The sequence below is a fragment of the Barbatula barbatula genome (assembly GCF_947034865.1).
Source record: "Barbatula barbatula genome assembly, chromosome: 2".
NCBI lineage: Eukaryota > Metazoa > Chordata > Actinopteri > Cypriniformes > Nemacheilidae > Barbatula > Barbatula barbatula.
This window is the reverse complement of record NC_136767.1, coordinates 25,454,449-25,679,533: the sequence shown is the minus strand read 5'-3', so window position 1 is coordinate 25,679,533 and position 225,085 is coordinate 25,454,449. Positions and strand designations below refer to the sequence as shown.

Below are 225,085 nucleotides of genomic sequence, written 5' to 3'. Positions count from 1 at the left end.
ACCTCCACACATACAAAAACACACAGAGGGGAAATGGCTTGCACATGGGGCCTTTGTTTGTGCATCCATTCTTCGTCTGGTAGTCATTTTATCTGATAAGCTGTACAGTAACAGAAAACATCAGAGCCTTTTTTTCTTTTTAAGTCTTTAGCAGATGTTTTGTGGAGGTCTGCATATATTTCAAATGCATGTTTGTTTGCATATTTCCTCCTTTGTCATATCTGTTCAATGAAATGCTGTGGAAACTATGGTCATCTCGCAAGCAAATGTTGGTGTGTCCTGAAGGAACTCATTTGCATTGTAAATTCTCTCTCGCTCTCTTGCTTTCTCTCTCTAAAATCATTCCTTGTTTTCATGATTAAAAATGGCAACAGTGACAATTTATTGAAAACAAAGCAGACACGACCAGCATTAGAAACATGCATATTTATTTTTTCGCACTCGGAACACATTAAATAAAAACTACAAAGGTACTTATTCAAAAGATAGAATATATCCCATTTTACATCTAAAATAACAATAATTTATGGTATAAATAAAAATTCTCACTATTTTATTTACAATTCCATGAAAACAACATCTTTTTATTATCCCTGGAAGTATTCTCACCCCATAACTGTATTGGTTTCACTGCAGGAAAGACGTTCTGATAAACCACAAATAGATTTGACACTTTTTTTCCACTGCAAAAAGTGCTCAAGCATTCAGGTCTTCCTATATTTAAGGATGCCTGGATTCTGTATTATTCACCAGTCTTTCCAGACATAGATGACCTTGTTAGATTTATCATGTCACTTTAGGTTTGTCTCTCTGCTTTGACAGCCTCTCTCTCTCTCTCTCTCCCACCCACTGTGAATGGTGACATTATTATGCATGGGCAGCTCTGGGCGCTGCAGAACTTTGGTTATGAAGTATGTATGCAGTAATTAACACAGAGTGCATATGAGAACACAACCCAAATACAGCATCAGATCAGCCAAACGCACTTGGATTGAGGAAGAACAGGACATGTTGGGTGTGCGCAGCTGAGGTCTTATTACAGGTTTTTGTTATACAGTATTTCACAATTTCGTTTTTTTAAAAGATGCAAGTGGGATATGCTGAAATATAATCTTTGTACAAACTTAAAAAAAGCTTTTGGTTGCTCATAAAACATTACACAAGATAAGTACTTCAGTGATAAATTAAAGTGCATAATGTGGTGATTCTGTAATTTTTGATTCACTCAAGAATGAAAAAATGATGTGTTCACTTTTTATGGAAATAATAATTTTTGGACTGAGGACATACAGACTATTAAGGGTTAACAGCATACGTGCTTGAAACAACATTTTCATTTTGGGTGCACTGTCCCTTTAACTTGTTTAGTTGGAAAGTGCAGTTATTATGGCATACCCACAAACAATTTTTATTGTCGATCGCCCATTTTCTGTCTGTTTAGTTACAGAACGTACCCAACCGGACATTAAAATAAAGGGCTTTCACAACATCTCTAAAAGCACATTGAGTAAATACTGCCGAAACAGTTCTTTTGTAAGAAGCCCCAATGTCACCCACATCTTGACCCGTGACTGATGCCCGCGCAGGTGCTTTTACTGCCACCCGCACCTTGTAGGAACGGCCTCACACTGGCACTGAAGCGATCCGCTTGACTTTGGCCGACTGGAAAAGTGCTTTAAAACTAAACGGGAAGAAAGAGCAAATTGTTTTGGAAGAATTTTAGCGCCGTCTTTGTTGGAGAGGAAAATGAAATGACGTTTGATCGTTCCCTCACAGAATTACACAACGTTCGTCACAATGCGTCTCTTGCTCAACCCGACAGGAATAATCTGGTCCAATGGCACCCACAGGACAACATTTATCTATAGATAGTGACAATCCCCAGTGCTCATTCTCATTTGCAATTCGAAACTCTGAGGGATCAATGCTTGTTTACATCATCCAGACATTATGACAGCGTAGAAGAGACTCAAAAAAGGTTTTTTCTCAGTCCGCAAGGCACTTAAAGGCAGAAAGATCAAAACCCGATACACAGCATAAATACCAAAAGACAGTAGGAGAGGTCCATCAGGATTTCTTAACTGCAGCTCTTTTTGAGCGATCGCAGGCTTTGGTGCTGAGACGTCCGTCTACGCTACCTCTCTCTGGACCTTTTTTCAACTCTCAAAGATCAAAATCACTTTGTCCTAAACATGTTTGTGACACCAATCCTCTGCTGGTACCGGCAGCTTTTACCCTGGTAAAAGGAGTTCTGTCCTCCTCAACAAGAGATGACCTACATTAGAGGTTAAATTGTGTCTGTAAGGGGATCGAATCTCTCCTCCGGAGGGGCTGGTTGGGCACAGTGGCATTTTATTAGCTATGGAAGTGGTTTTGTCTTTCAGTGTGGTCCGAGGGGAGTCTCAGCCTTTATTTGAGAAGCTTATCAGGGGTCTGTGAAACGCTGCGAAACACCCGAAAGTTACGAGTTGGTTGTTGATTCGTTGCTCTACAATGGCAACGGAAACCAAACATCTTCCTTTGCTAATCAATTCACTGTCACGCAATGCGCGATTGGCTGAGATGCAAATTGAGAGTCAACACATCGGTATCAAGCTCAGTCTGAGAAGTCCGATTTGGCCATGTTTCGGGCCAGTTCCTTACGAACAATCCATCAACCTTTTGACCGGGCATTGCGGTGGTTATTTTAGGTTAGTCAGGGACCGTAAGCTCCCGTAGACCAGCATTTCGTACAGTGTGTGCATTCATCACATGGGGCTGGTACGTAGCAGCCGTTATGGTTATTGAGGTTAGTTTCCCACGAGAGGGCTGAGGTCTCCGTGGTGGTTCTTGAGTTTCTTCTTAAACAGAGAGATGGTTGAAGGCCTGTAGAAGATGATCCAAGGTTCAGATGTGGTGCTCTGCGCGCACGAATCCGAACTGCTGATTGACGGGATGGACGGAGATCTGAGATTTGAAGAAAAATAGGCGGAGGGGAAGGATAAAAACAAGGAAAGGTTAAATCAAGTAAATTCAAATACAACTTTTATGCACGCTACAAACCAAATCGTATGCAAATGTAAATGAACATCCCTTAACATTTAAATGGGGGCAATAAATCCATCCACACGCGGATAAAAGCGCAAATCGTGTAGAATCCGTCGTACTGTTCATGTGCTATTACGTTATTCTTTTTCAAAGTGAGATAAGCTAGCATTAGCAGCTGCACATTTGCTTTTTATCCCCAAATCGAATCTAAATGTATAAACTTCCACAAATAAATGTGATGTTTTGTAATTTGTGTACTTACTTTACGGTAAGATGCAGTAGCAGTTTAGCTATCATGGCTATGACTGTTAGCGTTAGCAGGGCAGCTAATGCATAGATGCTCCACACTGTAAAACAAAAAGTTTATCACTGGCAGTCAAACTAATACAGAATCGTTGACAATTTACCGTACATGCGTTCTATGTTGTGTGTGACATTAGAACAAAAACTAACAATGAAGATAAATCTCTCTTAGGCTATTTTATATTATAGAAATATTACTAATATAAAATAATATAATATTAACAGAGTGTTTGATCATTTTTTGCTGTCACGCCATAGCACACATTAACGGTTTATCTGTCAACTACACACATACAGACACATAAGGTTTATAAACAGACAGTAAACTTGCAGTGTGCTAAAAAGTGTTTAGTTATTGAATTGCATATTTATGGTTATCATAGTTTTACAACAATTCCTGCAGTTTCTACACTAGTAACATGCTAGACATGCTGTTACCGTTTTTCTTTCTTATACTAAACATTTCTACTCGTGAAATTGTGTTTCTCAGATTATCCGAATATTCTAATAGTATAGTAAGTATAAGTAAGCTTACTAAGTACTAAATACCATTGAACATATAGTTAGGCCTTTTAGTAGTTTACTGGTTCAATACTTATGGTATTGTATACTTATATGAAAGTACAGTTTGGCTTAGACTCTCAGCAAATTACAGTCTAAAATATACATACCCCAAAACTGATTTGTTAATATATTATATTAACTTGAATACATCATGAAATGTTAATGTTTATCAAATGATTGAGTACATGTACAGACCAAATATACTTTTCTGAGAAGTGCATAAAATGTAGACTGAAAGTATAAAATGTTTTGTTAAAAAAATAAGTATACTAATAGCACACTTGAATAAACTGCTATTTTAGTCAGGGAAGTATGAATTCCAATATGCGCAAACCAATATATTTTGAGAAACAAATATCTAATATCATCAAAATGCTGAGAAATATTGAGAAATATATTTTACTTTGAAACTACAGTATATGATCACTTCTGTAAAATTGTGTTGACTGAGTATGCAGCAAATCACAGGCCGGGTCTGACCCGTATAAGTAATAAGCGAAGACGAAAAGTAAGCTGGGGTGGGTGAGGCGTAATGGAAAGAACTGGACACATACTGGTGCTGTGGCCCGTGGTCCGACTCGATCCATGCCACTGACCTGGCATGTTTGCAGGACTTGATGTGATGACGTAGTAGAGGAGGGAGGATTTTTCGCTCTGACTGGTATTGGATTTCGCCGTGGTGTTTCCTATATGTGGCCTCACTGTGCTGATGTGCCCTTCATCACCATCGTCATCCTCTTGGTTTCTGAAAGCTGTTTAGAGGAAAGTTAATAATGACTTGCTGTGCATTGTTGGGTGAATGTGATGCGTGTTACTGTTGTGTACCTCTGTAAAATTTGTCAATACATCATAAATGTACCTAGAAAACTGCATACAATTCCTTGCCAATTCTGAGGTTTAATACTTTATACTATTTAAAACACATACAGTTTTTATTCCAACCATCGTCTGTGCTTATGCACCTCTGAACATCTCAGGGGAAGATTTTAACCTCTTTCGAAATAACATCACCTCTGTGATTCAGAAACGCAGACAGATTTAACGGCAGTATGTGGCGTTTGAATCAAACTCCGCCTGCGGGGGAAAAGCCAATTTGTTTCGCTGACCTTTTCTTTCAGCAATTTTTTTTCCATTTCATACTTTTCATTCTGCTTTATTCCTCCCTGATTGTGGTTTGCGAACTCTGCCTCCCAAAGCCACAAAACAGAACGTGACAGCGTGTCTTACAATCGTATAGATCTGACAAAACGGTTCAGAGCGTGCCAAGTGCGATAAAACAGCCAGAAGCCTATTTAGCATATCCATATTTGCCCATATTTACTTCTGACTATTTAAATCTGAATAAATATGAATGCGCTACATTTTGATGCATTTCGATATATTCTGATTATAAAGACTACGAAAAGGAATTGCTTACTGACAGGGACCAAAGCCGCGGCAATAATCAAATTTATCTTTAGAATTGTAACAAAACAGCATTTTTCCAAACAAATGTAATTGATGGAAAGTATATACACTTACAACTAAAACTACTTTTCTCAGGTAAACAGTATTCTTTTATCTCATTCTCGCTCCGTTCCTCTTTTTTTGCCCACAGGTACATTTTCTTTACATTACCCATAAGTCACTGGGGATGCAGGTGCCAAAGATGACATGAAGTCAAAGCATCAGGTTGCACCTGCAGATGTAAACCACTTTCACCGCATGCTGCATCTCATTATAAAGGGCTTCTAGTTTCATTACCCGAAAAACAACATCAGGACACTTGATTTGCATACATTTGAGTGTTTCGCATAAATTCATAGATGAGGTCAATCCCTTTTATCTTAGCCTCGTGTTAGACTTTAGAAGTCCCAAAGTTCTATTTTGAAATTTACCAGATAATTTAATTAGCTAATTATATTAACTTTATATAATAACATAACTTTATATTTGAGAATAATAAAATAACATGTATTATAGAATTTCTTTGTATTTTGGCATGCCCCTCTTTTGCTTTTATAACAGCATGTGCCTGCACTGGCATAAACACTCGTTTGTCCAAAACCTGATGATCCATGTTATTAAATAATTAGACCTGAGAACGTTCCAAAGAACATGTTGAATCCCAGCATTTCAATGTGGTTTCAGCCTTTTAGACCCCAGTGCATATTCATATTTCACTGTGCAATAAATTATGATCTGGTAGGCATTATATAACGTTTCAAAGTTAATGCCTTATTAATGAAAGTTATCAGTGTTGCCAATAAAAAAAGTGCACATCCTGTGAACAGCCAAAAGTTACAAAGTTAAAGTATGCGCGTATATCCTCACCATGATAAAGAACAGAAAAGCCTTGTGCTTCGTTCGTCCTGTCTGAGTAAAAGTACAAAACGACGAAGTCTGCAGTGACGTTCACGACGTCCCTTGGTGGATTACGCCCGTCGAATCGCGCCATCACTTGATTGGAGTATCCATCCAGCAGTTCCACCATATCGGTCTGATCCACGATATTGAAGAAGGTGAAATTGAACAGAATGACGGAAGCACCTGGAACCTGGGAGAACACAATGACCAAGATATGAGTGCATGGCTGCATGCCACAAAATGTATTTCTGCTCTCGCTTCGGTTTGGCTCGGCAGGTCTTTCCCCATTAAGATATGAAGGCATTGAATATACCTGAACGGTCCAGTAGCAGACCCTGCCAGCTTGGTATTTGTCTGGGAAGTCGGGGGAGTAGATCACTCCAGAGGACGCAGAGTAATTTCCTCCACAGGCTCCTACTTTTGCTGCAAGAAAAGAGTGATGGGTTCAGCTCTCGGTTGAATAATAAAATCAACTTGCAAGTCAATGTTTTTTAATTGTTCTGTGACTTTTACATGACCGTTCGATCGTTTGTGACCGCTGGATAAGGATTATCAAAACTATTCCTATTAAATACAAATTTTGTCATCATTAATTCATCCTGATGTCCTTCAAAACCTGTACACGAGTCCTTCTTCAGTGGAACACAAAAGAAGATATTTTGAGATATGTCTCGTTGGCTTTGTGTCCGTACAATGTACGTCAATGGGGGCCGATGTTGTTCAGTTATCAACATTCTTCATTCTTATATTGTAATTTGTGTTCTTCAGAAGTCATACACGTTTGGAAAGACAAGAAGATGAATAAATGATGGAATATTTTTGTTTGTGGGTGAACTGTCCCTTTAAGACGATTTACTCATTAACCATTTAGAGTGAAGGGTTTCAATTCTGCCTTCATTCCAAACTTTATTTAAACAGCTAATGCAACCATTGAAGGACATTGGATCTCAATGAGTAGCGTCAACAACCCATGATGGATTTGTGAATTGATTCAAAAGAATGATTTGCCTATAAATCAGACATTCAAACACTAAATCTTTAAAACTTCCTGATATACCTGATTTCCATAACTGTGGGATCTCTGAAAACCATAAAATACAAATATGACACTTCATTTATAAAATCACACAAGCAATGATCTCATTCATGAAACTGAGATCAACAATTCAAAGCAGTGAACGAACATTCAATGCAATGCAACAATTTACATAAGAATGGATTTATGAAGGATTTACATAAAACCTGGCTCTGCTCGTGTTTCATGCATGAGGCCCGGTGTAAGGCAATGCATCGAGTGTGGTATGCAAATGCAGAAAAAAAAATCTTGACCTCCAAATCATCGTTTTAAAAGACATCCTGCTCAAATATCAAAGGTGCTTTTCTGAGCCGACTCTAGATCAGGTCATTCAATTCAGTGCCCATGTGTTTACAATTAAGTAGCTTAAAGTACCATGGTTAGTATTGTCTCAGCTTATAAAATACAATTTGACGGTCATCCTTTCGTTTGTGAATCAACGACCTGTGCGAAGGCAAAGAAAGATGCTGCCAAAACTTACTGTCAAAGACTATGACACGACCATCTCCACCACAGGGCTGGGTGTGGTCTCCGAAACACACATGGTTACACTCTGTGCTCGGGGCATCACCGTGACGATGATAATCAAGGTCGTTACCACAGAAACAAGCGTAGCCCGATTCCATCCCGGCGAGCTGAGGAAAAAAACACAAGAATCCACAAATGGTCAGGAACCTCATTATTCTCTAATGCCAGGTCAGAAAAGCAAGAAAAACGTAATACAGACGATATTGATTCTTTCATCCACGAGCAGATGCAGCCGATTACATCCCCAACAACTATAGATTTTAGGGTTAAGTTAAATAAAAAACTAAAAGAACGTGCAAGGACGACATCTCAGTTCCAAAGAAAAGAATAACTGGCATCTCAGAAAGCCCTGAAGTTTCATACCTTGTATCTTTGGTTGCGACAGAAGCTGATGCAGTTTTGAATAGTAAGTTTGTTGGAGGTCTGGTAGCTGCCAGATAAAGGTGTTGGATCGCCACTGTCCTTAAAACAGCCTAGATTACCCGGCACTGAGAGAAAAAGACAGAGAAAAAACATCAAGTTCATCATCCGTGCTCAAAATATCAACAACAGTGTTTTCTTTCAAATAGTTGCAAAACAGGAATATTGAGGCATTTCGCTCAAGCCCAGGGATAGAAACATCAGTCCCTTATAAATCTGCTAACACAGACGCACTTGCAAATCGTTAACTTCCATATGCCGGTAAATCGTCTGGAAACATGTTTTATGAACTACGATTAAAACAGGACACATACGCACCGCAGCGAGTGTGAGAACACAGAGCGCTGTATGACACTAAACCTCATCGTACGGGAATGCACAGATGCGTGCTGGGGGTTTGTTAATTATTGCGAAATGAATGAGGTCTCCGGGTGAGAGAACAGGGAGGTCAGAAAGAGAGAAAGAGGAGATGGTGATGTAATCTAAAAAATGTCAGTCCATGTCACTTTGTTCTACGTGTGAAATTGTCTTAATGATAGACACAATCTGCTCCGGGATGTCCAGAGATGTCCGGTCCTCTTGGTAAACTATTAGCATCCATATAATTAATGCTTCTATTTAGGTTAAGAAACAACTTTTTTAATTTGGGAGAAATGTTACCACTAGTTCACAGAATGAAGCAAAATCACCAATTTTACTTAGATCCTCCAAAAAAACGACACTGGAGCTTTATTGACAGAAATGCAATATAATATACATAACTATCCTGTATACTGTATGTCCGAGGTGTATAAAGACCTTTTTATACCTTAGAATGAGCTATTTCTATCTACATACACCGCAGGTCCCCTTTTTTTCTACGGTAGCCCTAAACGGACAAACTGCTTGATGGAGCGTGTTTCGTAAATACGTTATACTTCGGCAAAGAAGTGAAAACATGACGACATCTTAGTCATGTGTCAGCCACCGTAGTGCTTCGGAAGGGAGGGGTGAGTGGTGGACGGTGAAGATGGTTGCAATTCGCAACCTCACCACTAGATGCCGCTAAACTTCATACACGGCTCTTTTAAACATACCTAGAAATAGTGGCTTCAGGAATACTGGAAATCATTTTGGAGTGGTCTCTCTCTCTTTTTTACAGCTGTATGGACCATAATATAATAAACAGGGGCCACTCATTTTCTATAGACAATAGAAAAGTATTTATTTTATTGTTTGCCAAAAAAGTAAACAAATAAAATAAAGTAAATAAACTGGGGATTTGGGTTTGTGTGAATGTGCTTGTGTCCGCATGAAACAGTTTTAATGACGGTGAATGTTAAATAAGAAAGAGAAAGGTTTGATTGCAGACTGGTGATAAGGATTAAAACGCAGCCTCTTAGACATCTACTCCAGAATACTCCAAGAATCCATCTCAACACAAGTTAGTACTTGTCAGGCCTTGTTCCGCTCTCTGGATACAAAGAAAAGTTTTGTTTTCAAAGAGATACTCACTAGGGCTGACTCGGGCCACACACACGCACACACATTCTGTTTCTCTGTAATGATGTCAATTCCAGCCCAACAGCTTCTTTACAGAAATCCTCGATGTTGCAACATTTGCAAAACGTTTGATGGACAGCGAAATTACAGCAGTAGAGAAGTGTATACAGTCAGTCAAAACACAAGCGCTGTGAAGTTGATCTCCATATGAACTGATCCCAAGCGGATTTGTTCAAAACAAAACTTACAGAAAGTGTGTGTTAAAGGGACAGCTCTCCCCAATATCAGAAACCTTCATGTATTCACCCTCACGCTGTTCCATACCCACATGGCTTTTTGTCAACGGTGGAACACAACAGGAGATGTTAGGCAAAATAAAAGCCTCAGTCACCATTCACTTTCACAGTATGTCAAAGAGCAAGCCTTAACAGTCCTCAAATTTCTCATGTTCCGTGATGGAAAAAAAGTCATACGGGTTTGGAATGATTGACATGTGGTTGAAAAAATTGTGACCTTTTTTGCTAACCCTTTTATGATCGTGTTAAATGAAAGTAAACTAGGAGGAAAGGCCCCTTTATTTGAATTTATCAAAACAGCAATAACATAAAGCACCTTTTACCACTTCATGGCAACATTACACAATGAAGAAGGTGTTAGAGTATGTTTACAAAGTACATAAAACATATTTTTAACACGAAAATCATGGTTTTATTATGCCGTAAGGTTGCTTTAAATAAATTCATCAAGACTGCAATAACATAAATGTATGGCAACTCGGGGTTAGGGTTCAACATGCAAAACTTTTAGTCTAAAATCCTTTCTTAGTCTAAAAACAGACAATTTGCACAATATAATCCACAATCTGTTCCTCTCATTAATCAAAAGTACAAAAACACACTACAGTTGGCACTGGAGTGTGTTCCTCCCCTCTCATAAATCTAGAACAATGTCTACAAGAGTGCGTTAAGTCAAACACAGGCCTGTTCGAGTGGACTTCGACTGAAAAGCGAGACATTTCTGTCAGGAAATTAAATGGAACACTGAGTGCAATTATAACGGACAAAAGCCCAAATAACACTGATTTACTCTTTAAGTAAACAGAAAGTCATTTTTTACTCTCAGCCGCCTACAACGGAAAAAGGCGAAAGAAACGTTCTGGACCGCTCCTTCACCACTTCAATGACGGAGGCGTTGATGTTAAAAGGGGAACGTTTTGCTCTCCTCCGGGGGCTCACAGCAGATTAAAGACTGCGACAGAGCGATCGTACCTCACCACCAATTTATCTCTGTTTAACCTCTCATCACGCTGGGTTTCCCTACCGTTGAACAAAAAGCGCTCATCCCTCCCAGCAATACAGCTGGTGTGACTATGCCATGTTTTTCGAGTTAACGAAAACTTCAAAAGTCTTATCGAGAACGTACTTCTCGCAGTAAAGATATACCGAACAAGGGCCATAACTGCAAATATCCTCGCTTTAAAGGGAAAACAACTGACTTCAAAGTCTAAGGTGTAATGCGAAGATTTTATAACAAGCATGGCTGGCGAGCATGACCGCGTTACGTGTGGTAATGTGCCTCGCTCAGACTGGCCTCAGTCCAGAAATGTTCACAATGGAAAGATGCAACACGTACACACATGCAAAAAGGTAACGCAAAAGGTTTTTATGGGCCCTCTCGGCATGGTTTTGGGTCTAAAATTAAACCCAGTTGGGAATGTGGGGGTGTACACTAAACTAAATGAATGAAATGATGAAAAAACATACAAAAACTAAACATGTTATCTACTTTCATGAAGGCATATGATCCCAAGATTTACAAATCATGGCTCTGGTGGGAAAAATTTTTTTTATTTAACATTACAGAAACAAACATAGTTTTTTCAATGGATTGACGTGCGCTTATAAATCATAAATAAGACTGTGAATGTGCATTGGGACAGTAAAACAAATAATATTTTAGGTATTTACAGGATTTTATTGGATAGGACAATGGAGAGATGACAGGATATCATTCTGGGGAGGGTGACCATACGTGGCACTTTTTGTATGTGTGTGTGTGTGTACGTGTGTTCTTGGCCTTTGTTTAGGAAAATATCCTCACTAATAAAGTGAAACATTTAAAGAATAACACGGACATTTAGACGCAATCATTTCCTTACCTTGAAATGTAACCGTTGCTTTCCTGAAATAATAAACCGCGAGGACGTATGCTCCCAACAAATGCAACCTAAAGAGGATGCAGCCAGTTCGAAATCATGGCCAGGACGTGTCAGGGGAAAAAGGCGTGTATCGTCACCCTAACACTGGGTGAGGTGGATAAGAACATGGGTTTGGAAAGGACCACGAAGCAAAACTCAATCTTGGGTTGCCCAAAACACTATTGCGTAATACATCGACACATGACTAATGGTGTTGACGAAGCAAAACGTTTCATTTGGACTCATGAACATGGAAGTGAATGAAAAGTACTGTTCTGTTGGTAACCATGGGTAGTCTGTATTTCTAGCAACCTTTCAAAAACTATACAGTGACAGCAAATGGCTTCGAATTCTCTTAAGGCCGAGTGCTAGAATATTGTTCAGAGCAATGACGCGGGTCCCTGGCCTTATATTGCCCATCATCACAGCTACAGTGACTCATCTTTGCTTTTCTAAATCCAGACTTTCATTATTGCAGGGCCTGATGGGGTGACGCAAGTGTGATAGACATGTCTTAAGTCCGGAGAAGCAGAGATGCAGACATAATAGCATTGAAAAGTAGAGAGAGAGAGGGAGGGAGAGGATGAAGGAAAGAAACACCCAGATAACAAACAAAACAACATCAAACGCCTCAGTTCTTGACAAACACACTTGGCAGGAACTGAGGATAAGCGTGTCTGAAGGCCTCTCTCTCTCTCTTTCATTCTCTCTGTGTGTTATTAAAATAAGGTAATTACAGGCATAAATTCAAATGACATCTGGGGTATGCCTTTTTCTTCTCTTCCTTTCTTGCAGAGGATTGTGGGTGTTTCTTTTTTCTCCAAAATACATTCATAAGTTTTTTTCTGCGCCACACCCGGCAGACGCTGCCAGAAACACTTTTAGCCGAGATGGATCTGACGGAGATTAAATATTAAAGATTGTTAGTGCTAATAGGTCAGTGCGCTTATAAATTTGTTCTCTCTGACCTCAATAATGTCAAGATTAAAATATACAAATGCTATAATACACCCTTTTTCCCCTTTGTATGTGTGTGTGTTCTTGGCCTTTGTTTAGGAAAATGTCCTTACAAATAAAGTGAAACACTGTTTACTTTTTATACAGTCTGTAAAATGTTGAATATCTAATGATCTTGACATGTTTATGTGAGGGTTTGGTTTAATGGCTAGACAACAACAGTCCGACCTGATGAACTTACGCAAAACAACACACACCATGATACCTCACAACATGTGATTCATACAGCAGACCCGTTCCTCTTAATGCTGCGACGTAAATTCTTTAACATGTTTATGATTGTGTCGACATATTGCACTCCCGTAATGCTCTAGATTTCCCCTCAGGGGGTTCACACATGTTGACTTGATGAAGATTTTTGCCTAGTCATTGTATTGTTGGTCATAAGAGGTTCCTTTTTCAGTTGTTTAACACTGCACAAACGTTTGAACAAAACGTTCATTGGGAATCTATATAAGATTTAGAAAATCAAATACAAAATAAAACCGAAAGAGTTTATTTTTCAGAATGTGAAAACCCACAAACCTTTGCGCTGCTTATTAAAAATGAACAGCTGAACTTAAATAACAGAATTTTACGTATAAATAATAAGAAACGAAATCTTATATACATTCGTTCAACATTTAAAACATTTACACGATATTTACTCCAACAAAAAGTTCAGTCAGCCCAGAATATGGTTTTGAAACACCAGCGGTTACCTAGTTTAAGACTACAAGTTTTACACTATACATCTATAAATGGTTTGGTCATTGTTGGTAAATTATTCGAAAACATCCCTTTTCCTGCTTGTCTGTCAATAATTCAGATAAATATCATTCCTGATTTGGCTGCCACCCCCATCACAGACATACTTTAGCCCTCTGTACATGTGTTTCGGTTTTCCATTTTTTCTTACAGTTATGACAGCTGGATCGGACCGAAATGTATTTGTTGATGTCGCGGATCATTTCATAAAAAGCTATTACTACAATTTTTCTGCTAGGGAAATTTGTGTATGAATGAGGCGATTCGAACTTGGTTGTGTTTTCCTGCACTTTGCTCATGACCCGTGGATCTATCGTACATTTAGCAGCTGGGATTCACACAGTGAGAGAGGAGAATCAAAGTCAGCAAACATCTTGAACATTGTGAGTTGGAATACGCCACGCAAAGAACAAACAAGAGACACATGAGCCCTGCTGCGCAAGTTCGGGGACGGCACACTTCACCACCTCATGCCTGAGGGCGCGTTACAACACAAGTCCAAGATCAATACTTTCATCGCCACAACCTTCAGGGAGCAAGCACAGGCTTAATTGAAGATGGAGGGAGGTGTTCGGAGCAGAAACAGTATAATTAAAGTGCAGACGACAGCGCGAATGAAGAATGACAGGAGCGCTACAGATCTCGTCTCTCAACTCTGCCCAGGGTCATGCAAAAATAGCATGTGGCTTTGATCACCCAAAACATTAGATGGTCTATTAGCATCTGCTGAGTTGGGAAAGGAGGAGGGATTTGGCTTTCTGTCCTTTGATATGTCAGATGTCACATTAGTGACACTGGTGATTTAGTGGTGGTTTGTACATAGCTGATTAGTGTGAATGCCACTTTTTTGCCACAATTCCTCAATAGATTTTTTGAAGGATAAAAAAGTATGATGTCTCATGCCATATATACGAATACAGTATACACGCCCCAGTTCAAAAGTTCAGGGTCACTTCCTCATATATATATTTTTTAATAATAGTCAACACATCAAACCTATAGAATACCACAAATGCAATTATGGGATTTGTATTGTGACTAAAACACCCTCTGCCTATAATTTGTAAATATTTACTCTTCAGCTTCACGAGATCTCGCCCTGACCGTAATCCATTTATTCTGTGGTCTTACTGGCTGCTTTTACTTCATTATTTGGTTTAGTATGTGTGATAGAAGTATATTTTTCCATAATTTTCACGTTTAGTAATTAAAGAAACGTATATATTATATATAAATATATAGACCACTTCGAAAGACGTGAACAACGCTGGTCCAGAAGAACATCCTGTTTTACTTTTTTAACACTACATAAACGTGTCAACAAAATACAATGATATAATATACGTAAAAATCGAATATCTAAAATACACAAATATCTAAAGATTTCATTATATATGTGCGATTTAAAAGATAAATAAACAAAAGGACTGAAACAGGAAGTGCTTCTGGACCCGTGTTTACATCTTGCAAAGTGGTCTATACAGTGTACAATCTAAACATAACCGCGATCCACATTCAAACACATCTGTGACTGAGAACTGAGCATGATCCTTGACAAAACAGTAAATATACACCTTTAACAGGTGCTGTTGTTCACGTCACAAAAACAAATGGTGAGGAATGCAGCCGGATCTCTAAGAGACAGGTGAGTAGAAATGAGTCTCTGTAAACAACAGATTCTTTGAAGTGTCTGTCTGAGATAGAGAGTGAGAGAGAGAGAGAGAGAGAGAGAGAGAGAGAGCAACTGTATCTTTCTGGGTCACCTGTCTGTTATAACCAGATGAATAATTTGGTTTTAAATATCCACAGGTATGCTGTAAGACAGGTATCTACAGTACCTCAAAGCCCTGCCTAAAACATTTTGAAAAGTAAACTATGCACGTTGTGTTATTTGAGCAGTATCCAATGAACGTATTAAGGCATTGAGCCCCTCCATTACAGACAGAAAGCCTTCTTTTAGCTTTTCTGAGTCAGTGACATCACTTGATCTAAAGGGTACGGTAACAGCCACCTGCTTAATGACTACAGTAATTCTATATGTAATGACCTATGCAGGCGGAAACATCGTACACAAATCAAATCATAAGCTACGAATAAAGCTGTCATCATCCGTGTATAGCAAAATAAAATAATTATACAAAAAAATGCATACTAAACAAAGATAGCTGTTGGCAAATATTGTGCATCATTTTAGAAAATGATTGTCTAATGTTGAAATGATAATAGCAAAAGATATGGCAATACAAATGATAAAATACTGTAAAGTATATGCAGTACAGCCCATACAGAGAAGGATGGGTACACCTGCAGGAAACAATCATGATTTGGCCACCACACCACATCTTAAAAAAACGAATACAATCTAAAACATACCAAAGAAAGGTCACTGCCCTTAAGCACAAAATAAACAAAACTAAAAACAAGGAATTAAATCTCTCTAGCAAGTGCCTGCTGGAGTTTGGGGCACGTTCTGTTCTCTTATTCGCCGATCATTTCACACAATGTAACAAATAGAAAAAACAGCCTCGGGTGTGCGTACGCGTGTCAATTGTGATGCTACAATGGCCCCCGCTGCTTTTTGATTTTACATTGTCACAGCTTCCCTGGATCTAAAAGGTCCAACAAATCGGCCTGCTTTCAATGCCAACATTGTGGGCATCTTGTTTAGGGACTCCACACTGCCACCCAAGAGCCATTCCACGATATCCAGGCCGAAATAGTAGGTTGTACTTGATACAGGCGATGCCCCGAGAACTTACGGGAATCTAGGACGCGCTACAACCGGATGGGTTGCAAACCAAAGCACATGGCGCACACTTACGGTAAACCAGACTGGAATCAAAGGGCACACAGAGAAGGCAGCTAGCTGTGACAAAAGCTGTCCTGAATTTGAGAGCAATCTCTGCCTAGAAGGGCATTTGTTAGACAGGCTTTCAGGCACAGAAATAAGGGGTATCCATAAAGATGAACGTGTGTATGTGTGCGCATGGCACTTTTGTGAAATAGGTGAGCGAACGCAATTGTGTAACTCAGGTATCATCATTGATGTTTTAAATCATGATGACTTATTGGCCCAAAAGAGCGATATGCTAAAATTTAGCTTCTTAGATACAGATCAAGACAAAAATCACAAAACACTCGTAAAACTAAATTAGTAAAGCACATTTCGGCTCAAAATAATGGATGATTTAGCATGTAGCATAAACAATGCGGAAAAAATATATAACAAAAAATTGTGTAATGGCAAATATGGGTTGGGAAAATTTGGACCAAACCAAGGAGGAGTAAAAATAAGCCAGCATAGACCACATCGCAAGTTATTAACACTGGTCCAGAGGCTCTTCTGTTTTAATTTTCATTTGCTTTATTTTTAAATCTTACATAACATAATTGAATTGTATAATTGCATATGTTTGTTTAACATTTAGATTCAGTTATAAATGTTCTGTTGCTTGTATTATGATCAAATGTTTGTGTAGTGTACAGGACCATTGAAGCACCTTTATTTCCGGCATCGAAAGTGGTCTTTAAGACACTGAAAAATGACATTTCTGTCATAATTGACTCACCCTTATGTCATGTCAAACCTGTATGACTTTCTTTCTTCCGTAGAACCTTGGTAACCAAACAACAATGTACCCCATTGACTTCCATTATATGGACACAAAACCACTAAAACAACAGAAAAAGTCATATTGGTTTTAAACAACACAAGGGTGAATAAATGAAGGGTCAATGTACATTTTTGGGAGAACTATCCCTTTGAGACAATACAATGTCTTGTACTGGCTCTGCACTTCACAGAAATGGTTTTGATTTAATGGTTCTCAATATGTTCATGGGATACTTTAGAAACCGATGTTATGAAGGTGAACTACTCTGATTGTTTCCTGGTGCATAATACAGCTGTTATTTTATGTTAAGGCCCAGCCTGTGTATAGGGTGTGATAAGTGAGATGAAACCAAACAACCTATCCGTTTATGCACACACATTCTCTCTCTTTCTTTGCCAGTACAGTAGAAAAAACATTCTTAGTGGGATTATACAAATATGATTGACAGGAAAATGAGTTTGCACTCGTATAGACATGCACGCACACATGCCCTCAAGCCAAGCGCAGAAAAACATATTCATTAATACGAAAGAAAGAAAGAAAGAAAGAAAGAAAGAAAGAAAGAAAGAAAGACATTAGCCCTAGACAAAATGTACTTTCATGGACAGTAAACGGCCTGGGAGAAAATCTCCTGCCGGATGCAAAGGAGGATCTTTGAAATGACACTGAATGGAAGTTAACTCATATGAATAACCGTCTAATCACTTTCTTTTAGGTGAATGCATACCGGTTCACACACTCGCAAACACTTGTATGTTCTCTGGGTGGAGAATACAAAACCATCAAGTGATGACAGACATCACAAAAGCATCTATGCATGCCAGGACACTGCGATCTCTGATGGAGCAATTACAGTTATTTTCCTTTCCAAAATAGTTCAGATTAATGCCGTTTTGTATATTACATCTATAATGAACTTAATGGGAACATGTCTAGTTCCTTCTTTAATTTGTGCGTTTCATTCATTGTGTTTTTACTGAAACACTCACTCTGACAGCTGGGAATATCGCAGTATTTCCAGTAGATTCCATCCTCAAGATCTGCGACGTAACACCAGGGCCGAACATCTCCATCTGGGTTCCTGCGGAAGACAGAGAGAGAGAGTTTAAACCAGATTCGGCATAGCTGTGATACTAGAAAAAGTCTTGTCAGTCAGGAAGAAACACCCCCTACAGCAGGAACCTATGTGCTTTATCAAGTCTCCTCTCCCCCTGCCCTGTCTATCCAAGCATGTCCACCTCCAGGCTGGCGTCTACGAGGAATGGCTTTTGTTTCCTTCCAGACAGTGACCTGCAGAGTTTCTCTGTCTTTGTCTGCTACCTCTTTAAGCTCTCTGGTGTGTACTTTAAAACTTCCCCTAAACCCCAAGAAGCCTCCAAACGTGGTATGGCTTACAATCGCGCCGCAAGACGAGACCGTGATCGGAGGATTTCTTCACCATCATAACTCAACGGGTTCCTGCGTCGTCAGAGATGGCGATAATTGCGAGGAAAGCTATTCTTCTTGTCTTTGAGGAGTCACAATGCAACATTTCGAGCTCGGCCCTCAGGCGACAGCTATCTGATTTCAGCTATTGTGAGGCGGAATCAAAAGGGCGTGCTACGGTCTTTTCTTCCCCTATCAAAAACACTTTCTAGCTTCTCTTCACAACAGGAAAGTGTATTGAGTGAAGCGTCTTTTCATGTGCTGCTTTTTGTGTTCGGGGAAACTTAACCTCGGGTCGGAGTCGGCCCATTTTCTTTTCTGAAAGTGAGATGTGTCCTGATAACCAACCTGTTTTTTTTTAGAGCAAAATGGTGTATCATGAACACCGTGTACTGAACCGATAGGGCTGCACGATAAATGGGAAAAAACTGCACACGATTTGGCGGTCGTCTATGATTTTTTTTGCACAGCTTATCAGTCAAGTATGGTTAAATGCTGAAATCTAGAGGGTGCTCTCCCGCAGAAACTCAAAATAAAGTCAAAATCGCCGTCCTTTAAGCCTCCTCTGGTATTTTCATGACAGTCAAGTATAGTTAGAATGATAATGTTGGACGGGTGTTGCTTTTTCAAATGGGCGTTATAAACTTGCACTGCTTTTAGATCGAGCAGCATTCCCTACCGATCACAGAGCTGTGCTTTACTGACAAACTGTGCATGAAACACAATCGCAGACTTTGCGCTATCATATTCGATCGGTGTGCACAATATTTAGTATTAATCGCAGGTCTTCTTGAGGGCAATTGAGATGGAATAGAAAAGACAGGATTATACGTTATAAAAGGACCCTACGCACACCACACAAAGCACCTCCTCTCTTGTTCATGTGCGCACATAAACACAATTCAACTTCGTGCCAAGTTCCTATATGACTTCATTTGATACAGGCTGCCTCTGGGGTTGTGCAGCGATCACTTTAATTCATCTTGCTGTTTAAAACCTGTAATCACTGCCCTCCTTCCCCGAAGGGTGAGAGAAAAGTAATGCCATGCAGAAGACCGAGGTGCACTCCCAGACCAGATATAATAGGTCGCTTTGATCACCAAAGCACAGCCCAGTCCGCCCTCGGGGTATCCTTGAGATGTCGGACGTGTGCGTGCATATATGCGTGTGTGTGTTTTTTTATGATGATAAGTGTGTGTATGTCCAGATAAGCCTGCGGGGTCGAGTCCCTCCTGAGAGGGAATAAAGAATCCCAGCACCTTTCATGTGTTACCACAACTACGGAGACATCATCTGTCCCGGCTGGTTAATGGGATGGGGAATTACCCCTGCCTTTAAGAAGTGGGGTTTATGATACTCAAAGGGTTTACAACTGCCCGTAAATAAGAAAAGATCGGTTTTGTCTGACGACTTCGACAATGTAAATTGCCAGATAATGTATATGCTTGTTTATGATGTCTACTTGTTTCACTTTTGTCTATTTATTGTCACATTTATTGTTACTTAACAATGCAAATGTCTGCTTAATGACTCAATATACCGTGTACTTTGTGTAACTTTTGTGTATAATGTTTTCCTTCGTCTCAAATATTTCTTATGAATTTCTTCCGAGACCAAACTACGCCTATAGCTTTATGTTTAACACAAATCTATTGTTTTTGCATTTTATTCCCTGTACATTTACGCATTTGACAGATGTATTTGTACAGTGAATTCAAGCTATGTATTATTTTGTCCATTTGTGTATTCCCGGGGATCTGAAAAACTTTTCTGAAAGTTTATCATTAAATGAAACATAGTTTCACCACAAAATGCAAATTCCGTCATCATTTCCTCACCATTTTGACATTTCAAACCTGTATGACTCTTTAGTCTGCAAAACACTAAAGAAGATATTTTGAAACTTCTTGGTGAAAGAAATCCGTTGGTCCCCATTGGTTTTGTCTCCATACAATAGAGGTCAATGGGGACTTACATTTTTCTTTTACAAAGAGTTTTCAAAATATCTTCTTTTGCGTTTTGCAGAATAAAGATAGTCATGGAGGTTTGAAATGACAACAGGGGGATTAAACGATGACAGAATTTTTTATTTTTCAGTGTCTTAAAGACCACTTTAAGTCTCCTTCGCTCCTAAGACCACATCTTCTGAGCAAAAACATGTGAAAATAAATTGGTGAGATAAGCAAATCTGTGTTGACCACAAAGATCATTGTCACACTAGATCTGTGAATAAATTAGTGTGTAAGAACATGCTGAGCAGTTATGTTTATTGCAACATCAACGGTACACATTCTGTGCTCTCTCACATTTTCTTTTACGCTTTTTCTCTCTCTAATTTGTTTCAGCATTATTGGCCATCTGAACAGAGAGAGAACCAGCTGTTCTTGTCTGGACTGCTTTCAAAAGCTTTTCTTTAATAACCGCTTTCCGTGCACCACAATCACAAAATTTATGATAAACGTAAAAAGTTCTGGCACGGAGCACAGATTTTTTTTTTTTACAAAATCTATAGTAGGGAAAAGCTGAAAATAACTTTTTTCCTCAACATCAAATCCCTGCCACACTTTTAGCCTGCTGCAGGGAACGAGCATCCAAAACAAACAAGAGGGAACTTTGCATAATAGAATCTTTGCTTGGTCAACACGGCAAAAATACACTATTAAGACCCACGAATAATACCATATATTAAGCTGCTCAAGAGGGACAAAGCGATATCAAATACTTTTTGCTGGTGAATACACCTATAAAAGTTCCTATGAAATAATTTGAAATGCTCACCCAGTGAGTTCGAGTTCGACTGTCGCTGTCTATTGTGTCTCTATTACATACAAACACACCGGCGGTATTACGAGCACATACAAGCACAACATCACCTCAATGAACTCGCGTCTGAAAGCTGCTAATGACACATTCGATTTCACAGCCAAGCAAACAGTGTAAACAATAACTGAGAGAATCAGAGCAAAAGCCCAAACGGTTGTCTGCACCCACGCTGACATCCAATTGAAAATGTAGTCAACATAAAACATTAAAGGCTCTCTGAGAGAGACAACAAAAATACAAGAAAACATAAAGTGACTTAAATAAGAAAATTTCCTTGAACTTGAAAGTGATGTGAACTGACCATTAGTTTTGGGGTTTTGCTGGTTAATAAATAAATGTGCATTTTTAAACCACTATATAAAAAGACATAGATAAGATATAATATGCACAAAGTAGGGTTTAAGACCAAAATAAGAATAACTGTACTGAAAAACAATACTTTGGTATGTTCTGACCAATGAATAACATAAACTTATGTTTTATACAAAGATTTTAAGTGACTTCTCAGAGAGTTTGTCTGGCTGTAAGATCTAGAATCGGGATGTGGGTGGCTTCAAGTCTCAGAGAACTCAATGGTGCTGCTGACCTTCCTCTCTGATTCTCTGATACTCATAGCTGCTTTATTATTTACAATTAATAAGACGTTTCCTCTAAGCCCAATCTCTCAATGTTTTCATAGCTGTTTTACAGCGTACAATAAAGAAGAAATGTGAGGGCTGTTAGGACTTGGCACCGCCATCTCTCTCTCTCTCTCTCTCTCTCAACATGCCAAGATTGAAATTCTTCTTTCAAGTCAAATGGCGTGTGGACAAGCCAACAAAGAGATGCAAACACACTTTATGACATCATTAAAGAAACACACACACTTGCAGATTTCCTAAACCATTCCTCTCGTTCACATAATTGGGAAAACAAAGCAACCACTACACAAATAATAACTGTCAAGCTTCTTTAAAAACACACACCTGTCTCCTAAAAAAAGAAAGCCTTTTGATCGGGGATGAAGCAACGACTTCTAATAAATGGATGGACAAACAGACAGACAGACGACATGTAAGATCTATAAAAAAGGAATCCATTAAGAGTACAGAAAGACAGATTTAAATAGATAGCATATAAGATTTATATGCGAATAATCCTTTATGAGTATAGAAAGACGAACAGAAAGACAGACAGACAGACAGACAGACAGATGAAAGAGTACAGACAGACAGATAAATATAAATAGATAGCATATGATATTTATAATCAGGTAATCCTTTATGAGAATGGACAGAAAGACAGACAGATGAAAGAGTACTAACAGACAGACAGACTGACACACACACACACACAAATATACTGTATATAGATAGCATATGGGAATTATAATCGATTAATACTTAATGACTACAGACATACAGATATAAATTTAAGATCTACAGTATACGAATTTCATCCTATAAAAATTAAGAGTACAAACAGAGAGACAGATAGATAGACAGACAGCGTGAAATATTCATAAGCAATTAATCATTGATGAGTATATATAGACAGGCAGACAGACAAACCGATGGACAGACGACATTTAAGATCAATAAGAAATTCATCCTTATAGAAATTAACATTACAAACAGAAAGACAGACAGCTTGTAAGATTTATAAGCAATTCATCTTTTAAGTGTATAGGCAGACAGACGGATGGGACGTAAGGGTTTTTAAGGGTACACAGATAGATGCTGATTTGCCAGTCTTGCTGGATGTTCTGGAGCCAAATTCTTGAGTATGTTATGACACAGCAAGACATTCCTCCATACACACCCAGCGACATAACACCTCACAATCGTGAACCTAAAATCAACATTGGTGTTCCCGACGAAGAGCTCTCCCTCTTTACCTAATCTCTGTCTGCCCCTCTGAGTCTGGCTTTCACTTTCCATATCATACAGTCTGCTGGACCTGGACACACACGTATTCTCAGAGTCACTTTCACACACAAGAACTATAAAGTATCATCTATACAACCTTGTTGCATTAAAAGTGGATGGAAAGGCAATAAAACAAAGTGTGTATTTTGCACTAGATTCCAAAAATATGATTCCATTGGTTTGACCAGTGAGATTATGATTATGCCGTGGTGGTCATGTGCATTTAAAAGTCATCTTTCATCTCTTTCATTGTGCTGTGATTATGTTTTTGAGTCTGAGAAGTGTCATAACAGCTGAAACGACTACAGCATGAGAAACTCTAAACAGGCTACACAGTGTGACACTGTTACACAGCCAAAGAAAGAGACATTTTTCTCAAACAGACAAACTTCGTAAACATTGAGAGGCTGGGATGTTACGACACATATGTGAATGAACCAAACACTTCTCAGTATTGTAATCTAACTGTGATTAAACATCGGTTAGATGACCAACTTGTTTATTACTGAAACAGGCATGTGACGCTAATGTTTTGTTTGGTTCTACATGAGTCATACCATTGAATCATCTAGAAATCCACTAGGGCTATGGATTTTATACACCAAACTCACTATTTGAAGTGTCTGTCTGTCTTGCTGAATGGAGTAGACTGTCGGTCATCCACACTGTCGCTCAACTATGTATTTTTGTACAGAGGGATTTGTGGCGACTTTGCAGAAGTAAACTTTTCAAGCCCTCCTGAGTCTACATAATAGCGGGAAACAAAAAATAAACTGCAGAGCTACTGCTTTACAACGTGCTTTAAAAATGTATTCAGACGTAAAACTTGGTGATAAAATTCTTACATTACTGAACACACGGTCCTTTATGACACCCCTTCTTGGGCATTTTCTTTCTGGACATTTAAAGGGGCGGCACACCCTTAATCCTTTTGGGTCAAACAAGGACTGTCCCTTACAAACATTCTTCCAAATTATCAGAACAAAGAAATGTAGGCTATACAGATTTATACTTCAGAGTGAGTAAATGATGACGGGATTTTTATTTTAACAGCCCCTTCAGTTTGCTCAAAAATCACAAAGCAATGATAACATTTTTCTTCATGGTACCATAATTCAGCTGTTATCACCATATAATGAAAAGATATGAAAAAGAAACCAGTGTCTAGCCATAATAATGGGCAGACACTGAAAAGCGTGACCGCTTCAGGAGGGAGGGTCGTGTCCAAACTGTTTAAAAAATAGAGACAGAATGCCCAAACTATTTAAAGTTTTAAAGCAAAAATTTTCATAAAAAAGAATTGAACAAACAATGAAAAACTACTGGGGATTCTATAAAACATAACTATTATTGCCTAACCTGCAGAAGTTGTGTGGCCCAAGACCTCCTTCTCCATTGGGATATTTGTTGGTGTTGTAGGGATGTTGGTAAGTCTCGTTCCAGAAGAGACAAGGTCTCCCTCCTTGCAGACTGGTCTGGTTCTGCTGACCTCTGTAGTCCTCTCCATTTGCTGTATAACACTCTGAAAAACACAAGAGAGAATATTCTTAGAATCAAACTCTTCACCACTGAAGGGCAATGTGCGGGCATGTACTACTGAAATCTCCAAAATCTCTGCAAGCATGTGAGGTTTATGGTTCAGACATGACTTTTCCGAATTACGAAGGATCTGCAAGCCTCATAACTTAATTCCATAAATGCGAAAGTCAGACGAAATGAGAATTGTCTCTAAAACCCCTAGTGAAATATAAACCCTGTTTTCAAAGATGGTAACCATCTAGAAGATAAAAGAACTTCACTTGAACAAAAAAAGAAAAACATAGAACATATGCACAATCAAAATAAACAAAAGGATAACTATTGCATCAAAGAGTATCTGTTGGTATTTCTATGGCAGACTTCAAAGCGTTTCATTTGGACGGACTTCTGGTTCGAATGAGGAATCTGGTGTGTGGTGAGAGGTGGGATTTAGACACTGATTTTCATATGTGGGCTCTCTTAAAACCTGCCAGTGGCTTCTGATCCCATCTGCATATTGATCTAAGTCTCTCGATTGTATTCAAGATATGATGGTCCCTCTTTTGATGTAAATCTCTGATTTCAAGGCACTTGAATGAAATGTTTCTCTTGATCTTGCAAACTTCTATTGATCTGAAAGTGGATACTTAACTGTCTTAGTTTTGCAGACAAAGCCGTATGAGCAAACACTTTCACTACAAAAATCCCATTTTATCGAATATTTTTAAATGGATGACCGATTACATAAAGAAAAAGAGGCAAATAAGCCATCTTAGATTGGAACTGTTAATAACAGGTTTTGATGTATTTTGTCCACAACATCATTTCCAGAGTTTGACGACTTTGCTATTTTAGATTGTAGTAAAAGCGATCAAGTGCCTCTAAACTTTTAACAGACCTGTCAACACTTTGGCAGATTCTGTGATGATTAAGATTACTTTCCAGGTAAAATTACCCAAATGTGCATCAAGCCCTTTCTTCGGGAATGAACAGACTATCACACAGCACGTCAAATAAAGATAAAACCACACCATGTCCCTAAACAAATTTGCTGTAATTTGGCAATTATCAAATGCAATTAACATTCCTTTGCTTCACTGATAATCTTTTTGATTTATGTGAGGATCCTTTGCCCACATAAAAGGGCGAATGCATTTCAGTGGATTGCTCTGAAAAAGCGGGTTTAACGGAGGCCAGCCATTGAATAGCCGTGCAGTGTGTAAACCTCACTCCCCGACCTCAAGAGGTGCTCTAGGGATAGATGTTAGAGGCTGCGGTTTTAAGCCTCCTGTTTAGAATGCCCGACTCCCATGCCCATTTGAGGCCCGCTTGGAGCGGGCGAGTAGAGCCAGATACACTAGAACTGGTATGAAAAAGAAACAACGCCAAAGGGACATTTCCAGTTGTATCAGATCCGAATACAAGGGGCTAAAAACCACAGAATACTTGGAAAGTGACCAGACAACAATGTGGAAGTCCTGCTTGCTAGAACCAAGGAGGTAAACCAGGCCTTATTTAATCGTGAAATTACAGGCTTTTCTTTTTGGCTGTCATGTGGGTTTTAATTAAACTCACGCAGGTGGACGGACTCAAAGCCGGCCCCTGCTGTCAAAGGAATTCTGCTGGGTTTGTAGAATAATGAAGACCATGTTTTTAATGTTTGAATATGAATTATTAATCCTAATTAAAATATGAATACTAATAAAATATATATGAAAAATAATTGTATTTTTAAACCATAAGTATTAATATATACTGTTAATATTGGAGTTTGCCCAGACCCTTTTTACTTTAATTATGTATATAAGAATGGCCCTATATCCTTAGAAAAAATACATTTTGTGCAGCACGAAGGAGTGACAGCCACATCGGTTTGGAGCAACATGGGGATGAGTAAATGATAAGCCATTACTTTAATACTTCATCATTTTAAAACAGCACTCAGGGTTCATCTTGAAAAATCCACTTACAGTGACACATTTAGACTGTGGATTGACTTTCATAAAGGATGCCAATATGTAATGCGTGGCTGGAAGATGTTGTTATCCGTTAGGGGTCGGTCGATAGCTTCTGTCGCCGTGCTGAGCCCGGGGACTTTACAGCACATTGGTGAGTCAAACGTCTCCCAAAGCAATCATGATTTCTCCTTTGTAATTTTGAGCCAAGCTAATGCCAGCCAAACCATGCATTACTAATGGTACAGATGCCCTTCATACCCACTATCCTCATAGCACTAGACTCATTACCTCTCTTTAATGTTTCTTAATGCACACCGGCGCAAAACAGCATCAAGACAAAAGTCACTTTAAGAGCAACTTCTCCACCCCAGGCTGGTAGACATCTTGCTGCTGTGGCTAACCTCGGCAAAAAAGGTTTCCAGACAGGGCGGCCGAAATAAGAAAGGGCCCCGGGAAGGGTAGTAATTAGCAGCAACTTAACTTGATGTGGTCGGGAGGCATCATTATGCTGCGGCGGTGTAGGGAAGCAGCGAATAGACGAGGAAGAACCAGATAAGAAGGCTCATCATGGAGATGAATGGGTAGTCAAAACCCAATGTGGCTTGCTGAGCCGGCATTCAAGGAAACACCAAATTTGGAAAAAGCATGACGTTTTGTGCTCGTACGTTCGTGAGGATGAGCTTTCCCCGTAATAACAGAATCTCTGACTGTTCCCCACTGTGCCGCTAAGTTTCCCCAGTATCGCCATGCCTTTGTTGTGGTCGGAGCACATGCCTTGATGAGAAACAGAGTCTCGGCCGCATGAAAGGGCGTGCGGAAAATAAACGATAAAACGCAAGCACACTGACAGAAAAAGAAGCACGGATCTGGAGGAAAAAGGAACCGCCCGCACCGGATCAGAAACAAGAGGGTCTTAAAAACGGACAGAAATGGATTATTTGCAAAAGAGTTACTAGCCCTGTTATTATATACGTAAGGATTCGCTCCTAATTGCTTCCAGATTTAGTTTGCGGATCTTTAAAAAGGACAGACTTTGTAGTCGTGACCAGCACAAATGAAAACAAACAAAGGGCAGACACGCATTCACTTGAATTCACAAATTTTGATGAAGGCTTTGTGATGACTAGGGCACGAGGAAAGGTGTAAAATAAGGAAACAGGATGACGTGCTTCCTTTGGGTCTCATTCTGTGTCACGTTAAATGGACTGAGACGACAATGGCAGAGGCTAAAACAATTTCCCACTCCAACTAGTTTGTTGAGTCCTGGGCACAGCTGAGAAACGTGACGGGACTACGGGACAAGAAGGGAAAATGGTTATGTATGAAAGTGACAGCGGAAAACCATCTGCAATTCCAACGCATCATATGAAACAGCCTGTCTGTCTGCCTTAGGTGGTATAAAACCAACTGGAAAACTGCTGGAAAAACTTCAAGTACAAATAACCACTTTAGGTTTGTAAACAGAAGCCTTGTAGATTTATTTTGGGAGAGAAACTATTATCAGATGCCCATTCCCAGTGAAAAGACTTGAAGGGATAGTTCACCCCAAAATGATTTTTTTCCATAATTTACAAACCTTCATGTCATTTTATAGAATCTATCTATAGAACACAAAAGAAGATGAAGATTTGAAGAATGTTGATAACTAAACAACCTTGATCTCCATTGACTTCCAATATATGAACACAAAACCACTAAAACATCTCAAAATATCTTCTTTCGTGTTCCACTGAAGAAATAGTCATAAACAGGTTTTAAATGACAGAGTGTGAATAAATGATGCCAGAATTTTGTCTTTCATTTTGTAGAAGCCAGACATATTAGACAGATACTAATATAGACAGGTTGCGTGACATTTCCTCATCCTTGAATCCATGAGTAAAAAAGTCTAAATTAAAGACAGGTTTACATGCAGAAAGGATGAACTGGAAGTACCAACCACAAATAGTTTTAGGCGGTGAATTACTGGAACATAAATCACCAAGAGAGACTTCAATCATAAATTTTCCTATTGACCCTGTCATTCCAATACTTCTGCATTGTGTTATGTCTTCATTGCAATAATAATAATAATAACATTTGACTTTAAGAACAATGTGGTTTAATTTTGTATGACAAAGCATTTTGAAATTATGTTGGGCCATTTCTTTTTACTGGAGACAATACAACCTGAACTCAGTTTAAAGGGATAGTTCATCCAAAAATGATTTTCTTGTGCACTTTAGAACACAAAAGAGGATTTATACAAATATTTTACAACAGTACCATTCACTTCTATTGTATGGTCAATGGTTACCGCCATTGTTCGGTTACCAACATTCTTTAAAATATCTTCTTTGCGTTCAGCAGAAGAAAGAAAGTCATATTGAGTAAATGATTAGAGAGTTTTTATTTTTAGGTGAACTATCACTTTAAGAACAGCATCACAGACAACCAAATCTGACAGAGATCCGGAGTCGTTCTTACTACCACAGAAACTACAAACTCATAGAACTTCATAGGGTCAACCTAATTGAACCTTCTCTAACCTCTTCATGGCTTCCTAATACACCATGAATTATTTAATTCTGTTTCCTGTGTCGTGTGTGTGGCCATGCACTGCCTTTGAGGAGTAAAAATAGAAGATGGCTTGGGCAGCCAACAGGCAGTTTTACTTGTTGCGACGTTCCTTGCAGGTAACAATTAATGTAAAATATCTTTATAAGAAGTGGGAAGAGTATTTTGGTGTTCATCAACCACACCAGATGTTTCTCAGGAAGAAAAGACGCAGCTGAATGGATTTATTTGAGTGGGCTCAGGCCGATGAAATATCAAGGTCTTGAATGAGCGGTCACAGAGGTTTAGCTGGTGTGCTGGCCAACAAACACAAGTGCCTGACACTGTGAAATTGTTATTTCATGCATAGGCATCCCTTCTTTTTATGTGGGGAACCTCTAAAGATACATCTGAGCCCGCATCATCCAGTTTTCTTTAAAGAAAACTGTCACAGAATCCACAAGGATTTGCTACCATCTTTCATTTTCGCATTCCACACAGGAACAAAAGCTTCACTGGCTGCAATGTGAACGTCAACCAGAAGAGGTTAAATAAATAGGGCTGGGAACGGCGGACTAACTTAGCACACGCCACTAACAACACCCCAAACCGATCCTGACAGGAAACTAACCATCAGGGGGAATAATGCAGAGAGGAATGCCAAAGTGCCTTACAAACAAAATACTGTGGTGGTACCATGGTACAGTCAATGAAAGATATTTGGAAGAATACTTGTAACCAAAAAGTTATCGGCCACCATTGACTACCATAGTAGGAACATTTTCAATGTAGTTCAACAGTACTATCTATCATATATAACATGTACTGTATATTTAAATTGAATTTATAAATCTATAGATATTGATATTAATAGATTCGAGGGTGAGTAAATTGATGACAGAATCTTAAAAGGGTAAACTGGCCCTTTAAGTCACAATTAGAATGTTGTTTAACATTATGTAACAAAATATCAAACATCGTTTATTTTGAAGAAACAATTCAAACGCACAAAAAAATGTGCACAAAACCCAAATAAACAGTATGTAAACAAAACGTTATATAACAATAGATACACTGTTGGAAAGAGTATAATAGGATTGGGACGCGTTCTATCAATCAATAATAAAACATGTCCATAGATTGACAAATGACAACTGTGGTCATTTAAATTTCGTATCTAATGCATTCATCGATCACATTTAGACTTTTGTAAGTTACATTGTATATAACATAAAAATGAATGAGATTCGATTCTGCACTTCTGTTTATACCACGGTATGGCCAAGATACTTTCGGTGGGCAGAACTTGCACAAGACTGAAATGCACAAATACAGTGCATGACATGAAAGTTAAATGCAGATAGAACTGTTTTAAAATCTTGTTTGCTGTTCACAAGTAACATGGATATAACAGATGCTCCATTTTGAGTCATTTGTTTTTGACTTGTCATTCATTTTCATTCACGTTTTTACGTTTTGGCGAAACACAGGAAGAAGAGAATTTCACCAAACAAGATAAAAAGTGCTTTATACCTTTAAAGTATTTCATCACTGGATAAGGCTTATACTGTAGGGAGAAAAGGCGTACCACTTGGTTTTTAATATAATATAACAACATATTCTGAATGTTTTGAAAAACTATACTCAGCATATTTCTGTAGTGGTAAAATGTGTAAAGTCAGACCTTAATCTGAAAACACAGAGACACAGTCCTTGGGAGAGATACTGCAGAAATGATAAACATAAAAACATACGCCAAGAAAAGAGAAACTAAACAAACGAATGCAAAAGCAATTTTCTTTTCACTTCACGTGCCCTTATATTCCATCCAAACTGAGATACGCCTATGAGGTAACAGCCGGTTTAATTTACATGTCCTTTTGTTCTGGAAGGGATCACGAAGCCAACACTTGTAAAATTAACAGTGAAACAAAGAGATAACACGCACACTAGGGTCATGTTCCCTTTCCGAAACTCCTTGAGTCACCCTTTGATGTGCAAGCGGAACGGCCAAATGAGAGCATATAAACACATGGGAATCTAAGACATGTGTAGCGTGTGTGTGCAATGTACTAATGTACACTGGAGTGCTGAAATATGCCGTATGACTTGTCAGCATCATCAAAGGGTGTAGATACGGTAGGGTCCTGTTCTGACACCGGTTTTGCGGTCCCCGGTTTCGAGTTCCTGCGCATAGTAGGTCAGTATCTGCATACATCAACATGGACATGATGATAAACCCAACGGCTCGCTCTACCTAATGGCAAAGCGCGTGGCGCACGTGGGTGTATTCTTATTGTATAAAAGCATATTTTCGTAAAACAACTCCTACGGCATACAGATACAAACAATGCGGCAAACATGCATGAATTAGCTTCTTCCCACAGCATTCCTCTCTTTTCAGCATAGTCTTTATTCCCATTCATTTACCGGAGCGGAATAAAGGGAGCGGTTTTAAGCTGCAGACCGCCGTCACGTCGTAGGATTTGTCAGGACACTGGAGCTCATTGTTCCCACAGGACCTCATCATGTTAGTGTCATTTGCACCCGCTCCCTTACATCAAGACCTCTCGGCGGATATCCGCCCACAGAGCCCTGATTATTTTAAGCGCTACCCAGAAAACCCCTTAGCTTTTCTGGGATTTTTAGAAACTATACTCTTTTAACTTTCCAGTCCAGTGATTCTGGACGAGTTTTCGTAAGAGGTCACATTATACATTTTTAGGTCCACAATGTCAGCCAAGGTTTCTTACGCTAAACACTGTCATAATTTAGTTTTCGTACTCTCCCTCTGACCCTTAGAATTAAATGGGATGTTGCAAATGTGCCTCAAAGTCTTCCATGTAAACACGCTCTTCGGATCCAATCGCAGAGCTGTCCTTGGATAAAAGCCTCCTTGCAAATCAGCCTGAAACTTTTTCCCTGATTTTGGGATGACATGACCCCTTTGCCTTATGCTTGTCTGTTATGCTTTTCAGCCAATGTTCCATAGAAAATGAAATCGTTGACTTAGAAAAGATTGTGTTACTATCTCTTTTACCTAACAGGTTCCAAAAGTCCTGACCTTAAATCCACACAAGCTCCCCCTCGGCCAGAACTGAGCAAAGCTAGATCAAAGTTTGGCCGAAACACCTCCCAGGGTACGCTGTGTATCATCACACGTGCACACACTAACTCACACCTGTTTTGGATCGCCCTGTTTTTGCTCAGGTTTATTGGTATGGCAAGAATGTTAATTATATGTGGTTTAAGGCAAGCAGACATGTGTGTGCAACGTTAGCCTTTCTGATACTGAGTAACAGTGATTACAGACCACAAAACAGCACCGTTTCTGTCTCGCGTTACCTTATAGCAAACAACTGTCTAATTCACAACAGTGATCTACTACAAGGCATCTACTCTTTAAATCGTCCACCAACCGTCTCCAATGGATATGTTTCCTTTGGAAAGAACAAATACGTATGATCAATGGTTAAATCAATCAAGGGTACAATATAGACACACAGACTAGATTCACAAGGGTAACATTGAATGAAATCATGAAATTAAGACGTTATTAGCATCTACAAAGGCATTAATGCAATTGGCAGACACTTTTATACAAGGTGACTTCCAGTGCATTTGGGATAAATATTTGATCAGTCCATACTTTCTCTGAAAAGGATAGTTTTTAAACATATAAATGAGATGTCAATGCAACCAACAGAGTTAAAATGATAACCATAAAAAATATGTCAACAGATAAAGGAAGTTTATGGGCCTATTTCTTTTGCTATTCTAGTCATGATCACTTAGTGAGTTTTATTATCTTCTTAAAGTGAAACAGAAATTCTGTCATCATTTACTCGCCCTCTTGTCGTTTCAAATCTGTATGACTTTCTTTCATCTGTAGAACACGAAAGAAGATATTTCGAAGAATGCTGGTAAACAAACAGCGGCGGGACCCATTGACTTGCAATTGGTTTTGTGTCCATACAAAAGAAGCGAATTGGTACCGCTGTCGTTCGATTTTCAACATCATTTAAAAGATCTTATTTTGCATTATCAGAAGAAAAGAGTCATACAGGTTTGAAATGACAAGAGAGAGTAAACGATGAAATCATTTTTTGAAGGTTTTTCACCTATCTGAGCCTTTATTTATCGTGACTCAACAGTTTAGAACCACCGACTGACACAATAAAGCCATCTGAGAATTATGGTTTTGGACTCGGCACATGTTCTATGAACTTCCTAACATGTTTTTACAATATGAGAACACAAAAGGAGACCATAAGTGTTCTTTTTCTAACATTAAACAGAATGAAAGTGATCGAATATGGTGATCTCAATACTGGCAGCAATAAACCTAAAGCAAACGTCAAATCTCCGGAGCGTTTAACTTAGTGAAGCTTCGATCAAACATGGCACTAGAAGGTTTGGGGGAATTACTTAACTTCATTCGGTTTTAATTTTCCAACATGTCGCTGCGAGCCATGTGTTATGATTAAAACTAGATGTAGTATGGGACCCATTCGTACAGACATTACCCCAAAAAAGTCAATAATCTTACGCCTTTGGCCTCAGGAGGGACTCAGTGCATGCATGCGTGTTGCACAAACATCCAGCATCTGCACCATCTGTGTCCAATGTCTCACGCAGGCTGTAAAACACGAGGCTGTCTTTAAGTGCCGCTCTGAGAACAGATATGAGCTTCATCGGATGCAGCTCCTCGTTTAGCAGATGTTTTATTGCGAAAAGTTTAGAATGGAGCAATAAATAAATTAAACTAGATATTTTTTAAACTTTTTGTAAAAAACATGTTGAGTTTGCCCATGCATAACTACTTGTCACAGTTTTAGGGTGTTGCTAGGGTGTTGGACTTGGTTGCCATGGACGCTAAGCGGTTGCAAGTATATTTTAGGTGTTTGCTTATTGCCACACTGCAACCTAAACAATATAAATAAGGTATTAATACTATTTAAGCTAAGAGACAACTAGACAAAAGTAAACTGGAATTAGGTTTTTGTCCAAAAAAAAATTTAAGCTATACATTTTTCTGTAAAATATAATAATACATATTTACATAAAGTGCAATAAAGGGCCGTTACGAACATCTTTTTCTCATTCTTTGCACCACATATCTGATTGTACTTTCTAAGCTATTGCGGACAAGTCAATATTGTTCTTTGCTATTGTTGTTTTTCATTTCACCACTTTGTTCTCTTCTTTCTTTTTGTTGGGCAGATGTACTCCTGATACTGCTATCATTCTCTATGACTCCGAACAGGTCCACTTACAGCAGCCCACAACACCATATGAAACGTGTATCAGCCTTCCGTAAAGAGAAGCCAACAATCTGAAACAAACAAAAGCCTCCACACGAGACACCCAATCACCAGCATCTCTTTCCTTTCTCCCTCTGTCCACGGTAAAACCTGCTCCGGTTCAGATACTGGGAAGTATAAAAGAGTGGAGAAACAGATGGAAAGACAGAGAGAGAGCCAGTGAGAGATGGCGAGAGAAGGCGTGAGAAAGAAAGTCCAGGGCATCCTTGTGTCCTCCATGAGAACGGGATCGGTTTCAGGAATCTATTGAGAAGCTGGAGATATAGTTACATGGCACTATGAGTGACCTGCTTGAATTGGACCTGAGAAAGGCCTCTTATGGGTGCTCTGTTGAATAGACCTCATTCATCCCTAATACACAGAGAAAAAGACTACGCCAGCACTCCAGATAAGATAACCAGCCATTGAACCTCGCTCATTTCAATATTCCCTAGCAAACAATAACTGAAACCCACAGGATTGCCTTGGTACATTTACCCCCAAATTAACATTTTGGGATCATTTGCATGTTTTTTTTCTAGTGAGAACCGTAAAAGGAGATGTCAGCTTTTTCCATGCACTGATTTATAATACAAATCTCCAAATAAGGTTGTTCGGTTATGTTAAAAAGAGCTGCTCGGACATCCTTTTGTGGTACACAGAAGAAAAAAATGAACAATACAAGTAACACAGAATAGAAATTCTCAAATAAGAAATGGTCATATTGAAACTGAATTGAAAACGAAAGACTCCCGGCTTCCTTTTAAGTCAAATGAAACTGACAAAATGAAACACTGTTGAAAGTGTCCGAGTCGTATAAAACTGTGTCAATTTCATTTAATTGCGAGTTAGCTCCATCTACAAAACACAAAGTTATTTCACCCGAGCCACAAGCATCTGACCCTCCACAATGATCTTCCTGTTGTTCCATGTCACACTTTCCCTCTGAAAGAAAAGAGAAGGTGACAATTTGCTCCTCGGCCGCAGAAGTCTTTCTGGGCACTCGAGCGAGTGGATTCGGGGAAAACCCGAAGGTTTTATTTTTTGCCTTTTCTTCCTCTTCTGTTCTTCCTTTAGAACAGGCTGGTCAGCTGTGAGAACCAAAGACAACGTTTGCTTAGTTCACAGGACAGGTCAAATGCCTCTCTGTGGCAATTCAATATCCTACTATGATGTTATTGGTTATGGCTTCTAAAATCATAGCTGTACAAAACACCACATAAGTACAAGTTTACTTTTTTGAAGAGATTTAGATTTGGTCTGCAGAAATGTAGGAATGTTAGAAGACTTCCTACGGACTAGGGACTTTACAGGAACACCACACCAAATGCTCAATTTATACAATATAACTGGCAACCCATTTATCTAATGAACTTGTTTTAAATAAGAGTACAAAAAACTGCCTATAATACTGATATGTAATTAAATTAGTCGAGATAGATTTCTTGTGCAATGCCACGAATGTTAAAGAAAACAACTTTTCCTGCAACCTGCAATTTTATGTTGCAAACAGAGATGGCGATAGAGAGGCAAATGTTATGGCATTGCAGCTTGAAATGCATTACATATTCATGTTTTGAAATGTTTAAATAAAATATAAACATAGGCAATTTTGCCGTTTCTAACTAAATATTATTGACTATTTAACAGTTAAACCTAATTTAATATTATTCGTTATAGTTTTTATCAAATATCATCAAAAAGCTAATAATTCCCATAAGAAAGAATAATCTCTTTCTTTAAATGGATCAAATATTTATCCTAGACATCAATGTGAATAAATGAAAAGATGCAGACTCATATGTCTCCATAGCTTCCTAGGAGATCACAAGAAGATTACATCTTTAAAGTGTGCAATCAAAAAATCAATGTGATTGAAGATCTTATTATGAACTCAAACATTTCTCATCGCATTTATTAAAGTCCAGATAATTGATTTTACATTTACATCACATTTATGCATTTGGCAGACGCTTTCATCCAAAGCGATTTCCATTGCATTGTATTATACATTTGATTCTGTCTATGTGCACTCCCCTGGGATCGAACCCATGACCTAGCGCCATGCTCTAACCACTGAGCCACAAAAATCTTGCAATAAAAGAGCAACCTATGATCAATCGAAATTTTCTATGAATTAATGAGATGTTATTCTTTACACCGAGTCCTAGCAGTCTTGAACACCTATTACTTTCATATTAAGGGCCCTACTAACTAGAACTATGGTTCTACAGCATACTTGATTCCATTACGTGTCCAGACAAAGAATAAGAAAGCCCCTTGAAGACTTTCAAAGAATCGTCTACAATTCTTTAATCTTATTCTGTCCCTGAAGTGCACTGGAATAAGCCATAAAGCGCTGTTGCATATAAAAGAGCATTTGTTGGAAACAGAGGTGTAGATGACTACACTCACAGCCTTCAGCGTACAGACAGATGTTTGCATGCTGGTGGCAGTTTTACTTATTTTCCCCGAACAGCCTTTTATTTTTAAGCACTGCGGCAATGCGAGATATGGATTCTAATTTAGCCTAAACAAATCCATATTTGTTTAGAAAACAGTCATTATCTCCAACAGTTTTCGTGTGCTGCTTTTGCATTTTTCCTAGAGGGCTTGTCTGGCGTTCTCTATGCAAAAGGACCCGGCTACAATTTCCTTCATGAATTGTATTGTTTGCAACCCGATAATAATCCGCTGCTGTCTGCCTGCAAGATTTTTACGCAGTAAATTAAGTTTAAGAAAAATGTTAAATATGCTAAAATTCCAATTGAATGTGACACGCTCTCAGAAGGAAGCAGAGAGGCTTGTGAATATCGCACAGGCGTAACTGTCTGCGGATGAAAACAGCAGCCATCCATGGAGGGTGGCATACATAGTGAAGGACGGATGAGAAATAAACGAGAGGGACAGGCGGGATACCGTGATGGGAAACAATGAAGGGAAATAGTCCTGAAGCACATCTTTAAAAGATCACTGCATTAACACACTAAAGACTCTTAAAGATCGCAATCTTTGTTTAGGTTCATTTTCCATTAGCGTCGGTTAAAGCCCTCACGTTGTTTAGAGATCAGCTTCATGCCATTTTTCTGAAATATGTGTGAAAGTAGAACCTGCAAGCAAGGATTTTACCACGGAGGTGAAATGTAGCATCACCTTCACAGAAAAAACTTTAATGTAATTTTCATGTAAACTGTTATAAGGAAAGTTCTCCCAAAACTCTCTTTATATTTTTCTCTTCTACAGAGCACCAAAGAAGGTATTTCGAAGAACGTTGGTAACCGAACCTATTGACTTGCATTGGTTTTGTGTCTATACAATAGAAGTGAATGGGTAGTGACGTTGTTCGGTTACCAACATCCTTCAAAATATCTTCTTTTGTGTTCGGGCGGGAGAAAGAAAGTGAAACAGGTTTGAAATGACAAGAGGGTGAGTAAATAATGACAGAATCTTCATTGATGGGAGAGCGAAACCTTTAAAGGAATTGGTTTGCTTATGCTATCCATGCCTGGTGGTGTTATCAACTCACCGTGACAGGATCTGCTCACTTCAGCACCCCGACAGCTGGGACCCAGACAGGTGATGAGTGATGATATTGATTAAACAACTGTATGCCGTTCAAATTCTCCGGGGTACATGACACTTAACAAAGAAAAACAATCGGAGCTGTAATCGGAAACATATGTTATGTGTGTGCGCGCACACGGATGTAAAATAATCATAGGCAGATCGGTGCTGTTCTTCTGAAACCTTGTATCTCCCTATTTCACGATTTCTATTTTTGAGCTTATTCCTTATTATAGAGTTTTTAGAGGGTTTCTCAGCAGCTAAAGTTGTCATAGTTGGGTAAACTTCTATAGCGATGAATGGGAGACTACAACAAATATATTCTTGAATTCAAAAGTAAAACCCAATGATAGTGTTGTCACGATTATCAATAAAATGGAAAAAATAGAGAGTCTGATTATTTACTTGTCAAATTTACCATGACTTTCATAGACGCTGTACAAGAAACACTGTTGCATTATAACAATTGTTTTGTAAATTGATGCAAAGGTAATATAATACAAAGTATAGTGTTATAAACGTACATACATTTAAAAAAAACATCTTAATATAAAAAACTTTGTATGATTTACGATGCTGATGACCGTTGAACACGTCTTCACAGGCTTGTGAAAAAGGTCCATGTTTGGACACAAAAAGATGTGCACAAACCAACTAGGCTTGATATTATAGATTTCCCAAAATATTCAGTTGGGCTTCTTATACATGATGATAAACGTGTTGATAAATAATTCAATTTAATTTGTGAGTGAATTACTTAAATTTTAGTCTGTTTACAAACAAAGTGACTCTGAATATATGCCAAATATCATATGGATTATACATCTGTAATATCCTTTCATGCCTTAAGGTTTAACAGATGAATACTATCTATTCTCCATACCTGCTTGTCCTCTACAGGATTTCTCCATGTTTTGGGCTGCCGGCATTCAAAATTTAAATACAGAAAAAAGTTGTATTTTGTTTGGCATAAGATACATATACAGAAAGGGTTTAAGCATGCTGACTATCAAACAATTACTCATTCAGTTAGCCCACTAAAGCACAACATGAAGTGACCTTGCCTTTACGTTGCTGAAAATAAAATCTTAATAGATAAGGAATCAACTAGTCAGTTGTTTGACAGCTGGTCAACCATCCTGACCCACCCCTGCCAGACAGGAGGTTGTAGGCGACCCTTTGACCTGTACAGACTCCACAGGACACCAACCAGAGGTCAACAGGAAGTCGAGGAGAGGATGGCATGTCGGCTGATACATACTGAGCCAGACAAAACTGCCACTGCTAAAAACCCACAGAATGGGAGGAGATTGAGGTATCGGTCTCTTGCCAACTTTCTAAAAGTACATTCCAAATATTTATAAATATGTATATTTTTCAAAACCGGTGATCTGACATAGCACATCGGATGCTGTGATGGTGGTTAAGAGGCAGATCTCATTCTCTCTCCCACTGTCTCTCTCCCCTCTCACTGACCTTCGCATACTTCTGAGAAAATAACAGTGTCGGATGTAGCTTTAACAAAACACAAGAATTGCTTTGCAGTGTGCGACGGAAAATGGGGGGAAAAGCTGATCTGAGACCAGTTTTGCATGTGTCCTACTTGCAGATGGGTGCCCTGATGTTTTAAAGTCGTGAAATATGTGGCAGTAAGAACAAGATTATAATTGTAATGTATGTTTTTTTAAACTGTTCAAATCCCTATAACCACAATAGTAATACTGATGGTGTCTTAACAAGCACCGCTAATAAAAGATCAAATATAGTTTTGCGCAGTAAAGGGGAAAGGTTTGAAGTTTGCCGGGAGGTAAACTGGTTTGAGCGGGTCTGAGCAGGCAGCAGGTACAGAACACGATCACCTAACTATACTTGACCTTTGACCCAGGGCGTAACATCAAAGGATGCAAAAAGAGGAGCACAGATGACGCCATAAATCTCTGGTGTACACACACATTCCGTTTGAAATCGAATGCATTACGTTATTTCTACACGTCTACTCGTGACACAACATATCTGTTATTAACCATTTCGACGATCACAAAGTCATTTTTTTATACTAAAATAATAGTATTTTCTTTACCCAACATCACACGGAGACCTGATGACAGTATCAGATTTATGGTAAAACATTAAGTCATGACTACATTTGATGACATTTTCAAACTCTTAAGTTTGGCCAAATTTGAACAAAACACAAATAAAGAAAAACAGCTTGTATATTCCTATCTGGTTTGCGGCGAAGAGGTGGTTAGCCCAGAGTTCTTCTTCTAATTTGGCGACAAAAATACCCACATCAGAGCGTGTCGTTTCAGAGGGCACAGGCATTCCTTTGGTCCCTACATTTCCCAGAAATCCTTCCACCCATTTCCTGCCAGCATATCCTCACATTTACACACAACAGGCTGTAATTACCGACCCAGCTGATCCGATCCAGAACCAACCACCGAGAAACATGGAACACAAAGATGCCTCTGTAACCAAGGGTGACACAGAATACTGGAATACTGACCAGGCTGCTCCTCTATGTGTGGAAAGACACTGCGCCTGTGGTTGGCCCTGTCAATCTCTAGAGGAAGATTTTAGACTATATTAAGTCAACTACACATCACGCGTTAATGACAATACAGAGGAAAAAGTACAATCGAAAAGTTTTAAACTCTTAAATCATCCCGCGAGTCTCAGTTGTTTCTCCTAGACAGATATAGGGACTTCTGCGTATATTATTTCACTTGCTGCTTCTCAGATTTTTCTCCTTGAGTTTCAGAGGGGATCTCAACAATGTCTCAAAATGAGTATATCCAATAGGAATAATAGTCTTAACTATGTCTTTTTATTGATTTAGGCAAAACAAATGAGGCTGACTGACATTTTCCAAAGGTATTTATCAACTATTGAACTTTTTGAGAACAGTACAGTACATACATTTTAAAAATTGTCTTTCTTGAACATCATACATAAACATGCAAAGACAAGCAAGTTTCGCAAGAAAAACAAGTTGACGTCTCAAAACGCTCAACGGCATTTATGTAGACGAACAAAGGCAAACAAAAGCAAAACAAAACTGTAAAAAACATAATCCGGTGGTAATTATAGTCGTTGAACTCCGTGAATTAAACGCGGCACTTTGTCAACAAGTATACATAAAGAGAATGAGAAAAAAAGAGGAAGTGGTGGAGGGGACAAAGAAAAATACTAAAGTGCTTTTCTTACCCACGCTTCCGACCACCTGGCTACTGTTTCCCTCCCAACCCATGCTTCCCTGTCAAAACTGGTGTGAAACAGCGCAGGCGCTGCTTTTCAAAAAGCACTGGCTAGTAAAGACAAGGATGAAAAAAGACAATGTAGATGAAGAATGGAGATGGAAGAGAGGAGCAGTCAGCAATTGCTTGGGGTGGGGGCTGACGAAGGATCTGTCAAACAGAAGATCTGGCAAAAAAACTTCAGGCACCGGATATACACCCCCAATATCTTTTAATACATGTTGTGGTGAGAGGCACATGCTGCTGTGTGGTTCTACATCCCATTTATCCATTATCTGACTGGTAGTGATGTGATTTCCTGAAAGTCGGATAAAGAATGCTACATTTTTGCCCACGCTGTGAAAATAGTGTTGTCAGGTCACATAAACAATGTGTGTCATGTGACAACAATATCTACATTAACTGCTTTATTAGATTTCAAAATATAATTTAAAATGACTGAATCAACTACATTAGTAATTTTTATTGAACACATAAGCTTTGTAAAGGGCAAAAATAATTCTGTCATCTTCTACTCACTCATGTCATTTCAAACCTGTTCGACTTTATTTCCTCCTCAAAAGAATATATTTTGAAGACTGTCGAAAACTGAGCAACGGCGGTACCCATTCACTTCTATTGTATGGACACAAAACCATGTCAATGGGAACCGCCGTTGTTCGGTTACCAACATTCTTTAAAATATATCTTTTTTTGTGTTCTGCAGAAGAGACAAAGTCATACAGGTTTGAAACGACAAGAGGGTGAGCAGACCTAAAAGATATCCTTTTTATATTTGGGTGAACTATCCCTTTAACTGCATTCGCAGTTTACAATGCACAAGCAGCCAAATCGAAGAAATTAGGAAATATCTGAATTATTACGCTTCGTAATACCCAGCCAAGTATGCAAAAGAGAATTATTTAACAAACACAAAAGAGTGTCGGCAGATTAAACGCTGATGTAAGCTATTACTCACACTCCTGAACAAAAATAACTTTAAACATTAGGTGCTGATCTCATTTCAGATAACTTCTACCATAGAAAAGGCATGACACAGATTTAATGAGTTGAGCAAAACAACGCTTTGAAGTCTTTTGTTTGCCCTTTAGCCAGAATCATTCCAATCATTTTCGCAATCTGCACATTCTGTTTTCACAGAAAGGCACAGCAAAACAAGTATCATCAAGTGCAACCTAAAATGCAAAAACATGTGGGAAAATAAAAACACATCTGTCTTTGACAGAAATAAAAATGACATCATAATCATGCAAACCACCTGCCAACCACTTGCAAATGATATGAGCTCCTGTATGAACTATATTTTCTATTTTGGCTAGGAATACAGTGATGTGATCTGACCTCTGGCCTGGTCATGGTGCTGGTACAGCTAATTTAAAGGTAGGTTTTAAAGACAGCAACTGTGCATTTATCTTAGATAAGGAAAAATCAAAGATGCCAGACATCTTTTCTCTCAAACATCCGGCAAGTTTCATCATGCACACATTTCAATTCCCAGATCTCATCAGACAGACACGAGCAACAGGTGCTCATCAGATATCAATAACCAATTTGCAGAAAGAGAAAACAGACACAGAGTTTTAAATTTTTTGAAAAGTGGTTGTGTGTATGATATATACACTCACAACTATTTCTATTATTATATTTTCCGAATTGTACTGTATGTTATAGTAAAGTCATCAAACGACAAATAAGAACAAATGAAACTATGGGAATTATGTAGTGACCACAAAATGTGAAACAAATCTAATCTTATATTTTAGGTACTTCAAAGCAGCCGCCCTTTGCCTAGATTACAGCTCTGCACCCTCCGGGCATTCTCTCAACCAATTTCACGAGGTCCCGTCTGTAATTTTTAAAACTATTGTAGGAGTTCCCATGTGTTGTATGCTGGCCACTTGATGACTGCTTTCCTTCACTACCTGGTCCAACTTATCCATAAAACATCTATAAAAATTGTGCTTTGGTGAAGAAATGCATATGTCTGGAGAACAAATTTCAAGCATTATGCACGTGCCTTTAGATCAAACGTTTTTTAGGATGCCAAGAAACTGGTGAGAAAATGGACGCAAGTGTGTTCAAACTTTTGACTCATGGCCTGTTTGGGACTCGATATAGATTTGCCTGTGCACAGGGAACTCCAATGAGCCATCTACTGTGGTCATTTCCCTAAATGAGATTTTTCCACTCGTAACCTATTTAAATCGTCTGCCCTCACATGACTTTTAAAACCATTACACCTGTCACAATTACTCACTATTACAGTGTGTCAAATGGAAATGCAATGTTCTGGAAAGCTATTGTGAATACATATCGCAGACGGACAAAAACATAAAACATCCCAGAAATCCGAGTGAATTTAAAAGTAATGTTTTAATGGAAACTATAATGTTCTATGTGGGGTCTTTACTGGAGGTGGTAACCGGTAAAACGCCATACAATCTTTCTGGAATAAAACTCAAAACAAACTACATCATATAGGTTTTGTAATGGTGGAGTGCTCATGGTTCATAATAAAACTGAATATAGGCCTTTTTTGTTTGTTTTAGCGGGGATAGGTGCAGATGGCAGCGTTTACGCATCACGCAGATATCCAAACCCCTCTTTTAAATCAAAAGCTATTATCACGACACGAAAAAGTCAAAAGAGAGCTTCTGACAAAGAGAGCTTCTTGAAATAAAACACAAAAGACAGCACACGCTAGCGTCTCGACTCGAGGCGATAAACGCGGGTGACGCGCGCTTTGCTCGGGCAGGTTATTTGATATAACGCGTTCAAGAGAAGTCGCGTCACGTCAGTTCTTTGAAATAAAGACGCTTAATTGGTTGACTGGATGCAGACGTCAGAGTCGCGTTCCCTGCAAGGTATATGGAGTTTTTGATCGGAATAGAAACATTTTAGTGCGCACTATGCGGTGTTAATCGTACTGATAATGTAAGGGGTACTTGAGGTCTTGTAGGAGGCACGAAGAAGGATAGTATCTACGTTGGAGGATTTCAAGTTCACCGCGTGGACGGAGGTACTGCAAACGCGGCACGTAAAATGTTGACAGACTTGTAGTTTCTGCACGAACATATTGTTTGCATTTGAAATGCAGTCCATATCAGGTTAAGTTGCAATAAAGAACGAGAGGTTTATGCTGCCTGAGCTAAAAGACGCAGTATTGCGCATCACCGTAAGGAGACGTAAATGTGTCAGTGAGAGAAGACTCAAAGTAAACGCAAAGTTCAAGAAAATATGTAATAACTACATATTCATTACACACACGCACGACGTATGCAAAAATAAGGACCATTGAGGTTGATGTTATTCAGACAGTGATAACATGTTATTAGCCAAAAGCCTCGTTTGATGGAAGACTGTGTTTTGGTGAAAACATATTTCGTTTTATTGAGAGGTATGAATACCTGTCCTGTCAGAAACGGCGGGGTGGTTATTAATATAACGCATCTTCAAACCATCAATGTTTAGCCAGTTATTCAGAGTAAAATGGATTGTGGGGTTCGTGTAGTTAACCAGACTGTACAAGAAAAGTGACAGAAACCGCTGAAGTCGATGCTCATCTCGAGACATGAGTGTTGCGCGGGGAACGCAACGCGCTACAATGTAACACTGCTAGTCAGCGCAATGCAACAATGTAACGGTCAAATCACAAACGCGTTACGGCCATCCTATTTGAACACATCCAAAGTTTGAGAGACTCACCCGTCTCCAACTGTTGAGAAGCGGACGCGGTGAAGCAGGCGGCGAGGAGCAAAGCAGCGATTCTCCAAGGATCCATCTCTCTCTATTCTGTAGTTTTTAAGAGATCTCTACTCTTGTCGTCTGTTGTCGCAGGTGAACTGTTTGCAGTGCAGTCGGGTCGGTCAGTCGAGCTGGACCAGTTGAATGTAATGAAATCTTGGCGAGCGCCGCGTTAAGAGCGTCTGAACTTCTATAGGCAGATCAGCGCTGCCCCCAGACACACAGAAGATAGCAGAAAAAAGCAGGGATCCTATTTCAAATCATGTGACAGGAAATCGGGGCAATAGATTCAACCTGCCTCGCGCATGGGGTATGCAGCCTACCTGTTGCGCGCTGTAGGCTGGTCGGAAATATTATATCTGTGCGTAAGAAAACTTACCAAACTCACGGGATTTCCATGGTTAGATAGACGACAGACGGGGTGGATAATGGAATAATTACTTTAGATCGTTTTATACGTCACCAACATTGGCACACTACGTATCCATATTAAATGAATATTATAATTGTCAATCTTTTTATTGAAGGATTTTGCTCAATGCTCACTGGACCATTTCAGTGTCTTACGAATGAAATGAGCAACATCAGTTGTGCAGAATGTCTCTCTCTAGTGGGAGATCATATGAACGGTGGATCCATTACATCAGTGTTTCAGTCGGGGAACAGCAGGCATGACAGAATTGTTCAGTGACTTCATTGACCGCTGAAATTAAAACGAACTCACCCAAAACCCCAAATAGCTCGGTAAAAATAACACTGGCTAACTGCTGCCTTTTTTAACGTTTGAAATGATTTGCTTGGGTATGAAAGCGAACATAAGCGGGTGAATCATCGAGAGGATGGTCAAAAGGCTCTCTTGAAGATGTGAGGGTCTTAAGGGGGATTAATCTGTCTCCAGGCTAGAACCATTAAATATACAAAATGAACCTTTAATGGTTCAGTCTTTCAAACTCAAATGATTAGAGAAGGGTCTCCTTTGGAGACTTAACACTTTTCTGGGCATGTTACTTACATTTTACTATCATTAGACCAATCATATTAAATGCACACACTTATGCAACCTGGTCTCATGGGAAATACGTACCTCTGTACACTTTTTGCAGCATACCCCACAAAATACGTACCATCAGTTACATATTGCTGCAGTTTTGATACACAAAAACACACTAGGGGCGCTAAAAAGAAGAACTGTCCGCTAGAGAATGCGTGTTAGGGCCATTGCACATTGAGTCCAAAATTTGCGTCGAAATTTTCGCAAGTTAAAAAAATACAACTTCACGTTGTGTCTATCACATTTACACACTGCCTCTGATATTATCGTCCGCCATAGAAAGATTCCGACTAGATTAGATTTCCTGCGTTTTTCGCATCCGTAGCAAGCATTTGAAGATGCGTTTTGACAATTCAGAGACACCGTACAATCGAACGCCAAATACGAAAAATACATACGAAGATTTCGGATTGTATGTGCAAAGACCTTTAGTGTCACGATTTGCCTCTGATTTTATAAATACTTATTATTTGTACTTGAAGTAGATATTTTAGAGCACCTACCCTAACACCGTGTCTACCGGACGCAAACGGCGCAATGCAACATAATAAACGACATTAGAAGCACATTAGAACCCATTATAATAAAAACATTTGTCCACACTGGACGCATCCACACTGGACGTTTGTCACGTGGCAAGACGCGACAAATTTGAGACACCTAAAACTAACCACTTCCCAACCACATAAACACGCAACGGGTCTGTTCTTTGGCCTCGGACGCTTGGAATAATTGTACTTTTTGAATAAACAGCAAATGTAGCCGTACCTTTCTGTTACGTGATGTGTTTTATATTGTATAATATAAAAACTGTTAGGTTTAGGGGCGGGTTACATGCTCGAATACATGTAAATTGTATATAGGAAATAATAAACATCCAATTACTGAGACAGATATTTTGAAATATCTAGAAATTTTGTATCCATTCAATGGAAGTCAATGGGGGCTGTTGTTTGGTCACCAACGTTCTTCAAAATATCTTATGTGTTTTGCACAAGTAAGCCATATAGGTTTTTAATGATGTAAGTAAATGAATAAATGATTCAAGAGTTTTCATTTTTGTCTGATCTGTCCCTTTAATTTGTGTACCGTAAATGTATGAGATCATGACTTTGTTTTCATCTGTGTAATCGGGCAATTTAGTGAATAGATTCTCTAAACATTACACGACTCACAGGGATCAAATACTTAAACCAGATGCATTTAATTCAATTCAATACAACATTAGAAAAATGTATGTAATTAAAGAGTAGAAAGAAATACCGGATGACTATCAGGCCTGTGAAGTTTCGGTTATGGTGAGAACAGGGAGAATTGTATCTGGGCTGGTTACTTACAGACCTTAAGTGGTCAATTACAGAGTATTTCTGCGTGTACACACTAGGTGTGTCATCAGAAACCTGAAGTCTGTGTTTTGTTTTTCTTACGAAGAGACTATTTATAATTTCTAATTATATTTCTGTAAAAGATATAAGAGTCAAAAACTCTGATATTCTTACAACTTACATGCTCTACAGCTTTGTCATACGTTGCAACCTCAAAAGGCCTTCTTGTCTTGTTATAACTTGTTAAAAGCAGGTTATTGGTTGACTGGAAAGTCCTATCCACTTATACTGTAGCATCACGCTTGCCTTTTACAGCTTGTTTGATGTATACTAACCTTTTTTATAACCCATTTTCAACTATTATTTTCAGGTGTACACCGTTAAAGATGCTTCAGGAACATATTGAAACCGAGGAAGCAAGTCAAAACATTATTGGCTTTGTCTCACTTTAATTTCAGCTCTTGTCTTTTTTATCACTGTCAATGCATTGATTCTCACCTCAGTGTGCTTGTATTAATTTGATTTGAAGCTAAATACATGCGAACACAACTCCGTATAAACCAGGTTAAATTCACAAAATATGCCCAGCAGGTCATAATTTAACTCCTTATTTTAAAAAATACCAAACAAATTAAAGCATGTTTGTATAAAAGACTTTTCCAAAACATTTTCAAATAATATCAAACTGCAGTTCGATTGTATTGATTAAGTAATGATCATTTAAAAAATACAACGCACACAATAAAAACATTACAACAAAAGTTTTTGCAAATTAACTCTTCATGTGTATATGATTTATGCATAATTTCACCATTACGGTGTGTGCGCCCTCCATAAAAGTAGCATACACTGACATTAACTAGTTTGATGATCAGAGACTGCGCAAACATATAAGAACTCTTCTTTTTCCCAGTTAATCTGAAGCTACGTCTTTTTTTTCCCAGAAACAAACATATACATTGGTATGTGATCTTTGCCCTTGGGATTCTAAAACGTTAGCATTCTCGAAGGAAAGATGAAAGTGGTGTTCCATTCAGCCCACAAAACACTCACACACACTCACACACACACACACACACACACACACACACACACACACACACACACACACACACACACACACACACACACACTCATCCATCTCCCTGTGTTGCTTTAAGTTTTTTAATTAAAGCACAATGTCACACAGAGGAACGCTTCGTGATTATTACCTCTCATCTTTAAGACCTTTGAGCTGCAGCCCAGCACAAGCAGAACACCCACAGAAACTATTCACACCTGCTGGGATGCTTCTCACCGTGCTCTCTGATCTCCTCCCCGGTTTACCTGGAGGAAAATGAACACCTTTTCACCTGCGGCACAGAAACTGAACTCTCCACTCGGGCCCGGTCCCATCTAAAGCACGTCGACTTGCTGGAACAGCACCTTTTTTTATCCGTTTTATCATTTCAACCTCTGCTGGCTGTAGTGCTTCGGTGATGAAGCCGTGAAAGTTAATGTCACCTTCGTTTCATAACAAACATGTATGGGGTCTTCCTTCTGAAAAACACAAAAGAAGAAATTTTGAAGACCAAACAGCATTAAACCCAATCGCAGAGACGTTTCTTAAATACCTTCTTTTGTGTTCAACCAATGCAGTATATGTGGGTTTTGAACAACATGTGGATAAATCAGATTTGGGCTTAACTTTCCCTTTAAGTAGTTTTGTTTAACTGTCAATTGTTACCTATGTGCTTGAACTTCTCAATAAACTTTGTGTTAATGTTGATTTATTCATTTGGGGTGATGCTTCAAACTAGTTGAGCTTCTGATCCCATCTGGATATCATCTTTCTCAAGAAAGTTGCCCTGAGAATTGTTAAAACTTGCGATAGACAAAGAAGTTCAGGTTTCATATTAAAGGGAAAGGAAACTACTTAGTGAGTCTGTTTAACACCGGCTGTTTGGTTTTGAAAGTGAATTAAATAATAATATTGTTATTAATTCTAACAGATATTTCGTGTAACTTGAGGTAAAAGAAACACATTTCTGGTGGGGTGTTGATGAAGGGATACAGTATTGGAGATGAGACATGAAACAATAGAAAAAACAGCAGAGACACAAAACAGCACTTGTGTCAAAAGTTGATAAAAACAATACGAACACTCTCATCTCTAACAACTGACCTCTGAGGAAAAAGCAAGTGTGATAATGAACACAAATTAATGAAATACCAGAGGCCTCAATAAAAAAGTGCTTCCAATATCAGATGATGACTGTGATAATACCGGATCTTGAATTTCAAAGATATTTTGCATTTTAAAAACCCACTTTCATTTGTCTGTCAAATACCTGGACATTCAAAGCAGCTGTGTTGAAGTGCAGAAAATAGGACATTTTAGCATCCTTTATGAAAGACAGGAGTAAGCATCTGGAATCTTTCTGGAACTTTTCAGAATGAGAAAGATGAGAGTTTTCAGCTGTAAAGTGGCATGAGGTTATTCAATGTGACATTCTCCATTCTCCAAAACAATGGAAAGTCTTTCTCTAAAGAATATCCAAATGCTCATATGGTACTGAGAGGAGAAAAAAAGTGTGAAATTAAACAGTAATTGTTAATATAACATATAATAACTTATATATGAAATGTACTAATATATATATATATATGAATATTAATAATTTCATTTCTAAAATGAATTGTGAAGTATGGATTTAATCAGTATATGCATTTGCAGGTAATCAAAAGCTTGGATGGACATTTTGTATAATAAACATTTGTGTGTTGGGTTTTATAATGTAAAATCCGTTAAAGATCCAGTGTATGAAATCTTTGCGCCATCTAGCAGTAAGGTTGGGAATTGCAGCCAATGGCTCACTTCACCCCTCCTTTTCGAAACATTATGGTGGCTGAAACAGAACTAAGATGTTGACACGTTTTTTTTTGCCAAAGGAGATAACACATTTACTAAACCGGCTCTGTAGAGCAGTTTGTCCGTTTAAGGCTATTGCAAAAAAACATATTCTTTGAAAGGGGACCTGAGGTTTATGTATAGAAATAGCTCATTCTAACGTAATAAAAACACAACGCTTTATTATGTAAGGTCTTTATACATTTCTGAAGACACCGTTATGTTTATTTGTGTCAATAGATCCTCCCAAAAAATCGGAAATATTTTATCGAATATTTTATCGACTTTAATCGAAAAGGTCAATACCAGTCAACATTATAGAAGTAAATAGAAAACAAGCTCAACTGGTAGAGCACGATGCTAGCAACACTGAACATATGTGTTAAATGCTTATCTGAACAAATAAACACTGATACACACCTTAAATTTGTCCTCTTTACCCTACGCAAAAAATACATACATGAAGTCAAAAGATTGTTACAATGTAAATCTATCCTGTAGAATATATGATAACCACTGATGACTGTAAACCATCTAGAGTACACGTCACCTTTCCGATCATAAATCATAATAACCAAGTAATGAGAAGGCACTTGAGAGAGAAGACCTCTGTCATAATGAGTCATGCAGAGATGACAAAGATAACACGAACAAAGAAGAGACAAGATAGGTTCAGAAGATAAGGAAAAACTGAGAGAAAGAGATAAGAGCCGTGTGCAGGTAGTGATTAACATGCATTCACATATGACCTTACTTAGCAATGCGGTCACGTTACTATGGCAATGCTTACACCTTATTTAGCAGCAGGAAGTTAACTCATTATATAGTTTGTCCTTTGTTACTGACTATTATGAATCTGATCATCAATATTGCTAAAATTATTGTTGGATTTTATTATTTATTATTTAAAAAAAACATTCTTATGTCTACAATGTGTTTTCTGTTAAGCTGCTTTGCAAGAATGCAAAACTGGAAAGTGCTATAGAAATGTATTCAAATGTATTTATCAAACCGCAAATTATTTAATCATACAGTCGCAGAAAAAGCAGTGTGAAAGCCTGGTTGCATGACAAGACACCTGAAAACGGTGATAAAAGTCACGGTTAAAAGAGCAATTGTGGGACTTTTCCTAAATGCATGGCATGTACAAATATCACTGTTGTATTGCTTAAGAGTCAATATCAACTTGTTTTCAGTATTTTAGGTCTGAAAAGTACAAAGCATCTTTTCAATGATTTTGACCTGTTTCTCCAGTTTTCATTTTCTACAAATAAATAGAAATAGAAACCATATTTTTACTTGAAATTTGGTAGACATATTGTTAGTTGTTCACAGAATGAAATTTGAAAATCAGATTTGTTTTCAAATTTTAAAAATGTGTCTGTGGCTGTATTATTAGGACGATACAATAATGTGTTGCCTAAGAAAATACTGAACATGTACTGATGCATATTGTAAATAATATAAGCGTTAAATACACTTACAAATGTAGAGAAACAAGTCAACAGCTTTTGAGGACATGTCAGGGATAAAATGTATATACATAAAACAAACGAAGATGTTCTCACTAATACATCAAGACCAATCTGTATGTGTGTGTACTTTGATTTATCATTCAGAGGACGCCATCTGTCCACTTAAAGTTGACAATAAGAAATAACACCCTTCAAAACAAGCTAAAAGCTTTTCCTTTTCTGATGTCCAAACAACATGCCGTTTTTCCTCTACACTTGAGAGAAAGTCATATTTCATTTAATGAGACATGTGTTTGATTAATGGCCGAGATGGAGAAGGGGAAACCCGGTTTGTGCTCTTTCTTTTAACTTGCTTTTGGCAGATCAACCCTATTCAAGTAGACCATTACACTTAATCATCCGTGCTGGGTCAAAGTCATTATCTGTAATGGCAGGGACAAAGCTCTCCCAGATTTGGGGGATTCTGGGCTGGATTTAGATCGCCTTTAAAGAGAGAGCCGCTGTAGCCACATCAGTGGAGTAAATCAACTTTCATGTGCAAACGTCTGTGCGTCGCTGCTCATCTGAGTCAGATTTACTGGGTTTGAGAAACGCGTCCTATGCTTCATCTTTAATGTTTTCGAATAAATCCATGGTAACTATCAGCAAGAGAGAAGAACGATTTCGTGTCTGTTCGTCTAAGCATGCCTGAGATTAAAGTGCAACCTGTAAGACCTGAACTGAGACAGAACAATCTAAAAGGTTTTCGAAAAAACAAAGCTGTTTGAGTTGGCACGGGGGCGCAACTGGAGAGCTCCGTGTTCATGGTGGTAAGAGAGGGATGGAAGAAACTTGATAGGCCTTAATTGAATTAAGAGACCGAGATTACATGCTGTCTTCAAGCTTGGATGGCAAAGAGAAATGAAGAGGGAAAGAAATGAGAGATAAAAAGAACAGACTTTAGTTAGTGAACATTTTCATGCCCTGAAACTATGAATAAAAAAAGTGGAATATGAACTTTTAAAACATTGACAGAGAGTCCTAAGGAATCAATTTAGGAATATGAAACAAGAACATAAACCTGATCTAACAAATCTCTGGACTGTGCAGATGGAAGAAGGATGAAGTCCACGCAAAGTTTTCTACATGAGGTCCCACGTCTTTAAAATCCGGTATTTCTCAAGCAGATTAACCCCATTTCTTTTTATAAACACACAAGTTTCCAAATTTTGACAAGCATTGGTGAGCTATTGGTGTACGTCTTTGCGGCTTCCGTAGTGCTCTTGAATTCCTATTCTTGGAGCTTTACCTCACAACGGTGGCAGATTGATGGGCGCTCTAATGGTTTCTGTTGTACAGGAACGGGGGAATACATCTGCATGGGAGGAGTGAGCATGTTTTTTTTCTGTTTCCCGCCTCCTGCGGTGTAGTAAAGTCTTTTCCTGTGGCCGCCACAGAATGACGTTGGACGTTAAAAACAGAAGTGACTAAGGACATGATGAAAGATCACATCTTCTGCTCGCTGCTGACGTTCTGGAAAGTTCTAGTGAGGAAGGAGATTCAGAGAAAGTCAGCGAGTCGAGCTTAGTGACAATGTTGAAAGTCTATGGTGACTAACAAGAATTAGGAAACAATAAACCAATGTAATAGGGACAGATGATACAAGAAGTGCCAAGTTTTTACAATGCTGAAACACCTGTCGAGAGAAAAGATTTAGTTACATTTGAATAAATAAATTAGGGCTGTGAAACGATTAATGGCATCCAGAATAAAAGTTTGTGTTATACTATTTATGTGTCTGTTTACTGTGCATATTAATTTGGTAAAAACATACATCAATTCATATATTTCAGGAAAATTACAAAGTAATAAAACTTTAAATATGAAAATCTACCAATTCATATATAATATATAAAATATTAACAATTTGCATAATATAAATAAATGCATGTAAATATTTCCTAAATATTTCCAAAATGAGGTCACACTTAGGAAAGGGGGCAATTCACATAGGGGCAATTCTCGCTATCAACATTGAGGACTTTTTCCTCTATAAACTCTTCATTTTTTGCTTATTAATAGTTTGTAAGGTAGGATTTAGGTTAAGGTATTGGGTAGGATTAAGGATGTAGAGTATGGTAAGTACTAATAAACAGCAAATATGCCAATAGGCATGTTAATAACAACTAGTTAATAGTGATAATTGCCCCCCAGTAAACAGACATATATTACTTTTATTCTGGATGCAATTAATCATCTGAGAGCCCTAAAATAAATAGATCAGTTCAGGAAAAAACAAAGATTTATGTTTTGTCTTGTTGTAATATTGTGTGCGACCAATACAAGAACACCAATTGTTTTATTGAAGTTCATTTTACCTATTAAAAAGCCCTATATGAATACTAAAATGCAGTTTTCACTTTTAAAGAATGGAATAGTACACACAAAAATGAGATTATTTTATCATTTACTAATCCTCAAGTCATTCCAAACCTGTGTGACTTTCTTTCTTCAGCAGAACACAAAAGCAGATATTTTGAAGAATGTTGGTAACCAAACAACATTGGCCTCCATTGACTTTCATTGTGTGGATCCAAAATCATGTATCTTCTTCTCAAAATAACAAATGTTCTGTTCTGCATAGAAAAGAGTCATATGCAGGTTTTGAATGAAATAGGGTGAATAAATGAGGACGGGATTTTTGAGTGAACTATCCCTTTAGGTATGCTAAAAAAGTACCTCAAATGACTACATAAATAGACGATCTGATCAAATATGACACCTTTGCAGAGCTAAGCAGAAGCCAAAGCTTGGAGTGTTGAACGATCGTTCTTTGATCAATCTGGTGGAAAAAACACATCTGGTCCAAAAAAAGCAGCATTAGGAAGTGTGCTTCATAGTTTTAGTTAATAGAATCTAGAAGGACCTTCGGGAGCTTTCCAATATGCAGTGGGGTCAAAAGCTTAAGAATGAAAACATTTCAGATTTTAATTTAACATAAAAGTCATTAAAATGTAAAAGAAGGATACTTTAAAGGAATCCTTCCCCCTTTAGGTGTTCCAAACCTGTATAAGCCTTTTTCTTCTGTTAAACACAAAAGAAGATATTTTAAATACATTTGTCTTTATTGTACAGTCGTAGTGCACTAGCACTGTTTGGTTACAAACATTCTTCCCAATATCTTTCTTTGTGTCCAGAAGAACAATGAAATGTATGCGTTTTTGGAATAACCTGAGGGTGAATAATTGATGACAGAATTTCCATTTTTGGGTCAACGATCCGTTCAAGTAAAATGTTTACAGGAAAAATTTGCATTGATTTCTGAATATTTCAGTATTTGGTAAGTCACACTTTAACTTTAATGACAGCATGCACCTGAACCGCCATCAGTTCCAAGTGGTGAAGGTTTCAAAGTTATCTTTGGAACAACAGATTTTTAATGCGGTCTCCGTATTTGGACCTCACTTTGAAATTGTAGAATTCACGTCCATGTTTAACAACTCTGAAAACCTTTTTCAAAATTCCATTTGTCTTCAGTCACATCACTCCGTTCCCAAACAAGCCGAAACTGGGAATTCCAGCTGTGTTAAGTTGGCTGGCTTTCTGCTGGCCCGAGGAAGCAGCTGACGGATTCTAAGTATGACTCCGAGGAAAACTGCCGTGAGCTGTACGATCATTTCGACATAGATTGACTGACAAGACAGGCAAAACTCTAAGCTATGCTTAATCCCACGGTTCAACGGCATTAAATGGTAATGTAATGAGAAATTTCCCTTTGAAGGTAAACAGGTCCGAACAAATCAGAGATTTACCTGCATTCGACTTCAGTCAAGACTAATTAGGCTTAATAAACGTGAGGACGCTTTCACAAAGAACTTATTCACGTTGGTATGACCAACCCTCAATCTCCTCCTAGCACATGAAAAGATTCCAAATAGGCACAATGTATGATTAAGTAACTTCGATCCTTATCTGAAAAGACCACCATGATGTTGAGCACCACAGCGGTTGTTTTACATTTACATTTATAGCACTTACAAGCATCCCGGGTGTACATCATATCAGTTTGGCGCTCATGCGATTTTAATGTAACCATAGCAACTTCATTTTTGGCAAAGTTTGTTGAACATCTGCAAGTTAGAAACTTTTAACTGATGGTTTGAATCATACTACTCTGTCCAGATTACTGGTGAGCACGGGCCACACATACAGTACTGATGGCCATCTATCGCTCAGAGTCATCAGGGCAGAGTCCATACGTACGCCCCGTTTCATGTTCCCTTCCACGTGTTTGTTTTCCGAAGGAAAAGTTACTCCAGAGTGAGTGTCGCATGGGGACTTGTGGCTAGCTGTGAACAGAACATGGATAGGTTTTCAGTGGATGTTTGCCTTTGTACACTGATCTAGCGCCAACTTCCTCTACACCAATGTTTTGGTGGTGCGCTTCTTTGAAAGGTAAAATAAGACAATGAATACGGTTCTTTATTTAGCCATTTAAATTATTTTATTAGATAGAATGATACAACAGAAATTTTATACAAAATGTCAGTAGTATTGGAATATAAAGAACGAAAATATTTGCTCAAACCTTGATGCGCTGCCATGCATTCTGCTGCTGTTTAAATAGGCAGCGACATTCTAAGGGAACAAGCATCTTAAGCAGACCGAGACAACATCTGCAGAACGGATTTACATGTTTTGAAAAGAACACAGTGTACTACATGCTTGCTGGTAGCAGAACCAAAATAATCCCAAATGTTTCATTTGAACAAACAAACAAGTGATGAAGACCATGGTGAGCATTTCTCTTAGCTCAGTCTGCCATCTTGGATCATTTTAAAACGCCTTAAAATGATGTCAAGTTAAAGAATTTCACTATATTAACCCCTATTGTTTTACAAGGCACAATGTGTGATTTTTGCCACCAGAAGTCACAAAGATGTAGCTTTGTGATGCTGTGAAGAAATATGGAATGATGGGATTTGTTGTCTCCACCTCCACTGGTGATGGGTCCATCCGACGGCACTCACAAATTATGTTCACAGATGAAAAAGTGTCATAACGTATGCCAACAGACGATACAAGTACTATTACAGTATGTATTTTTCATGAGACTCACTGTATTGAACTTTTTTGAACTGCGCAAATGGACTGTCCTATTACATCAAAGTATCGCAAGAGTACTGTATTCAAATCGCTCTCGTGATACTGTGATGTAATATAATGATCAATCTCCTCAAACAACTATTGTTTCTAGGGTAGCGAAAACAACATGATGACATCAACGTGTGATGAAATAAGGCATGTTACACTGGTAAAAAAAGAAACTTAACATGGTTGGAAACATAATTTTCGGATCATGCAAGTACACAAGTGAACAAATCATTACACTGTGCTAGCGGTTTTTAATGCGAAAATCTTGCATAAAGCCCTTACGTTTTAGAAGGGTAGTAAAATCTCCCATGTGTTGCAAGCCCACAGGTTGTGTTTAGTGTTTAGCATGTAGAATAAAGCTGAACTTTTGTAAAATATGCATTCGTAAATTAAATAAATACATCTAAAACTAGAGATTTTACCATTCTAACCTGACTGATAAAACATCTGTACAAAATATTCGAAAGATGAACATCCAATGCGTTTCGTAAAGATCACAGGTTTGATGCGTAATAGGTCACATTTTTGTCCTGTCGTCTCTTTGCTTCTCTGAAACGAGAAATAAAAACAAATCATTACTAATATGCAGAAACATAAGTGCGGCTGTATTATTAGAAACAGATGAGAAATTTCTAAACAGACTTTTAATTTTTTTAATTGCAGGTCTTTATGAGCATGCACGTTTGCACGCTACGGCACACAATGGTCTCCTCCCATTGGCTGCACACAGGTGTACAGAAACAGAATGTCTTGTCTCTTAGGAACTGTCCACACCATTATTTACAGAAACATCCCCAAGGCTTTTACTATATGCCATTCCAAGAGCTCATTAGAGACTATCATCTTATTCATGCCCATGTAAATCACCGCCCAGCGGTCCGGCCTGTGAGAACCGTTCTGAAGCAGGAACCGTTCTAATGCACAAAAGGCTGGTCCACGCACGTTTTCTCCTCTCCAAAAGACCATGTAGCAACTTAAAGGTCCAGTGTGTAACATTTTCAGGATCTTTTGACAGAAATGCAATATCCAGTGTATTAACACCTTACATAATGAAGCGTTCTGTTTTTTTTATTACCTTAGAATGAGCTATTTCTATCTACATACACCACGGGTCTACTTACATGGAAAAACAGTTCTTACATTTTACCTGGACTTAAACCGAGCAAATATAAGTTTACTCAAACGTATTCCCTTAAACGTCATAAATCTATAAGCCTTTATAATTATACCGTACAGAAAAGTGTTTACTGATAAGCATCTCTCCTGTGCGGGCCCCTGCTTTGACTTTGATGTGTGATATGGCCAGAATGAGAAACCATAACAACATGTATGTGTGCGTCAGTGTTAATGACTTTGCAGCGGGAGGGTGAGAGACCTGCTGAAACTTGCTGGGAAACCCAATCGCTGGAAAGTACCAGGTTGTCTGAGGCAGGTAAGTATGTAAGACACACTGACACACACCAACATGCAGATGAAATGAAAATGAAAGAATGAAAGAAACACACTGATGCCGACAAAGATACACATGTGGCAATATGAAAACGTATAGACCCAAATCACACAAATACACCCACAATTACAGTATATACCCGTATGAACTTAGAGCAAAGATTTCACAATTTATTCAACTAAGACCAAACCATATGGCTGGAAGACAAACATTTCCAATATGTCCAAAGAATATAAAAATGACTGACGATGGACTGAATGTGTGCATTGAATAAAAGCATAGAGTTTTTAGAATGCATAGAGTTTTAGTATGCATGTTCTCTGCCAAAAGAAAAACAGCAGTCATGTTCAGAAAGATCATAGGCCTACTTAGAGGCATCGTCGGATGTTTTAAAAGACGGGTATAAAAATATTAGTGCACTCCACATTTACATTTATGCATATACTATACATTGTATCTGAGTATGTGTTATCCCCTGATATCGAACCCATGACCTTAGCATTGCTAGAGCCATGCTCTAATCACTGAGCTAAAGGAAAGTGTCTAGAAAATTCTAAAAATTTGTGTTGGGTCAAAAGGTGCTGAACCAAGCTGTTGAGTTGTACAATGCCCTGAGCAGGGTTATTTTAACCCAAAATGCAGGGTTGTTTTAACCCTTGGTTGGGTCCAATGTAATCCATTTTCAGGTTTTAACCAAACGCTTGGTTTAGTCTGTTTTTGACACTACACAGGATTGAAAATATCCCAACACTTTGGTTGTTCTGTTGAACGCAAAAGAAGATCTTTTGAAGAATTTAGGAAAGTAATGAGTTCTGGGGCACTTTTGACTACCATTTACATTTTTCCCACTATTGTAGTCAATGATGTCCCGGAACTGAAAATGACTAACATTCTTCCAAAAATCTTTATTTTGTGTTCGGCAGAACAAAGAAATGTATACAGATTTGGAACAATTTGAGGGTGAGTAATTCCTGGTAGAATTAATTTTTGGGTGAACTATCCCTTTAAAAGTGATTCATTGACCCCTAAAAAATAGACTGATTTCTTTCATTATTAAAAAAATTTAACGGATACAAGGCGATACAACTGTTATCGCCGAAAATCGTGTAGTAAAAAAGTTGATAGTGACAGCCCTATTGTATGACCAGGCCTTAACTTGCTACGTATTAAAATCGAGCTAGTGTGCATCTTAGGTGAAGAATTAAAAGCATTAAAAAGCTTGACTGAAATGTACCAACATGAAGACAGATAAACAAGCATTAGTCACAGACCTGTAGCATTAACACCCGGAGGTACAGAGAGACAGACAGCGTGAGATTGAATCTGCTTTGCTACTTGCCTTCATGACCACAAATATAAGGGTCTATGACTGCACAGCCTCACACCTTTCAGTTTTATCAACGCATTTGTAACGCTACATCCCCATGCGCTTCTGCCTTTCTCTCTCTCACTACAGGTGTGCACCTTTGACTCACATTACCTTCCCCCACAGGATAAAAGTGGGATGCTTTTATGAGGGGCAGGTGAGACAAATTACCCCCCATGGGTGAAACTCTAGACGTGATCTAACTGAATGCTAGAGGCTAGACCGGGGAAACCGGGGGAAAGAGAGTGATGGGGGAAGTGACGGTTGACATTTCTTTCATAAGTATGGAAACATCTTTATATTCTTGACTAACATTACTTTGTTTAAGCTGACCTGTATGACAAAATATTGTTTGAAAAACTAAGAAAAAATATAAGTAAAAGCTAAGGAAATAAGATGAAAATGTTATACTTTTGATTTTTAATATCTACTGTAAATCTCTGATGTGTCTGTGACGGGTTCTGGCATGAAGATGTACAACCGCTTCCTGCACAGGTGAGTTTTACGACTCAACCTTCAACATATCGAGACTAGGCCTTTATATGAGATGGGTAGACATCTCAGTAGTAAGGTTTAGACAAATTACGACATGAAATATTTGCCTGATGCTGTACTATAAATTACTATAAAGAGACTCCACAAAACTCACATATGAAGGAATGTATTTAACGTCATGCATTTTCTTCAAAAACTGTTGTTTACAAACCCACGGGATAATAAAACTAACATAATAAATATTTAAACTATTTCTCAAACAATTATTGAACGATTAGGATCCCTTCATAAAACTAGGCAGGAGTGGATTGACCAGTAGGACATTCTGTCAAAGTCCAGAGAGGGCGTCCCACCGACGGCCTACAGCCATGACCAGGGACCAGGGGACTGCTGTACGTGTTATAAACGCAAATGCACACAACGCACAAGTTACATACAACACCCCATCCCCAATTGCAATAATAAAGGGCTGATGTTGTCCGAATAGTCCAGGGCCGAATTTGCTTCTCAGTCCGCCCCCGGACTAGGTGTTATAACCCCACTATTTCAGCACATTTGAATTGCCCAACAGAACATTTCCCACACCTTATGAATGCACGACTATGGAAATGAGGTCGTCCGGAAGGCATCCTCTGTGTTTGGGAGATAAATTATTATAGAAATACATAGCACGCCTACCTTACCTTGCTATTATCAGAGAGATATCTCATGAGTTGTGTGTTCCACTTTCATCACATCCATTATCCCTAAAAGGATGCCTTTTGGTGATGTGCTGCTGATAATGCCCTTTCTATAGTTCCCATCGATGTGCCCCATTGTCAGTTGTGCACCTCAGCATTATTGGGTGTTTCGGCCCTTTATCGCAAGACACCCTAGGCCAAGGGAGGCCCACCGCAGGATGATCAGAACTGGATGTGTGACGCATTGTTGCAAGGTCTTCTGGCAGCCCATGTTGTGCCCATCCGGGTCAATCAATCGAACCGGCCGCCTTCTGGTCACGAGTCCAACTCTCTAGCCATTAGGCTACGACTGCCTACACGGAAATGCATGCGCAGTCCCCCTGGTCCCGTATACCACAACGTTACAACACAGCACCAAAATCAACACAACCATACGCGCCAACCCGCTGGCTAAGGCTGTTATAGCCCCACTGGCACCGTTAATGCATGCTCAGTGCACCCCGGTCTCGTATGGCATAACATTACAACACCATTTTATTCGGTGGTCATTTTGTCATGATTCCGCTATCATGTCATGTTTATTCTTGGTCTTGCAGCGGAGTCATGGCATAGCCTTAGGTTTTGTGTGAGAAAGCCATGTGCTTTCTCGTGTCTCGTCAGTGTTTCCCGCCATCTCGTTTCCTCGTTAACCTTCCCTGAGTGTTTCAGTACCCGCACCTGACCCTTGTTTATTATCCTTTGTCTGTCTCCCTTTAAAACATCCTCGTGTTCATTGTCCTGTGCTCGTTCGTTGCATCTAGTGTACTGGTATGCTTTGCTACTTCATGCTATGCCATGTCTTTGAGTCTCGTCTAGTCAGTGTGAGTGTTTTGTTAGTCTAGGTGTTTTTGTAGTTGTCATTCTTGTCAAGTGTTTAGTCTGTAGTTAGTTCAGTTTAGTGTGTACCCTGTTGTCACCCCCTCGTGGGTTTTTGTTTTGTTTCTGTTTCCTTTACATATTAAAGTCCTTGTTAACCCCTTCATCCCCGTTTCGCTGCCTGCAATTGGGTTCTCTGTCACAGTTCTTGACAGAACGAACGAGCCAGAACTGAACCCAGTAGGCAGCAGCAGCATGGACACTAACCGTTCCAGCTTGGCCCGTCAACTCTGCAGTCTTCGCCAAGGAAGTGAGACTGTGGACGAGTATGTGGAGAGATTCCTGGACATCGCTGAACAGGGCGTCTTCGGGGAGAGGGAGCTGGCGGTGCTGTTCAACACCGGTCTCAGAGAGCCACTCTCTCGCTCGGAGATGAGGGCGATGAGGCCGTTGGACTTCGACGCCGTGTGGCTAACTGCTGCAGCGCGTTCGGAGGCAGCGACCTCATCGAACCCGTCTTACTCATCTCCGCTGGTTGCGATACCCGAGAGTGGTCCTCTGCAGATCGGGGTTGTGGGCATCGCCACGCACCACTCTCCAACCTCTGCAGTCTCTCCACAACCGCCCAGTCTCACTGGCAAGCGGGGGAGACGGGAATCTTGGGGGTCCTCGTCCGAGGCCTCCAATCCTGAGCCGCCCGTCCCATTCACATCATTCCTGCAGCCGACCACCAGGCGGGTGGCTCGGCTGAAGAAGAAGAGGCAACGGAGGGCGGCTCGGAGTCCGGTGGTCCCGGTGGTCCCGTCAAGTCCGGTGGTCCCGTCAAGTCCGGTGGTCCCGTCAAGTCCGGTGGTCCCGTCAAGTCCGGTGGTCCCGTCAAGTCCGGTGGTCCCGTCAAGTCCGGTGGTCCCGTCAAGTCCGGTGGTCCCGTCAAGTCCGGTGGTCCCGTCAAGTCCGGTGGTCCCGTCAAGTCCGGTGGTCCCGTCAAGTCCGGTGGTCCCGTCAAGTCCGGTGGTCCCGTCAAGTCCGGTGGTCCCGTCAAGTCCGGTGGTCCCGTCAAGTCCGGTGGTCCCAAGTCCACCCACCCCAAGGTCAAGTCCTGCCCTGCCGGCCTTCCTGCCGGCGTCAAGTCCTGCCCTGCCGGCCTTCCTGCCGGCGTCAAGTCCTGCCCTGCCGGCCTTCCTGCCGGCGTCAAGTCCTGCCCTGCCGGCCTTCCTGCCGGCGTCAAGTCCTGCCCTGCCGGCCTTCCTGCCGGCGTCAAGTCCTGCCCTGCCGGCCTTCCTGCCGGCGTCAAGTCCTGCCCTGCCGGCCTTCCTGCCGGCGTCAAGTCCTGCCCTGCCGGCCTTCCTGCCGGCGTCAAGTCCTGCCCTGCCGGCCTTCCTGCCGGCGTCAAGTCCTGCCCTGCCGGCCTTCCTGCCGGCGTCAAGTCCTGCCCTGCCGGCCTTCCTGCCGGCGTCAAGTCCTGCCCTGCCGGCCTTCCTGCCGGCGTCAAGTCCTGCCCTGCCGGCCTTCCTGCCGGCGTCAAGTCCTGCCCTGCCGGCCTTCCTGCCGGCGTCAAGTCCTGCCCTGCCGGCCTTCCTGCCGGCGTCAAGTCCTGCCCTGCCGGCCTTCCTGCCGGCGTCAAGTCCTGCCCTGCCGGCCTTCCTGCCGGCGACTTTGCGCTCTCGAGCGCCGCCCCCCAGGGTGTCCCCTAAGTCCCCTGGGACTCCGCGCTTCCGAGCGCCAGGGACAAGAACTGTTCCCCCATGTCCCACTCCCTTTGGACTTCCCCCCATAAACTCAGGTGTTCCCCCCATGGACTCTAGTCAACCCCCCATGAACTTTGTTGTTCCCCCTCCCCCCCCTCCCTTGTTTGTTATTTTTATTATGTCACCCCAACCCTTTTGTTATATACTCTTGTCTGCCCCTAATCTTGTTTACAATGTTTTGCTTTGTCTTGTCGTTGTCCCAGTCTGCCCTGTCTTGTCAGTCTACCCCTTGATGAACACCTGGAGGTGTTCATTTAAGGGGGGGCTTATGTCATGATTCCGCTATCATGTCATGTTTATTCTTGGTCTTGCAGCGGAGTCATGGCATAGCCTTAGGTTTTGTGTGAGAAAGCCATGTGCTTTCTCGTGTCTCGTCAGTGTTTCCCGCCATCTCGTTTCCTCGTTAACCTTCCCTGAGTGTTTCAGTACCCGCACCTGACCCTTGTTTATTATCCTTTGTCTGTCTCCCTTTAAAACATCCTCGTGTTCATTGTCCTGTGCTCGTTCGTTGCATCTAGTGTACTGGTATGCTTTGCTACTTCATGCTATGCCATGTCTTTGAGTCTCGTCTAGTCAGTGTGAGTGTTTTGTTAGTCTAGGTGTTTTTGTAGTTGTCATTCTTGTCAAGTGTTTAGTCTGTAGTTAGTTCAGTTTAGTGTGTACCCTGTTGTCACCCCCTCGTGGGTTTTTGTTTTGTTTCTGTTTCCTTTACATATTAAAGTCCTTGTTAACCCCTTCATCCCCGTTTCGCTGCCTGCAATTGGGTTCTCTGTCACAGTTCTTGACACATTTGGCAGCCCATATTCTGTCCTTTCGTTTCAACCACAGCCAATGGCTCCTTCTCTCAGCAACAGTGTCAAGTTCTTTGACTACCATCTATTGGGCCTGTCCTCCGATCCCCACTTCCTTAAGCAGCCTTGTATTAGAATTGGAAACAAAGCCCATGCAGCCCACTGCCTCTGGGAACACTTTCGCTGTCAATACCAGATCTTCAGCCTCCACTGCCAAGTTGGCAAACTGAAGATTCTTTCTTTCAAATGGCCTCTTCCCAAGGTACAGTCAACTCAACTATGAGGACTGTCCTACTGGAGCTGGACCACAGAAACATGTCTGACCGCAGGTTGGTCGCTGCGATTTCTAATGGGAAAGTAAGTCTGTTGTTAAAATTATCTCACATTTCCCAATCCCTGGCTATACCCAGCAGACTTGAATCTGGAGTTAAGAGCTTGGCCCCCTTTTTCTGCCCCTCCCGAATAAAGGGTTGCCTTTTTAGCGAGTTAGCCTGGGCGTTTTGGGGGATGGCATTTGCAGCCACTCTCTTGGTCTCTACATCTGCAGGCAAGCAATTTAGTACTTGATTGTGGCGCCATGTGTATCTACCCTGTGTCAAGCTCTTCTTACAACCCACAAGAATATGTTTAAGGTTTGCTGGAGCTGCACATAATTGGCAGGCTGGATCCTGTCCATACCAAAAATGCAGATTTGTTTGTGAGGGCAGCACATCATATGTAGCTCTTATGATAAAACGTAGTCTGTTTGTTTCCATACTCCACAGCTTCCTCCAAGTGATTTTGCGTCGTTCCATATCTTCCCATCTCTTCCAACATCATTGCTGGGCTTGAGAGACTGCTCTGGCACATCTACCTGCTTCCTCTTGATGCCGAACCTCCTCCACTAGGTGACGCTTTTCCTTTGGTGTCGCTTTATGCCATGTGGGTGTGGTTGATGCTAAACCAAGTCCCCCTCTGCCATGTTGAACTTGTCCCACGATGTAATTTTGTCCGGTGGCTGCATTTGCATCTCCTACTGCTGTTGTTGGGTTCCATTTCCTACCTGTCGCTACTATTGGAGCAGCATCTCTTACACAGGATCTCTATGCATTTATTTGGTGCATTTATAATCCTCCACAAGGCTTGACATGGGAAGAGAGAGTGCTCAATTCCTGTACAACCCTATGTTGCTAAGGCATCTTGGTAGCCCAAGTCATTTCCTCACTTGTGTACTCCCCAACCTCTCCAGGTTCTTGGCGTGAGACATCGTGAGCTCATGCATTGAAATTGGCCACATCAGGCATGGCATCAAGCCAAATTGGAAGCACCAGAGTTTCAGCTTCCCAGGAAAAGGCTGTCTCTTGCCTGAGTTGTTCCTCTTTAAGGTCTGCGGTGTACCACCAAGGAATTTGATGGGATTTTCTGGGACCGTTGGTATGAGCTCACCCTTTATACAGAACCTGTCGTTGGTTACCCGCTTTGTACATGCTTTGGTTGTTGTGATGGTTGTCATGTCATCCATGTATTCCCTGATTGGAGGTACCCATTTTCCAAACGCTATCCTTCAACCACCCAACGCTATGCCTGGATTATTATTTCCATCTCCATTGTGAAAGCCAGTGGTGAAATTGTGCAACCTGCCATTATGCCAACCTCCAGCTGTTGCCACATGGTGGTACTATCCTGTGTGGTACAGAATTGGAGATCCTGAAAATGTGCCCTAATCAGTTTTGTTACCTGAATTGGAACGTGAAAGCCCCCTTTGCCTGCCTTCTGCACTGAAGTGTCAATGAAGAGGATAATTTGGCAAAACCGGTCAAAAGTTGGAGTTTTTCTCCTTGGGGATCAGTATGCCCCCTGCCCTTCTCCAGACCTTTCGTATAACCTGCTTTTTCTAAGCCACAACCATTAATCTTCAAAGGTACCTCAACACCCCAGAGGCTTTCTTGTAGAGCCTGTTGGGTTGCCATTTGGTTCAGGAGCCGAAGCTGATCTTGCCCATTTTACTGCACTCTCAACTTCGCTCCATTTTGGGGGCTTAATGTCCATCTGGTGTTCTGGTAGCTGAATTGGTGGCATGTCCTCTGGAATGGAATTGGCTCATGCCTCTTATTGTCAGAATAGTTTTTCCATAAGTGTTCCTCAAGATCTGTTATAGGTACTTTAAGGGTCCCAGTTTTCTCCTTGCTAAAGATGCTACCGACAAACTTGTAAGGATCTTTATAGAAAGTGGTACTGGTTCGCTCCTATTTCTTATGATCTTTTCTGTTTCCTCAGGCTGCTACTTTAAGTAATGGATGTTATATAAACGGTGGATATAACGCTGGTTTGGGAGATCGTTTAAAACTGATAGATGGTGCAGTCCCAGTGCTAAAAGATGCCGGACATGAACTACACGTGGTAGTCAAACTTAGTCATATGTCTGTGTTTTGTTGGCGCGTATGTGCATAATGTAAACAACACGAAGTGATAATGCTGTATTCTGTGCAATACTACTGTATAGGTACTTAAGATTTATATGAGATTGGCAGAAACTGCCTGTGATATCTCATCTTTAATATAACAACGATTATGCTCAATTAATTGTGGGAAGCACAAAATCGTTATCACGAATAAAACACAATTTATTTGTGGAGCCCTATTCAAACTGTACAGTTTAAATGTAGTTTATGAACAAATATACATTTTCAAAAGAAACACATTTAGACTCACCTCTTTTGTTGCTTTGTGTAAACAACGATTGCTATCACCATTATAACCACCGCCAACACCGCACCAACACTGCCCAACACAATGGACAGAGTATTATCTGTAAATAAAAGCAAATACAGCTGTTAATATAACTAATAATGAAATATTGTAGAATATAAATGTGAATTAGCGAAAGATGTAAGTTAATTGAAAACGGTACCAAAACGGAAAATTTTCATCACAAATTTTAGTACAAGGTACCATGGTAATTTTTTAATTAAGTGAATAACCTTGGAGACCGTGGAATTGATACATGAATATTTTAATTTTGGGGGGATTAAACTGATCTCAATGAATGTGAACAAGGTAATTGTTACACACACAGAGAACAAAGGAAAACATCAAATTGTTCATATCATGACAACAATGCTGCTAAGAAAATTGTCTGTTCATTGTGCCCCAAGCTGAAATAAAATATACGCCCCATGCACTTTCAGTTTAAGAAATTACACATTATTTGCCTTTTTGACATTTACATTTAGTTTACAGTCATCATTTTAGCTCAAGCCTTTATCCAAAGTGACTTACAAATTCATCCCTAAAGGCTTTGACCCTCAGAATGCAGCCAACAAGCCTGCTTTGCATTGCATCCAGGCAAGCCTATTTTCTGTTGATAAACACTCAGTTACATAATCAACGGAAACTTCAATGCAAATAAGTATTCTCTATTTCAACCACAAGCCTCTTTTTGGCCATTAAGACCAAAAGGCCAAGTCAGAAAAGCAGCACGACCAACGCTCGTGTATTTGCAAATATTTCATCCAGGTGCAATTCATTTAATGTTCCATCAGCGAAGATTAAAATCATGCAGAAAGATACACACGGTTTTCGGAGAATGAAATACACATTACGTACAGCACAATATCTAAAGCATCACAATGGATTAAGGGTTTCTGATGTCGCAGTGCATCACTTGTTTAAACTTGTACTTGTTGTGCTTTTCTAGCCAAGCAAGAGTGTTGCAGGCGACCTCTGACTGATCCTGATGACACGTTGCCTTGGGAACAGAAAAAAGAGCAGGACAGCAGCTAAACTCGCACCATCAGTTTCACTCTTTGTCACACTCTCCCCCTCACGGCCGCTGCGCTCGACTGTCACGTCGCATTTTCACCATCGCCCGTTTCTGTCATTTCTTTTTCCCTCTCGCCGCATCATCCCGAGTCTGTGAATGTCTCATTGGGATGCTCATATCTTAGTAACCCCATGAACATCTTTTTCATTTCTGATTCCAACCTTTCAAATGGATTTCTCAGACTGGTGTCTGAATAAATTAGCCAGTTGATCAGCCCGAAACATCTCAATGTGAACAAATCATTCTGAAATACTAAAATTATTAGTAGTCATGTGAGTAGCTTAGATTAGTTTACTTTTATTTTATAACACAACATTTTGATCGCCACGACAGACAGTGATGTTATCTCTCCAGACCACATGATTTTCCTCCTTGTGACCCGCACCTTTCTCTGCCCTTTCCTTCATTTCACCCTCACTTTCCTGGCTTTTCCTCCTTTGGATGTGAACTGTGCCGGAATGCATGCAAATAACTAACCGTTGATGTTTATTTGCTGGGGGTTCAGAGCGCCATAATGGGAAGTCAATTACAGGCCCGAGCAGCCCTTTGATCTCACTGTCGCTGACACGCTTGACGGGGATGTGGGCTAGAATGTCAACCTTTATCAGCCAGTAACCAAAACAAAAGAAAAGAGGAGGAGAGAGAGACAGAAACAGAGAGGGCGAGAAAGAGAGAGAGGGAAAGTAGAGAAACAGATAAGAGGGAGACAGGTCATTGAGACATTATCTTGGCACATGGCAGTAAACAAGGTTTAGAGGGACTATCGCATGAAGTAAAGGTGGAGCCCGAGGCTCCGTTCTCATAAAGACTAGATGAGAGCTCTGAAGATCAGGCAGGCTGAGAAAGGCCAACCTTCAAAACAAAGATAATGTCTAAAGACACGCTCAAGTGTCACGTCACAAGAGTAAAAGATAACACTTTACCACACAGTAAGAACAAATTAGATGTATGTGTGCTTAGATTGTCCTTCAACCTGAACTACAGCAGATCTGTCTGACTGAAATGTACTGTAGAATTCTCAAATTGAGAGTGAGATAAGTGGGGGGAGAGAGACAGGTAAGAGGGAGAGAAAGACAGCATGAGGAGAGAAAGATCATAGGAAAGAAAAGTGGGGGGGACAGACAGGTGTGGGAGAGAGACAGGTAGGAACAAGAAAAAAGAAATATGTAGAGAGAGAGAGAGAGAGAGAGAGAGAGAGAGAGACGGCCAGGTGTATTGGAAAGACTGATGCAGGGAAGAGGAGAGACTGTAGAAGAGAAAGAGAAATAAATAGAAGAAGACAGACATGTTACAAAGTCAGAGATACAGACAAGGAGTAGAAGAACTGTATTCCTCTAACACATTTACTGATATCAGACTAGCCTATAAAGTCCTACTCCTTGGTAGAAAATGCTGTTCGGTGTTTCAAAACATCAACAATCTGTACATGCACCGCCAAAGAGACAAAAACTACTTTAAATAACGAAAGTTTACTAAACCTCCGGGCTGGTGCACTACCCACCCACACCACAGTATTGTGAGAAGTGGTGTGTGTGGGAGTGCCCATATATATATATATATTTTTTTTTTTAATGGTAAAAATTTTCTATTTACTGTAGCCATGCAAGATGCTGGACAGTGAACAATGGGCAAGACTAATGCTTCAGTAATAGAAAAATGACTCCCAGAGAGCCAATGGTAAACAAGGTACACACACAAACCTGTAACTGTGTGCGAGTGCAAAACCTGTCTTTATAAATATGATGATCAAGTCCTGTTCATAAATGCTGTGATACAAACGTATTAATCCAAACACATTGGTATTTGTGCATAAAACCTTGTGATGTGGGTTATATAAATATTTTAGAAATGTACAAGTTGCCCTATAATGTTTTAATTATTTCAGAGTAACAACAATAATGTGTTGATCCGGGAAAGTTCTGCTTATAAATAAAACCCATAGAATTGATCTTAAATCAATATTGAATATATAATATAATATATAATATATATATAAATATTGAAATCCTTTGTTTTTATTTTGTGACTATTCTGTGCATTTAAGCAGCATAAGGATACACTGTATGCTTGCAAAAAATGACAAATGGCTTTAAAGTTGAGGTTGTTCAGAAATTCTTAGGAGTATACGGTTGATATCCATTATGTAGAATAATCCCTTTCTTGTACACGCATGATAGAATCCACTCACCTTATTGCACAATTTAGCATGCAATTTACACGCATTACTTTGTGAATTAATTAATCGATTTCCTTTGCAACAGCTTTTATCAAAAAAAGGCTAGCCAATCAATATCAAATCTGACAAAACGCACTGGCTGAACACCAACTACTGGACGTATTCATTACAAATCATCTACTTTGTTTGAGATAGCGTGTTTTCAATAAATGAATTATTTCGGTGGAAGATTATTTGGCTCACAGGCTAATATAAAGCACGCTGTTTTTGTTTTGACTCTCCGGTTACCAAACTTAACCCCTTAAAGGGCAGCGAATAAGCGGGGGAAGAATTCTCAACAGCTGTGGAGCAGATAAGTGATTCGTGTGTTTGATGGAGAGGATCCAAATCAGATTCTAAACAGATCCATCCTGTAGATCTGTATCGAGAGGAAGTGTGCGGTTCTGCTCTGAGACCCAGAGGTCAAGAGTTAACAAACTTAAGTACATCCAGGTCTCTCTGTAATAAGTCTGCAGAGGTTTTAGTTATTGTGATGGATGTCTGTCTGTCTGACTGATGGATCAGTGGTTTTTTTTGTGAATGGCTGTCCTACTGATGGGAGATGTTCATGGCTGGCGACTGTTTGGCTCAGTTGAACTGTTAAATAAAAATAGCTTGTATTGATTTAAATAGAATAAACAAGAAAAAGTCTTAATGGCCTTTAAAGAATGACTGACACAGATGTACATTTTAAGAGGGCAAACACTGCCACCTAGTGGTGGTTTTGTATAACCATTTCAAAACTGCTACTTGTTGTGAACACAGTTGGACCACTGGAGATGAAGCCCCTCCCACAAGCGGTGATGTCATACAGTGATATAATGTATAAATCTATTAAATGTAAGACAGCACTTAACACTGCAGAAACAATTCAAATTTTATTTTATTCAGATATAAAACCTCGCTTTACCCACCAGCCACACAGCTTGTATCCTGTCCGGACCATTTTCCATCCCCGTCGCAGGTGCGTTCCTGAGATCCATAGAGACGGTATCCATCATTACATGAGAATGTGACCGTTGCTCCTTCTAGGTACAAGGTTCCTTCTTTCTGGCCATGGTTGGGTGGTGATAACCAGCCGCAGGATTGCACTGATATCCAAAAGATCGTTGCAGAAGAACAAATACCTCCAATTATTACAGCATATCACAAAAACGTTTAATAACTGATAAGATAATCATATCAAAAGTTAAACTTAGGTAATCTGCAATTGTTATAAATGTGATCTTTGACTCAAAAACAATGTTGTGATTTAATCAGCACGTGATGATGTTTAAAGTTCATCAACACATCCGACTTTGTGATGACACTGTAGTGTTGAAATCAATCTTTATTATAAGGCATAAAGAAGAACATTTGATAAGACCTGTGTGAGAGTGTGCAGAAACCCAACGCTATTGGGCAAATGTCAACCTTTCCATGGAAAAAGAAAGATTTTTCCAAGATTTTCACCATACTGTATTTGATGGTTTAAATACTCAAGGTCTTTCAAAGCTTTTTTTTATTTTTAAAGCATGATTTTCCACAGTCCAGAATTGTCAGAACCTTCACGGTCCATTGTTGGGAATTATTGCTTCAATTTTTGCAGTACTGTATGTCATCTCTCAAACACTTTTTGTCACATCCATAACCAGTTTTTATGTCCCTCATCTTAAATAGAAAATGTGTGTAAACTGAAATGTATGATTTTCCTATTCGAAAGGAAAATATTAACAGAGGGGTCAATATATTGGTAGTCAAATAATAATTGCTTTGTGAGTTTTAACTGCAAGTGTCACATTTATAATGCTGGAATTGCTAACTATTTGTTTTCAGGTACAGTAACAACAAACACATTTATTGAAGTTATTATATAAACTGTATAAAATATACAGTAAATAGCTTAAATAACTAACACTCTTAAAATGATGCTAAAGTGTCCCATTTGTTTTATGCTAACATGCTTTCTTATTTAAGACTTGTGATATATCTTAATTTAAGTTCTTATTTTACGGGCCATTTTTTGTTCAATGCAGAAATCTAAGCATGTTTAGGGAGTTTCCAGTAACACTATAATAAGGTTGAATTAGCTCATGGCAGCAAATGCATTTACTAATTGTTAACTAACAATGAACAATGCTTCTACAGCATTTATTAATCTCAGTTCATGTTCATTTCAGCATTTACTAATACATGTTTAAAATCAAACGTTGTCACTGTTACTATTAGTTAATGCACCATGAACTAACATGAATAACTGTATTGCCCTTCACTAACATTGACCAGGATTAATAAATGATGAAAACACTATATTGTTCATTGTTAGTGTATGATAGCTAATGCCTTTACTAAAGTTAACAAATACAACCTTATTGCAAGGTGTTACCGTATTGTCTTGTTCTTTAAAAAAGCTTCCAATGTTTGAAATTATAATGTAAAAAACGATTATTCTTGTTTTTAAGTACGGGACCCTGTTTAATGGTTATTTCCTGGACCACTTTATCAACTGTTTTCTGGTTCCTCTGAATACACTCACCAGATTGCAGGGCAGTCTTGATGGACGTATGACTCCGGAAGGATAGCAGCGTTGCATTGCCTTGTGCCAGGCTGCGTGTGATTAGTGTATCGTATTTACAGAACTCCGCCCCCTCCCCTGAACACATCTGCAGCGTCGGCTCCAGCAGGGGGTCCTCGAGGTCTTCAGCCACAGAAAATACTGGGATGAAAGATGGATCGTGCTTTGGGGCATAATAATATTCATCCAGGAGGTGGGTCGAGTCGTAAGTGAAAAGTGAAGTTTCATTCGTAATGGCCCCTGGTGAGAAAAACACATTGGATGTTGTGAAAGAGGCGATGCACTTTGTAAAGACACATTTTGGAGATGACCTCATGTTTCCTCTCGATTGATGCATCATGTTCATTACATTTCTAAAGCCTTGTGGAATTAAACACGGCACTCAAACGGATTGGATTAAATGTTCTCATGTGTATTATTTTGCTGTTCGCAGATGTTTCGGGAAACCAATGTACAATTATATTGAATTGAGGTTTTTGTAACTGCTCTGGAACCCCATTGACACCAGCTGTGGTGTTGTGTCAGCTCCTGATCTGAATTTGTCGAGTGACACCATCATCAATATGCAGTGGAGGTAAAAGCAAAGTGAAAGTACAGTGAAACGAAGGTGAAGTCAACTGTTACTCACAGCTAGCACCGTATGCGAATATGTCCTTAGCACTGCTGTTGAGTGGCATCACTGCACCATTACTGGACATAAACTCATCCTCAGGGTCATAGTTCATTGTACCGAGCAGCCCCTGTGTGTGGTTCTGAAAGTCGAGGGGCAGTAGAACAGTAAGGGTCATGACCCCTGCACTTGCTCTGACCTCAACCCCCGTCCCGGACGGAAACATTACCGTCACATTAGAGGGTTTGGGGGAAAAAACAAAAACATCTAGAAAAAAGACAGAACACAACAGATCGTAATACACATCAGGACAATACAAGTGTACTACTGCACAAAAAAATACACAATATATATAACATTTTGTTTCTTTTGTATTAAAGTGATTTTAAATTTAAACATATCCAGGTCTCACCTTTAAGGTCCGTCCATTTCTGCTCAGAGAACGTAAGCACCTGCTGGTTCATTAACACCTGCAGCTCATCAGCTTTGTCTGTGAGCCGCACTTCGATGACATCAGAGTCTTTCTCCCTCATGGCCACAGAACAAAGCCGTGTTGCATTAGTGACAGAACCTGAAAGCAGCACAAGCACAAACAGCACAAACTTCAAGATGTCTGAGATTGAATTCATCCTAAATATCAGACATTATCACCGACTCACCACTCTCTGATTTCATTGGCTCAGCCCTTCCTTGCACAGACAGCTGATAGGTTGTGGAATGAACCAGATGGTACTCCCCTTTCCCATTGAAGGTGAAAGTCACGCCGTCGAATGTCACAAAGTGCGGGTCACCGAGAACAGCCGCTAATTGAAAAAATATATATTGAAGGACAAAAAAAATCAGTGTTTCAATTTCAGTTTGACGTGATTTGATTTCAACCCAAGTAAAGGTAAAACTAAAGCAAACTGCAATTACATATTTCAAACAGAGATGGCGATACAGAAGCAAACGTTACGGTTTGCAGCTTTGAGCACATTTATTAAGCCTACTGTAAAACCAATTTTTATAATTGTTTTGTAGTGTTTAAATTAAGCAAATTTAAGTCATTATTTTCGTTACCCGCTCTTGGAGGACGATATGTTCTGCAGTCACTAGACGGTCGGTGTGTGAGGTAATACTCGCAGTTCTTTGACCACAGGCAGCAGTAGTAGAAACTGATGACATCATACTTCCAGTGTGAGAATCCTGGTACTCTAGGAGGTTTTTCGTATGGTGGCGACCCCCAATCATGCGCTCGATCTGGGGTGCTGCCACCAATAGAGTCCCATGTGAGCACCTGAGCTCCAGTGCTGTCATAGCAACACTGCTGACCGGCTCCATATTGAGGACTGCAAAACGACAGATGATGGGTCAGTCTCGAAGTAAATATCACTGCAGATTAGACTTATTTACATTAACATTCATTCCCTTTTCAGGCACTTTTCTACAAAGCAATCACTTGACATTTAATCAGTATTTGCATGACCTGGATTTTAGAACTATGACCTTGGAGTTAATATTTCATCAATTATTTTCAGTACTTTTTTCTATGTTACTCTTACTAATTACACATACCATAGACAATATTTTGTAATATTTATTAAATATACAAATATTCTTTAGATTAGTGACAGAATGATATAGGTTGCCCAGGCTGATGGATCAGATATTATTGACCATTTACAGATAACAGGCAATGACCTACATGGCAACTTCACATGATCAAAAAAGAAAACAATTTATGAACAATACCAGCAAGACTTTTGATGGAGTCGATTATAAGGATAGTATGTGTTAATTTTAAATAGACATTGAAAAAATAGTGTTTTATAATTCAAGTATTTCAAACATTTAATATAACAAAAACTGATGTTCCACTATAATGCTTTTATTAGCCATCCTCCTATGTAGATATTATCTTCAGACATTAAAAACTTTGTCATACCTGCCCTGTATGGCTCTGACACAGTGGACGGCACCTGGGTGATAAGTGCATAAACTGCCATCCTCAATATCACAGCCGTAATCCGTCTGTAATATTGACACACCTCAGCGTAAGATACTCTTGTATCTAAGGTCATTTACATTTATTTGCAGTTATATTTATCTAGGTTTACAAATCCTTTAACCTCATAGGTCTAATGCAATGTAATTCCTGAATTAAATTGGTCAAATATAATACTGTTCAGTGTTATATTTAACATTCCCAATTTGTTGCAAATAGTCCAAATCTGAATGTGAATAACTCTTCACTCACATGGAATCTCCCGGTGTCCGCACGAGCCTGGGCCAGCGTGCAGGGACAGTCGATGATCTCAGTCTGGAAGCTGGGCATTGCTTTCTCCTCTTGGTCCCAAATGAGACATTTCTCCAGAGCCCAGCCTGCCGAGTCCTTCCTGAAGGCCTCCTCTAAATGCCAGGCGACCGCATGCGCTTCAGTCCACAAGGCATTCACATTCCTGTAAAACAACATGCCATACTGATGCCTCCCCCAATGATGCACATACAAATAATTCCACTCTTTAAAAAGTCTTGCGATTTTACATTAGAAAAAAAACGACATATAATTAAACTGTTCTTACTGGGCTCCATCTGGTTTGGTGCTGGGGCTGACCCGCATGCTGCCCAGGTCCCAGAGGAAGTAGGGCTTTTCTGCGGGCCGTGGGGTAAAACTGAAGACTCCATTGTTGGGCAAATCTCTGCCCACGGTGTACAAATACTTCCATTCTGCCTCCCAGTTACTGGAATACGTCCCTCCTGTTATCAATGATAATAGTTTATCTTTTTGATAATCTATTTTGTGTTTGAACTTGAAATAGATAGTATGTGTGCACTGTAAATATAGTCAACTAATTTAACAAACAATAAAGGGACTGGATGAATCTCTCGAAAACTTATCCAGTCACCACAAAACTACAGTTTTAAGTTTGTAAAAATAATAAAGTAAAAGAAGAGTAAAATACTTGTAAATAATAAATGAAATCAAAAGAAATCCCAAAGGAAATGTTTTATGTAGAACCATTACAGTAACAAGAATGTGGGGTTGGGGAAAATAATGATGTAATGCAAACAATGTTCTAGACAGGTTTTCATATTTTTTTAAATACAATGTACCCATTTCAACCAGTCTGTTCAAACACTTACTGTATATGATTAATATAAATTCAGGGACAACCAAACAAATAAATAGCTTAGGTTGACCGTCTTTCTTTTGCTTATCCTTTGTCCTAAAGGCAAATTTTGTGGATTTTCTAGACATTATAATTATGAACTAATGAGAAGAAATGTGTAATTTAATGCACCTGATCATAAACTACCTATGTTCGTTATTTTAAAAGATCACCAATTCTATTGAGCGTTACTCACCGGTCTCATTGTAACCCCACAGTTCGACGTTCACGGCCTTTGCTTTTATTAGAGATGGTATCCATGTCATCTTTAAATCTCCATCCACATTTGGGGTGCCGTAGTATTGCCACTGCGTTTCATTGTCCAGTGTGCTCTTTTGTAAATGGCTCAGCTTACTATGAGGAACTAATCAAAAGAATCAAAGCATATTAAAGAACAACAAATGTTGTTGTCGATACATCAAGACAAAAAAGTTCACTGTATATCCTTTACCATAAGGAATGTGAATTTAGAACATAAATATGGTCAATGTTTGTATTTGATGTTAACATTAGCTTGTGATGTAGCCAGCAGATCTTGTTAAATGTGAAGAAAAAAAACTTTGTAGGTTCAGTGGTATCTGTAGCTCACCTGACATCCACCTCCCTGACCTCTCATAGCTGACCCCGTCGGTGGAAACTTCAAAAGGAATCCAGCCCGACTCATACAGCATAGGAGAGATGCAATGACCCGTGCCGTTCCCATCAACATAGCCCTCAGTCAAAATCTCAGACTTAAACCTGTGATAAAAATATTGTGCCGTCTTATTTTCGGGCCTTCAAGGCCACTGTTGTACATGGACTTTATAACTCCGATCCTAATCTTGAGATTAAACGTAAATAAACTTTACAACTTCAAAAGCAACCATTTGTAATGTTTTAAAAGAACCTTCAGTAAAAATGTCGTCAACATCATAACAACAGAGCATATAAACCATGTATTTTAGCACATGGTGAACTTTATAGTACCCTATTATAAAATAACATTGTTGTTTTATAGATCATTATATTTCTATGAAATAGAAATAATTAATTTTACACGTAACACATGGGATTAATATGCGCACAATGAATAATAATAATAATAGAAAACAATTGCAAAACAGATTAAAGTGTGACGTGGCAGATGTTATGGCTATTGGGTTGTCTGTTTTATGTGCATCGAATCTCAATCACAATTTATTTATAAAGCAAAATTTAAAACAATCACAATGTGCTTTAACATACAGCAAGAAACATGAGATTTAGCAAGAAGATCAAATCTGTGTTATACATTCTCATTTGTCGGCCTCTTTGAATAAAAGTATCTGCTAAAATGAATAACACTTGTACGATGATAGAGAACTGTGATATTGTGATATTTTATTTCACATTAGTATGTAAGCTAAAGGACTTTGGTCAGGAATTGTTGAATAAACTGTGCTCTTAGTGACAACAAAATATTAAAATAATCACACAACACAGAATGTATTCCAACAGTTTAACCTTGCAAATGTCTGTTGTTGAGCAGCATGGTTTGTGTGGAAATCTAAACAGATTTCTGGCACACTTACCTACAACTCAGGTTAATGTTTTGCTCGAATTCAGCGTAGAGAATTTCAAAGTCGGCTCCTCCAAGCAAAGATCCAGAATAGGGTTTAATGTCAAGGCAAAAGTCTTTATAATCTGCGCAGCAATCCTTAAAGGATTCACACGTTGTATGACAGGAGCATATGTTGAGCTTCTGACCGCAACTGCGCGCACACTGCGCTGAGTGAAGAACACATGTTGCACTGTATTAAATTGCATTGCGTTTACAAGTCTTAAGGAGAACGGAGGGTTTCTTCGATGAATAAGAAAACATATATTTGCACTTATCATTTATGCTTAAAGTAGGCTACTTACCAGCAGTTCTGGCCAACGACTGAAGCAGCACTATGAAAATAAAAAGGAGAATTTTGTCCCGGGATATGTACACCATTGCTTCTGACCGGAGATGTTTTTAATAGCAACTGGTGTGGTATGAGAGTGAGACACATCTGTGGTACACAGTTATGACATTGTGACAAAGGTCTCGCAGTAAATGTTTAACAGCCAGAGAGTTGCCACATGGCATGAATGAACCCCTGGCACAACACATGCATATCACGATATCAGACATTTTCCCTAAATGCTTCATGTGCAAAACATTAATAGTGCGTGTGCACGTGAAATTAAAGGCGGGGTATACGATTTCACTTCGCCGTTGTTGACGTTCTATTCACCGAAACGGACACGCCCCTACCCCGTCTTTCCCTTTCGTCAGCGCTCGGCTCAACCAATGACCGCCCCGTTCACGGTGCAGCTTACTGCGGATTGGCTACAAGGTTGATTTGGTACTCGTCCCGACATTGACGCGTAATTCGGAAATCGGATACCCCGCATTTAAGCTTCAGGACTCGGTATTTGGGTGCACGGGATGTGACCATAACGGGAATGAGAATGCGCCTTAATAATAGTACTAAACGAACGAATAAACACAATATTACATGAAAGCTTTGCATATAAATAGAACAGGTAGACACCTTTAAGGCATTTAAATATGTAAACGAAGGATTCTATTAATAGCTTAAAGGTTTCTCCAAACTGTTTTTGGCCAGTCCTCGAGCGTTAGGAGAAAATAATAAGGTTGATTTTACAATGTAGTCATAAACTCACACTTCACAGATGTTGATTAATGATAATTGCCATACATTACTGTATTTTTAGCAACCATTAATAGCTTATTGTTAACCTTTACATTTGATATAGTCATACAAATAGAACAATACAAACAAATAGAAAAACGTTTTTATCAGATGGTATATTTTTTCATTGCACAATGAACTGAAAACCCATGGCTTGATATTTCCAAATGAAAAGAAAAATGTAAAACACGTCACCAGCAATCCGATTTCACACGTTGTACAAAAGTACAGTAACACAAATCACACGACACTTGAGATGTTTACAGTATTTAAAAGAATTCCTTCATCATATTCAGATATACTAGCAATTACATTTCAAACAAAACTGCTCCCTTTAACTTTTACAGCAACCTCTTTTTATCATTTAAATATTGATGACAGTATACATAAAATAAACTCTTTCAAAATATTACAGATGAACAATGACACATTCTACACTTAATTTGTCTTAAAATATTACTAAATTAAAATGAGGTACAAAAAACTAAAACATTTGATCCTTAAAAGAAGGTGTTGAGACTATCCCATCTTTAAGGAGTAAACTCACTTTAGAGGAGGTTTCTCAATGCATAGAAATTAGAAACAAGCTGAGACAATGTTGTAACCTGCGCTGCCTACAAATCCAAATGTATCTCCTAAATACACAAAGAGACATTTCAGAAAATTACAGCAGAAAGTCTACTGTAAATGCACACAAAATTGCCGCAAAAATATAACTCAAATCTTTTTTTCAACAGCACACTGGGGACTTTAATGCATACACCAAGCAATGCAATATCGGCAGCTAACATAACTTAACATACAATATCTGATGGCGATATAATGGAAGAACACGTTATACGAGGGAGGAGGAGGTGATAAAGGCTTTTAAAGATGGTAAAGACTATCCTGATGGCTGAAGCATAGGCTGCCAACAAAATAGACCAAAGATCACCTCTTCAATAATGTCAAGAGTTTGTACTAACCATTGATACTGTATTCTGCATAGACAATTTGTATGAATATTTATAATTGACAGACTAAAACTCAACACATTTTAAAAAAGCGGTGGCATGAGGCATGTAAATCTAGATGTTAAATGAGTAGTTTTCTATTTAAAGAACTGCGGGACAGTACAGTCAGTTATAAGGAATGATATATTACTTTGTTCATACGCCACCGTTGTGCCTGCATTTGCTTTTAATTTCTTACAATGACAACAATATAACAATGACTATTATAACAACTATTACAGAAGAATGATATACTTTAGTTTTAAAACCTGGAGGAGAATTTCCTTTGCCGAAACAACAATCTGTTCCATCAGGAATTTCCTATGGGTTTTCAGAATGGCAGTTTTTGGTTTGAGCAAAATAGTTTCTGTGATTAACATTACACTTTCCTGGTCTGATTGATGATAATATACACATCACAAATTAAATTGGAAGCAATGTGTCTATTTGTGTTCCTGTAGCTTAACTGGTTGAGCATTGCGTTAGCAACACAAATGTCAGGGGTTTGATTCCAAGCGAACACACATACTCCATCCATCCATCCATTTTCTTCTGCTCATCCGGATGGATGGATGGATGGATGGAGTATGTGTGTTCGCTTGAGCATTGCGTTAGCAACACAAATGTCAGGGGTTTGATTCCAAGCGAATACACATACTGATATAAAAAATATATTTTTTAAATGTATAGCTTGAATGCAATTCAATGAAGACCATTTGGATAAAAGTGTCTGCAAAATGAATGAACGTAAAAAGGTATTTAACCATTCAACCTTTACCTATCCACGCACTCTGGTCTGTCTTGACATAAAACAAATAAATAATCAGATGATCAGAATTAACGTGGTTTTAAAATAGCGTATAAACTGAAAAGAGAAAAAGATTCACCGCCTATTAAAGGAAAAGATGGCGGGGATTTATCTAGAAGAAACTTGGTCCACGCTTCTGTGACAAAGGGGTAAAAAAAGACCATTAATAGTGAAAGAATAAGAGCTATTCAAGGATTGTTTGTTTCAATCTCCAGCTGTTCTTTTGGTGGGTAATATGGAATGGAATTGGGAGATCTTTTAGAAATAATGCAAAATACACCTATTAGTAACTAAAAACTTCTTACAGTATGCAACCACACACTATAACTAAACTAACAAATAGTTTTAATCCAAGTGCCTACCAGCTATATAAAATTTTGATTTCTCTACAGACTAACAAAAGCACTCGGTATGAAGTTCTGGAATCCGTTAGACTAGCGCACATTTGATCAGTTTCAGGAGCTTTGTAAAACAAGTCAAGTTTTGGAAACATCCCATGTCATCAGTAAATCAGCGAGGCTTATTGTCGAAAACTGCTAAAGGAATAAGAACAGTATAAAATGTTTCAAAAAGACCAAGATGCTTACAATGGGGTACTTGAATAAAAAAAAGAGGGACAGCCTAGCGTCTTAAAGCTTCTTTTGAGGCAAAAGGTCTAAACTAGAAAGGCAGATGATCCATCCACAAGTCCTTGGTTCTAGATTAATCTAGACGGCAGTCAAACATCTAGCCTCTTCAGACAGTCCACGATTTAATCTGAGCCCAACACACACCTTTCAATGTCTGTCCTAACCTAGTCCAGCTGGGCTTTAAAACAAGCCAGCAGTGCTGGAGGTTTAATGTTTAGCCCGGTAGATCTCGTGTTTAAGTCCCAGATACTGAGTTAGTCCTTTTGGTTCCAAGTTTGTATCAAGATCCTTTGCTATCCAAGCTGTATCTGTCCAGAGTAGATGGTGAGTACAAGCATAATGGCGAAACCAGTCAGCAGCCCAGCGTTCTGAATGGCAAAAGTAACCATAGATCCGCTACCTCCTGCCTCCTCTTCCTCGCGACTGACCTCGTTCATCTCTGGAAACTGCAGAGGAAAACGGAGAGAGGTTGAATCAACAGCATAACTTTAAAGATGATTCTAATGGCAATGACTTTCTGTGTTTTCAGGTCTTTGTTCATAAAGCACAGCTTTAAGATTGAAGTGCAAATAATAATCTTGTGTGATTCCCAATAGTGGCAGAGTACTCCGTGTCTGTTTTGATCAGGGTTGTAGAAGGATTACACATATCTCCAGGCTAACCAAGAAACATTCACTTTGAGTTCATCTGGGTTTTAAACAACTAAATTATATTAAAATAATTTTAGCATAAAAAAAAGTTTCAGTGACTTCCAGCTAAAATTGAGCTGTTTAATTATTGGACTTTTTTTGGATCCACAGATCAAGACAACAAAAATGGCTTGGCTTTCAAACGCCGGCTTTAAAGCATGTCACTGGCTAGAACTAAATCTCTTACCATATCAGCCAGTGCTATGTAGAGGAACATGCCCCCGGCTAAAGCAAAAATCCAGCTAGGAGAGAAGCGATTCCCTGCCAGGATGCCGAAGCCCATGCCCAGATAACAGCAGCACGCTGACAGGAAGTTAAAGAACAGCGCCTGCTGAATGCTCATGCCAGCGTTTAGCAGGATCACAAAATCACCTGGACACAGATGACAAGATTGAACATTGCATTGTGGCCATTTTTGTTTTTGATATAAATGACATTTTGACAGGATAGAATCTTTTTACAGTGGCATCGACCAGTTCATTTTTAAAACGGCCTTGCCAAAATTAAGACAAACGTCTTAATTTTACACATTTTACATTAAGCGTCTCCTGTTCATTGATAATTGTTTAAAGCGATTAGCATGGTTAAAAGTCTCTATAAAGGATTCATGTAATTCTCACCCAATTCATGTGGAAACTCCTCACACAGTATGGCCACTGAAGTACTGATCCCTTGAAACACAGAGGCTGTAAAGGAGGCCCCGATAGCCAGGCCATCTATAAAATTATGGAGACCGTCGCTCAGAGTTATCATCCACGCCAAAGTCCCGATGTCAGAGTACGCCCTACCCTTCAGCCAATAGCATCCGCCTGAACTTTGAGAGTCCTGCAACAGGGATGCCATCACAGGAAGTCAGAAGTGTAAATGAAAAATACATTTAAGAACAAAGCTAGGGCTGTGCAGTTCATCGAACATTAATCGTAAGCATCAATTTTAGCCTTCCACAATTACAAAAACAAAAAAAAAATCGATGTAAATGATTATTGTGCTGCATTCCATTGGGCAAGAATCCTCTCTTCACTTGTGGTACGACTCCACGGTGCCCACTTTTCCTTTATAGCGGTTCAGATGTGCTATTTATTTACATATATTCACAGTTTAAGAAAAAAGAAATGTGATGTTACAAAAGTTGAGTGAGTAATCGTGTTAAATAATCAGGATCTCAATATTGGCCAAAATAATCGTAACTATGATTCATAATCGAGCAGTCCTAAACAATAGACAAACAGACAATAAAACAGCTACTAAAAGGAGAACTTTTCTTTCACTGGTCTTTAAAGCAAACATAAAGAATATGCACTTAAGCAATACATTTTTGCTAATAATAATAATGTAACATGGTGAAAGTAAAATAATTATCATGTTTTGTTTTTTAGTCACCTGCACTGTTGGCCCTGAGCTTAGTATTTTGTCGTCCTCTCCGATCCCTCTGACATCACCTTCCGCCCTTGGTAAAGATGATCCTCCCGTCTCTCCATTTTGCAATTTCTCCATAACACCATCCTCTAGGTCTCCATTAGTGCTGGCATAGCGCTCCGCAGGTAAGTGACTGTGGCCATGTGCTCCCTACAGGTGTAATAGACAGTTAGAAAGAGAGAGAGAATATGTTCTTGACTTAATTCTCACACAAGAGGGTGCTGTATTACAACAACTAACTCTCCAAAGCAAACAGTTTAATGATTAATCTAATGCACATTTACTGCTATTTGCTGAATAATACAAGTTATTTCGACACCAATACATCAGGCTCTCGTAGGTCTTGAGCCTACTTTACTTTCTATTATTGTTTTGTTCAACACCCAAATGGAGAATGTCATATTTGAAACCACATCATAGTTCCTGATGGGGTGCAACACTTCTGAAAAGTCTATCCTGTAAAACCAGAAACATACATACTATACACACCTTCCATTGCAAATAGTTGTTTTTTTATGTAGTTAAGGAAAACACTGATCAGATGACACGCCATCACGTGAATGGGAACCCACGTCACCGTGACAATGCCAAAATTTGCTGACACTACAAATAACTTCCATGGTTTACCAGCGGTACAGACCATAAGTGTAAAGCTCACCTTGTCCTTTGGTTTTAAGATCATCTTCAGCACTTTCTCCATAAAGAAGAACAGGTAGAATCCCCCAAACACGACAGCAGACTTGGACACGTAAAAATCCTTCATGGGGTCAAATCCGAAAGCCTGTATACAAAAATAAATGTCTTTAACAAATGTCAATGTAATTAAAGCAAAATATCAATAATTGTAGATATATTTAATCAATCATAAATAAAAGTAATGTATGTATGTAAACTTGAAAATGTTGATTTATGTGTGCCGTCTAGATCGTATGTAGTGTGCTTAACAATAGAACATTTAGCAGACACTTTTATCCAAATGTGAATCTGTAGTACATCATATACAGTATTTGTTTAGTTTGGATACATTTCAAACCATCCCCAGTCGCTCTTCTAGAATCCGTTTGTTTTCTGGAAACATAGTTTCAAAATCTTTAATTGAAAAATTTAATTATGAGACAGATTCTATAAAATATTTATTTGCATATTTGTCACATTGTTTGAAAAACATTCTAGAAAAGCGAGTTTGGGAATGACGTTAGATTTTGCCTTAGTGCTTCCCCCGCAGTAACTCCTAACGTCTTCCAAATTACTTCTTTTGCCTTTACATTTACATTTAGTCATTTAGCAGACGCTTTTATCCAAAGCGACTTACAGATGAGGAAACATTGGAAGCAATTATAACAACATTTACTTATAGAATTGAACTTGCATAGTGCCATTAATGTATAAAAAGCAGTAAAACATGTGGTAAATGATTAACTATGATCATAAAATAATAACTGAAACAAATCTTTGTTTTTTTGGATTCGTCCTAAATTACATTTAATCTATTCCTGCTGGGGAGAACCACTAAGGTCAGTAAGATTTATATTGGTGTTTAAGAAATATTCTCACCCAAAAAATTTAATTCTGTTACGATATATGCAGCTGTGTTACTCAAATGTACTTAAGATCATACAGAAAGAAATTAAGTTTGGACTATTTGCTGCACATACAAACTCAATAAAAATGAGTAAGTGACGACAGAAATTTCTAGTTTTTGGGCGAAACATTCCTTAGACTGTCAGCCTCAACATATCCACATCAGAAGCTGTCTAATGTAGGTTATTTTGAGACGGTTGAATCTGACATGTCTGGCTGCATGGCACACGTCTTTGAACCCTTTCCCCCACGTGTCCACTCTACCTCTGGGATTAGTTGAAAGAGGGCGTTGGAGTACAGAGTACCAATGGCCAGGGCTATGAAGTACAGCAACAACCGCTTGTAAAAGGTTTTCCGCATGAAGGGAACCACACTTGCCCCGACCAGTGAGCACAGAGATATCACCGTCACACAGAGGAAACCATACCCCCAGACTGGCCAAATGACCAAAACAGAGCGAGGAGGTGGAAAAGAAAGGAGAAAAGAAGAAATAATATTGGAATTATTCAGAATAATTAACACGTGTGAAACGATGATATTTATCATTTAATTTCAATAGTGGTATTCATCATTTTAAGAAAAGTAATGTGGACCATTTAGGTTTGACGTCAATTATTACAACTGAAATAACAATTTTTAAAGCTGCAATCTGTAACGGTTGCCTATTTATTGTCTCCTCTGTTAAAACATATCAAATTGCTCAAATGTCACAAACTGATGTTTCATGACAACATCGTACCCAATAGCTGAATATTATGAGTTTGAGAGTTTTTATTTTTAACAAAAAAAGTTACAGATTGCAGCTTTAATTTGAAAATATATTTTCACTGAATTTCATTCATTGATTAATTGCATTTGCATTTGTAGCAAATTAAAAATATGAATTAACAGTAATAATTATAACCATTTCAGACACAGAATCACTTTTCATTATATCCAAAGTGTATAATCATTGTGTTTTATTCACAGAGGAAGTGGGGGCAGGCAGCTTCCTGCTAGAACAAAGGATACCTTAAGAGACTAGATCACAGAAGATCATCATCTCTCCATCCATCCATCCTAAAATCTTCCTTAAGGTGACAATCACCAACCCTATTTATGTTGGGCGACCAATGAACCTCAAACACCCAGCACACAAAGGTGTACCTGTACCTCAGTTTGACTGATGCCTCTGGCAGCTCAACGACCCAACAGTTTGGCCCAACAAATAATACTTTCAAAGCTGGTTAGACAATAAAAGAAGGTATTGTACTAACAAAGATATTTCTAGGTGACCGCACGGGTTAGTTCCTGCTCACAAAAATGATAAACTATAAAGAATGAAGTTATTTTCCAACCGACAATGGCATTCTGCTTATTTAAAAATTGTATTGGTTTTATTTTGATTGGCCGCTATGTTTGAGTCCATGAAAGTCACTGTTTTTTTTCCAACTTCTAAATTTTTGCCATGTTTTTTAACATCTATTTAATGAACTAGTAAAATTATTGGTTTGTGTAAAAATCCATATTCGATGCTCAAAGTAAACGCTAAGCACCTCGTTCCACACTCTTTATTACAAGCATAGTTTGTTTTTTGTACATATCTTCACGCATCCGGACGTGTCAAGCATTCAATTCTTGTTATTAGTTGTCATACGCGTGCTTTGTCGAGACAAATGAGAACCGATGAGAATTGACATCCCGCCATGTTTGAACTTATGGTGACGTTTTGATCATTAAGCTCAAAATGCTACTCGTTTTCCTAAGAGGACATTTATCAACCCACTGGAGTAATTTAGTTACTTAAACAATGGACATACAGTGAGGGAAAAAAGTATATGATCCCCTGCTGATTTCGTATGTTTGCCCACTGACAATGAAATGATCAGTCTATAATTCTAATGGTAGGTTTATTTTAACAGTGAGAGACAGAATAGCAACAAAAAAATCCAGAACAAGGCATTTAAAAAAAGTTATGAATTGCATTTTAATGAGTGAAATAAATTCCCCTGTAAAGCTGCTTTGGAACAATGCAAATTGTGAAAAGCGCTATATAAATAAAGTTGAATTGAATTGAAATAAGTATTTGATCCCCTATCAATCAGCTGGATTTTTGGCTACCATGTGTCTCTTATACAGGTAAAAAGCTGACATTAGTAGCAGTCTCTTAAAGGGAGTGATGCTAATCTCAGCTTGTTACCTGTATAAAACACTCCTGTCCACAGAAGCAATCAATCAGATTCTAAACTCTCCACCAAGGCCAAGACCAAAGAGCTTTCCAAGGATGTCAGGGACAAGATTGTAGACCTACGCAAGGCTGAAATGGGCTACAAGACTATCGCCAGGCAGCTTGGTGAGGTGACAACAGTTGGTGCCATTATTCGCAAATGGATGAAGCACAAAACCACTGTCAGTCTTCCTCGGTCTGGGGTTTCATGCAAGATGTCACCTCGCAGAGTTTCAATGATCATGAGAACGGTGAGGAATCAGTCCAGAACAACACGGGAGGATCTTGTCAACGATCTCAAGGCTGCTGGGACCACAGGAACCAAAGAAACAATCGATAACACACTATGCCGTCAAGGACTGAAATCCTGCAGTGCCCGCAAGGTCTCTCTGCTCCAGAAAGCACATGTTCTGGCCTGTCTGAAGTTTGCCACTGAACATCTGAATGATTCAGATGAGGACAGGGTGAAAGTGTTGTGGTCAGATGAGAACAAAATCGAAAATCTGTTCGAGTTGCCAAACGTCAACCTAAAAACCCGAATGACTTGGAGAGGATCTGCCAAGAGGATTGGGACAAAATCCCTCCTGAGATGTGTGCAAACCTGGTGGCGAACTACAAGAAACATCTAACCTCTGTTATTGCCAACAAGGGAATTGCCACAAAGTACTAAGTCATGTTTTGCAAAGGGATGAAATACTTTAAGTTTTTTTTGCATTTTTAATGTACTTTTCTGGATTTCTTTGTTGCTTTTCTGTTTCTAGCTGTTAAAATAAACCTACCATTAGAATTACAGACTGATCATTTCTTTGTCAGTGGGCAAACACAAAATCAGCAGGGGATCTAATACTTTCTTCCTTCATTGTATGTGGTTTTTCAATTTCATATATCAGTAAATTTAAGAAATGAACAAGATACGTGCGATAACACTGGAGGGCACAAACAACCAAGCAGTAATGTTTTTTTCCTGAAAAACCCCCTAGACAAAAACAACAGTTAATGTTTCAGCTTGTATAGTTCCAAACTGCACCTACTGTACAGGACAGAAAATAAAATCAACTGGAAGAGAAAAAGAGTTGAGAAAGAAAAGATCACCACATTGAGAGGAAGCTTTGCTGTGGCGTTCTGGCTTGTTAAAAGTATAAAAACAGTGTAGAAGGAAAATGCTGAAAAGAGACACCGATTCCAGGCCCCCCTTTGAGATTACTCCTGATCCGAGGATGATTCTGTGTGTTTGGGTGGAGATGGGTGGATGGATACTGAACCTCAGGCAGGAGCTGCAGGATGGAGGTGGAGAACAACGTTCCGATGGACAGAGAGATGAAAAAGACAAGCGTTCTGCGCATGAATCGTGTCCTCATCAGGGGAACCACAAAAACGCTGGTCAAAGCGAACACGCTAACCAGAGTCACGCTCAGAATTGAATAACCCCACACTGCAGGACACACACATACACACACACCCTTTAATAACATAACATGACATTATACATTTAGCCTATAAGGGGATAAGAACATATTTTACAGCGGCGCACAGTTTGAATGCCGTCCAGCTTGAATACCTAGAAAAGCAAGAATGACGACAAAAACACGATGCGGGACTGACTGCACATGCAGACTGTTAAAGAGAAAGTCATTATCTGGGAGGGAAACGTGGCAGGTGGGTGTACTATACATATCGGATATCATGTGACACGGTAATAAGGGCTCTCTCTAAAACCAGTTTATATTTGTTTAAACAGCAGCTGTGGGCTATTCTTCTGATAAATCATTCAAAACGAATGCTTCTGCTTTTAGTCAAATCTACTTTCTTTCTTACAACAGCAAAGAAGCATAAACGTGACAGCTGTTAAGACCTTGCGACACAGTTTGCATACGCCATTCAAAAATCCATTCACACATAAATCAGCACATGGCAGAGTCTACATAAAACATGCAACATGGCCTGGACTCATTTCCCCCTATTGTAGTCCATCTCCTCGTGTCTGCTCAAAAATACTTTTTTTGCATTTTACCATAGTAGTACCATGCAAGCGTTACGGTATCTTAATAGGGCAGATCTAATCCTTACAGTACAATGGTTTATATAAAAGCATCATGGAATTCCATGCAAGGAATGAAAATTGGATCAGGTATATCAGAATATACAGCCGTGGAAAAGTCTAAATTATTTTCAGTTTTGCTGAATTTACGGTTCATAGGCATGCGTTTAGGTAAAATTATCAGTTTTGTTTAATTCTGTAAACTACTAAAATATCTCTCCCAAATTTTCTTTAAAAATTGGTTTTATTTTCAGAAAATGAAAACTCGAGCAACAGACCAAAATAACAGAAATGCTCTGTTATATTAAAGGTCTGAAAAAGTACAATGAAAACAAGTTATATTTACTTTTAAACAATGCAACTGTAATATTTATTTTGTGTATGTATTTAGGAAAAGTGTGAAAATTATATTTTTTTTGTATCACAGCTTTCATGTGTCTTGTCATGCTGTCAGTCTTTTACATTGCTGTTGGATGAGGTTTCACTCCTGAGGTTTCATTTTATTGAAATAAAACAAAGACTGACCGGACTGGCCATTATACATCTAGAAATGCTGATTTGAAATAGATATTTGGAATAGTCTTTTCCACGCGGCTGTATATAAATCTCACCTTATAGGATTGTGAAGTTGTTTCCTGTTTTATGTCTGGTTGACTTTCCCAAAATGTCCTGGAGGATTTCACAAATGCCCATGAAATTCTATGAACCCTCTGTTTTGCCATTTTATTCCTCTTGCCTACACAGGGAATATTTTGTTTGGAGCTTTTGAAAGACTCCCTAAACAAACAGCCTCCTTTAAATTTTCCTGTCGACAAGAGCACTGCGATTGACTCCAGATGTGACTGCCATCCAAAATATATATGAACAACTGCAAATCTACTGTATGTTATGCTTTATGTGCATATACGCAGTGGCCTGAAACCTTATTGGACACTTAAAGACAATTGTTTGTTTATTTTTGATAAAAATGAAAGAACATTTATTTTTAAGTGTGACTAGAGTGTCCAAAATCTTTTTATATTCACATGAGCAGTGAGACACCAGGACACGTGTTGCATGATGTTTCTAAATCTGCAGACCTTTTCTGTACTTTTGAACACCCATTAACTTAAACTCAAGACTCAATACAGGATATTTTTAAAACGACATGCTTTCATCTGATCACCTTGGTCACAGTTTAAACTCTGTTTGCTAATCTGATTTGACCATTAAACTTCCTGTAAAAATACAGCAAAGACTTTCTGTTCTACAGAGCAGATACACTATAATCCAGTCCCTGGTAAATGTGTGACAATATCTGCTGTACTTTCACCACAAAGATAATTATGGAACAACATTCCTTGTGGACGTGCAAAATGTTGCATCTTGAAGAGAATATTAAGAGACATGTTACATCAAAACGATGAAAGTCCAAACAAACAGAATCTCAAGAGCAGCAAACTGCACTCAATAATACAAAATTGTTGTTAAATATTTATAATGTATCATATTAGTATGCGCTGCCAAAAAAAAAAATATATATATATAATGATTTACAACAGGCTTACCCTCAGCATCTGTGGGTCTGGGGCTGGTTTCGGGTTCATGGTCCTGTTGTGTTTTACACGCTTTAGTGTCTAGCTGATGTAACATGGTGGGGCAGATCTCCTGCAGGCCCGGTCCATCTACACGGGACTGTTCGGTCAAACCATACAAGGCCAGAGCATCCACCGCCAAGCACTGAAATCACAGGACAGAGGTTTCAATTACAGATCACTTATATTACAGGAATCGCAGTTTGTACTGGAGCTGTGGAGCTCCCACACAACAGGACACCGCTCAAGGATTTGACCTCGAGATCTGAGATGGTCAGCTTTCAAAGTGGTATTAATGTTTGTGGGATATTTGGGGGGTTTGTGGGAATGTGCCAAAAATGCCAAGGACAACATAAAATGTTGAGTAAACAATTGCAGCGCAATAAAGTATTTTATCTCTGTTGACAATGCGTTACAGAACAATTTGTTACTCCAGAGTAATGTACAGCTTTAGAGAAGCCACTACAGATGATATCCTTATTAAAAGGTGACTCCAACAAAAACTATGTCTGGGTGTGCACAGAAACAGAAGGTTGATACACACTGTAACACAAATCAAGAAAATCAAGATGTTACTCATGAGCTCGTCGTCTCAAAAATGCACCATTTAGTTTGTGTAGAATTAGAACTAACAGACCAAACACCAGATAATTCCTCATCGTTTGGTACAGAATTAGCTTCTGTCACGTCTTATAAACGGCACCAGGCTGATCAATGGAGTCACGAGGGAGTCGAGCCGACAGAATCTTAGAAAATATTTAAAATATTCCTCACAAACTAAAGCATGTGAAGAAAAGTAGAAGTACAATTTTTCTTTTATGCCAAAAATTATTAGGATATCAAGTAAAGATCATGTTCCATGAATATATATTGTAAATAACTCCTATTGTAAATATATCAAAGTTCCTGAACAAAAAGGTCCGGAAACACGCTTACAAACTTTGCTTGCTGTTGCCATCTCTTTTTTTGCACTCTTAAGACTCCAGATTTTCAAATAGTTGTATCTCGGCCAAATATTGTCCTATCCTAACAAACCATACATACATCAATGGGACGCTTATTTAGCTTGGTTTAGACTGGTTTTGTGGTCCAAGGTCACAGCCGAAGCAAACTGTGAGACTGACAGGTCAATGTGATAAGCGCGTGATGAAGTGTGTATGTGTAGAACAAGATTATGTTTGTATTTGGCGTGCTATGTACACGCTGTATTTGGCGTGCTATGTACACGCAGAAATTATATTTTGCTTGCAAATGATACGCATGGGGTTTGCATGCATGTGATAATGATTTTGGTGCGTATATAAAACTTAACCCACAACATCATGAGTTGAATAATTGACAAACAAAAGAATGAGTTTTGAAGTTATTTTTCATTTTTCATCATTTGCAATAAAGCATGTTGAAACTATTGACATTTCCTTTTGTAATCTTCAATCCAATGTTTCTCACGAATTCATACCCTTTATTCAATTTATAAATCACTATACTGTCAAAAATAGGAGTAAGGTAAGAGCATTTTAGACATAGTTTTCATTATGTACTTGCGTTACAGCTGATTATCATTTATTTTCAAGAAACATTTTATAGATTGCAGCTTTAAATCCTGCATGATACTTTATTCTGTAACCTTCTTGAGATGGACTCACCTTCGATGCATTTGTTTTGGCGGGCTGCGGCAGTTGTACGTCATGGTTTTCAGTTGGCACCCCATTTAACTGCATGAGGAGTGACCGAAGCTGTGGGACAGAGATGGTGGTGTTGTCTCCATATCGTATCAGCAATTCTTGAAGAACTTGAGTCGCGGACGGTTCTTTCTGTCCACTGACATCCCCTATTGGCCACTGGAGCAGGCCGAGGGTCAAGGTCAGGCCAATTGCCAATATCAGCTGTTTAAAGCCACCGGCTTCTCCCGAGGTCATGACTGAATCAGCGAACACTACAGACAGACAGACAAAGAGAGGTTCATGAATAAAAAACTTGATTTCTGGGAGCAAAATCAGAGAGCATTATACAGATTTTGCTTTATAATACACACTTACATTTTACATTTATTCATTTGGCAGACGCTTTTATCCAAAGCGACTTACAAGTAGTTTTTTTTTACAGTTGCACATCACTGCAGAGCAATCAGGGGTAAGGTGCCTTGCTCAAGGGCACTTCGGTCATGACCTGCTGGCACTGAGATTTGAACCAGCAACCTTCTGATCACAAGCCCAACGCTCTATAATGCAGCTGATTGACATAAAATGCCACACTAGTGTTATATAGGTTAGCAAGTCCCACAAAATGATGCTGTTTATAAAGAGCTTGCACTCATGACGAAGTGAAGTAATCCGGATGCATGACAGTTACAGTCAAAATACAGAACCTTTCAATTGAGCAAATTTTGCTAAAAAGAAATAAAACTACACCATGTAAACAATCCCCTTCCCCTATTATAACAGCACAGTTTAGCCTACTTTTATAACTGAATAGCATGCAAAGCTAACTTGCATACATTAAATTAAGCAAATACAGAAAAGGTTTTACAATTAAACCATGCATGTGATGTCTGCTGTGTTTACATAGTCACGATGGCTACATGATTTCCTGATATCATATTTTTAAATCATAAAACTAAGGCTTGAATTAGATATGCGAGAGAAAACCGATCGCATCACGCTGTCAATCTTCACCAAAGCATACAGAGAAACAGGTTAAACTAGAAACACATCATGTTATATGCTTATATTGAGGAGGGGCCTGTACCATGAAGCTGGTTTAGGTGGCTAGCCAGCTATGTTTCAGTTTAGTTTGTGCCAACCCTGGGTTTTAGGTACCATGAGAGTAGCTCGGCTTTAATCTGTGTTCGTCGCCATGGTATCTTACGCTGCACGGCTAACCTGCTCCAGGGCAGGCTATGTTCTGGATTCGAGATCTCAGACTGAAGTTTGACCAATCAGCTGTGAGCAAAGAAACATAGAGGTGACGTAACTGACTCACAGTGCGTGTTAGAATGGCTATTTATTTTTTTATACTGTTTAATAAAATAAAAATACTAATAAAAAAAGATATAAATATATATTACAAATATAAAATCAAATATTGGTTACTATATAGGAAAAATCAGATTTTACAGATTTGCTGGCTTTCCCTAACACTCACATGAAATTCAATTTACTTACTTATATTCCACTTTTATTGTATCACGTGTATTTGCATTGCATTTTTGTCTGTGGTGCAGAACATCTAGGAACACTGTCAGTTTCACTGTATTAGGACATTTTTCTTTGTCGTGAACCGTAGTTTTTATTAAGGCTTCAATGAAATAATTGACCCTGGTTAATGGCGCAAAGACTAGTCTATTAAAGGTAGAGGCTTATGCATTCTGTTGTAAAAGCAGGCCGTTTATTAAGTGTAATTCTTATATTTTCTTCCGCTTCTTTGTGTTGCAGAACAGACCGCTATTTTATAATTCTGAGCTCCGTCTTCTTTCTGCAAAAAAAAACTTGCTTTTATCATATCAGACTAAAAGGAGACCAACATGCAACCCGTCCGCGTTTTTTTTTGGGCAACTTGTTTGACATGAACCATCAGTACACGGTGCATTTATTGATTTTAAACACGTAAGATGTCAGAGTTTACAATGCAGAAGAGGTGCATGTCATTTGCCTGTGAAATTAGCCGTTTACAGCTTTAACAAATTTGTACAGAAGTTCAGAAATATATGAGAATGAACTTTATTTGCACGTGACTCCTCTCATGTGTACTCGGAAGGGAAATGATGAAGCAGATGTAAGGTTAACTTTCTTGCTTCTGCTGCCTGAATGGATGTTTTATGTCCGCGCGCAGGTTAAAATTGCAATATGCGGGAGCTTCAATGAACATTTGTTGTAATTTTTATGTAAGGCATGGGTACAGAAATAAGTTGCCCGCAAGGACACGGACCCCTTGTAGTTCCACCGAGGACCCCGCGGATCCTGTTTGCCTACAGCACTACAGTGAATGTGTGTACTGTATAGTCTTTTAACTTGCGCATTAACGCAATCAGCAGTGTTTCTGAAACACTTCTCTCTTGCGTAGACAGCAGAAACATATCAGTCCATGGCTGAAATTCATGTTTGTGTTCATATTGTGGAAATCGCTTTATCCATTTATAATGCGATTGGTTTAGCCATGCTGACGTCACTCGTTCATGTGCACGCGCGCGCAAACTAATCTTAGCTTCAGGATCAAAGCTTGAGTTGACAAAGAAACTCCACGAGCTGCTTCATGGTACCAACAAAGCTTGATCACGTTGGTTTGGTTTTGTCAACCCAAAACTAATCCAACTACCCTGAGTTTGTTCAGCTACATTCATGGTACAGGCCCCAGGTATGAGGGGAACACGCTCGCTCTCTGAAGATGTGAGTGAATTGAATATAACGTAATGCGAACGTGCAATTGCTACACATGTTACAGTCATCTGCTGTTCAGGGGCGCCATTACGACATGAACGGAATATATAACGTTACCGCTCATGCGAACATCTAAACGAGTCCGGTTACCGCATGTTTATGTAGAAAAATTATGATACAATAGTGCCGCGACATAGAAATACACATTGTGTTTGAATGGCCGGTCATAGTGCAACAGTGAAAAGGGACTCCGCTGAAACAGCACTTTGTTTAAGCTACATACGCCGGTAATACGTAATATTAAAAATTAATATAATAACAAAAAAGAAACACCGGTAATCGGTATGAACCGGTATACCTCCCAGCACTAAGGTAGGCCGTGTTAAGTCTCTCCAAATAATGGACTTATTGATATAAGCTTATGCCAGACATAACAGGTTTTCTTCGCCACAGACTAACCATTCAAGAACTTGTGGAAACACTTGTTCGTTCATTCTGTTGGTTGGTGAATGAATGGCGCAATGGAAACAAAGTTTAACAAATTACCACTACCTGGATCACACAAGTGAGATAATTGTCCCCCATGGACCCCTTTGCTAAGACACCACATGTCACTGTGGAAACTAAAGTTTTGTATTAGACACATTCAGCCATAACACAAATTTGTGGCAGATTTATTATAGGAAAAAAGTAATTTCCAGAAAAGACTAAATGTGTGTGTATCAAACATAATTTAATAAATACAGATGCCAAAAAGAATCATAAAATATCATCACTTTGGTTCAATCATTGCTAATTGCTAAGACCCATAAACATGTTCTAAATCCATTTTAATAAAATGATCATTTATTAATTTAAAATGTATGGAGCTAATTTATAGTCATGGCTTTTGTGCGAGTCCTCTTTAGCTGGGTTTCATCACATTCTAAAAGGCTGAATATAATGAAGTACCATTCAGTGTTTACAAAAGTCCTTCAAGTCCAGATACTTAACAACAACAACAACGCTAGACTGACCTCGCTTAACCCTAACTGACCAGTTCATCGGCCAGGTTCATGTGCTAGAGACACCAAAAACGGCAAATGCTAAAATGTTGCTAAAGATTAGTCAGACGTGTACTTGTGAAACAAGTAAAACCAGTTGACTAAAACTATTCTGATTGAAGACAAACATTTGGACAACCAAGGATTTGGAAAGAAAGTGATAGAGAATCAGTGTGTGTGAGGAGGAGGTTACTGCTGGTTGAATCTATGGTGTGTGTTTACGGATGGAGACACAAAGGTAACGTGATCCCTGTTGACTTCTCAATAATATATGAGCACTTCAAAAAGCAAGTCAATGCTTGAACAGTACAGCACAGCACATCCACCATAAGGTAACAATCTTGAAATTCATATTTCTCCACATCAGGGTGGGCAATTGTATTTAGTGATAATAGATGTAACTATTTTGAAAAAACAACTTTTCCTTTTTAAGATATGAAGTTGCACATTGAATTGACTAAAGATAGCAGCAGTGAATACTGTTCATATACACTAAATGGCTTCATAAAAAACCTTTAACAACATTAATGGTGAATAAAGGTTCTTCACATTATAAAAAGGTAAGAAAGAGATGGTTTCTTTTAAGAACCTTTGAATGAACGGTTCATTGTAGAACCAAAAATGGTTCTTCTACGGCATCGCTGTGAAGAACCTTATGAGCACCTTTTTTTAAGAGGGTATTGCTTACCGCTAAGACTACAATAGAAACTCCCACAATGTTTGTGCCACATATATGAATGATATCAGAAACTAAACAACTCAAACTGGCATTTACACTGGAACCAGTAATCAGGTCACGGCGACAGAATTATACTTCAGATAATGATAGAGGGTCATAACAACCCTGTCTGAAGGTTCTGGTCTGTTGTTATTTCAGGACATATGATAAGCCATAAGAAAGAATGCCTGCCGTTCAGAGTCTTAATAGTAACTGCATTCAATGAGGTTATAGAAATCACTCATAAAATCATTAAATATTTGAAGATCCATTAAAGATATGGATTGATCCGAAATAAAACCAGTTCTACAAAACTTAGCTCTACCATACGAACTAAAGACAACGTCTTAAATCAATACCACAACTGAAACTCATTTATTAGGCCCAATTATTTAATGCATAAAAATCAGAAGAACTTTTCAAGGCAAACAGCCAAAGTCTACATCTAAACATTTAAAAAGAAAAAGTAAAATAATGGAACAAATTAGGGCTGTCAAATGATTAATCGTGATTAATCGCATCCAGAATAAAAGTTTGTTTACATACATGTCTGTGTATTGTGCATATTCATTTTGTATTGATACAAACATATAGATAAATTCATATATTTTAGAAAAACATAATATATAAAATATAAATTATTGGTAAATATTAACAAATAGATGTAAATTCTTCCAAAATATGTATAAGTTTATAAATACAAAACTAACATGTACAGTACATAGACAGATATAATGTAAACACAAACTTTTATTCTGGATGTGATTAATCGCGATTAATTGACAGCCCTGGAACAAAGGAATGCAATTGTGATAATATGGAGCTAAGGTCTTTATCCAGAGAATGACGGCAACACAAATCTGCTCACTGGCAGAAAACAGTGGACAAACTTTCATACACGTCTCCTGTCTGCTGAGCAGGCAGGATTCAAGGCTCGACTCGGGTGATAACCACAAGGGAGAACATCTCCTTATCAACCTCTAGATTCTATCTGTTGACAAGCTGACGCTCTACGGATACGCACATAACGGGTCACAGACAACAGGGAAAACAATTGGCGGATAGGAGAGACGCTATTAAAGGAACACTGGCGAAAGTACTAGGAATGCCTTTCGTAGTTCAATGGAGGAAATGTAGTATGGCTTTCAGAAAGGTCTGCACAATAATACTCACTGCTCCCATCTGACCAAATCCATCGATGAACAAAGCAGTTTAAGCAAAAGTGTTGGACCGGATTAACCAACAAACAAACAGGCTAAACCTAGACACAACACTAGGATGTCAGGCATGATTCACTGTTGCTATTAAGTGCACACACTACGCTGAACAACCCTGTTTGAAAGTTATAAGGAATTTGAGAACTACGACTTGCTGACAGCAAATAAATTAAATGCTGTTGTTGGCAGGCCTTCAACCCCCTTCTACGCTTTGACACCTCTTAGTATCATCTGAAGAGGTCTTTAAACAACAGCGACAAATATTGTATACAAATATTAACTTTTTGTCTGTGAACCGACACTAGCTTCACACGCTCATCAACTTTTAAAGACACCATGCTGGAAAAAAACAAGTTTACCTGTTGATCACCCACTACACACAGCAAATCTTCATGTGCTGGAGTCACCGGCACATACAGTAAACTCAGAGCGCCTCAGTGATCAAAGCCCCTTTATACGGTAGACAATGTGGGTTAACTGAGACTGTAATTAAATCAACAGACCTGTCATTATTGAAAACAGTATAATGCCAGAGAGAGCACTTCCCTATAGCTTGTATTTACAGATCAAATTACCCTCAAGGAACAAGGCATCATCAACCAGCAACAGTTAAGCTCTCGTGCCAGCCCACTAAACTGGAAAAATGCATAACAAGCAGTTGTGAAGTCTCCCATAATACGACAAACATGATGAAACAGTAAGGACTTCACGAGAGCTCCTCGGCCAGCAAACATTGCCTCCGTCAGAATTTATTATTATGTAATCAGCAAGTTATCTTTGCTTTGTTCAGAGAAAATGGACTAAAATCTAGTTCATGGGAGACACTTTTTTATTTCTAAAAGTAGGTGATAAAAGTGTCATTATTGGATATATATTTTCAATCATTTTATAGATTTCATAATATAGATTTTTAACCATTTACACAATGAATGGTCATATTTAGTCAAGCATTTCAGAGCTGATCATAGCTAGAAAAAGAAACTCACATGCAGGCCTGGAAATTACAATTTTACCTTTTGTTTTAGGTTTTCCATTGCATCACATTTTCAGTAACATTTTATATCAACTTTGACTAATAAAACTATTACACTGTTAAATAACATTGAATCACCTACTGTAATTCCAAAAATAGCAAAACGGCACATTCCACGTCTATACGAGCTGTCAGATGAACAAAAACAAAATGTTAACAGACCAGTTTTCCTCTGAAAAGCTGCATGCGCTTTAACGTTACGTAGCCATGACCGACTGACTTTTTCATTACGTTTTTGAAAAGCTCAGACTTGACAAAAAACAAACAGAACTCACAAATAATCATAGCAGCAACACAAATATACACATTAACGATCACGTATGACTCTGCTCTGTCAATAGTGGATAATAACACAAACCCAGGGCGTAGACAAGTTGTTTAATTATGTAAACTGTACAGTTTGAAGACGTTAAAATGAATGAAGAGTAAAGATGCAGGTAAACGTCACGCCGCGTCCGCTAACAACATGTCATCAATAGACGCAACAAACAGTTACATCATCACGGCTCGCTCACAGTCACTAATAACGCCGCTAATTTGTTGTCAAAAACACGAATTATCCCGACACGGACAAAAGCCGTGAACCTTGCTGAAGTAGATAATGCTTAGCCGGCTAGCCGGGTGCATTACATCATATAATCACAGAAAAAAGCAACACAACTCACTTAACCTGAGATTCGTCGATCTGCGGATGCGCGTCCAGGTTCGCTGACTGACCAGCCAAAATGCTCGAAGGGACACGAGGATAACCCGTTTAAATCCCCAAAGCCGGATGGCTTTCCTTTTTTCAACAGTGACCCATTCACAAGACAGCGGCGTGTTGCTGACACGAGAGGCGGGGGTGATGACGTCATTGGAAAGCGCCGCCCGCGAAAAAGATGAATGCTCATGAATATTTAGTATCAAGGCCTTCATCGATTGGATCGAACACTGTGACGTCAGCGATACTTATTAATATGCAAGTCATATTAATTAATATTTATACCGTAGTTAAGCCTCGAGGTGGGATTCAAGTTGACGGAGGCAGAAGCGACGTGATCTGGATAAGACGGGTCAAGAGAGTTTCAGTTATAATTGAATATTTTTGCTTTGGTAGTACGTGACTCTTTTAGTTTAGTTTGTTAACTTAATTAATTATTGCACAGCGAATTATTCGAGTTCACGCGTGAAGATGCACGTACGACGTGACTCTTGTTTTCTTTTAGGAGTTAATGCGTTATTCATCAAACTCGAAACTAAACTGCAACCATGAGTTCCGCTCTCTTGTAAAAAACAGGATGTTTTACTGAATGCATTGGGAACGTCTAACAGGGTTATGGACGCATTTGTGGCCTCTGCGCACTGGGGACGTTGTCTCATACCCTAAACATTTAATTGACAATCGCGAAAAAACTCGATTTTGATTCAATACTGTGCTTTATGTGATGTATGCGTTTCCCTTTTTATTTAATTCTAAGTGTCATATTTAAGAAATGTTTACTTCCCTATTAGCAAATTATTTTGCAGATTAAAGTTTATTCTGCATATTTTATGCCTGTATTTTCTTTTCTTTATACACTGCTCAAAAAACCTAAGGTAACACCGAAATCAAACTATATTAGATCTCAATAAAACCTTTCACCTGTATACTTTGCATAATGTTGTGATGTTAATGTTAGCAGATACTTGTAATGTTTTAATGCTACTAAATCATTAGTAACATTCATGTTTTAATGTTAATAAATACTTTTAGGCCTTTAAGATAATATTGAAGCACACTTATGTTTTATAGTCTATTTTACCTTTCATGCTACACGCTCTGGGGTTATTTCACACCTCACACGTTTGCACCTCATCCACTGAGACAGACACAAAGGGAAAATTGAAGTTTGGAATGCACAACTTTATTCAGTAATGCTCCACAAAATCGAACAACTAAAATGCACAGTAAAGGAACTTGAATAGAACTTTCTTAAACAGTTTTTTAAAACAACAATAAGACAAAAGGAAGAATACAAGCACTAAGAACACTCCTCTGTGGTCACGTTGAGACTCTGCGCAGACTCACTCAAAGGAAGAACAGTTTGTCAGAAAGCTGGATTGCAGGCTCTGAATGGAGGTACTGGCCAGAGAGGAAGGCCAGTTTGTGGGCGTATTTGCACGGTGCCGGTACGCGTATTGTTCCGGGCCAGTTCCAGTACAGATGGCACATCTTGAAGGTCAACCTGCCAGATGCAAAATTGTGTTATGTGCAGTTGTTTCATAACTAATATATATTTTAAAATTGCTTAAGTTAATATTACAAATTAGACCAAACTGTGTTCATACCTCTGTAAATGATCAGGGGTTAGGTTAGCTGTATTATATACGGTAACGTAATGTGTGGGTAGCCCACAGCCCTGTCGGATTGAATGAGCCATGAGGTAGAAATCCACCCTAAAGAGCAAAAACATCAATTTATATACATATATACTAATTTATAAAATACACTTCAAGTTAATGCACTACGTTTTGCAACGCATTGCACGTCTAGATGTAGAACACAGTTAAAGACGTTTGGCGAACTGCCTGGTCTGTGCCAGCATCAGCTGTGTAAACCAACCAGTCTCTGTTTGTGACCGTGTGATCCAATATGGTTCCTGGCGAGGGAGTGCCAAAGTGGTCTGAACTGCAGGAGTACAAGGTGGTGCTGATTCTTTTCTGCACCACGATGAAAGCCAGTTTTGGCTCGTAGTTTGGTATCGTCTCGAAGCATTTCAGAATCTGTGGAATCTCGTACTGTTCCACGGTCTTTAGCTGTCCGTCTGACACGCCGTCCCGATAGATGACAATCTTCTCGGGGAAGGTATGGTTCACCTGTTAACATGAAGCAGGTTTATGGTTAATGACAGGTTTTAAAAGACTGCTCCAGCCCAAATCAAACAAACCTAAAACAGCACATCGAGAGCTGAATTTGCCAATTGGAGCTAAACGCTATAATATACATTGGGTCTCCAAGAACACAACTGGGGCGATGCCCTTCCCTAGATGTTCACAAGCACTATAGTGTTACCACAGCGAATTGCCCTATATATTTTGTATGTAATAAAGGCCCATAAACATCCAATTCTTAGCCTTATAAAACTTAACAGTGTACACAGTGAAAGCTAATTATTGTCTAAAATACAAACACTGTAAATCTTGAGTTAAACATTATCTTATCCTTTAGGATTTATAACATTATCTATGTCCGACTCAATTTCGATTAATAATGAAAGCCGTATCAAAATGTTAACAATATTTATATACATCATAAACAAACATTTAACCTACTTAATATGGTTGTAAATGTAAAAACACTTTACCTCGTAGTACTTCTGCAGGGCGGCGAGCAGACACACTCTGAAGCCATTGATGATCTCTTCATGAGGCATTTGGAAAGTAACTCTGGAGTACCATTTAGTCAGCATGCTGTGCAGACACCATTAATACATTTATTTGACTTGCCAACTAAAAAAAATGTTAGGTGGTGCAACCAAATTTTTGTTAGTATTTATCAATGCAACCCTGACCTTGCCAGTTCATAATATAGTTTTTTATTACTACTAAAAGGTGTTTGATGAAATGCCATTTTGCTTGGTTGTACCACATGACAAAAGTGTACCAGCTTACAGATTACATGAAAGTAGCTATATATATATATTTATCTTTTCCTGCAATATCCTCGAATATCTTTATTTAGCACCAAACACGCTTAATTTTAAACCTTTCCGTTTAAAAAATAAGTTATGAGCACCAACCTGCCCATCTTAAGGGCTTTACACTTAATACATAACTGCTAACCGATTTTGTTTACATAAATACTCGCCAAGACAGATATTTCAACTTAATTATGTGTATTTGACCATTCAAGCAATAAGCCTAAAAAGACTACTGGCGTGCTGTCAGACTGCATGAGCATATGTTTGCTCCCGCTGATGGTAGTAAAAGAAAACGCTTTTGTGATGTTGAGAGTAATTTACAAGATTATTTGATTTTGCTACACTAAATTACCCTGTAACATCAGTATATTGCTTCACCTGGTCCGATCGTCGTATGTGAGACTGAAGGCAAGTAAGGATCACACACACATCATTCACTCACTTGTGCGACAGGCAACATTTGTTCAATATCATAGTGGAAATAAGGCATTAATCAATCAAACTAGACATAATTAGATATTTTTTGCAGATAATTTGGCGGTGAAATAAAATATGTTTTATGTTTTTGTTGATTGTGCAATTTATGCTGCGAGTATGGTATTGCGAAAAACTGGAGGGACTGTGTATGTATGTATGTATGTATGTATGTATGTATGTATGTATGTATGTATGTATGTATGTATATATATGTCTTTTCAATTACGGTGGTTTAACCCACGTAGTAAAGTAATTTGAGTACTGATTTTTCCTAGTAGGTTTCTTATCAAAACAATAGTCGTGCATCCCCTAATATATATATATACACACATATATAAACATCAACCTGCTGTAAAGGGACTTTGGGTGGTCCCAATCAAAAGATCAACCCAGACAAACCAAAACCATTTCATTTCAGTTACCTGTTGAGACTTGCCACAAAGCCCATAACAGATCGGCTTTTCTTGCTTGCATCATGATGAACATCCACTCCAATCACCATAAGGTATTTCTGTCAATAAATACATATTTAATAATTGTCAAATGGCACATGGCTGCTGGGCACTGAAAGCACACACTTACCAGAGGAACACTAACTGTCCACAGCTCTCCTCCCAGTTTACAGTTAATCTGCAGAAGGATCTTTTGAGCGATGCTGCGGAGCTTCTGAGGCTGAGAGATGGTCCGCACATTGATGGCCTAGAAAAAGAAAGAAAACAGACATGTATGTGACTTAGGAATGTAATGCTAAATATATATCTATATTTTATAAACATAAAATCTAATAAAAAAGTAACATTGTCATTTAAGATTCAATCAAAATTAACTTTATTTAGTTTCAGTTCTTTTATTTTTATCTTTGGTTGCATTATTGTTAACCAAGCAGCTAATAATGTAGTAAAAATACAAATCTTGAGAATGAGATCAAATGAAACCTGTGATGGTACTGGACTCTGAATACAGCAGAGCTTTTTGATGGCGCTGTACAAGTCGTCTCGGTTTCCCGTCATAATGCAAACAACCAGCTGCAGACGAGGCTGAAACCCAGGAGAGAGCCAACACTGCATTACAATAAACATTAAATAGGACCAACAAATCCTCAAAAATAACATTTAGTCAGTAGTATTTAGTCATGTCACACACCAACCTCACCCTAACATGATTCGTGTTACATGTCCTAAATAACATTGCATTGCCACGTAAAATGAAATCGATATGTTTAAATACAAAAGAGATTTCATGTTAAGAATTTTTTTTTACTATCTAATTGTATTGACAATTTCTTACTTCACTGGTGAGTTGAGAGTGAATGCTCTTGACAAAGGTTTCGGTTCGGTCGTCTCGCAGCTCAATGCAGATTGGTCGCTCGATTCTGATGCCCATGGGTCCGGCGACCCTGGAGAAGGTGGACACCAGATCCTCTGCCTGATCGGCTGCTCGTCGGGGATAGAAAATAGCCCAACAGTTCAGAGGGATCTAACAAAGAGGAATCATAAAACGAGGTTTGTTAGCTCTCGAACAAGGTTTATTAAATTAAAGGATTTGTATAATCGTAGTCGTTCCTTTCCTTTGAATTCATGAAAATAGTTCATAAGTCTATTTAAATCTTTAAGTCGAAAGGGCTGTCAATTTATTCATACCAGTTTGCTTGGAAGAAACCATTTTTAACCTTACATACATTTTGCAAAGTGTGTGAGGCAAGATACAAAATAACACAGCGATCTGACTTGTGATTTCCATGCATTTCAAGATGCTGTTTCTATGGCCTGTGAACTTCAGTTTTAACAGCTCCAGAAATCCGCCTCCTCTCAGCATCTGCCGGGCGTTGCACATGTACACTCCTTCGCAAACCTATGACTCACAGCAATTTTGTGTCTGAGATCTCAGATTGTGCTGACTCACAGTGCTGATGGAAGGGTCTCGAACCACCTCTCTGGACCAGTCCACTGATGAAGACGTGACAAAGGAGGCTGATTGCATGCAGATGGTTTCACTGGGCAGAGATCTTCCTCGCGTCTATGTAGGTAGAAAAGTTTGGAATTTAAAGGGGACATTTCAAGAAAATCTGACTTTTTCAATGTTTAAGTGCTGTAATTGCTTCTCTGGTGCGTCTACAAACTCAGAAAATATGAAAAATGACAACCCAGTAACTTTGTAATCTCTGCAAGTCGGTGAGAAACTTAGTCGAACAGATTTTGCTCCCCTTGAGTGGTTTTTATATTACCGCCCCTTTTTCTGAACGGGTCCACCCATGGCCATTTTTGTTTTCACAAGCGACATATGTGAATTACTTCTGACACCATGACAAAATAGAGACACACAACAAAACAGCGTGTTTCTCCTCACATGCAAAACTGGGCATTTAGAGCATGGTATAATAAAATATCTGTGGTGTGTTTTGCATTGAAAAATCTCCCCTTTAGGCTAGTTATGAATCACGATGAACATTATATCGTATGCTAATTGACATAACCACTACAAATAATTAAGCATGAACAGTACATCAGTGATTTCAGTTAATATTTGCATCAGTTGATACTGGACTCGGACAACATTTTTTTAAATGTAGCATACTCCAACAAAAATAATCCTTAAAACTGAATTGACAGGTGCCAGTTTGCATTTCCATTCTCACCACCAGAATATCTGGACTGATGCAGAGGCCCCATCGCGCCAGTTCACGGAGAGCCTCGTCATTGGTGTTGATGTTGTGCAGCAGTTTCTTCAAACTCTGGGTGTGCTGCTCTGCTCCCATATTGATGTGCATGGTCAGATCCTTGGATAGATATGAATGAAGCCGACAGGTTACCCACAAACAACTCTCTGACACTTCAATAGTACTAACTGGATTACCTACATAAAGGTTCTGATTGCCAGGGCACACAAATACTGAAAATGTGTATCAAAAGCCACTTTGCATAAAAGTAACTGCTAGATGCATAAATGTAAATGTATTGATGGCCTTCCACTGGTCATGGAATCATACCTTCATTGCTCTAAAGTCCTTCCTCATCTTCTCGGGTATGCCAGTCATGAAGGAGAGCTCAGGAAGCAGTAAAATCTCACCAGTTATCACCTATTATAAAACAAATCCTGTCTGTATCCTAGTATCACATTGTATCTTGTATCTCCATGTATATTACATAGTGGCATGTTAAATGATGTCTGCTATTTTTGTAAACACCAAAGAAAATCAAGAACTTGTTTATTATCTAGTTAAACATTCTCAAGGGGGTTTAAATATAACAACTGCTACCTGGGGAAGTGTAACAAAACACATTGGTGATATAGTAATATGTTAGCCAGGAACATTAGCCATGGGTCTGTTAATATCACGAATGAAAAAAAGTGTGTAAATAAAGTCGGGTTTTCATGTTATTGGGACAAAGAAATGACTTAATAAAATAACTTTTACTGTTATCAAATGCAAACAGAAGATGGCAGTACAGAGTTTGAATTCAGCTTATAAAGAAACTACTGACTAAAATGTAACCTATGGATTGTTTTACCTTTCCTCCAGGTTTGGATCTCTCCTTTGGACGATGGATGAGTAGCGGCTGGTCCAGTTCCTTTATGGTAATGCCATAGTTTTTCCTGTGCATGCAATACGCAACTTAAAAAATGCAATATGTAAGCCTCTGTGACTCGCACTCATCATCTCAGTAATTCGTATAACAGACAATCAAGTTGTTTTCTAGCCCAACCATAACAAAAGTTCAAATCGGATTCCCAAAATAGCAAATTAACCTGTAGTATTCAACAAATGTAGTCACTGATCCATCAGCCAAGGTGAAAGTGTCTTTGGGAGACTTGGACCACTCAACGCCATCGATACGATAAGTGCGGTTATTATAGCGCGTGATAACGATTGAGCCGACAAACTCCTTTGTGCATTCGTCCTGAAAGCTCTCTCGACTCTCCTGGTAAATCACATTCCTACAGCAGACAAAACAGTTTTGAAAAGACGTCAGGGTTGAGCAAATGAGATCACTGGACAGATTTCTGCAAACAAATCCTATTGATTTTCGCCTGAGGTTCAAAACATAAGACCAACACTGTCTAGCGTGCATCAATAAAGATAAATTCCAGAACTTTTCCAGTACTTTCAATGCGTGTTTTTATGTTTTTCCAGTATACATAAGACATTGTGCTAAAAAAAGATCCTAAATGACATTCCCAACTTGACAATTGTTTAAATTCTGCTCATTACACACAGAGGGACGTGCAGCAGCACACAATAATGCCAAATATTGCAAATAAATGGATTACAATGTAAAAGATTATTGTCCTCTTGCTATTTCCGCCATGCAAGTAGCGAATCCGCCATGGTGTGAGCGCAACTGGCTCTGAAAGGGAATCGGAGGGACTCTGATTGGTTTACTGCACGTTATGCCCATAACACATGACTCCTTAAGAGAATAGGGATAACCCTTTTAGATCATGTGGTGGGCGTGGCGATCACTTCTATCGTTAAACTAGCAAAACTGGATTTGGAGACACCCTAAGTACACTTGCGCCATGCGCTTTAGAACATGCGCTTAGATCATTAATTTAGAGCCCAATGAGATGATCCATCGCGCTTTGTCTTCTTGAGTCTATCACAAGCACACACCATAAAGAGCAAAACAGCTTTTAATTTATCAATTTGATAATAAATAATTTTAAAATAAATAATTTGGATTTCAAGATTTTCTTTACAAACAGGTTATGACTTCAAAACATTACGTGCACTGGACGAAAAGCGCAGCATCGCGTCTACAATTCACAGGTATGCATAAGCTCAAGTTCAAGTTCAAAATCCACTTCTGATGCAGGATGGGTCAGTAATTAGGTTTATTTTAATTCTGTTTTAGTTGAAAAACATGGCTTTTGAATATTAAGCCATGAATAGGCTCTATATCACTTTGGTGTATCCGTTATAGTTTTCTTGTAACTAATATTCGTGGTAAAATCACTAACATAAATTAACCATGGTAAAATGGCAAAACGTCAAATCAATGAAAAATAATACCTTAATATTGAAAATATTTATACAATAACTCTGTGGGAATAGGCTATTTAGCACAGTGGGCGAGCACATGCCCTTCGGGTCTGTCCATTGGCTACTGCACTGTGATTTTCAACTATAACTCTTGGGTTCCCAAACACTCGGCTGCGGTACATTTCACTTAGGGAACAGTGACATGACTAAAAATTACACTTGTTCGTTGATTCACTTATTTATTGTGCTTGGACAATGGATGCGCGAGCGGCGCTTTTGTAAATGCTCACTAAAGTAAATCAATCTAAGAAAAATGAGGTAATATATAGAATTATAACGGGAGATTGTTCAGTGAAATATGAATCAAAATTAGTCATTTTGCTAAATATATTTTGCCCATTCCGCCCACCCCAATTACAATAAAATGTATTAGTTTATGATAAGAAAACAATGAAATGGAACGAATGTGTGTTTTTTCCCAGTGTTAAAAATGTACGAGATGGGTCCTGAACTGAAAACATTTGGAGCCCGTGGTTTATAAAGTATGTAAGGGAAACAGATGGAAATATTCTTATAGATGACCAAAGTAAAAAAAAGCCAAATAACGTAGTCTACTTTTTGTCAAGAACATAGAACAAATATATAATAATATATTGGCAAATATTATTTGAGACGAGTTTTGCATAATTGTGTTTGTTACATGTGACTAATATTTTAAAGAATAAGGATTTATATATGAGGTTTTTTTTACGTGGGCTAAAAAAGCTAACTCCCATGGAGAAAAATGTCCTTTTGGAAGACTTTGGAGAAGGTTACTCGATAATTTAGTTTTAATCCTAAATTGTATTTCATTTTCAATCCACCCATGTTGTCTTTTCCATATGAATAATTCAGATGCAAAACTGAATTATTAGGCTCTTCTATTTAACATCACTTCCAGATATTTCAGATCGGGCAGAGTCTGGCATTTAGTGGGTTTTAAAGCAAAATTATTTGAGAAACGTATACTATGTGTAGAGAACATTAACTTAACATCATAATCTAATTTTTGACGTTGACGTAGGGTGCTTTTAGAGGGTTTTGAATCGGAACTCTTCAATATGTAGCCATCCGCCACAGCCGCAGAATTAGAGTGGCAAGCAAAGCTCGAGCAGAATGTTTTTGATGCGAACGGCAAACGCAATAAGAACTTTTAAGTTATTTTATCTAAAAAGTGAACTGCACATACTGATTTGATAAGAAATTAAAATGTCAAGCAGTTTCAAGCCCTTTATTCCGAATCAAAGCATTTTTTACCTTAGCATTAAAAAAATGTAATCTTCCAGATTTTCAGCACCCGTACGAACCCTGAAGATATTTGCCCTGTTAAGAATTTTAGTGAGCTCCCTTTTAGATTTTAAAACCAATCATACTCACATGATGTCCAGAACGGAGTCATTACGCAGCACCTTATGCGAGACGTCCACAATCAGGTACAGACCACCATCAGTATGCTTGATACTGGTGAAGTACCCAGGCCACACCTGCAGCCTGAAGCACACAAACAGTCAGATGAGGTACAAGCACTCTCACGGCTCGAACAGAACAAAAGAGTAGGTAAACTTATTATCGCAAGAGCAGCGGTTCACAATGTGCTTCTGGTAATCACAGGGCTCGAGAGCTCAACCTGGTGAAAATACCGAAGCTCAAGTCAAGATTGATTCAGCGTGATGCCAAACAACATCGGGCACAGCAAATCTGCTTGGAGTGTAATCACGGACAATCAGGTCGGTAGAAAATACCTGTGTTTGCCAAGAATCACAACAGCATTGGGGTCGTAATGGTTTCTGCCTACCAGTTTCAGGCCCAATATCTTCATCACTCTGGAAAGAGAGAAAAAGAATGAGACAAACAGGACAGCGAAGAGGATTGTCAACAAGCTTTGACTGTCAACAAGCCATTATTACCCAGATGAGTCTCGTGCATGCAGGAAAAATGGTGCAATACACCAGCTGTAATTGAAAAGACTCAAATGTGGGAGATAAAGTCCTTGTTTCCTTTCTGCTTTTTACGTCACACGCTTAACATAATTAGGTTTATTTGATTTTGATAATTCCGTGATGACTCTTATGATCTTTTCTGAAGTGTGGGCTGTGGCCCAGCATGCATTGCAGGCCCCCTGTTAGTTCTTCGAAAAAATTTCTTATCATTAAAGAAATTCACTTATATATTTTTATATACTGTGAGAATGAAGAAAAAACCTTTAACCGACATTTCTTTTTTTTTCTAAATAATAATCAGAAAGGAAGCAGGTTCCCATGGCAACCAGTAAGCTTGCAGTGTTGGCAAGCAAACTGTTTGTGTGCGTTTTGGCCCAATCTCTGCTAAACTACATATTCAGCCCAGCTATCAAATTCAAAGCCTTGATATTACCCATGACGGGATGTTATTGTACCAACTTTTGTGTCAACCTCTCACTGAATCTGAATGCAGATTTTTATCAAGTTAAGCCAATAGCTACTTTAAATAAATAAAAATGTTATATAATGAAAGGCAAGAAACACTATTGAGACCGCATCGAACTTGATTTATTTCCCAGCACATTCGCATGGATGGGTGAGAAGGCGCAGGTGAGCGATCTCTGAGGAGCATGTTTTCACTCCTGGCTATCATTCCCTACAGAGACTGGAGCTAACTGTGGATTTCAAACACGGATGACTTGAAGAGCCCTGACACTCAAGGACACCACACTAGGGAATCCGGCAAGTGATACGACTGCTACGGGTTTTCTCTTATGAAAAGAGAATTCTTTCTGTAACAAAGAGGGGAGAATTATCCTTATTGAAAACACAAGAAGAGATCCTGTATTTTTCTGTTTGAATGGGCTGTGTGAGCTAGTAATTTTATGGAAATGTGCACCAGACAATCGAAGCACAATGCACGGGGCATCGTATCCCACATGCGATGCACTTCACTCGCCCTTACGGTTTCAGTGTGGAGGAGGAGCAGGAAGTGATATCAGCTGTGATATTTCACCTCTCATTTCTGACTCATTATCCGAGTTGATAAGAATCCAGAGAATTTTACACAAAGCTGGGTTTGAATTCAGAATAACTTATTTTTGAAACTGTAACTGCTGGGCACTGCTCGTTAAATCAGACATACAATGAGATACGTTAAGCAAGTAGTTATTTAAGGATAATGCATACTGCTTAGTATGCAATAAGCAAAATAGTAGTATTTCAGTTCTAAAATGACGACTGTGTCAAAAGGGCATTGCTTCACTCTTTTATAGCAATTCTACTTATAACGTTGGTCCAAGTATGCTAATCAAAAATATATGTATCATTTTAAATGGCCATGCAATTAAACAGGATGTGTGTAAAATGAAAAAGACTTTATCTTTAAGCTTTCCATACTGTATGACTGGTTATAATTGGATAACCTGTACCTTAAGACATAGATCACACTGCCATTCCTCAGAGAAGGCCAAGCTGTTGAATACTAATTAGGTGTTTATATGTAAATGTGGCTGGTCATTTTTCACCTATTTGTGTAGCTTAATAAACCAATAAATTATGTAGTTTAGAGCATTAGTACACATGTAAGCATCTTATTTCCTGTTTTACTGACAGCTTTTAACTGTCCCATGGCAAACCACTAATGGGGTTGTACATTTATAAACGGCGAATATTTCTGTTGTCTCTCAAGAGGACATTTAAAATCTTAAAAAGCGAGGTCTTGAGTATTGAGACGACACACCTCCTCAGGACGACATTATAGAACGGGTTGCATAGGTCTGAGCTGGGCGGCAAAATCTTGGTCAACTGAATCTTGATGACGATTTCCTGGTTGTCCGTTTTTCTTTCAGCCTTGAGATGAACAACCTGTTACAATATTGAAAATGAGAAGAAGAAACGCATCATTGCAACATACTACATGCTGTGCCAGTTTCATGTGTTGTGTATCTCTCTGCTCTGTCTACTTTTTCCAATATAAAATAATCTCAACTCAAATCAGTATTTCATTGATTTATTTGCCAAACAGCCACGTAATAAGCTGGATAATGTACAGTCAGCTGGTCTTTATTGAAAATGAAATAAAAGGGATAATCGAGTGCAAAGATGAGCAAAATGAGAAACAAGAAACTAGCATGGCTATACAGGATATTCCATGCCGAACATGCCTCAATAGCTTTACTAAAATTAAAGTACAAAAACATACCATAGTTTTTCGAACGTGTACCTTATAAATACTATGGCATACTCAAATGACATCACCATCACTGCACCATGATAAATTTGTCCCATACTTAACCACACATACACACCTCATCAAGACGTTTGGGCAGGTAGAGGATAGATCCATCAAACGCCACCACCTCTCCTGTAGTGGGTCGATGTTCCTTCATCATACCAAAGCGCATAGAGAGAGACTCCACGTTGGGGCTAAAATGCAAAGACAATTAAAAAATCATTAATCATCCGATTTAAAAAAGATGCTGTTCATCATAATTGTCAATATTATAATGATCAATAATATTTAAATCAACAGACAGCCGTCGGCCATGAGTGAAGATCAGCATGTCAGACAAGCAATTGTACAGTTTTGGAACCACTTGACCATGAGTAATTCATGACAGTACTTTCATTTTTGGGTGAACAATACCTTTAATACTTTGTCCAAAACAATAAAGACTTACGTAAAAGTCACATGGTACTGAAACACAGCCTCATTTTTGCAGGAGATGGGGATGTAGTTTGATCCGATAGATACAGGATTGCCCTTAGTGCCAATTTTCTTCAGCGGCTCCCTGCAGAAGACACACACACAGTTTAAACATGAATTATCCATAATTCACCCTTTCTCAACATTTAATCAGCCTCATATAGTTTTGAACCCACATCCTTTATCCTAATTAAAAAATAATAATGATTTTGAAAACAATCAGTTAACTAATATTTTTTAGCCTAGAAAAGTGCTCTAGATTAATTTTTCCACTGGTCACACTGATGCAACTCACTTTCTCAGTTGGTGGCACCAACGTACAATTTGGTCACACCCTTTTTTTATTGTAATCATAATGACCTCAGTGGATGAATCGTTCAGTTAATTCGTCACTCTGTCTTTTAAAATAGTCGGCTATAGACCGCCTGGTATTCACGCTTTAACGCTTGTGTTTTATTATCTATGCACTGTGCACTATTAGGGAGGGGCAAATCGAACCTGATCGGTTAACAGGAAGTGTTTTTCATGAGTCAAAAAAGGTCTTCCGTGGTAGGTGACAACCATGTTCATCCACAGTTAAAAGTCCCCTTCTTGTGAACTGCAAGCTCAATAAATCCCCCAAAAATGTAAATAAACATTGTGTACAGTTGTATTTATTTAGTTTCTTTCAAGTTATATAGTGCATCCGGAAAGTATTCACAGTGCTTCACTTTTTCCACATTTTGTCATGTTACAGCCTTATTCCAAAATGAATTCAATTCATTATTTTCCTCAGAATTCTACAACCAATACCCCATAATAATAATAATAATGTGAAAGAAGTTTGTTTGAAATCTTTGCAAATTTATTAAAAATAAAAAATGAAAAAAGCACATGTACATGAGTATTCACAGCCTTTGATCAATACGTTGTTGAAACAACGTTGACACCAATTACAGCCTCAAGCCTTTTAGAGTATGATGCTACAAGCTTGTCACGCCTATTTTTGGGCAGTTTTTCCCTTTCGTCTTTGAAAAACTCTCAAGCTCCATCAGGTTGAACGGGGAGTGTCGGTGCACAGCCATTTTCAGATCTCTCCAGAGATGTACAATCGGGTTCAAGTCTGGGCCACTCAAGGACATTCACAAGTTGTCCTGTAGCCACTCCTTTGTTATCTTGGCTGTGTGCTTCGGGTCATTGTCCTGTTAGAAGATGAACCTTCGCCCCAGTCTGAGGTCCAGAGTGCTCTGGAGCAGGTTTTCATTGAGGATGTCCCTGTTCATTGGTGCATTCATCTTTCACTCGATCCTGACTAGTCTCCCAGTTCCGGCCGCTGAAAAACATCCCCGCAGTGATGGTGCTGCCACCACGCTTCACTGTGGGGATGGTATTGGCCAGGTGATGAGCGGTGCCTGGTTTCCTCAAGACATGACGCTTGCCATTCAGGCCACGAAGTTCAATCTAGAGAATTTAGTTTCTCATGGTCCGAGAGTCCTTCAGGTGCCTTTTGGCAAACTCCAGGCGGGCTGTCATGTGCCTTTTTCTGAGGAGCGGCTTCCATCTGGCCACTCTGCCATACAGGCATGATTGGTGGAGTGCTGGAGAGATGGTTGTTCTTTTGGAAGGTTCTCCTCTCTCCAGAGACATGCTGGAGCTCTGTCAGAGTGACCATCGGGTTCTTGGTCACCTGCATGACTAAGGCCCCCGATCGTGCAGTTTGGCTGGGCGGACAGCTCTAGGAAGAGTCCTGATGGTTCCAAACTTCTTCCATTTACGGATGATGGAGGCCACTGTGCTTACTACCCCTGGGCCCTTCCATGCCGCAGAAATTGTTTTTGCTGCAGACATTTACCACAGGTGGACTCCAATAAAGCTGTAGAAACATTTCAAGGAAGACCAGTGGAAACAGGATGCACCCGAGCTCATTTTTGAGTGTCATGGCAAAGGCTGTGAATACTTATGAACATGTGCTTTTTTTCGTCTTTTATTTTTAATACATTTGCAAAGATTTCAAACAAACTTCTTTCACATTATTATTATAGAGTATTGGTTGTAGAATTCTGAGGAAAATAATGAATTGAATTCATTTTGGAATAAGGCTGTAACATGACAAAATGTGGAAAAAGTGAAGCGCTGTAAATACTTTCGGGATGCACTGTATTGGCTATAAATTGATCTAGCAGAAATATAACCTGTCACTCTTCACAATCCTCCTTTATTTAGCTAGCTCGAAACTCAAAAGCAACTCAGAACTTAATTATTATACATGTACTTTACACACATTGTCATAAATAAACTGTAAATACTAAATATTACAGTTTTGTTAAATAGTCTAAGCCCGATTGTGTCCTGATGTGTATTGAGTGACTGATTTAATGGCTTCAGTGTTCGAAATTCGAGTTGTTAAAACAAAAGTAATCAGTTCAAATGAGTCACTAGGTCACGAATCGGAAATTAGCAGACATTGACGTGCTGTTTGTTATTTACAGCTGTTAGTACATTGCAAAAGATAAGGGTAAACATGGAAAACACTTCACTGGATAAGTTTTCAGCTGCATGTGCGGAACACTTGTCAGAGAAGAAATGGCACCATGTTTTTGAGCACATCCACACACGGCTGTAATTCAGAATTCTCTGAACGCGCCACATGAAACATGGATTCTGTCTTTTGACCTCGCTTTTAATAAACATGTGAGGGAGAGTTCAGAAACCAACATGTTTGACTACATTTCGTGCTGTGCAGAATGATCGGAATATGACAATAATGTTCTGTAAGAGCATTTTAAAAACATGGAGCAGTCTGTCCCAAAATTTTATGCCGAATGTAATCAAACACACACTTAAGTTTGGGGACAGAGGGAGCGCATGAGCTGTCTGCTAGCTCATTCCTGCACGTACCACAGTGCGTCATTAACCACTCATAAATCCCATTAAATGTTCAAATAAATCTTTTGCGATGCAAAAATTCATTTTACTCACTCGTACGAACGAGACCCTGTGAAATTTAAACCTAGTTGTCTTTAAATTATCCAACTTAATCAGTAGTCATACCCGACTGTCTCAATTGTCACTTCCACTTTAGGTGTTGTGCCTGGAGGGGCTGGGACATCTTCAGAGACGGAGGGTGCCCCTGGCAGAGGGAAAGAGGTGGTAATAGGGGACACGAGGCCCGTTGGGGTAGTCGGGCCACGACCTACACCTATGTGAGGCAATGCTGTTCTGCCAAGACCAACAAATCCTCTGCCGAGAAAGCTGTAACCATGCAAAATGAAAAGACCAGTGTTTGGAACAAATGGAAACACAACAACTACCTGCTATGCAAAAAGTTCTGTTTGACAACATTATAGCCACCAAAACAAACCAAAGGGTAAATTCCTACCCCACAGTCTCCGTTGTTACTTCTGCTTTGGGAGGTGTTCCTGAAGGAGCTGGGCCATCTTCTGAGAGAGAGGGCTTAGATGCCAGGGATAAAGGGGCAGAAATGGTAGACACAAGTCCCATTGGGGAAGTCGGGCCACGACCCACACCCATAAGAGGTGATACTGTTCTGCCAAGACCAACAAATCCTCTGCCGAGAAAACTGGAAACATGCAGTTAAATTTGAATGACCTGTGAAACACAACAGTCTGCTACACAACAGGTTCATCACGTATAACAGCAGCTTTAGAGATCATCCATCCAGAACTGGAAATTCTGTCATTACTAACGCACCCACATGTCGTTCCAAACCTGTATGCTTTACTTTTCTCAACAGAACACAAAAGATATCAGGCAAACAAATTACAACTGACAGTCTTAGTCACCATTTACTTTTATTGTACGGTTAAAAATAAGAAGTCAATATTATTTGAAACGTCTCATTACGTTCCACAGAAAAAAATAAGTCATACAGGCTCGTAAATGACTGCTATCTACAAAAACGAGAAAAGACAACCAGCAGAGCGCAATATTTGTGCACACTGGGATGTCTACTCTTATAGCCACACCTGACTGGTTGATCTTTTTCTAGATGCAAAGCTGATGCCCCAACGGTGCTGATCTTAGACTGGACACCTGCTCCAAAATCGCCCACTGCCCCCCGCCCTGCATCAGAAAGGATATACAAATAACAAAGATGGTTATGGTTAAATGTATCATTTTCCAAAAAAGTTTCTAAGTCAGTACAGAACATTGACTTTTTGCCATGTGCCGCCCTCTAAGGCCAATCTGATGATTGGCTTGGCTATGAGAGCTTATTCAATTCCATAACAAGTGCATTATAAACAATATAATTGAAACAGGTTATTACAATCTTGAACAAAAAAGGTGTGATAAATGTGTTTAGGTCGTCCTGTTTAAACGGGGCCAGACAAAAGCGAAGGACCCACAAACAATGGACTATTTCAAACCTTATAAAAATGAAAAAAGCTCTTAAGTGCACACAGATAAATGAGTGTACATTAATTATTCGCATTTACATCGCAGATTAGGGTTTTTATTATGATTTGCTACTTGACCTTCCTGCTGTCTTTAGCAATAAACTGCATGTCTAAGTGGTTGACTATTCAACTTCGTTGGTGTTGCCAAGGATACAAGGATGAAGGAACCCAATGTAAAGCCCACTCCAATCAACCTGGTATTAACATGAATGGAGTATAAAGTAACAGGTATGAATTTGATTTAATGCAGTATACAAGAGGGCTGCTTGTGACGCGTTTCATTTACAATTGCCGACTTCTTATGGCACCAGTCGGATGTGTTGAAGAAAAAAAAGATTGGGAATGATTATATTCTAGTTATGAGGTATTTAATCAACTTTCTGATTTATAATTACATGCAACGAGGATTTCAAATCTTTGCTGGGGACACAAATACACAACAAAATAAAGCATTCCGTCTTTCGATAAAATGTGCGTTTTTGACATACCAATAGGTGCTGCTCCTCTGCCCCATGTTTTTCCAGGCTCGATGCCCATCCCTCTGAACATGGACACCAGTGATGACCCCGGCCCAGGAACATCGACCTATCAAAATAAAGTCATTGGAAACCATGCATAAGCCTAATACCATATCATGTTTCTTTGAAAGACGATATGGCACAAATGTCATGCTCACATACTGTACCTTGGTAGTGACTGGGACCAGCCCTGGCTCTTCTGACTGCAGGGCAGGCATTTCCTCTCGTTTATCTGGTCTTTTGACGTCCATGGCAGGTACAGCTCCTCTACCCATCCCAACATTTGGCTCAGGAATGGGCATCAGAAATCCTCTCCCTCTCCCATAATCTCCCTGTCCCACCTTGCCAACCAGAGACTCGCTGACGGGGCGAGCAATTCCTCTGCCATATGGTGGACCGGTGAAGGGTGGCTGTTTTCCGTCCATTTTTTCCTGTATTGCTATTAATAAAAACTAACAAACGAAGGGCACAAATTTCAGTTTGTGAACAAATTGATGTGCTTTGTTAAAGCACTGCCAGCGGTATTAAATCATACTAATATTTGCTCACATGGCCATTTATAATTTTCATATAAGCATTAGCACATTAGCATGGTTAAAAAATTACTTGCGAGCACGATGCTGTTTTCCGCTAACTAATTCGATTAACAAATGAAGGTCGTTTTCAACGTTTGGCAACCTAAAACTTGGTTCACATTTGAATCTACTTCGCAATTGTAAATAAAATACCAAATATATGCAAGTTGTTACTAGGGCGAAAAATCCAGTCAGGGATAGCACCTGCGCAAAGCGTGATTGAGCACGTGAGGAAAATGAAGCTAAACATTCGACAGCAGGCTAACTTAGATGCAACACATCAATAAATAAAATTCGCTTTTTCTTACCACAACTCATGTTGATATGTGCGTAATGAGATAGATACTTTTAAATATACCTGCAGATATAAGCCATGCGTGATTGAGACGACGCGGCGATGGTTGACCTCTGACTGTCAATTACAAATACTGAGCCTGTTCGATTCGCGATTCTTCTGATGATTCGTCAAAGTGATTCGCATGAACAGCAATATTCATGAAGCGATGTAGGTCTTGAATCAGTTTAAGTACCTGCTGGAATGAATCAATGAATCATTCTTCGAGTCGCTAAAATGAATCGGACTATTCCGATATACATAAAGCGTAAAATGCGAGTCACGTCTTGAATCAGTTTAATTACTTGCTGGAATGAATCAATGAATCATTCTTCGATTCGAGTGGCTAAAATGAATCGGACTATTCCGGTATACATAAAGCGTAAAATCCGACTCACGTCTTGAATCAGTTTAATTACTTGCTATAATGAATCAATTAATCATTCTTCGATTCGAGTGGCTAAAATGAATCGGACTATTCCGATATACATAAAGCGTAAAAAAGCGAGTTACGTCTTGAATCAGTTTTAGTACCTGCTGGAATGAATCAATGAATCATTCTTCGATTCGAGTCGCTAAAATTAATCGGACTATTCCGATATTCATAAAGCGTAAAATCCGACTCACGTCTTGAATCAGTTTAAGTACCTGCTGGAATGAATCAATTAATCATTCTTCGATTCGAGAGGCTAAAATTAATCTGACTATTCCGATATTCATAAAGCGTAAAATGCGACTCACGTCTTGAATCAGTTTAAGTACCTGCAGGAATGAATCAATGAATCAATTTTACCAAATTGATCATTCGAATTTATTTCGAAATAACTAGACTTCTGCTAAACTTATATTTTATGTGTTTTATTACTAACCCAAGCCTATATTCTCAGGTTTGGTTTTTCACTCAGCTTTTAAACAAAATATTTATGAATCAATTTTTTCAAAGGAATTTAACAGTCCGTTAAAATAACCGTGTGACCAATGGGGTTACAGCACCAATTAAAAGGCCATGAAAGGCTACATAGTCATTTTGACAGTTTCAATTAACCTATTGCTGACACAGCTCATAATTTGTGAAATGGTCCAGTTTCAATAGCCACTAGTAATATAATTATTATGAAAAAACACAGTCAACAAAGTCTTTACAAATCAAAAATAACTTCACATTGTCCTTTTGCTGGTTTTAGAGGAATGTGTGACTAACTTTTTTATGATTTGTATTAAGACACAAACTAATAGAGTAAACATTGTTTTATTATGCAGCCACATACAAGTGTTTGAGCTCACCAGAACTTTCAGAAAAGAAAAATGTCTACAGAAAAACCGCAGCTATTTAAACCAACGCATTGGTTGAGTCGGTAATGTATGTCTTGTTGGGCTTGTTGGGATGCTCAAAAAAAGTGCAGTGTTTTGCAGTGACAATTTTATGAATTTAACAAAGTACACCACGTGTTCAACTGAGTAACATCTTTCTGCCATTTCTTACAAATCTGACAATTCCTGTGCTCCTGTGATCTATGGCCAATGTGTCTACATGTTGCGCACTTCACACGCAGCAGACACATCTCTGGTATATTGTTCGCCAACGGAATACTAAGTATTGAGATGCCATATAGAAATGTTCTTTTGCAGCCAGGAATGATGACTTTCCTGTGGCACAGTGGTAAGATGGCGCTAGCAACACCATGGGTTCGATCCCAGGGGATTCCACATAATCAGAAACAAATGTATAGTACAATGAAATGTAAGTCGCTTTGTATAAAAGCATCTGCCAAATGTAAAATGAGTTTAAAGAAAGTGTACATTAAAAGTTATGTGATCTGTCTCATCAGTACAGCTCAAATAAAAACGTTTTCTTCTGCTACTGAAGTCTTCTGACATGCATGCGTTTACATCACTTTGAACATAGTTTTAAAGCATATCGTTCATTTCATGTGGAAAAGAATTTCAATAAGTGCTTTAGAGATTTAGTTATTTTAATTAAATGTCAATCATAAAAATTGCAATTATGTAGTGTTATTATGCCGCAGTGTCCCTGTAGAGACACAGGTCTTCAATCTAACCTGCATTTCCTGATTCAATTACCTTTCTCTAAAGAAATACTTAATAATTATATTTATCATAAAAATATCATTACAGAATACATAGGTTTGTAAACAAATACCCTTTACGATTCCTCACTAACTAAGGAGTCTCTTAAATGCATTGTGGCATTGCAGTATAAACAGGATCATTTCACTGACAGCAGCGTCTGTCACCAGAAGCAAATTAGTGCATAGTTTTAATGTGAGCTGACACTCATCATCAGTGCTCTGCCCATCAAGCTATTTACTGAATATTGGCCAGTGAGGCTTGAGGGAAGCAGAATGCATTCGTTTGGCGTTCATCTCTTCAGCATGATTTGACCCAGGTGCATTGACATTCAAGAGCATCAGAAGAAAAGTTTTTGCATTTTGTGATCAGAATGTCATTTGAATAAATAGTTCACCCAAAAAAGAAAATGATTGCATCATTAACATGTCGTTCCAAATCTCTTTGACTATCGTTCTTCTACAGAACACAAAAGAAAATATTTTGAAGAATGTTGGTTACTAAACACCATTGAACCTCATTGACTTTTATTGCATGGACATAAAAGTTGTTTCTCAAAATATCGTCTTTTGTGTTCCATTGAAGAAATACCAGGTTTGAAATGGCATGAGGTTGAATTGATAATGAAAGAACCATGACGGTGAACTATCCCTTTAATGGTCTGGATCACTTTAATAACATGTAGTGATTGTTTGTAATGTTGGAGCTTGACTATGGAGGGATTATTGGGTCAGATTGTAAACTGAAAATCTAAAACTAAAAGTCTTAATCTAAAACTAAAAGTCTTAAACCAAAACTAAAAGTCTAAATTTAAATGAATTTGGTATTTAGGATTGGGTATTTTGTATTTAGGATTGGGCATTTTGTATTTAGGATTGGGCATTTAATCATTTAGCCATTTAGGATAGAGGATTTGGGGATTTAGGATTGGGAATTTGAGGATTGAGTATTGGCCATTTAATCGTTTAGGCATTTAGGTTTTTAAGGATTTAGGATTGGGCATTTGAGGATTGAGGAGTGTATGCAAATTAGGAGGCGTGGCCCGAATACTGGAGGCTGGGTTTGAAATGGCTTTTGTGCAGAGGCACTTTATGGACGCTAGAGGGAGCTCCCAGTGCTAAGGAGCACAGTGTAATGTAACCAAACAGAGCGAGTGAGTGGCTGGAGCGAGGACTGTGTGATAGCTTCAATTTAATGACAGCGTTTTATGGACGCTGTGGACATGTGTGGCCTCAAACACAGAGTCACCAGTGAAACGAGTGCTATCGGTCTGACGACGAGAAAGCAGCAGGTAAGATGCTAACATTAGCTACTAGTTATGTTAGCTGATATTGCTAACATGCTTTAGTAGGGTATTATTATATTGGGACACGTTGTTTTGTTTTTTAAACTGCGGTTAACCTCTCAGACAGTAGTAGATACACTCCTTTCACATTGCCAGTAGATGTGCTTGTTGCTATATAGCGTATATATATATCATACAGATTGTGAGGGAAAAGAAATTAGGCTTGTTCGACTTGAACCGGCACTGCACACTGCAAGACCGATCGGTTTATGACATCGAAGCACCGCGAGAGCGATTCAAAAGCATAAGGATCGTGTCAGCGTCTACTCTCTAATCGCTCTCGTGGTACTTTGATGTCATATATATATGTATACATATATAATTGTGTGTGTTAACTGCCGTCCAAGTGTGCTGATCTGCATCCTTTGTATTTCGTGCGGTTGTTACAATATTATCTTGTAACCATCACAGCTAACACTGCAGTTCAGTCAGTGTTGTGCCACTCACCTGAAGGAACTAGAGGGGACTGTTGAACCGTTAAGGCCATGTTTCAGTAACTTATCTTAAAACAATATACAACCCACCCACTGACTTGTCATCCTTCTTGCAGATAGAGATGTTTCACCTGGACATGGAGGACCACTTTGTGTCACAGCCAAAGCTATGGCTCATTCTGCAAAAACTGGATCAATAGACACCCCTGGACTCAAGACTTTTTCACTCACTAAGACACAAAGTCACTTAATTCTCAATATTGTAGTTTATTTTCTCCTAGTTTTTTATTATATGACCTATAATTACATGGTTTTATTTTGTTTGTTATATCTTTAAATTACTTTTCTGTTCTTCCTGTAATTGTTGTTGTGGTGCCCCATAGAAAATGAATAAATTCTTTATAATCTTATCTTGACTAGAAACTAACACTTTATCTTTTTTTGGTATAATACAAGTCGTGTAGTAAAGCAATATACAGGCATGTTACAGTAAATGAATCTCAATTAAGGACTTCCATTTTTATTAATAATGGTCTGTGTCCTTATATGCATTTTGTCAGGAAAGGACTACGAGGAGAAGGGTCATTTGTAAGTTACTTCCGGTCTGTTAGGGGGGTTGAATTACTGTAGTCGTAGTTGTGCTGTATCTTGAACATGCCCTGGTTCTCCTTACAATAATCTTGACAATACATCCACAGTTTCACAATAAATTCGAACACCAGTGTCACGTTGCTCTGTGCTTGGTTGAGGTAGAAGGGCAAAGTCTGCTTCAGTAAGCTGCCTTGGAAGCTCAATCTCTGGAATCTCAAGATGAGTGTCCACCCCTGCTGCACTTGGTCCACTCCAGTCAGTCCCATATTCTTCACTGACCCGTTGATGAGCAAAATGGCTATTTAAAAAATTAAACAGTACAAATAAAAGCCAAGAATCAGAGTGTAAATGCAAGCTTATGAGTTGCAACAATGCATTCCAGTGACAACTTAAGAATCATTCAACTACAGGAACATTCTCTAATGTAATATTTTTTCAACAGGGAAAACATTATTGTTGACATTGAAATATCTCTAATCTTGGTAACAGCGTAACCACAGCTAGTGTTGTGTTGAGGCAAAAAAAATTTTTTTAAATTCAAATTTATAAAAAGAGATGTATTTATTCTTGCAAGAATAGGCCCAGTCGCCACACAGCAGTTACCCTGTGGAGTGAGTGGATGTGTAGCAGAGATATTTGCAGGGGAGACATATTGCTGGCAGTTCGGATGCTGTGGTTGTTCCATCCCTGGACAAAGTCTAGATGGGACTGTATACAAAACACGTAGCCTATTACATGATTTTAAATTTTAAGTAATATAACATGGCTTGCTTTGGTTGAATTCCAATGTAGAATGCGGCCTGTTAGACCGCTGCAAAGATAACTGACCGTTGCCAAGAAAAATAATAGCCTTGCTATGGACGCAGTTCTGTTTAGCTGAAGCAATAGAATAGTTTTTAAATCAATAAATTTATTTTTAAATCATTATTTTGTGTCAAAGTAATGATTTATTTGGTAGCCATGTAATAAGCTTACATAACATCGGCTCTATTAGCGCTCGCCATTGTGTGACTCGCACGCGGTTCCGATCCGATCATCATATTTAACTGTTACGTTAACTTGAATTTGACAGGAAAAATACACATTGCACTTAATATTTTTCTAACATTAACGTAACTTACCTTGAACAGCATGGTGGGCGCGTGTCGTGGTTGCGTTTAGACCGAACACTTGCGGTGTTGGTAAAATGGACAAGCTGTTGGTCGAGGAAGAAGCCTCTCCACCGTTACTGGAATCCTTTTCTTTGTCCGAAACGTCCAGCGCCCATCTCAACAAAGATGCTAGCTCTGGCTTTGCCATTGTTAATATGGCAGCCAACGTGGATCGCAGAGCACGACAACTTTAACTTTGAAGAGGACGCTCTGCCACTGTGCTCCTTAGCACTGGGAGCTCCCTCTAGCGTCCATAAAGTGCCTCTGCGCAAAAGCCATTTCAAACCCAGCCTCCAGTATTCGGGCCACGCCTCCTAATTTGCATACACTCCTCAATCCTCAAATGCCCAATCCTAAATCCTCAAACCTAAATGCCTAAACGATTAAATGGCCAATACTCAATCCTCAAATTCCCAATCCTAAATCCCCAAATCCTCTATCCTAAATGGCTAAATGATTAAATGCCCAATCCTAAATACAAAATGCCCAATCCTAAATACAAAATACCCAATCCTAAATACCAAATTCATTTAAATTTAGACTTTTAGTTTTGGTTTAAGACTTTTAGTTTTAGATTAAGACTTTTAGTTTTAGATTTTCAGTTTACAATCTGACCCAGTAATCCCTCCATACTTGACAGTCCCCTTCCTTCCAAGTCCAAGTTATTTAAAATAGTACAAGACTAAGTATAAATAATGACAGCATTTTTTTGGGGCAATCCTTTAATGTAAACCTCTCATCCTAATTTATACATCCAGCCATAACTTAAACCAAAGGAACTGTCACAGGAATTATGCATTCAGATTCTCATGAAGGCCCTGGGGTGACATGCCCCAGCTGTTCTGTTCCATGGTCAGTGATGATGATGGTGGTCTTTCTACAGTGGCCTGGGAACATGATGTCCTTTCCTAAACTATTCTCTGCTTCATTACAGATTTACTTTTCATGCCACATAACTCCACATGATTGAGAGCTCCCCATGTAAATGAGAAAATTGGTGTGTTTTCTTGTTTTTTTACTCCAAAGTTTCCTTTCTCATCAACCAAACAGCTTTTGAAAGCTGAACTTTTTAGGGCTTGTGTTATCACATGAGCTCTGCGCTGTGTTTTGAGGAGTCCAGAATGATAAGCATTTTTCGCTGACATTTTCATCCAAAGCGACTTGCAGTATACTTATTGCACCGACAACCCCCCTGAAGAAAAGTCTCTTAAGCTTAAGCACTAGACAGAGTTCGTGGAGCAACCCTTGGACCCACAAACTTTTTGTTTATTTCACTAGATCACTAACATCATCGGATATTTGTTAGAATTGGCCACTGCTAGACTGTAGACCCCCCTTCAACCACTTCTTTCCAAAACCCCACCCACCAAATGTGTCAGACCAACATCACCAAATCCAAACATGACTGACAGGATTCCTTAATTCTTTTTATGCTCTCACAGACACTAATATCCCAGGACTTCAATTTCAAGATATTTTTTTCTCAGAAATAATACATTTAGAATTTTCTTTTACAGAACCTATAATTTTGGAGCCTTGTTAAGCCCTTGATTTTTGCAGGAGACATGGGATAAAATAACATAAATAAAACAAATGCTGTATCCAACAATATGATGAAAATACTTTATATAATAGGCTATAATATTACATACAGTATTTTCATCATGTTATATTATCTCCTGTATCCATAGTTCTGTAACAAGGAACAAACAAAAACGATAACATCTGACAGTGAACTTCCCAGAAAGATTGAGATCAAGAAATAAACATTTAAAACCAACAAGTGTATATAGATGGTTTGAGGTTCCTTATAAAAAAAAAGATAAAGCAAGTGTCTAAAACGTGTGTAGGTGGAGCAACCATCCTCTTCCCTTTTGATGTGAAAGTTACGCATTTAACCTACTAGAGTGCGCAATTCTCACACTTCCCCGCACGAACGGCGGAACTGTCACTTCCATCAAGCCAAGGAGTGCTCAGCCACATCAACGCACAAAACCAACCTACAAGCCAAACCTCATTGATTTTTCATCTTCTTTATTTAAGTCCTCCTTTCTCGTATATTAACAACTTGCCTTATTTTTTCTTTCGTTTGGAGAGCTGGAAGACACCCCAGATCTGCGCTGTGCTCTCGGTTCAGCATGCGTTTTGCGCACGGAGAGGACTCTTGGCGAGCTTTCGGGATATTGGCGCGGGGATGATGTTCAACTCATCGGGTCCATTAGATATTTTCTCGTTCACCCACCCAGAGGTCGTTTCGGAAGTTCTCAATGGTTCTTCACAACTGTTCTTTAACGCCTCAATGGCCATGTGGAACAAATCCTGCGGGGAGCAGTTACTCGACTATACCACGGCGGAGAAGATCGTCATCGGATTGATGTTGGCTATCATCACCACCGTTACGGTGATTGGAAATACGCTCGTGGTGATCGCGGTGTGCGTCGTTAAGAAGCTCAGACAGCCGTCCAACTATCTGTTGGTGTCTCTCGCCGTGGCGGATCTCTCCGTGGCGATCGTGGTGATGCCTTTCGTGATCGTGACGGACCTCACGGGTGGAAAGTGGCTTTTTGGAGAGGTCTTCTGTAACATATTCATCGGGATGGATGTGATGTGCTGCACGGCGTCCATCATGACGCTGTGCGTGATCAGCGTGGACAGGTGAGTGCAGGTTGGGTTTTTCTCTACCAGTCCATAAGTCCATTAAATGATGCCAACGTACCTTTCGTTGATTAGTCCACTATAGTTAGGCTACAGTTGTCTCAGACCACCTATGTACAGTAGGCTATTGCATAAGAGAACGTGTCAATTATTTTCCTTCATTTTCATTTCGCTGTGCAGTTTACTTAAATATCCCTGTTTACAACGAAATAATTGGTGCAATATTCAATATAAATATTCAAATGTTTATATATTATATATATATTTATATACAATATTTAAATGTATGGAATAATAAAATGTTTAACAAAGTCAAGACTTAGCTACTACAGCATGTCAAATTGCAGAACTCTTTGCCATGTCATGTCAACCTCCCATCACGTCATAAATGTTTCCCAGTATTGTTGCTCATTTAATATAACTCATCATAATTCCAAATAGCTTCACTTAGTACCGAACTGCAGCGCAAACTTGCCTTATGTAAATGTCATGGCAACTATCTGGACGTGTCCAGTGTAAAACAGACATTAGGACTGACAACGCCGTGTCCTAGTCTTAGAATAGGGTAAATTCACCTGCAGCCAGTCGCCCGTGTGACAACACTAGGAGGTTAGAGGCAGACCCTGATTTGCTCTGACACATCCGAAGAAGCAACATCCTTGGCCTGCCCAAGTACAAGAAGACCCTGCAAGAGATCTGATTTTGTTGAAAAAAAATGAAAAATGTACTATAGTGATGGCGGTAGTTAGCTGTAACACTAGAAATCCAATTTGGTACAGAGGTGTACAAACACAATTTTATTTACTGTACATTAACATATAATTTTACATATTCGTTAGACTCTTTCATATTGCAGCTTCGCCGCATATATTAACCTTTGAAAGTGGAAGCAATATACAACAACTTCAAAAATGTATTAATTGGTTTTCAAACACAGGAGGACTCATGTTTTATAGTCAAAATTTTAATTTTGCAGTGTGTGTTTGTGTGTGTTCAAAACATGTAAATAATAGCAAGATGTACATCAATTTCAGATACAAGGCCCACTTACTTAATGCCCTGCGGTGGCCCAAACATTTTTGATTTCTGTTTCCCCAGGGTCAAAAAACAATTATAAATGTGTTGAGGGCCAGGAAATTATTGAGCATTGTTAGTTTATTCCAAATCTAAGAAATAATTGAATGATATCTTGCATCTCGGTATGAGAGAGATTGACCACTAAAATTCAGTTTACCTTTGGTTTTAATGGGGTATTTTTTCAGATAGGAAAGCCGATGGGAAATGGTTTACAGCTCAGGTGTGCTTAACCTTTTGCAGGTATGTGCCTTTTGGCATTTGGACTTCACAGCTTTATCCCTTGGCCTAGAAGAATAGGTCCCAGTTGTTAACATCGCATTTGTCTGATTTTCTTTAAAGGCAGACATCGCTTTGGTGTATTTAAAATGCATCTCTGTTGTTGTAACACACTGTTTTTTGAAGGATCAGTTGCTTAAGCAGCTCAAGGAAAATGTCCCAAAAGATGCACTTTCTTTTTTCCAGCACATCATGTCTGCTGTCGTTTAGTAGTGGCTTTAATCATGCATGTACGTACTAAAATCATCTTTCAATTGACTCTTTGGTGTTTTGAAGAATTACAAACAAACCTAAAGACCCAAATGACACGTGTATGTTTGAAAAAAGTTGTGTAGTCGAGCTTGGTTGAAATTATACCGTGGAGAGGACACGCAGCTGTTTAGTGATTTTCTAGTAATTCCCAATGAATCAATAACAAGGTTGGTCTGATTTATTTTTTTAATGAACAGATTGTGTAAGGACCAATCAGGATGAGATCAGTCAGTCGGCATTGTGATTGGCCAAGTACTGGTGTATATACTGTAGACTGTAACAATAAGATACTGTGTGCATGTTTCTGATGAACTGAAATGCCTTGCAGTGTTGCCAGCACTTTATTGACATTCTACTTAAACCTATATCTGCTAAGATTATTCTCATTGTTTACTCACCCTCATGTCGGTTCAAGTGCGTTTGACACACCTTCTTCTGTGGAACACACAATGAAAGCTGGTTTGAGGTTGTCAAGCATTAAAAAGGGTAAAACATAGAAGTATAGGTTCCATCACAATATTTATTGCATGGAAAAGAACGACATTTTGCTGTTGAGAACAGTTTTTGTGTCCCACAGAGGAATAAGTGGATATCAAAAGAAATGAGAGTGAATAAATGATGAACTGTTCCTTTAAAAACTTGCAATTGATTCAACCCAGACTGCTTAGCATACAGACTTCACACATTCTTGGATTGTACTGTAGATCATTTTAGCTGCGTGTTTTTTGTATTCATTAATATATACAGTACATCATTTCTTTTCTTTTGCTTCTACACTCTTTTAAAAAAGGTGCTTCAAAAGGTTCTTCGTTGCCATAGCAGTCCCTTTTGGTTCTATGGCATCGCCGTAAAGAACCTTTTAAGCACCTTTATTTTTAAGCTTCGATCCAAAGTGAATTAAAAATTCAGCATTAAGCAGTTTGTGTAAGGAGCCAAGAAAAAATAGATAAATATAGAACATTGCTGAGTAACAAATCTAATAAACTCTTCCTGGATGATATTCTCAAAGATTATGATCTTAAATTAATAAGAAGCCAGCACTGCATAACAGTCCTTAAAGAGACGCTAAAGGGCCTGTAAACCATTGCCACTCACCCATACGTCTCAAAAGCGACGTCTATTGACAACATTTACTTGAGGTGTTTTCACTAGGAAGGTTCTTAAAAAAAATCCCTTTTCCCAGAAGTGATTTACTGTCCATTAACCAGAGGAGGGAATAAAGAATCCATGTCTGAGCTGTCCATCCTTTCCACGAGGCACATCTAGAGTTCAATGATCTCTAGAGACCGGCCCTTTCCACACCGAGTGAAGACCTTTATCTGACGAGAGAAAATTAGTTGTGGGGAAGAAAGGACAGACATGATTGACAAATTACCACAAGTGTGACAATTCAAGCTGATAAGGTCAACAGGGTAGCTTTAGGCGTGCCATGTTAAATTTGCAATTTTTTTTATCAAAATCGTAAATTATTTATATTAACATTGCATTTATGCAGAAGCGACAGTCCATAAGATACATGTTTTATCAGTATGTGTGTTACCTTGGATTTATAATACATTCAGTGAATAAACAAATCAATAAATAATCTAGAGACACATTATCTTATTACCGAAACCGAGCGCTCTTGGAGTTTGACAGGGGATATCAGGAGTTGTTGAAGGACTCACATTAAACCAACATTTTTCAATCAAGGACGGATTACAGACAGGGCCAATACCCTGGAGCCTCGGACACTTCGGGCCCACAAGATGAGAAGTCTGCGGTGGCCTGACACCTAGGAACAAACCACTGCAGTTGCGAAATTGATATAGACAAAGTAGCATGGTGTGACTCTTGGCCCTTCCTCAGCTGGGGTCGACACACGAAATTCACATCTGCAAAAAACACATGTGATCACGTGTGAAATGTGTGTTTTTGGAATATTTTGGCGTGGATCTAGTGTAAATTCCTATGTGAAACCCTTCGTATAACATGTAAAAACCCATGGGATGACATGTGCGACATGTTGTGATATGTCTCCACATGTCCGTCACGTCACCACATGTTGCACATGTCATCCCATGGGTTATTGATATGTTTTACATGGGAATTCACATGGGATAAACACCCAAATGTTCAAAAAACACACATTACACATGTGTTTTTTGCACATGTTAAACACATGTTATAGACAATGTGAAAAACATGCATCTTTAAAGTGTTCATTCTCTTGGCTGCAACCTTACATCACACAGCTGCATATGTTTTTATGATATTCGCAGTGTAACGTCTTATATTCGAACATTCAGTTTATATTCCACCTACCAAAGACTACTGACCACGCCTGCGCAAAGAAGCCTCACAAGATTATAATCTCTTCTTCACTAATGGACTAAGTATCATAACAGCTAAATAAATCATTGTTATTATTCTAGTGTTAAAAACAAATCAAACTAATTCATGGATCACAAATATTATAATTAAATTGTCCATGAGAATTAAGTTAAAATGAGACGAAGGAGTCTAGCTCTTATTTATGGGCATATTTTAGTTTCATTACAGAACAAGGTGACATGATAAAATGTTGTTCTAGTTTTAAGATTAATGAAAGCGAGTGCTTTGTGCACAGGCTGTGTTAATTACTTTGTTATAGTTGCAAGAAGCCACACTAATCTAAGCCGACTTGAGTCTTGAGGACTGGAGAGTGTGTGGGCACAATAGAAGTCACACACAGTCACTTCTTATGATTCATGCCAAGGTGGTTGGGTAATATTCATCTGATGTGCTAATGTGATTGTGTATGACACTTTTTTGTTGTGTCGTTTAAATGGCTAAATGGAAAACTTGTCTGTGCTTTAATGAACTGAATACACAGTACCTCCACAATCTGTAAGGTTTGTTTATCTATCTCGAGTGTTTGCTGCTAAAAGGTTCGTTTTGTTTATTAATCTGACCAAAGAACCCGTTCCCTTTAAAGTTCTAGAAGTGTTGTTTTCTACCACTCTGTTGTCAGATGAAGCAAACAAAAAAAAGCTTTTCAACACTCAATTTTTGGACAAAAAATGCGATGCGATCTGGGAAAACCTGTCAGATGTCGTGCTGGGATGTTTTCAGGAATAAAAAAATAGTTTGGGAGTAAAATCTTTGTCAAAATTGTTTTTTCATTAGAATATGATTCTATAACCTCTTGTCCATCATCTCAGTATATATTGTGGACATTTTTAAATATAAAAAATGAAAATTGCGATTTATAGTGGCTGATGTTTAAGCAGAGGTGTAAAGAAAAACCACTTGAGTAACCATCACTGAGCAAAAAATGAAGCTTCTGCCATGGCCATCCCAATTTCCAGACATGAACCCTATAAAAAATGAGTGGAGAGAACTGAAGAGAAGCATCAACATGGAGCTGGAAATCCGAAGGGTCTTGAGCAATTCTCTATAAATGAATGGTCTCAATCTCTTTGTCAGATGTTCTCCAAACGTATTAGGCTTTATATAGGTGAAGACGCAGAGCTGTTATCTTGGCAAAAAATATGAAGTAAAAGCGTAATAATTATGAGCAATGTGTATTAGAGAAAATCACATTCATTTCATAATGACATCCCATTATTTAAAATTCTCATTCTCCAATGAATACAATTTTTAAAGAAAAGATCCAAAGACTTAATGATGCAGATTTATTTTCACAGCCTTTCTTGATAATATTTATGCAAACTTTTGAGCACAGCTGTATGTAGATTATATGTTTTATATGTAGAGTTTTTAACTACATTTTAATTGGTAACATTATGAGGATTGTATCGATTTACTGACATACACGTCACGTGTTCAGAATTTATGTACAGATGTATTCCAGATGTGATAGCAATGGTTCTCAGACCTTTCAGAATGGCATATCCTTTCAAACTGATCTCCTGTGTTGCCCCTCTCGACTTGTGTGGAGTCATGGACTGTATTTATATAGTAATGGAGTTCGGAATAAAATGGGATATTCAATTATTTAAACTCTTGTATAATACAATTATTATGGAATACTTATTTCTTTCCAACACTGTCAGATTTTTTTTTACAACAATCTTTCCGTTGCTGGGGTGTTACCCAAAGGTACCATTCCAGGTATATACAAGGTAATATACTGTTATGCCTTTTGGGTACATTATTGTACCCTGACGACCTATTTTGTTACCTTCAAAGGTACAGTTAAATGTTTTGTACCCCTAATATTTAACTTGTCCACAATAGGTCCTTAGGGTACAATAATGAACCCCAGAAAATGGTATGTGTTGTATATTTGTTAAAATAGGAAACGGAACCATTAAGGGTACCACCCCAGCGACAGAAAAGGACAGAAAAGGTACAGTTTTTGACAGTTGTTTTGTCAAAAGAACCTGTATCTAAGATCTACTGTAAGACTTTCACTAAGTTGAGTTAAATTACATACGTAACCGTAACAGTGACCTCTCTCTGTAAAATAGCCAAAGTCACCCACAATATAATCTTTTTTGGTCACTTCAAGTCCGGTGTTCCTCTGGAGATTAATAATTGTGATATGGATTATTCATTAGAGCGATGTTAATAATTAAACTCCAATGTAAGTGGAGGAAGTCTATACTCTTAGAGGTAGCAAACTCTTTCTTATGGTTAAGAAAAAAAGTATTTCTTTGACAGGGAATGCATGCAGTGCGTGAAGATGGAAAAGGACAGATCCACATTAAAATTGCAAATGAGACACACACAGTCTGGCTGTCTTTGGAAATCTCGAAATGAGGCCGGAAAGAGATGCAGTTCAGGTTCAAAAAGCAGGTTTTCCCAGTGGCCCTGAAATTAGCCTCAGGTCTGTAGTGTACTTGTGGCTCATGTCCCGAACACTGTCGGCTCTTCTGGATGGCTCTGCCTAGAAATGTGGAAACTCGGAAAGGGGTACCTCTGAGGTAAAACTCACCTGAGATGCGCCTGACATATTGAATCACACCTGTCAGTGTTGTTTGTTGTCTTCGACTATCACGGATTGTGGCCGGTAGAGAGAAAAGGAAGGGAAAGTGGTTCTTGCAGATTTCACACTAATAATTTTATATTGCGGGATATCAGGGTAAGTATCACCTTTTTTCACGCCCGTGAATAGTTTTCACCGTATGTTCATTCATGAAAGTCAGTGTCTGTATATGGATTTACTCTAAAATCTTGATTACATAAAACTAAACAATAACATTAACAACATTAGTGAGTAAATAATGAAACACATAATTCATGAAACAACCAAAGTTTGAAAATAAAACTAACAAAAATATCAAACATCTCTTTTCGAAAATAAAAATGTGACAATATGCCCCAACTTGATATTTATGAAAAATACTCAATGCGACCTTTCCGTTAACATATATATATGACTGAATGCAAGTGCTGTTTTATTTAAGTTACAAACATCATTGAAAAGTGTTTGAACTGAAAACCAACATACAAAAGCACTGCTTGAGATGTTATCTTTTTCAAATTTTTTCCTTTTTCTGTGTAACCTAAAGTGGTGAATTGTTTTTAAAACAAGAATAAAACCATTTAAAGACAGTTAACTCATTTACTCACCTTCATGATGTTTTGAACCCATACAACTTTATTTTTCTGTGGAACAGAAAGGGAGATGTTAGTTTCTGCCAATATCATATTAATCTCGAGTACCTATTGAGTAGTATTGCATTCTTCGTATCTCCGACGAGCATTTAGTTTGATCAAATTTATAAAAGACAGATACGATCTCCTGGAGATCTCCAGCGGGGACGGAACTACAGCACGAGGACAGAATACATTATCTCATTATGCCTGCATAACAGTTGATTCACTATAAGTTTGTGTTTACATTATGCATTACCATCTATCAGTTTCAAACGATCTCCAAATCCAGCGTTATATCCACCGTTTATATAACATTCATCAATGAAATGCAGTGAGCGAACAAACACAGTTAAACTTCCGTCGCCCGCGTGAAATGGTATTGATGGGCGTGCTCTTTCTCAAGCTGGCTGGTTGACGCATGGGCGTGCTCTTTCTCTTACGCTTGCTTGCACGTTGGTGTGCCCTTTCGCTCAGTGGATGACACGTGGGCGTGTTTTTCCAGAAGAATTGTCCGATAAGGGAGTAAGAACCCTTGTTACGAAACAGGAATTCATGTTCGAAGAAAACATTCCGAAACCTGTATCGACCCTGGTGGAGGGAATTGAGCACAGAAATACTACGTCATACGTCATTAAATACTATAACATAAAACGTATTTTAACGTCTTTGACCAAACATTTTTGCAGTGTACATTGTTGCACATTTCTTGTGGTTTGCCCAACCAAACAAAGCACTCAAACCCCAAAATGATTGGCTATCACCTTGCATTACATAACCCGTCCAGGACTGATGACTAGTGTTAATACGCTTTGTTCCAAAGAGGGGTAGGGGTGCTGTATGGGGCGTAACTGAGACCACCAGAGTGGCGTGTTGAATGAGAGTGATGAAGGTTAACACAGTTGTCACACAGAAGGGAGGCTGAGAAATTACATAGTTAGGTTGACAGGACGTTTCTGCTGTAGATGTTGAATGGAAAATGTCTGCCACAGAGAAACGAGAAAGTTTAGTATCTTTATTTTTACCTGCTTTTCTTGTTGAAAAGTGGAAAAACTTAATATCATGTGTTGTACGGATTAATTAATCCAACGGGAAAGGATTTTAAGAATATTCCCAATACAGGCCCTATCTTGAAAGGCACATTTCAGTGTGCTTAATTTCTGTAAAGCTGCTTTAAAACAATGCACATTAAGAGAAAGGCAACAGAAATAACATTGAATTGATTGTGAATACTTGCAGACTTAGATCTGTGTTGGCCATCACATGCGTGCACGCAAAGTTCATGCAAGGTTGTCGTATATGGGACAGAACTTTCACAAAGGAACCTGCCCTGAAAGTGATTCACTTGACAGTGTGTGACAAGTGACAACTAGCCCCATAGTCTCCCCATCTGTATATAGGGTTGATGAAGCATAGAGGGTGTAACTCCCTTATCTCTAACATCAGAGACAATTTGTATTAATGTGGAGGATGTGAGGAAGGTATTTCGATCTATAAACAAGAAAAAAGCAGTTGGTCCTGATGGCTGTGCAGGTCTACTAAAGAAGTTTGCAGATTAATTGGCTTCGGTGTACCAGCCTGTATATCAGACTTCTGATGATACACATACTTTTCCTTTTTTTATAGAAGACTGCATATAAAAAAACACTGCCAAAAACTCAAAGCCCAAAGGAACATAAGGACTTCAGGCCAATAGCTCTTACATCAGTAATTGAAAAGTGTATGAAGGGTTGCAGTACAGAGGATGCAGTAGCCTTCCCGGTACATAAACATTCAGATAAACCTAATACCATTGTTAGAGCTTTAGTTTATGGATTCTTCACACGCACTTAACACATTACAGGTTAATAATTTGTACAGTTAGGCATAAATTCTTGCTTGATTTGCTGGTATATGTCGTTTCTTACTAATAGATTCAAAGAGTTAAAGTGGATAAAACTATGTCATCTGCTATAATAACAAATGTGGGAGTACCTCAGGGTTGTCTCAGTTCCCCCGTACTTTTCACCTTGTATACGGATGACTGTCGAACCGATCTTGAACATCCATATGTTTTGAAATATTCAAATGACACTGTGTTTATATCAGTGGTAAATGATTCAGACAGTCCTGCGCTACATCAACAAGGGGTGTCTAAATTGGTGGACTGATGCGAGAATAATGAGCTTTATATCGATAGTAGTAAAACTGAAGAAATAATTTTTGGTTCTATGTCTGATACTCACCCATTGCCAGTTGTTATTCATACGGAAAAAATCAAACAGGTTAAGGTATCCAAGTACTTCGGTGTAATGATAGATCATCAATTATCTTGTAAAGATCACATTGATACTCTTTGTAACAGAACAAAGCATAGAAACTACTTTCTTCGACATTTTAAGTCTTTTGGAGTACGAAGACAGATCCTTCTTCTATTTTTTCGGTCTGTGATTATGAGTATATTGCAGTATTGCAATTCTAAATGGTGTAAAAGTTTAATTAATTGTTTGATGATTAAATAAAGATCTGCTCAGGGATTGTGGGTCAGTCTAAAGAAGTTATATGATTCAGCCCATTGTAACTACTTGATAAGTCTCTAATTCCAAACATGATTTACATAAGGAATTTGAATTATTACCATCAAATAGGAGGTAAAGATTTCCAAGGTTCAACAAACTGAGGTTTTTCCACTCGCTTGTATACCAAGCAATACTAGAGTTGGACAAGATATCCAATCAAAATTCTAGGTCTTAAGATATGCGATGGAAATATTGGTGTTTGTGAGAATGTATTGTTACCTGTTTTGATGTAAGGTGGTATGAGATTGTTGGTGTATGTCAGATGTCTTGTAGATTAGTTTTCGTGCAAATATGGTATTGTCATTCAAGACTCGTCTGTCAATAAAGCATTTTATCATATCATAGCATAGCATAGCATATATTGCACTTTACATGTTGGGCGAGACAATGAAGAAAAATGTACATCCTGGTCCCCATATAATGTATATTCTGCTTGATGATGTCTAATTCATTTCCACATTTTTTAGTTCTTTGAAAGATGTGATAACAAATAATAATTCTGTATTTGGCATACACACTTCCCTGCTCAAAGCTCTCTCAAACTGCAGGCAAAGTTTGCAAATGGAGGTGTTCGCAAGACCGGTAATGAGGAAGCCAACATAACACTGAAATATACTGTAAGGGTGTGATGAAAATACCCTGGTTAACCCTTTAAGAGACTAGTGCGCGACAGTACCTCAAATAAGAGAAAGTAAATTTTTCGATGAAAGCATCTGCCAAACGCATAAATGTAAAATGTAACAAATGAAATATGACTCAAGTAATATATTCAGTTGATGTGCAATTTCCTTCCTTAAAATATTACTTTATTGTTAAATTTTCAATATAGTAACATTTTAAAGACTGACAGCATTATCATGTCATGTTCCCAAACTCCAGCGTTGTCCAGTATCTGCCTTTTCTAAGGGTTGAACATGTTTAGTTTCACACGCCAACCTGACATTTAATCTCCATTAAGATGATTTGACACAGATCAATAAACTTCGATCTGCTAAATGTACAGGTGTTCCTGCTCTCACAAGAGACGTAAAGCATCACAGGACCCATCTTTTGTTTTCTTCTGCCTCTCTGTGAGAGACTTCTGTTTAGGCTGTCAAATTAGATTTTGTTATAAAATGATCGCACAACAAGGCACCAACCAGGCTCACATTAATTGCAATCACTGTGAAAACAAAATGTATTTTTTTTAGATTCATTTTGCAGTACCTGTTTGATTAAAATGTGTACTTTGAATGTACTATAAGTGCATTTGGATAAAAGTATTTATGTATTCTGGGTTAAAATGAGGCGAGAGAGAGAGAGACACACACACATACAGGTTTATAGATTTTTAACCTGAGACAATCCTGCTCTTTTCATCTTAAGCATCTCCTCCTTTCATTCTTCAGTCCCTTTTTTGCTCCAATTGCTATTTAATCTATCCATATATTTATCACTTTTCCCCATCACACACTTGAAATGATAGTTACTTTAATAAAGACAAATGTATTTCCTTACATTTGCTCATTTGCCCGTGCAGATTCTTTATACTGCACTGACATTTTTGATTGAATTAGGTCGTGATGATAATTGAGAGCCCATAGGCACAGAGAGACAGTGTGGTCCCCCCTGGTTTTGGCGTTTAAATGCATTGAATCGTCTGTGGTATTCATTTCAAATTAAATTAAGTACAGTAAATGGCCGCAAATCTACAGACCCCTATATGTACAGTGTTTCCACTAGGTCTCTAAACGGCGCCCCCCCTTAAGGTAATGGTATGGGGAAACACTGTTAAAACATACAGAAAAACTATTTGGTATATCAAGAATGAAGAACTTTTTAAATGGTTTGGTAATTTTACAGACTCACAAACGCTCATGACTCATGAGCCTACGAACGCCAGAGGTTGTTGCACATCAGTAGGTTTTGCCTTCTCATAACAGATGTCATATCTTCAATCTACAGCCCAGTATACCCGGGAAGGACATACTGGCCTGGTTATTGATATTAACGTTTTCAAATTTGATGTGCATGTACCGAATTTGTTGTGCAAAAATGACAAAAATGTATAATCATACATAAAACAACATACTAGGAATGAACGTCCAATTAATATAGTAAAGTGTCAAAAATAAAAAGGCATCATTCTGCAAGACAAATAGACAATGTTTGCTGCTACCGTGTCTTCCGATCTGTTTAAGATGTGGAGATTTTTAGACAAGATTCAGGCATGATGGGAAGCAGAAATACTATGTTTTTTAAGCACATGTATTAAGTATCTACATCATGTAAAAAAAGATTTCTTGCTTTAATGAAAATGTTTGAGTTGCATGTCATATGTTTGCATAGTACCATAATATTAATATCCGATGTTGTTACAAAACATAAGACCACTGTTCACGTTTAAGGTATTGATAACTATTATATAATGTATTCTCAAATATGATACCACATTTCATATATGTGTGTGAGCTCTGTAAAATGGCTGTGGCAGAGTATTTATACAATGTAAGAGAATAACACAATGATGTTTTTTGCTTTGTCATGTTTAGGGACGTTGACTAATTAGATATTTGATTACAAACTTGCACATCTACATTCTTGTTGCTTCCACATAAAGTTAAAAGCAATTATGCAAAACGGTTTTTAAAGATGAACTGGTAATGCTGGACGTAAATGCAATAATATTGTTTCCCTGTAGCACTGTGCCTGGCTTTTTTCTCTTTATTTCTAATTATTTACACATTGTCTTGTTTAAGTACTGGTTTTATTACTGAATTAATTGAATTATATATTCATGTTTTATTTTTGCAGACATAAGACATTTCTCAACTTGACCTCTTTTGAGGATTTGTTCACAGAGTCACAACTTAGTTTTTTTGAATAAAATAGTTAAAGTTTGTAGGGGTGTTTACGACTATTTTTGTTCACGATTTTGCTGCATGCACTCACAAAACTAAAGTTGAATTTATTTAGGTAGGAAATTTACAAAATATTTTCATGGAACATGATCTTTACTTAACATCCCAATAATTTTCGGCATAAAAGAAAAATCGTAAATTTTGACCCATACAATGTAATGTTGGCTATTGATATTGCCAAATACCTGTGCTTCTGGTTTTGTGGTGCAGGATCACATATATAAAGTGTTTAAATTGGACTTATATTTTAAACTTTTATTCAAGGTACACGCTTGCCCACTAAGCTACTGTATACACCCCTCATACATTATCACACACTGAAGGATAATTCACACAGATCATTGACAGCATGCTGCAGATGTTCTCCCCTGAACGCCAAAAAAATCATCCGAAGCCACTGTTGTAGTTCAGCAGTTGTTATGAGAAAAGCTCACGTTTGCTTATTCACAATGTTTTTCATGCATCGACATATATACATTTACATTTATTCATTTGGCAGACGCTTTTATCCAAAGCGACTTACAAGTAGTCTTTTTTTTACAGTGACACATTACTGCAGAGCAATCAGGGGTAAGGTGCCTTGCTCAAGGGCCCTTCAGTCATGACCTGCTGGCACTGAGATTTGAACCGGCAACCTTCTGATCACAACACCAACGCTCTAACCACTAGGCCACAGCTGACCCCATATATGTATGCCAACCATACGCACAACACCACCAAGCCCCCCGCTCCTACTGTCTTTATAAAGGCCATTACAGACGTACTGAAATATTTAACCTTAACAGTAAACATCTACTGTAATACCCTATATAAAGTCACAGATAATGTATACTTATATTGACCAATGAAATTTTAAAGCACAAGCAAACAAAAAGATGGCAAAGAATAATAAAGCAAGTAAAAAGCTAGTGATTGACTTGCCTTTCTAAAATGAATAAAAACATGCTGCTAATGCACTCGAGGCTAACACATTTGACTTCACTCATGAAATGATGTGGAGATTAATGGATAAAAGGAGATGTTGTAAAATCTGAAGATTATAGTGAAGCTGGAGGAATCTAAAGGCACAAAAACGAACTTTGCTTCATTAAACAAAAAGGCACATATTAAAGGTATATTTCATCCAAAAATGAAAGATATTTGGAAGGATGTTAGCAATATTCAGTTCGGTTCAACATCCACTACCATACCAGGGAAATAAAATATTGTATTTTTTTTCCGTTGAACACATAATAAGATATTTTCTAAAATTTAGGAAAACAAAGAGTTCTCAGGCACCTTTGACTACCATTTCATTCTTCCTATTATAGTCAATGGTGTCCCGGAACTGAAAATAACAAACATTCTTCCAAATATCTTAATTTACACAGGTATGGAATTATAAAAGGGTGATTAAATGATGACAGAATTAAAATTTTTGGGTGAACTATCCCTTTAAGAAAACATAAAGTTTATTGAAATATATACAGTATATACTGAGCAATGTTGGAATTATATACGCAAAACCAATGTGGCGGTACCGTTAGTTAACCACATTCTTAAAAATATGTTCTTTTGTGTTCTGCAGAAGAAACAAAGCAATACTGGTTTGAAATGACATGAGATTGAAACAATCCCGTTTGAGGACCATAACTAAAACTGAAACACCATAACTATCACTGATTTGAGGGGAATGTGGGTGTCATGAACAGACCTTCCAGTTCAATAGGATTTCATCACATTTCCACGGTCGCCTCTGGGGCTTCAGCTTGCCTCCTTGGGGTTTTCTCTGGGATAATGTCCAAGCGCTTTGGGCCAGATGATGTCCTCTCAAAGTAGGCCAAAAATGTAATGAGGCCAGAATAATTTACCTGAGTCAAAGAGTGTCGTAAAATTAAAGTACTAATACAAAGTTAAAGCATCTTGGCATGCCATTTTATACACTGCAGTTCTTTGCTGATTTTTCCCTTTCCATGTGGTCTTATTTAACACTGAACAAGTTGTGAGCCATACTGTTTCATGTTTACACCCAAAGGTGGATTTTAGCCTCTTAGGGCAAGAGTGCAGAGCTGTTGGGCCAAGGGTGTGCACCCCTTGCGATTTTGGGCATATGGCTAAAGGTTTTATTTAGAGCAGGTAAATGGACCCACAACAGTAAACAAATTGAAGGACTTTTTGCTGGGTTTTATATTCATATTATGCAATGAACAATCTTTATTTAAAGATAGAAGTATGAAAGTGAAAAGGTGAGAATGGCATGAAAAGGCTAATGTAGTTAATAACTGTAATAATGTAATGTAGTTTTCTGTTTATGATTTTAATTGTTGTATAGCATTTTAATTGTTACATTACATTTGCTGTTTGCATGTTGTCAGTAGTGTTTTTTATTTACAAATATGAATTATCAGACTTCTATTAAGAGGGCATTCCCCTAAAATCACAGAGCCTATATATACATACATACAGTATATCAAAATCAAAATAAATAAATGGCCTACAGTATATCCAACTGGGCTAAATTGGTTGAATATTTCAAAAAACATATTGTCCAGACCTACTGTACGTTTGGAAGAAAATATAATGACCGGACCTGTCATGATTCCGCTATCATGTCATGTTTATTCTTGGTCTTACAGTGGAGTCATGGCATAGCCTTAGGTTTTGTGTGAGAAAGACATGGCTTTGTTTAGATTCTGACTTGCCATGTGCTTTCTCATGTCCCGTCATGTTCCCGCCCTTCTGTCTCGTTAACCTTCCCTGAGTGTTTCAGTACCCACACCTGCCCATTGTTATCTCCTTTGTTAGTTTTCCTATAAGATACCCTCATGTCTATTGTCTTGTGCTCGTTCGTTGTACTTGTTACCCCGTCATAGTAAATTGTCCTTGGAGCATTGTCCTAAAGATACTTAAGTTTATTATAGTCTTAATGAATATTCTGTTTAGTCCTGGTATTTTGTAGCTAGTGTTCCTGTCAAGTGTGTTTAGTTATTATCAGTTTATCGTGTCCCCTGTTCTTGTTTTGTTACCCCATCGTGGGTGTTTGTTTATGTTTTGTGTCTTGTTAACCCCTTCATCACCAAAGCTGCCTGCAATTGGGTTCTTCCACCACGCCTCCCGTGACAGGACCTCTTGGAACTTTAATTGAATACCCCTGGAATAGACTAATACATCATAGTGGTGCAGGCAGACATGAAGACGAAAAAAAGTATCACCCTACTTTGAGAAATAATGATCAATTGCAGTAATCCATGATGTAAATTACATTTATTCATTGATTAAATGATAATGGACATTGTCAAAGCTACTTAAATTAAAATTGAAAATTGAACCGTCTAGTCCTCGCCTGAAGTACAGTACAGTAAATGGATTACTTATTCATCTACAGACGAATTAATGAATAAAAAGCCCTGGTTTCCCAGTGTTAAACCTCATGAAGCTGGATTATATAATGCCCAGAGAATCATCTACTTTACTATCCTAAATCATAACATAGTTTTGATTTATTACAGATACTTTTATTCACACCATACTAGTTACAAATGTGTTATTTCAGGGTTTTGATGAGTTAACTATTGTTCTAAAAGGTGGAAAAATCTAAATAAACACAGAGAAAGTGTTTTCAAACTTTGTGGCGTACAACAGGGATGCAAGGATTATAGATTTAGTTGGTATGATTATAGCCTGAGGAACAATCACGGTTGCACGATTATTATGCATACATCAACTTCTACATTTTGACTGGCCCTGACATACATTTTTCTTGCCCGCCACAAAAAGTAATAAATAAATCAGTTTTTTTTACCTATGCAATCTTTATAAATAAGCTCATAATACCATAAAACTATTATCCTAACAACTCCATAATAATAGTAAATCAGTTAGTAATACAATTAGACAAAACGATCAAATTATGACCAATAGCACAAATAAAGGTAATAAAGCAAACACACAAATAAAATTAACAGTGTTTTTTGAGGGTTTCAGGTTGGTCTAACCCAGTGGCGAGCCAAGAAAATTTGAATGGGGTGGACACTAGGAGGCTCTTTCTTGATTGGCCTATATAAAAAATAACTGTTTTATTGGAACGTTATTTCTGCAAATTGCAAACTGCATATTCATAAGAGGCAAAGTAAATGATTATTGGTTGCTTCATTGGTTAATTTCATTTGAATAATTTTACAAATTTCAGCAGCAATCTATAACCTCTATTTCGCCATCTCTGTCATACACAGAATATGTTAAATTGCAGGTTACATTACATATTAATCTTTACAGGAGTTCTAGTCAAATGATGTCAAGATAGTTATTTATAACTTAAAAATAACGATTAAAAGCTTAATGTTACGAATGGAGGTAAGGAGACAGTTTTAAACACTGATATTTTATGTATACAATTATAAAAAATGATAAACCCCCCGGTATGCACCATAATTTCATGTGATATCCCTACTAGTGTATTCCAATGTCATGTTTTATATGCCAAATCTGTTTACGGCATGGCACTAACTCAGCATTTATGATGACAGCTTGTGTGCATATTAGCAGCTCTGAGGAAATTTGTTCAATTAATTAACCTCACTAATAATCAGCTATTGGTGTTTATGGCTAATGAACGCAGTAGGGAATGTGTCATCTGACACATTTAGAGAACAATTAGCCCCCGAAACAGCATTACAGCATTACCAGGACATGTTATGAACACGTTTCAGTTATGTGATAATGACAAATGGGGAGGCGTTTAAATATAGCTTCAAATGGGGCTGAGGTTTGTGATTAATGAATGTTTAAGCATCTGTCAGAGAAATTTAGCCACAAACTGTTACTTGAAAGAGGACTGTAGCTACTTGTGTCATGATCGGGGTGGTGAGACAAGGACAGAGGACCCAAGTGCAGACAGCGGGTAAGGGGTTGACAAGACTTTTAATAATACAAATAAAAAAACATGAGGGGGTAACATAACAAAACGGGGGAGTATAATAACATGACAGGACTAAGACTAACTACACTTAATCAAGACTAAAATTAACATTTGACATGAATTACTAATGACTAGACTAGACACAAGAATTTACCAAACAAATTACAATGAACCAACACAGGACAGAAAACACAAGGGCATTAAATAGGAAGAAATCAAGAGGGGAACATGTGTGGGGCATGAACTAATTAACAAGCAATAATGAGGAAATGAGAGGACGGGAACAGAGACGCGACCGGAGAGAGTGTATGACAAGCCATAAGGGCCAAAAATCACTCTCTCCACATTAAACATGAGGTTCTGTCATGAGCCTGCCACTAAACCAGAATCATGACAACTTAGGCTGGGCTATAAATACTCCCGACTATTGTGGGAATTGAGATCAATGGACAAAATCAATGAGTGTTTCTTTGTTTTTATCCATTGATCTTAATTCCCACACTATTAAAGTAAAAAAATAAAGAGCAACAGATTTTTCAAAAGGAACAGTTCACCCACAAATGAAAATCCTGTCTTCATTTATTTACCCTTGAGTTGTTATATTAAGTTTCTTTGTTCTGATGAACACAGAGAAATATATTTGGAAGAATGCTTGTAACGAAACAGTTCTTAGCCACCATTGACTACCGTGGTAGGAATTTCTGGATTTCTTTATAAATGTCTATGTTCTGTTGAACACAAAATAAGATGCAAGGACAAAAAATGTAGGAAAGCAAACAGTTCTGATGCATTTTTGACTAACATTGTAATTGTTTCCTAATATGGTAAGTCAGTGGTGGCCAAGAACTGTTTGGTCACGAGCATTCTTCCAAATATCATTCTCTGCGTTCATCAGAACAAAGACATTTAGACAGATTCTCGAGGAAGAGTAAATGTCGTATACCACAGTATGTAAATAAGTGGGCGTCAAAGAGAAAATGTGTTTTATGTTTATAACATAAATGCCTTAATATATAAAACGCTATTTAATGGAAAAAAGGCTTTTCAGAGATATGTACATTCATTTTTATATTGTTCATTGTAAACGCAAATTGCATTTCTGGTTGTAAATTACTTTATTTTGTTTTAAAATCCCACACACAAAAGTGAATTCTTTATCATTTTTTTATTTAAAGCAGTAAATTTAGCCAAAAGGATCCAACAAGTGGGACTTCCTGTCACGATATGAAACATTCCTGAATGCCTTAAAGCAAGCGTCCATTGTAAGAGCAGTGCCGCAAACACGATTTTGTGTTCGTTTTAGTGATCTTGCTAGCTTGTATTGGAAGCAGAAGAGCTTTTAAAGACATGCATACAGATTTAGCAAACTCTTCTGAAAGCTGTTCAATAGAGAGTCTTCTATTCACTCAATGCCGCTATGTATCAAATGGAATGCAGAATTTAGCTGTTGTATATCCTTTGCTTAAATGGAGCTTCACTCACTCACTTACTTCTTTAAAATGTCAGGCTTTGTAAAAAGGATCAATCTTTATATGGGTTTGAACCCGGGTCACTGCTACTAAAAAGCTTTCACCTTGTTTGTCATATGACAGCATCGACTGAAGAATATTCCAGTCGCCAATGGCCTCATCTTGAGGAACTCATCCAGAAATATCACATTGTGAAGCTCAAAGGCTTTTAAACTCAAGGTTATGTTGTGATGAGACACAAAAAGGAAGCTAAAAGTTTGGAGAAGGAAAGGGAAAAGAGACTGTTGGATTCTTGTTTGACATCCAAGCTTGTTAAAGGTCCACACGCACGCACAAACAACGACAACACACCCACATGACGTTCAACATGTTTCAAGACCTCCCGGCGTCTTCGGAACACAAATAAAGCTAATTTAGGTGACATCCGACAGGTGATTTGCGAAAGTATTTTCTCACTGCTGAACAGTGCGGATGAGTCTTGATGTTTTGGTCACATGTCAGGTGTGGCCTTTGACAGTGCACCGGTGAGAATCTTCACTGTACATAAGAAGTGTAATTAACATAACAGATAACATGGCAGATGATAACATGGTAGACGAAACAAATAAGTACATAAACATACCCAAACAGCGCTATGCATTGAGCAGTGTAGGCTATGAACAGAGTTTCGAATTATGCAAACAGTGCAATAGATGATATGCATAAACTGACATAAACATCTTGTAACAGAACTAAAATCACTTTAGAGATTTGAATCAGCACCAATAATGGTTTTCTTGGAGTAGAGGTGAAGTGCTCTCACTTGTAGTTATCACCGGATTACTGTTACCTGGGGACCTCTAGTCATCTGTAATAATTGCGGAGGTTGTCTGTTATTTTATTCCTGTGCGAATCTGACATGTCTGTAATTTGTTAAGTAAAAATTAATGCGCAAATTACCTACCATAGTTTGACGAACACCAAGGTCCTGTGATAATATTGGTCCTGCGCAAATAAAAAAAATTATCATAATGAACATAACAAAGAGAGAAAGAACAACCGATGAAACTACCCGTCTGTAATATCAACAACAAGTGCACTACAGGTTTTGTGTTGTCTATTGAAATATTGAAATGTCTTAACTACTCTGAAGAAATAAAGCCATGTCTGCATCTGTTTTCAATCTTTTCAGATCACAGAGTTCATGCCACCTTTGAAATGCCTTGCCAAAATTATTTCTTGTTTTCACACGAGTCCTATCACATTCCCTTTTTCTTTCTAAACTATCATCAGTTCGTACTTTCTTGGTTTTCACAACTGATGAATCCCCAGATGTAAGCGCAGCTTGGCATTTAAAATGAATAGTACAGTACTACATACATATATAAATAATACTAAAAGTTTCCAAGAAAAAAATTATCTATACAAACCTACCCAGCAGTTGAGGACAGTTTGTTCAGTTTGTTCTGTTTACGAATGTGACAAAATGACGCATAGATGAAAGACACAAAATAAGGATTTCCGGAGAAACACGTCCCGACAAGGAAAATTACAAACCATTATTACAAGCTTTCCGTGGTGAATCAGGCAAAGGTAATGATACAGTTTAAACACAGTTCTTTCATGTACTTGCTCAATCATTGGTTTGAGTTCATTTTTATTTAAGTAATGTTGATCAAACTGACTGAAACTAAATGGTTTTAATGCACACCTTCCAGCCAATCAGAATAGAGTATTCAAACTGTTTATAATTGTTTTTTATTTTACATTTTTTTTATATAAAGATATAAGATATAAAGGTATCTTCTCTCGGTCTCTATAAAGGTTGGTTGTGGTTGACAGCTTCACCGCTGTCAACATACTTTAGCTGCTGTGAGTAAAGGTGTTGCTCCATTTGTAATCATATTTGTTATAGCAGTATCTTATTCACAGGGCATTGGAATGATTATAGACAATGTCAGTGAGGTGAAGGTGCAATTTGTAGGTTAAAAAGATGAAGCTATAGATTGAGTGGATTAGAGCAGTGAGAGGCCAGACCTGATGATGCTGCATGACAGTGTTTGTATTAGCAAAGATTAAAGATCTGCGTATATTATCCGTCCCCCTGCTCAGTTGTGCTTTCTTGACCCGAATTACCAAAAAGTAAAGACCTGGGGGGCGTATTGCAGAAAGTTTATTTTCCTAGGTCTTAAAAAATCCGGACAAGAACCAGCAGACTAAGAAACAGCTTTTTCCCCAGAGCTGTTTCATTATTGAACTCTGCCATTGAACGATTCCACTACCTCTCATACCTTTAACCTTAATGCTGCTATAACATTGTTTACATTGCACTACAGGGCTGCCATGCATGACTGAACTGTACACACCAGTACTTTATGTTATCTGCTCTACCGGACTGTTTACACACACGCACATCATCATTTGCACTCTATACTGCCCACTTGCACACCAGAAATATTATACTGAATGCTAATTTATTATCTGTTCATATTCACCTGTACATTAATGTTCATAGTATATAGCAATCTGTATATATTGTTCATAGTACATACCTACTGTCATATTTTCATAGAACATTCCTACTGCAAAATATTTTTATAGTCCATGCCCACTGTATAATATTTTCCTAATATTGTATTCTGTATTTATTCTAACTGTATATCCTGCACTTGCTAACTGCACTTCTGGTTAGACCTAAACTACATTTCGTTACACTGTACTTGTATATGTGTAATGACAATAAAGTTGAATCTAATCTAATCTAATTTGCACTAATGGACCACTTTCATAACTACATCATCTACTGCACTGTAACTCTATTAACTGCATCTACTCATCTATTGCACTTAAACTTCAATAACTGCATTAACTAATCGACTGCACTGTAACCTTATTAACTGCATCTACTCATCTATTGCACTTTAACTTCAATAACTGCATTAACTCATCTACTGCACTGTAACTTCAATAACTGCACTAACTTATCTACTGCACTGTAACTCCATTAACTGCATCTACTCATCTATTGCACTGTAACTTCAATAACTGCACTAACTTATCTACTGCACTGTAACTCTATTAACTGCATCTACTCATCTATTGCACTGTAACTTCAATAACTGCACTAACTTATCTACTGCACTGTAACTCTATTAACTGCATCTACTCATCTATTGCACTTAAACTTCAATAACTGCATTAACTAATCGACTGCACTGTAACCTTATTAACTGCATCTACTCATCTATTGCACTTTAACTTCAATAACTGCATTAACTCATCTACTGCACTGTAACTTCAATAACTGCACTAACTTATCTACTGCACTGTAACTCCATTAACTGCATCTACTCATCTATTGCACTGTAACTTCAATAACTGCACTAACTTATCTACTGCACTGTAACTCTATTAACTGCATCTACTCATCTATTGCACTGTAACTTCAATAACTGCACTAACTTATCTACTGCACTGTAACTCTATTAACTGCATCTACTCATCTATTGCACTGTAACTTCAATAACTGCACTAACTTATCTACTGCACTGTAACTCCATTAACTGCATCTACTCATCTATTGCACTGTAACTTCAATAACTGCATTAACTTATCTACTGCACTGTAACCTTATTAACTGCATTTACTCATCTTCTGTACTGCAACTTATTAACTGCATTAACTTATCTACTGCACTGTAACTCTATTAACTGCATCTACTCATCTATTGCACTGTAACTTCAATAACTGCACTAACTTATCTACTACACTGTAACTCTATTAACTGCATCTACTCATCTATTGCACTGTAACTTCAATAACTGCATTAACTAATCTACTACACTGTAACTCTATTAACTGCATCTACTCATCTATTGCACTGTAACTTCAATAACTGCACTAACTTATCTACTGCACTGTAACTCTATTAACTGCATCTACTCATCTATTGCACTGTAACTTCAATAACTGCACTAACTTATCTACTGCACTGTAACTCCATTAACTGCATCTACTCATCTATTGCACTGTAACTTCAATAACTGCATTAACTTATCTACTGCACTGTAACCTTATTAACTGCATTTACTCATCTTCTGGACTGCAACTTATTAACTGCATTAACTCATCTACTGCACTGTAACTTCAATAACTGCACTAACTTATCTACTACACTGTAACTCTATTAACTGCATCTACTCATCTATTGCACTTTAACTTCAATAACTGCATTAACTCATCTACTGCACTGTAACTTCAATAACTGCACTAACTTATCTACTGCACTGTAACTCCATTAACTGCATCTACTCATCTATTGCACTGCAGCTTTAATAGCTAATGTCTATAATTTATGAACACTTAAGTCACTTGCACTATTGTTTAGTCTAAATTATTATCTGTTCATAGACACATGTACATTAATGTTCATAGTATATAGCCATCTGTATATATTGTTCATAGTATATACCTACTGTCATATTTTCATAGAACATACCTACTGTAAAGTATTTTCATAGTCCATGCCCACTGTATAATATTCTCTCATATGGTATTCTGTATTTATTCTAACTGTATATCCTGCACTTGCTAACTGCACTTCCGGTTAGACCTAAACTACATTTCGTTACACTGTACTTGTATATGTGTAATGACAATAAAGTTGAATCTAATCTAATCTAATCTTATCTAGAGACACGATCTGTCGTCTAAAAAAAAAACGATTTCCTTTATAAACACAAAGGCTCGCCTTGTTCTGTTCTGCGAAGCTCATTCACGGCTTCACGTAATACGTAATTTTGTTGAAAAGGTCATGCTTGACCTTGGTAGGGCAGGGCGAAAAAATCCATCTCATCTTCTCCTCGAAGTCCAAAATCTGTGAACGCGCTTCGCAGAACAGAGCAAGTCGAGCATTTGTGTTTATAAAGCATTTTTTTTAAATGACCGATCGTTTCGCTAGATAATACCCTTATTCACCATCTGATATCGTTTAAAGCCCTTTAAAGCTGCACTGACCTTCAAGCGTTCGGAGTCCATTGAAGTCCACTATATGGAGAATAATCCTGGAATGTTTTCATCAAAAACCTTAATTTCTTTTTGACTAAAGAAAAATATACATAAACACCTTGGATTCCAACAGGGATGAGTAAATTATCATGAAAATATGTGTTGAAAGTGAATAATTCCTTTAACTAAATACGTTAAATTCGATTTGATACTTTAAATTACGATTTTTGTCAAATTTGCATTACAGAATTAAATTGATTTAGGATTCTTATTTTATCTGTACTCAGGAAATCTTAAAACACTCCATCAAGTTCCATAATCTACTCTCAGGTCTGTTTCCAAGCAACCAACAGTGTGCGAGCTCTGATGTATTACATTTACTCATTTGGCAGACGCTTTTATCCAAAGCGACTTACAAGTAGTTTTTTGTTACAGTGGCACATTACTGCAGAGCAATCAGGGGTAAGGTGCCTTGCTCAAGGGCCCTTCAGTCATGACCTGCTGGCACTGAGATTAGAACCGGCAACCTCCTGATCACGAGCCCAACGCTCTAACAATTAGGCTGACCCCTATATTATTCTACTAAAACACAAAATTTGATTTGTTGAGCCGTATTAAGTTACAGCTAAGCATTTGTCAGACGCTTCTTAAAAAAACATCTAGAGGCAAAAAAATTGTTATATCTGTTTTTAGAATATGAAAAGAAATGTTGTGCATTACATATAATGTCCACACAGAAAAGGGACCCTATTGCAGACGCAGTTGCAGTCATGTTCAGTAAATAAAAACTGACAGAAATACCACAAAGGTGGGGGAGAAAGGAGAGGCAGAGAAAGATAGAGAGAGGTTATAAAAAATTTTCTACTGTTATTTGTATGCAGCCCAGCTGTAAATGCTTTGGCAATAGAGGAGTACTCCCCACAAACCTTGTCATACCCACAAACCTTCTTAGAACTTAAAATGAAAGAGAAGGAAAGAGAGAGAATCTCTGATCAACATAAAGGTAAAGCAAGGGACGGTTTGATCTGAATGTCTTTCTGTCGTGCTTTGACCCTGGTATGTCACATCTCATCAGTTCACTTAAAGGCAAATCTTTGTGCACTACCCTGCCATCTTTCTTTGTCCATTTATCCTTCTCTATGGTACACTCTTAAATATTAAGGTGCTTCACAATGCCACTGAAGAACTTTGTCTTAATAGTTCCATAAAGAACTTTTAACATCTAAACAATATTCTTTAGATTATAAAAAGGTTTGTTAAATAACCTTTGACTGAATAGTTCTTTTGGCCCAAAGAAATGTGTGAAAAACGTTTTAAGCACCTTTATTTTAAGGAGTGTAGCCTGTATTCTACATTTTCATTTTCCATGGACTATACAATACACCAACACGTGAGACAAAAGTAACGTGGATGTGAAAATAATGCAAGGTGCTAAAAATCCACATGGAAAACTGCTTGTTTCTTGTTTACATCTTCTAATGGCATTTTTTTACAAATATGTCACTGTCTCATCCTGGTTACACAAACATAAATTATGCTTTTAACGAAAGGCCTTAACAATCTTGAGAAAAACAGGCATCGCTTCACTGTGCTGATGCAAGGAAAATAACCTCTTTATTAAACCTGCCTGCATGTACTTCTAAGAGCACAGAAGAAAATCAAACAAAACCACGAGAGACCGGCAGCCGAACAATGAACGGGGAAGCTAAAAGGAATGAATCTCGGTCTTGGAATGTTCATGAAGGTTACAAAAGTTCATAACCTCATTGAGAACATCTGTTGTATGAGAATGTTTTGATGATAATGATTAATATTTTACAATTCTTCCTCTTGTGACTTGTAACGGTTACTATATCTGACTGACATTTCATCGCTTCTGAAAAGTTACTTCAAGAATGCCATTCATTTACTGCTTCGAGAGTAGAAAAAGGGTACTTTGTGTTAAATCCAGGAAGACCTGGAATGATTTTTCCATGCAAGAAATCCTACATTTCTTCACACGTGAATGTTGTTATATAACTCCTCACGTCTCAGCTGAGTTTGAGATTAGAAATGAAGGAAATGACAAACTGCTGTATGTATGAAATATAAATGTGAATAAATTATTTTAACATTTAAAGTTTTTAATCTTAAGAAACACCATAACATATAAAACATTATATATTATTCTTAAAATATAAATACATGGTCACAAGTTAACGGTTCCAAAGCAAATTACAGGTTTCCTCCCTCGTGGAGGCAGGCATATTGACGTCATAAGACCAGCAGAAGCTCTAAAGTCTCTCATAAGAATTATTTTGAGAACAGAAAAATTTACATATTATACATTAAAACATACTGTATTTGAAGCTCGTTCTCTGTAAATATGTTATAACAACAGTTTTTCTAGCACTGTAACCTCTTGTGCCCTCAGTGTCATTATAGAACTTTACTTGACCCCACGACCTCCACAGGGCCATGAGAGTCATAAAGTAATGGGTGATGGACTGCTAAGCCTCTTAAAGGAATGCTGTTCTCATCTTGTGCATGCAGACTAAACCATAGCAGATATCATGGAAATGAAAATGTCAGAGATGTCATTGCACTTATAGTGCTTCAGAGATTTTACATTTTTGTATATTCTTTTTATATAAGTGTACATCATTTTTGTAAATTCTCTTGCTTTCTCTTAAAATAAAGTGTTAGGCTACAGTGTCAAATCCTTTGTATGGTGATCATGTTTTTGTTACACAGCTATTATTTGCGGGTCTAGTTGACCCATATAAAAATGTTGTATTATTACTTTACACATTTTCTTTACAATTCCACGGAACATAGACAGCATATATGATGAAATTTGTCGTTTACGTCTGTAAAATCTGATTTAACGTTTTTTTGGGGGGGTTAAAATGTAGTAAAAAGAAGAATATAACCAATGGCTGAAAAAACATCTTATCTTAAAAATATGAATGTCCAATGTTGAACGAACAATGAATCACATCGTTTTTTTCTCCAAGGTCCTACATTTCCATACACCTCACAAGAATCTGTGTTTACATTACACGTAAATGTGTCCACGTGTACATGTATCCTATGGTGTGACATAGCAAAAATGAATAAATAAGGCTTTCAAACGAGTAATCACGATACCATACCTTGATACCATCCAGAATAAAAGTTTGTGTTTATATAATAGATGTCTGTGTATTGTGCATATACATTTTGTATTTATAAACACTAAAACATACACATACATATAGGAAAAATGTAGATGTATTTATTTATATTTACTGGTAAATTAAATTATATATGAATCTATTCAATTTTATATTTTACTTAAATATACTGTAAGCATGTATGTGAATGTGTATGTATATGTTTGTAAATACAAAATGAATATGCACAGTACACAGACATCTGGCACTAGCAAGAAACAAAACTGCACAGGTTTTGAATTAAGATCTTAATGGAAAGCACGTTTTTGCAATAAGTGTCTCCTGGGACCAGGGGTCCGATGATGATGGCAATAAGATGTCTTCATCAAACCTTCAAGTGCTGTAATCTTCTACTCTTTACACACGCATATAACTTTCGAATAGGCGACAACAGATGCGGCGACGGTCAATTTCCAAATTATAATTGATATTTTGTCGCACTTTCCATAAAAATCTGCACTCGTCTCATCAACTCGACTCAAGTGGCTGCTGATTGGCTCAGGAAAGAACTTTTCAGACAAATGCAATTTGCGCCACCACACCCTTAGTGTGCCATAGCGTGCCCCTGAAGTAAGCCTAATTTCTCATTTCGATCTCGTTCGCCTCTCAATCATCTTTCAAAGTACTATCGTGTGGGATTTAAGAAAACAAGACCTTAAGGCAAGATAACCATTTGCGGTGCTGTTTTGTAGTTGATGACTCTTTTGGCAAAGAAATGACACAAAATGTTTTTTGGGTTTCGATTGCAGGTATCTTGGCATCACCCGCCCTTTGACCTACCCGGCTCGCCAAAATGGCCAGCTAATGGCGAAAATGATCTTCGGGGTGTGGCTCGTGTCCGCCTCCATCACTCTGCCGCCGTTTTGCGGGTGGGCGAAGAACGTCAACACCGCCGGCGTCTGTCTGATCAGCCAAGACTTCGGCTACACCATCTACTCCACCGCCGTGGCCTTCTACATCCCCATGATCGTAATGCTCTTCATGTACTACAAGATCTTCAAGGCCGCCAGAAAGAGCGGCGCCAAGCATCGTTTCACTGACTTCTCCCGCCGCGAGCGCCTGGAGACGGTGGCTAGCGAAGCGCTGAGAATGCAAGGGCTCAAACCTCAACCCGGCGTCACTGAGGAATGTGCCGCTCTTTCCCGACTGCTAAGCCGAGAGCGACAGAACATCTCAATTTTTAAGCGGGAGCAAAAGGCAGCCACGACGCTGGGTGTGATAGTCGGCGTGTTTGGAATTTGTTGGTTGCCATTTTTCATTCTGTCTACAGCAAGACCATTCATATGTGGGGTGAAGTGTAGCTGCATACCCATTTGGCTGGAGAGGACGCTGCTGTGGTTTGGCTACACCAACTCGCTGATGAATCCCTTTATTTACGCTTTCTTTAACAGGGACCTGCGCTCCACATACAGAGACCTTCTCCGCTGCCGATATAGAAACATAAACCGCCGTCTGTCGGCTGTAGGGGTTCATGAGGCATTGAAGGTTTAAGAGACAAAGTACAGCTAACAGATAAGGTTTGGCCCAGATGTGGTTACGTCAGATGACATACACAGTAATTCAGATGGGACTGAATCATTGTCAACTACCAAGACTTAAAAGCCAGGTGAATGGAGAACAATGTGCAGCATTATGATTTATTATCATTTTAATGGATAGCATTAATGATGGGATACATATATAAAAAGCCTCATATTTCTTCAGAACAGGGATATTTCAGTTACAAAAACAAAGAAAGAAAGAAAGCTGGTTTTCTGGTTTTAAAGGAAAGTAGGGCTACTGTAGTTTGGTCACTTTCAGAGTTTGCTCTTTTATAGCTTAGGAACATTTGACAGAGTTCTCAGTTGTTTTTCATCTACGTAAGTATCAGTTTAACCTCTGATAAGTATCAGTTAAAAACCTCAGGTTTTTCCTAAAATTAAAATAGAACAATTAAAATAAATTGATATTAGACATTTGTTATATATTTGTATAATTGATGTGGCTTGTATATGTACAATAATCAGAATTTTGGCACATTTCAAGTTCATAATGAAATTTTCAATAATATAGTTTTTTGACTGCAGACTTGGCAAAACTGATTTTGAAATCATTTGTAAAAAGATGTTCTCAGGAAAAAAGAGATCTAATGAAAAGTATCTATTTATTCTTCATTTATTCTCATCGATGTCTGGGAATAATAAATGAAATCAGTATGAATTTTTTTTATCTGCGATCTCAACAACATAAACAAAAGTTATGTGGCCCAAACCTAACTTTGGGTTCATAGACTTCCACAGAGAATCAATATCTGTTGAGTAGTTTAATTTAATATTAATACAATTAATTACAATTTAATAATACAATTAATATACAATTAAATATTAATAAACAATTATATTGTTATGAATTAAATATAAAATAAATTGTTTTATTACCAGCCACTAGACAGACCGACAAGCAAACAAGGTGTGTGCGAATGATGAAACCATCTATACAGCAGGCCAGATTAAACCTGAAAACCAGCTTCGCCTAGTTTATTATCAGGAAACACTTGCATGAAAAATAGATATACTGTATTGCAAAACAATAATTTTACATTTTGTTTAAAATTGTTTAAAAAGTATATTGTATAAATATTAATTCATACCAAAACACCAGCTGAACATTTCTGCTTTCTAAATTCAAGGCAATCTGCTCATTTTTTGCTGTCATGGAGGTGTGATGATACATCCTACTATCGTCCTGGCCGTTATTTTCTCAGGCCTGTTCGTTATCTCATCATTAGAATAGACTGTAACATGGAAAAGGGTGAAAATCTTCACTCATCTGAAATCCTGCCCTCTTCCTTTAGCCCGTCATTGCTAGAGCTGCATTCTACATCAGTTGCTTCTGCCATAGTCCTGAAGAAATATGCAGCCACTTTATGGTAAATCAGAAGTTCTGTAGATATCTGATACACCCAAGTCTTCAGAGGAGAGAAAATAAGGGCTTGTGGTTAGTTGTCACAATGAGGCTCGACTTGTATTGGAAATCCATCAGAGAGTGTGTGTGTGTGTGTGTCTGTGTGTGTGAGCAGGAATCTCTGCTCCGAGACGCTGAGAGACAGAGCACTCACCTTGCTTTTTTTTCGATGACTCAGTCCATCTATTTTAGGAACGTTAAGAACATAGCTGCCTGTCTTTGATGGAACATCTAAACTCTGCAAGGCTTTGTGCATAACCTGTGAACCGGCGTTGTCAGTTGTGCATCCTCTTTTCGACCCGATGTGGCAATTTAAAAAGACATTGAATGTCTTTAAGTGTCTCTTGAGCCATAAATGATGAAACCCGTTGTAACTGGAAGGACCGAATTTCTTGAAACCTCAAGCGATAATGACGGACTCCCCCGGAACAGATAAATTATTGACAGAACAACTCAACACGGTTGTTTGCACAGAAAGTCTGGAGGAGAGTTGTTTTTTATGTACAGTTCTATGTTGCCAAATATTTGTGAGAAGCTTACAAAATGTTTCTTGTCACAGAGGAGTTGCAATTGTCTGAGTTTTGTTGTATTTGTGTGTATTACCTTTTCCCACTAGGCCAACTTTAAGTGTTCGCTGATGGTAAACAACACCGAGCTAGAGAGAAAAAGAGAGTTTGAATGAAACAAAAAAGAAGTTTATTTGTACAATTTGAATGCAGAGACAACAGAATTATTCTCGCACAGATTTCAGGAAACTGGCCCGAAAGACCAAACTTTTTGATAGTCTTTTTGCCAATGGCAGAAAAAGTTAAAATGTCATTTTAATTGCCAAACATATTTATGAATTGATATGTATTTGCATTATATTATCATAAAACACATGTTCTTCTTGTGATTATATTTTCCCAAAAAATCTAATTGAACTCAAGTTTATTTTATTAATGCTTTATGTAGTAAGTATACTAGGGTCACTTCTCTGCCTTTTGGCTAAGATCAAGTGTAGTACGTTTTCTAGTATCAATGTTCTAGTTGTCTACTTTTAAGTGTACTATATCAATACTACTTGGGACTAAATTGGCCCACTTTTAAATGAATAAAAATATACTTTTTAGTATACATTAAGTGTAAAAGTAGGAAACTTTAAGTACACAACTAGTTTACAACAGTATGTTAAATAAGGGGTAATTAAAGGGCAGCCGGTTGTTATCGCAGAAATAAGCTCTGACAGTGTGATCAGGACTCGACGCGAAGCATGTTAATGGTGTAACAGCCGGCTCCTGTACATTACACGACTACTTGCCACATGAGAAACAAATATTTTATTAGCTCATTTTTACCAAATGCAGACCTTCCGTAAGGAAAAGCAGTTTACTTTTTGGATTTAAGGTAAGAAACAACTTGTGTCATTTGTTTAGAGAGGTTCTGGGAATAACGCACCTGCAAATGTTGCGACTGGCCAATCAGAATCAATGAGCCTTGTAATAAAAAGTAAATAATAAGCTGCTTATGTCAAAAGTTAACAAGCCACGTATACTTAACAATACTTTAAGTATATCGGACTGAGTACAACTATAGGCCAAATATACTTTTCTGTAAGTATATGTCAAGTATATGTAAGTGTGATTTTAATTATATTACTGAAAAGTAGTTCTGAAAGTATTCTTCTTTATTTTTAGTCCAAAAGTACAAACAGCACACTTGAATAAACGTATTTTTTGTAAGGGTCGTCATTGCGCATCTTTGACAAAGAGCAACGGCTTTCATGTAACTCAGAGCATCATATATTAAAAATTCATTTAGGACTGTATAAGTGTTCAATTTGGACCCTGGCTGTTAATATAACAACCATTATACATGGTCCGCATCTGCAGAAATGTTATTCACACTTAAGTCTTATTTGTCATTAAAGCAATTTTGAAAATCAAATTAAATTCAAACGTTGAAAAATTGCAATGAACTAATAATAAGGGACAGCGGGAACACAGCCAGACAGGATGAATAATAATGGGGCATTAAACACAAAGCGAGAAGACAAAAGGCATGTGAATCATGCAGCAGATCATAACACAGCAGGCCGTACAAACTATATAGGGTGTTATATATAGTGCAGATGTATTCAAGGGCATTCAATTTAACAACTCTGAAAAGCATAGGAGACAATGAATGAATGAGACATGATTGATGTGTTGCTGTGTAAGACATGTCATTACCGGGTAAAGCGCTGGTGTTTGGGGTTACATTAGCCATGTGCAGTAGCTTGGAAATAAGATGTTTTTTTACCTGCTGCCCAGTGTTTTTATGCTGCTGTATCTTACAGCGTTTTAAAGGAAGGAGTTTGAGCAGAGGCACAAGAAATTATATTTTTTTACCCACTTTGTTTCATTTCTTCCTTTAAAGCCCCAAAATAAGAATTTGGTCATCATTTATTCACCATCATGTCATTTAAAGCCTGTATATGACTATTTCTTTGGTGGAAAACGAAATAAGATACTTTGAGAAATGTCTCAGGGGTTTTGTGTCCATACACTGGAAGTCCATGGGGGCCAATGTTCTTTGGTTACCAACATTTTTTTTATATCTTGTTTTTTGTTCTGCAGATAACATGAGGGTGAATAAATAAGAAATAATTTCCTTTGGGTGTACTATCCCTTTAAAAAAAGAACAGCAGATACATTTCAATATTGGTGTAGTTTTAGAAGCAGATGTGTGTGATGACATAACTTAAGACATGGAAATGAATCTTTGCCTGCCAAAAGGGTGATCTGTTATTAGTTTGTACTGTTGTCACATTAATATTGACCGTATGTAATTTCCTATGTCTATGGAAATCAGTGATTTTCCGCTTACAAAGTTTTATTAGTGTACCCTCATTTTTTTCACTTTGTACCGCATTGAATCCTGATACCATCTTTTGTAAGGATCTGTATTGTCTTTCCTGTTCACATTAAGGCACCATTTTGTACACATTTGTAAAGTTACAAAATTATTTATTCAACTGTTGAAGTCACCAAATCTAATGACTCGGCCGTTTTCCTGCAGAACATCAAGAATCTTAAAAAAAATTTTAAAACCAGATTTTATTTAGTTTTCGCATTGAAAAAATGAATAAGACTGTCCCAAATTCTACAAAGAAAAACATCTGTCATGAGATTACCTTTTGATGCTTTCCAATTTGGTCGCAGTTCTAATAAAGAAAACATATCTAATGGTAGCTGGATCTGGCCCAGACAGGTCTGGAATGGATTTAGATCGAATTTCTTGGTCCATTTGGGAAAAACAATTCAAACATGCTTCACTACTACACAGTGTCCTTTAGATTTGCATTTCTGGGTTGCAGGAGTCTAAATAATTGACAGTACGAGACAAAAATGACTATATTTGGACAAAATCTACTTTAAATATGTATTTAGACCATTTAAGTAAATGCATTTATTTGAAACACAGATACATTTGAATTATTTCAAAGTCATTAAAACCTTTCTGGGCGGTTTCCTGGACAGGAATTAAGCGTTAAATAAATGTTAGAGCTGTCTAAACTGAACACAGCTTACTCTTGACTTATCTTAAAATACATTGAGAAACCGCCCCATTATGTTTTCATCATTTTATAGCCTAAGAGGGAATCATATTAGGAAACAATTCTGCTTTCCATACAAGGATACCGATGGTGATTTAACCTTCCAAGCTCCAAAAAGGACAATAACGTAGTATACGTATCTTAAAAGTACAGTTATATGAATAGCTATTCTTCTAATAAGTCTTCTGGAGCTATATGATGGCTTTCTATGGGGAACAGAGTAAAATTTCAATCAGTGTTCTTATGATAACTTTGATAAATGTCCCTTCGCCCATACGGCTCTTCAATCTCATTTATAGGATTTTGCAAACCTGCCACATCTTTCACATCAGTCCCATTACGAGTGAGAACCAATGCGATCGACCATAGCATGACACGCACTGGTTTCAATTTAACGCAGACATGAATTACATTTAAGAGCTCCAGTTATATTTTCGGCAATGCCGTTTCGGAGCTTTGCGCTGTATAAATCATAAGCTGGTTTTTGGTATAAGCAAACATGTTGATTTATGGGGTGTTTAAAAATAGCATGGGAATAAAATGAGGACTGTAAATAGTGACAGAATTATTGGTTAGTCATGCATATAAAATATCTTCCCACCCACCTGAAAAAAACTTATGTCTAGCATCACACATTATGCTGACTGGTAGGCGGCATGTGTCCACATCAAGTTCACATCGAGTTTTAAAGTCCATTGAAAAAAGAACATGTTTGAAGGTTTAGACATGCAAAGTTAAGAAATACTATCTGATATGGTGCTCAAAAGCAATATCGACAGATGCAGACGGATGATGCCAAAATGAGTTTTGCTTGTGTTATTAAAGTAGAATGTATTTAGGGAATGCTCAAAGGTAAAGTGATTCTGAAAGGAGAAATACTTTTTTCACCCGACTGATGAGACAGAATGAAGCAATAGATGAAAATGTGTTTGAAAATAGGCATCAGTTGTAGTGCATACTTTTGAAGCCATCAAGGCACTTCTATTCATCCAACTGGCAATTCTGTATGAATCATATTCATAAAGCTAGCACTAAATCTCCATGTTTGCTAAGAGCTTTGGGTTTTTCCCAGTGTTGTATTGCACATAACTGCAGTGCAAGCCAAATGTCCTTTTTATGTCTGTTGAATGACTGGCTTCACAATACATTTACCACGTCCCTCACCCGTAATGAGCGTTTCATCAAACAAACCATAGCTCTAAAGACACTGACCCGGCGATGTTAAAGTTACAGAAAACACCTTCTTACACCTTCATGCTAACAGGATGTGGGCAAAGCTGAGAAGCTTCTTTTGTTTCTTTGGCATAGCAACAGTAATTTTGTACAATGTGTCATATTGGATCACCTGACAAGTGCTTTCTCTACCTCAATATATTTCTATATGGAATTATAAAATTGTGAGTTTTCCTGTATCGTGTGTCTGTTTCTTGGTGGATATTTTATTGCATTTAGGGTAAACGGTATGTACACGTACACACACACACACACACACACACACACACACACACACACACACACACACACACACACACACACACCCTTAGGTCAGAGATGCCTCTTTTGTAATTGATCTTCATAAATCAGTGAAGAATGAACATCTCAATTGCATTGTTTGCAAACAGCATTTAAAGTCTGAGAAGCAGAAGACAGTTGTTTTACGTCCAATATGTAATTTTTTGGAGGAACTACTGACAGAAATGCAATATAATATATATAACTATGTCTTCAGGGGTGTATAAAGACCTTACGCAATGAAGCGTTACGTTTTTATTACCTTAGAATGAGCCATTTCTATCTACATACACCGCGGGTCCCCTTACATGGAATTCACCGTGTTGTTTCTACAGTAGCCCTAAACAGACAAACTGCACTACAGAGCGAGTTTCATAAATACGTTATCTCCTTCGGCAAAGAAACGAAAACGTGACAGCATAGTCCTGTGTCAGCCACCGTAGTTCTTAGAAACGGAGGGGTGGAGTGAGCCGTTGGTTGCAATTCGCAACTTCACCCCTAGATGCCGCAAATACTCATACTCTGGACCTTTAAACCAGAGTTTCTCAGAACTTCGTAAGATGACTTAAATATAATACGGAACAAACACACGTTCAACAACTAAAATCGAAATATTTCTATGTGTTTGGTTATTTTTAGACCATTGAGAACTGCTTTAAAACTCGTAAATTGAACGTCTTTAGCTGAAAACACACACAGAATTCAAAAACGACAAGTCTGACCTTCTGAATGACTTAAAGACCTCCTGTTAGCGATTCCAAAATAAACATCACAGTTGGTTAATAATTCAAGATCCGAGGGGGTTTTAAAGTCTTAATGACGAAGCTGGAAGGAAAGACACTTTTCAGACCCAGGAAAAAATCTCAGAAAAGTAGGAATGCTGTGACCCAAAAAGGCCATTTAGTTTCCCCTCCGCTTGCAGGAAGATATTTTATTCAGAGGTTGTGAGGCAGATGTGATCCCCATACAGCACTCCTGAATGCCACTTAGACTGAGAGAGCAAAGCAATCAGAAAGACAATGCGCGCTTGTGTTGAGTCATGCTTTCAGGTGATGTATTTTTAGAGTTTAGGGAGCGACTTCATCAAACACTTCCAGCACAAAAATCCTGTTCGGTTTAACGCACACTTAAAAAGCGCAGAATCAGCCCTGCACGTGACTGTATTTAAAAGATGTGACTGTCATACTTTTGAATGCACGCGGCTATGTATTTGCATTCCGTTCACAAATGCAATTAATGTTGTGTGGGGACCACCCACAGATAAACCGTATGATGAACTGAATTTCAATTCAAATTGATTTTTTATGTTTCATCTGTTGAGGATGGCAGAAGATATTCATCAAATGACGATCAAATGATTTAGACGACAATTATAGAGTGCTGTTGTGTGCATTTCTGAGTTGCAGTGGCGTGGCCAGACAATCCCAAAAGGGATGCCAGATCACACGCATCTTTTATAATCAGTAGACACACTGTTTACAAAAACTGCCCTGTATCCTGACCCTACAGGAACCAATCGGAACATAGCAACAAAGCGCCAAAACACATCGAGGAACTCTTCACACAAAAATGACATTTCTGTCTTCATTGACTCACACTCAAGTTGTTCAAAATCTGTAAAAATATTTCTTTATGATAAACACAGAAAATAATATTTGGAAGAATTTCTTTTTGAAAGCAAACAGTATTGTGGTATTTTTGACTGCCTTGTAATGTTTACTATGGTAGTCAATAAGCTGTTTGCGTATGGCGGAGCCATAGCATTCGGACAAAACACTGGTGTGAATATTGATGCTCATTAAATATGATCAAAATATTTTAGACTACTGTATATCTTTAGCATGGGCGTCGGAAGCATGTATATTTTAGTATAAAAACATAAGTATAAAGTTTTAGTATAAAAACATAAAGTCATCAACAGCTTCAATGGTGTAGTGGGTAAGACATGTGACTAGTAATTTTTTAAACCATCGCGTAGCATGTTTGAATCCACCTTTTGCTCGTCTACATTTTCACATCACGTATTAGATCATACAGGCATTTTCAACAAAATAAGGACACTATTTAAAAGATGCCTAACAGGTGTTTAATAATAAAGTTATTATTACACATAGTTATTACGACACATACCAATAAATTGGCAATTATAATTTTTTATTTGAACAGTCATATAACAATCTCATCTTCCCAACCAAGACGTGTAAATATTGCAAGATGAATTATATTTGTTACATTATCTGTGAATAATTCAACAATGTACTCAAGGTTGCGCGGTCGCAGTTTACTGCATTAAATATCCACACGTCTTTTGGATTAAAGTTACCTGTGTATTCATTTGGATAAACAGATTTTTCAACCTCGCCGCTACTTATGCAATAAACTTCACTGCGACGAGGTAAGACAGGTTTTATTATTAATCCTGTTTGCTGTTAATTTCATGTTTGGCCTATATTTTAGACTCATGCCTGATAAACGTTGTTGTTGGTGGTTCCTAATGACAGCGATTGTCACACACAGTATAAATTGCAGATGGTTTAGTAGCCTAGATATTATAGCCTAGATAGTAGCCGAGTTGCTCTTTTGCTTCAGAAATTAGAGCTTTAAAAGATTTTAAACTATTTTTTTATTTTAAATGTACATTTTAAACAATAGGAGGGTTGTGTTTGTTATCTGTAAGTCTTTGTGCATGTTTGTGGATTAATTTAGTTTTGTGGATTCTTGTACACGTTTTGTTTAGATATGATGTGGGATCATTTATTGTTCTGTTACTTTGGCATGTCGTTGTTGTATGGCCGGAGGAAATTTTGCCATACCTAGGTTTTGGCGAAACGCGGTCTAACAAAACGTCAAAATCTAAACTATTTCTGTTTTAAATTATTACTAATAACTAATAAAACAGCATTTTATTAATAACATAAAATATAGAACTGCTCATACATACAAATAAGAAGAGGGACAAACAACACGTGTATACTGAGATTACTACAGTAAATCTCGAGATCACAGAGCTGTCGATAAACGTGCAGCTCTTACACAGCGCAGAGCTTGAGGCCATTGAGAGAGATTCAGCATGCTTGCATGCATGCACTCGAATATATAGGGCAACGGGCAAGAGACTAAATGTGCAAAAGCACAGTTTCCTATAACCCACAAGTGCCACCTTTAGATGACAGGGCAGATTTGAGTATGTCGCGGTTGCTCATAACCGGATAAATAAAGAGTAGCGGAGGACACGCACACGCAGCCTGTATGAGAGAGAGCTCAAGCATTAAGAGGGTCACAACAGGACATTAATTCAGTTTATGTGCTGAGACTTGAAAATGCTGAGATGGAAAAGTGCAGAAGAGGGGAAATCTGTTTTTTTCATAAACAAACCAGAACCAGCCAACTCAGTTTCTGACCACAACCACTGGTAAACAAGATGCACTCAGCTTTGACAACTATCAGAGATCTCATTGATCTCCCATGCTCTCCTTATTCACTCACCAAAATCTTGTTTCAAACCTGTGTGACTTCCTTTCTTCAGCAGAACACAGAGGAAGATATTTCTGTATGACATATCGCTTATTGCTCCCTGAACTCTTTGTAAGTCGCTTTGGATAAAAGCGTCTGCTAAATGATTAAATGTAAATATTTTGAAGAACGTCGATGACCAAACAACATTGGACCCCATTGACTTCCTTCAAATGGACAAAGAATCACATTTCTCAAAATATCTTCTTTTGTGTTCCACAGAAGAAAGAATCATATACAGGTTTTGTTAAAAACAACTAAGTATGATGGAAAGTCATTCAAGATTAGAATGTATGATTAATGAGTTAAACTGATAAATGAGTTAAAATTATTTTCTGTTGTAATCGACATCATGCCACGAATGTTGTCGCTAAAGCTTGACAAAATCTTGAATTTGACATATTCCTTTAATCTGACGAGTTATTATAATACACCAAAACATCAGACTTTAAATCTTACTATGTAAACAGATAATGGAAGCAAATGTACAGTATGCCCCACATGACATATGGTAATACATTTCCGAGACATACTGTACATTACAATGTGATGCAATGACACTGATGTATATATTAAAAATGTTTATACATCATCTAAATATAATCTTTCCACAATGCATAACTAAATCTCTCTAAATGATACCAGCCTTTTTTTTAATTGCAAACATTTTGCTCAGTAGTACTCAGGACTATTTCTATAAATATAACAGTTTATTAGTATGAAATAATCCTATTTTCGCACTGCAACCTAAAATGTCAAAGTCCTCCCACCAGAACAGCTATTGGCAAAATACAGCAGAAACTGAGATTGGCGCTGTTGGTGAGTCACAAGCTAAGTGCTACTAAATTCCAGCAATCTGGAGCAGACCATGACCGCTGATGCCATTTAGGTCACGTACACACTAAAATTTGTTTTACTTATCTGGTATTTATAGGAACTGGATTATTTATATACAGTGGGATTTGCCAAATGCTTTACACATTCTTACAAAACGTACTCGGTTTCTAACGTAACCTCGGTTCCCTAAGATACGGGAACGAGTACTGCGTAGCAGGATGCTATGGGGAAAACTCCTTTTTCTCCGATGACTGAAGCAATTCAATAGCGCAGTGAAAACTGCACGCTCATTGGTTGGAAAAAAGTAACACTTTTAACCATACTTCACTCGTACTGCGTAGCAGGACGCTATGGGGAACCAGTATAATCAGTATGAACAGGGAATCCCTGAGAAGGCGGAGAAGGTCAAGCTAGTAGGTGGCCTAGTCCGTTAATCGTCCCAAAAAATATTAGGTGCTGGCGTGGCTATAGAGCCAGGGCTCAGCGGCCTAATCCAAAGCTGAAAGGACCCGGGCCTGAAGGGCCGGGACGTCCAGACTGTAGAATCTTGTAAAAGTGGACGGCGAAGCCCAGCAGGCCACCGCACAGATATCCTCTATAGAGACACCGCTAGACCAGGCCCAGGAAGAGGCAATGCCTCTAGTAGAATGGGCTCTAACTCTCGTGGGACATTGAAGGCCCAAGGAAGAGTACACTAGCGATATAGCCTCGACTATCCATTTTGACAGTCTATGTTTCGAGACCGAAGACCCTCTGGTGCGGTCACCGAAGCACACAAAGAGCTGTTCCGATCGTCTGAATGGGGCAGAGCGCTCAATGTAGATTTTTAATGCTCTGACTGGGCAAAGCAGGTTAGGCTTTGGGTCCCGCTCGGAGGAGGGGAGAGCAGAGAGCGTAATAACCTGTGCTCTGAACGGAGTAGAGAGCACCTTAGGTACATAGCCATGCCTTGGTTTGAGGACGACCCTGGCGTCGTTAGGCCCAAATTCAAGACAGGATGGGCTCACAGAGAGAGCCTGTTTCCTTCCAGCCTGCAGATAGCAGAGGCCCAAAGGGCTCTTTAGAGCCCTCAGGACCGTGGGCAGATCCCAAGTGGGAACTGTAAGAGGGCGAGGGGGGTGTAGCCGCCTGGAGCCCTTCAAGAAACGACGGTGAGGTAGTTTTTGCCCACTCCTTTTCCCTCGATGTGGGTATGTGAGGCTGAAATGGCTGCCACATAGACTTTGAGCGTGGAAGGGGCACGGCCGTTATCCAACAACTCTTGCAAGAATGACAGTATCAGCGATATGTCACAGGACACCGGGTCAGCGCCGCATGGTGTACCCCAGGAGGCGAAGACAGACCATTTGAGGGCATAGAGACGTCTAGTGGACGGGGCTCTAGCCTGGGATATGGTGTTCAGGACGCCCTCAGGGAGGTCCGTAGGCTCCCGTCGAGAGGCCAAAGGTGTAGAGCCCACAGCTCTGGCTGAGGGTGCCATATCGTGTTCCCTGCCTGAGAGAGGAGGTCCCGCCTCAGGGGAATGGGCCACAGGGCTGCTACTAGCAGCTGAGAGAGATCTCCGACCCAAGGCTGTTTTTTCCACAGAGGGGCTACCAATAGCACTCAGTGCGCTTGATCCCTGATCCTCCAGATCGTCTGCTGTAAGAGCACGATCGGGGGAAAAGCGTAGAGGAGCCGGTTGGGCCAAGTGTGGGCCAAGGCGTCCCTGCCCTTTGAAAAGTACGTTGGGCAATGAGTATTGTCTTCTGAGGCGAAAAGGTCGACTTCTGCCTTGCCGAAGATTTGAGCCAACCATACTGCCTGCATTTCCAGGTAGTTGATGTGGAGGCTTATTTCCTGGTTCGATCAGTGGCCGAAGGCAGGTTCGCCGTCGCACAGAGCCCCCCAACCAGTGTTGGAGGCGTCTGTCGTGACCACTTTCCGGCTGCACGTGGAGCCCAGGGGCATACCCTGCTCTAGCCAAAGGGGATCTTTCCACGAGGCTAGGGCGGTTACGCAGGCTTGGTTCAACAAAACACGTAGACGTCCAAGACACCAAGCGTGTGGAGGAACTCTCGGCTTCAGCCAGTACTGGAGGGGGCACATCCGGAGGATGCCCAGACTCAGCACCTGAGATGCAGAGGCCATAAGGCCCAGCATTTTCTGAAAAACCTTGAGGGGGCGTGAAACCCCGGGTGTGAATGAGGCCGCAAGCCGTCGAATAGCCAGAGCTCGTTCTGGCGATATTCTGGCCGTCATTCGATTTGAGTCAAAGACTGCCCCCAGGAACGATATACGTTGGCTGGGGGACAGTGCACTCTTGGCAAGGTTGATCCTGAGGCCCAGGCATTTCAAATGGCTGAGGAGGAGGGATCTGTGGGACCGTAGCTCGTCCTCCGACTGGGCTAGAACAAGCCAGTCGTCGAGGTAGTTCAGAATGCGGATTCCCTTCTGTCTGAGAGGGGAAAGAGCCGCATCCATGCACAGGCTGGCCATGGATCTTCCTATCGCCTGGGCCGTGGCCTTGGCCGAATCCGCTGCAGGTGCTCTCTCGACGGCGAAGTCAGTCAGTCTCGGGAAGCGAAGAAGAGTCGTCGCTGAAGGAGAAGAGATCTGAGGATCCTACGGAGATGCGTCGGCTTATATAGCCGTAAGCCCCGCCTTTTCTGGGGGGTACCATCGCCATTGGTCCGGCAGCTCCGCTACCATTGGTTTAAAGTTTTACTTTTTTCCAACCAATGAGCGTGTAGTTTTCACTGCGCTATTGAATTGCTTCAGTCATCAGAGAAAAAGGAGTTTTCCCCATAGCGTCCTGCTACGCAGCACGAGTGAAGTATCGATAGGGAACCAGTGGTGGTAGCCTACCATAGCAGTGATGGTATCAGACAGAGTTATATACTGAAACGAATGATAACTGTACTCGTATACTAAAAGGGTTGTTATATTCATAGATAATGTAAACGGGAAGAACACAATGGTCTTATCGTGGTCCAGAAAAAGTATGTAGAGGAGCATTTCTGGTACTTCTTGTAACTACTAGAACAAATAGCATTTCAACAAAAGCATAACTGTCTATTATGATAAAGTACCTTGTGGACTGTTGGAGATTTCCTTTTTCAGCCAATCTGTGTTGGTTGGTTAACACATTGACCTCAATTTGTGGTAAAGTAGCCTATCAGATCGAAAGCTCACTCTCTATTCTCACATGTCATTGTTTAACAAGATAGATTCACCTTCTGTTATTGCTTCTTCTCTCTGTCTCTCTCTCTCCTCTTAAGAGGCGTTAATGACAACAGCCACCTGCAGGGGCGTCATCCACCCATTTTTTTTAAGGGGACACAGTGTGCACAACACGAAGAAACATGTCCTATACGTACAAATACATACAATTAAAGCAATATTATAGAGAATATCCCCTAAACTTATTCAAAACATCGCACAAATCATTGCAAGGATTACATTTAAAACACTATCTGGTTATACATGAATTTTCTTCCCAGTACATTTTTTTTACATTTGTTAAGGTAAATGCATCAGTGTGGTGTGTTTTGTATATCTTGTCTACAATTTTGTACTATAGTAGTTAAAGAGCTCTTTTTTGCATACAAATGAACATAGAGCACAAAAGAAAAACATAAGAAAAATGAAGCAAAATGGTTACCCTTTGTTAAACTATAATACAGATTTATTATCCATTACGAAATTCCTTCCATTATGAAAGGAAACTATATAATGCAATAGATTACATCATTAATTAAAGTGCATTTTAATATTTGAAAAAAGTGTAAACTCCTTATGTATTATTTAAAATATTGTATATATTATTTGAACTAATATACGACTCTATTTATTTCCAAATCAATATTAAATTATTTAATATATTATTGATGGTTTATTTGGAAGTATTGTCAGCCGTGCCCTGAAATTGTAAACGATGCTACCTGTATGCCAATTGCCAAGAGGTGTGTTTGACTGCGCAGACTCATTTGAAAGCAGTCTGTTCTCACAGTAGTTTGTGACGTACTGGGATCGGTCTGGGCCACTTTTAAGTGAAAAACCTAGTTCATGGGTCCAGTTCTCTCACCCCTGTTTGGTCGTGGGGTCTAAACGAAAGTCAGTGAAAAATGCTTTGTCTAAACGACGGCACATACGACGACACGTGCCTCCTCTGTTTGAATGGGCATGACGCCTCCGGACACCTATGAGATAAAATTAAGAAACATCTAAAAATGTTTATGCAGATTATATTGTAAAAAAGCGATGATTTATTTTAAATGGGCCAGATGTGTTTTTAGGCTATTATCTATAAGAACATATGGCAGATATTAACATATACAAACATTCACTATGTCCACCTGGGAGATAAAATTAAGATACATCAGACATTTTTTTAGCAGATTATATTGTAAAAAAACGATAATTTATTTTAAATGGGCCAGATGTGTTTTTAGGCTATTATCTATAAGACCATATGGCAGATATTAACATATACAAACATTCACTATGTGATTGTGTTTTCCTACTAACCAAAGGTAATTGATTTTTTAGCCTGGCAAGCCATCATGTTTTATTTGTTGCGAATGAAAACAAAGCTGAGAGAGAGAAATATAAAGGCTGTTCAATGAGATTAACTGTTTGTTGATTTTTTTTCAATAAAAATATATGAATTCTTACATCAAAATACATTTACTTCTAAAAACATTCTCAAAATGAAATGCCTTTATGCTCAAAACACCTAAAAATGCTGTAATAAGTAAATAAATGCATAAAAAGAAGTAAATAAAATACGATAATATGCCTCACTTCATTGGCAAAATGTTTTAAGCAAAAATGCACAATTCGTATCTGTTTTATCAGGTGGCTAATTCATATGAATTCGTACGATTTGAAAAAATACAAAACGTACAATTATTAGAAAAAGCAATACTTAAGCCCCTCCCCTGCCCCCCCCTCCAAACCTAACATCATTGGCGAGACAATTAGTTTGTATGAATTTATGCAAATTAGCCACATTGTAAAATAATTATGAATTCCTATGAATTTTGGGGATACATTTGAACTGGAAAAGACAAAATTCTCAGCTAGAAAACCCAACCTAAACCCAAAATAAAACAAAATCTTTATTTTATCGAAAGCAATCACTAAAAGTTAACTCTATGACTGCTGCATGAACCTCTCCAATCCTGCGGGCGAAATGAAAAATGCACATCCTTGTCTCCGGCGTGATTACTGCGCAACGCTTCACTCTCACTTCACATTATATGCAATCCCACAATGCAATGCAAAAAGCAATGACTCTCCATCACAACTTTAAAAAATGAATGACTATCCTCCGGCGTAACTAAGGTGCAGTAGATGGCCTACATAAATCTCCATTGCTCCTGGCATGCAAACCTCGTATTTTAGCACAATCAAGGCATAGAGCTATACATTGTTCAATCATATTGCTGTGTATAATTCATATATATATATATATATGTCTGTGTATACATACACCGCAAACATGATGCAGTTCATAATTCAAGAAATCCATCAGTCTGGATGAATGCAAAATGCACGCACATGAAACATAAGTGTACAGTTTGCATGAACATATCATAATATTCATGCACTGGCCAAATACTGTAAAGCATGCACAGCATAATGTATATATATATGAAAGCCTCCTTTTTTATCGCTTTCCCGCTACTTCTCCTTCACAACTCCTTCCTGGTGGAACATTCTTCCTAACTCGGTCCGGTCAACCACATCTCTCACAACCTTCAAAAAACTACTTAAAACCCAGCTCTACTGTGAATACTTGACAGACAAATGAAACTAAAACCTCTTTCTCTCAACTGGTAGTGGTTTAGCTTTTATTGAAACTAGTAACTTTGTATTAGCACCTATTGTATTGTTGCTCCTGTATGACATGTCGCTTATTGCTCCTTGAACTCTTTGTAAGAGGCTTTGGATAAAAGCGTCTGGTAAATGACTAAATGTAAACTCTCTTAATGTGAAGTACATATAGACCAACATATATGCAGCAACAGTATAGCAAGAAATATCTAGTGCATGCGTTTATGTGGTTAAATTACAAACCACTCGGAAAGACTGAAATAAGGATTATCCGTGTTAAGTGTAAGGATCTAGTGCACTTATCTCACTGGAGTATGATGAAGTGTAGTGGCTCTGTTTCTGTAAGTAGGACCCTTAGTGTCAGAAGCCTTCAGAGAGACCGTCACTCCGGGCTGCGCTGTCAGTGCACATTCATTTACAGAATATCAAACCACAAAAATGGTGCAAATAATTTTTCTTGTTATATAAAAAATCTTAAAGGGACAGTTTACCCAAAAATTAAAAATCTTTCTTTATTTACTCACCCTCGAATTGCATATATACAGGTACACAGAGAAATATATTTGGACGAATGATTGTAACCAAAGAGTTCTTGGCTACCATTAACTACCATAGTAGGAACAATTACAATGGTAGTCAATAGTGCCCCAGGACTTTCATACATTCTTAAAAAAACAGTTTGTGTGTAAATCAGAACAAAGAAATGTTTACAGGTTTGAAGGGTGAGTACATGAAGACAGAATTTTCATTTGAACTGTCTCTGTTTTCAGTTAACTGTTCCTCTTACCTTAACTTTAATAGTAAAAGTAGTTTGATATCCTTTCCAATGTAAGGGAAATTCTCCTTAAATTCTCAAAATAGTCTTTAAATGGTAACACGGCAGCTAAACTGATTTCTCAAATTATCCAATCCGAGTTTATCTTCATTAAACTCAAAAGGATACGCTATTGTACGCTTGTAAAATCAAGTAAATTCACTGAAGCGATAAGTAAATCTGTTTGCAATTGAAGCACGTTTTTACACCTTTAGTGAGCATGAAGCATACAAAGATGTTTTTGTAAGCCTGCAATTGATGCAAGTGAAAAAAAGAGTGAGGCTGAAAGGAAATGGCAGGGTACCAGCATTTCATCTTTTGAAAACTTTCAAAGGTGCCATTCGCTGTGGCATTTCTGCCTGGCTGGTTCTCATATCTTCGTGGTTTTGAGAGCTAAATATCAGATGCTGTGAAGAGGTCATATACTGAACATTACGCGCTGACCTTCAAGAAACGTAGACATCAGAGGAAGTGACGACTTCTAAAGTTTTAAAGGATGTGAAAACGCTTTAGCGAACTGCCGCAGTATACACGCAAGCTTTAGGAAACTCAGCTTGCTTTTTGACTTGAACTTTAGGGGTTAAGCAAAGAAATAAAAATCTAGAAATCCAGAAAAAAAGTTGTCAGCAGTCTAGTAGAAGGGTCGAACGGTAACATACACAGTATCTGAAAGGGAAAGTTTACCCAAAACCGAACAACGGCAGTACCCATTCACTTCTATTGTATGGACACAAAACCAATAGGTCAATAGGTACATCCGTTGTTGGGTTACCAACATTCTTCAAAATATCTTCGTTTGTGTTCTGCAAAAGAAAGAAGGTCATGCAAGTTTGATATGACAAGAGGGTGAGCAAATGGTGACGGAATAATTTTCATCTTCAGGTGAACTGTCCCTTAAGAACAAATGTATGAAGGATGTTGTTTTCTTAGTGTCAATAAGAAATGAAATAATTTGCAGGTCTGTAATAAAATACAATTATTGCTTGCTTTTGTTTTGTTTGTATATGTATACAAATACCCTACCTTCAGTCATCACTACTTAACATGTGGTCTGATTGGCTCATTTGACATGGAGGACGTCCGAGTATGCTTACGGAGGCTTATGTGAAATTGTTTTCATAGATTGATTTAAAATGAACATGCAGGCATTTCATCAAGGTGACTTACTGTATCTGAGGCAAGTTTTCTCCCTTGAGACAGACAGACAATAATAAACTTCCTGCTGAGGACACTGGACCTGTTACTCAACTCTGAGTGCAAACATCAGTGTCTAATATAGAGGTGCCAGCGCCAACCTTAAAGTCAACGCACTTTTTAAACATAAAGCATGTCACGAGAAACATTACAACTGCACCCCATATGTCAGTGTAATGTACAAGATCCATGGAAATGTAAAAAGCTCCGTATTCATACTGCAAATTGGGTGCAACTTGTGTCCTTGAGTAAATATTGATATTCTTTTCTGATTAATTATATAATTATATATTACATTTATAGACATTACATGTTGATGAAAGCAAAATATATGGAACTCAAAGCATTTGTAGACATTAGTTGACATTTACTATTAAAGCTGCAAGCCAATACTTTTGACTCTCTGTAACTTTTTGCCACCTCTGCTCGAAACACAAAAATGAAGGTTATTTTACGACTCATCTTTAAGTGAATCATATCCTCATGTGTCTTTCGCTTTTTTGTTGAAGAAGATAATGTATTTACCGTTTGGGGCTTTTGTAGAAACAACATGGCAAATTCCATGTTAGGGGACTCGCGGTGTGTGTAGATAGAAATAGCTCATTCTAAGGTGATAAAAACATAACGCTTCATTATGTAAGGTCTTAATACACGTCTGAAGACATAGTTATGTATATTATATTGCATTTCTGTCAATAGATCCTCCAAAAATGACACTCAGCACCTTTAACACTGCCATTATATGCTCTAATTGTCTGATAGTGTGTTAAAATGTACAATTCATTAAAAATATCATCACTTAAAAAAGCCAAGACAGATGGATTCACTGCAAAAGGGCACGAAGCGGGAATCTGCTGTTTCCACAATAAAAGTGCTGTCATTAAAGCAACCATCTGCGGAGGGAGGGGTATTGTCCTGAGGCATTAAATGAACATCTCCTCTGCTAATCCAAGTGCCATTTTCATTTATGAACAACTGTGTTGATCCTCGCAGAGGCGCCGGGTTCACGAATGCGCCGACCACCGCGACATCATACGCCTCAAATGAAGCATATTCTTGGGGGTAATGAATTGTGTCTTTTCATTCCGCCCCGTTGCTCTCGCTCCAGTCGGGTAGTTACGCGTTCATTTGATTTCATTTGTGAGAGTGGGATACAATGATGCATCTGGGAATCCGAAAAAGGTTAGTCTGGATCCATGACCGTTACTGGTGTTTTCCGATAAGGTTATTAGAAGTCTTGGCATGGGAGAATGGCTCAACGTATTTCGGATGGAGTCGTTTCCATTCACGGCCTTGTCTGTATGCAGCAGAGGGAAACAAGGGATAGATTTAGGGAGGCTGAGATGTTCTCTTGATAACATAATCCCTCCTTATACCGGTGAAGATGAGACTAAGACCTCTATTTATTAGAGTCAAACTGCTTTCAACACGAAGCATATATAAATCAGGTGCTCTTCTTTTCTCCAAGAGTCAGACAGCGTTCTTATCTAAAAGAAAGTTATGTGGACCAGTGATAAATACTTTATTTTATCCTTGCATTTTGCACTTGTGACATTAAAAATATAAAATGTAGACACTTCTTGTAATGAGCCAGATGGGAAATGTGGCCTGCTGCTGAATAAATAAAAGTCCTTATCTAGAAACAGGGGGTGAAATGATAGATGACTTGAAACACTCCAATGCTATATAAAACTACTTGTGCAGTTTGGTCTGTACACTTTAAATAAAACAGAGTTGCCAAAAAGCAAAAATAACTGTGTAAAGGAACCATTCAACATGGAAAAAGGCCTTTTAAAACATTTTAAAAGTGTATTGACACACAATGGAACACATTTATACTCACATCTACAAATACTGTGCATGTCAGGCTCACATATTCTCACATCCTCTGCAGCTGACGCATCAAAACCCATCGTTCATACATTCAGCAAAGGCGAATGCATAAACAAGGTCTCAGCCAATCAGGACAAAGTATGATGGCTGCTTTCATTCATGGCAAGACAACATTGCTTAATCAATACATAAAGGCGTTTCTAAGACTTAGCTTAAACAAGGACTACAATGTAACATGCATGACTATGTTTTAAGAGGTGTACAAAGATCTTCCACGATGAAGCGTTATGTTTTTATTACCTCAGAATGAATCATTTCAATCTACACACACCGCTGATCCCCTTACATGGAATTCACCATGTTGTTTCTACAGTAGCCCTAAACGGACAAACTGCTCTACAGACCGTCATTTGTAATTATATTATCTCCTTCGATAAAAAAAAAAACATGACAAAATCGTAGTTCTGTGACAGCAACCGTAGTGCTTTCGAAAGAGAGGGGTGGAGTCCACTACTAGATTCCGCTAAATTTCATACACTGGACCTTTAAGCTTTGTCTGTGAAACCAGGCAAAAGACTTTGAAACCACTCAGAACTGTGGAAAAAGTCATTTTAATATCTTACTTGATTTACTTACAAAGCAATAAGATTAAAGCAATTTTTGTTTCCTGCTTCTCTAAAAACAATTTCTCAGGAAAAAGACCCTGGTGATTTTTTCCTTTAGTTTTTGAAGATATCTCATATACTATGATTTGCAAAAAATATTTCATCAAAACAATTTTAATTGAAGTGATCTTGACTGTGCTACCAACATTATACCCCTTTACTCATTCTTTGAACACAATCATCCCATTTCTTTATATTTAAAGAAATTGTAGAAAAAATGTCAGAGACAAACGTGATAATTATATTAAACTTAGAATAAAGTCTCCTTATGAAAGTGTAACTTCTCAAAGCAGGGAAAATATCGTCGCTCTCCTTCTGAAACCTTGGATGTTCAAATGTGCTATTTTTCAGGAAATGGGGAAAACATTTTATTAAAATGATTTAAAACGGTCCACGTTTAGAAGCATATTTTAATACTTTTTAATGGTTAGGTATTTGCAAAACCTAGTGACAAACATAAAGGGTGACTAATAATAATGAATTATGGCAAGAAATAAAAAAATCATGGAATACGGAGGTACACGGTTTTTAGAAGGACAGCAGCGATATGTTCTTTATTTGGAGCCACACCCTTTCAACCTTTTTGATTGAACCATCACATGTTTTTTGTATTATTGTTGGGACGAAAATCCAATTTCAAACTATGGTTGTCAGATTTCATTGCTGAGTTTGTTTTTAAAAACTTACTGCCAAACTGTCAAATGAAAATTTTAGTCTTCTCTCAATCATGCAGATGGCATCTGTACTTACATGACTAGAAAACAGCTGGCCGGAAATGTTGCCAAGATGGTCGCCAAGTGACGCTGTGCCGTAGCATCGACTCCAACAATTAATGCATGCCATCATAACTGTACGAAGAGATGATAATGATTTGTGAATAAAATAGAATGTGTTATGCTGATTTTAGCAGAACGACAAAACGTTAAATAAAAAAATGAACACACTTGTGGGGATGTGAATGTTGAGACAAAAAGCTAATGCACAGATACAATTTTAAACAACAACAAAAATACTTATAAATGTTAATGTCAGCTTAAAACATTTCCTTATTGCTGATTCATTCATCATACAGTATAAACACCAACCGCAAGCGAGTGAAAGAAGGAAAAATGGCCAAAAAAACATCAGAATTACATGGCCATTTAAGGGCTGCCATGCACATAGAGCTGCCTGGTGTGAGCAACATGACGTGAATACGCCTTCTTTTTTCACACCTTTGCCACAGAGTTTGGTCCAAAAATACATAACACAAAGTGGATCATTGATATTTCACATGTTTCCTTGGAGGTGTTGCATTTACATGGCTCGGTGTCCTCTTACCCTGCTAATTATATTATGTGGAAATGAGGAGACGTGGATAAGTCAAAGCAATGTTAATGGTTCAAGAGGAGGTTCTGCGCCAGCTGCTGCCCACCTAATGGATATTTATCCAGCTGTCAATCTGACTGTCAGTCTAAACTGTATACATACAGACACAATCAACACACAATACCCTTAACTGGGAGGGTTTAAGATCAAATACAATCAGATTAATGACTCTTACCTGCAAAAACGTTGTGTGAGGAAGAAGATAATAAATCAATAAAGCCATAAACCATGAGAGGCAATGCCAACAACATTTGATGCAGTAGGCAGATGCTTTTAAGCAATGTGACTTGGTGCGTTTTATATGTGCACATATTTCCTCGGAATTGATCCCATGACTTTGGCGTCTGAACTCCCAAAAGTCAAGTGAATCCCCAAAGAACTTCTATTGCAACACTAGGGATTTTTCATATGGCACAGGCAGTGATTACAAATTTGACTTGCTCTACCACCATTTTCACTGGCCAGTTTTGAACTGGGGCCGGTAAAATGTGAATCGGGCCTTATGCTGGGTTCACACCAAACATGAACAATCAATCGTGTTCCACACTCTTTATTACTTGTGTTCCACACGCTTGGTCTTTTATCCATTCCTTTTTTTCGGCTGTCCACTTTAGGTGGTAGGTCATTAAGTGTTAATGCACCTAAATTATGGAATTCGCTTGGGCCTTATGTGTCTGTATTGTGGATGTGTAATTGTATTGTGTAGCACTATGTGAAGCGACCTCGAGCTATGGAAAGGTGCTATATAAATAAAAGTTCTACTCTACTCTACTGCATTATATTATATACACTGAACTAAAATGATAAACACAACACTTTTGTTTTTGCTCCCATTTTCATGAGCTGAACTCAAAGAACTAAGACTTTTTCTATATACAAAAAAGGCATATTTCTTAAATATTGTTCACAAATCTTTCTTAATCTGTGTTAGTGAGCACTTCTCCTTTAGATAATCCATCCTGTCACGACTCTCGTGGTGGGACACAGAGAGAGGACCCAAGCGCAGACAGCGTGTAAGGGGTTAACAGATAATTTAATAAATAATAAAACAAAGACCCACGTGGGGGTAACATAACAAAAAATGACAATATAACAACATGACAAGACAGGACTATAACTAACTACACTAAAATAAACTCTTGACATTAACTACAAATAACTAAACTGACAAGACATGAACTCACCAACCAAATCACAATGAACCAGCACAAGACAGAAGACACAAGGGCATTAAGTAAGGGAGCAAATCAAGAGGGAAACAGGGGTAGGGCATTAATCAATAACGAGAGGATGGGAACAGAGACGAGACCTGGAGAGAGCGTATGGAAGGCAATTACAACAATAATTGCCTCTCTCCACATTAAACATGAGGTTCTGTAATGATCCTGCCACTACACTAAGAGAAACATGACATGATGCAGCAGAATCATGACACATCCACCTCACATGTGTGGCATATCAAGATGCTGATTAGACAGAATGATTATTGCACAGGTGTGCCTTAGGCTGGCCACAATAAAAGGCCACTGTAAAATGTGCAATTTTATCACACAGCACAATGCCACAGATGTTGCAATGTTTAAGGGAGCGTGCTATTGGCATTCTGACTGCAGGAATGTCATCCAGAGCTATTGCCCTTGAATTGAATATTCATCTATCTACCATAAGCCGTCTCCAAATGGGTTTCAGAGAATTTGGCGTTACATCCAACCGATCTCACAACCACAGACCACGTGTAACACACCAGCCCAGGACTTCCACATCCAGCATCTTCAGCGTCTGAGACCAGCCACCTGGACAGCTGCTGTTACGATCGGTTTGCATAACCAAATCATTTCTGCACAAACTATCAGAAACCGTCTCAGGAAAGCTCATCTGCAGGTTTGTCGTCCTCATCAAAGTCTCGACCTGACTGCAGTTCCTCGTCGTGACCAGCTTGAGTGGGAAATGCTCACATTCAATGGCGTCTGGCACTTTGGAGAGGTGTTCTCTTCCCGGATGAATCCTGGTTTTCACTGTACAGGGTAAATGACAGACAGCGTGTATGGCGCCGTGTGGGTGAGCGGTTTGCTGATGTCAACATTGTGGATCGAGTGGCCGTGGTGGGGTTATGGTATGGGCAGGCGTATGTTATGGACAGCGAACACATGTCCATTTTATTGATGCCATTTTGAATGCACAGATACCATGACGAGATCCTGAGGACCATTCATCCATGACCATCACCTCATGTGGCAGCATGATAATGCACGGCCCCATGTCGCAATGATCTTTACACAATTCCTGGAAGCTGAAAACATCCCAGTCCTTGAATAGCCAGCATACTCACCAGACATGTCACCCAGTGAGCATGTTTGGAATGCTCTGAATCGGCGTATACGACAGCATGTTCCAGTTCCTGCCAATATCCAGCAACTTCGCACAGCTATTGAAGAGGAGTGGACCAACATTCCACAGGCCACAATCAACAACCTGATCAACTCTATGCGAAGGAGATGTGTTGCACTGCGTGAGGCAAATGGTGGTCACATCAGATACTGAATGGTTTTGGCCCCCCACGGACCCCCAATACAGTAAAACTGCACATTTTAGAGTGGCCTTTTATTGTGGCCAGCCTAAGGCACACGTGTGCAATAAGTGCTCACTAACACAGATTTAGACAGATTTGTGAACAATATTTGAGAGAAATAGGCCTTTGTGTACATAGAAAAACAATCTTCGAGTTAAACTCATGAAAAATGGTGGCAAAAACAAAAGTGTTGCGTTTTATAATTGTGTTCAGTGTAAATAGTACAGAAAGAAAAACTTTAAATAAAAAAAATAGAAATAGGAAAGCTGGTACTGTTGAGTATGCTTTGAGAGCAGTGCGTAAAGTATACCGTCTCTTTTACAATGACTCATACAATCAGTTTTTTAATGTTGAATTTGACTCTATTAAGAGATAAAGCTCAAAGTCCATCTCATAAAGTACCGCAGACACTTTTAGTCTCTGTGGGAAAAAAGAAATGATCCTGAAAAAGCCACTCTTTCATCCAAGAACATCCACCCACCACATATCCGTACTTTTCATTCTGGTCATAGAGCTCAATATTCACCTCGCTCCCAGGGCTTTGACATAAATCCGGCGGGCTGATCCGTGACAGGACCCTGCTGCGCTCTAACAGTGGTTCGAGTACAAGCAGAGGTACATCACAAGGAATTCTAATACGATAAACAGTTTATGCTAATATTGATTCTACACATTGATATTTCACACATGAATAATGAAGCGAGCGGAAAGATAACATTACCTGTTTGTGTTGCAAAATGGGTTTCTTAAATTTGATTTAAACAAGCATATCTAATGTGCAGAATCACAATAAGCAGCCGAATGCAATGAAAAAGAAGACAAAAAAGAATAAATGAAACACCTGACGGAATGAAGTGTGATGTTTTCAAATCTTTATTTTTAATTCTGTGAAGAGACCGTTTCCAATCTGAAATGACTAGCAACAATGAGTTTTTCTCTCTTGCATAAATCTCAAAGATGGAGAAGATGACAATAGAAAGGTATTATTCAACATTCTAAAGGTTAGACCCTACCAATGTTGGCTTTCAAACAAAAGAGCAGACAAAATATTTCAACTCTATGGAGGATACAGTTCCAACTGTCACCAATACCTTAAATGCAATCGTGGTTAGTCAGGGCTTGTTATAGAACAGTTTTTGTAAACCAGGAGAGACAAGAACCCTTGCAGACACCAGAGATCCTAGATCTTACCTAGATCCTACCTAGAGATTAAGCATTTAAAACTCACAATTTCAGGCTGTGAGGTAAATTATTAAGAAATATTGAGCTATTAAAAGAAATGCAATATAATATAGATTACTATGTCTTCAGAGGTGTGTAAAGACCTTCCATAATGAAGCGATATGTTTTCATTACTTTAGAATGAGCTATTTCTATCTACAGTACATACACCGCGGCTCCCCTTGCATTGCACCTTTAAATGCATTTAAAAACAACTGCAAGTTTGCTATATAAAGATTATTAAACGTGTAGTTCAATAAGAGTATACTTCAAAGTGTACTTCAATTATTTTTGGAAAATGTCGATAAAAGTATGCAACTAGCGCAATGAACAAAAATGAAATTAAAATTAAAAAGGGGGCCGTCCTGGCCTTGATTTGGACTCGTGACCAGAAAGTTGCCAGTTCGATTCTCAGGGCCGGCGGTTAATGACTGCGGTGCCCTTGAGCAAGGCACCTTACCCCCCCGGGCGCTTCAGTGATAGCTGCCCACTGCTCCGTATGTGTGTATGTGTGTTCACTACTCTCTGAATGGGTTAAAAACAGAGGTCACATTTCGGGTATGGGTCACCATATCTGACAAATAGGTCAGTTTCACTATCACTTCACTTTTTATTAGTATTATTGCGCTTACTACATAAAGTATACTTAACAAATAGCCTAATAAAACCCAAGTACTTAATAAAATGTATTTAAAGTATTATTATTTTTGTAAGGGTTTTTAGGTCCACATACTGAAAAATGAAAAAAAAAATTCTGTATCCAACCTATTTTACACATTTAACTGAGAAATAATTCTAAGCAGCAACTTTTTGGGTATCTTTGTAAATCAGGACTGTAATGTAACACGCCTGGCTCACGGCAGCTTCCTTTTATACTGCAGCTTCCTCTGGTTAGGCTTTTGTGTGAAAGGTCCACGGCAAAGCAGAACTTCTCATTTCAGTTTGCAGCCCTCTGCTTATCGTGAACACCGAGGTACAGCTGTAATTACGTCCGCTGCAGAAACAAAGCAGCACCACATTGATTGGATTCCTGCTTACAGGCGGCTTTCTTAACACCAGCCCAAACCAACACTTATTATCGCACACCACTGGGAAAAAATGACAGCAACAGAAAGACTTAAATGAGACTCTGGGACATACATTGCGATTGCTTATAAAAGCCAAAAAAAGCACCCGGCAAAAGAGAGGCTGAAAAGAATATTTTACACCTGCTGATAAAAAAAAGATTTGAGAAATTAGAAAACGGAAAGGAGAGAACTTTCAACTCTTAATGTCTGTTTTAAATCGCAGTGAGATACCTCGCAGCCTACATAGACAGTGCCCTTGTAAGCCAGTATCCAAACAGAGAAGAACAAATGACTGATGAGCAACATTCTAGTGGACCAGACACTATGTCCCACTGAGATTTTCATGTTGTGCCCTTCAGGAAATGTGGGTGGGCATGTGGCTGTAGACATGAGTGTGTGTTTGTCAGGGAACATGTGCTGGTACAGGTACTGAGGCTATAAATGACTCATGGGACCTAGTGTTTCATTAGCCTTTACCAAAATACAACACTGAGAATAACTGGCCAGTAAAATAGGTCAATACTGCATTCCAGCCATGATAAAAAAATCTATATACAAGAAAACGCATGGAATTAAAAAAAAATTGATAAAAATTGTATCTAAGTCCCTGTGAAATAAAAAATGACAATTCTTATTTTTTCATGAAATATTGCAGCGTTTATAGTAAAAAGCTTATCAATGTGGGTCATTTTCTTTTTTTAATTCATGTACACTCATAATCTTCGGTTAAAATCTGAAAATGGACTTCCGCCCTAAAATCACTATCCATCTCAAATGACGTAAATTAGACGGCTTGACCAGAGCATCCGTTAACTCCTCCCCTTCAACTTTCAGTCTGCTGCCAGTTTAATTTCAAAATCAATGCAACGGCTGTTTTTATACATCCAATCAATTCGCGGTGAAAACCACAAGCCACGCCCAGTTTCACTCATGTGTCAGAATGTGTAAGTAAAAACGATCGGAACTTCCGGTTCACGGGGACTTTAAGTGCCATCCATTGATACACATACAGTACATATATACACATACAGTATATATACTATATGTCTATATTTCAACAAAATCAAACCTCAGTAGTGACAAAGTCATCAATGTGAAAGACTGTCAGAATAACAAGACACATAAAAAAACTGTGATAAAAGTCGCGGTTATCAAATAAAAAAATATTTTTTGCACTTCTTCAGGAAATACGTGAGCAAATATTACTGTAGTATTGCTTATAAATGAGTGTGAACTTGTTTTCTTTGCAGTATTTGAGGTCTGAAAAAATACAAAGCATCTTTTCTGTTATTTTGTAAAATAACAAATTTCTTTTTCTGCAAATAAATGCAAATAGAAACAATATTGAAATTTGGGAGAAATATGTGTGAAAGTATTTACTGTATAGTTATTATGTATGTTAATATGTTAGTAGTTCACAGAATGAAACAAATTATAATTTTTCCCACACACATATCTATAAAAAGTAAATTCAGAAAAACTGAAAATAATTTTAAAATGGTTTCTTAATTCTTCCATGGCTGTACATTATATATGTCCAATTCATGCATCACCAAAATATATACAGTATAACTTTCATTTCTTTTTCCTGTTGTATGCATTCAATTCTTTACAGGATGTCTCTGAAGTCCTGCAGAAAAGTAGCTCTGAAGGCCATAAATATTCATTTATCATTAGATGACAACCTTAGATCGACACTAATCCCAACAATTTGAACCCTGGCGTGGTTCTAACCAATCCTTTCTAACCTCCTGCTCCTAAAACTAACAGCTCATATATTGGCACTCCCATCCTTGGATACCACATTCAGTCCTGCTGGTCCTCAGCTAGATTTCTTATTTGCTACAAATCTGCTCCTAATTCCTGCGTCGACCCCCGGAGTCCCGGAGGCGAGCAAATGGTAAAGCTTATAACGGCAGAGCGGAGGCAAGCTAAAGTGTCTGAATGCCGAGGAAGGGTAACATAGCTTTCTGCCTGCACTCCACAGGCAGAATGTCAAGCTTCTGAGCCGACGGGGCAGAGTCTGAGTCACACAGGACCAGAGTAATGTCACAGAAGAGGGTGAATGCATGTGATTTCTTACAGGATTAAAAGGGATAGAAGACCCTTATTCAGGAGTCTTCAACTACTTTTCTTTGAGGGCCAGATTGCAAAAGTATAAATAGAATGTGGCCCAGTTTTTTTAAATAACAGTTTTTTCTGTTATTTATTGCATTTTGTTCCTTTCATACTATTTTTGGTGATGTTACTTATACGTCACATATTAAAACACGCACACAATTATTGGATCCAGAATTTGTGCCTTTTCATTATAATTAATTAAAAAAGAACATCGTCTTTTTAATTGTGTTTTAATTTCCTTAATGCGTTATTTATGAAGATGGTTGAATTTAAGAAAGTCAAATAAATAAAAGTCAAAAACGCTAATCGGCCTACATCCAGCACAAAAGTAATACCTAACCTCGAATTTAAACTTGCGTCTTACAAAGCGACTCAATTGTTCTGTTTAAGAAACTGCTATTAGCATATGGCTATTATCGCATCTTCGGTTTGAATTCCTATCTTATTTTAGGGTGAATTCCAATCGCATCCATGTGCCCCGCAAACTTAGAAGGGCATATCCTTTGAAGTGCAAGTTCTGGACGGAGATGAACCATTATTCTTGCTTGTTTTAAGCCAAACATCACTATTACTGTTTCTAATACAAATCATTTACCTCACAATGACAAAAAAAACTTGGCCGGAGATGAACAGCTGTTCTCATAAATGCAGTATGCAGTAATAAAACAACATAGTTTTCCCTTATCTGAGACAACAGTTCATGTGGTGTAGTACCCTTCCTGCAGTTACTTTCCAGGGCAGAAGACACGTTTTGGAACGCAACCTATTGTAACCTCTACGCCAAAAGCTACGTGTCGGTTTTCATTTATACTTGTGCGTCGTTGTCTGCACCGACAGGCAATGACCACTAGGCGTCAGTGACCCCGTGAGTATTGCTTGTAACCAAGACAAGAGCCGAAGAAAAATCTTTTTAGCAACAAATGATGATAGTTACAGTATAAAGATAACAATAACATGTATTAGCATCCACACCAATGGATGATAACGTTTATTGCATTTATGTTCATTTTAAAGGGGTAACATGCTATATCAAGCATTCTGACTTCTCAACACTGTTAAACGTGCTGGCTTCTCTGGCTTAACATGGTTAACTTGTCAAAAAACGAGCTGGATGTATTACATGATATTTCTGTGCTTGATAAACATTTTTTCAAAGATGAATTCCAGATTCTTTGTCCCTTATTGGACAATTCTCCCAGACACGCACGCCCACAGGTCAACCAGTGATAAAAAGAGAAACAGCATGCCCATCAATGTGCTCGGTTTGTTATGGAAGTTTAGCTGTGTTTGTTCACAGCATTTCGACGATTAACTTTATATAAACAGTTGATATAACACTGGATTTGCAGATCGGTTGAAACTGATAGATGGAGCGGTCCCATGGCTAAAAGATGCTGGATATATTCAATGATATATTGTGTGCTCATGCTTTAGTTACGCCCACCGCAGCCCTGTCGACTATTTTCGGAAATAATCAAACAGCTGTATCTGTCTCTTATAAATGTGATCAAACTAAATACTCTTCGAAGATATGTAGTATGCCATACTACTCTATATGTACTCAAGATTAATATCAGATTGGCAGAAACTGTGTGCATTACCTCCGCTTTAAGCTTGCGCATTGCTGTTCACATTATAAATGTGCTTTTAGAATCAAATGGATTTTGAATGGATGGCGATGCTTTATCATTCAATTCAATTTATATAGCGCTTTTCACAATGTGCATTGATCCTTGCTTTACAGGAGAAAATAAGAAAAACACAGAAAAGGTCAAACACAGTACAGTGCATGGTGTTTGTAGCACAAGCAAGATAATTCGAATAAAGCGATGTTAACGGAATTTACCGACCTTTAAGCTAATCTAATATCTAATGTCAGCAGTCTCCCGGTGAGCAAGCCAACGCGGCCCTGTGGCGAGGAACCCAAACTCTAACGATAAATAAATGGAGAGAAGAAACCTCGGTAGAAACCAGTCTCAGCCGGGAGGGCCAGGTTTTCTCTGACGGGCCACAGCTGCACTCAGTGAGTACATTTTTATGAAAAATAGGAAGAGCTTATTTTTTGTGATTTAGGAAATTTCATTTGTTGTAACTGTTTAGGTCTAATTTTGTCTTATTTAGTGGTCTAAAACAGACAAGAGAGGAATGTTAAAGGCAGGTAACATAGTAATGGCATAATGTAAACGAATGCAGCTATAACTTCAAACTGCTGTCGTGGGATGTAAGTTAAGAATTAAATATGAAGTATTGTAAATGCTGTTTTGAGTTTAACTCAGCGGAAAATGAAAGTCATCCCGACAATGTCATGCCTTTGCATTATTATAGTTGTGGTGCTTCTTGCAGTATATTTATGAAACCGTTTTTAAAAACTTTATCTTTATAGTTTCATGTATGAACAGGATTTTAGTGTAGCATGGTGGAAGCGCTTTTACTGTTGATGTAAAAAAATGACTGGTTTACCATTTTATTGACCGCCATTGTTGTTTCCTTTAGCTTTCTTCGTGGTTAATTTGACACATCTCCCATCAAACAGAGACTGCCTGTATCCACAAATTGTTTCAAGTGCTCCAGTATAAGCGCATCTGTCTGACAAACTGCCAAAAAGACGTAAATGAGATTACATTTAATAGTCCCACAGGAAGTGGAACCTGCAATGGCACCTAAGGCTCTTGGGATAAAACCGTAAGTACAAGAGAGCATTATAAAAGGTTTGAGAACATTTCTGTCAAACAACCTTTTCTACTTCAAATTATCTTGTTTTTCATTTTCAGCCCTGGAATAAAAAACACCTAAGCATTAAAGTTCTGAGTGTCTACCAGTCACTGAACAAAAAGATATGTGTTTGTGTGTTTTTATCACATCTATAAATGCATTAAAAAGCATTAAAGCATCTCTAACTTAAGCTTTAACAAGAAAATAACATTCAACCTCACCGTTCTATTTTCATCCTCCCCAGAAAGGATCTGTATTAAATCAAGTACTGTATATACTAAATTATTGACTTTCATTCAATATTTTAGCCTTGGCGGAGAAAATGTTGAGCATTTGCCTTTTCGAAGATAAAATCCTTCAATCAATTGATAGTAACACAAAACTGGATGTTTTCCAATAATTGTGAGAGAGTTTAGAAGGTCTCAGAACTCATCGGTCCACCAATCGGTCACACAGACAACTAACTCAGTCGGGGAGAGAGAGAGAAATAGAGGAAACTATGTCAGGAATACATTTAAGGACTATTGAGTATTTGCATATCATATGTGCCCTTGGGCTAGAAAATACAGAAATCACATTCTGAATATCAGCACATTTCACAACTGAGGTGTTTTTTACTAATCGGCACAGTAGCAATACCGTAAAATTGACAGTATAAAGTTGGATTTATTTGTAGAGCCAAGTGCAATTTCAGAATGAACTCGATTTGAATGTTCATGCAGTCAAATTAATGTGCTATCTTCAGAATACACTGAGGAGATTAATGTAATTCTTACTGCAACCACAATAATAGGCTACAGAATTCAACACAACATACTGTACACATATGACACATACACAAACCCTGGCACTAATTGAGACCCTCTTAAAATAACCCCTAAACCAAAAAAAGCCCTAAATCCCTCCACAAACCGTGGAAAAATGAGTCCACGGATAATTTGCATTTTGACTTTCAGTAGCAATTTATCGTGTCCCACATTTGTTCAGAAAATTGTTTAACGCCGTTTGTGAGTGTTTTATCAAACCTAAACAAAACATCAGCAAGGAACTTTTCTTAAAGTCGGCATTGAAACGAACGTAGTGGTTGTCTTTTTCCTCTATCGTGACATACATCCGAGTGAAACAGCTTCTGAAATAAAAAAAAATCTTTTTGGATCGTTGGAAGTTGGTTGTTACTAATAAAATAGAGGCAGATTTCGATGTTATTTGTGATATATTGCTGCAGTGAAGGGGGCAGAAACGAATCCCGATAGCTATAATTGGTCAACGGAAGAAAAGAGGTCATTTTGAGGGGGAAGTTCAAATGTTTTTGAAAATTTGAAAATAATAATGTGCACAGATAAATAAGACTAGATTATTCCTATACGCTAAGAATAGTATTTAGATTTTATGGTGACTTAACCATTTTTACTCAAAGAATCCTCACCTCGAAATCTTTGTGTAATATTTTGGAGGATCTATTGATAGAAATGCAATATAATATACATAACTATGTCTTCAGGTGTACAAAGACCTTACATAATAAAGCGTTGTTTTTATTATCTTGGAAAGGGCTATTTCTATATACACACACCGTGAGTCCCCATACATGGAATTCACCATGTTGTTTCTCCAGTATCCCTAAACGGACAAACCGCTCTACAGCGGGTTTTGTAAATACCTAAACCCCTACGGCAAAGAAGTGAAAGCATGATGACCTCTTCGTCCTCTCGCGGCCTCTGTGGTTACTCCAAAGGGAGGGGTGGAGTGAGCCGTTGGTTGCAATTCGCACCACTAGATGCCGCCTAAAATCATACAATTGTCCTTTAAGTAACCTATCTATACATTTCTGAAACAACTACTTGCCGCTTTGAAATCTGAAGCCATTTTTTTTAATCAAATAATTGATATTGCTTCTGCATGATTTCTTGACGTCACCCACATATTTATTTGGGTTTTTCGTCAAGACTTCAAGTTGGGGGGAGCTTGAAGTCTTGACGAAAAACCCAAATAATTATTCATTCAAACATGACTTAGAGGCAACATCAAATCACTGTAACGTGCGGCCTCTCATGCTTCACTACCGTAATCTGCCTCGCGGTAGCATTAGAAGTCTTTAAAGAAGTCATTTTAGGGCAATAACAGCCCCCTCACTACCTATTAAAATGCTGAAGCCCCCCCACCTCTACAATTGAATGTATTAAGTCAATACCTGCCTCAAATATGCATAACTGATGAGTCACTCGCTCAATAACTCGGATTAAGTCGAGCTTTAAATTAGCAGGCGACAACTGTTAAGATATTTCAGAAAGCAGGTGGTCGCCACATAACATGAGTCATACTTTCCTTTTCCGTCCATGTTAAAGGGAGAGAGAAGGAAGGGCAACCGTGAGTTAATTAGCCATCATTACCCCATCTCCTCCTTCCTGAGTGGGTGCTCTGTGCTTTTGTCCTTTCCTATTAGCATCTCTAATAGAAGCGCCACCGTGACTCATGCCCATCAGTCTGACACTTGGCTCGGCTGCAGTGTCGCGCTTTATGCGCACAAACACAGTCAAAATGTCGCTGAACTGCAGAAATCTTCAGGAAGTCCAGAAAAGGGAAGACGGGGCTCTTCAGAGCTTGGGAAAGGTAAAACTAATCTTGTTTTTTTGCTAAGCAATTTACAGTATGGCATGTGTGTTCCTTGGGAATGGGAAAGAAGATATTTTGAAGATAAACTGTAAAAGACGACCTATAGAATCCACTCAATAGCAATTTCCACTCACTTTGTTGGAGTAAATTCTATATTTTGAGTAAAGAGTATCTACATTTATGAGCTATAACACACTAAAAGAAATTGGGTAAAGTTTATCTAATACATTACACGACTATAATGAATAAAATTGAGTCATTTTACCCATTGCCGTCAGGCAACCTTCATCTACCTAATTATTATTAATAATAAATTATCAATTAGAATAATTCAACTTTATATATATTATTTAAGAAAGGTTAAATTTGGTCACCAAAACATCATTTAATCTCTTTATTGAGTAACAAATAACAAACATTTTCCAGATACTTCACGGAGTCAATTCGGTTACCATAAAATAAAACACCTTTAATAATACTCCGTGTCCTGATGTTTATTTATCTTGGTCAAACATACACAAATCCTCCCTTTAAGTATGATGTTTCATAGTGTGTGCATCTTTCCGTAAAAGTAAAGGTCAGAAACACAAACATTAAATGAAAAAAGATTCTTGAAAAACTGATTTTGAGTGTACATCCGATGTACTTTCCGGAGAGTGACCGTCAATAGAATGTACATTTATAGACTTTTATTTGTTCTTGTTATGGCTATTTTCTACTTTTTGAGAATAAACTGAGATTAAATGATTTTTATATATAGCAGTGTTTTATTTTTACGGTGGCGCGTTAAAGCGACATAATTGGGTGGAAAAAATTATATGTGACAGAAATGCGCCAATGTATATTTGAAATATATTAAGTAATTTTATTAAATGTTATTATAATGTAGTATTAAATAAACGTGGCAAACATTTGCTTTGTTCTCTTTATTAAAAACTAATACAATAAATGTGACAGATAATGTAAAAATGAACTACCATTTTACAAAACAACACAAAGCCACACAGGTGTAATATAAGTGACGAATGTCCGCGACAGTACTGTCAGACGCAAGATATATTAGGCTACGTCAGTGAAATTGTTCACTCATTTTCATTCACTTCTTTCCCATATGATGCATTATTCAGCTTCTGTCATTTTAGCACGTCACTCTCTCTCTTTCACTAGCGCTGTCCTGTTAGGTACAGTATGTGCAGACAATACAACACAGAAGCGCGTCCGTTACAAATCTTTTGCTATATTACAGTTAAAGGGTAAACATTTGCATTCATAATGATATCAACACGTTAAATAAATCGTGCCTAAATCACTTTCCACCAGTATAACGTAAGATGATGATTTGAATCCCTTGATTTCCGCCCTTAGATGATACATGCAAACTGTTCCAGGACTCATATTTTCGGGTAAATGTTACTAAATATTTTAATATTGTCAACTGTAAATCTTAACAAATAGATAGAATGTACACATTTGTATAAATTGTACCATATTTAAGTAAAATCGAACTGATTTCAATGGGTCGTATTAAACACCCTCCAGAATCATTTTTACAGTGTAGTTGGTAACCAAACAATCTGGGAACCCAATGACTCCATATATGGACACAAAACCACTGACACGTTTCTTAAAATATCATGCTTTTTTGTTCCACATACAGGTTGTAAACAACACAAGGATGAATCAATGATAACAGATTTTTCATTTTTCGAATGTACTGTTGCTTTAAATCACCCCACAGTTGTCCTATTTAACAAAATTGCAGTTGAAATGAACCATGACGTTTTAGAGTATATAGTACATTAAAGAGCTTTAAAATGAAAAACATCCCTCACACACATAAAAGACAGAACCTCGGGTAAAGTATTTAAACAATCAAACCATAAAACGCACACATACATTCTCAAGTGCACCTCCAATACCCACATTTTATCTAATGCCTGAAAGGATTTCTCAAATCTCTCATCCTCTTTCATACAGACACAACCTTTCAACTACTTTTATCAAAAACCTCTCCAAACATGCCTAGACTCAAACAGAAGGAGTAATGGAACTGTGGCCTTTATATCCCGAATCCAGCTCTGTTCTGAGAAAAGAGACACACAAAGACAGTGACAGGAGCTGTGATATATCCAATACGTAGAGATAGAGCCAGAACCTGTCTTTAGGAAAGCTGAACACTTCTGGGGAAATAAAATTGGCCAATTCCAGTGTTATATGAGTAGTTAACTTTCAAAAAATCTTCTTTTGTGTTCTGCAGAAGAAAGAAAACCATAAAGGTTTGAAATGACAAGAGGGCGTGTAAATGATGACAGAAGTTTCATTTTGAAGGTGAACTACTCCTTTAAGGAAGAGACATTTTGCGTAATGGACGTTACATAAAAATGCTCAGAGAATGTATTTGTTACAATTATATATATATATATTAAATATGCACGAACCTGAAGCAATAATACCCAATGAATGGAGAAGGGATGCATCTTCACAGAACATAAAATAGCTGCTTTCTTTTAATATGTAGTGTCCATTTATGGGGAAAATGTACCGTTATGGATGTGACAATGCTTAAAATGGCACTTACCTCGAGTATGATAAATCATGCACTAAATATAAAGCATATGCTTTAAAAGCTCGAAGAGATACCTCACATGGGTATTTGAACCACCAAATGTTGATATCTGAGCTTTTACTATTGTACTATTGTAATAAACGTCGGTAAACACAAATTTCTTTTAATGGAGGTTGACATTTTCACGAAATTGCCCAATTACTTCAGTCTAAGTTTTATTTAGTAGCCTAACTCAGATCATTCATTATTTTGCTAAAGGATATAAGTTAGCTAGCATCGCCAAGGTCACACGCGTGATTTTAAAATTCTTGAAAAAGTGAAAAGCTTTAAAGGGTCTTACAAATGGAAAGTAAAAGCATAAAAAAAATTATGGATTTCACTGTCACCAGTGAACAAAGATGAGCAATCTGTTATGTATTATGCTACAAATTCCTCTAAAGTTACAGCCATCTGGCTCTTCAATGCAGTTTATTTACTCACATTTGGCGAGAGTTATTTTTAGGCTGCTATTTTGTGCAAGACATTCATTTTGAAGTGATCTATATTTGGAGTCGGCAAAGAATAAACTGTTATAGGAAAATTGTATAAAAGGGTTTCTTAATCAAACTGACACACACTATTAAAAGCTATTTAATGACTTTTAAGGCAAAATTATAAATACAGATGCAGAGATCACTACAGCACTTCTTTATACAAGAGTATATTTGGGAGAAATATTGTTAGTAGTTCACTAAATGAAATAAGAAAGTTCCTTTTACTTAAACACATACCTATAAAAAAATTGCGTTGTTCAAAGTACCACCTAATGACCGCCATAGAAAATCATCTAAATAAACACTCAAATTAGTAGCTGTGAATCTTCATTACACCTCGTCCTTCAATTCTAACGTATTATTTATAATACAAACAATGTTTTATTTCCCACGCAGCTGTTTTTCAATTAAAGAACATGTTTTTTCCATGTTTTTCAAGTTAGCAGTAATAGTGGACCCAAAACACTTTTCTAGTGCACTGTCAGCAGGGCCTGTAAATGACTTTTGTGGGGGATTTATTAACTGTGTGGGGACTTGCGGAAAGACTGCAAACCTATATTAACGACAAACAATGTGGAAATAATATTTAACACAGAAGATAAATAAATATACTGTACGTATAGTTAAACATCAAGAGAACAGCTTTGTATAAGAAACAGAGACTCACACTTTACTGTAGCGGATTTTGTCACAGCGGCACGTCAAAACTAACCTCGAGTAGATGCAGAAGCGTGTTGAATAAGCACTTTAGAGCAATAACAGCACCTTTAAACAGTGGTGCAAGTGCAGAAATACATGAGACACTTTATGTGCACGCAGCTCATTGGAAGAGAGAGAGAATGAGAGACCTGTTTGCTCCCGCCCTGTGTTTGAGATAACGTTATATCGACCAATGATAAATAAACGATAATTCATACAACTATATTAAAATTGCACATAGGCTGAGATGTATTCCATATTTATAGATAATATATTAAACATTTGACATTGAAAATAAAAAAAATGTTAGAGCTGTCTAAACCGAAAATAGCTTGCACTGACATATCTTAAAATACACAAGTGTATGTTTTGTCTCAAGATGCACAACAGTAAAGCCGTTTTTGCATGATTGTAATAACTACTTACTCACTTAACCAAGGCCTAGTCCTGGTTTAAGGTAATCCCTGTCCGGGAAACCGCCCCTAAATGTATTTCCTGTTAAGATGCATTGCAACAAGGCCTAACTGTGAAAAGTGCAATAGTTGAATTGAATTGTATTAAACTACTTGGCCTGTAAGCTCTAATACATCATCTGGCATAAGAAAACAATATTTATTTCTATGGCAAGATACAAAATGTTCTTTGATGATCCGCAAATCGCCACTGTACTTTTTAAATGAATAAATACTGTGCTTTCAACGTTGACAAGCACTTTTACATATTTGCGAAAGCCAGTGACAAACATGGGTGACTACTAACAATAATTTATGGCAAATCATATAAATCACTTAATATGGAGATACAAGGTTTCACAAGGACAGCAGCGGAATATTTAAACACGTTATAGCGGTTTTGTAACATTACAAGGTTTCGTAACATTCTAAAGAATTTCTCCAGTGCATATACTGGTTAAATTCCAACTTTTTTGAGGAATAAACCTTTAATGCCGATGAGGGATTTGAACCCCACACCGCTTAACACATGCTCTAAGCTCCAAAAAAAACCCAGAGCATCTTCGACTCTCACACTCCACAGCATCTCCCTTTGCTAAATATCAAAGGAATATTAATATACCCAAATTCATTATACAAAAAGAAAATTCAAACATTCCCCTCAGAACTGCAGGAGGGCAAAACATGACACTCCATTAACAGCAACACACAGAAACGTGACATTTTCCGCATGTCTCTTTTTCTCTGAAAGAGAGAGAGCGTGACAAAAAACTGCAACTATTAATAGTACAAACGCATAAATACACATTATTGCACCAACGTAGCATCGGCACAAAATGCTGCTTTGACATTTAAAGCATGCTATCCTCTCCTAAAATGCTGAATAAGTAAAACTGGGACTTAAGGGTTCACGTGCCCATTACGTTTCGCTAAACCATACAAAGACAAGTTCACCACGTTAATCTCTTCAAAAAACGTCGAGGTCTTGAAGAGGACTACATTAGGCTCTTCTCGAGTACCCGGCTCCTGGTGCAGTGCAGAGGACTGCGAGAATGCCCTTTCCTACCTAATTCTCTGTTGTCTGTTCCCTAACAGACAGCAGATACCCATTTTCCAACGGACATCTCCATACTGAATGTATTATTAGCACTTGACCACAGAGCTTGATGACAACGCGCTCACTCAGGCGCTTTAAATGATTAAAAGAACCGGCATAAATCAGATCAATTAAATCAGAGAGGAGCAGCGAATCGGACTCAGATTAAATGGCACGTCGTCGTCTTGTTAGTTTTGTTTTTCTTGCTATTGACGGTGACCTCTGAAGGCCGGGGGCAGACAGAGAAATAATGGAGGGTCAGTTGAGGAGGTACAGACACACACACATATGGAATTAGCAGCCATTATCAGACCTTTATATACAATCTTTCTGTATACAATGAACTGTTTACATAGTTTACACAGATAGGATAAGTACTAAAGAACACACACACGCACGCACGCACACACAGACAAAATTTGCATATTATTACAGCATTTAAATCATTGCATCTAGAAATGATAATGGAATCAAAAAGACAAGTTTTTCAGTTAATATAAGGTTTCAAACTTTTCACATCACATCTAGTTAAAAATTAAGTATAATTATCAGATCAAGTCATTTACATAATGTGCAGTATATGCTCTTTTTAATAGTATCTGACAATGTGATTATATTGATGATATACAATCACAATATCAAATATATTAATATTAACAAGATGCATCACTGCCATTGAAATGAATGGGGAGGAACGCGTGGCTTTTCATGCATAGTATCTGAAGCAACATGAAAAGTTATGTTTTTTAGCACAATATAATCATAGAAAACAATCGTTATGGTAACGATTACGTCATTTTTAAATATATCGTTTAATTAGGATTTTAGCCAGCGATTGTAGATATATCAGTATTCCCATTCACGTCTTGTTTGAATTAGACCTAGGTAATAACTGCCCGGAGGTGCATTACAAAGATGGCCGCCGAGGGGCACGACTTCCACAAACGGACTTTGACAATACTGAGCAAAGCATTGATGCATTGAGAATGACATTTGCAGGATCATCATAAACAGATTATAAACTAAATATTAGTGGCGGAAGATTTGCGTATCTGAGGTAAAGTGTTTTCTACTGCTATAATGCAATGCCTAAGGTAAAGATATAAAGGCTGTCATGTGGAGATCTCATAGAAACCAGTCACAAAAAACACAACCCAAACACTGCCCTCTAGTGGGCAACATAGACAAACATTTCTTCCTTCTGGGTGTGATCAGGCTACTTCATAACACGCCACACACGTCATAAAACAAAATAAAAAAGGTAATTGAACCTGGTTCATCTTGCTGAAATGCATAAGCAAATAAACTGATTTATTTCGTAAAAGTATTTAGGGTTCATGAAACCTAACTTGAAAATGAACTCAATGACAATGTATATTTCTATTTGCAGTTGTTTTTCTGGAATGAAGAAAAAACAGGTGAACAGAGCTTTCCGATGCAAGAGAAAAGATGACTCATGGCTCTAACAAAAAGGTTCTGCAGTTCTGATGGTAATAAGGCTCAGAATACAGGTAAAAGCTGAATGTTAAAAGCTACTATTACATCTATGACTACTTGCATTATTGCATTGTTATTTCCAAAAAGCTCAGCAGAAGTATAATGGTTAAAATCTCTGGCAATAAAATTACATACACGCTGACAAACGCAAACAATTTGGATCAGAACGGCTTCTTTATGGCCATCTGAGTTCATGGAGTCGTGAGAACAAACAACTTCATGTGAACAGCAATCCCGACAACAATCATTAAATACATCCCAAATCGATTTGTTATGATTTGGGAATAAGGACTTACTAAACATTGTCACATTGAAGGCATGTCTTGGTGCGAGACAAGCATGTTATCACAGACTTGGCGAGAAGTATTAATGAAGAGCGGTTAACATTTCAACAATTCTTATTCAAACCATCACGCCATTGGGACCAAGATCTGAGAGATGCTTTCATGATTTCCTGTTTATAATTAAACAAGTTCCTGATTCCCAAACCAGCACAACAAACAGCAAATCATGTTAGTTTGTCCCAAAAGACAGAATTACTGCAAACACAAAATACATACCAAACATGTCCAATAACTCGAAATAAACACAACGCATCATGTTATTCTGAATATGTGGAAACGTTTATTCTAATATGCAATGTGTGAAGAATTTTAATGGATGGTTAATTAAGCTGCCAGACATGGTTTTCTCCTCCCATTATCAAAGTAACACATAGAAGAGCGTGTAAAGATTGTTTTCACTATATATTTTGTCTTGAATAAGCACCCACAGCCCCATCAGTGTCACCCCACTAACATTTCATGCACATCAAACCAGACATAAGCTCCATTAAATCATATTTACTGGACAGTATTTAGGATTTTTCTATTTAACAAAATATTCATTTTTATTTTGCCTTGTTGTGCACGCACTGTCGAGCTTGTGCAGAGGCTGTAGCTTTTGCCAGAGGGGAACTGGAATCCCCTGGTTAGGCCTGAGGTTTTTTCTCCTCCAGTGGAGTTTTGGGTTACTCACCACCGTTTGCATACTGTTTTGCACTGTTTGCCTGGCCCGGGGGGCTGCTCGAATTTTATAGTTTTATTTAATAAACACTGCATTTAGGAATTTATAGTCTGTCTGATATTTGACCTGTGTTTTGACTTTTATATGTTTTGCTTATAGTCAATGCTTTCTTGTACAGCTGCTTTGTAACAATGAAAATTGTAAAAAGCGCTATATAAATAAAGCTGACTTGACGTTCAAAACGGCATTTCAAACATCCAATGTTGAAATTTAGTGACGTCTAGTGGTGAGGTTGCGAATTGCAACCAAAGGCTCATCTCACCAGCCTCCCTTTCGAATCACTACAGAGGCTGACACAGCACTAAGATGTCGTCACATTTTATATATAGCATTTTTGTCAATAGATCCTCCAAAAAATTACACATTGTACCTTGTTTTGAATTAAATTAAGAAAATAAATGATGACAACTATTTTTTGTTAGTTCGAATAAAAAATCATGAACGAACAAAGTAATATTGAAAAGTGTCATTATGGCTATGCCATAAATAAATAAATAAATGTTTTTATTTGAGCACATTTGCTGAGATAGGCTCCAACACCTCATAAACAGGCGTAGAGAATATTTTACGTCCAGACAAAATACTTAAATTTGGCATAAAATTGCATGAAGATATTAATATGTTGGTGTGGGTTAATGTTTATCACACATGCATTATTCAGTTTAACCGTTTCATTCAAGCAACCTACGGAGACATTTAACAAACTATACTTTTTCTAATATTCTAATACACTAAAACATCTATAAACACAGTAAAGCAGAATGCATTAATATCCCTCATTTCAATATAGTGGTTCAATTCAGTATCCTGCCGACACACAAAATACTAAAAACTTTTTTAACACCCAGGACTAAATGCATTAGTAGTGCATTCAAATAATGTTTGAGATGTAACAGAAAAAATGGGGAAAGAATAAATGCAAAATGACAGAGATCCAGAAAAGGCAGAATTATAGAAAGAAGAGTGAGAAAGAGCGAGTGTACAGTGGGATATATTCAGTCCAGTGGCACCTCTCTCAGATTAGCTGGGACAACTGAAGCCAGTTTGGACTCCCTCATCTTATCTAGGCCAAACAGCAGGTCCAGTTGAGTCACAGGCCTCAGCTGCGTTCCGTCCATGTGCCTGAAGAGGGATCAAAGGAGAAAATCAGGCTTACACCAAATATAGAAGAATATACGCTTATACTCGCTGCTATACAATTATGATCGAACGGTAAAACAAAAAAAAACCTGGTATGGGTCATTTAAAAAGGCGTCCAATTTTTTTAACTCAATTCAGCAGCACAAATGATGGTGATAATTTACTTCTGGCAAAATCCACCAACACAAATATAAAGTTTAGTTCGGTATATAAAATGCATTGAGCTTCATAACCACACGCTTGACACCCATCAAAAACTGCGCTGAGAATCACAGCCAATCAGAATTTATTTGGAAATCACAGCCTTATGAATCTTAAACCAATAAGATGTCACTTTGGGTGGGGCTACACCAGGCGAACTGTCAAAACATCTTGTGGATTGACGCAGCTGGTTAAAATAAAGATTTGTAACACGGATTAACATGATTCAGCGCTTGAGGTTATGCTGTCATGCCCAGTTAGGACAGAGTTTGAGAGATGCACGTCAAGCAACACACGCCAAACATGCGAGACATACTCTTCCTCCTCAGCCAGCTGGAACTGCTGTACGATCTGCTTCATCTGCTGTTTGCGGACGTAATCCCTGACACGATACATTGCAGCATCCCTGCACAGCTCTTTCAGATCGCTGCCTGAGTAACCTTCTGTCTGCTCCGCTATCTCCTTCAGGTTGATCGCGTTGCTCAGCTGAGGAGGAGAAAGAATTCAAAGCCAGGCAGTTCATTTGGTCCTTTATATGTTTGTTTAAAGGTGAAGTGTCGTTTGGGTGCGAAGTGGTAGTGGTAGCGAATGGTACTGCGATGTGTTTGTTTGACGTTGACATATCAACGCTTGATCAACCAACGGCTGAGCTTGGAGACTTACTTTTTCACCAGATAAAATGAGTCGAAGGATTTCTTCTCTTTGAGCTGCATTCTGGAAATGCAACAAATGTGTGATATAAAATCTATTTAAGTCTATGACATTATCTCACTAATAAAGCGAAACAAACACGAGAGTGTCTGTGTTTGATAGACTTACAGGGAGTCCTACGTGAAAGGAGGTTGGCATTCTGCGTAGTATTGCTGGATCCAAATCCTGAGGTCTATTAGTAGCCCCCATCACCATAACCTGAACATAAACATCACGTTTAAATTGGTCTACTATCATTTCAGCTTGAAGGAAACATGTTGTACATGTACGTCTGTGGGTTACCTGGTTGCTGGCTCCCGTCTCTAATCCATCCCAGAGGCTCATGAACTGGGCCTTCATCATAGCAGTGGCCTCATGGTCCAAACTGGAACGGTTCCTTAGAAATGAGTCTGATACAAGAGCACACTTACATACAACCATGACTTGAAAAACTAGTTTGCATAAATATAAAAGCAGTGAAAAGTCTTACTAATGCACCCTTTGAGGTTAAATAATACAATTAAATCTAAATAATGAGGCGTTTTTCAAGAAGCATAAATAATTACCGTAATCACATTCTCTCCGCTTTAACCTTGTTAATAATGAACCATTTTACAGTGCATGATTATTATTCAAATGTCACCAGCACAACATGGTGTTGAAAAAACCCTGCCATCATTATGCAAAAATGTGTACCACATCTTCCATAACAAGCCATCATGAATATAAAATGCCTGCAAACACACAGCGATTACAGATGGGTTTGTTATTATAGTGCTGTCAGCATGATTTATTCAGCACCTGTTTCCTCATCTGTCTGGCATCTTAACTATGAAGAATTTGAAGAGCGGATTCACCGGTTACCTATTTCATCAATGAAAATGATGCAGGGTTGAATCTTGACAGCCAATGAGAACACAGCAGCAGTCAGCTTCTGCGATTCGCCGTACCACTTGTCAGTCAAAGTGGAGGCCTGGAGATTAATAAAGCGACATCCGGATGCTTTCGCTGTTGCCTTGGCAATTAAAGTCTTTCCGCATCCTGGCGGCCCGTACAACAGTACACCTGTGAACGGGAAGTGAAAACTAAATTCTGTCTGTAGTTTTTTTAGGTAAAAAATTCTTCTGAAAATCATTTCAAAAGTCAAATTCAATATCGGATTGATAGGGTCTGGGACAAGATTAAAACAATACAATATATAAATGAGTATGATCTTGAAAACCTGAATAAATAATTATGATTTCTGTAAAACAGTTTAGACGGGAACACACAATGTCTAAAAGCAATTTTTAATGCTTTACCTTTGGGTGGCTGGAACAGTTTAGAGCCACGGAGGAGGTGGTATTTCTGAAAGGGTAAGATGACAGTGTCCTGCAGATCTGTGATGACATCATCTAAACCAGCAACGTCTCTCCAGGTCACCTAAGAAGGGAAGAAAGCATTCCATAACATATCAACTTCGACGAATAAAACTGAATTCGTTGTGAAGTTTTTGTTGAAGTTCATGACTTCCACTTACCTTAATGCTGCGGGGATCAATGAGATGAATGGCGATGTTCATCTCATACTCTGTCAGAGTGACACCCTCTATGCCAATCTGCTTCATCAACCGCTCGGCCTGGAGGAAGGGAACACATAGAAAAAAAAAGAAAAAGAACGATTATTATTTTACATTGTATTACCACAATAAGCTCTTGTTCAGCAGTGTAGATCTTTTTACCCTTTTCTTGGCCTGAGATTTTTGTTTCTCCGTCGGGTCCAAAGCTTCCACCACCCATTTGATGCTGTAATATGTTGCAGCTCCAAATATGGTCAGTCTCAGCAGCATCCCCACCACCTCATTTCGGGTGAGAGGGCGGAGGAGGGCGTCCCGCGGGATGTCACTCAACATGATTAACGCCCCCACTGTCAGCCCATTGGGCGAGAAAGACAAAGTGGGTGAATCAGTCTAGAAAAGTGCAAGGACAAACAACAAACTGGTTAGCTTGATGAAATTGATCTGTAATTTGTATTCCACATTTAAGCATCAAATTAAAGGATGGATTTAAAATCCATGACATCTCTATCATTTAGAACATAACAAAATAACCAATACACAATAGCATACCATTTGCTTTTAAAATATCAATGAAAACAGATGAGGATATAACTTCGATAAATGTAATCATCAAAACAACAATAATGTCACATTTTAAATTATAACGTTAACCTATCTGATCTATAAAGCATTTAATGATGGCCACATCTTACAAAGTGAAAAATGAGCGATTGCAGAGTTTTGCAGAGACGACAATAACACACATCCCATTCGGAAATGAAAAACAGAGCTATAAAACATTAAAACACTGATATGTCAGAGAATACCTAAATAAAACTTACATTTCACAGCATCACTGTAATGATCAGCTTTCGTAGCGTGTTACCGGCCCAAGCGCACCGTCCGGAAACAAGGACTATAAACACGCGTTCCCACGTCCAAACCTTTTTGTTCCTATGTCCGATCAACTGAAAATGACAGTGATGTTTTCAGTTGGTTCAACATACATGTAAACCTACACAGCCACTTATTTTACTTAAATTAATATTAACCGTAGACATACAGAACAAAAGGCACGAATGTCTTATAATATGCATAGAGTGCGGTGACACGATTGCGCCATTTTTTATAACAATATAAAATAATAACAAAAGCAAACACAGATGTTGTTTTGGAACACGAGGATAATTTAATAGACCCACATGTGTTCGTGAAGAATGTGTAAGATAGCACTATGCCTTACGCACTTATAATGCAAACGAAGCATCCCATTATTATTTTTTTATCCGATTTATTAATTTCTGTTTTAACTAACATCACCATAACGAAAGCCAATAATAGCAGTGTCCTCTTTTGCGCTTTTATGTACATTATTTTGACTTGATCTGTTTAGGTGCTTTCCTTTTAACACCGCACGATGGCAGTCATGTCTAATAGGAAAGACTGAGCCCTTGCGAAAGTATCAGAAGCATGGATGCATTAAATGTACTGAAGGTTCATTAAACCAGAGAATGGGTGTTTCCTGGCATCAAAGAGTCATTATCTTAGAGAACAGGAACTAGTTTTGGCAGCGAGCCGGTGACTAAACTAAGAATTGTTGGGCTTGATTAGTTGCCATGGCACCTGCATCTTCTGGTGATGGATGTAAAGTGGGAGATGCAAATCAAATTTCTTCAATTTTTCAATTAGTAGAGAACACAATGTGCATTTTGATAAAGCAACAAATGTTTACCCCGGATGACACCCACACACAGTTTTGTTTTTATTGAACTGTTTGTGGTTATCGTGAGACGTTCCTGCCATTATTCAGTTTGCTGCTTTTCAGAGATTGCATGATGGAAACTAGCTGTTTACTCGAAGGAGTAATAAAATCGGTGTCTGTGGGCAATAGACAGAAATCTATCATCATAGTTTCATTTAAAGGTGGCCATATTTGTCTTTTCAATTTATGAAATTGACATTTTAGTCCAGTGGCATTTAGTTCTGTTAGCTTTGAGGACGTTGACATTGCAGTAAGGCCGTTCCCAAAAAGAGCTTGCAATTAAAACTTTTATGAAAGATATAAGTTATAAATGTAAAATGAAAAACGTTTTTGTTTTTTTAAACAAGGACCACTAATATGCATATCCATATATTTAGCCAATAAAATGCTTTCTAGAATAAAAAGTCGCCACCCATAAAAATTATATTCATATGTATAATTTATTTAATATGAACTGTTTTTTTTTCGGTAAGAAATAACACAGGATAGAAACCGGAAGTTCACCTATTCCATTCATGTATGAAAAAAACTGTCACATTAAAAACGTCTAGTATGCATCAGCCACCATTTGGTCTCTGCATTTCTACGTTTACAGTTGATTCAAATACACAGCAGCCGCCACATCCCATAATAACACGTCTGGCAGTGAAGGGCTTTGTGGTCTGTGCAGTTCCACTAAAGTGCAACACAGAGACCTGCTCAGCAACCTCTATCATCTTAACTCAACACCGTCCACTCCTTCGGGACAAAAATTCTCTCTCTTTTCCCTGGCTACAAGCCACTGTTGTATTGTACATTACTTAAAAAGGATCAAGCAGGACCTAGGGGAAATTTTCATGGTGATTGTTCCTGCCACCTCTCTCCCCTCTCTATTCACAGCAACACAAAATATGATACTGTGTTCACTTTGAGGAAGATTGATTCCCGGCGCTCCCAAAATCGTATCTTTTATTACGTTGAGGAAACAGGCCAGCTATTTTTTGTGCCAGTGTAATTAAAAAACTCATCAGACTGCATGGCGAGAAGTATGGCGTCTTCAGCAAATTAAAAGCATTTTTCTTCCATCGCAGTTTCACATTTATTTTTCAAATCAAAGCCATCCGAGTCAGTCGATATAATCAACCACATGTAATGTTTCAAAGACAATTTATTTTAAGCCCCACTAAGCCTGAGATGTTTGGTTTGCACTCCCTTAAAGAAGTCTTCAAACATGTTTCATTCCTTTTATTTTAGAAAACATCCTTATGTAAAGGAACGAAAAGTAAAGTGTGACCGCGGCTTTATTGTAAATTAAGTCGGTTGTCAGTGACCACCATGTCCCATTCTCAAAGTCACACAATTTATTTTATGAGTTGCGCATAAAAAGTGTAGTTGAAATAAACTGCGAGTTGCGTCAGCTTGAAATACGCCGATGACCATAAACGCACAGTTTCCTAATAACATTCAACACAATGAAGTATCTAAAGCAATAGCATACTTGTAATGATGGAACAGTCTCAGCTTTAAGAATGATATGACTAGAAATATTTAAAGTATTAAAGCTTTCTGAGGGTGTGCTTTTATTTAACATTGTGATGGAGAAGACAGACACAGTAGGTTAGGCATTAGGTATTGGAAAGGCCTTAATAAACCAAAAATATAAAAATTAAAGTTTAAGATGCAGTAACGCCATGCCAACAGAGACATGAAGGCGATGGAGTGGTGAATGGGTTTGGTCGAGGGAAGGAGCAGAGCTGGCAGCACACACTCCCATCCTGGACTTTGCGGCAAATGGGATGGGGTAGTTATTTTTTGGAACAACACTGGCATATACCGAAGTGTTCACAAACTTCACAAAGAAGTTTGTGTAATGTTTGCCCAAATAAATCTGGAGTGCAAGGAAATGAGAAGGAATGTATGTTTCACACAAATATTTCATTTGCATCACAGTTCTGCCACAGGAAATTGCAAACTCTGTTCCTTTAAATAAAACATTTAAATAAAAAGTCCAGAAGATCTTAAAAAGAAAATTGAAAAATAGTTAATGGGTAAAAGGAGTGAAAGCAGACCCTAGGTTTCCATCTTTTTTTTACTCCACAGCACAGAAGCAATAAGAAAACATGTTTTTATATTTAGTTTAGGTTTTGTTTATTTTTGATTTACCATCAATTATGTGTTGCACTAAAAGAATTCTCAGTTTTTTTTCTGGAATTCTTCTTCCTCCTGTGTGATGCATTCAGTGACCTGCATTAATAAGCCAATATTTGATATTCATAAGCATGCCACCTGCCTTCACCTTTTTTTAATACAGATATCTTAGGAAAACTCATTTCTGTATGATGGAGAGATAGAATTGTCTATTAGCGCCACTGGAAACATCAAATTTCCAGAATAATGTTCTTGCCCAACAGACGCACAAAGCAAAGCAGTGAGGGGCCGGCGCCCAATCAGGAATACAACCGCATAGATCATTTCACTTCTCGCGCAATAATCCCGAAATAAACATCTGATTTCCCAGATGAGTTTATGGAGACTTATGGTAATGTCGGGAGAGGTTTATCACTTTCTTTGTGAGGGACATTTGGGAATAACAGCCCCTTACTGAACAAATACAATTGGCTTCTTCCAGCTCCCATTCGTCAGTGTGACAGTTCTTGTCTGGTGAAAATGAATGGATAAATAGAGACACATTTAGTTTGCAGATTATTCATGGCGTATGGAGACAACTCAGAAGCCAATGTGACAGCATGCATTTGGCAGACCACTGCAATGACTCTGATATACTTTGACCAGTTTTAGACTATGATTCCCAAGCAGGGCTTATAAGGGTAATGAATTTCATGTTCTTTTATAGAGTTCTGTTATATTGTGAAGAACGGTAGTATAATATATTTCCTCAATGCAAAGTGATCCTGCCTACCTGTTAAAGCTAAGCAAGGTTGTGACTGGTCAATACCTGGTGGGGAGACCTTCCACGGAAAACTATGGGGAACAGTTCACCCAAAAATATAAAGTCTGTTTTCATTTACTTACCCTCGAGTTGTTCCTAATCTGTATAAATGTATGTGTTCCGATGGACACTGAGAAAGATATTTGGAAGAATACTTGTAACCAAACAGTTCTTGGCAACCATTGATTACCATAGGGAAATTGCTTTATACATTTCTTTGTTCTGTGCAACACAAAAGAAGAGAGTTTGAAGAATGTATGAAAGTAAACAGTTCTGGGGCACTTTTGACCACCATTGTAATTTTTCCTACTATGGTAGTCAATGGTGACCAAGAACTGTTTGGTTACAAGCATTCTTCCAAACATCTTTCTCTGTGTTCTTCAGAACAAAGAATTGTTTTCAGATTTGGAACAACTCGAGGGTGAGTAAAGGATGACATAATAAAAATTTTTGGGAGAATGGCCCTTTAAGATATACTTGATACTTGAAAAATCCAGATCTGTAAAATTATGTGTAAACGTATTTTTCTGAAATCAAACTATTAAATAAGTGCAATTTAAACAACATTACAGTCTTGACATTTTAAGTATTCATTTTTTTGACAGTGTTAACATAAAAAACGGTTTGTCAGTCATTCCATTTATAGCCTGAACTGAAAAAAATAAGAATAATTTGCAAAGATGTTACAGATAAATGAATATCCACGCCAGTAGTTGGGTAAGTCTTGACTTACAGAAAATACCTTTCCACACTCTGCTGGTTTGCTCTTGAGCTCTGACCTCCTTCCATTGTTTTATTGATTATCACAAACCCCCGTGCCACCCAGAACTCTGTTACCATAGTAACCCCATAGAAATGGTGCACCCGTGACAAATAAGTGATTGTTCCACATCCTCTATACATGCTGATAAAAAAGCGATTTAGACTTTATTCCAAAGTAAAATGTTTCAACTTGTTTGAATAAATGTATTTGCGTTCATTCGTTTGGCAGACGCTTCTATCCAAATCTATTTACAAGAAGGAGAGCATATAACATTCTGTCAACCTGAATAAACATTTAAAACTTATCCATTGAAAAGTTGTCTGTTGTGTTTGAAAGTTTAAAACATACGACCCCACCAACTGGGTAACACACTAAAAAGTGAGAAGTACTGTTTGTTGATGCTATGCGAACTAACCTTAAAATGACATGAAAGGTTATGTACTTGAATGTACCTAAATGTTCAACGAAGAAATGAAGGAAAACAGCTCTGCTTAATGCATCAGTACCGTACTCTTTTTCGTCTGAATATTATGCTTCTGTATCAAAGAAAATTTCACGCTACATGTATTTCATCTCAGATCCGTTCTGTCTTTGGTCCAACTCTTCTTCTGGTAGCAGAAAAAAAGTTAATTTCATTATCTCAAGGGATCCGTGCAGCATCGCTCTTGGCATGACACTCCCATCATAACTTACCAGCCTGGCGTTCCCTGTCGGCCTACCAGAATCCACCAGGTGGCTGAACTAACAGCAATAAGTGTCTCTCTCCAGTGAACAAGCCACCATATTGATCACTGCTCATGTTTCTTCTGAATCAATCTCCATCACCCAATAGCCATTTTCCACATCATATTTCTTTCCAAAGAGAAACCGATGTCCCCGAGGCTTTGAGACCGGGGCAGGGTTTCATACAAAGGGATTCCATCAAGGTAGAAGTCTCTACTCCCCTTCAAGGCATCGCTGGTAATGCAACCCAACACATCACTGTCATAACCTCAGGTCTCTCAGGTGTGCAAAGACAACAATATCTGTAATGGATCTAAAAGGTGTCAAAATAACTTAAATGCCTTTGGCAAAGCTCTCTTATTCCTGTATTACTTATTAAACCTTGGTATTGTAGAAACATGCATGTGCGCATGAAAATTAAAAGGCAATTTGTATATTTTAAAAAGTAAGCCTATGCAAAACACACCACAATGATGGCTGTGTATTGTGATGGGTTGCTTTAGCTCACTACTAGGTTGCTAGAGTGTTATGGGACGATATGAGGTGGTCACATACAAGCTATGCTCCAAGTCTATATCATTTTTGGGGGGTTCAATATGCTTGGTTCAAATAATTGAGTGATTGTAAGAATTGCAATGCGATTTTAAGATCGTATGAATTCATACGATCTCCTTCGTACATTTTAGTACAATTTGCTTTTGCACCAGTGCCGTTTGATTAAGATTCACAACATACAAATTCATAGTAAAATAGTTACGAATTCCTGTGAGATCAGCTTGGAAACTCATGTTACATGTTCATTAACATAACATGGAACAGGTGTTACCAAACAAAAATACGGAGAATGTAACAAAAAGTGGTGAATAACAAATTTTTGCCATAAAGTGCTCAGACAGGTAGCCCTATTAAGCCATGGGAATCCTTGTAATGTTGTATTCTTTGTATACACATGTATACACTTTGAATTAAAATAGTTCCATACATAACACACTTAAACTTAAAACGGATATTTCATTTCCATTAACAACAGACTTGCTTCCCATTATTTTGGAAAGGAACATGTTCGGTTCCATACAGCGTCACATCTCTACACCTCATGTACTCTAACATTTCATTCAAAGTTTTCCACTCATAAACACGACTTGCTCCTTTATGTGTCTTTTCCGACTACACTTAAATGCAGGATTTGAACATCTGTAGCACAAATAGTGTAGAAATTCCACTCGAAAATAAGACTTGTTCATTCACGTGCTTGGAACTCGTCATGACGTCTTTTCCGACTGCACTTGAACGAAGCAGGATTTTAATCTGTAGCACAAATAGTGTTGGACACTAACTCTAACAGCGATGGAAATAATTAGTGGTAATTATTGCAGTGCCCTCAGTCCCTTGTTTACTCAAATAAGGATCTTTAAACATAGATAATGGATTAAGCTTGTGTTTGACTCCCCACGGTAACAACAAACTGTGATATAAGGTTGACTTTCTATTACTTTTCTTATCTCCAATGGCCGGTCCAGCTCCAGAGCTTCTGAATGGGTTTTCAGCCCGGGGAAAATTAATATTGACTTTCCACTGTCACTAGACCATTGCTTAGGTATCTGGTATTATACCCAACTGCATTATTCTTTACTACATTTGTGCGCTGGTTCTTCAGACCATGTCGTAGTAGGATGTAACCTGCATATTTCTCATTCATTAGACTCATTTTGGAGTGGGTCCTCGACTCTGATAATTACATTTTCACAACATTCTAATCTCAGCTAATTTAAGCCATTAAAAGGTCACCTAAAAGATATCAATCACAAGATATATTACACGGGAAGAGATACGCGATAAGCAACACGAACATGTCATTTCTCATTCCTGGCATGTTATTAGTGTTAAATAGCAACACACATCAAACATGCAGAGATGCTCAGCACTTTTTACAACCAATTCCTCCGGTGTCATGCTATGAAAAGCAAACTGTGTTTGTTTGTGCCGGGTGGTATACAGAAGGAAAATGCTTTACCAGTTTCTTGCCAACCCAAAGAGCACTTCCTGGAAAAACCTTTTGTCCAATAAAAAGCGCTGTCTACCTTTTTTCTCCTTTTAAAAAAGTGTCAGAAAGTTTCTCAATTTGTAGCAGTATGCACTTTGTCCACTTCAATTCGTTTTTCTGCCTTGTCTATAAAAATATCAATTTTCTATCCATTAAGAAACACTGGGCTTGTCAGCTTGAGTCAAATGGAGCTGTCAAGGAACCATTCTCTCATCTTGCCCACTCTGTCGAAATGCTTTACAGGGTTCCATGGATGTACGGGTAAGTAGAAATGTGGTTTATTAATGAAATTTGATAAAACAACGTATTTGTTTTTTAAAGTGTCCAAATGAAAATATCACAGAGCAGATAAGAAATAAGAGATAAGAGGTGATTTTAATGCTGTGAAAAATGAGAGTCAGCATTACGGCTGTAAATTGGGCAGGATAACAGGGCCTCTTATCTCATAGTAGAATAGTGTGACACAATTCTGCCGTAGTATGAAATATCTAGTGTCTAAATTCATTACGCAGATTTGTTACTGACCTTGCGAGAACAAGACGGATTGCATGATAAATACCATAATGTAGTAGCCTGTTCTTGTCACAATAGTCTGCTGACAATAAAACTTCTCTCAAAAATCTTGGGGTTGTAAATGTTAATACTGAATCTCAGTTATGCACATTAAACATAGGAGTGACATTGTTGTACTTGCATTATAATGTCCCAAATCACATGAGCACTTCAGAAATGCCAAAAATCACAGTAGAAATGTCCAAAATTGCAACTGCAGTGTGTGGCAGATAACAAATCTATTAATAATTGACAAAACGTATGATGCACATTCACGCTTTAGCATAGCAAATACACGATTATTAATGTGACACTGAAACTGGTAAAGAAATAACACAACCTCTTCAAAATCCAACAAAACACATTAACCTTCAACATTAACCTCTTAAACACATCAAATAACTAGAATTTCTCAGCACTACAAAAGTAATCTTGTATTTTACAAATGTAACTGAAGTAGTTGCACAACCCCTGTCCTCCTGAAACCTTATTTTTAGCCTTTATGTTTGTCAATAGGTGTCGTGATTCCGCTATCATGTCATGTTTATTCTTGGTCTTGCAGCGGAGTCATGGCATAGCCTTAGGTTTTGTGTGAGAAAGGCATGGCTTTGTTTTGATTCTGACTTGCCATGTGCTTTCTCGTGTCTCGTCAGTGTTTCCCGCCCTTTTGTCTCGTTAACCTTCCCTGAGTGTTTCAGTACCCACACCTGTCCATTGTTATCTCCTTTGTTAGTCTCCCTATAAGATGCCCTCTTGTCTATTATCTTGGGCTCGTTCATTGTGTTTTGTACCTTGTACCTGTTCCCTGTTCATGTGCCCTGCCATGTGCCCTGCCATGTGCCCTGGTAAAGTTTATGTTCTTGTACCCTGTTTGTTTAGTTCTTAGTTGTTATTCCTAGTTGTTTCTTTTTGCCCCCCTTGTGGGAAGTCTTTGTTTTCAGTTTTGGATTTTAGTTTTGTCAACGTTTTCCAACGGTGTTTTGGTTTATGAGTTTATTAAAGTCTTGTGTTAACCCCTTCATCCCCGTGTCTGCCTGCACTTGGGTTCTTCCTCCACGTTCCACATCCACGTTCACGACAAATAGGTATCTAATATCTAACCAATAAAAGTATTAAAAACTTTGACAACACAATTTTCATTCATTTAAAAACGACAGTCTCTTTTCCATTTTCTGGAAAACATAGAATTTGGACGTACAAGGTCTTAGAAGTACAGTGACGACAAACTAAAATCAATTGCGACCGAAAATTATTAAGCATTAAAGCAACAACTTTTGCTCACGGCTCCCCTTGTGGTTGAGAAGAGAAATTGTCTGTTACCAGTTTTGCTGTATACGCTATGTCCCGTGGGGAGCGCATAACACGTGAATTTATTTACTAAGCTGATGAAACCTGTGAATGCAGAAAGTCCATTGGAAACCATGTTGCACTCTTCCGCAGGCAGAGAAAGGACCCAAACACAGAATTTATAGAGTGTGGTTGTAGCTGCTATGAGGCTGCTCAGGTAGTAGAGACATTTTTTTTAAGGTCGAAATACGACAATGTGTTGCTTTAACTCATTATTGTACTAATGGGTCAAGAGAGCTGGATTCAAACACTATATTCATCAAATTCAAGAAACACAAAATAACCAAAACTGTGGAAACAATCAACAGGGGACTAATAAATTAAAGAACTACAAGAGACTACAAGAGGAAACAGGAAATCAAAAAACAAACCGAAAGTCCACGAGACAAAAAACATTGAACATACACTTACGCATTTGGCAGACGCTTTTATCCAAAGCGATTTACATCGCATTGAAATTATACATTTGTTTCTGACTATGTGCAATCCCCTGGGATCGAATCCAAGACCTTGGCTTTGCTAGCGCCATGCTCTAACCACTTAGCCACAGGAAAGCTACTAAACTGTATGAGCAACAACAATGACATCATAAATTAAATAAAAAAAAAACACATTGAAATATCCTCAAGGATGTCAAATGTGTTAGATCTGTCATGCTGTGCTAATATATTTGTTGCATGTCTTCTATGACACCTACTCTATTTCACTATGCACTTTGGGACCTATAGGCCCATAGCAACCGCTCTGCTCTGATGCAAGAGTTGCTCACACAACGGAAATGATTTCTGCTTTGTAGCTCAAAGACTTATTGTTAAGACTTTCCCCGATATGAATGATGGTTGGGCTGATCATGTCTTTTCAAATCCTGATTCTTTCTATTCATCTGCCCCCTCAGACTTCACTTTCTCAGGTTGCTACCTTTCTCCACTCATCTCTTTCTCTCCAATCTGTACAATTCTCTTTCTCTTTTAGCTATTTGACCTTTCCAACCTCAACGTTGTTCTTCTGTTCGTGGGTTCAGTGTTCTTCTCAAACCCAGTTTTGCTACTCAAAACCTTTATCTCTCCCCTCCATCCAGGGATTGTATTCAGTAATCTTTATAGAATTTCAGCATGTGTAATGTCAATTCCAGTCCTGTGTCTTTTGAATTAAGACAGAAACAAACTTCAGCGTTTGTTCATTTTTAACTAAAGGTAAAAGCATTTGTTAAACATAAACATTAACCTTTTTTCTTGCAGTATTGAAGATTTGCAAGCGTCACATATTTTTTGTTTCAATTTTGTCCCATTTACATTTTCTTTAAATTAAAAACGATATTTTTATTTGGAATTCTTCTCAGAAAGAATGTGGTTTAGTTACCCTTATGTTGTTGGATTACACAGGGCTGTGCACTTTATACTACAGTTCAGATGGAGAATATCAGTTACAGACTAATGAATAATATATTGTGATTCCTGTCACATTTATGGGCCATGATGCTCCGCAAACTCGGTTCATGCTGAGGGTAAGCAAGTTGCTCACAGCAATAAACAAAAACTGATAAATTGTCCTGCCACCTCAGCTATCATTGACTTTGATCTATATATAAAATAACTTAACTGCGAAAATAATTTCCTGCGATGACGACAATCTGTAATTGTCAGGAAAACATAAGAAAACAAGAATGCAAAGCATTGGAATGTTTTTCTATACATCAATACATTTGACATATAATATTCTTGCAATGCATTCGGTATTACATTTTGTTGGTATGTTTCCTGGGAATTGAATAAATGAACTTTGCGCCACTAACATATTGGCTTTACCAGTCAAGTTACAGGCATATTTTCATCAGCATTTACGTCTTATTTAATGTGACTTGTGCATTGTCTATTAATGGCCCAAATTTAGTAGTAAAAGTTTATTTATTTGTTGGTTTATTCAAGAGTGCGCTTGAAAGTGCATGAACCAGAGGCTTGTTTTTCCAGCAGATGACGCAGGCATGCCCTGTAAGGTCCTGTGACGAAAGCTGCATTTTCTTCCAATATGATAGTATTTCTGTCAGGAGCATTTGCCGGAAAAACAAGCCTCTGGTTCACACACATTCGAGAGATGACGGAATTTAGACATCAACGTTAATAGCACTGTCAATGTGTATATTTCTCTTAAACAAACGCATCGATTCACTTCAGAAGACCTTTGTTAAGACCATGGAGCAGTTCTTTGATCGGTGGATGCACCTTTTGGAGCTTCAAAAAGTCAACACCCATTCACTCCCATTCTACCGCTTGGCTGTAAAATTATATGTGGTATCATAACTCTGCATTATTCCTTAAGAAGAAAACCATATTCAGTTAGGATGCCTTGAGGTAAAGTAAAATTTTTGATTCAGGAGTGAACAGGGCTTTAATATGTATTCCACTTGCAATCCTTGGGGATTTTGGGGCAGTATATTGTACTTACAGCAGGGACTCAGCAAACAGCTTAGTGTGTTTTCTCAGCATCCAGACTATCAAGGTCACTTTGCACAGAAGCTGGATCAAGGCGGTCCTGATGGGAAAGAGCAAGGTTTTGTTTGTTTGGTTTGACTGTGACTACAACTGGAGGCTCAGTTCACATCCTGTGAGGAGTCGGGATCTGATATTGTTCCAGAATGATGGGAGGCTTTCTTCATTTTATGTCTAAAACAAAAGCTGATCTTCTTAGCTTCAGTGTGTTTGTTTTTAAATTTTCAACTCAGGGGAAAATTATCAGTGACATTTCAGTGCCGTATAAAATACATTTACAAAGTTTATTTTATTTATCTGGATTTTTTTTGTGAATGTAAAACGGTTTCTTCAGTAAAGTGAAATGTAATAAATCAGCTGAAGTATTTTAAAGTTGTTGGGCTAGAAGCAAAAAGCACAATTTGCAGGATATGATTAATGAGCATATTGTACGTTGGCGCATCTTTAAATGTAACTTACGTTGTAGCGAAAAATCTTTTGACAAGAGAACTGATTATAAGACTCAAATATGGAGTATTTGCTTTCATCTACGAAGGAAAAATTGCATGATTATGATCAGTGGTCTCGGCTTCCAGAGTTTTGACTTTTGCTTAGTTTGCATCTTGGAAAAGTATTAACAAGATGCTGCATTTGGAAAATGAGAGGCTTTAAAAACACAACTTAACTCACGTCATAGCCATCAGTTTCTACGCTTTAAAGCATAGTGTAAGAGGATTACAAAAAAGAGCATTTAAGAAGCATGCCATAAGAATGATGAGAAAGACAAGTTGGGTATCATTTCCAAACAAGCCCATTTTTCTTCGCATTTCCCACAGAAATAATCACTGCTATACGACAAACAGACCACCAGACCCTTTGTACCATACATATAGTAAACATTCTACAGATTTCTGTCAAGAGCCACATACTTGCTAACATACAAAAAAAACCACAAGTTTAGAAAAAACACAAGACAGTTTAGAAACTCTGATGTTCACGCAATTATGTTCTAGCAGAGTGAAGATGACCTTACCAAAGCTGCTGAGAAAGACACTGTATCCATCTCATCAATCAAACTCAGAAAACAATTTAATGCCTGTCAATAGAGAATGTTGGATGCTGTTCAGCACAGACGTCCCTAGAAGACATGACTAGCCATGCACATAACTGACACTTTCTCCAAATGATCTTTTCAAGAGCAGGCCTCAAAATTTGAAACCAGATTCTCTTCACCTTTACCCAGACACGTTTAACCCTCATGTTCTGTTGAGACTGTATTTGGGTTTTAAACCTGATTTTCCCTGGAAGACGTTAAAACAAATTTGCTTTATATTTTAAAGAATACATAAATGGTTTCGGCATCAACAACATAAATGTTATGTGGCCCAAACCTCAGCAAACTGTAAAGTAGTTTTAATATAATATAATACAATTCATATACAACAAATATTCATATATAAATAAATTTTCATATTATAACCAAACACAGACCAGGAGCTAACTTTAAGCTAATGATGGCTACCCATTAAGTATTGTATTAACTTTAAAGTAATTTTAACTACTAAGCCTTAAACGGTTTAGCCCCTACCTATATAACAGAGCTTCTATCACACTACAACCCATCATGCTCTCTTAGATCTTCAAACTCCAGACTTTTGATCTGGAGATTTGAACACAGAGAATAACTAAATCCAGCAAAGGGGGTCGAGCTTTCTCATACGTAGCACCTAAACTCTGGAAAAGCCTTCCCGATTCTATTCGAGGGCAGACACCCGAGGTAGAGAGAGATTATGCCAGGCCCAGCTGAACATCCCGTGCCATCCTCCTGCAAGAGCCTTTGGACTGACTGACCATCCTAGCTCAAGCTCAGGCAATTCCATCACCGCCCAAAAGCAACGACGGACTACTTGTCACATTAATGCTAAATTTACAATACTTAGTAATGCTAAACTTACATGCCATGGCAGTTTGAAGTTATAGCTGCACTTATTTACATAATGCCATTACTATTTTCCCTGCTTATAATATTCCTCTGTTGTCTGATATCGATAACAAAATAAGACAAAATTAGACCTAAACAGTTCCAACAAATAAAATTTCCTAAATCACAATTTATAAGCTCTACCTATTGGTAATAAACATTTACTCTTTTACTTTTAATCAAAGTCACTGAGTGCAGCTGTGACACGGCAGAGGAGAACTGGCCCTCACGGCTGAGACTGGTTTCTCGAGAGTTTTTTTTTCATTTATTGATCATAGGAATCTCGTTGAAATGATGTGTTGAGAGTTAAAAATACTGTATCTGGGCATTCAATTTGACAATAAGATTAATTTTTAGGTTAGATATTGATAAAGTACTTTCGAAGTTTAGGCTTAACTATTACAGAAATAGGCCTTTATTTTCTTTAAGCGCAAGGAAATATATTTTTCAGATGGAAATTAAAACTAGAGTCTACATTCAAACGATTTTTGACATCTTAAATGACCTCGGGTTGGAATCGATTTTGGGAAAAAAGGATTTATATGTAGTGCCTCTTCTGCTTGGAATAATTTACAAAACATCAAATACTGACATCAAGTACTTCCAGTCTTAAAATGAGTTCAAGACACTTTTAACAAATTATGTGTTTTGTTCCTTGATAACTTGTTGTTTTGAATTATGATTGTGTAAGGTGTTTTGCTGTAAATTTGTATACTTGTTATATGTAGATGCCACCTTGGCCAGGTCACTCTTGTAAAAGAGATTTTAATCTCAACAAGTTTTTTTACCTGGTTAAATAAAGATTAAATGAATGAATGTATTGGTATTGGGTTCCTCGCCACAGGGCCTTGTTGTTTGGCTCACCGGAAGACTGCAGTTATTAGATATTATTTACTAGAATGATCTTGCTTGTTCTATAAACACCATGCACTGTGCTTTACCTTTTCTGTGTTTTTCTGTGGTGTTCTCATTTTCTCCTGTAAAGCTGCTTTGTAACAATGCACATTGTGAAAAGCGATATATAAATCAAATTGAATTGTGTAACCCACAGAACCTAAATTATATATTTTATATTAATATCTTATTTTTTCCAAAAAGGTGTAGCAAACATAACCTACTGTGACATGAAGTTCCACTAACTCATTTGCTCATTTTCAACTAGCGCTATTTCTGGTAATCCAGTAGACCGTGACTGATAGTATAGCATTTTCTCAGCGAGTGTTTGACTATTTCTTGCCATATTAGCAAAAAATGAATTTGCACGCATTAGCCTCAAGTCCTTCTTGTGTTGAACCACTTTTCTTATTGATGATAATCTTGTTCTCCGAGAAGCTTGGAAATGGTGATTAAATGTTGATTTTCCATCATTGGAGCGGCGGATTGAGATTTTACATCCCTGAAACCAGTCAAGGACTGATAAAACGAATGATCTGAGAGCAGGGGTGACATGGTCTATGCTTACTTTTTTGAACGGCTGTAGATTATAATTTGCATTTTTATTAACGCAACAATGCAATGCAATGCAGTGGAACTCGATCAGTTTGAGATATGTTATATCTATTAAGTACATTTCATTGATTGATCTTCTTTATACTTTGTTATATAAATAGACAACTTCACACGATTAATTTTTATTAATTTTATTTTTAAATCTTACTTATGTAGTTAAACATGAAAGATATTTGTTTAACATTAGTGTTAGAAAACTGAAGCAAGAAGATCTTCTGGACCACAGTTGGATCACTGTCATGATCCCGCCTGTCCTTGTCTTGGTTTTCGAGTCTCGTGGCAGGATCATGTCAGATCCAGGTGTTTTATGTGCAGAAAGGGCATGGCATTGTTTTGGTTTTGTCATGTCAGGCTCTCTTTTGTGTCGCGTCCTTTAACCCCGCCCCTTGTTTCTCCATCAACGCCCCATTAGTGTTTCATCCCTTTCACCTGTCCCATAGTATCTTCCTTAAAGTCACCATTAGGATTTAAGTCTTGTCACCTGCCTGTCACCGTCCCTAACCTATCTTCCCTAGTTAGTGTGTATTGTCTTTGTACCCTATTGTTCCTAGTTGGTTCATTGTATGTAGTCTGTACCCTGTATGCCTTCTCGTTTACCTGCGTCGTGTCACCCTGTTCACCCCTTACCCTGTTCCCGCTTACCCGCGTCGTGTCACCCTGTTCCCCGCTTACCCTGTTCCCGCTTACCCATCCTACTGTAGCTAGTGACACCAACACTTTTTTCTATCATCCATTAATTTCAGAAGACATCAATAGACAGGTGAAACCGAGCCTATGTAAGCAAGACAGGCGAAAGAAATGGGCAATTAACACTGTCTTTGATCTTTACTTTCTCAAATGTATAGCTGGACGAATCGCTTGAGGACTGCAAAGAGCTGCAGTTGCTTTAAAAGCAAGAAATAATCGACTGCTTTTCTCCAGTTTCACAGGAGCGCTCACAAAGATGCCGCTTCCATGCCTCTCTGAAGCACCCCTCCAATTATTTTTCCAATAATCCACAAAAAGTATCCAGTCTTTATCAAAGCTAAATTGCCCACTTCAATTTCACACTTTTGTTTACGAGGCTATCATTGAGCGAGTGCCGGGTAATTTCAGAGTCGGACACAAAACGCATTTCATTCCGCCTATGATGTCAGCGAAGATGGAGGGCTCAGCAGTGCATCATCTCATGGCCTGAACGGTGCCCAATGAGAGGACGGAAACTCTTGACAAAATTTAATTAAATCACCCGGAGACTACACCATGGCCAACTGACCCTGCTCCGAAGCTGCAACAAAATGATGGTGTCAATTGAGACAGTGTTAGAAAGTTAAAATCCATTTAGGCAGCTGGAGTAGCTATTCATCAGGCTAACTGGAAAGATACTAATAGAAGTCAGGGGGCTGGCAAGAAATCCATACAGCATGCACGATGAGAAAGAGGCATTGTACGATGTCCTCGCTTCATTTGCTTGAAAGAACGAAGTGTGCCGGATTGCCATTTTTTGTGCCACTCGGGCATGCAAAATGCTGCTTAATTGTTAAATGAGGAGCTTTTCTACTAATTGTCCTACACAGTGAGGGACTCGCCTCCAGGGCTAAATTGCCAGTGTATCTCTGACTTCATTAGCAAATTATTTCACTGTTCTCACTTGCTGGAGACAGAATTAGAAATGACAATGCATTAGTGCTTGGGAGCAGCAATGGCTAAGTGCACGAAAACGTATGTCTTCCTTTTTTGCGATTGCAAATAGTTTCAGATATTATCTTTCGTGACATCATTTTTCCCCCCACAATTAAAAGCAATTTAAAAAACAGTTAAATTAGTTTCAGAGTGAATTCATATTAAGCTGTGTACGTTGTACCAGAGATGAATTCCAGGGTTGACTTTTAGATGTGCTTTTCTGCTTTCAGGTGTATCAAACAGAAAATGCTTTTATTTTCAAGAGAGGTCCTTCAACGCACTTTAAAAATAAAGTATGTGAATCACATCCTACAGTCCTACATCAGGGAGCTTCTCTTGTTTTTTTCAGCTTTCTAAGAGGCAACCATTATAACTGTCACTTCTCATGATGCATAAAGGACTGTGAGCCTGTTGGATGACCTTGGCAGAACTCATTTGCATAACCCCTCAGTACCCCATCACCACTGTCAGCGTGCCATTCTCAGTTAAGGCATGAAAATGCAGCTTGTGTGTTATAAAACACACACAGACGGGCACACAGTCTTTTCCCTCAGCACTCATACACTAAATATGTTATGCAATGTACAGTCAATAGAGTCGATACTGCAGAGTACTCTTGTACTGAGATAAAGTGTTAAACCAGTTTGTAGCCATCTAGTATTGTGTCTTATGTCACATAGCTTCGTGCAAGTGCATATTTTACTGCAGAGATCTTTTTATATATCATATATCTTATCTTATATATCAAAATATCTTCTTTTGTGTTCCACAGAAGACAGAAAGTCATACAAATGTTTGGAATGACAAAATGGATTGAATTGCTTTTACTGGATTCTTTAACATACAGGCTGTTTTAACCCTCGGACTACAACTCCCACGATTCTCAACACTCCATCCCCTGTACCTCGTCCCCTCACCTGCCAGCGATCACACCATCACCAAGACTCTATTTATACCACCACACTGTTTTCATGTTCTTTGTTGAGTCTTAGATAAATATGGAACAAAAGGAATCTTAATGTAAAGTTTGAAACGGTTACTGAAGTAAGAAGAAGTCTCGCTATCAAAGCTGTTTTGTCTAAAATAAAGTCTGTTTTTGCCCCTTGACTTTCAAAATAAATCTCATTTATAGACGATCCCTAACTTTTTATGAATAGGTGGAATAATTGCACTGGCTCTTAATTAGATTTTCAATCTCAGCCCATATCCTTGAATTCCTACAACAGAGATTCACATTTAAATCGACATCTCATCCTGAGAGCCTCGCAGCAAAGGTGCTTTAGCACAAAAGAGGAGTTTTCATTCACTCAGAGACATTAAGTGAAAAAGGTTCAAAAGCTTTTCCGCCACTGTTGAATTGGATGCATCAGATCAATCGTTTCTGTTTACAATTAGCACCGCTACTGTTAAATGCATTGTTAAGACTTTTCAATAGAATGAATGCAGATAGCTTTGCAGAGAGATTGTATTGTTAACTTGAATACGTTTGATGTGAATGAAGCAACACATCGAAAGATACAGGACCCAGTGAAATCTTTCACCATGATAGCATTGAGATATCTGGAGATAAAGCAATACACCGGCTTTTAAATTACACATAAAGGTGGTCGTGGTTTTACTCTCATGTATCCGATGACCTATTTCCCTTCATTTTAAATCGTTCCAAGGACACTTAAGGCAGAGACGTGAATCGATAGAAACCCACAACCATTTGAAAGCCTAAAGCGAAATAACCCTGCCAGAGATTTCTTATGAGAAAAAGTGGCACCGTATTATTGAAAAAATGGGGAATGAAGACATTGAGAATCATATACGAGTGCTCTTACGTACTGTGAACCCCACTTAGAGATGACCCAGTTATCCTGCAATTCAGCCAGACTCTCTCAGTCAACGACCTTGCATCTGAGCCAACGAGAGACCCTCGTATCAAATCACTGAAGAAAAAACCCAGATGTGAGACCACCGGCATGCTGTGATGGTAGGACGCATTAGACAGTCAGATTTAAAGAGACAGCTCATACGAAATATGTCACCATTAATCTAGTTTATTTTCAACCCAGTGTTGGATCAAAACAGGACGCGAACCCAACCACTGGGTTATAAATTAACCTTGAACCTGCTGGGTTGAAAATAACCCAGCGTTTTTAGAGTGTACTCACCCTAGTGTTGTTTCTACTACGATACCCATCTGTAAATTGAAAGTAATTCGACATACTTTTTAAGATTTTTATTTCTTCATTCATACATTCATTCACTTATTCATTTGGATGAAATAAATGAAAAAAAATTATAAATGGAAAAATATTATAAATTATTAAAATTAATTATATATATATATATATATATATATTATAATTACATTTTTGATGATTACTTTAGTAGGTGAAGAGTATCAAGACCAAAGAGAAAGTTCCAGACTTACAGATACACTCTTTAAAATAAAGTTGCTATAAGGTTCAGTGATGGCATAAATAAAACATTTTTAAGCTATTCAGTCAAAAATCCTTCAGAGCACGATTTCTTTCTTAACTATGTATAGTCAGAAAGGTTCCTTAAAGGTTCTTTTTGGAACCATACAGCCAAAATGGGTTCCTTTATGACATGAAGTTTGTTTTTAAGAGTTTTCAGTCAATGGAGGAAAGTTAGAGAACCATCTGCTTTAGATCAAAACAGTCTAGACGATTTGATCAAAGTTGATAAGAACGAGTCATCGACTGTCCACTTATAACTAATTTCGGCAACTCCATCCGGCCTGTGCAGAGATTTGAGCATCTGTGGTAAAATATCTTAAAATGTATGAAGGTTTGTTGCAGGGTAAACAGTGATATTCTAAATGCTAAAGCACTGTAAAACAAAACAATCAAACTGGAGGAGGCAGGAAAATGTAAAGGTCGATTGTAGGGCAACTTCCTTGTGGACACCAGACAATGACCTTCTGAGAAAGAAAGATGGAATCAAAAAGGTTTGTCCCTGGAAGAAAAGGACCATCTTGTTTACAAATTATGTAAAATATATGTTTAAAATAAAATCTTGTCCCATGTTTCTATCACTGATTACTATCATTTACCACAATTCATTTACATACAGTAAATATGTGGGGTATACCAAATTGCTACGTGTCACATGAGTCTTTCATATATGAGTTTATCTAAGCGGTAAACAACTAACTGTTTCCTGTTCCCACTATATTATTGTCATAATCTCTCAGGTGCATATAAATACACACAAGTACACACACACACACACACACACACACACAAACACACACACACACACACGGGGGCTGGTCTTAATTGTGTCTTGAAGCAGTCTCTCTCTCTTTCTCTCTCTCTCCCTCTCTCTCTCTCTCTCTCTCTCTCTCTCTCTCTCTTTCTCTCTCTCTCTCTGGAGAACTCATTACAGTCTCTGCAAGCTGTTCAGTCTCAGCAGTTGTCTCACATTCTCATCTTTACAACACGACTTTACCCGCTGATCCGAAGACAGTTTTGGTGGACCACCTACAGCGTTCAAAATTATGTTGAAAGTGCTCGTTTAGGATCAACACTTGGCACACGTAACACACCAAGAGCAAATTAATGTCAACTGTGTATGTTAAGAAACGAAAAAGAGACTTTATACTGCTCTTTACTTACACAAGTCACTTTTCACAAAATAAAATCTTTTTCGCCGATGGCCCTGTGGTTAGTGCTCCAACATATAGTGCTGTTGTGCTCCGGGCGACCCGAGTTCGAATCCCAGCTCGAGGTCCTTTCCCGACCCCACCCCCCCTCTCTCGCCCACTTCATTTCCCGTCCTATCTAAAAAATAAGCTGTCCAAACAAAGGCAAAAACACCCCAAAATAAAAACAGATGCCTTAATGGCTTAAAGCCACAATAATCAAACCGGCACATTATACAAATTCATACGAATTAACCACCTCCTAAAACAGTTAAGATTTTTTGTGAGATCAAGCTGGAAATTCCCCACGTCAAAGATAGTATCCTTTAGCAGCTTGTCTCGTCCTATCCGTGTTCTCTCTACAGTATTGCCGCCCTGCCCTTCTCTCCTCGTGAGTTTCTCCTGCGATCCATCCTGAGTGTCAAAGAATGAAATGCATAAAGTGAGTCACACATCAGTTTCCAGTCTCTTGTGCTGTAAGGGCGGTTGCCCTTGTCAAAAACGTGAAGCTAGAACGGGCCTCTTAGGGTAAATTGAAAGATGTTTCTCTCCTTTTGTCCTCTAGATGTTTAACAACCCCGGGAGTGAAAACATTAACATTTTACGGCGTGTGCTTTTATCCTGTCGAGGCCAGACATGTATTTGTTTGTCCTCCGCGTATGAACTTAAAAAATAATCAATTTCATGTCTGAAGACATTTTCAATCATATTTACGAATATCCGACAGTATGCAGATAAAGTCAGAAGCTTTGCTATTCTTTAG

The 225,085-nt window shown here is 38.3% G+C and overlaps 6 protein-coding genes across 29 annotated transcripts; 1 reads left to right on the top strand and 5 right to left on the bottom strand.

Annotated features, from left to right (window-relative positions):
- Nucleotides 1-406: 406 nt before the first annotated feature.
- Nucleotides 407-45,619, bottom strand: kremen1 (kringle containing transmembrane protein 1). Of its 2 annotated transcripts, none has more exons than XM_079478285.1 (10): nt 45,319-45,619; nt 24,835-24,997; nt 18,310-18,401; nt 8,207-8,331; nt 7,797-7,950; nt 6,554-6,663; nt 6,208-6,430; nt 4,449-4,646; nt 3,290-3,374; nt 407-2,946 (listed from the first exon to the last, which is right to left on the bottom strand). In XM_079478285.1, exons 1-10 carry the CDS (start codon nt 45,392-45,394, stop codon nt 2,790-2,792), a joined length of 1,383 nt encoding a protein of 460 aa, XP_079334411.1. In that variant the 5' UTR covers nt 45,395-45,619; the 3' UTR covers nt 407-2,789. The 2 variants fall into 2 exon arrangements, with proteins under 2 accessions (XP_079334411.1, XP_079334412.1); XM_079478286.1 differs by having other exon boundaries at nt 414-2,946; nt 4,491-4,646.
- Nucleotides 45,620-56,561: 10,942 nt separating this feature from the next.
- susd2 (sushi domain containing 2) lies at nt 56,562-79,077 on the bottom strand. Of its 2 annotated transcripts, none has more exons than XM_079488181.1 (15): nt 78,828-79,077; nt 78,497-78,687; nt 77,536-77,684; nt 77,143-77,310; nt 76,359-76,533; nt 76,034-76,235; nt 75,722-75,807; nt 74,857-75,125; nt 74,457-74,600; nt 74,210-74,368; nt 73,816-74,064; nt 73,149-73,427; nt 71,548-71,724; nt 67,308-67,404; nt 56,562-57,780 (listed from the first exon to the last, which is right to left on the bottom strand). In XM_079488181.1, the coding sequence occupies exons 3-15, from the start codon at nt 77,615-77,617 to the stop codon at nt 57,726-57,728; spliced, it is 2,142 nt and encodes a 713-aa protein (XP_079344307.1). In that variant the 5' UTR covers nt 77,618-77,684; nt 78,497-78,687; nt 78,828-79,077; the 3' UTR covers nt 56,562-57,725. The 2 variants fall into 2 exon arrangements, with proteins under 2 accessions (XP_079344307.1, XP_079344306.1); XM_079488180.1 differs by having other exon boundaries at nt 78,497-78,692; nt 78,828-78,983.
- Nucleotides 79,078-79,739: 662 nt separating this feature from the next.
- Nucleotides 79,740-100,784, bottom strand: slc39a14 (solute carrier family 39 member 14). 5 transcript variants are annotated; one of them, XR_013787586.1, is made up of 10 exons: nt 100,634-100,757; nt 93,228-93,517; nt 91,555-91,726; nt 89,232-89,401; nt 84,841-84,963; nt 84,147-84,332; nt 83,387-83,591; nt 82,954-83,138; nt 81,299-82,523; nt 79,740-81,168 (listed from the first exon to the last, which is right to left on the bottom strand). XR_013787586.1 is itself a non-coding variant. In XM_079473405.1 (9 exons), exons 2-9 carry the CDS (start codon nt 93,498-93,500, stop codon nt 82,371-82,373), a joined length of 1,467 nt encoding a protein of 488 aa, XP_079329531.1. In that variant the 5' UTR covers nt 93,501-93,517; nt 100,639-100,784; the 3' UTR covers nt 79,740-82,370. The 5 variants fall into 5 exon arrangements, 3 of the variants coding, with proteins under 3 accessions (XP_079329531.1, XP_079329529.1, XP_079329530.1); XR_013787587.1 differs by lacking the exon at nt 89,232-89,401 and adding an exon at nt 86,028-86,197 and having other exon boundaries at nt 100,634-100,746; XM_079473405.1 differs by lacking the exon at nt 89,232-89,401 and adding an exon at nt 86,028-86,197 and having other exon boundaries at nt 79,740-82,523; nt 100,639-100,784.
- Nucleotides 100,785-101,831: 1,047 nt separating this feature from the next.
- Nucleotides 101,832-120,510, bottom strand: piwil2 (piwi-like RNA-mediated gene silencing 2). 15 transcript variants are annotated; one of them, XM_079487179.1, is made up of 24 exons: nt 120,358-120,510; nt 118,875-119,159; nt 118,678-118,774; nt 117,758-117,854; nt 117,151-117,351; nt 116,823-117,023; nt 113,767-113,877; nt 113,395-113,512; nt 112,827-112,951; nt 110,867-110,947; nt 110,502-110,615; nt 107,852-108,040; nt 107,614-107,698; nt 107,091-107,180; nt 106,740-106,880; nt 106,007-106,120; nt 105,392-105,580; nt 105,040-105,165; nt 104,687-104,803; nt 104,527-104,615; nt 103,292-103,397; nt 102,550-102,803; nt 102,276-102,383; nt 101,832-102,172 (listed from the first exon to the last, which is right to left on the bottom strand). In XM_079487179.1, the coding sequence occupies exons 2-24, from the start codon at nt 119,130-119,132 to the stop codon at nt 102,016-102,018; spliced, it is 3,168 nt and encodes a 1,055-aa protein (XP_079343305.1). In that variant the 5' UTR covers nt 119,133-119,159; nt 120,358-120,510; the 3' UTR covers nt 101,832-102,015. The 15 variants fall into 15 exon arrangements, with proteins under 15 accessions (XP_079343305.1, XP_079343300.1, XP_079343299.1 ...); XM_079487174.1 differs by having other exon boundaries at nt 105,040-105,141; nt 120,358-120,499; XM_079487173.1 differs by having other exon boundaries at nt 105,040-105,141; nt 120,379-120,497.
- Nucleotides 120,511-127,419: 6,909 nt separating this feature from the next.
- htr7c (5-hydroxytryptamine (serotonin) receptor 7c) lies at nt 127,420-156,563 on the top strand (the record flags this gene model as incomplete). Its single annotated transcript, XM_079484239.1, has 2 exons — nt 127,420-127,880; nt 155,822-156,563. The coding sequence occupies 2 exons, from the start codon at nt 127,420-127,422 to the stop codon at nt 156,561-156,563; spliced, it is 1,203 nt and encodes a 400-aa protein (XP_079340365.1).
- Nucleotides 156,564-157,562: 999 nt separating this feature from the next.
- Nucleotides 157,563-203,838, bottom strand: atad1a (ATPase family AAA domain containing 1a). 4 transcript variants are annotated; one of them, XM_079485848.1, is made up of 13 exons: nt 203,770-203,833; nt 203,111-203,338; nt 202,910-203,008; nt 202,692-202,812; nt 202,255-202,455; nt 201,694-201,800; nt 201,520-201,609; nt 201,364-201,414; nt 201,017-201,186; nt 200,370-200,481; nt 158,619-158,670; nt 158,170-158,494; nt 157,563-158,019 (listed from the first exon to the last, which is right to left on the bottom strand). In XM_079485848.1, exons 2-12 carry the CDS (start codon nt 203,279-203,281, stop codon nt 158,469-158,471), a joined length of 1,200 nt encoding a protein of 399 aa, XP_079341974.1. In that variant the 5' UTR covers nt 203,282-203,338; nt 203,770-203,833; the 3' UTR covers nt 157,563-158,019; nt 158,170-158,468. The 4 variants fall into 4 exon arrangements, with proteins under 4 accessions (XP_079341974.1, XP_079341975.1, XP_079341976.1 ...); XM_079485849.1 differs by lacking the exons at nt 157,563-158,019; nt 158,170-158,494; nt 158,619-158,670 and having other exon boundaries at nt 197,088-200,481; nt 203,770-203,838; XM_079485850.1 differs by lacking the exons at nt 157,563-158,019; nt 158,170-158,494; nt 158,619-158,670 and having other exon boundaries at nt 197,088-200,481; nt 203,111-203,295; nt 203,770-203,838.
- Nucleotides 203,839-225,085: the final 21,247 nt, after the last annotated feature.

Excerpts from the sequence above, each read along its gene's own strand:
- kremen1 (XM_079478285.1), bottom strand. The coding sequence starts at position 45,394 with ATGGATCCTTGGAGAATCGCTGCTTTGCTCCTCGCCGCCTGCTTCACC. Across the intron at positions 6,431-6,553 it reads TCTGCTACTGGACCGTTCAG|GTTCCAGGTGCTTCCGTCAT; the intron begins GTATATTCAATG and ends GTGTTCTCCCAG. Across the intron at positions 4,647-6,207 it reads CTTTTCTGTTCTTTATCATG|CTTTCAGAAACCAAGAGGAT; the intron begins GTGAGGATATAC and ends TCCTCTAAACAG.
- susd2 (XM_079488180.1), bottom strand. The coding sequence starts at position 78,903 with ATGGTGTACATATCCCGGGACAAAATTCTCCTTTTTATTTTCATAGTG. Across the intron at positions 78,693-78,827 it reads GTCGTTGGCCAGAACTGCTG|CGCAGTGTGCGCGCAGTTGC; the intron begins GTAAGTAGCCTA and ends TTCTTCACTCAG. Across the intron at positions 75,126-75,721 it reads GTCAGAGCCATACAGGGCAG|TCCTCAATATGGAGCCGGTC; the intron begins GTATGACAAAGT and ends GTCGTTTTGCAG.
- slc39a14 (XM_079473403.1), bottom strand. Across the intron at positions 84,333-84,840 it reads TCTTAAAACCAAAGGACAAG|GGAGCACATGGCCACAGTCA; the intron begins GTGAGCTTTACA and ends TTACACCTGTAG. Across the intron at positions 83,139-83,386 it reads GGAGTTTCCACATGAATTGG|GTGATTTTGTGATCCTGCTA; the intron begins GTGAGAATTACA and ends ATCTGTGTCCAG.
- piwil2 (XM_079487179.1), bottom strand. The coding sequence starts at position 119,132 with ATGGACGGAAAACAGCCACCCTTCACCGGTCCACCATATGGCAGAGGA. Across the intron at positions 117,024-117,150 it reads GTAACAACGGAGACTGTGGG|CTTTCTCGGCAGAGGATTTG; the intron begins GTAGGAATTTAC and ends GCATGGTTACAG. Across the intron at positions 104,616-104,686 it reads GGACAGTTAGTGTTCCTCTG|AAATACCTTATGGTGATTGG; the intron begins GTAAGTGTGTGC and ends ATTTATTGACAG.
- atad1a (XM_079485848.1), bottom strand. The coding sequence starts at position 203,281 with ATGTTGAGTGACATCCCGCGGGACGCCCTCCTCCGCCCTCTCACCCGA. Across the intron at positions 201,415-201,519 it reads CCTTTCACGTAGGACTCCCT|AATGCAGCTCAAAGAGAAGA; the intron begins GTAAGTCTATCA and ends TTGCATTTCCAG. Across the intron at positions 158,671-200,369 it reads TCCCAGCTAATCTGAGAGAG|CTCGGTGTTGTTTACCATCA; the intron begins GTGCCACTGGAC and ends TTTTCTCTCTAG.